Here is a 288,358-nt window from a genome sequence, read left to right as displayed (position 1 = left end):
ATTAATAGAACTGGGAAAATGGAAAAATGTCTCATATCTTTTCTCTGAAAGCACTCTAGAAAGTGCTACCTGTTGCCCTGAGACTCAAAGATGCTAATTCAGTACAGCCCCAGCCCTCTCTGCTACGTTTTGCCAGTGGGCAGCAGGACGGGGCTGCTAGGTCTGCAGTGTCCGAGGTCGAGCTGAGAGGTCAGGCAAGGTGAGGATCAGCAAGGTAAAAAGGTGGGCATAGGCTTCCGACAACGCAGGTGTTGGTCTCTTCTCCCAAGTAACCAGCGATAGGACGAGAGGAAATGGCCTCAAGTTGCGCCAGGGGAGGTTTAGATTGGACATTAGGAGAAATTTCGTTACTGAAAGAGTGATCAGACCTTGGAACAGGCTGCCCAGGGAAGTGGTTGAGTCGCCATCCCTGGAAGTATTTAAAAGACGTATAGATGTGGTGCTTAGAGACATGGTTTAGTGGACATGGTGGTGTTGGGTTGACGGTTGGATTTGATGATCTTAGAGGTCTCTTCCAACCTTAATGATTCAGTGATTCTAAGCAGAATACAAAGACTGGGCTTGTGTGATTTCTCCCAGGTAGGATCTGCTTGTGCCACTGATGGAGACAGGATACTGGTCAAGGTGGGACACTGCTCTGACCCAACAGGGATATCCTTATGTTCCTGTATTTTTAAGCTTCAGTATCTTAAAAATTGCGTACCAATATATGAACCCCAGGATTTGGAAGGAGATTTTTATTTCAACTGGATTAATGTTTTGTCTTTTGATAAATAAAATAATAGGATAGTCTTTCAAGAGGGGTGGTTTCAACCTGGCATGTGCAGCAGAAATCTACTATTCAATGATTCTTCAGGAGATTAGATGTCGATCAAGGAAGGAATGATAAGAAATTCTTAGGTAAATTGTGTGAATCTAAATGTGACAGCGTGTTGGCAAATCAACTGATATTCCATTCTCACAGGCACAGTAATCCTACCCACAGGCTTGCTGCTTTACTCTTACTGTCCACAGTAGCCCAAAACAGGACACTAGAGATACAAGGTACATTACAGTTAAGCTAAATGGTAGCTGGTAATACGAAGTATTATTGTGGAAAAGACCTTTTCTAGCAATCAAACAATAGCCAGTGTATATTTGGCATGCAGCAGAACAATAGTGGAGGAAGCATCTCGGTCTCAAAGTGAGTTTATAACAAATGCCTACCTCTTAGGGACCATATGCTCTTGTGTAATTGGTAACTGGTGAATTTTGGTAATCTTATATGACAAGTACCACACAATATAAAGTATTCTGTGCTCTGAATCCAAATGGTGATACCTCTGAAACAAGTGTTCTGGAGGGAGTTCTCAAGCTATCAAAAATTAGATTTTCAAAAGTCCCATATGTTTCAATACTAATAGGTAATTTCTGATTTTAATATCAGAAATATTTTTAATATTCAGAATATTTTTAATATTCTAAACAATGCATCCTTATAGTTTGACATGGTGTCTCCAAGTTTCTATAGTCTTTTCTTCTCTAACCTTAACCTAAGTTCTGTAAAAGTGGGGGCCTGTCCAGTCTTGGAAAATTGTAAGCCAACCTGTTCAGCTCGTCATACCCGTCTGCCTTTCTTTGCTGCTTTTATTTGCTGTGCTATAGTTTTATGTGTCCCTAAGGCATACTAATTTACAACTCCTTTTTACTAGACCAATAAAGAGATTTTGTGCTATGGCTTTAGTTTATTATGTGATGCTCTGAAACACTGGGTCAGATAGAACAGTGCTGCATCAACTGGAAATCGAACTGCAGCAGCGTTTTTTTGTTTTTTTTTTTTTTTTTTTTTTTTCTGATTTGAGATTTGTCTGATAAATTGAGCAGTCGTTCTTTGTGAACGTGCCACATGGTAAAGTGTGTCTGTTGCAAATAGCGGGGGAAATTCCAGCTTCCTGTGGTTCACTGTATGCCACAGGTTTTGGTTTTCTTACTGTTTTCATTTTTTAACAAAAGAAGTAGATCTCTGTCATTAAAAAGTGTGTTAAGTTCAAAAAGTCATAATGAAAGAAAAGCTGGTTGAACTACAGTTGCGAATATATTTAAATAAGTAGATTGTTAGACTTCGATTAATGTGAGTTACAGAGATGATCCTGTGTGGTGGGAGTTTAAGACTCCCATATGAATTTTATTTATGGAATAAATAAGCAGCCTGAGTTTTTTTCCTTTATCCACCATTTTCCGAAAGGGCGTTAAGACTCCTATTTATATAGCGGTGTTCAAGTGCGCCCAGAATATTTTTCAGCTGTGTTTCAAAGCTATGATAGAAAGATTTCTGATTTTGAATCGGTGATTCTGGTTCAGGGTAAAACCTGAAAGAATTGCTAGGACCAGCGAACAAGTGACACCTGATAGCACACAGCTGAGTCCGATGAACGTTCAATCTCTTATGGTTAAGACCTCAGGCTGCAAAAAGCAGACAGTCCAGCAGAAGTCTTGTATTTTTTTCCTGGCAAAGGAGCTCTGAGAAAATAGTGGGAAGGTTTTCAGAAAATATGCTAACAGGAACTGAATCCTGTAATAGGGTAATTAATAAGGTAATAAGGGGCTAAATCCTCGGGGTGCCTGGTGCTCTATAGGGAAAAATTGTTCTGGTTTCTAAAGAAGAATTGTAGAAATGGTCAGAAATGTGAGAGAATTCATGAACTGTATCACAGAGCAGAGAAAGGGCATAAAATACTTTCCTGGCAAAGGCTACATAAGACATCTATAGGTCTTCTTAGAAACATCCAAGAACATAAGACTGTGAGAAGAAATGTGTAAGGCAAGCAAACCCAAAATAGTGGCTGAAGATCTGTTTTGAGACCACTGGCATTCTTGGACTCTCTTTTGTGACATGGTATGGGGGTGTAATTTCTCTGACTCTTCTGTAACATATGTGTTTATAGCATTTTGTAATTTTCTGTAATTATTCTGTAATTTTTCTCACCTGATACATGGTCTAACTGAATAGAGGGCTATGAAAAGATGGATCACTATCACGGAGGAGTAGTTAACATATGTAGAGCTTGCTGATCTACAGAAAGGTGGTAGCATGGGCACTGGACAGTAGTGGATTCAGGGGTCTAGAAGGTATCCCTGAGCAGCAAAGACGACTTTTTTGGTTAAAAAAAACTTGTTGTACATGTCACTTCGTTCTTCAAGGGGAAGAAAAAAAAAAGCAAGTGGTTGACAACTGTAGATCCTTATATGTTACACCTATTTTCCATTAAGAAATGATGTTTCAAGTAACCTGCTACTTCAGGCTAGAGTGCCTTGTAAAAGCAGAATTATTTCCTGCAGCTGCATTATGGATGTTGAAAATTGTGTGGTTCTGTGGCTGCCAGTCCTATTAGAGGCTCTGTAGAGATCAATAATTGGTATGACAAATTAGGTTTTCATGCTGGAAAACAGATGCTTCGTAGGCAATTAAAAAATAAAAAAGCTTTTTAGAAATTGGGAAAGATTTATAACAAAAACAATTTTTTTTACATTTTAATGAAATAATTTGTTTAAGTCTGTTAAGGCCTGAGTTATAAACTCTTATCTGTGCTCTTTAGTCAATATTCTTGTTTTGTTCTTTCTCCCTTTCATGTTATTGGATTGAAGAACTTTTCTGAACAGTGTCCTGCCAGCAAGGCTTTGTATCAAACTTCCATTTCTGTATTAAGGTAATCATTATGTGGGAGGGATTTGTGACTGAAGGAAGTGAATTTCAGGAGTCAGTGGACTTCCTTTGTGTTATGTTCTGCTCTGAATAAAATAACACTTACCAGTATGAAGGGATTAGGTATGGTTCCAGAGGGTGGTGTTTCGGCCATTGATTCCAGGAGTTAGGCTGGGATTCCAGTTCTTGCTCCAGTGTCTCTTTTGTATTTTATTAAATTGTGGTGTAATACAAGCTGCTCACAGGCACTGGAAGAAGGAGGGTAGCTGGGCCTGTGCTCTCTCATGTGAGTGGTTTGCTTAGTCCTGTTTAGCCCCTACACTAGAGCCCAGTAAATGTTTAGTGATTACATGTATGTCAGAGCTATTTTCAACAGGATTCGGAGCACCTCTGTGGTTTGAGGGGGAAAATGTGGGTCTGGATCTCCCACAGAGTTGTCCAAAGGAGGTGTAGGGCCTCCTTCCTTGAGACACTCAAAATTTAATGGGACAAGGCCCTAAGCAAGCTGACTTATCCTTGAAGTTAACCCTGCTCTGAGGAGGAGGTTGGGTTAAGCAAACGTATAAATTATGCTATGATTTTATAATTTCATATATTAATTTCATAAATCTCATAAACACTTATGAGGTTTCTGTTTGCTGCTTTTTGGGAATCCCCTCCACAGGAACTAAAATCCTCCCAGCCTTCGTGTTTGCAGACTACTAATCCAAGTTTGGATGCTATTCTGCTATTCCTGGGACCAAGTACCAAAGTTCTTTTGTGTATCCCAAATGCTTGAACATAGGACTTTTAGACAAGAAAACAATACTTATGTACTTTCCCACTATTTCAGGGGAATGGCCTGTATGATTAAAAGGAAATCCTGTAGCACATGGGCCTATTTTCAAAATTATGCAGACTTATGAAAAAAAGAAGAGTTAGGACACCCAGGAAAAGAAAAAGCCCTGAGGCAAGTAATCCATTATGAAATCCTTCAGTAAAAGTATTCCTTTGAAGTTAATTTTTATGGAAATGTTGGTTAAAGTTGCATGTTCTTCTGTAGAGGTAGGATATGATTTTATGTTAGTTACTAAACAGGTCATTACTATTTAGTGCCAAAGTCATTATTTTTGCATAAAGTAATGTAATTACATGCTGTCCAGAGAGGAAAAGGGAGTATGTAGTGCACATGCCGATAAATGTGCATGTTTATCAAGATGTCAGGTGTTCCTCGGCACTGAGAATCCGTCATCGTGAAGATGTTCTTTTCTCGTGCATTTTAATGCGCGCTGCTGAAGCTGTGAATGGTCTGTCAGCACTTTTATTAGGCATCTTATTATTAGGGAGTTTATAGCTTGGCTGTAAAACCTTGCTGTAGGCTAAAACTAGTTAAATAATACTTTCAGAGCAATGTTTTGTGCCAAATTTAATTCAGATAGCTTTAGGCATTTTTCCATGTTCGTATCAGAAGGCAATATTCAAGTTCTATTCAAGATCTAGTACTGTAGAATGTATGTTTCATGTAGTAACGATATACAGTGGCTGTAGCGGCAGGACCGTTTCAGGGTGGAAGATAAAGTCCTTACTGAAACGGAATCCTGTTTTGCCTGGGTCTTCAGAACTGGAGCTACCCTGAGGCTGGCTGTGAAAACAGTAAATGACTAACTCTGACAGAAATAGATGACATTATTTAAAATGAAAACTATTAATTTAAAGTGCCGCTGAAGAGTCATGTTACTTTTTCTGTGTTGTACCCAGTGAATAGCTCAGCAGAGCAGTGAACTTGCAGGGCGCTCTGTTTTCCCTTTTGTTCATGCAACAAATGCTCTCATTTTGTACATCAGCAATCGGCAGTTTGCTACAGCTGTTCTACCAAGTCAAAGCATATACTTTTCAGGAGGAGGTGACAAAAAGTAGTACATCATTTTACTGTCACTTCAAGACCTTGGACATGGAAGTATATTACTCTTTAACTTTACAAAGATTGTTGACAGGGAAGTTGCATAATCCTGTAGCTAAAGAATCTAAGCTTAAAAAAAAAGAAAAGTACAATAATTTCTGTGAATACCTACTGAGTGCCTGTTTTATTTCAGTACAACATGAAGGGGCCAGATTGCCACATGCAGTGCATGTTGCTTCAGTAATTCTCACAAAGTCTTTCATCAGCTGCCAGTCACAGGCAAGTTCCTGAGAGTGAAAAATTTCCCCGTGTTCTTGTCAGTAGTGCTATGTCTGGAGAAACTTTTCTGAACTGATTGGCAATGCCTACCATTGTGCTGAGGAAATCTCTGTTTGTTTGGATAAAAAAGCTTTGTCGTGTAGCATTGTCACTCTGACCACAAGTCCCAGACTCTGTAGTCTATCGAATGTTAGTGGACGCAGCTGTGTAGTAAGTTGAAGCTACATGTGGACAGATTTATGAACCCAGTGTTTTTTGTTTCATAAGATTCGGTCCGTTAATGCATGGAATTCAAGGAAGAATGTCAGAGCCAAAGGAGTTCCTCTGTACCTTTCTTTCATTTACCTTTTTTCTTCATTGCTTCAGCTGTGTACCAGCTAAGGCAGCTGATACATACCAATTCTAATGCAAACCAGATACATGAGTCACCTTGCAAATAGTTTCAGGCGGCTTCTGTGGAACTCCAACTTCTATGGCACAGGAATATTATAAAAATCCAACTAATGCAATTTTCTACCAAAAGCTAATTTGTAAGTTTTTACAGGTTAGGTAATTGTTTTTTAAAGTAACAGTGAGTGAATATTTAAGGTGGAACCCAAGTGCCTCTGAACTCAGTCAAGAATTTAATTCTGAAAATATGGATGTAATTAACTGCATCAAGCTATTAATGTTTTATTAAGTATTACAACTGTGTTAAATGTTGGACAATGTAAGAGTATCTTCAGTTCTTCCACTCCGTTACAGTGGAGAGTCCTCTTTGTGGTGGTTTTCAGTTTGAGCCACAGGTTATTACTGTTGTTGAGTTTTCAGTAGACTTATGGGAAGAGTGGAATAGAGAAAGGGTTTTGAAAGATTATTTGGTCCTCTTTCTTCTCTGCAAAAATTAGAAAGATGATGCCCAAATCTTGAGAACCCCTCTAGAGTAAAACAATTGTCACTTACATTTTAAAATATACCTTTCCCCCTGTCCTGCTAAAATAACTTATTTATCAAACATCTAAGGCAGCTGCACTTGCCTTCAAGGTACTCATGCACTGAAAATCTAATGTGTGGTATCTGAATTGCATGGATTGCAGGAGTTTCATCTAAAAGATGAAGATTTTTTTATACTATACTGACATGTGGAAACAGGGTTGTTTTTTTTTGTCCTGCAGCATTTAGTTTTTTTTTTTCTTTTCAGTACTTTTTTCACGTAGGGCTATGTAGAGAAGAGACCGTTCTAAAATTTGTTTTGTTGGCCATCTTTGCCGAAGTGTCATGCATAAAGTGAGTTACTTCTTTTTTCTGTGCATATTTATGGTTTCACTTAAATATCTAACAAAGCAACTATGAAGATAGCAGAGCCAAAGAGGAACTCACTCCACAAACTTCAGGTACAGACAACTAGAGATAAAAAATACTTGCATTTCAGGATGTAATTTAGTCTACAGCTTTTATAAAGTTCAAACCCTGACTCAAGACGGGGTTTCTCAACAACTGCTGAAGCTCTAAGATGTTCTGGGCGTTTTACTGAAAGTGGTCTCTGTAGTGTTTATAAGTAGACAAGATTTTGCCTGAGCTGTTGAGCTAAGTGATGCTGATCTAATAAGCGTGTCTTTCTAAACTAGAGAACTGGATACCTCTGATCCTTCTAAGAAATGCACACACGTGGCAGTGTGTGCTGCAGCTTTGTGGAAGCTGATTATATACTCTGTTTAATCAGTAGCTGGGGAGACAAAGTCCAGGTTTCTCTCAGAAGAGCCACTAATTTATCTCTTTTCTCTACTTGGAAAACAGGAAAGACTGTTATTTTTTTATTAACGCTTTTCTGTTTTTGAAGGAAATTGGTCAACAGCTTTGAAAGTGTAGGGGCTGGAAGAGGGAGGCTGGCATATGGGGTGGTTACATTATCTTTGCTTCCTTAGGCAATCAGGCTGAAAATGGGCAGGGAGATTTATACTAATGCTGAGTTTGATTATATATTTCGAAGCCCGACTTTATGTGGAAGTGCTTTGATGAATTTTTGAACAGTCTCACAGAAATTCAGGAAATTTGTACTGTCAGTCACTTCAAAAAAGTAGTTCTTAATTAGTGCCTGGTACTTTTCTTTCAATTAATTGTCCTCACTGGTTGTACTGTAAATCCAAATGCTAACTTTTCATAATTACATACTTCCTTGTTTCAGACATGATGACTGAATATAAGAAAACTAAAGTAGATGTTTAAAGAATATGTATATTCATAGCATATGTATATATCCAGTTAAATGCTTTGATTTCAAAGTCACTGAGATAAAATTAATTTTGCTGTTGTTTTAAATAAATTATTGAGGCATAGGCTGAACACCTTATTTACATCATTGCAGATCCTTACCATATCTGTCTCACTTTTATGAATGTGCAGAAACAAATTCTGTGTCTGAGACAAATTCTTCAGGTGGGATGATGTAAGGAGGAAGGTAAAAATGACATTCTGTTCGATGTATACCCCAGTGGCTGCTAAGGACAGATAGTCAAAAGAAATCTGAAAGAAAATTGATGAGAATACTAAAACAAAAAAAGGCGCCAAGGAGAGGTTTTATGTAAGTGCTGATTAGACTGTGAGAAAGGGAAAAGAAGAGAGAGTGGTCGATGAGCAAAACACAAGTTTTCCTAGTTTCAGATTGTGACAGTGCCGCTAGTATTTATGCTGCCTGTATGAAAGGGTATAGGATTCATTTGTAGTTCTAAACTTGTAGTTTATTGTTAGCTTATGTTTAACCTTTAATACCTATAGTTATACAGGTATACACTTTGCTAGTAGCCTGAAATATGTCTGTGCTGCCAAAGGATTGTGAAATAAGCCCTCTAAACAGTGATGATTGGACTATTCCTCTTTTTATAGTTCAAAAGCAGAAAGAACCATTAGGTTTATCCAATGTGACTTTTTACATATTACAGTCCATTACATTTCATCCAGATATCCCATTTTACAGACGCAGATTTCAGTAAACAAGTAATTTAAGCCAATTAATCTGGGAGATTTTACTTTGTACAACACACTGAATAGCAGGGATCAAGATGCATTTACTGTCAGGTATCTGCAGCAGCCAAAAAATGGAGTGAGATATGCCTAGGTGATATCAATTGCTTTTTGAAGTGTATTTCTGTTACATTCCAGTTTCCCCTTAATCTAGGCTCTTTATTAAAGAGGGTACCTGACAGCTGGAACTGTTCTTATATTTTTGTTATGAATACGGATGTCTTGAAACCATGATGGAAGTCTCCAAAGGAAAGAAATAGTGATGATTCTTTGACTCTTTTTACTGGTCTTATGGCTTGGAGTCTGTGCTTGTCCCTTCAATTTTTTAATCAAGAGTTTTTGAATTTATTTTAACTAGTTCTATACCACTTTCTTGTAACTCCCTTCTTCCTTAGGTCTTTAACACAATTGCAACTGGCATTTTCTCCTTCTCCTTTTCTGCTTTTACTTGTGTTTACTTTGAGTAAGATGGCGTGATAGTACTTAGCTGCATTCTCTTTACCTCAAACTCCTCTCATTCTTCCAGTTTCCCTGATAACTTTTAGAGAAATAGCCTGTGGTAAAGGGTTTTCTGAGCTTAGCTATGAGGTATTACTCTTAGAGGAAAAAAGCAAACTCTCCCAAAAGAGAAAATAAGAATGCTAAAAGTGAATGCAAAATAAGTCTTAAACTTTTCCTAAATGGTTAAAGGGCCTATCTGTTGTAGTGGTGATGCCATGAAACAATGCAGTACTGTGAAGGGAGAGTGCAGTATGTGACCATCCACTGCAATCGTAAGGCAGAAGATCATCAGGAGAAAAGATGGCTTCAAGCTGCAGGTTTATGTTTGATTAAGTGACAGTAAGAAGGCCCTTTGTTCAATCTTGTTTTTAAGACTTAAAAGTTTCATAAGTTTTTCTTCCTAGTGGTTAAATAGAAATTACAACATGCTAATGTTTATTGTTCCTGAGTGGAAGGATTATCTTTGTTTCAGCAGAGGCAAGCACAGGTTATCCATGAATGTGAAGCATGTGCTGCGGTCAAGCAAGCCAAGCAATTAAAACCTCCCTGGTATGGAGGACACTGGCTGAAATATAAATATGGGGAGGCCTGGCAGACATTATATCACACTCCCACAAATCTGCCAAGGCAAGCGCCATGTGCTTACAATGTTGGAAGCAACCACCAGATGGCTGGAACATACCCTGTGCCCCATGCCACCACCCGAAATACTATTCCTGGCCCAGGAAAACAGGTCTTATGGCAACATGGCATCCCAGAAAGAATTGAGTCCGACAATGGGACTCATTTCTGAAACAACCTCATAGACATCTGGGCCAAAGATCACGGCATTGAGTGGGTATATCACATCCCCTATCATGCACCAGCCTTTGGGAAAATTGAATGATACAACAGACTGTTAAACACTACACTGAGAGCAATGGATGCTGGGACATTTAAACATACATATATAGCTCCAAGAATATGCATTTAGCAAAAGCTACCTGGTTAGTCAACACTAGAGGATCTGCCAATCGAGCTGGCCCTGCCCAAACAAAACTTTTACATACTGTAGAAGGGGATAAAGTCCCTGTAGTGTACATAAAAAGTATGTGTGGAAGACAGCCTGGGTTATTCCTGCCTCGGGCAAAGGTAAATCCATCCGTGGGGTTGCTTTTGCTCAAGGACCTGGGTGCACTTAGTGGCTAATGTGAAAGGATGGGGATTCCGATGTGTACCTCAAGGAGATTTGATTTTGGGTGACAATAGCCAATGATTTGAATTGTATGATGTTAATTGCTATATAATACTGTATATCATCACTACTATAGTTGCTGTATGCCATATCAATAGTGTTACAGTAAGAATCACCCAAATTAATGTAGAATTTTGGTGAAGCCGAGCAAAGTGCAGCAATGATAGAATCAGACAAACTCAGGGGTGATAGAACCAGCCTGGCTTCAGCATGTATCAATACACCACACCCCATCTCTTCTGCCCTGAAGGAGTTATGTGACAGATGGAGCCCAAAGTCATGGACTAAATGAACTCAATGGACATTTTATAGGGATGGCCCATAGACTAAGGGAATGATATCTGTGTGTATATATCAAGACAGGAAAGGTGGTGGTGATTAATTGCGATGTATTGGAAAGTGTGGGACCTGGGCATGACGTAGATGGTATAGAATAAGAGATGGTTTCAGCTGGGATAGAGTTAATCTTCTTCCCAGTAGCAGGTATAGTGCTGTGTTTTGGATTTAATATGAGAATAGTGTTGATAACACACTGATGTTTTAGTTATTGCTGAGCCGCGCTTACAGTAAGTCAAGGACTTTTCAGCTTCTCATACTGCCCTGCCAGCAAGTAGGCTGGAGATGCATAAGAAGCTGGGAGGGCACACAGCCAGGACAGCTGACCCAAACTGGCCAAAGGGTTATTCCATACCATATGACGGTCATGCTGAACAAAAAAACTGGGGGGAGTTGCCCGGGGTGGGGCGCAGCCGCTGCTCACGAATAGGCTGGGCATCGGTCAGTGGGTGGTGAGCAATTGCATTGTGCATCACTTGTTTTGTATATTCTTTTAGTAGTATTATTATTTTCCCTTCCTTTTCTGTCCTATTAAATTGCCTTTATCTCAACCCATGAGTTTTACCTTTCTTCCAATTTTCTCCCCCATCCCACTGAGGAGAGTGAGCAAACAGCTGTGTGATGTTTAGGCTGCCTGCTGGGTTAAACCACAGCAATGTCAAATAATTGCATTTATGAGAGAGTTAACTTATCCATTTCTGCTGCTTTGTGAATGCCCATAGCTTGAGATGGTCTAATTCACTGGTTACACCAACCTCACATCTCCCTGAGCTACTCATTGTTTTAGGGAGAAAGGGGAATGGTGTGATGATACAATCCATCTCTGTGGCACCATACGCTTCATATTTCAGGAGCTATTTATGTAGTATGAACAGTGCTAACCTTAGTAAATAGCAGGTATTAAGCGATTTCACTGCACAATAACAAACAATTATTTATTTTGATCATCTTTTTTCTACTGGTTTATTAGTAGGATGTTCTCAGTGTTGTGCATACTGGATTAAATTTGGGAATGTAAAAGTCTCTTAAACTACCTTAAGTTCATGATCTTAAGTACTTGTAATTTTTAAAGATTTTAAAGTACTTTTGACAACTGACAGATAGCTTTACAATTTACAAGAAGAAAACATCACACTATGAGGAAACATTAAAGGGTTTATTTTTTATGTTAAAAGTAAGTCCAGTTATCATTCTTTTGAATTACAGCAAGCACTTTACAGAAAACTAGTTTGCAAAAATAGAGAAAAATGTGTGTCAAGGGATATATTTTTAAATATCAGTATAGCAAGTAAATGTGTATACCGTCATTGCATCTATTCTCTTTAGCCGTATGTTTTTATGTCCCCATTCTGTCAGTCTGCAGTTTTAAACAAACAGTTCCAAATGTCACTGATATTTTTGCTTAAAAGACAGAATCTGTAACCCTTCTGAGATTATATTAATAGCTGCAGCAGTTTGCTATACACAGTATTTCAGCATTTTCCTTATACACACATTTTAGGAGCACTAAATCTGTTAATCCTTAACCTTTCTTTTCTTACTAAAAGATATTGTTAAATTAAATGCATTATTAATAAGCGTTGTTCAAAATGGAATCTAGCAAAGATAATGCTAGTCTATTACAAAGAATAAACTACACTTAATTTCTCTGTCCACCTGTTCTGGTACTATAGTGCTTCCCTGTTTATTGTTCACGATTGATTATTTTATCTTGATTTTTGGCTATCTGTTTGCTTATTCCTTTGCCTATGTATGCACATGCAAATATGCATCCTGCACTGTTGCAGTCGAAAGGCAGTACAAGGCTCTTAGTTTTATTTCCCATTACTATTCTATATACCTGCCTATCTAGGTTTCTTAGTTTTCCCCTGGCTTGGGGTGAAAAGGAGAGAAGTCTTAAATGAGACAAAAATGGGCTATGGCAAAGGGAGCTGTTCTTTTGCTTCTTTATTGAAGCTTCAACTTGTTACGTATGCAAGGTTGTGTATTGATACCTTCCAAGACCAGCATTATGCGTGAGGTCATATTTAACCCAAGGCATATCCATTATGTCTCACGGCAGCTAACATATCCATTTCTTCCCTCTGATTTCAGTAGAGAGGGACTTCAGTACATGCATAGAGCAAATTCTTCTGTCGGCACGTGCAGGTTTTCTGATTCTTACTTCCTGAGTGGAGGAGTTGGCTATAATGGCTGGATGAGATCCTTAGTAAATGATATGGTCATTATAGTTCTAATCTCTTCTATCTCTGTCAATCAATTCCTTTGACTAAATGACAAATTATTTTCTTTTGTACTAAGTCATACTTAGTACTTCCATATTTTCTTTTGGAATCTCGTGGTGCAATGATTAAAGATCTGTTTTTTCTTTTTGCTTTCTTTGAGTTTTATTCCTGTACTGATTTTTGATCAGGAAGCATGCTTTTGAATTTCCTAGTTGTCCCCACTCTACTGAGCTTTGGTTCACAATACAAAGCAGTCTCAGAGCGCTTGACCTGGATTACTTTTGGGTGAAATTGACTGGAAAATACATTCTAGGAGAAGCCTAATGCACTCCAACCAAACTCAAACCAACACCCAAAACTCCTGGGATGTTCAGCCCCCAGGACCAGACCCCAGCTTGTCCAAAATAGAAGTCTCAAAACATGTATAAAGTGGACATCAGGTCTTCAACACTAATTATTTTGCTTTACAGTTCCACTCCAGTTTTATTTTACTACTTGCCAGTTACGGTATAGCTCTAGACAGGCATTGGGTATGTTGCATCTTCTTATGTTTTCTCACTTTCTGGAAGCTAATCTGTCCTTTAATGACCTTTTTCCCTTTTCAGTAGCTGTGCTGTGCAGGCAATAGGTCATTTACAGTACAGTACAATCTGTCAATGATTAATACTTGGTTAGAATAATAGTGGATTTTATATGCATTTTTCTGTACATGGTATAAAATACATGAGTGATTAAAAGAAATCTTGAGGGGCAACACCATGTAAAATTCCATAAAACAACCTAGGAAACCACAGATTCCAGCACTGATTTTTCACTTTGAGATGATGCTGAGACATCAGGTTCCTGAGAATGTCCTCCACTTCATTGTCTTGATACTTTCAGTAAATTGTTCGTTTCTTCTAAATTCTGATGTGGGTTTATATTATTTAATTCTTAAAATTCTTTATCCCTGATTCTTCCCCTCGGGGAAATTTATTATAAGCATACTCTAAAGAATAATGAGTGCCTCACACCCAAGCATTACCCAAAGCCCACTGAAGCCAGAGGGGGAATTTACTTTCAATTTTAAGGAGTATTAGACCATATTGCATTTATTTATCCCATTTTAAATTTATGGTTCACAGTTATCGCTTATGTTACAATCCTCAGGTATCCATGCTTATCATCGAGCAGCCAATGACAAATTACATTGCAGTTATTCTATAGAAATATGTTTTACAATGAGGTGGCTCCAAATTCCCATTTTCAGTTTAAAAACACTGGACTATTTTGTGAAAATGATTTTGCCTTAAACATTTTATTACAAAAATAATGATTACACTGTAATCATTAACAGAGCCTTATGGAAAAAGTGATAGTGTAGCATGAGTCTTTGTTTTTAAAAGTGATTTGAAATATATATATGATGTGAATTTGGGCTTTCTTGATGGTTATAATTATTTATCTTGGTTTGTTTGAGTTTAAACCTTCAGTTGATATTACAGACTCACTTTCTTAGGTTCAATACCTGCACATATGGAGACATGGTCTCCCATCACATCTGCATAGATAAGATTGGCAAAAAGAGAGAAAAATATTACATCTCTCTTTCTGATACGAAATAAAGCACAAAGCTTACATTCTTAATCAAAAGTCATACAGAAAGCCTCGTGGGAAGAGTACTTTACGTTATTGAATCTGTGCATTCAGTAGAGACCCATGGAAAGATGACATTTTCATGGGTGCCTAAATCTGTTTGGTGATGGTTATTCCACAATTCTGGAGGTCTTGATAGAGTACTCATTGCTTACGCAGATTTCCCATCAAATGTGTTGTTTCTGTTCTTGAAATATAAATTCTGTGAAGTGTATTGCTTATGGAATGAAGTAAAATTTTGAAATAATCATAACCAGTTAGTATTTTTTTAAACAGATAAACAACCTATGTTATGCCTATGAAGTGTTCCTTAGCATCCTATAGTGTACCACCCAAACACTGATAATTCAAAGCATATACTATGAGTGCAACTATCCATTAACACATTCAAGGCGTGAAATTCTTTCTTACCTGAAAATTGTAAGAAAATCTATTGACACCAGTGAAGAAAGTATTTCCTACAATTCCTTCTCAAAATTCTATGATTTTGAGATTTAATGTTCAGTTTAGGAATGATTTATCCTAGTCATTTAAGTCCAGCCATCAGCATTAAACATATTTAAGCCTGGTTCTCAGCATTGAATAACAGTGTAACACTTCATTCTAAACAAACAACTCCTGTCTGCCTTCCTTATTGCTAAAACAAACATATTGTTTGTTATTAACAAACAAATTGTTATTTCTCTGCTTGCAAGTAAAAATGTCTATAGCCTCTTTCTAAACCATCTTCCTATAAGTTTCTATAAATTTATTGCAGTAAAGAGGTATTACACATACATAGTAACGTTTTAAAAACAGGTTTTCTACTTCCACAGTATTTGTAGTTCAGCCTATAACAATAATGCATGATGCAAGGAAAATGGAAGAGTAACAAGATAAAATTAAACAGTTCAGTGGTAAACAAATAATTCTGATGGGTCTATTCCTTTGTTTTAGTTTTTCTTATTTCATTAATGGAAGCATAGTATTTATAACAATCAATAGAAAAAAGGAAATTCTTAATACATTAAAGCACAAAGTAATTTCAAAAGTAATGGAATCAGTCTAGTTGCAACTAATCCCAGATGTCGTCAGTCATGAAGTTCTGCCCACATGTATGCTTACAAATGTTGTTTTCTCTGGTTAATGAGCTACATGGCAATGAGTCTTTGATATTTGCAGTACTGCTTCTTAAGCCTTCGTTATATTTATGGCTGTTTCAGATTAAACGCTATTATAAAAATATATAATAAATTAGCTAGGTTTCCATTCAGTTTCTATTTTATTTTATATCTGAAACTGTTGAATCTTTGAAAATTAACAGTTTAATATGTGAGCAAAAAAGCCAATATAACTAAAGTGTTAGTGACCGTGACCTTTGTTTTCAGGTCAACCACTGTTTCCTTCTGTCTTTGAGTTCAGTGGAATTAACAGAAATGAGAAACAACCTCAGACCATATTAGCTCTTCAGGCTTCATAATTCATTCCTAATCCTCCTCTTTGGCCATTCCAGATAACTGCCACCTTCTGCCATTTTACTTTCAGAAATGGTTCTAGAATGTCTATAAGAATCTGCTCAGCTTTTCTGGCTTTTAGGATTTAGTTTTTGGGAAAGACTTTAGGATTTAGCTGGGACACCTTCTAACTTGAATGCACATATTTGAAAACATCTGATGTTTGCTTACTGCCATGCAAATGTCATGGATGACACTGACAGAAGTTAGCTTACTTATTAGTATATCAAAACCACTGACCTTTAAACGCACAAAATACTGTCCTAGTTGTTTTAACTAAGTAGTCAATTTTCAAATTTGAAAATCCCTATTCAAGTTGGTGTCTGCTTTCACTCTCATTGATTTATTGGCATTTGTTCAGAATCACTTGTAAACTAATGCCTTTGTTTCTCAAATATTTGTTTTTATCAATAGTTCATCTGCATCTGAGAGGACTCTTTCCTGGATCTCTTTCGTGTCCATTTGGTTTTATAAGCATTCCTCTCAAGATCTCATGAAGTCTCCTTTGATATTTTCTTATGTGTTTGCAGGTGTCTATTTTACAACTAATTCCCTTAAGCTTTCCTTAAAGGGAAAAAAAAAAAATTGAAAAAAAAAAAATTAAATCATATGGGGGAATATATGAAATACACATATATCAAAACCCCTCAATTATTTTATTATAAGATACAAAAGAAATAATGATGCTACAATGTACTTTTTTGAGGGGAAAGGAGGTGGGGCATGTTTTCCTCTGTATATGTCTGAAAAGGCTAGAAGGCTAAGTGGACTTGCTCAAGGAGAATAAATCCCTGTCCATTGGGTAGGTGCTGACTTTTCAATGAGATTTCAGAAGCATTTTTTTGAAAATACGAAACCCTTCTATTCTCCTTCCTGAAACATTATTTTCATGTGACATGTTTTCACTTTAGTATATAGGAAATTATGTACTAAAAGAGAAGAAACAGCTTCTTGCTTACTATGCAATGTATTCAGGAGGCCTGAAGTGTCTGGAAAGTTTTAGAGCTTACTTCTGTCATTTTTCTTCTACTCTTGAGGAAAAGTTGAAGGAGTATAGCAGCTTGACAGTTAAGGCAGTACTAACCAAACTAGTAAGAGATGAGCGTTTGGAAAGGAGAGTAATTTTATTGTTTGAAATCCTTGAACTCAGTACTTAATTGGTTTCAACACATATAATTTTTCAGAAGGATTATATTTGCTCAAGATCTAGTATCCCCTTTCTTCATCTAGTATGTAACAATGCACATTTGATAACTTGCAATAAGATGTGGAAGCAAAGCAAAGAAACTATAAAAATCATATGTAAAGACATTGCCTGTACAATGGTACATGGGAAACAGAATCCATACTTTTCCAGTCTTTTTTTGTTGGCTAATATGTTTTATTTGGACTGAGCTCAAACTGTGGAATCTTTTGAGAAGTGTGTGGTTTAGACATTGATTTCTAGTGGCTTTCTAATGTTTTTATGCAGTCGAAAGTGAATTAGAATAGCAACTAGAAGGAAATTGCCTCTATTTTCTAGTCTTTTCTCAAGTCTTTGTAATGATTGCTGTAGATTTCAAGAATACATAGTCAGAACTTTTATTAATCAGCGCTCTTTAAGGAACTTAGAGATCAACTACTCAGAATTAAAGTGCAAAAACAATGCAGTGCCCTAATGAATTTTCCTGACTGTTTGATATTTGACTGTTATGAATAATCTAATTGAATCTTCTGTATTGGCTCTTTGTGTTGTATTAAAAGAACTCATATGTTTGTTTTTTTGGTTTGGTTTTTTTGTTTGTTTGTTTTTCAAATTGAAATAAAAACTATACAGATACATGGCACTGCAACATTTTAGCAAGTTATATCCTGTGATATATAGAAGTTGTGAAATAAACAAATCTTAGCAAAAAGTTCTGCAGGATGACAATTGTGTAAGGTAGATACAGAAAATTTAGAAATGTAAAAATACAGATTTGCTAATGTAGGAAACCCTGCAATTGATATTTCTAGCAGCTTCTCTGGAAATGAGATCTAGCTTTATTTGTTTTTTCAAAGGAAGAGAAAATTTGTGCTTTTTTCCTGTACTTTTTGGGGAAAAAGTCTTACTGCAAAAGCTTCATTTATTTGAAAACGTTATTTATCATCAAAGCCTTTTTTTGCTGGATACTAAAATGTAGCGTGGAAAGCACACGTGCATTTTTAAGGGAGAAATTAACCATACAAATGGTATCAGGACCTGTCTCACCTTTGTTCTCTTACTCCCTCCCTTCAAATAGCTGTCTGCTCCCTAACCTCCATCTTGGTTGACTGAAAAACTGTCCTGTTCAACACTGTCATCAATGAGCTCTCTCTCACTAGACATCATCCACATATCTTTCTTTTTAAACATTTCTCTTTCTTTCTTTTCTTGTGTGTTTCTTCTTGTCTTTTCCTTGATGATCGCTTTTATGAATAAGTGACTTTTTTACATTTCTTCTTGGTGACTGTTAGAAATTGTTGTCTGTCATCAGACAACATCAGACTTTAAATATTTAAAAACCACAAAACACTTTTGGTGTAATTATTGTGAAATATTAATTAAAAGTAAATCTATAGGTTGCCCATATTACCACTCTGTAATGAATTAAGAAGTTGCTTGTTCCTTATGTGAGGAACAGCCAGACAAACTCAGCGTATTACCCTCTTCAAAGGCAAATGATAGAAAATAATAACCAGCTCTGCTAAAATCCACCAAAAAGTTTTGGGAAGCTGTGTACCAAGTTAATCTGTGTTGAGGGATGACAACTGAAAGAGATCATCTTACAGGAGGTCTTGCACATCTTCTGTTTGAAATTTATAGATTCTATGGAGGTATTTTGGAGATTGGAATGAGGGAAGAAGCAGGCATAAAAATAAAACATTTTTAGCAGTTCCCAGTGTATTGCTCTAGTCACTATTTGCTTTATTTATGAGCCTATCAGACCCAAATGCATACTCACTCTTACCTGTGACAAACTGGCAAGTGGGATATAAAAATGAAAGATTTTTTCCCTTAGCTGGTGGCTAAGGAATCATTGATCTTCCCTAAAGTAACATTAATCTTAGAAAGGCAGCGAGAGGCTTGTAGGTCTTTCATGGAGGTTGAAGGCGGTAAATTGGAAAACAAAAAAAGAGCCTTTTGTCCATATTCCTTATTGTTGGGAATGTTTTATAACGCTGTGGTTGCCAGTTGATTATAACTTTTATTTCATTGAAGTTTCTTGCTTGGAGCATAACTATGCACTCTTTAAAATAATTAGCTTAGGCAGTAGTGTACAACATAATTGATTAGAAAACTAGACTTCTTTTGCTGCCTGTATCATTAATAGAAATACTCTGGTGATGAACTTTTAGAAAATCCTCTAAGTATTCAATACAACAATCTCTAGTGAGAAATTCCCAAGTAGAGACAGGCAGTATCTTATTTTCTTAGCAGATCAAGTAATTTTAAAGAGCACAAAAGTACACGTAGGCAATTATTTTTTAGCTTTCTGAAATCAAAGTAGCAGGGCTTGGGAGCATGATATGCAGATATTTTGGGGAATAGGTTGGATGTTTTGATTGCCATGTCATCTAAATTCCTCCTTCTGCATTTCCCAATCCCTAGTTCTGTGTGAAAATTTTATATAAGCTGTGATGGTTCTTTGTTGTGAAGAAGGACCTGAATTGGTAAAACTGGATTTGGATTCCAGTTAGGACCCAGTCTTTGTACCTGGGCCCTTTGTCCAAGAAAGATATTCAGAAGATGTTAATGTTTTAAAATTTATAAAATGAGTTTGTACATGGTTGATAATTCCATATAACACAATAAATGCACAGACCTTGCTTTTAGCACAAAAAAAGTAGAACTTGGCAGCAGCAAATGCAATAATTTTGTATGCTCTTGCCTCTACAATAAAAACAAGCTCCCCTCTCCCAGCCCCCCAGACGGATATAAACACACTTTTCGATGTTGCAGCTTACTTTCTCTCTGGTTAGTAAAATGTGTAGGGAGAAACCTCTTGTTCTTATGTAACTTGAGAACAATCTCTAAACTCTCACGTTTTTCTCTGACGTAGACCAATGTAATGTCTTACTCCTATTTATCTGTTGTTACCTGTCCTCTAATAATCAGGATAGCTCTTGCCAGTGCATGTAGAAATGGTTATATACCATGTAGCCATGCTCTTTCCTCATTCTGGAAGCATTCATCAGCCATCTCACAGGCTATCGTCATTGTTACAAAAGGTAAAGTGCTCCTGAGTAAACGCTGGACATGCTAGCTGTGTGCCAAAAAGATTGGAAAATGGCTAAGAGTGAATAAAATGCTTTTCACTGTTCATCTTTGGCCCTGCTTTTCGGCGATATGTCCATTTGATTGTAGATTTACCTATATTACTAAAGTCTTGCTGATCTTTTATAAATGCATACTTTTATTTTTTTAAGTGTTTGAAAATGTCATTCCTGTGAACAAAAAGCTGTCACCCGCTGTGAAGACTTAGCTATCTTTGTATTTTTGAGTATCGCTTAAGAAAGGCATTTGGTTTCCGTTGTATGGTAGGTCCTGAATCAAAGGGAGAGAGCGTCTCAACTTGAAGCTGAACTACTTCAAGGTTCAATAATGGCTGATTAAAGGAAGCCAAAATCTGAACCGTTCCTGAGTTCAGTTTTGCAAACGGAATCAAGTAGTTTTCAGAAAAGTTAAAGTTCGCGTATTTACTCTGTTTTAAAGAGAGAGAAAGCAGATATAGAACCCCATCGTTGAGTGACAGATAAAATTTAACTTCAGGGTTGGCAAATGTTGAATGTTACTGTTTTTTCTGGCTGAATCCAGTACCTCAGGAAGAATATCTATGAACTAATATCTTTGAATTTTTTTTTCCACATTTGAATTTTCTATTTTCCTCGTCTCTCAGACTATCCTAGTCATTAAATTGTACACCACAATGAGTTTAAATTATGAGTTTTAAATTGAAATAATTCACTGTTTGCATGATTATACAGTAAATTATTTCTGAAACAATGTCTATATGTATGTTGTAAGGTACCAAGTCACATAATCCTAATTATGGATGTAGTGTATCTAGCCAATAGTAATTACATGACTAGATAAAGAAAGAAAAGTTTATAATTATAGCATGTTTATTCAATGATGTACAGAGGCTCCAATAACTCTGGAAATGTACATATTAATAGTTTCCATTGCTCATATATGAACTACATATTTTGATGCCAGAGGAATTAAATTCTTTTGACTTACTAAATTGTGGGCAATTTTTGAGAGTTGATAGTATTTTCTTTCAATTATGAAGCATATATGATGTTCCAAATTTGAACTGTGACTCCTGTAGAGAAAGGAAGGTGTGGAGATCAGTCCTGTATGGCTGAAAATATACTTGGTACTAAAACTTAATGGATCAAGACATTTATAACACTGTATTTTCACATCTTTTATTCATATACAGTTTTACCAAATTATTCCCATCAGCCTGCTTTTTTCATTTCCCATATATTTACATATACTCTTTCTCAAATAATGTAAAACTGTGTGGGGGAAAAAAGTGCTAAATTATTTTTGAGAGAGAGAAACTGAAAGAAAAGGGTGATAGAAGTTATGTTCGTGTCTAAAGTATCAAATTACAATCAAAGAAATTAAAAGGTTGTGCTTAGTGTTCCCCTTGGATGGATTTTGTAGCTTACACAGCTGCGTGGTTCAAGACTGTATCAATGGAGAAAGCCATAGTGGATCTCCATAGAGAAGAAAGACGTCTAAGTGGGATGCTAACTTGCTAACTATTCCTGTTAAAAATATCGATGCGGCTTACAGATCAAACATCTATCTTTTCTATAAACATTGGAGAAGCCTTCATCCTGATGTTGTTCAACAGTCTTTCAGTTTTGATCGGAAACATCTTGTCAGCTCACTTTCATTTCTGCCCTGTAGTCTGAGAATGTCTCTGTGCTCTCCCTGTTCAGCATATGCATCCTCCCAGTGAAACCAAGGGCCTGACAGATTAAACTCTGTGGTTGGTATTTTGTCTTCCCTGGTTATTACTCTAAACTGTATTTTTTTTTTTTTCCACTTAGACATCCCCAGGAGTCCTCTGTTTTAGTCATTTACCTTCCACTGACTTTATTTTAGGTGATGGAGATTATAAACAGTTCCTAGAAACACATTTCCAATTGCAAGTGTTTATCTTTTATCTTTATCATAGTTGTTTTGATGACAGTTCATCTTTCTGCCGCAACTTATATATCGCCTTTATGAAAAACCCGTATTAGCTTTTTCTACAGTGCGTGAGCTACAGCAGTGTTGGAATCTGTGAAAGTGTTTCTGTTTCTTATTCCTTTCTTCAATGTGGAACAGTGTCCTGACTTGGACTGGTTGGTGTAATGAGTGCCGTTCTGGGTTTTTTTTGCTAGACTTTGGCTCTAAATTCTCCGTGTCTTTTTATTTCAGGTCACATTTCTTATAGCATTTTTGATTCTCCGTTGCATTAAAAACAGAACCTCACCCATATACCTCATTATGGACACATAGATCCCTATTTCTTCTACATATTTGAATATTTTGCACTCCTGGCACTATTTGTTAATATTGTAATTAATAGGTTGTACACAAGAGCAAAACAGCACCTCATGGAAATATAGCAGCCAAAGAAAAATAATCAATTACGTATTCTGTGTTGTGAAAGGCTGTTCAGGGCATTCTTTTAAAAGGGAAGAGAGGCAAAAGTTAATTTACTGAATAATGTGTTGCAAGTATGAGAGAACAGAACCAATCATTAAAATGAATTGCATCCATATAGTCATTTTAAGTGTCTGAGATACAGTGGTAGGCAAAGCTTTACAAATAGTTATTTGTCATTGTGCAGAGACACAAACACAGATGACAAAGAGCAAGCAATAACAGTGAGTGATCTTTGCCTTGAGGCGAAGAAGAGCCACCTGCATGTCCACCAGCTGTTGACTTCTGGTGGGCTAATACGATGCCAGGTGCTCAGAAAGAGTGCTGGGAATGGCTTTCTTCTCAGAAATAAAATGCTTCTTTCAGTTCCGTAGCCTGCAGTGAACATCGTAAAAGCACCGCCTGAAGAAGAGGGAGGTATGCAATTCTGAGATGCTAATTACGTGTTGGGCCAGGGTTAGTTTGAGGTATATAAATAACTGGTGAAAGAATTAATACATAGGTGTTGGAGAGGAAGTTTAGCATATTAAATGATAATGTAGTTTAGCAAATTTCTGTATTCCAAAAGCAAGTGTGTTCTGTGGGAGTGAGTTTTTTAAACTGCCGTTTTTATACCCTGGGAGAGGGGGTGGAAATGGGGGGAAATAGATGCTTATATTAAAACAGACCTACAATCCCCTAATAAAATCGTGGTCCCCTTGGGCCGGGTACTCTCTACACATACTTGACCTCATTTTAATGCCTAAACAGACCGAAAGAGTCTGGAGAAAAGGGGGAAACAGCACGGTATGCATCTATCAAACAAACCTGTATCAGAGGTACTTTCCAATGCCAATCACGAATTGAACACGTATAATATGATGATCCCTCCCTAATGTTAGCTTTTGGTTTGAGTACTTCTCGTGCACTGCCTTCTACTTTTTCAGGAATTAAAAAAAAGTCTCATTATTAATGGGTAGAAAATATTATACTAGCATTAGAGAATGCTTAGTGTTTGGCAGTGTAAATACTCTGAAATTGTTGTTAGATTTGTCATTGTGTGAACCACATTACATAATTAGAGTGAATTTTCATGCCACATATCAATTCAATTCTCTTTTCCTGGACTGTAGCTGGAATTCTAAATAGGTATAGCTGGTTATTTTGAAGCAATAATTATTTTGTCTATTTTGGAATACTGTAAATCAAGATTTTCAATGGAAAAAAAAGAGCTTTTTAATTGATGAGTTGCAAAACTATTGCAGATCCACTGGTGTGTCTTGGATGTTTCTGAAACAAATTTATAATAATGAGAGGAATATTTGAGATAGTGTATGTTGGAATTTCCTAGTTGTATAGCAATGAGATCCAGAGAAGACAGAGCAGACCCCTGAGGTGACTTAGGGTGAGTCTGGAACACAAAACAGTTTTGGCTGCCTTGCTGTGCGATAGCTCTGTTCTTGTCATAGATGAGTTGCTAGAGCAACCTTGAGCTTATTGATGATCTTTAAATGGTCCAGGTCATTAGAGCTCAGCTGGTAGTCCCACTGGTTTTTGTGTCAGGTGCATTTGGTTGCTTTTTTAAATAAAAAGTGTTTTTAAGGTAGATTTTAAGGTATTTATTGGTGGCACATTTTTTAACATGGTAATTTTCCGGGCGTGTTACTCACAAGTTGATACAAAGATAGATCAGGTTTCAGCCTAAACAAAACATGACAGACTTTAAAAAGAACAAAGTCTTTATATGAAGGAATGTCTTTCTGTGATTTTTAATGTAGTCATTTAAAAGAAAAGGAGAGGTTATTATTAATTATTTCTTTGTAACTTTCAGTGGGAGTTCTAATTGCAAAAGCTTATGCTAAACATTTCCAAGAAATTCATGTAATGAACTGTCCTAGTTTGTCTTGGCTTTCTATAATATTTTTGAAGGAGATTTAGATAGTAATCAAATCCAGCTCTTCTCTGTTTCAGAGAAAATAAAGGTTTCTCTTCTAAACAAAGCTAATAGTTTTGAGATATTATTTTCATAGCTGTAATGATATTTAATCATGGGCCAGGCATTGTGTTATGTGCTGTACAGACAGAACAGTCTTTATTCCTAAAGACAGAGAAACTGAGAGCAAGTGGAAGAGAAATCCATATAAGTAGAACTAATATCATTGGGCAAGTGGAAGAATTAGAGAAGGAGAGCGGATGAGAAATCTTTCTGTGTGTTATATGATAGAAGAAAAAATGTGGGAGAAGAAAGGGGACAGAGCTGAGTGGAAGTGAAGGAAACAGTCAATACATTTAATCAATTCATGTCTGGAAGAAACATGCAAAATCCTTTGCAGGGTGAGAAGTGGAGGGTGCATTTGAAGAGGCAGTTTTGGAAGAGAGCTTATGGCTGTGGGAGTCAGTTTGAATTGGGAAAAGTATAGCTGTTCAGCCAGAAATACAACAGAAACAAAGAAGAGAGCAAATGTATAAAGGGTGAAGCCAGCTAGACAGCAGGAATTGGGACAAAGATGCTTTGCAGTGTAACAGCAAAAGCAGCAGATATTGTGGGGGAGAGAGATTGAGTGAGATAAGATACGGGGGGCAAAAGGGTAAAAAAAAAAAAGGAGCACATGAACTATGGAATGACACATAAACTCATCAGGGCAGTGGAGCAGACGACAGGTGGCTGAAAGACACAGTGAACCACCTCTGATGAGCAAAAGTCATGGAAAGTGACTTTGAGATATGTGACAGTGAGAGGGAAGGAGAAAATAGGTCGCACGTCACACTGAAATAGCTTAGGAGCTGGTCAAAGTAGAAACAAGTCATTCAAAGGGGATCCTGAGGAATGGTACAGTAAGAATAAGGCAAGCCTGATGCTCTGGTGGGATGACCACATGGTTGACATTTGGCAGAGGTGGAGATGCCAAACCCTGATGAGTACAGGGTATGATAACCTGGGCTCAGGACTGCTCTGTTGAGGCTCTCCTGGCTTCCTGCTAGCTTGAAGTATGAGTTATGAGCTACCACAGTCCCATGGAAACTCCCATAGAGAGTAAGGATGATGGTGAGACCTGAGTATGTAGTAGTTGACAGCAATATGCAGGAAGAAGAAAAAATGAGAGCCACAGAACTTCAAAAAATATAAAAAGGAGAAAAGGAAGAGGAAGAAAGAACTGAAAATGACACTGGCTTTTATGGAGAAAATGACACTATTTTTATGGCATCCAGTAAGAGAAAATGACAATAAATGATGAATTAAATGAGATAATAATGCATATCAATTAATGAACCTCATAATAGGGGCTGAATTTATTTTAGAAATTGTTTTTAAAGTAGGTGATCTGATCTGACATGTACGGCTTTGTTTATTCAGTTATTTTGAACAGCTATCATCTAGGAAGCACAGGTGTGAATTCCTTTTCTAGCTCTTTTTTTTTCTTTTTAGTTACAAAGCTGATTGTTGAGGAAGCCAAGTTTTCAAAAGCCTTTGCAAAGTATTTCAAGTTCTCTGTAATAATTTTGAATACAAGATTAATTATTTTCCTGCAGTAAGTTATTATATGGAATATAATTTAATTCTGGTAGCTTACTGCATGGCTTGCTTGTGAATGTTTACAGGTAAGAAATTTCTCCTTCTAAAAGTTTATACATAATAAAGTAGTTCTGATTTCTTTGGGTTTCTAAAGGTGGAAGTCAGCCTGATTGCAGGAATTGGGACAAAGATGCTTTGCAGCCTAACAGCAAAAGCAGCAGTTATGGTTGGGAAAAGACATTCAGTGGTTGTATGATGGAATTCAGTTGGGCAAAAGGGCACACATTGCATGGGGTATGAAGCAGAATTTTTTAAGAATATTAACTTCTATCTTGCCATATGCCAACTTCCTAATTCTTTTTATATATCACGTGAGTATGCTGTTAGTAATCCGTTCAGTAGGAAAATCAAGCTACCCTTGTAAAGTCTGAGAAATCTGATAGTTTTTACCATCAGAAGGATTTTCTGGAAGCAGTACTGAGTGCTTCCAAACGTTGAAACAAATTCCAAACAAGAAAATCAAATCCAAGTGCTTTTAATTCATTCTCCTAAAGCATTTAAGGCTATATAATGTATGCACATGTATAAGTAGAGATTTTAGTTTCAATTTGAAATGATTAAAAAATCTCAAAGAGAAGACAAGTGCATAAATCAGTAAATCACTGAAACATATGCTTAACATAGGCATGCATATTGTCCTTAAGGAGGTGGCACTTGGGGATGTAAGTACATGTTAAAACCTACCCCTGTATCTTTCTTTTTATTTTTTCTCTTTTTTTTTTTTTTTTTAATCTGATACAGGGTTAATAATTGGTTCTTATCACCCCAGCCAAGGTTAGGACTCCACTATATATAATATATCCCTATTTCTCAGTTGAGGAGGTGAATGCAAGGGAAATAAAATGACTTTCCCACGTTAACACAGGATGCATATGGACTGCAGTGTGAATTGAACACAAGCTGGATAAAAGCATCTCTCTAGGAAGATGGCAGTGAAAATAACCACCAAATTCTCTCTTTTTTGTGTTTTGTTTTTCCTTCAGTTTTATATAAATAAAATGGTGTAGAGTCTTGGGGTAGTCCACAGAACTGTAACAAAATGTTGTTCAAGTCCCAAATGTCCCAGATGGTTTCATTTACCGTTCTAAATAAAAGTTAAAACAGTTGTTAGCCCAGAATTTTTAACTTGGTAAGCTCATCTAAAAAGGAACATAAGAAGTGAAAAGATGGGAACTCAAGTTCAATTTCTTTGTAGATTTAGCCCAGAAAGATTCATTCAGTTTAAGAATAGCTTAGTGACAGCTCCAAATTTATGTCTTAATAGAATACATGCAGATATGAAAAGGACAAAGAAAAAGATTCTTTTTCCTACTGAAATGTTGTTTTTATTTTCTAGTTGGGAATAGGAATAAAGATATATGTGTTGTATCACCAGACAATTTCATTATGCTTGCACTTATTAGATGCAAATAACGATACTGTAATGGCTAAACCAATTTCTAAAATTATCTTAGAAGCTGTCGTATTTAAACAGGATTCTTTTGACTGGCAGTCTAGATCTGGAATAAATACTAAGTTTAGATATTTTTTTTGGGGGGGGGGGTGGTGGTGGGGGGGGCGGCGGCGGCGGTGTTTGAGATGTTTGCCAGGATTGTTTGGAATATGTCTAAATCACGGTACTTGCTTTTAATTTAACTTGTTGAAAGATACTTTAAGTACAAACTGATTTGAAAAGATATTTGTTACTGCTGAATATGTTTTTTAGTATTAGAATGTTGTAGCCATAGCGGTTTAAAGATATCAGGTAAGGTTTGTGCACAGAGGCAACATCTTTTGTTAGACCACTGTTGAAAGAAGTGGATAAACTTTTCCCGCTACCTAACAACATGAACCGGCTTATTCGGCTTGTGTTCTGACTTCCTACGGACTTGGTTTATGAAAATATTAATCTGATGTTTCCTACAGGAATCATCTAGATACAGGTGGTTCTTTTTATGGCACAAGATCAGAATCTTCATCTTTGCTCCCCTTTGGTCTGGCTTCATCACAGGCGAGTACTCTGGTGGCACTCTCTGAGTTTCAGAATTACACCAGCAGTGGTGTGCCATGGGGCAGCTCCGGATCAGGAATGTGCAAAAGCATGGACAGAGGGAGGCTGAGGCTAGCTTGGTGTCTTGTGCATTGAGTTGCACTGTCTGCCAAAGATATATGATATTTCCTGTTTCTTCTGTGGCTTGTGTTGAATGAAGTATTCGGGATTCCTTGATTCTGAAATTTCATCAGAGATTTAGGTCCTGTTATTTCCATGACCATGATATGGCCTATGTGTGTAAAGCGTATACTGAATTTGACTTGCAATCACAATTAATTCAAAATGAATGGCTGCCACACCTTTACCTGAAGCATAATGAGGAATTTTTTTGGAGTAGATTTTAGATATCATTGTATTTTGTGTGAAGTGCTACATACTTGATTGCAAGTTGTGTTCAAATATCTGGAATGGAAATTTTCTCTTTCAGAAGGTGTTGCTCTGTAGAATAAAACCACATAATGAATTCTTCTCATTTACTGGGGAGTCATTATTCACATCAAAAAAAGTAAACTTTAAATCTGCACGCGATGCCATAGGTTCTACAGGGGTGATGAACTGTGACATGAGGCTCTGAATAATTTTAACAGCTGTGAAACTGCATGAAAACACATTTATTTGCATATAAAAAAATGGACTTATTTGGATATGAATGAGATACTTCTGCTACCAAAAGAAATTTCTACAAAAAGCATTAAAAAAAAAATGAAGACACTCTCCAGAGACATTTATGAAGACATTGAAAGTGTTATCATATTCATTTGGCTGGATTGTCTCACTTACTGGTTACTTGATTTACCTGGTAAGCATAATTGCTGGATTTTATGTAGGAAAACCATTGAGGTTCAATAACAGAGTGTCATTTCACTGGCTTTCAAAACAACATTATGTAAATACACAGTAATGAGTTCACACCAGGAGAGAAAATTCAATGAGGTTTTTTTTCCTTGATCATATGCATTGTCTAAATTTGAACTCCAGATTTGTCGTTGGCTTGACATGTTTTTGATAAGCAAGTATTGGGACTTAATGAGCAAGTACAAAGGGTGTAATATCATAGGAGAAACAACGTAAGAATATAAAAATGTTTCTAATGGACAGTGAAGTCTTTGCAGGATAAATTTAATGTCTTACACAAAGAGTCTCTGTAGGTAGAATGATAATGCTCTTTGATGGTCTAACAGTTTCTCCTCCTCAGGGATACCTAGTAAAGGAATCTGAAATGTTTTGTATCAACCTTTTTTCATATACCTTGTCAGTTTTAGATGGTTCTTTTCTGTTTAGTTAAATGAATTTCACTTTTGACATATAATCTAAAGTGTAGTTCTACTCCATAAAAATGACACTATTGGGTCCTATATTTACTTTACTTCAGCAACTAAACGTCAAGTATATTTACTGTTGAAAGCGTTACTTGATAAATCCCATATCTGAAAACTCAGGCTAGATTGTAAAAGCTGCATGCTTTTTGTTCTTTTTTGTCCATTTTCACTGATGCAGGAAAAGTTCTGCAAGAGAAATTATGTTGCTGGGTTTGCAGAAGTATAGCTGACCAGAACTCATTGGACAGCAGTTTTGGTGATGCCCAAGAAGGAAAATAAATCAATTTTCTTTCCCTTATCTGGGACAACTATATATGGGGGTTTGTCATTTAAGCTGAGGTATGGCTGATTGTCCACAAGGATCGAATCTGTTCAGTAGTTTGTCACAGTCTGTGTTAGACACCTTGTGGATGTGTATTCCTTCAGCTGCAGAACTGTGTCTAGCCTTTGGATGTTACTTACTACTAGGCCAATTTGCTGTAGACAGAAATCAACTATATCTCAAACTATGTGTTCTGAGGTGTATGTCTTCTAACTAGTCTTCCTTCCTGAAAGAAGATCACTATCTTGCGGACCCTGAAATTCAGGGCACACAGACTTTATAAAACATTTTATAAAGCAGTCACATTTTAATTGTTGTCAAAGCACAAAAGATGCACATAAAAGAAAGTGAACAACAATCAACACGTACGTGCAAAACCTTCCCTTTACTATCCACGTCATTCAGAGAAGCCTTTGGGATTTGGCCATTCCATTTGTGGGATTATTCCCTTGTCTTGTTCTTAACCTCCCCAGTCTTGCCTTCAGGCTCTCATCTCTTCTAAAAACACCAGCCTCTCAAAAAAGGGAAGGCTTAGCCATACATGTTGGGTGGCCTTCTTGTTTGGCTTCAGATCCACTGTGTATGATTTGCTACTTGTATCGCCAACCCGCAGTCCAAATTGGGAACATTTGTTCCCGATGGTCCTGGACTGAAACAAACACACTTCCTCTGTGGTGATTCCATTTGGATAGATGGCTGCTAGGATTAGAGATTCTGGATCATTGCCATTCCTTTATCAGCTCAGAATATCCCAGTCTAATAGGGAGATCAAAAGGCAGAAGTTAAGTGACAGTAAAAATTAAAACAAATGTTCAGAAAGCAAAATTTGGATGTATTTTTAGTCCACTTTAAAGGAAGCTTTTAAAGGAAGTTAAAGCAGGTCAGATTTCTTTTAAGGCTGAATTCTGTGAATTTTGCATGTGGTTGTACAATATATGCAGAAGCTGTGTGGCCACAAATTTGCTGCTGTTGGTGTTTGTGCTGCCTTGGTTAAAGAATGAAACTAGTCACAATAATTAATTAGTCACCTTTGCAGAAATTATATGTTCGAAGAAATATTTCAAATACTACATCTGCTAATAATTAGAAATAATAATAGAAATAATTAGAAAATATATAGAATGTTTTCCTCAACAGGTGTTATAATGTGTTATAATGTGTTATAATGTGTTATAGTAAGAACAGAAGTTTTTTAATGAACATACTGTGTTTTAATGTGTTTGAAAAACAAAGCCATGCAACATCTATTTGTGCTTGAATGTTTTTTTAGAAGGCTATGTTCGCTGGGATTTTATAGTATACTTCCTACTAACATGTGTAAGTTTTGTTCGGGTGAGATGTACAGTTTAGGGTTACCCAAATTTTACTTCATATCTCAGTAACAAAGCCTGATTTTTTAAAAATCTGCAATCAAAGCATTCTTGATCTTTTCTCTACCTGTGTTTTGAAAGTGTGTGTCAATATACAGCAACTGCTGCCATGCCAATGTCACTCTGAATAGTACATAATTGCAAATAAAATTAAAAGCAACAGGTCATCAAAAAATTAATTTTAGATTGTAACGCTTCATTTGGTGATTTATGAGACTAAATATTCCTTCAAATTCATTCACCTTTTTAGAGACAATCTGTAAAAGGATTGGATAAAAACCACTTAGGCCTATCAGAGGGCAGCAACTCTGAATATGATCATCTTTGGGTAGATTTTACCTTCTCAGTGAAAAGTTCACATATAAATGGTTCTGGATCACTGTGTATACCTCTTTAAGAATATCCAGAGTGATGTAACACTAGATGCTGTAAAGGAAGACACCTACAGTATTTGGCAGCATGTTGTCTAATTTCTGGCTCTGTGCTCATTGAAAGGAATCCAAAAATCAGCAGGCTTTTTTTGTGCAGCATGTGGAAAGTGATAGGGGCCTCAAAGGGAAGAAGGGGGGGAAAAATGCTGCTCAATGACGGAGGAATTGCCTAGAGGTAGCCAGAAAGACACTACATACTTCTGACACTAAATATTTCTGTCTTGGAAATTATTTGATTGATACATAAGATTTATGCAAGTTACAGAAAATAAAGCTTTTTTTGCGTTGGAAATGGATACTGTTTGCCACAGAACTGGAGGGATCACTAAGGTCATTGAATAGATGGGAGAGGGCTTTTCAGAACAGATCATTCACTTCAAGAGTGAGAGTTCAACCACTTGTCTTCAGCACAACTGCTACCCCATTTTTTTCCACCATTCAGTCTTGATTGATTGCTGTCAGTTGAACTGAGGAAGATGCTGCTGCTGAAAACATTCAGAAAGAGGCAGCAAAATCCTCGCAGCAAAATCCTCACAGCTAAAGATTTATGCTGGACATCTAATCTCGTATATGAAGATGCTGAGCTCTTCCAGCATGGAGATCTGTTCTAAAAAGCCAGCATCTCCCATAGTTTATGATCCTGGCCTTGACTTTTCTAGGTACTCTTTTCTGTTCTTGTTTCTGTTGTTAGTTATGAATTAAGAATGATTATACTGCTAAAGGCATGTAATAAAATATACAAAAAATGCTCTGCAATGCATCCAGTCAAGGTTTTTGCAGAATCTTGAGCCTTTGAGATCTTGCAGCTTTGCATCTCAGTCTTCATTAATGTTTTTGCACTTAATTAAAGCAAGAAGGGGCGTGAAAATAGAAATGTAGAGCAAGCTGTGGATTACTGTGATTGGGTTTTTTCCCCCTTTATCTGTGGAGTTCTTTCTTTCAGATTCAGTGTTGTTCACATTAAAAGAGGAAAGTGACTCCTCTCCTATATGAGCTGATACTTCTTCTGAATAAAAATCTTCTTAAAGATCCTATATGAATAGCATCTATTCTTTTAACACTTTCGCATCATTAACTGCTGCTTTATTTGCAGTGTTTTGACTACATTTTGGGTTTGAATTTGACTCTGTAATGTTCAAGTATTCTGGCGTATATGGAGACTTTCCACAATAGTAAAGTTTTCCCTGCATTTAGTACCTGGAAGTCTTAGACATTTTTGCTTTAAAACTGAGCTTCCCACACAGATTATGAATACGACTACAGGAAACTATTCTCCAGTTGCTATATAGTTGTTGCTATACATATCTTGTTGGATGGAGCCCTTGATAAAGCAGACTCTACACAAGCATCTTAAATGTTAAATAATCACTATTTGTATAGTAAGCATTTGAATTTTGGATTCTGTGATTCCTTTTGGATGGTCCATCCACACAAAGCCTTTTCTCAATCTGCTGTATGTAAACAATCTGTTTTCTTTCTGAATTTTTTGGAGTATTTTAAAGTATCCCCTGGAAAACCTGTTTGCCTTCATAGTTAATACATATAAACATTAAGGCTTTCTCTTTGACTTCTGACTGAAGGGATACATGGACACATGGCTTTTTTCCAAAATGAATGTATGTTTGTTTAAATCTAAACAGGATCAGATTTAGAAGCAAGAGATTGGAAGAATGAGGTTGCCCTATAATTGAAGAATGTGAAAGTAATAAAATTTTCATTATCTTTTTTCTTTCGTGGCATTCTTTACATCTAATTTACTGTCAAGGTTGCTGAAATACAGAGATTAAACTATATATCCTATGTGAGGGACCATCTGGCTTTTATAAAGTTTTCCAGAAATATTTTTAGCTAAATGTTGGTGTAACCTTTATGTGAAGGTTCCTCTGAAAATGGGAAGTGGCAGCAAACCTGTTTCTCTCTCTAACTCTTGTTCTTAAAACTAAATCAGCTCTAAGCAGAGACCTAACTTTTATTATTTTTCAAGTCAGTTAACTGTGACTTATAGCTAAGGTGTAGCTTTTCTAAAGCAACAATATTTATTCTTCACTTGGATTGCAGAAAGGTAAAATTTTTGCCGATCAAGGCAATCTCCTCTGAGTGCTTATTTCCAGGCATGTTTCTGTAGAGACAAGGCAGGCAAGACAGATTTCTCCCCCTTCTCTCCCCTACACTTCTTAAAAGTCGTTTTCTTTACGTGATTCATTAGTTCTTTTCTGAAAGTAGTAGGAGTTGTTAAATTTTAACCGTGGTCACTAGGATGTCTAGTGCTGTCTCCTAAATGTACTTCAATTACATGGAATTGTCCTGTTTAGTCCTGGTAGTTTGTTCACCCTCAGGTGGCACACGGAAATGCAAATGCTTCGTGTTTCTTTGTTTGCCCATCTATTAAGAATAATAGCATTTGCCTCCTTACAGGAAAGAGAGAAACATGGGACACGTGCAGTAGTCATAAACGCGTTACAAGATATTTCCACATTGAACACAGAAAGACTGTGCCTCTAGTTGCAATGTTGCTTTTTGTACTCGAATTGCTTATTCAGTGTTAAGAAGGCAAATCTTGCTGTAATTGTGTAGGTTGTCATGCGAAAATAATTACCATTAGTGTAAAATTTTAATTCCTTCATATTGCAGCTCCTTACCAGGAAAATTTACTATATGTGAATTCTGTTATAATATGATGTTAAGCTACAGTTTACGTGCAGTAAAATGATGCAGGGAACAGGCATTATACCACCCACAGTTTTAATGCCACATAATGAATGACATATTTCTCATGGGGGTGAGGAGCGGAGAGGCCAGTTGTTTTAAAGCACCAAATCCTGATCCCATTAAAATCACTGGGAGTTTTGCCATTGACTTTGTTCTTTCCAAGATCTGGATTGTGAACATTGGTAACTATTCAACTATAGAACAATAGCAAAATCATTTTCAGAATAAAAACAAACAAACAAACAAACAACAACAACAAACCCCCAAAACTCTAACCAAAAAAAAACCACCCTACCAAACCAACAAAAAAAACCCCAAAACAAACAAAAAAAATCACTCAAAAAACCTTCAGTAATATCCTCCCATATTCATTCTGTTTCTTAACAATATAAACATTTATCATTTCACCACCCAGAGTCAGATCTGAAAATATAGGTATTCAAAGACTATCTTGTAATTAAAGTTGGGTAGAAAACCAAACTATCCATCTCATCCTGCAAGCAAGGTGTAGATGTCTTTATTTATATAGGTGAAATACTGACTCATCTCCTAATTTAAGGAAAAGGTGGTTTAAAGATTCTCTATGGCCTGTACAGGTGAAGATCAAAGACCCTACCTAACAAAAGTACTTGAGCTTTAAAAAAACATGAATTTAAACAAATGAGCAGTTCCATAGGTAAAAAATAAGACCACATACTTCCTTATGGTAACAATCACTTTTGCATACATGTTGTAGTGAGTTACTGTTCCCAATGCAAATGTCTCTTGCAAAAATCACTTAATATCTCATTTCCCCTTCTGATTTTATGCCTTTGTTATTATTTTTCTCTTACAAATTTGCAGTAGATCTAGCCAAGCTCTGCTACTTTGGAAGTAGAGTTAGGTTGGTATCCATTGAAAGAGCTTCAGAAGCAAACACTGAATTAATCAGATTGTGTCCTCTACACACTTTGGAAAAACAATTATGTTAAAGGTTGTAAGAAAGAAAAGAAAAAAAATCCATGAAAGATTTGAAGGTTACTAGAATGTTCTCATTCTTCGCTGTGATGAAAAACTTAGGAGTTCTTTGTTTTTTTAATGTAGAAATGCCCTGATAGTGACTATAAAATCTTCTTCTAATTCAAGATTGATATGCAGGATGCAGCATCAAGTCTGTGGTATGAATTTACCAAACACAAAATATATTATGTGAGTCAAAATGTTTCAAGAAACTTTGTTTTTCCTATTGTACAACTGTTAGGTTTGGAGACCTCTTTTGAACATCTCTATGGTTCCCAAGGTTTCTAAGACTCCTCTAGTTTCTTAGGAAATTGAAGTCTTGGAAGCTTCTCAACTTGAGCTTCCAGGTTTTTTGGTCTTTTGAATTTTTCTAAATAATGTGGTTGGTTACTTCAAAGTAAGCTTTCCTTTTTCTGGAAATTTTTTTTTCCTGTAACTTTCTGCTTTGTTATAATTTTTTTTTCCTCCAGAATGTTAATCTTCTGGAGAACAGAAACGATGACTTTCCAGGCAGCATGGATACAGTGCCTCTGGTGTAATGTTATGTGTTCTCTAAATTATAGGCAGTTGTAAAAAGTTTTGGATTTGTTGTTTTGTTGGGGGTTTTTTGTTTTTTTGTTTGTTTTTAAATTTTGACAAGCTTATCAAACATTACTTGCAGTTACAATATTTTGTCTAGTGTTGTGAGGTGAAGAAGATAGTGACTGTTGTTCCTATATTATTGCAAAGCCTTCCTCTGTTAAAACTGAAGATTTCATGAACAGACATACTGGTTTGTGTGGAGTAAAAACTAGATGGAATCTTTCAATGAAAAGTAAATTCCAGCCCATTAAAAGAATGAGATTCTATTTTATGCAGTTCACAGAGCTTAATGATGAAATTGTTCGGGAGGGAAAAAAACATTAATGTTGAAGCCTGTATTAATTCATTTGGAATAATTCAGCATAGTAAAAAGTATATTTGTTGTAAAATATGTGTAGATGGCATTTTGCTGTAGAATTCATGTAAAAATATGACTTGATTATAGAGAATTTGATTTTCAGAAAGTTTGGTAAAGATTATTTTCTAGTATCAAATTAGCTTTGCAATTGGCAGGATGAAAACTGTTCATAGCTTTGTTTACAGGCACAAGTATGCAGTTATTCCACATATACGTGGAAACACATGATATTTATCCCTTTTAAACAATATAGTGGTTTTGTTTTACCATAAAATTCAAAAATGGTAATGAGTACCAACATGACTACTTGTGTCTTATTTGTGGTAGGGTTGAATTTAGGGGTGTTTTCTTTATCATTCTGTTGTTGGCTTGTGGTTTTTTTTTTTTTTAATCTTTGCTGATTATTCTTTTTGTACAAAGATTAGCTGAATTGGAAACTCCAATTTAAGAGAAGTACAAGAATTTGGGGCATCATAGGCATACTGGGTATAAAAATGATTCCAGAGAACTAAGGCGAGATGAGCAAAATATGCCTGCTTTATCTGAAATCTCATGGCAGGCTAGTCAACAGATCGGTTTTGACATAAAGTTACAGTGACCTTGTGAGTTGAATAATTCAGAAACAGATCTGGAAGGTTCTAGTATTGGCTGAAAAAGTGTGTTGACTGTCAGTTAAGTTTTAAAACATTTTCTATTTAGATGAGTAAAAAGAGTAAAACAGGAAGAAAAGTGGGGCTTTTTAAATTATTAAATAAATTATTTTGGCTAACTAATGTAATTTTTGCTTCATATGAATAGTTGAATAACTGGCTTGTTTGAGCTCAAATGCTTGAGAAAATTAATGTAAAAGGTAATTGTGATGTCAGAAAAATGAAAGTTATATTTTGAATGGTTTTTTTTGTGGATATTGGTTTATGTTTTCATTCTGGGACAGCCTAGCAATGCATCTAGTTAATCTATGCATCCCTCCTGTGATATGATTAAATAATGTTTCTATTTGGCTATGTGTTCCTCACTTTCTATTGACTTTTTTGCTTTATTGTTTAACTGCCATAACTTTCTGATTGTCAACTTCCTTTGTGCATATTTTCAATTTTCTAAATATGATTCAGGGACTAACTTTGTACTTATGTTTGGACTAATTTTCCTTTCTGCCATAGGTTTTATGCATGAATTTCAGCAAATTGTTCTTTCATAGTTTGTCTTTCCTACAACTTCCCTTCCAACCCAAACCATTCTATGACTCTATGAACTGCAATTGTTTTGTTTTCTTTTCCTCAGACTCTTAATTATTTGCATTGCTGAACTACATAATGAAAATCAGAACATTAATGTATTTTCTGTATGTGAACACTGCTTTTCATTAAGCTTTATGGAAATTTAATGCAACTTATAGACTTTCACATCCAAATTTTAATGTTGACATTTTTCACTTTCGTTTTGCATAGTGTACTTCAAGTACCCAGAAAATATAAAAGGCTAGAGATTGATTTCAAAAGGAAACAGAAAAGGCTGGTGGATCTATAAATGTTCATGTGCCATCAGGAACTCCTTTACAGTCAGCAGTATTTATTCCTATTTAGAATGATGACATCATTAACTTAGTTGGAGACAGTTTTTGGCAATGAGAAAACCAAGCTGTTTAGAAATGTAACAGAATAATCATTTAAAGAGATGGAAAATACTTTCATGTGCATCTCTTGTCAATAGTGGATTTTTTTTCTACTGCAGTGTTATAGCAATAGTACACAGCATACATTCATAACTTTTGTAAAGCCCTCTGAAATCTACAATTGCAAATAGTTTGTTTCCAAGACTCATTATTTCATCATTATTACCTGTTATTTTCTCTATTCAAGGTGTAAAACTCTGCAGGATGTTCAGAACATTCTTTAGCAAAAGTCTAATAAAATTTGCTGCCATTGTTTCCCATTTCACTTAAAAAAAAATTCAAAAAACCAAAAAAACCCCTTAATTTGGTTCCATAGATCTTGCCATACTTCCTTGTACGGTGTTAAACTGTGGAAGTTTGTTTTACGGACTCTGGTGGCTGCTAAATTTTACAGGAGTTCAAGATGTGACTGGGAAATCCATATGAGGAAAAACTGAAGTAAAAATCTGAGCCAGAGGTTGTTTGGAGAATGTAATGCTGGAGTAGTAGCAATATACCCGTTCCTCCTTGTTCTGCTCTTTCTGAGGTACCCACTGTTAAATACTGGGATAGGTGGGTCTCTGGCCTCACCCAGTATGGCTTTCCTTTGTTATATTATTGATTCATCCTACAGCCTTTTCACGTCCATGCATCTAGAGAGGTACTGGTGGACCTGCAGCACTGCCTTGCTGCTCCCACTGATTTGTTCTCCACATACATATACATTTTAGTCACTTTCTCAAATACCAGTCATAAAATCATAGAATGGTTTGGTTCGGAAGGGACCTTCAAAGATCATCTAGTCCAACCCTCCTGATGTGGGCAGGCACATCTTTCACTAGATCAGGTTGCTCAAAGTCCTTCAGTTCTGTTAATTATTTCAGGCTTCATTCTCTGTTGCAATTTTTTTTGTCTCACTGAGAAGATACTAGATAAAAATTCAAAAGGAAAGAAAAGAACTGTATTCTTTTTGCTCTGTAATGTTCTTCTGCATCATCTTACTTAGCGCTAGCAACCACCTCTCCAAAAGGTAAATGAGACTCCCTTGAGTGGAGGCTATGATTAGTCATAAGCAAATGACAGCAGATCTTATGAACTGTATTAGCTAATTCAACTTCTGAACCATTTCCCAGCCTTTTGAGGCTTTTGCCAAGTCCCTGTCATGTTCGGCTGAAAATCAGGAAAATCAGAAAAAAATTAGGAAAATTAGAAGGTCTTTAGAATAGAAGCTTCTAATAGAAGCTAAGCAAGTAGCATGGACACAGATAGTACATGAGGATATACTCAGATTTGCTAGAATTCAGAAAATCATATAAATGGAGTAAGTAACTGACTACTACTGCATTCTGATACGGGTTTAATTGTGGTGCATCCTTATATACACATTTATATACGTGAATGTTTTTGTTAATCTTGCTCACACTACCTAAAATTCTCTCTGAAGTCTAAGTGTCTTTTGAGGTGAAAATCAGGAATTTCTTAGGAACATAGAGCAACAGAAGTAGAGTTGAGGGTAGAAAATGAAAGGCTGAATTTGAAAGTGGGGTTGAATAGGAGTAGGCAGGAAGCTGCTGACCTGCGTTGGATTGGGCCAGTGTTAGCAGCAGCTTAGGGCCTCTGGTTTTACCAGTCATGCAAAAGATAGCACCTTCAGCATGTTCTTACCCACTGATGATGCAGTGACATACTGATTTGGTTCAGGGAGAAAGTAATTTTCTGCAGCACTTTCTTGTTCATCTCTACCTGAATGATAAATTGATGAAATCCAAGGACTAGGGGTAGGAGATTTTGAGGGCTGCAGACCATGCATGTAAATGGAGGAGTAACTATTCTGTCTTTGCAATTAGTGAATTCTTTCTATATGCAAAGCAGCTTGGGGATGGGAAGCAACATGGCATCCATTAGATATTTAAATCTTACATTTCCAGAGGCAGAAAATCAGAGTCTGTGTGTGTCTCTCCCACTCTCTCTTTTATTCCCTAATAAATAGGCTTTAAAAACAGGTTTCTATTAGCTGTGCTGACATAGAAAGGCAGCTTGTCTTTTTGTTGCTTATGTGGCCAGGTAGGAAGACACAAGTAATACAGACACTGTCTTTCCCCAAATGTATGAAAATGTAAGACTATGTCCCTAATCATGTACTTCTATATTGATGGAGAGGGCTAGAAAGAAGCAGCACCATCTACTGACTAAAACACATCATTACCAACCCAAATCAGACCTAGAAATTACAATGCAATCTGTGTGTTCTAACCATGTGAATGTAATTACCAGACCTCCCTGGTTTATTAGCTAACTAAATAACAATAATAATAGCTTTGGTTATGGGTTCTTATTATTTAATATATCTTCCTTTTTCTTTTTTTTTTTTTTTAAGTTACCCTCTTCTGATTTGATACAGATTTAAAAGCTGATCTTGTCAGCTCCCTGCCAATTCGGTTGATGGTGAGGACTTTTAAATAGCTACTTGTTAACGTTATATGTAGCTTCTGGGTTAGTGACATTGCTTAGGGATAGGAAGCTGCTGTAGTATTTTCCATAAATAAGTAAGGTGTTAGATGGGGTGACAGGTAGAAACCTGAAGTTTCAGATCCTCAAAGGTATTTATGCACCTAATTCATGTATTGGAAATAGGAGTTAGATACCTTTGGGGAATTGGCCTTGCACGGGGGAAGTTTTCTTTGGCTTTAATGGAGAGCAATAAGGAGAACAGATTTGGCTAAGTGCTATCCATTACAAGCCTGTCGTGATTAGTCAATAAAGCTGAATTGTGTAATCTGTGAGAACAGGTTGTCTCCTGTGGAAAACTTTATTCTTTTGTGTGTGCACAAACACAAGTTGACTCTTGTTGAAATTTTTTTAAAGAATGTTTCTCTTTAAAGCATTTTACAATTGTAGAAATTGGTTCTATAGCCCATTGCTACAAGATGTTTACCACAGGACAAAGTCCTGTCATCATAATTTGGAATTTTCCACAAATACTGGTAAAAATTTCCAGATCCTGGAAGGTAATAAGGATAAGATTGATTTTTCAGGGTAAGACTGATAAGCGTCTCATCTAGAATACAGGCATAATATGCTTTAATCCAAGAAGTTTCTGAAAAAAATTTTGGCAAAAATACTTTTAGGTCTTGCTTACAAATTTTTTGGAACTTTTATCATCTATTACAGGTCTTCTGACCTTCTTTTTGAAGGTCTTGTGTAGAAGACACAAAACACTGTCTTCTGCTTGATGCTTATTTTATATCCTTTAGAAAGATAAAGGAATGAATTATTTATGTTGTTATTTGATGATGTGGACCAGGAAATTTTTCATAAATCTCCCAAATGAATTATATTTAGTCATAAACTGTCATCCTGGAATTTTTTTTAATCCAGACTTTTATCTGCTCCTTAGAAATGTGTCATAGCCATTAACTGACACTTTAAAAACAGCTGAAAATGGTAGTCAAACTATTTGAAAGAAAGATAAGTTATAAGTGGGAATTTGAAATCATGAGAATATCAGTTTTATTCTTGAATGTTAGTATAATTGACTTTTTAAAATATTCCATTTCCAAATACTGTACCTGAATTGTAATTCAACTTTCAATATTTTATGGACAGGTTTGTAGAAATGGTTCCCATTGAGTTACTTAATTATCTGATTTCATGGGTACGATTTGTTAAGACATCAAAGTGGGAAAAATTCCAAGTGCAAGTAATTGATTTCTGGTTGTTACATCACTAAAATATATTTATGTACAGTGGATTCCTTTCCTTTTTGTGTAATAGATAACTGTTTATCTCTGTTAGACAGAAAGTTTGAGCCTCTGGAGACTGTCAGGTTCTGGCACGCAGTTCTCTAGCGTGAAATAAACACTTGTTTTGGAAGCATTGAATTCCTCCAGCTGTAGCATTAGTGGGCTTCATCTCTTTCAACAGATTTGAGGGTGATAGAAGTATCCCCACTTTACAATATAGTTAACGTCTTAAAATTTGGGAATCCTTTTTGTATTCTGTCACATCCTAACTGATCAACCTGGTGAGTCTCTAGAGCGGTAGTATTTCTCTTTTTTTGGCCCATTCTAAATTTGAAAAAAGAAAAATATTAAAAATGAAGTCTGAAATCAGATGAAGATCAGATTAAATGAAGTCAGGTCAAATAATGGTAGATATGGCTATGAGGCTGAGGAAAAAAGTGGTAACAAGTTGATATCTGTGATATGCCTAAATATCTTTGTGCTGTGATTGAAATAGAAATATGCAAATATTCTGTCAGAAGTGTGTGTGTGCATGACTTGCTGGTACTTGCCTAAATGTTGTTGTTTTCATACTTCAATAATATTTTTCTATCCCAGTTCCTCAATTCACAATGGCAATTTTTCTAAGTCAGTCTTAAGGAAGTATTACATTTATTCCTGTCCTGAATGTCTGAATCAGGATTTATGGATTTTCAGTACTGTCTGGAGAAGCTTTAATTACCCCTGAAGAAACCTTAATGATGAAGATCATCTCCCGACCCTGGGGCACAGGGAAGGAAATGTTTTGGTGCTTCTTAAACCTCTTAGAAACTGCAGGCACTAGCATTAATTGTTCATAAAATACCTTCTGTAACATTTGCAGATGAAGAGTACCTGCTACATCCTACTCCACAGATTATTAGCTAAGATTACATTGCATTGGACCTCTGTATTTATTGAGGTCTAGTTGCTGAAACTTTCATTCTATCTGAGTAATTTTTTTCATTAAAAATTGTTTTGGGGGTGTGTGTGTGTGTTTTTTTGTTGTTGTTGTTTGTTTTTTAAATGCAATTAGAATTAGCATAATTTCGAAAGCTGTAAAATCCTCAGGGAATTAAATTTCCAAGTTTTAGAAATTCTTTGATTGTATTCAATTTTTTGCAAGTTTAAATTTGAGCTTGGCTTTTAGTCTCAGAAGTCTAAACAAAACCCAGCATTTGAACACTTTAGGAACATTTGTGATCTAGAGCTGTACTTTGTCTCTAGAATAAGTTATTTGCAAAATTTCCAAATACTGGAAGTTGAATCCAAGCATTTTCCTTGGTTTCTTTACTCCTTATGCCTTCCTCTTAAAGTGCTAAATAGATTCAGGCGTTTCTCAAGCTGCAGCCTAGGCTTTGCTGAAAGCATTGGGAGATTTAACAAACTTTTCAACAGAGCAGCCTCCAGCTTTTAGTATGCAAATAAGCTGCTGCTTAGTTCTCGTGTTTTACTATTTTGATATAACAATTAAAGAAAAATTACTTAATCGCCTCCTGAATAAATCCCCTTACTAGGAATTGGGAAAGTCAGAGAAATTATGTCCTAAACCAGTAGGCAATTTATGCTAAACACTGAATCCTAAAATCACTGCAGGTTTTTCCTTGTTCACTAATCAGAAGAAGAATAGGTAGAAGTACATGTAATTGAAGTAGTATTTGTCCCTTGTTATTTCATATATACTTTGGCAATCAAAATATAAGTAATAGATTGATGACATAAAGAAATCTTGAACTCTTTGAGTAACAACTCTCCAAAAATATTTTCTCTGAGAATTTTCTCAAAAAGTGGCATAATATTGAAGTAATCGATTTAGTGAACTGTAGTTATTATAACTTATTTAAATACCTGGCACCTGTATACTTCATGGAAATGTGCATGGGAAACACTGTAGATTTAGGAAGAGTTGACTACTTCTGTTTAGATTGAACTAAACCCCTTGTTCTGCTATTTTCTGATTGATGTAGCTAGTAGACTGTAGAACATATATTCCCAATAACTGGAAGTGATTATCAGGTAGAAGATTTACTACCTATAAGAAATTACATTATTCATATAATAAAATTAATTACTACTAGATATTATGGCAGTATTTCAGTGAGTAAAAACTTGTAGAGGTAGGTGAGTCTTCCAATAGCAGATACAGTTCCTCATTTTAAAGTGAAATGTGCCATGTTGTTGAAAATATATCTTTTAATTTTAAAATCCCACTATGTTTATACCTTTATTCCTTTCCTGACAGTTGGTCAAGTTCTATGGTTCAGTCTGGCAAAAGATTTATCTGAACAAATCCTCCAGAATTTAGTCTTCTCCCAGTAGCAGTGCAGGATCTCATTTCTCCAGCTGCTTATACCATTATCTATTCAGGTTTTTAACAATGTTCTGTCTCTGGTTTGCAGGAGTAGTTTCTTTTAAACATTAATCTCATTTCTGAAAATTGCTGTGAAATACTAGATTTTAATAACTGAGACAGAATAGATATTGCCATGACTTTCCCTGTCAACCAAAGCACACAAAAATTTGGAATGAACACTGTAGAACTGTGCGCAATTCTGAGTGCCACTGAGTCTCTCTCTTGCATTAAGGCGATTGTGGAGAGAGAACAAGCAATGATAAGGGTTTAAAAAAAAAATGTTAATTTCATTAGTGTCTCTGGAATAACTTTCATCGACTCCAGTAGGAGTAAGAGTGGGCTTTGAAGCTGGAGTGAGCTTGTTTAAAGACTGATCTGTATTCTGAAAACTGAATAACCGTTGCTTTTTCCCTGATTATTTCTGCATTGCCTACCTGTGATTGAAAGTACAAATGCTAAAATAATGTGCTGTGAAAGGAGTTAATCTTGTAAGTATTATGGTCGTGAACAAAAATGAGGATTATTTAAAAGCATATTCACACAAATGGTGTAGTTAATTTTACAGACTGCAGGGTCAGATGAGCTAGAGAAGTGTTCTTTATTGCATCTCTCTCTTTCTCTCTCTTGGCGTCCTTCCATAATGTTATCTATCTACTTAATACGTTTTATATTCACAATCTGAATGAGCCAAGTAATGCTTTTCTCCGCCATCTCACTCTGAGCACAGATATCCTTAAACACCATACTGCTACTACCATTTCATTGAAGATATTTCAGTGCTGGATGAATCAATGCAAAGGGATTCCTAGTTCTCCCTTTCATGATAAACAGAATCAGACCAAAGTAAAAATACTGTGGTGATAATCTGGCAATTGAGTATTTCTGCCTTTGATTTAAATGTTCATGCATATAATTAATACTTGTTGTTGAAGTGGGTTATGATTGTCAAAGTATATTTGGTGATCAGGGAAAAATAAATTATGTTGTTCTCATAACATCATAAAACTAAAAATTCTGACATTGAGAATAAACGCAATTAAAAGGAACAATAAAAGCGCAAAAGAGAATTATTACCATTATAACACCTCATTTGTTTAAAATTATGCCCACAATCTGTTGTGGAAATACTTTCTTCCGAGACAAATATATAATAAAGTTGTCATAAAGTATTTCTAACTACTGTATATAAACTAGCTACTTAATGTTATGTCATCCTACTGTTGAAAGAACTGAAACACAAAGAAGTCTAAGTGACTTGTCCATGCTTAAACTGATATCTTGGAAAAGACTAATACTGGGTTCTGGGTAGGGGCTTAAAATGCCTTTATATAGCCTAAGTAAATATAAGGCAGTATGGGCAGTCACTTGGCAAAATTAATAATTTACATAATATTGAACACCTTCATCTGGTCAGATTGACGGTTAGATCAAAAGTTAATACTGGTGTCTTGAAATTAAAGTACTGCCTCAAACAAATCTTTTGTTTCTCACACTAAGTACAAGCTCCAACAGAGTGAGAGAAAATCCCATCAAGACAGCCAAAAACCTGACTTACCCGAGTACTCCTTTGAGTTGCAGAACTAAAATTTGATTCTCTGCCCAAAAAGAGATCATGGACTTAAGCCTGTTGCATCTTATTAGGAGACTCTCTGAAATGAGGTGAATTTTGGAGTTGAAACACAATTTCTAAATGATGTTTTATGAAAACTGTTTTTTCTTGGGGGGGTGGGGGTGAGTGGGAAATGAAATTGATGGTTACTTCTTCTAAAGTGACTAATTGACTGAGTCACTTGGGGGTCCAAAACTCAATGAAGGCCAGGGGAGTTAGCATCAAGATTTCATTACTGCTCTGAACAGTGTTACTTTCAGGATCTTCCTACTTTGCCTGGAAATACAATGTTGTAGGAGGATTTCTGAAAAAGTGAAAGGACCACAAAGCAAAATGCACAGATTTTGCATAAGTGTTTTTACCTGGAGCATATCCTTATAATCAATATACACGTATGAATACTTTCTTCCATTTTAAAAACGATTTATATTATTGGCAAAACATCTTGGTGGAGACAATTTTTAACCACATTCTTGCTCTTTTGTAAAACGGATGTGTAATAAATATTCATAGGAGCATATAAATATTATTAGTATTAGTCAAGTGATGATGCCTGTAATCCCCCCTCCCCAAACTGGACTGCTTTAACTATGGTAAGTTCCTATATATGCACCATCCAGTTAGGAGGCTGTTGCCATATGCACTTAACAACGTTAAAAAGAAATATATTTTGATGAAACTGAGATATTCCTAGTATCTAATAATTGTGCAAAGCTTGGGACATACATATTCCGGGTTGCTTGAAAGGGAGACATGTGCCAGTCTTTTTGATTAGATATGTGCCAGCCTTTTTGCATTAATTCTTTCTGGAATTGTACGGGTTTAAGAATCTGTTGTGATATTAAGGTTGTTTATTATTCTGTGTTGTCTCTCATAACTAGACATCTTTAATAGTGGAAACTTAAGCATCTGATGGGTGGGTGGCATTGACTGAGGATTTTAAGATTCTGTGTATTTTTGGCATCAAAGTTACCTTGTGGATTTAGCACTGGTTTTGTATAGGAGCCTGAAGTGACAGAGCCCATAAATAATGTACAAAGCTGTGCATTACAACAGAAGGATAAAAATTTATGCCTCCAGTTAGCATGCATCATTCTTCTGTTCATCAAATGAAACAACGAGCCATCTAAAAATGTTCAATCATGAAATTAGAGATTGTCTCACAAATGCATATGCATTATTTCTACTGAGCTCTCACCTAATGTACACCTTCCAAAGGGTATATTTAGATTTTTTTTTTTAAAGTCTGATGATAGAGGGTAGACTTTTTTGAATTAATAGATAAGACTCCTCTTAATCTAATGACAGTTATTATTTCCTCTTGGACTAGAGATGTTTGGGCCTAGTTCAGCTTTCTCTGGTTAGTCAGGCACTGCTTACTACTGAAGAACTTGTCAGACCATTTAAGAGGATCTGCCTTGATGCCTTGGTAACTCTCTCTTCCAGGTGCCATGATCATCATAACTCTCTAAGCTTTGACTAATGCCTTGTAATGCTTTTTGTACTCTTCAACCATGTCTTACAAGAGTAACTATGCTTGAACAGACCAGTCACTGCGCTCTCATTAGATGACAGACCTGGAAACTCCTGCATTCAGCTAACTGTGCAATGCTGTGCATGGGACAGTTAACTGCTGTTTTGGTTTTGGTTGTCTATCTGAATATTTAGTTGTGTTTCTGTCTGTCACAAAGACGAGCAAAGACACCTATTATTTTTGCAAACCAGAAAGGAGAAGCCTTTGACTGAAGCGATGGACAGCTCTGAGCCCACGTGTTAGTTTTCCAGATTAGCTCAGCTAGGCACAAAGGAGACTTAAAGTGCTGAGGAAATCCCTTCTTAGCGTAGCTACGTACAATACTTTTAGTCCATAGTTTAGTATAAATAGTTTTATTAGTGTCTCTTGCACATACCTTTTGGAACAAAAATGTCTCATCCTTTCCAAAATTCTGTTGACTAACTGTTTCTACAACATTCAATGTTGTTTTTCACATTTGGTATACATTAAACATTCAGTGTGCACTTCAAGTTCTCTTTGCAGTAAGATTAGTTTTAAGAACTTGCAGTAAGATTAGTTTTAAGAACTAATTTATGTAGCGTTTGCCTATCATTACAATCTAAAATAAAGCTTCATCTACATTTGGCAGAACATGTGTTTCGTGGAAGGGACAATAGCAAAGACCTAAAGAAATCTAAACTTCCTGTTACTGTGGAAGAATACGTAAGATGCAGGAGTGTTGTCACACTTTCAATTAGGGTAGAACAGACCCAATCAAACAAATCACAGGGTCCTTTTATCAATCTTTTCACTTCCCAGTATGTATGAAGAAGCTCAAACGAAGGTATTGAATTTGCACAGTAGGTATCTGACCTTTCATCTGAAATTTGAGGAAAGTAAAACTAAGTGTCTGGAAAGCTAAGTCAGAAAGCATTTTGACTCTCAAAAGGTTCTCCCATGGGAAGGTCTTTTGCAGGATGTAGGTTAGTTTTTGCTTCAGAGGTTTTTCCAACTCTGGGTCTTTGTACTTTACTGGCAATTGGTTATGGATAGACTCCATATATGGTGGAGGTTGTCCTTTGATGAAATGTCCAGCTGCTAAAAAAAAAATAAAAATCTTCAAGTAAGAACATAGCTTGTTTCATTAGAGGATTATTTCTCTTTCAATTTCAATGAGATCAGGCCTTTTTAAAGAATATGTTGTTTCCATAGTTGCAAGTTTAAATCATATTTGATGCCATTACCTTTGTGTACACATCTACAAAAATATCTAGCTATTTTTTTAGACAGTTTCAAATTTCAAATAATTTCTGAGGACAAGCTAAAAAAAATATGTTATTTTCCAAATGCTATAGTTTTCAAAAGCTCTTGCCTGTCTGTTGAGAACTTATATTCTTAAGCCAGACTACGTATTTTTTCCTTATCAAACAGTAGAGTGCAATAATACAGCACTAAGCTGGTCGGGATTTAGTGACAAGCCAACGGAGGTACTTCTGTCCACGTCATTACATACTTGAACACTTTTTAAAAAATCTGTTGAAAGTTTTATGGCCTGTGCAGTGCATTCTTTGCTATAAAGTTTCATAGCATTGTTCCAGTTATTAAATCACAGTCATAAAGAGCACATTTGTCAGTAGTTGTATTGTGACTAATTTTTCATAAATGGGGTCCACTGTGGAACTAAGTGAAAGAACATAAAGACTTCCTTATTACAAAATACTAAAACTTCACTTTACAGCTTCTAGATTAAAGTCTCAAGTCATTAATAGTGTACATAAGAGGCAGAGGATAATTATGAGTTCTTAACAATGGATCTAAGAAATTTAAGTGGACATGAAAATAGGAATAGAGGTGCGGTTATGTACCTCTATGTACTGTTAAAAGATAATGAATTAAACTCTGCAGTGTGAAAATAACTTTATTTCACACATTTTACTAATAAAATCATTTAAGTGTAGATGTACTTACTCCCTATAATAATATCATAGTTTGTTGAACCTTTAAGTTAAAAAAGTCAGTTCAGGATTTTCAAGGCCTTCATTCAAATAATTTGGGCATGTGTTATTTTATGAAGTTTATTTTAGTATAAATTTACTTGACTTGTAAGTTTGGATCAGATTCCTAACAATTATAAAGACTTTGAAGTGCAGTCTCTACAATCACTGCTTTAGCCCCATTTCCATTAAGTTTGTTCTGACTAAAATTCTAAAATGAGCAAATTAATCAGAACCTCTGTTATTTCTAGTCTTACTACATTCACGCTGAAAACATTCAGGTGGATCTGTTTCTTGCGGGGGGTGGGGGGAAAGTGTTCTATACTGAAATTTTTAAAAATATTGCAAAGCACTAATAATGTCATACCATTTTTTAATGAAAAAAAAAGATCTGTTGTTCTGCATGTCTCTATTAAAGTGAATAAATTAATATTATATTTATATAATATTAATATAATTTAATAATTAGTATTTTCCACTGTCGGTGCTTTTAAAAAGTTACTCCACAGTACTTTTACACAGAACACTTTCCTCATAATTACCAAGTAAATTTTCCAAGAAATAGTTTTGTTCTGTTTTGATCAACAGTGGTCCAAGAATAATTTATTCAATTAAAATGCTTCAGACCTATTCAAATTGCTTTGAAAGTGAAAATGATAATACTGAATGAAAGATAAGTTCTAGGTGAGGCTGGATTTAAAACTGAATACCATTTCTGAAACTCATGTACGGGAAAACACTGTTTTTTCCAGTCTGATACGAATTTATATGGAGGTATGTATGTCTGTGTGCATATATGCATACCTATGTTCATATTATTTTCTGTAATTTATAAATAAAATATATAGAATGCAATTACAATAGACCATGTTTATGTAAATAGTATGTACTTCATTAGAATGATAAGACATGATCAACGTTTGGATATTCTTTTATTTTCACGCATAATACAATTTCTATACAGTACAGGTTTTTCATGACTGGAATTGGATATTTGTCCATTCTTTAAAAATCTGCGTTGGATCAACTGAAATAAAAATATTTTGGACTCCTGAGCTTGTTCTGATAAGCTCAGTTCCACAATTTAATTACCTCATGTCCTTACACGTGAGAGTAATGAACTACTTATTTCTCATAGACCCCTTCATCATAACCTTCTTTTGGAATTGTTTTACTGTAAGAAACCCTTGACTTAAAACAAGAAAAAATGAAAAAAAAAAAAGTTATTTTCATTTGTTCATAAGGGAGAATACAATGCTTTTGAGGTGTATCCATTGACATTATATAAAAGATATTAGAAGTAAATTGAAACAGAATATTTTGAAAAATAAGCAGCAAATGAAGCAAAATATTGGACTGTTCCTAGATTAGAATTTTTCTGTGAATTTGTCTCTGCCCACTTCCAAATCTAGATCCTAGCCCGGACAAGTAGTTAGACTATAAAGCAGATTTCTGCAAGATGGAAACTGGTTTTCAACTAGTTTGGCTAAGTGGCCTATCTGACAGCATAATATGCCTATTTTTTCCACAGAAAAACAAAAGGAAAAGCCCTAGGGAACTGCATTATTTTGAAATACTTTATATTCAGGGCGGGAATATTCCCCTTGGACAAAGAGAAGGTGATTCCTGATGTATCAGTCTTAATTACTTCATTTGAGCATATTCAGTTACAAATGTTTATTGGTCATAGTTTTATGAGTGTTCTTTAGGAAAGCTGTGTTAATGTACAATAGAGCCAATATAGGGTAGAAACTCAGAGCCTCGTGTTAAACTCCGAGGCTTGGTATAGTGTATCAGGAGAGTTAAATGCCTCAAAATAAATTTTGAAATAAGATGACAGGAAGCAAAATAAATACCCTTTAATAAAATGTGAAAATCATCATAGGGGTAGAGAAAAGAACCCAGGCTTCCCTGCTCTCAGCTAGGCTTATTGATCCCAGGATTTAGAGTTATTTTCTTTCTCACTCATTGAACATTATTTCCTACACTATAGGACAACAAGCAGGGTGGGGAGGGAAAGGGTGTAGAAGTCACCATCTGTGAGGGCTAGGTACAAGGTAATCTTGCCAGCCATCCCAGTGTAAATTGGTCCACTGCTCAGGCCTAAAGTCCTTCTCTGTCAGTCAATGTTTATTCTGTTGCAGTTATTCAGCTATTTTATGACACTCTTCTGTAGCGGTTCAAGCAGTCTGATTCATCTCCATGTGCTTCTTTCATGTCCAGCTTTCACAATAATATGCAGTACTGTGTAAATTTAACTTTTTGGACTCAAAGGTCTTTGGAAGATGTAAACGAAATTTTTGTAAGAACTTTCTTTTTAGTGTATTTTATCTACTTGCTGAATATATTAAACTCTTTAATACAAACTTATTAATTTTGGCCACTGATGTTTAGACCTGGGCAATTTTGATTTTTATTGACTGTGGGTTTTTCCTTTCTTTCTGGTCATCATAGTTCCACAGTTCTTGAAGCCTTTGTTGAAGGGACTGAACTTGTTCTAAGTGACTAGCTGCAGCTATTACAATGAGGTCATATGTTTATTTTTATGTTACTGTAAAGTCTGTTACCTCACAAATTCTGTGTATGATCTTCTGTGCTTTCTTTTCTTGTGTTATGGAGACATAAGATAACCTTGACACAAACATTTCTCAATTTTACAGTCCTTTACTGTGTTGTGGTTTATATATACCATTGCTTTCTCTCCCAGTACAAGATTAACATCTAAAATGACAAACTTACACTTTTTAGATATAAGCATAGGAGGGTTTGAAAGCACAGTAGTAGTGAAAAGTAAAACTTGTATCGATAGATTTATGTTATCCAAATAAGCTGGAGAAATGATATGAAGTAAGTAGAATGTAAATTTATAAGGGTGAATAGAGCGTGCGACAGTGAGAAGAATCAACTGTACAAGTAAAAGATGGGGAATGACTAGCAAAGCTGCAATACTGTAGAAGGAGGATAAGATGGGTACAATGAACATAAATACGAACACAAGACAAAAATTTAACTATTTTCAAAGCAGCAGACACTTTCCTGCATATAAGGATATGAATTGGTCAGGAATAGTTTTGAAAATGATGATCCTGCTTTGATATATTTCAAAGACCCTTTCAGTCCTGTTTTCTATGCTTTTCAATGTTTTATTTTAAAAACATCACAAAGTGATATAAATTTTTCTTTGTGCTACAAATGCACTTTCATAAAGTACCCGTTGCATGACTGCAACAGGTCAGTAACTGAAACTTTCTGTTCCTTCTTACCCCATATGCCTTGCCTGTTGTGCTACGATGATTTCAAATGGCATGTTCATCTTAAACTAAAGCTTCTCAAATTCATTATGTTTGTCTCTGTGTTATGAATTAAATTGATGAAAAAATTTTGGTCGGGAAGAAATGTGCTTCAGGATAGATTGACAGGAACTGCAGGGTACTCTAGTTTTAAAGTTTCTCTCAAAATATTGGAGAATGTTTTTGGCTTCTGATGTTTGTCTAAGTGATGTAAGAGAATTTTTTGAGCTGTTTGGGCCCTGAAGCATCTATTGCCTTTTTACCTAAAATTAGAGGGGACTGAACTTAATGATCAAGTCATTCTCTCTAGTTATATGTCCTTCTCCCGCCACAGCTCATCAAGTTGATGGCTTTGCATTATTCACAGTCTGTGGCATTAATTATTTTTTGTCAAAGAAATGAAGACTGATTTCCTCAAGTATTCCTGAAGTTCTTGAGTGCATAGCCGATTTAAAAGCTTAATCAGTCATGTTTTGAGTTTTCTTGTAGGGACTGGAACTTTTCCAAGGGTATGCTACTGTCTCCAGATACCTTTGTGTTCCCGTGCTTTTTCCAGCTTACGCATTGCAGTCATCAAGGCTTCGTCTCGTGCTTTTTCTATTTTGGATTTATGAAAATCATCACAAAACTCCTTTCTATACTATTAGTCTTTTGAGATTACTATGGCCTATATAGCACATTCTGCCGTTCTTTCTTGCAGCACTTAGAACTATCCTCTCTGGAGTTCTTTCTTTAAGTGTGATGTCTTTCTCTGTTTAATCTCGTACTCATATTCTTTATAACATGCATCTTCATTATAGGCATTTTTTGGTTCCTTTCTTATGTTTTTGTTTTTTATTTATACAATTTTCAACTTCTCTAGTGCTCTAAAAATTATCTCAAAAGACAACAATGATCCCAATTGCATTTGGGAATATGCGTGAATTCCTGCTAGCTCAAATCCCAAAGGCAGCTGGGGTGAAGAAATACCTCATTTCCAAATCTAGCTCTGCTCAGGTCTAGGTGCAGAGTCCATGATCTTTGTGAGGATCTGTTTAGCCTTGACAAGAGTGATGCAATATCTGGGCTTGTCACAGGACTCAGTTAGAATGCCTACACAGGAGGCTTTAAAAAGCCCACCCAAGCAAGGTATCTAGGAAGGCAATTGTGACTGTGGAAATCTAAGCTTCCCAGAAGTTCTATTTTGGACAAGTAAGATTTTCATTGAGTCTAGACTGTTATGGACATGCCTGTTTTCATTATGATTACAAGAAATTCCCAGTCTATGAGAGTCCTGCTTAGGAATCAAAGAAAAAAATTAAAAAGAATAATTTGGCTTAAATTTTATAGTGACATAATAGTATTTCTATAAAAGCTATTCCTAAGATTGCGTTAACAAAAAAAAAAAAAAAAAAAACAACACACTGGTTTTGAACATAGTTCCTACAGTAGCTAAAGTAGCATAGCACGGTCAATTAGCTCTGTGTGTGTGCATTCATATTTATTTCTTTATTTATTTAGGAAAAGAGGAAGCTTTAATGTCACTGACAAGTTAATATTTGCATTTTTATTATGTACCGAGTAGCAGTACCTCTAACTGATAGTGGTGGAATTACACGACAGCCCCATTAAAAAAAAAAACGAACACAAAAACCCAACCTGTACAGTATTGTTTTCCTGCCACACTAAAATATTGGGCTACATATCTTCCATGGATTCTTACAAATGCTCTAACTATTATATACAGTTATTCTGGACTGAAAGAAATATATTCATGTTAGGAGGGTGAAAGAGTTTGGCTCTATGTGTTACGAGAATACAGGCAATATAATTTGAAAAAATAATTAATTTCTCAATGTTTGTCCCCGTAGAAACAAATCTAAAAGCACGAATGCTAACTACAGTGTCACTTTTTTGTATTATGATTGATATATATGTATCTATGTATATAATCAAATTTCTTTTTTTACATTGTTGTATTAGCACAAGAGTGACTAATATGGTACTTCATCAGCTGTCTCAGAATTAATGGATGTAAACAATTACCATAATTATCTAAACTCCAGTAACTTCATTTCTCCACTTTTTCTGTACCTTGATACAGCTTGGACTGTGATATATATCAGAAAAGATTATTTAATCAGCTAAAAAACACTAGTACTGCCTGCCTTTTGTTGTAGTTGTCTCAAGAATTTTGCTGCTTTTGCCTGCATGACTGTGGGAATGCTGCACATAACCTAAAGGCCTTTGTTAACTTGCAGTCGATATTGCAAGTAATTTTTAGCAATACGGAATAATGTAGGTTTAAAAAAGAAGTATATTTTACTAACAGTAGAAACGTTTTGTTGTGTACGTAGAAAAAAGGTATTGGTATAAAATCAGTATTTTTGGACACTTTGATCTACACTTGATTTTCATATTTGGCAGTTTGCAAAGTAATGATGAAAAAATCATAATGACATATAATGACAATAAGGGGATTGATCAAATATGATATTACATGATATTTTGCTTCGGACAGGAGAAGGCAGGACTCTTGGTAGTTCAAGAAATCCATTCCACCTTGTTGCTCCTGTGATTTAATTTAAGTTTAAAAAAAAAAAAAAGAAGAGAGACAGACATATATTTCATAAATGTATTGGTTTCTAGGCTTTTCAAGGGTGGGGTTACATATTTCAGTGTCCGGAATTTCTCTTCATAATTATTCTGATTCATCTAGAAATATTCCAAATGAATCTCTGTCAGTTCACACAACTGAAGTCTGGAGGCTGTCAGACTTCATTGTCTGCTCAGGGAATTGATGTGACCTGTGAAACTGATACTACAAAAATACTAATTTGTTGGCAAATTGCCAGCCATCGTTGTGTTTGTAGTTACTAATGCCTTGCGTCTCAAAGAAAGTGACATTCTCTTCCAGTACACCAGGTGAGCCTCTTTGGGGAGATCTATAAAGGACAAGACACCCAGCTGCCATTTCCAAACACTTCCCAGAAAACAGTCCCTCTGTCTCTAGTATTTCTATCCTTATCATCAAGGTAAACTTGGAAAATACTTTCCAAAGTTGAGCCTGCAAACAAAATGCAGCACAATATGGAACACCAAAACTCAGGAGCTCAGTAGAGACATTGGTTTATGGCACACTCTGGTATTCCTCTCCCACACTAACTTCTGTTTATTCTGTAGGCTATAAAATAACTTTCTTTTTCACCTACTTATCACCCTCCTCCTCCCTTTCTGACACCTCCCGCCTTCCCTCCCTTTAACATTCTCTTTACTTCATAGGTACCAATTACCTTTCTTCACAGAGATAGTCTAATGAATGTGTAACTAACTAAACTCTGAGAAATTGTTGTGAACATGCATTTAGCTTTGTAAAATAGCTCTTTTTCAGACCTGCAGAAGGGCTGGTATGTTTGAAAGCTTGTCCATTTTTTTTCAGCTATACCAGCTGGTCTGGGAGAAGATATTTCCTCCTCCCACAAACCCTGTTTTGCATTACAAGCTTAACCTCATATGCTGATGACAATTAAAATAAGATGACGTGTCCACAGAACTTGCAATGAAGTACATCGTTAGCATAGTAACTTTGCCTAGTTGATCTTCCATCTGTTTACCAAGCGAGACATATTAACTTTTAAAATTTGATTTTTTTCCAGGTGTTTGAAAGTTTTTCATATATATGTATTTTTTTATTCGTTTGCTGTCAGATAGCTTAGATTCCTTTCTAAATTGCAGCCACAAAACTTCCTTTGGTATGGGAAAGAAATGGGTCTGTAAATCTTTGAAAGATATCCCAAAGCTCCTTTAATATTTGAACTGGAAATCTGAGATTTAAGAAACTTTGTTGGAGAACTGTTGGGTTGGGCTTTTTTCTGATATCCCAAACTGCAGAATCTCGCTGCAGAGACTCTGTGGGTAGTTACTATCTGTTCTTCATCTGCGCTCCTAGTGACGCTCGTGAATATCTAGCAATACTTGACGTAACTGTGAATTGCACAAACACACTGAAACAAAACTTCCTAAAAATCTTTCAACACCCAAAAACTGCTTTGAAACCATGTTCTAATACTTGTAGAATATGCATGCAGTAATAATACATAGGTATTAACTATTCTTAGGTTATGTTTTTTATCTGTAGGTCTTGGTGCTTTACAAAGATATTCTGCTATCCTATCTGATAGGGAACTCAGCTCCCACAACATTCTCCTAGAGAAGCTGGCGGCTCACGGCCTAGACAGGTACACTCTTCGCTGGGTAAAAAACTGGCTGGACAGCCGAGCCCAGAGAGTTGTGGTGAACGGAGCTAAATCCAGTTGGCGGCCGGTCACAAGCGGTGTTCCCCAGGGCTCAGTTTTGGGGCCGGTGCTGTTCTATATCTTTATCAATGATCTGGATGAGGGGATCGAGTGCTCCCTCAGTAAGTTTGCAGATGACACCAAGTTGGGTGGGAGTGTTGATCTGCTGGAGGGCAGGAAGGCTCTGCAGAGGGACCTGGACAGGCTGGATCGATGGGCCGAGGCCAACTGTATGAGGTTCAATAAGGCCAAGTGCCGGGTCCTGCACTTCAGCCACAACAACCCCAGGCAACGCTACAGGCTTGGGGAAGAGTGGCTGGAAAGCTGCCTGGAGGAAAAGAACCTGGGGGTGCTGGTCGACAGCCGGCTGAACGTGAGCCGGCAGTGTGCCCAGGTGGCCAAGAAGGCCAACGGCATCCTGGCCTGTATCAGAAATAGTGTGGCCAGCAGGAGCAGGGAGGCGATGGTGCCCCTGTACTTGGCACTGGTGAGGCCGCACCTCGAATCCTGTGTTCAGTTTTGGGCCCCTCACTACAAGAAGGACATGGAGGTGCTGGAGCGTGTCCAGAGAAGGGCAGCGAAGCTGGTGAAGGGCCTGGAGCACAAGTCTTATGAGGAGCGGCTGAGGGAACTGGGGTTGTTTAGTCTGGAGAAGAGGAGGCTGAGGGGAGACCTCATCGCGCTCTACAACTACCTGAAAGGAGGTTGTAGCGAGGTGGGGGTCGGTCTCTTCTCCCAAGTAACCAGCGATAGGACGAGAGGAAATGGCCTCAAGTTGTGCCAAGGGAGGTTTAGATTGGACATTAGGAGAAATTTCTTTACTGAAAGAGTGGTCAGGCCTTGGAACAGGCTGCCCAGGGAAGTGGTTGAGTCACCATCCCTGGAGGTATTTAAAAGACGTGTAGATGAGGCACTTAGGGAGATGGTTTAGTGGGCATGGTGGTGTTGGGTTGACGGTTGGACTCGATCTTAGAGGTCTTTTCCAACCTTAATGATTCTATGATTCTACAGGGAGATATGGTGAGTTCAGATTCAGCCTAGCTGCTCAGTGGCAGAATGAATTCTGAAATGCAAGTCTCTTAGTCCTGCACTCTCAACTTGGCCATGCTCTCTCCTCGGAAGTATGTTGCTGATGTCAGATGAACACACACACACACACCACTGCACACCCCCCCACCTCCCTTAAAATTCATTGTACTTCCAAGTATTTAATTTGCATTGAGTTGAAGGTATAAGTAGCTGATTTAGATTCCCAGGGACAATGGGTCTTGTAATGGAAGTGTCAGCAGTCTGTAAACTACAGAAGTGCTGCAGTTGACAGTCTGAGGTTCAAATAAACCTGCCATCTAACAATATATGAAAAAAAGATGCATCAGTCCAACATGTTACAGTAAATATTTTCTTTAAAAGGAAGAAGGGCTGCTGAATTCAACAGTAGAACATGGTCAAAATAAATTCGTAACATGTAGCAGGAGGTTGTAAAAAGCCTGCTTTGGGAGATGGTGCTGTTTTGCAAACATCAGCATGCTTGAATTATAGTCCCAGTTTGCAAATGTGAGTTCACTGATGGCATCACCTTATATTTATGTTTTCTTCTGTCTTGATTTCATGGTCAGTGCCAGAAATCCCAAAGAATTTTTCATCCTCCCCCTATCTGGTTGGGGTTTGTTGTTGGTTTTGGGTTTTTTTTTTGTCTTTGAAGACGATATAGTTCTTGGGTTTGGGTCTTTTGTATTGTTAGGATGTGTTACTTCACAAGGAGTATTGTCTTTCCACATTTAAGATTTAATTGCTACTGTAATCTCGGCAAGCATTTATGTAATTAAGTCCTATTCTTACCAGAGTTGACTGAAGCTTTAATTACTTACTATATCACTATAAAAATGCTTTTTAAAAAAGAGGATGGATTGATTGAATAAATATTAGGCATATCTAGAGCTTGGTGAATGTTTTTATAAATTATTTCTCCAGGTATAACCCAATCATTTTCTTTGACTGCGTAGGTTGTCTTCTATATTCTTCCCGGAAAAACATCCAGCCTGGGAATCGGTAAAAAAATAGGAGTTCTTCTGCACGCAAAATTGAATTTGTATTAATGTTTGCCCTGAATTTTTATCCTGGCCATTCTTGAAAGCTCCTTACAACTTTCAGAGTTCAGCTACTGAAAAAACAGGAGCGTTACCATGTATCACATGTCTTAGAGGAATAAAAATGCAGGGTGAGCAAGTCAAAGCAATAGCCAATCTACAGGTGTTGAGCAATTCAAGAACTAAGATATGGTGATAAGAAAATGTTGAATAGCTAACTCTAAATAGCAAAGATGCTGAAAAGCTGAATTCAGTTTGATTATTGTTCATTAGTATTTTAGCCAGATTCGGTCAAGTTAGAGGCACTGAGGTCAAGGCTGATACAAGACAACCAGCAAATATGTAAAATCAGTGAGAGGTGATTGAATAAATTACCCAGGTGCTGAATTTTGGGTTGGGATTAAGGTTTTAAATTAACACAAACCCTTGCAGGCTTACTATTGTGTGGTTTAGTTTGGAAGGAGCGTCGATGAGTTTAAAACTTAGGGGGTTTTTTTGTGGGGGGGGTTGGGTTTTTTTTAGAACTGAACTTTTCATCTGTGGTAAAAGGTCCTGGCCAAGGTGACCACGGACATGGTGGTGGGACCATGGCAAGGCTGCAGGGGTGGGCACCTGGGTGCAGCAGGGGGGGCTGGCACAAGCACTAGAGGGGAGCACCAGGGAACATGTCCCGTCCTCTCCTGTCATGGAAATTGGGAAGTTCCTAAAGGTGGGGACTGGTGAGGGAGACGGTCAGGTGGAGGAGATGTGACCTAGAAATTGCTGGTGCTCCAGGTTTGCGACAATGAGTTTCCTTAGGGGTAAATGAAGCCTCATGCTGGGCTTCGAGAAACTGGTTCTGTTTAATCTTCTCTTGGGAGTTTTCAGGGATTCCCAAGATAGCTCTTGAGTTGTTGTGTGGGATAAAGGAAGAGATTTTTTTAAGAACATATTTACTCTCCGGTATTGGAAGGAATCCTGAGTTTAAATATTCCAAGAAATCTGGGTCTTTCCTTAGCAAACATCTTCCCCAAAATAGACTTGAGTGTGGAAGATGAGTTTCTGTCAACATTTGATCTTGAAAGATCCATTCAAGAGCAGCCTTAGTTTAAATCCCATTCTGCCTGTGTTACTCAGGGTGCTGGCAAGACTTTTCTAGATCTTTTGCAGCCTCTGTTCTGTTTCAAAAACAGGTCTTGCCCCACAGTTTTCCAGCTTCATTCAGATTTTGCCCCAGTTAAGCCCAACAGGAACCTTAACAGAACTTCTCTCTCTCCCTCTGTTTCTCTCAGCATTGCAGTGTTTCTCTAATAATATGTATGATGCTATTCTCATCATGTCAGGAACCAAACATTTCTATAAAATATATCAGAAATGAAAACTCTCTGTATTGTCAGTGTAAAAATATGCTGAAGACATGCATGATTAAACAGGCAAATGTAATTGAGCTACTGGGAAGTTTAATATTGGAGGTGCATTGTATTGACTGACAGTAGTATAAATGGTGAACAGACCTCTGCAAACATTTACTGTCATTACTCTTCACTTCTTAGATTCCTAAGAGAAAGGAAGTTGAGAACAGTGCTACAGAGCCAAAAGAAATCATCTTAAGTGTCTCCCAAACCCTTTCCTTTGTCTAATAGGACAACAGATATCTCCAGATCTTTTTCTAAACAGGCTTCAAAGACAGCATGGACCAATTGGTATTAGAAAAGCCCTGTTCTAACTGTAGATAGAGGGAAATTTTAATAGCAATGTGATTATTATTCTACCTAAATCAATAAAAGAAGTTTCTATCTTGTTTAAGAAAAACGGACTGTGACTGCTGGGGGGGCTGGGAAAGGAGGTAGAGATGCAAATTAGACTAATAGGTAGATCTATAGTAAGTCATAAAGGTCAAAAATGGGTTAGGCATATTTGAAAGTGCAATCCTCAAATTCCCTGCTTACCCTCCTAGTCATCAAAGGTTTTATAGCAGATTCTTTTGCAGTATTATTTGCCAGTCATCCGATGCACTCCTCCTTTGCACGAACAGCAGTATCCTCTGTCTTGGCACTGATGAACAACTAAACATTTAGCTCATGAGGAAAAGATCTTTTGGGGACTTTCCTCAACCTATGTCTCTTAATTTGGTAGCGGTATTCAGAATGCACTTACTGCAAACTTCCAATGTTAGGTGATCACCTGAACACTGAATAGCTATTGATCCCAATACAATTAATGTCTTCTGAGGAAGAAAAGACACCCTAGATCTCAGCCTCCATAAAATGCATCCTAATTGATAAAGCACCCTCACTTTCCTTTCTCTCTGGCTATTCATTTGAGCATCAGCTCAACTTCAGAAGTCTAACACTTCCATGAGGACGGAGGGTCCTTCCAGAAGACTTAGAGCTTCACGGTTAGAAGCTTCCTCAGAAGTGAGAGGTGAGGATTTGAACACCTGAACACCAAGCAAGGAATTGAAACCCATGTCTCTCTGACATCCTAAATAAATGTTTTAATCACCAGCTCTTGTGTAAAAGAGTACACATCATTCTTGTCAGTCATCTTTTGAAAGAGAGATATTCCCCTGTTATTATTACTATATTTATTTATATAATATATTAAAGCTGAGCTTAAGCTTCCAGCTCCTGGGTTTGGGAAGGTGAGTCCTACAGCCCAGTAAAGTTATCAAGCACCTGATGGCCATGAGATTTAGGGCACCTGTCACCTTGATGTTTCTTATTGGCTAGTTTTGTTGGCCTCTGGTCTGTGAACTGACTCTTCTAAGGGGTCTAATAATCTTATAATCAGTTTAGACATTTACCTGAGGCACTGGTTTACTTTGAGGGCTAGGGGCCTTAAAATCAGGTGTTGCATAGCCAAGCATTGCATTGCACATGTTGCCTTGTAGATAATTCCCAAGACTTCAAATAGCTATTTGAAATCATAGAAGCAGAAGGAAAGAAAATTTTAAAATGCCACCTACGATACCTTCCAGTGAACACAGGCATATTCTGCAGTAGTTAGTGCAGTCTTCTAAAATGCCATTTAAAAATGAGCTTCTTATTGGAAAAGCAAAAAGTAAGAAAGACTTACAGATCTTGTGAAATGTTTTTCTTTGTTAGGAAAGCCCACTTTGCGGGGGCGAGGGGGAGGGGTAGAGAGTTTCCTCCAACCATTACAGCTTCATCAAATGCAATATTACCCCAGTAATGATTGTTATGCCTAATAGTCATGGACAGCAACTTTATTCATCCCAGGAAGTACACAAAGAAAAGCAGCACTGCAGTCTCTAAGATACGAAGCTTTCTCTGTTAAATTTGCCATGGATGGTTGGATTCATCAGTTTGCATGTGTCTTTGACTGATACATCATGCTGGATGCTTTAGGCAAACACACACTAATTAGTAGAACAAATAGAAAACCCTGAGGATGCCCATGCTTAATGACATTGCCCATATTCTAAACCATCTCTACGACAAATTACTCATTTCATGGCTGTAGGCAGTGCAAGTTAATTTATCTGTATCAGTTGCTAAGTTGAAGCATTCACTTTTAACAAGACACACTGTAATATACCTTTCTAGGAAACTTTCCAACACTTTAGCTTTTAAACAAAAAAGAAACTAGGAGTAACAGGCCAGGCCAATTCAGGGATAAAAAAGTAAGAGATACAGGATCTATTGTAAGTTTAAAGAGTGAATAGGTGCTGATGAATTAGTTAACTTTTAGTTAGTTTGGTACCATATAAAAAGCAAAAAATTGTGAAGAGGACTTGAAATGAAATCCTCGAAGGAGTGTTGAGTTAGAACCCAGAACTGTGGCTCAGAACAAAGGCGGATTGTGCAGAAGCGTGTGCAGTTCCTGCCGTGAATGCTTCAGTCAGGTAATTGCTTTTCAATCAATCTCAGCAAAAGAAATGAGAAGTCATGTATGGAGAATGAAGCAAATTCACAGGCATCTTATACCAGTATGGTTATAGTTGTCTTGTTGCATATTGGTTTTCTGGTAGTTGTCTTGTTGCGTATTAGTTACCTGTTGCGTATTGGTTTGCTTTTCTTCACTGATACATTTGACTGAAGAACCTGGATAAAGTGAACCTTGTTCTCATAAAACGAATGAGCTGAACACAGCAGTCAAATGATACCCAAGAGTCTATGACGCCGCTGAACTGTAGTCACTTAATTACCTAAATGAACATGGGTCTTGGGAAGCATGCAACTAAATATCCTGCATAACCAAGCCAACTCAAAGCTTCAGTAGCAAAAGCAGACTGAATATTGTTGCCCTAAAGACAATGGGTCAAGTTGCCCTTGTACTGGTAGGTTGGATGGGAGGGGAACAGTGAAGGGAGAGGATTGAGTGGAGGCAAATGACCTGGCAGATTACACTGGAAAGTCAGGATTACTTTTTCTGCCTCATTCAGCAGGATGAGAGGAACAGAAAAAACAACTTGTGCTTTTGTCCTCTCATAGCCGAACCCTTCTCTCAGCCATGGAAGTCTCTACAATCAGCCTGGCTCTCCAAGTAGTCTGGCAGAAGCAATGTAGAGGGTACTGTGGCCGCTTTTGCAGGTGCCTAAGCAGGCGTGTGCCTAAGACTTGGATGCTACCATTCAGCGCAGTTACAAAAGCTTTGACTGCCACCTATTCAAAAGCATGTGGATGGACATTGTCAATAACTCCATATTTGCAATAAAAGCTAAAATCTCATCCAACTGTTAACATTAACTATCTTTACTGAACATATATTTTGAGGCTGTGCTGGTTTACATTCTTTATAAACATATAACACAAAGACTAAAATATTGACAAGGTTACAGTAGCAAAGCTCTTGGCAAGTAACTTTCCAGAAAGTAAAACGTTCAGCAGCATCCTCATAGAGACCTTGATGAGGAAACACCTTTATTTGGCACACAACATTAGGTTGTTGCTAAACAACTTCCAAAGGTTGGTCTGAAACCTAAAAATTTACAAACCTGATACTAGCAAATGCCTTAGTAGGTACCAGGAGGGTTTCAAGCTGCTTGCTATTTCCCATACTTCCTTGGAAGTTGTCCTTAAATGCAGTTGTATTCATCGAGCTGCTACAGTCTTGTCCTAGAGAAAGTGGTTAGAAAGGGTTTTGCGCCCTCTTGTTCATCTAGCATCCTGAAAGTATTCAGGTCCTGATTGAGGACATACCTCTCTGACTTCCTCGTCCACTTACAAAGCAGTGAAGGGAGAGAGAGAAGAGCAGCATTTGGGGATCAAAACTCTGGAGTTAGGGACCCCAGGGGTCTAGGTTCACTTTTTTCCACTGCTGTAAACTTCTTTTGTGGATTTAGATAAATCATTCAGTGTCATTGTGCCTCAGTGTGCCTTGTATAAAGGCAAAATAATGAGACCCTGCTCTCTCCTTGCTTTCTCCAGTTTTCATCTGCTTGGATTTTTCCAAGTGTCAGAGCAGACCTCCCATGTTCACTCAGGTGGACAGTGTTCACAGCTGTCGTGTGTACGCGCTGTGCGTGCAGGTACACTTACATCGCCTGCAACTCTGATATGCACAGCTGCAGGTTGAGGCAGAAATGAATCTCATGTTTCTGGCACATCCACCTCTCCACATCTCTCTCCTCTGTGGTACTCGACATGCTTACGCCCAAGAAGCTGCAGCTGATGCTCCTTGCTTGTGCAGAGAGCAAGCGGTTGTCTTGGTCCAACTGCGCTGATCTAGTTGATAATGTTTACCATGTCTGTTGGTTTGGAGAAAGATGGGGAGGAGGGGGTGTCGGGAAATTCGTTGAGCCTTGTTATCCTTACAGTAACTATAGACTTCGGCAAGAATGCGGGTGATTAATTTCAGGTCTGTGGGCTTAGCCCAAGCGGCAGCAGCTCTCCCAGCCGCTGCGCTGGATGTCTAGGAGACAGCAGCGTCCCCCGTGCTCCGCTCTTTCACCGAACCCTGTGAATTCAGCTCGGCTAAATAAACATGACCGAGCTGCTAATCACAGGCTCTGAAACAAAACAGCACTTCACTTCGGGATCTGGGCAAGATCAGGCTTCCCTCCCTCCCCCCCGCTCTCCCCTCCCCTCCCTCTCTGCCCCCTCCCTGCTTTTCCCCTCCCTCTCCCCGGCAGCCGCTGAGCCGGTCCCTCCGACCCGGCAGCCTCATGCTGGGGGCCGCTGCCGGCTGGGGCTGACCGCGGCCGCGCTGCCCGCCCTGCCCGCGCTGCCCTGCCCGCCCCCGGCCCGGCGCCCCTCGCCGGGCTCCCAGGCACCGCCGCCGCCCCGACGACAAAAAGTTGTGCGGAGCGCCGAGGATGGGAGCGCATCTGCAGCCTCTCGCCCTGCGGCTGCTGGCGTTGACTTTCCCCTTGGTGGCGAAGGGTTTTTCTGACGAAACCTTGGAGAAAGCCGCGAAATCCGAGGGATATTGCAGTCGGATCCTGCGAGCCCAAGGCACCCGGAGGGAAGGGTATAATGAATTTAGCCTCAGGGTGGAGGGCGATCCAGAATTTTACAAGCCTGGAAACAGTTACCGGGGTAAGTTGGCCATCCTCTACTTCCCATACTAACGATAATGGTCAGGACAAGGGTCTCTGAAACTATAACATGTCTCTGCCTGTCATCTCTGTATCCCTTTTGGCATGTGTGTGTGTGACAGTGTGGGTTAAGACAGGGTAATATACTCCCACGCATTACTTTATTGGGGATGCTTTCATGACAAGTGAGCGGGAGTTGAATTTCACAGTATCACTTTACTCCCAAACATTAACTCAGTATTAAGAGGAATTTCCTTTCTTCTATGAATCCTCTCTTCTGGCTCAGCACTAGCACAAGATCACAAGTTGATGTGGTACAAAACACACACTCTTCCCCCGTTTACCTACTTTCTATCCCTTTACATATAACACAGTGAATAGGAGATGCTTTAACATTCAGCGGGAAGGAGAGGAAACTTGGAGCTAATTGTTCTTGCCCTGAAATATGAATGTTAATATAATGAGTTAGCATATGGGCAAACAGTGATGCAGCACGCTGCCAACTTCCCACATTTTCCACTTATGTTTATCCCACCTCCCTTTTTTTTCTGGGGAAACGAACAGATGGTTCAAACAGGAAAGAGGCAGAGATGGTGCTAATGACCACTGTAAATAAGAGATGGAGGCATTCGTTCTCCGCTGAGCATTTCACATACAATCCTTGAAATTAACTTCCAAAGCACATTTCAGCATGTTTTTCTATTTAATAGACAAAAGCATTTTTTGGTCACTTTTCCTGCCTCACCATATAATGCCTTTGGAAACAAACCTCTTTCGAGTACACTGTTAACTTTGTATTTTAAAAGCACTTTGAAAAGAATTTGGGCGTTTTTAGGTACTACTGTACTTTATAGGCATCACTTTTGGAAAACAAATTTTGAGAGTTTCTTCTAAGTGTTTCTCCTGACCTTCCTTAGATTCAGTGTCAAGAGCCATGTTTTCCCATTGCACAAACATGAGAATCTTAGTATAGGTAGGGAGAAAAAAGTGTGCACAGAGCATAATCATCATGTTCTCTTAAAGGTTGAAAAATACATCTGCAGCAGTGATTAACCTGTTTTGAGCATCAGCCTGTAACTTTGCATGATTTTTGATTAATTTTTTTTTCTCAAGAATTGATTTATTTTAATGTGGTGTGAGGAAATGCACGTTTCCCACAAATCGGTTAACTATTCCCGACATCAGGATTAGTACCTTGGGTCTGAAAGATTTCATGTTGCACGTCAGTTTGATATGTCTACTAAGCTGGATAAAGATAAGTGTCAAGTTCTTTGATAGTGACAAATGTGAATGTTCTTAAAAAGTTTTGGAATTTACTTCTGTAAAAGCATTATTGGATATTTTCAGTCATCTACCAAAGACGTTTCTATTGCATGGAAATGTAGGGGGAAGGAAACTCCCAGATGAATTAGCAGAACTAATTTTCTGGAGATACTAGGTCTTGGCTTTAGGAACTCAATTAATAAAATCACATTAGTATATCGTAGCTTCTTGGAAGTGAGAAAATTACAGCTAATAGTACAAAGTTAAAATGTAGACCAAAATATGTGCCCAAGTTTTTGGTATTTAAGATTGAAGTATTCAGGTGGCACATAAGCTTATGTAGATAGTCCTTTAAGGGCACTTTCTGAATGGTTGGAAGAACATAAGTAAATGTTACCATAACATATACATTATCTATGGCAATAGTTAAAACTAACAGCATTACAGAAAGTTTCAAGAGCTCATTTCCAAAGGAAATTCTGCAGTACAACTGGAACTTTATTACTGTTTTATACAAAGGGTAGAAAATCCAACTAATGATAAAAAAATGCGGGATTATGACAGGTCTGTGGGGGTTTTTTATCTGTAAATTACTAGATGTACAACACTGCAGAAGATTTGCACAACCTCCGTTGTGTTGGAGCCAAATGTGCCTGTTTCCATGGCCCCTGTTTGATTTAGTGCAGTCTGGATCCTTGGCACATTCCCTAGCGGGCTCCTGGAATAAATTAGTATTTCTGCAAAGTGGATAACACAGGAATTAACTGTACATACAAATGCCATACTCCACCAAATTGATGGTGTAGAGGCACCCATTTACGTTCGTGATTCTCTTATCATTGGTTGACGTGACACCCACATAAGACCCTCAAGCTGCAATTACTGAAGGAAATATTGCAGCACTCTTGCAGTGTGGGAATCAGAAGACCACAATTCACAGCTGCTATTTGTCTTTGGGAAAATTTTTATGGTTTTCCTGCAGTTACTCACTTTTAGATCAACCAGGATCTATTTGCCCTAAGGGGAAATCCTGGCTGTATCTGTGTGTATGGAAGCCTTGGTTTTCCACCTCTCTGGAGCTGTGACAGAGGAAAATGGCTCTGAGCACTGAATAACCTCTTTGAATGGATATGCACCTCCTGTGGTCTGCAAACACTGGCAGCAGTAAATAAGGACACTTTCTCCTGTTTCAGACAATTAAAAATGAGGTAGCAGCAGGGCTGAGGAGCCAGAGCCATCCTCCTTTCCTCCCTAATGTCTAACAAAGCAACAATGGCTATGGGCTTCGTGGTGTCCCACAGGGGAGGTGACATGACTGATTTCTAACATCTTATTTGGGACTCCTGATGTTGTAGCCTGCACGTGGCCTTCATCTGCCTGGTCTTTCAGGCTGCGATATTGTTGCCTCTCCCCTTGTGGTGGGGAGGTCTTCTCGTAGGATCAGGTTTGTGGGCACGCCATCCTGGGATTGAGGTCCTCTCCTACCTGTTGGTTAACTTAGACCTTGATGTAACTGCTGTTGCTTCCACTGAAAGTCAAAGTTCCCATTGCATTCAAAGGGCACAAATGAGCCTTAAGTTTAGATGGTGTTACAGGGTAATGATCCTTGAAAGTACTCAGTCCTAGCTTTATTGACCTGTAGAGTTAGATTAATGATTGCATGAGATTTCCATGAAAAATTGGGTGTTTCATCCTATTAAAAATATAACTGAAATTGCTTCTAAAAAAAGGCAGTAGTATGTCCATTTCGTGTGCTAACATGCAAGGTACATAGTTTCCTCCATAATTTTCTGAAATTGTTATTTTGATGAAGAAAATGAGGATTTGACTAGTATAGTCCTTAGATATACCTTCTATGTAGATGCTGTTTCTGTTTTTAACGGAATTTCCACTTGTAGGTCTGTTCACCTTCTCAGTTTTCACGGACAAGCTCAGTTAACGTTACACACTCCATTGCATTAGTTTGAGGACTTTTAAGGAATTTGAATCTTTTTCTTTCCATTTCTTTCTTCCCTCCGACATGCAAACATTCTTTTCTATACTTTACAATAAACCCTCATTCTGTAAATATTTTAGAGATTCTCATGTTTCACAAATTATGGATAGAAGTAGATACTAAAAGTGTATTTGTTGGTACTTGTGCAACGTACAACACAGGCTGTGCTGTAGCGTAGGCTGTGGAAAGTCAGGTTTCCTGCCTGAAACCAAAGGAGCAATTGCTTTGATCACCCCACCTTTAGCTGGGGACACTGGGGAAAGAGGAGTTGTTGAAGGTGTGTGCCAAAGTGCAACTTGTAAGGGAATCGGAGATTTGCCAGAGGGGATGGAAACAGACAAAAGTAACTGTTGATATGTAATCTTCCTTTTAAAGTAAAATCCTTAACTTTGAGACTTGCACTGAGATTTAACTGATCTTTACAGGAAGTTCATATTGTTCAGTGAACGTTAATTAATGTGAACACAGTGTGAGCAATACTCAGCTGTTCTTTAAAATGGCAGAGTTTAGCCCAAGAACTCTCGACTCTTATGCAACGAGGAGCTGCTATCTCTTGTGAAAGCCAGATGTCGTCTGACAGCTTCCCACTGCTGCCGGTGCAACGCAAGCCTCCTTCTTCTGTGCTGAAACGATCCGTCCAGAGCCAGTGAACCATCACCATAACAAGGCTCTGTATTTAGGAGTGCTTCAAATAAAGCCTTGCACTGCAATGTTATCTTGGCACACTGGACAGTTCAGAGAACTGACAGGAATCTTTTCAGCTCAGATGTTAGCGTTTGTTCTGGCCTAGCTCAGGGGTGACCAAAGCACACATTCATCTTGGGATCCTTAAGCCGAGATTGCACAGGCACTTAAATCCCACATGAGTCCGCCCTGCTTCTGCGGATCATCACCCTCCTGGCGCCTCACAGGTGTCTGGGTGTCCCCACCATGGCCAGAAGTGCTCCTGGGGCTGCGCAGTGCAGCCACTCGGGGACTGGACCCAGCTGAACTCTCTGGTTGGGGTTTTTTGTTTTACTTTTCAGCTGGATGTGTTCCCTAGTTCCGCTGACAGCACAGCTGCGTGGATGCGGCTGCTGTAGGAGCAGTGCGGGGTGGGGGAGGGCAGGATCACTCACGTTGGAGGAAGCATGGATTTATTCTGGGTTAAAATGACTGTGCAACCACAGCATGAGTATTGCTAACCCCAGGCATTCAAAAACTATGAGTCAGGCTTTAGAATTATCTTCCTCGTTTGTTTGGTTTTGTTTTTTTTTTTTTTCTCTGATGGCTTTTGTAGCATTTCAGATGTCCTGTATTTTATAGGTAGGTGTTTTGTTTAGAATTTTGAAAACTGGTTTGATCTGTAAATTTGTGAGGAAAGTGACGATAACTGTTGAGTCAATTCACAGCTGGATTCTCTGCTTGCTTGCATAAGTATTTAAGTATTTCTGGTGTAACCTTTTACTCATAGTGATTCAGACTTTTGAATTACATATAATATACGGAAAAATATATTGCATGTAAAAGACCTTTATTGCAATTAGTTTCTAAGAATCAGTGTTCAAGCAAGTGTAATGCATTCATCCTCGTTGAGTTCAGCAGTGTGTTCTTCTCAACTACTGCAACTGAGAGGCGGGCTGTGGATTTTCATTTAGATAGAGCTACAAAAGTTTGCAAAATTGGGCTAATAATACTAATTATTGGGCAGATAATGAATTAATGACTTGGATCAATACTTAGAAATGTAATCAGAAATTTTAATGCTATTATGCTGCTACTCAGTTCCTCCAGTGTGAGGAGAAAGTTTCTTTCTCCTCAAAAATGTTGAGGTTTAACCTCACAATAAGGTTTCACGGAATGAAAAGTGTGCTGAGAATCTTGAGAGTTGGGGGGCTTGCTATTATGCCCATCACTACTCTAGATTTGTACAGGTGTTTGCAGGTGTACGGGTCTAAACATGGCACTTTCATTTCAATTTTTAACCTTTTGTGTATCTCTCCAATTGTCCTTTTTCACATATAGTCAGAAAAGTTATGTATTGGTTCAAACACTGCAGTTTTTAGACCCGAATACAGCTGCATAATACTAGAAATCTTCAAATACCCTATTTTATATTTTTCCACTATTGAATTTCTAGATCAAAAAGCTCTCTATATGTTCCAAATGAACTCTGGACATATTCTGAAATCCATATCTTTTAAGGGCAATCTGTCATTTTTAGTAATGTGTTTCAACCCCTTACAGCCCATTTGTGTGAGAGGGACTCTCTTGTGAATACTCTTCTATGAAACAGCACTGGTAATTGCAGTTCGCTCATGAAAACTCTGGGTGGTCTTCAGTTTTTATTGTGCCAGTCAGGGTTTGAGAGTGTGACAATAGTGTGCTACAAGCAACGCTGTCTGCATTATGCTTAAAGTAAAAGCTACTTAAAAGTATTAGTAATCCAGTTTTCTGTCTCTTTTCCTTTAATTCAAAAAGAATTTTTCCTTAAAATTTACCTCTGTTTCAGAAGAGGTTTCCTATAAGGTGTTGAAAAAGCATTCAGTAATTTTAGAACCCCCCCAAAAGTCCTGCCTCAAAGCTCTGCCTCATTCCATCTTTCTGATAGTGTTCAAAAGAGCCACAGCTGATGTAAGTCAGGTGTTGCTGGGCGGTGCTTAGGCACTGATGATGGCAAATAAAAAAGTCATAAAAAGGCGTCTTGCACTAGCAGAAAATGAGGGATGTAATCCTGATGCTGAGCATGGGAAAATCAGATTAGTCAGCAATATGCTATTTGTTCTCTGCTGGTGGATCCAATGGCGCCTTCCTGGTCAGGACTGGTGTGTGAAGAAGGGTGTTTTGCTGATGTGTAGGATGCTTTGGCAGTCAGAGCTGGCAGCACAATCTTTAGAGGTCAGCTTTAACCATGAGTTTAACTTCGTGTCCTGTTCTGCCCTGAGGTTAAGGGAGAGGAAGGATAGTTTTAGAGCGACCATCTCCATCAGCTGGAGTACTGTGTTTTGCGTAGCTGAGCTGGAGCAGGCAGTATGGACGTCTTGCTCTACAGTTAAAAAACGCTTTCTGTGTACTAAAATGCCTAGATCCTTGTCTATGCTCAGAGCAGGACAAAAGCTGAAATCAAATATTCAGGAGTCGTTTCCTCACATTTAAAAAAAAAACAAAACCCACAAGAAAACCCAAAGAAAAAAAAACCACACACGTGTGTCCCTGCCCCCAAACCAACACCACCAACAATCTGAGATTTGAGCAATCTGAGATCTGAGCAGATTAGCAATCTGCTTGGGGGAGGGCGGGGGGGGGGGGGGGAAGGGTGTGTGCATGCGTGGAAAAAAATAGCTGAGGTATTTCACATCATGCCAGTGTTTTTCAGTTTATGTGGAAACTTGGACTGAACATTCTTGTATTCTGGCTGGCTCTGCTCCATGTTGTTGGTGCTCTAGCTTTTGTTAATACCAGCTTACAACATGCACATTTCAAGTTGAACTGTGAAATGATATGCAAGTGGCTGATTTCACAATTTATGTTATGTTTTCATTATTTCTCTGTTTATTATATCTCAGTGACACTTTCTGCTGCCACTCCTGCTTACTTTCGAGGATTCACATTGATTGCTCTCAAGGAAGGAAAAGAAGGTGACAAAGAAGAAGACCATGCAGGAACTTTTCAGGTGAGAGAACTTTCCCTGATCTATACCTCCAGGAGTCTTCCTTACTGTATGCTTGGCTCAAAGGGAGATGCTATTTGCACAGCAGAATGCAGACTATGCGTAAGTAAGCATAAATATTTGTGGATGTTGACATGAGAACCACGTAACATATTTAATATTCCATGCAACCTCTTCAAGAGGTCAAGGCTTTTGTACCTTCACTTCAGCTCGCCTTCCCACATTCTTACAGTTAAACACGAGCATCAGTTATTTGAACTAGAGCCTAGGACACCTGAATTTGTTATCCAAAGTGAATATGAAAATCGTTTTATTCATATTTTGCTTTTTGTATTTCTTTGCCTAGATGTTTTTGTCCATTCAGATGTAGATTATGCCTCTGAGAAGTGTGTTTGCCACAGCTGTAATGACTGTTTTATCAGTCATAAATTAGATTCCGCTGTTTTTTGATGCTCAGTAGTATTTTACTTAACGAATGCATTCAGTGGGATGAAATGTTGTTTATTATTATGAAAAGGATCAGAATCCAGAGCGATGATTCACAAAATAGTATTTCTAGGTATTTCAAGATCACATTGCATGAAAGGAATTCTGGAAATTGAGAATACATATCATATTTATGAAAGTAGGTAGAAATTATGTAGGTTGGTTGATTCTCAGATGAGGTATTGTTTGCTATTTGACGTTCCAAACTTAGAAATATTGTTGAATGATGTTGGTTGTATGGGTAATAGTATTGATACTAATTTTAATAATGATTTATAGATAGAAGATTTCACTTGCTTCAAAGAAGCATTTCTATGTTTTCAAGGGAAATACTCAAAAGTTCTAATTTTGGTGATCTACAAGGAGACAGAAATCAAGTTAATCCTAGCATCTCTTCCTGAAGCGTCTTCTGTTTTTTGTATAGAGCAAATATGATGTGCAAACTTAATACGTATTTGCCCTGTTTTCCTATTGAATTTGCCTAGAGGCCTCTTTCACAGGTTTTGTAAGAAAATCTAGAAGAACTTATTTGATGTTGGAATAACTCTGTCTTCCTTAAAATTTAACAATTTCCTGATGTTATTTGGGAGAAATCTGTTTAATATGGACAGTGGTTTGTTTTTTTTTTTTTAAAAGTAACCTAGCATTAAAGCATCAGCTGATGTTAAGGAGTAGAAATGGCGGTGCTTCATCTATTTTAAAAGAAACTTGTCACCATTTATTTCTGTATTTCAGTTGTTAATGTCTCTATAGCTGTGGCTAATGCGAAAGACTTGGCCTGAGTTCTGCCTTTACGCCTAACTCGTAATGTAGTGAGAAACTCACTAAGCGTTGCTGAAGTACAGAGGAATTTTGAAGTCAGCAGAGTGCGATGCAAATGGAAATTCTATATAGATCAGAAAAAAGCCCAATGGATCTCAGAGGAGAGAAGATTGTTTAATTAGCTTTATTGTATGGATTGCAATCTAAAATCGGTATTTTAATTGGCAGATGAGAGTTTCAAATTTTATGCATAACTAAGTTTGTATTTCTGTGGCACAAACAGTACTCATTGTGCTCATCCCGCATTAGCACAATGAACTGAAGTTCATTCAGATAGTGCCTGCCAGTTCTGCCTGTGTTGATACACATTTAAGATTCTTATTTAAGTATCCAATGAATGCTTACAGTGATGTCTCTTGTATCATGGCCAGGTGCTAGTAACTAGAGAAGAAAAAAAGAAGTTTAGTTCAATGGTTTGCACTGTGTTTTTATGATAATGTGAAGATCCTAATGTGTCTAAATAGCTGTGCAGAGTAAGAAAAAACTGTGTACAATAACTTGCATGCCACTCGCAGTTACGTATTTTCTGTGCTCAGATGGAGATATGTTGTGCAATGAATTACTCAGTAGAACAGAACTCAGTGAAAATTCCTTAATAGTGGCAAGAGACTAAATGCTACTTCTGGACTACTGGCAGAAGCCTCTGCCTCCATGAGGAGACATATTTACTGTTCAAATAATAGTCAAAACAAAGCACATGAATGCACTGCATGAAGCAAGTGCTTCATTCGTATTAGCAAGACTTTGCAGTATAACCAGGATAGAAAGAAATGAAAGTTGACCAAATAAGACATATGTTTTCCCCTCATGCCTCAGAGACTGTAAAACACCATTATTTTCAAGGCTGTGAGTGCCACTTTCATATCATGAAGTACGGGTTGCAATGTCTTTCATGGGGAAAACCTGAATCCACAGTCTGTACTCAGGTCAAGATCCCATTGGGGCTGTGGCTTCGGTTTTGCACAGCTGTTGAGTGTTAAACTGATCAACAGGTGTAATGCCTCAAGGTGCTGCAGAGGGGCATGTGCTAGAGTAGCAAGGTGTTAAATAAGGACTAACATCTCAGTGACTGATACGGACATGGTACACTCGGGCTGGAAAAACATTGGTTTTGGTAATCACAGTCATGCTGCAGCAGGTTGAGTTCTGGCAGCCCATTGCAAAGGATGAACGTGCAGTGAGTGGATGCCATGAGTTCACCCTGCAGGGGCTTTGCTCTGCCTTTTACAACCTCCTCATGGCTCATTTACTCGTCTGACTCTGCAAGTCAGCAGGTACGGTCAACCTTCATTAATCATTAAGCTGCAGGGTCTTGATCCTATAAATAGCACAGCGGTTAAAATTTTTGGTCGGACAGGTATTTTTTTCTGTACTTTTTTTGGATACCTTTATACTTGCTGTGGAGTAGAGACCTTTAGAGAAGTGTAGTTTGGACTCCACCATTCTAAATTTGGTTTCCTCTGAGAAAATTGAGACTTTAAAATCTGATTTTACTGTTGTTTGTTTATTTAATGCAGCCAAACTTCTTTTTCTTTGTCCTTGTAGCACACCCAGGGCACAATTTGGCTTTAAAATTAACAAATCACATTGTCTCCCACAAACAGGCAAACATATGTTAAATAGCTAAATTAAATATGGCTGGGGAACTAGACATGCCAAATTCAGTCATAGAAGTTTGGGGATATAATAATATGGTTCTTTCTTATGCCAGTAGTAATTGTACAACTTGGGGGTGCAGTGCAGCGCTCTGAAAGCTTTGGATATCATGTCCTGTTGGCCTCTTTACACAAGCCATTCCCAGCTGTTGTCATGCAGACTGCTGATCTTGCTCTTTTGTAATGTTTAGCAACAGTCTGCAAATTGTTTGAAGGCAAATAATACTCGAGGGCAACAATCAAGCACTGACTGACTATAGAACAGTATTTATACAGGCCATTTTAATCAACATACTATGCAATGTAATAGATTTAGTCTGGTAAATAATGTAGAATAATACAAATTTAGTGCTGAACCTCATCTCATCTATCTTCCTCATTCTCTGAGGAAAAATAAATATTCTAAGAAAATTCTTGGTGGATGCTTTCTGAATCTGTTCTGAAGAAGTGTTCAACAACAACAAAACATTTCTTTCTCCAAGTGGCCTGTTCAAACACTTCAATATATTATATTTTATAGAAAATTTAAAGAAAACTTTATAGAGCTTTTACTAATGTCTAAACTGAGTCTTCACTAACAGTGGATAAATTGCTCTCTTATCAGATAATCTTTCTAAATTAAGAATTTTCTTGATATCTTATGAGACAGTTATTCTGAAGTTTCCCTTATTCTCTCTCTAATTCCACACACTCTCTACCTGTTTCGTATTAAAATTTTCATATTTTTGTTGTAGGGCATCTTTTTTCAATTTTACCATTTCTGCAGTCGAGAGTTCGGTCTTATTTATATTCCCCAGAATTGTACACAATAGTCAATCTGGACCCTCAGCATAAAATCATATAGAATTTAGATGCAATAATCTTTTGGAGTATCATAATTGCTTCCCTTGTCTTCATGCAGAATCCTCTAAGTGTATGCAACTTGCCTTTATTGCAGGAGCATCTCAGTATTGTACAGAAGGTCCATGATAAAGTCCTAAATGCTTTCCTGCATGTATTGCTGCCTATATTGTGATTCCTCATTTTCTGTCTGTGCATTTTATTCCTTTTAAGTGTAGAGCTTTGTTCAATTTATCAAGGAAGTTCTGAGCTACAGTGCTATCCTTCAAAGTGCTCACCATTCCACCATGTGGACTTTATAAATACATACTTGACGATTAAACAGCCAACATAAAATATTGTGTACAAATGTGACCTGCTTTTCTCATGTACATTTTTCATCATGTACAATGACAAACTGAGTCATAAAGACTCAAAATTAGACACTTCTCTGTATTGTTTTGGCATAATCAGTTGTTACATTCTTATGTTATGGCCACTATTTTTGTGATAGTTCAGTGTTAAATGCATTCATCATAGCAGTGTTCCTGGAGGTGTCTTTTTGACTTTCTTTGCTCTGGAGTGAATCAGGAAACTCTTAGTTTAGGTCACTGAATTCAGTGACCCACCAAACCAATGCAAGAACAGTGCAAAACTAATGTAAGAACATAAGCAGACCTGGCAGTAGCAAGAGTGAAGGTTCCATTAAAAGTATGGCATTTAAAAAAGCTAGGGACGTGCGCTGATGAAGAAAACATTTAAGGAAAATTGGAGTAGTAGTGAGATAAGTAAGGTAAGTGATTCTTTACTCTAAGTCCTCTTTCTCTAGGTTTACCCTGAAACAATAGCCCGAAATATTGCCTTTGTTTTCGAAGACATGCTGACTGGTGACCATTTATTTTGATACTGTTTAGCTGACTGGTGTGCTTACCAAAGCTTTTAGATTAAAAGGTATTTTTACAAGCTCTTAGAAAAGCAGTTCCTCAATTGCTGTGTTCCAGCATTTTACAGGAATTTTACATCTTTTTAACCAGTTGATATACTGCATTTTGAAAGAAGCAATCTTAAAAGGCTTTTAGCCATGTCTCATGATTTATTAGTTCTTGTATTTATAAGAAAAATCTGTTTATATTTTTTAAAAAAATAATGACTGCAATTATTTATTAAGCTTTTTATATTAAAAATTAAGCTATACTTATGTAATCTTGATGTTACTTTCAACTTACATGGTTTTTTTTTTAACCTTGTATCCCAATATAAGCACATCACCCTACTTAGTAAATGGTTTATTCTGAGATGTATGAAATTATTTAGTCTTCTTTAACAAGTGTTCAGAACTTCCAAGTATTTTGCTCACGTTTGCATTCTGTACATTCCCTTTCCCAGCATCTTATCACTGAAACTGAGTCTATCATTTTAACTGCTTATAAGCATATGAAAGTAATGCATTTTTACTCTGATTTGATGTGAAATATTCAATCACCAATGGTTTACAAATCAGGGGGATGAATTTCCAGTTCATAATGAAACCACATAGTTTAGGTTTCTTAGTAAAGCTTCCTCAAACTACTACAACGTTCCTACCTAATTAAAATTTCAAATTTTAAAAATTCTTCAAGGTTTTCGTGAAAGAGGGCTGAGATGTTACAAGTAGGAAATATAATCCTCAAGTGACATATGATGGGGGGGCAGAAGAATGGACCCTAACTATTTACTTGTGGCTTTAAACCTAGCAATTATGTGGCCATGACATTATATACCTACTTTATATTTATCAAACAGAAAAGAATACAAAGCTGTCTACGTTGGTTTCAAAGAGAGACAGATGCTGTATCCCCCAAAAGGGGGGGAATGCGGTTGCATCCAAACCCCTAAATGAAAATTCTCTTTCCGAAGTATTGATCAGCACTTCTATTATCAACAGGAGATAAATCAATGTGAAATAGCTGTACACAGTCGTTAAATTCATGTTCCAAAGCTATGATTAGAGGAGTATGTTAAATATGAAAGAACCAGAATATGCCAGGTATATGATTTGGAGACTGAGAAAGTAGAGATGAATTCCGAGTCTGTAAAATTTAAGTCTCCTGGTCTTTTGTATTTGCAAGAGTATTCCTGAATTTTCTTTCTATAAGAATCACTGCATATATTATTCTAGACAGAAAAAAGAAATAATTTTATAATGGTAAAACAAGCTCTAGTTCACCTTTCCCGTAGGGTGGAATTGATTGTCTTTGATGAAAACTTTCACACATTTTTCTAGAACTCTCTGACTTCCATATCACGATATTCAGGGATTAAATATGAGCTTAAAAAATAAAAAAAAAAAAAGAAAAAAGGTATTTGCCACAGCCAGTTCTAGCATTGATTGGAAAACCTGAACACTTCGAATGAGATTAAATACAAAAATCTCCAGTACACTGGGGAAACCTTAACCTGAACTGCTTATTGGCAAGGTTTTGGTTAAAAGTTGTCTGAGCAGATAGTTATGTCTTGCTTCAGAGAGTAGAAGATAATAATTTAAAATAAGAGTGATGAGCACCAGGAACTTGCAGAAGAGAAACAGCTCTGTGATAGTGATTATTTGCTACTGATGAGGCTGTAGAAAAAGCAAACTAGATTCTGACCACGTAGGGGTTTTTGCACCCTGCCTTTACATTTATTTTGTTTGTTCTGGTTTGGGCTTGCGTTATGAAGGAGGCAAAAATTTTTATATTGTAACATTTCGCACTTTTTGCATATACTAAATGTTGGCTTGTTATACCTTGGGAACTCCCTCAACTCATTGCATACATAATTGCCATCTCTTCTAGAATTAATTATTGAAACCATAAAATCACACAGCCAAAATCAGAAAATATAAGAAATTTCTGAATACTGCTTTGTTATGTATTTTATTATAGTGGATCTTTGAAGTACTAGCTAACACACATTTACGAAGAGGAAATAAATAGTAAATTGTACTTGCTTGCAATGTAACTTAGTTCACTACTGAACGAAAATGGGTTTCAGTTTCTTAGCCTAGGCTCTTCTGTTGACAACTTGTTTATCTCAGCTCTGTGAGTTTTCATGTAGCTTCCTGGTTTATCGTGTAACAGGGAAAGAGCTAAGAGGCTTTCTGTAAAAACCCTCTGGGGTTTATGTGGCCCAGACTCTTCCACCATGGGAGGATGAAAGTCAACAGGTACAAGCTGAAACAAGGCAGGGTAAGACCAGATACAAGGAAGAACTTTTTCTCTGCGAGGACAGTCAGGCAGTGGCAGAGATTGCCCAGAGAAGACTGTGCAGTCTCCACTCCTGGAGGTCTGGAAGACTTGCTGGTTACAAGTATTTGTATTTCTAGTAATGTATTTTGATAATTGGCGTTATGAGCAGATGCCAACACATACAGTATTACCCAGCCTCTAGTATGTATATGGTCCAGTCCAGTTACACTCAGTCTGTAGTGTGACACGTGTACAAACTTGCTTTTACATGGGCATTTGAATCAATCTGAACAAGTTCATAACCATTGATTTAATGTCAAAAAACTTGCCTATATGTACCTTTGTGCTAAATATTCATACCCTGAGCACTCAATGTTCCTCCCAGCCCCCCTTTGATAGGGCGTACTCACGCTGGTGGGAGATTGATTGTGTAACCCTGACTTCCTCTCGGCCAGCTTAATTTTAAATATGCTGGAATGCCTTTTGTAAAGGTTTTCTTGCTATGTCACTACCATCACTTTTAAAACTTTAAATTCTTTTTCATTTTATTTATTTGGCTTTAGTTTCTCTTCTGCTTATTTTTTTTTATTTCTTCGCCCTTTTCCTGTCTCTGCTTGGCTATGGAAAAGATCATCTAGCTTCTGGCCATGTAGTTTTTAGTCCTCTTTTTTTGTTTAATCTCATCTTATTCATTCTCTTTTCTTTATATCTAATTTTTTTTTTTTTTTTTTCCTGCTGAGGAAATGTTCTTTTTTGAGAATTACTTCAAATAATGATTGTGTCATAGTAACAGCTTATGTTTTCTGGAAAGAGTTATGCCTAAACAAATATTTTATTTGTTGATGTTTTAAGTTCTGCTTTCAAAAAAAACCAAAACAAAAACCACCAAACCAAAAAAAACCCCCCAAACCAGGAAGCATGCCTCTTGAGATTTTTTAGCTACAACTCCAGACTCCTTTTCAGATCCAATGCTTATCAAAGTCTGGTTATCTCAAGTCTAACTTCTGCCCTGCCTCTCAGTCTGCCAATACATGCAGCCTACCTGTGCAGTGCCAGACTACATCATGGTAAGATATCAGAATTGCCTAATTAAATCTGTTAAAAAAGAATATCTACTAGTTTATTCTGTTCCTTGGATTAGCACTAAACTGCAAGACTTTCTGGTTCTAAGAGGCTCCCGAAGAGGCTCATTAGAGAATTGTTTCCTAGAATTTGGCACTGACAACTAATCAGCTCCACTCTGTGGGAAGAAGTAAGAAGAGGAAATGGCCCTGGAAGCACTGTTCCTTTCTGCCTTGGAGACTCCAGTCTGCTCTTCAGCCACGTCAGCATTGGGAGTCCCCTTCTGCGCCTTTTGGGGCTTGGGAACATTTTGCGCCTCACAAGGCTTCTCTGTTCAGGTCTTGCTTCCAGACTCGAGGCCAGTTTTGCATTTGCAATTATTTCATTCAGAGCCAAAGTCTAGTTCTGGGAATGCAGATCCCACTAACTCTCTTTTGTCAATCAGTAGAAGCTATATGTTCTTCCCCTGAGCAGTGTTTAAGAGGACATATACACCTCAGTGACTCTAAAGGAATGTATTTCAAATACCCCTTTTCTCCAGCCCCGGTAATCTACCTAACTCATTGTTATTCCAGTGCTAGATAGTCTTTCTTCAGATGGCGGCTCACCTGGGCCAGAAATTTGAGGAAAGACATTTAACCCTCTGGCAACAGCCAGATGGTTTACCGTTACCATAGGGTAACTGTCATGGGTTATAACTTTAGATGTATGTAGGCTCCGGGTTCATTGAAACGTCTATTCAGCATCTCTTTCTGCATTCATAAAGTTGCCATCAGGCTTTCCTTCCTAGATTTCCCTTTCGGTCTCCTCATTATTTACCAGCTTTATCTAAGGCACTTATCAATTACTGTAGATTCTTTGTGTCTCTATTGAGAAAGATCAGCACTCTTATCTCATTAGCTCCCATTATCCTTCTCTAATGCTCCAAGAATTACCTCTGATGTAGTTATTTGCCATTCTGCAGCATCAGAAAACCTTCAGAGTGTCAGTTCCTATCAACAGCACCTTAGAGCAAGTGTCTATTCTTTGCTCTTCCACTTTACATCAGGTTACAAAGGTTTTATCAGGTATTCCCTACTGATCTAGACTTCTTCAGCTATCACTGCCTGTAATCCTAACTATGATAGCTATGGATCTGGACAACCGTGCTACCCCCATAATGGCACAGGGCTTTTAAAAAGAAGGGTTGTTCTGGGGAAACGTGCTTTTTCTGACACTTCTCTCCAAATGAGCACTGCCAGCTACCAGACTACAATGACTAGACTATAGAAATACAGAATTATGTCTGTACTTGAAAGTCTTTTCTCATAACATGCTTTCTTTTCCCTTCAAGTGATTTGGGGAGGGGGGGAGGTGTGGGTGAAGGTAATGGTAAAGGCTGAGGCTCAACTTGACAGTTTCTCCAGGCTATATGGACGTTTCTGCTGCTTTAAGAAAATCCTGCTGTCAGTCCTCTGGACTTATGAGGAAGGCACATTTATGCCAGTAGAAGTCTCCCAATTAAATTTAAATGGTCTTCTGTCTTTCATTCTTTTTTTTTCCCTCCAGTGTCTTCAGAAAGGTTCTGGTGACTTAGAAACGGAACTGCTCTTTTAAATTCAGGAATTTACCTACATGACTCATTCATGGATGGCTGTTGTAGGGAGAATCCTTCCTCCAGGCTTCATAGTCAAGTGAGGCAAGGCAGTTCTCATCACAACTCATTGCTGAATTAATTGCTACCAGACTAAATGTATTGCTTGCTACGCCAGTTGTCTTGAGAACTACTCTGAATTCAGAAGGCAGTTTTGCATTACCAAAGTGACAATATTTAGCTTTCATTATTCTAGGCTGCATTTTCAGACCTACATGTAGTCCACCCTGACAGTCCTCCTCCTTTACAACTGCTCCCTTTCTAATGACGGTAGGGACCTCACAGTGTTTGCAAAGGGATACTGTTTCAACTTCCATTGCTGTCCTGAACAGTGGTAATTGATTATTCTCTTTGCTGTGATAGCTCTTTCTCATGACCTAACAACCCAGGATCATTAGTCATCTGATCACAGTGTATTTACTCTACATCAGAATGATGCAAGATCTGTTCAGGAAAATGACCATATCTTTTGATTCTGGTGCATTCAACATGTTTGTCTTTCGGTGCTTTATCCTAATATACCTTCATAGATGTTTTTAGTCATTTCACTTCATGCAGTCACGAATGGAAATCCATAATGATGACCTCAGAATGATACGCAAGGACTCATACAACTGAAAAATATACCTTCTCATCCTAAACACATCAGATGTTTTGCTTCCATGCTAGTCTTTACTCAAGGGACTTTGCAGACGTGTTTCTGATTAGGATGCTTGATTTCCTTTGGTTTATTTTCTCTGAAAACTGTATGGTAAGGCCAGGATGTAGCTTTAAGAAGTCGTCTTTCCCTGACCTGGTTGAGACTATTTGGAGTCCTAGACCAAAAAGCCATAAAACGTTGCTTTTCCTCTCACACCTACTCTTGTAGAACTGCAGGAACTTATCCAGCATGATGCTGGATCACTTCAATGTAAAGTGACCTTGTTCATCCCTGGTTTGTGAAGTCTGGGATTATAAGGATATCACTAACTGAAAGTACTTATACAGAAGGATCTCTTCAGACATATGGACCAAGTTCAGTCATCAGAATTTCTCCTGGTCTGTCACCCCACATCCTGATTCTCTCCAATTGCTTGCTCTCTACCTCAGCCTCTGCTTAATGATCGCCTGACCGCTATCTCCTTCCATTAACATAAAGCCCTGCCAGAGACGTTCTCAGCGCTCACCCGCTACATAACTGTAATTTTTGAAAGGCCTCCTGAGGCACTGCCCCAGTGAGCACTGCCACCAGCGAGACTTGTATTCAAGTCCTGTCTGTTCTCCTGCAACCTTTCTGTTACCCACTCGCACTGATCCCAGCCTGCCCCCTGCATCTCCGTCTGCTTGGATTTCCTGACTGTGGTCATCACTGCTGTAAGAGTCACGCTTTTATGGATGATTTCTCATCTGCTAAATTGTTCCCTGACAGAATTGCCCTGGTACCTGTGCAAATCTGTCATCTGAATCAGCAGACAAAGCCAGGAGATCTGGCTTTTACTTTAAGCAGGAGATAGGTTATCTCTGCTTCCCCCCCCTTCCCTGACTTGTTCCTTTAGTTCTGAGACCTTCCTTAATATAAGAAGAGGTCTTGCCTTCTACACTGGCTGAACCAGGCCCTCTAGTTTTTGGTATCTCTAGCAGGGAGACACCAGGGAGCAGGCATAAGCAGATATGGTCTCACCGCTGAGACCGCTTCTGAGTCAAGTTATTTCTCAAGCCATGGTAGGGATGTTTACATCTAGATAACATTAGGACAGCTACTTACTTATAGGACTGACTTACAGGAGCTTGACTTACTAATCAAGCACTACAAAATCAAGGATATATCTAGAAATAATGCACCACTTGCCAGTATAGTTATGCAGTTTTGTTTTCTGAAATGATTTTTGACTCCTATTCCAAGTAATTGTGCTTGTGGAAGGTGCTGGGAATCATCCACGGTGGAAATCTACGTATCAACAATCATTGAAAGGGGACAGAAAAGTTTCTTGTGAGTAATTACGTTCCTCCCCCCTTTTGCTCTGTTTTGTCTCCCTTTAGAGTTGCTGTGAGAGAAACTGAAAATTGTGTGTTCCACTTTCCTTTTCTCATGGCTGTATAAGGGGTAGAATATGAACGTACCCTAAACATACTGCGAAAGCAGAATTTTCTGGCTTAGGTACTTTTGGTTTCCATTGATATAGGCAAGTGAGTATGTAATAAATACCTATAAGGGCAAGACATTTCAAGAAGCCATTATTACGGGTAATCCATTGAACTTTCTATTAAAAAAAAATTATTTTACCAAATAAATTCCCAAGCAATATTTGCTGGACAATATTTTGTATTTTTTATGCATAGTTACTTTAAGACAGCAATGTATTAAAATTAATTTTCATATGAAAATAAATCAAGAATAACAAAGAAATTCCTGATCCAGTTGCACAAAAGCTAATGTTTGGCTCTTGAGAATGCTTTTCATAGTACTCAGTAATTAGAAAGGGAAATTCCCTGCTGGTATAGAGCTACCATTTTGTTCCCCATTCCCTGCATTGTCACTGTGGGTAGGGTTATTATGCAATCTCTGGCAAGCTCATCCTACCAGACTGCTTACTAATTTGTAGGCTGTAGGTGTAAATTGAAAAGCCTTCATCCTGCTTCTGTTTACTTCACAGATTGAACTGGGCTCCAATTATTCTCATCTATGTGAATTGAGGCACTGTTGTTGCTCTTGCCTCTTTTTTTCCTTGTGGGTGGGCATAGCTCTTTTGGACCTGTATTTCTTTTCAAAAGAAACATTTAAAAGAATGTGTTTGTAAGAATTAGTTTTAGTACTTACTGTTCTATAATTTTAATGATTATATATCTAGATACAGTCAGTAATGTAGTAGAGGTTCCTTAGGGAACCAGTCAGGCACACATCAGGGTTTTCTTGTCTTGAAACTCTTTTAATCTCTTTTTTTTATTTTTTAATTCCAATTGTATTTAATTCCAATTCCAATTCTCTACTTGTATGGGAGGCTTAATTATACCTGATGTTGCTCGGTTTAGCCTGTTTGTCACAAACTTATTTTAGCTAACCTACTGCTTTTTAAAGAAGAGGAAAACAGAGAGGGGAGAGAGGGGACATGTAGTAGCAAACAAATGCTGAAAATGGAGAAATACTTTATACTGCAGCCCCTCTAGAGCAATAGGTCACTTTCATAGGAAAATTAGCTACCTATTTTGTACTATTAATAGAAAAATGCTTTCTGGGAGCTTCAGGGAGGTGTTTTAAATGGTTGCTAAGGCAGCAGTTTGCCTCTTATTGGTGGTCCTTTTGCTCTGGCCTCTCTGTAGTGGGGGAATCCCAAATACAGGAATAAAGCAAGAACCTGCAGTTAGTAAATTAACCCCCACACTAATCCTACCAGTTAAGAAAATCTGCCCATACATTGTGATAAATTTTAATATTAAGAAAATCATAAATGTTTTCTGTATTTGCTGCATGCATAGGATCAGTGTATTTTTTTGGCTATGCAAAGTTTCTTGGCTTCCTTTGAGATTCTTTCAGTAACATAGTTTTATTATCCATAAAGGTTATACAAAGTACTTATATGAATTAGAATTGGGTTATGATATATTTAGACAGTGGGATTATATAATAGCTTTAGCTTCAAATACAGTGTGTTCCAAACAATAATTTGGAACTTTTTCATAGAGGTTGTGTAAGATTTCTATAAAGGATGAAAAAGACCTGTATGCTACCTGCTCAAAACTCTCTGTATATTAATCTCATTTTTTCTTTTACTTCATCCGATGCTCACCAGCTCATCTGATTACTTTAGTTGAAAAATGTATTAAACTCACATAATAAACAACCAGCTTTGTATGTGTTGCAGATGTTATGCAACTGCCAGCTTCCACAGAAAGAACAGTATGTTCTTAGGTTTCTAAACCCATTTGCCTCTTACTACTGACTGTGAAAGAGTTTCGGCGTTTCTTTTCGGGAATAACAAACCTGATACAACCTATGTGAAAGCTGGTCTTGGAGTATGACCGTTTCTGTTCATATTTTTATATCCGTATCCATCATGTACAAAAAAAAGTTAGTTTATACCTGAGCCAAGTAAGCCAGAATGACATAAATACGGGAAGGAACATTGCAAGATTAAAAATCTGGTAAACATATATAGGCAGGATAAAATGCTGAACTCATTGCTGTTAAGATACGTGACTTTTGATACATACCTCTTGTATGAATTTAGAGATCATGACTAAATTTTTTTTCCAATTAAATTTACTGAATCTTGTCCTAATGGTCAGTGCTACCAGATTTGCATTTCATTTATGGGTATAATACAGCTTTCAAATGTGCTTTTATATTGCCTTTCTGCTGAAGATTTCAAAGTTTTTGCATAAATTAAATTCCATAAACATTTTTGTAGAATGTGGATTTATCATATCCACTTTACAGAAGAGTAAACATTGAAGCAAATTACTCAAGATCACGTATCACACTTTAGCCATGATTAAACTTCAGGAGTTCTGCTCTTCACATACAATGTTTGCCTCCCAAGTCAGGAATGTTTAAATAGTCATCTTTCTTCTAATACAGATACTGTCCATGCATAAAATAACAAATGTTTGTAAAATGTATAACATTCCAACCGTGAGTGTAAAATATAACACGGGGGTTTTAAAATATTGGGAACACAGTCTAATTCTGTCTATATGGTGGGGTCCCAAAAAACAATTCCAGTAATGGTAGCTGTTGTGCTGGTATGTATCAGAAAGATAAGCAAGTCCTTCCCACTAAAGGATTAACATGACAAAGTCCCTTCAAATACTATCTTACTTAGCACTCTAGGCTTAGTCACTTAAACCAATAAATGGGGTTTGATCCATACTGTGTTTTAGTTGTTCCTGTTGCTGGCACAGAATCGGAAACAGCAGCATTTAACGTGTATTTTGCATTAGTAAACTGGATGGTATAATGCCCACTGAGCTCCGTACAGTATGGAAGTATTGTGTATTTAAAAAAAAAAAAGTTAAAATAATCCCAGAAGTAATAAGTGTCTCATCTATTAAATATGATACTTCTCTAATTACATGGTTCATATTCTGGACATAAGCTGTCATTTATTAAGTGTTGGTATCTCCAGCAAATTAATTTTTCCTTTATATGTGGTTGAATTTCTGACCATCAGAAGTTGTTTTTCCCTTTTTTGAGTCAGTTTTTTTTCATACTTCTTTGTTAAAGTTGTTTTACAGTCGCATACCTCATAGGATTATTTTCTCAAGTACCTGTGCAAAATCTGCAAAAGGTGTAAAAGCACAGAAAAATAACTGATCCAGAGTGCTGACTTTGAGCTTTATACAGCTTTTAACTGAAATTTATTGAGAATAATTCAAAATAACATTGAAACTACAAATGTAAGTCTCTGAATAAACACTGGTATGACTGGTCACTCATAACCACTAGGGTAGATTTCCTATATCAACAAAATTCAGCTTTAAAAGTGAAAGATGGCATGAAACTTCTCATGAGCTAGAGATGACCTGCTGGACCATATTTAGTTTCTGCAGTGAAAATCTGTGTTATTTTTAGTGCTTCCATGCTCATGTTCTGCAAATGGTTACATAGACATTTGTGTCACTTACATTGAAATTACAGGATTTTGGGTACATTCTGTTCTCAGATAAAAACTTTCATAGTTACATGTTTCAGATTCTCACATGGGAATCTAGAAGAAAGGGACAGCTGTTTATATTCCTACATACCAACACTTCATCAGTTTAAGAGAAGATGATATTGTCTGGACTTATTTGGTGCTGCACTTAATTTTTTCACTATACTTATTTCTTATGGGACCCCCTCCCAAATAAGTATAAAGTCATGTGACTGAAAGAAGCTTTGTTCAAGGCTGGAAAAAGTACCTGTAGCAGATTAAGTGTAGTAAACAAACATAAGGAAGGGAAAGAAACATTTTGTATTACATATAAAAAATCATAAACAGAAATTCATTGACTGTGTACTTCATAAAATCATAGAACAGCCTAGGTTGGAAGGGAGATCTGGGCATCTGGTCCAACCTTTTGTGGGAAAGGGGGCCTGGATGAGATTATCTAGCACCTTGTCCAACCTCATCTTGAAAACCTCCAGCGACGGGGGCTCTACCACACCCCTGGGGAGGTTATTCCAGGGATTGATTGTTCTCACTGTAAAAATTTTTTTTTCTAATATCAAGATGAAACCTCTCCTGGTGCACCTTGTACCCATTGCCTCTTGCCTTCTTCATGTGGCTTCCTGTGAAGAGAGAGCCTCTGTCCTATTTGTAGCTGCCCTTTAAGTACCGGAGTATTGTGACGAGGTCCCCCCTAAGCCTTCACTTCTCCAGGGGGAGAAGTGGGAGGAGACCTAACTCCTTCAGCCTTTCCTCATAAGGCAGATTCTCCAGCCCTTGGATCATCTTTGTGGCCTTCCCTTGGACCCTGTCTCATCTGTCTGCTTCTTTCTTGAATCGTGGGGACCAGAACATTATTCCAGGTGTGGCCCGACAAGCATGGAGTGGAGTGACATGATCATGTCTCTGTCTCTGCCAGTAATGCCCCTGCGGATGCAGCCCAGGATCCACTTTGCCTCTGCTGCTGCAGCAGTGCGCTGCTGACTCACGTTCAGCTTGTTTTCCACCGGGACCCCAGGTCCCTTCCAGCAAGCCTGCTCCCCAGCCACACAGATCCTAGCCTCTACTGGCCTCTTTGGTTATGTCATCCCAGGTGCAGGATGCGCTTGTCTTTGTTAAACTTCATACAGTTCTTGCTTGCCCACTCTTCCAGCTTCTTTTGCCCACTCTTCCAGCCTGTCAAGGTCTCTTGCTAAGATGGCTCTCCCTCCTGACATGTCCATCTTGCCACCCAGTGTAGTGTCATCAGCAAACTTGGTGAGGGTGCTTTCAATCCCATCATCCAGATAAATTATGAAGATATTGAGCAGCATGGGGTTCAGTATTGATACTTGTCACTGTGTATATTCCGTATGATGAAACTCTCGTGTAATTCTGCGTGCCACTAAGAAAAAGTTAATATATGTTAAAAAAAAGCCAAAACTTGTTTGACTGTTACTTTGCAATTTTAGGACTTTTAATGCAAAAAAAACCTGTAGCAGTTGCTTCTGTTTGTTTTTTCAATCTCTTAATTGCTTGTCTTCATTTTCCTGTTAAAAGTCTCCAGGGAAGCATGGAAGGACCTGAGCCTGATGCCTTCCCTTTGCTAGAAGCTTTCATCATTGACATCTATTCAAATATAGCTAGAGTTGTAAATACAGCAATTGTAAGCCCACGTGCTACTTTGCAACTTCACTTTCGGCTAGAATCGCCCATGTGAATTAAGCCCTTCAGTATGATCAAAAATAGTGTACGTCAGGCTGAGGCGCACAAGATGCGCACAAAAGCGCTGTGGTTCTCGTGTCTGTGCCGATCCATGCCAGTTCTGTATGCTGCCGTCCTGTATGCTCTCTGTAGAGTGACTGTTCTTCTGCGTCCATTTCCGTGGAAGTATCTGAATCTTTACCTCTCGGAAGAGCATCAATGAGAGCACATATAGGTGCAGTTTAGCTGCTTGGGACCTCAGTTTTGTCAATCTTTTCAGATGGCTTTTAGAGTGCAGTAGGAGGGCGTAATCTCTTTTATTCCATGGAAAACTGATTGTTTGCCGAAAGGAAAGTGAATGCTTTATGCTTTGTGCATAACACCTCTGCAGCTGCCCTGTCTCTTCATGTTTGAATGACCAGGATAAGGTGGGAGCTGAATGCAAGGAATAAGGTTTCAAGATTTCTCAGAATCACGTGTAATATCAATCTACAGATGAATAGAAGGTGTATATCTTGTGACTATCCGACTGTCAGTAGCACGTGAACAATAGTACTGTGAGCGTACTGAAGACAGTTTTGATCAGCAGCAGAAAGTACAGGCAATTTTTGCCTGCTTTGCAATTAATGTTACTGTTTTCTTCTGTTGCCACTATATGAAAGGCACACCCAAACAGTACAGAAGGACTATTTATTTTCCCCAATTAGGGCTAGTAGTAAAAAGGGCTACACAAGAGGGGTCTTTGACCAATGTAAAAAAATGAAACTGGTTGAAATGAGAAATTTTCCCTGTTAAAATATGCTACAGTGCTGACTAGTTAAACAATTCAATCACTTGGAAATTTCCAATAGAAAGGTCATCAGCAGTTTATATGCAGATAAAACTATTCTTTTTACTACATTATTTACAATAGATAAATATTACAAATAAAATTTTGAAGCAACCGTACTTGAGATGATGAAAAATCAAAACATTTAACTTCAGAATGGATTGTTTTGAATGCATTTAAATTTTTTCAAATGCTTTAAAATGATATTTCACTAAAATAACATATTTCCAGAAGAAAAATCTATTTTGACAAAATTATGTTTTGAAACTGGAAATCATGTAAAAGAATGTTTTTCCTACTACTTGTAGTTAGTAGTGGTAGGAGTTCCAAAGCCTAAATTTCAGTGTAGCAAGAAATACTACCAAGTCAATTAGAAACTTTGTTTATTTTAAAATGCACCTTTGAAATAATGGAATGTCTGGGTAGGTGTTTTTTTTGTTTTTTTTTTTTAAATCTATTGTATTTGAAGTGGATTTGCTGAGAGCACAAAGGAAAGCCTTGGAAATAGAGCCAGTGTAAATACAAGTTTTGCTTGTTTAATTCACATTATAATTTATTCCATTCTTCATGTTCTTGATTCCATACACATTTGTGTGTTTTGCAATGATGGAATATTACTAAAAAGGTTGTTGATGTTAGAGATCTGCAATTTTAAGTTTTCCTTGCTTATGTGTCAAATTGATTTGGAAATGATTTTTCTAGTTTCTTAATGAATATCATAAAAAGCTGGGTTTTTCCCCCAAAGAAAATGTACTTACCTCCCTCTTGGTCTACAACTGCATATATTGAATTTCTACTCACCCTAATGAAATTTCACATGAAACAGCTTTATAGTCTTGAAATACATATTTATTGGAATTAAATCCCTTTGAGATTGAGATAAATTTGTGTTTTTTCTAAAGGTATTGTGCTGTCATCTGCATGTATGGTAAGATGGGAGTACAAATTTTTAATTGGAAAGTCTATTTACAGCCATAAATTTCACACATATAAAGAAAGCTTATATTTCAAAACAAAACATGCCAAACCATCAGGAGAGGAAAACTTAAGTCTAATGCATATATATATAGGCTTGCTCTGAAATCTGCGTGCAGCTTTAGCTCTTCTGTGACAGTGCAGTAAACTTTAGATTTTTATTTTGCGTGCAGCTTGGCAGTGTCAAGGCAAGAGATACAGGCAGGTCGTGTCCCACCTTCTGCCTCAGACTTCTTATTGCTCCTTCTGCATCGTTAAGAGCTGCCAGCCTTGGGAAGTGGCAATGGCAGCAGCTGCGGTGGCTGTGGCACAGTATGCAAGTATCTGGGCTCCTGTCCGGCACGCTCTTGGCAGGATCTGGTTTCACGCATGCCCTCGTCACCTCGGTCTTACTGTGTTTCTGTCCTTCAGAAATTTGCTGTCCCCTATCCAATTTTTCCTGGAAATGCACTTAGAATGTACAAATGATTTCAGAAGCAGATTTATCAAAATCACTGCCTTTAATAATTTGGTTTAAAAAAATGTTGTGTGCCAAGTACTTGACAAAATTAATGGTCCGTGCGTTAATACAGAAGTATAACTAAGTGAACATTTTATTCAATATATCACTTGAAGTGAAATGGAATCAGTGTATCCACTGAGGATTATGAAGAGCTACTGTACTAATGTGAGAGGGGAATACTATTTTAGGCCCTAATGCAACAGCGGAGTTGGAGCTCTTTACTTTTTTCAAATGGTTTGTAGCTTTTTAAAATTGAATAGACAGTGATGTCTGCATGAGAAGACGCCAGTTATTTTGTTAGCTTTATTCCTCTAATCATAATAGTGTAAAACTTTCTTCAGCCTCCTGCATAGGAGGAAGCCTCTTCATCGAGGCATGCTTCTGATTGTCATGCCAGGTTTAGTGAGGGAGAGTTGCGCTGAACAAACCACATCTTTACCACTGTACTCTGCTTGGAATTAATATGAAAACAAGATACCACTATATATATATGGTTTGGTTTTTTTTTTAAACCTGACAAAGGTTGTTAGTCCTTATAGTGTTAATCTATGTACAAGTACAATTTGATACAGTTCCATTTCAGTTTACAGCTCATTTTTTACAGTGCTTCAATTTACAGAGCTATGAAGAATTTTATTATAAGCCTTTACCAAAATTCTGTTACTATATTTTTTCAGAATCCCTTTCTGCATGTTTATTTCCTTTAAGAACATTGTACAACTCTCCAGCAGACATCTTATACCATGATGAAATATACTGCTATATTCAAGAGAATATAAAACTTTTTTGAAAAAAAAAACCCCATACAACCCTTGAAGCTTTAAATTACTTTTCTTTCCTGATACTCATGTCATTGTTTTGTTCCCATAATGAACATTTTGTGCAAGGCAGTGTTCAGAAAAAGTGTCCAAACCATGTTTTAATACAGTTGCAGTTTTAATATTTGGCATTTTGAGGTTTTCGTTTAGTTATAGCACTTAACCCAGTTGGACTTCAGTCAGCATTTGAAGAGAGCCTACCAAACTCTTGAAACGAAATCTGAAGTCTGCCCACAAGACTTTCTTTTTTGCCAAACTATGGCTTCACTGTTGACTGACTGCCGTGTGTCTTTCTGAAGCAGAATCCTCTCATACTGGAAGGGAGAAAGCATAGCTTTTTTGATTTCCTTGAAACTCTCAGCAAGCAGGTTTAATTTACCAGAAGGGTACTCTAGGTAAGGTGAAGTTAGGCTTTATAGAAAACCTTGGACGCAGGCAGGCAGGGGAATTGTTCATGAATAGACTGTATAAGCTGTGATGCCCTCTAAGTAAGGAAAGAATTTGAGAATCTGTGCGTTAGTAGTTCGTCAGCATATCAAAAGTAAAAGGAGCCATAGCCTGGATTATTATCTCTTGACTCTGCCTAACGTGCAGGCACACATACACACACAAAGAACATGGTGACTTTGTAATTGCTCACAACTACTGTCAGTGCTGCCACAAACCCTTCCTGACTTTCTGCAGCTCTTCTGTATGAACAGTATTCCTGATCCGACAGTTGATGGAAGTTGTTAAGCAGAAGATGGAGAGCTCTTCTAAGGAGCTAAATGTTTTCTTAAATTTATCTGCATAAAGCCTGTAGTTCCAGATCACCAGTATTTTTGCTCTAAATGTGGTTTTAGGAATGGATTAAGTCTCTCTGAAATAGATTATGTTCTGTACGCAGTCATCTGAAGGCTAAGGGAATTTGTGTGGAATCTGCTTGAACTAGGCTGGGATGTATATTTTGGCGTTGAGACATTCAAGAGGAACGTGAATAGCACATGTGCCAGAGCTGCTGATCCTTCAAAGCTCCAACACCAAGCAGGACAATAATGCTATTAAAAATATGTATTTTCTGTAATCCTTAAATCCCTTCTTAACTTAAATGAGGAGCTCCAAGTGAGGTAGCTATTCTTGGCAGTGTATTCATAATGCTGAGTAGTGTAATATTTTCTAAAATGAAGGATAAATGAAAAGCCTGAACAAACTAAGTCACTGAGAAATGCTGATACAGTAAAATGTGCAGACTCACATATTACTATGTATTTCAAATGACTTTCATCAATTCTGGTGTACCTAATAGCAGAAGAGGCATTTCCTTTGTGCTTTACTATCAAATGTTGTATTGTAGAAAAATGTCACCTCTATAATAATACTATTATTGATTATATTGGTAAGGAACCCCCATCTATGTTTAAGCCCATGTTGCACTTTGTACTCTGCAAAGTCGTAGTTAGAAAAGGTTCCTTTGGCTGACAATTAATGCTCTGAGAAGTGCAAGAGAGAAAGGTTGAGGGGGAGGGCAGGCTGTTATCATCACTCTGCAGGGAGAACCTGAGATGTGGAAAGGTGGCTTCAGTAGAAGAGCTATATATGTCGTTCGACCAGCCACTATAAAATTTCTTCCTTATCTGATGTTTTATGTGTCTCCTCAAATTTAACTTCCCTTTTCCTTTGATCGACTGGTCTTGCAACTGTGTTCTTATCTGGGATGTTGTTCCTGAATAAAAATGGCAGTTCCTGAGTTTTAAATTGAATTGACAACAAACCTGGAGTTCCTTGCCACAGAAATGTAAATGAGAAGTGCCTGTGTGAGCAGAAGATAAGGCCCATGTTTTCTGTGTGAGTCCACAGCAAATATTTCTCTAGCACTCACATTACTTGTGCGTTGCTCATTACGGTGCTAAAGATATTTGCAATATACAATTGTATATTGCAACAGTATGTGAAGAATGATACTCTTATCAGAAGACAATTATGTAATTAATTTCAAAGGGAAGAGCTTCACCTTAGCAGTATCATTTAACACCAACTTTACCAAACTACTGAAATGCAGTAATTTAGGAGGTAACGATTCTCACCCAGTCCATGTGGATTGTTCTGACATGAAGGTCAGATTTTCTTGACTGCTCTTAGCTAAGCTTTCTAGAACTGATGATAAGAACGGTGGATTTAGGACTAGATCATGTTTTCTCTCTCAAGTATTGTTTCATTATGAACATGAGAATGTCAGTTTTTTGGTTATTTACATTTCTCTTTTGTTTGAGTGCTTAAAGCTTCTTTTTATGGTGAACAGAAGTTCTGGAGCACTGAATTTAAAATATGTTATTGACTGGACTTGAATGGTGACTAGAGGTTCTTACTAATGAAATATCTATTAGTTGCAGTGAAGACACATCCTTTCAAGCATTTATAAACGGTATTTTTGTGCAAAGAATTACGTGCATTGACAGAAGCAAAGACATGAGCTCAGGCCAGTGAAGATGCTTGCTGCAGAAATTGGGGAAAATCCTAGTACTGGTATGAAAAGTTTCATATAGTTTTGACAAATTATTAACAATGTGCTGACAAGATTTTCATTTGCATATAGCAAAAATGTGAATGCTGATTTTTAGCTAAGTTTACAAATATAGCAGAAAAATGTGTTCACAGCAATCAGATAGTCCTTCAGCTTTCCACAAGCATGTCCCTAAACATAATTTATCCTGGATTCAGTCCTGCAAGGTACTGAGCACTCTGCCTCTGACTTTTTAGTGACCTTAAATGCATACTTAGAATAAGACTTAGAAGTTGTTTTAGGTGCATATTTATAAATCTTTGTTTTGCGCTGAGACAGGAAGAATCTGAATAAATTCTTTACCATATGGATTTGGAAAATATGGGGGTGAAAAAATATTTTTTAATGTATTGTTAGAGTTTGTTTTATGTGTATGTGCCTCTGTATGCATGAGTGGCCCACTGTGTCAACCAGGGATTAATCTTTTATTCACTAAAAGTTTTTTATGAACTTTTGGTGCTGCCAGATGCAGCACTGTCTGTGTGTATATATATATTTTTATATATGCTGCAGTAATGTGGCCAAAATGCTCATGCTGGTTTAAATATAAACTCCTCATAGAGATGTGTTGTAAGAGACTGTTGATGAGCCTTAGTTCAAGACGACACAAAAGGCCAAGGCTGGGGAGGAAACTCGGAGGTCTGTTCCTTTTCAAACAAGGACATTTGTTTGTGAGGGTCAGAAATAAATACAGAAGGAGTTTTGTTACTTGTTTTTAATTGAACATTTTAAAAAGTTTTAAGTTAGCACTCTTAGAACTGACGTGGTTCTCAGTGCTGGACTATCAAACCAATGCTAGAAGGGATTCTCAATATTCTGGGGAAATGTTTCAGTCTCTTGTCTCTCCAGAAAGAAACACCGGTATATTGAGCCTTTTAATGGAATACATCAGTTTTCACAATTTTTTTGTTGGGAAAACTTTTCATCCAGACATAATTTCCAGGCAGAAGAAGAGGTCCATCACAAGTGCCAAAGGGCTTTCAGTCTGGATGGAGAGAAGAATGTTCACGTGTCTGAGTCATTAGAACAGGGATTGCACCAGGGAGTTTTGCAGCCCTAACGAGCGCTCCTCCATGCAGCAACAGTGTATTTCAGGATTGATTTCTCGCAGTCTTTTCCTCTTGGATCCCTTTGCTTTGTAAAACTAGTAAAACACTTCACTAGGCCAGCAGGGAAGAGACTGGCTTTGCGACTTGGAAGGAAAGTCATCAAAATAAACAGCAGAGATTTGAAGACACATCGGTGCTTTCATTTACCTGGCTGTCAAGCCAGTTTTTCCCCTTGGTTCAGTGAGTATATATGTGAGGTAGAACGGATCAGAAAAGAGACTGGCTGAAGGTTACTCATTTTGTAAAAGCTCACACTTGCAGTGAACTGCCTGATTCAGAATGGACATATGAATCTGCATCTTCCATATCAGAAGTAGTGTCTTCAACGCTGGTCCCAGAGCATGCTCTACTAGAATGTCTCTCAGCTTTTGCAAGATAAGTAAGTAAATAAGGTTTGTCTTCTAATGCCAGTGTGCAGCCAAATGAAAATATAAACATTTTTTGCAAAGCAAGGTTCTTATTTTTTAGCAATATTTAAATTTCCATTTTAAATTAATTGTACTACAATCCCTTGATATGCTGAAAAAGCATTCTCATTTGTAAAAGATGCAATTGTCAAATTGGAGCTCTGCCAGATTTGTTTTTGTTCTGTTTCCTGGGTTCTGTGGGCATCAATGCACAAAGCTGGGAGATCTTTGGCAGAATTTGGCTGCTCTTTTTACAAAAATGAGACAGAGGGTTGGTACACAGGGAGCCACCCCAACTTTATGGCTTCCCTGGATTTCCCTGACTTGAATTCCTAGTTGATTCTCTAAGCCACTTTTCCATCTAATTTGAGCTATTGGCACATCACAGAGCAGGCTGAAGATCTGGCATCTCATATTTAATCTCCTCCCAAAGAACTCCTGTTTATGAAGTCTGAGGCCAATTTGAGGTATAACAAGCTGTTAAGGATGATAATAAGTATGTTTTTGTAGACCGTTTAATATATTGTTTTGAAAAAGGAGCTCAATGTCTATATCCCCACTTCACAATTGAGAAACAGACTACACTAAAGTGATTTGAGAAAGGTTGCTCAGCAATACAAGTCACGTCTCGCTTCCAGTCAAGTGTTGTACCCACATTGCCTTATTTTTTATCACTTTCTTTTATGAGGCTGTGAAAACATTTCTTTCTTTGCACAACCTTCCAATGCCTTTTATCCATCTAGAAAATCAGATTAAAATGGGCTCTTAAATATGAAGTAGCTAATTGCATTATATGTAACTAGATAAAATGGCAGCATATATATTCAGGAGAGATGGCAACAGTTTTTCCTCTTTCCAAAGAAATGTGTGTATTATAAGCTTAAGTGAAAGGCCCTAACTGTAGTGACTGCACCAGAAATACACAAAATCCTTGAGCTTATACTGCTTTCAAGTGATTGTTATCTAAAAATCCTTGATTGTGAGGTTGATTTTTATATAACACCCCCTTCAGCAAGCAACATTTCTCCCAGGCTGAAAGCACTTGAGACACCACCTATCAAAAGTTATTTTTTCCCTGTGAAAGTTTCTTATCAGATTGAAATAGTGGTTATTTTTTGCCAAATAAATAATGTTCATACTGAAATAGTTTGACAACAGTAACATTGAGTATAAATAATCCCTCTGCAAAAGTATTACACAATGAATCCTGCATGTATCTTTGTTGAAGTTTATTGTTATCTGAAATGAGTATGTTAGTTTTGTAACGGTTTGCACTCTGATCTTCCAGTTATAAGGAGGAGAGAAAGGAGACATCTATGAGAGTCAGTGAGAAACCTAAGTGGCTGTGCTCCATTTTTTTTTTTTTTTTTTTAATATTGGATTTGATTCTCTACAGCTGCTATTTTGGGTTGGCCTTGGCTCAGGTGAAGGGAACTGCAGCTAGAGGACTGCTCTGATTAATGCTGACTCTGTTCCCGGGGGGCCAGCAAAGGATCACCACAGCATAGCCTTGCACGGTGTCTCCATCATCCTCGCTGGTTATTGTTCTGTCTTAGGGCTGCAACAGGACAGTTCTGCTTCCTAATCCCTGGAACAGAGTTTTAAAAAAAAGTAATATTTCTACATTTTCATTTGACTGAGTGTTCATAAAATGTACCCTTTTTTCATCTGCTTGTTTCATGCTTCCAAAAGTAAACTGTATTTAGACCATAAACAAACACTGATTTCATTGAAAAACAAGTTCAGTCTTTTAGCTACTGCCTGAATGTAATGAAAAAAAACCCAACCCACAAGTTAATGTGTTTGAATTGTTCAGCATAGAGTCTGACCTCAGTAAATTTACTCTAGATTTAGGTCTAACTTGATTAAATTCTACATCAAGGTGAGCCAAAAGTCCAGTTTCTTTGAAACTAAAATTTTCAATCTTGCCCAGAATCCTAATACATCGTTTCGAATGTTATAAAAGGACCTGTGTAAACTGAACACGAAGCATGAAGAATAACGTTAAGCCATTTGTCATGCAAGGCACAGAGTGACTCGTTGCTTTTGTACAAAACGTCACGAGAAGTTCCTTTACACAGTTTACTCGTGCTGCTGTCCCTAATGCTGCGACTAATTTGTATGCTCTGTTGCTTATGCTAGGGCACTCTCTTGGGCAAGAGTCAACTGGTGCACTTTGAATGTTTACGTGCCAAGGTGAGAAAAGCAAGTTCAGTCTTCAAAATAATTTACCTTTTCTGATGAGGATTGTTGGATAGTATTGCCTGTGTTAAGAAACTAGCATCTTTGAAGGGATTCCGAAAGGCAACACTATTTAAAAAGATTTTGCTCTTTCCCTGCTGGAACTTGGTATGTACTAAGAGCCTTTCAAACCTGAAATGAGAGGATTTTTCTTAAGTCAAAATAGCTACTTTTTAAAGAAAGTTATAGATGGGACCCAATGGGAATTATAGCTAAAAAGCTATAGCTATTTATAGCTTTCTGTGCCTAATACCGTTTTTCTGTTAGAGATTATAAAAGTAATGTTATCTGGGAAAAGCTGGATTATCTGTCAAAAATACTAGTAATATAGTCTGATAAAGTAGCTTAAATCAATTTACCCAACTGTTTTCATAGGAATGAAAATTCCTTTTCTCCTACAGTTAAGGAGAAAAATTCATAGGAAACAAAGATTAAATTTTGGACCTTAAGTCCACTTTAAGTCCACTTAAGTCCACTTCACAACAATCTAAGTTCATTCATCTCTTGAGTTTCATGGATAGCTTTTCCTTTATTGGCCATTTTCAATTTACAAGCATAAGCCTTATAATTCAATATATCACAACACTGAGTTAACTGAGAGGGGTTCAAACTCAAAAAATGTACAATATAACATTTTACATTTACTAAATGGTGTCTAGTTATTGTTATCTGTCTCTGTCAATATATGTCTTCTTGTTTCATATATATTGAATTAAGTAAAGAAGAAATTGCTGTTTTGTTAAACTTCCCATAGACAGTCTCTCAGGCAGGAAAGGCTGTTTAGTGTAAAAGCTGGCAGTGTAACACTTTGTCTTTAACGCGCTTCAGCTTCTTGTCACATTGAAGTGCTTTCTTCCTCCTTTTGTTTGAATTGCACCTTAGAACAGACCCTACTGCCTGCCCTACAATAGGTGTAATATAGCTCTTAGGTTTATTTAGACTAAAGAGCAACATGCAGTACAGTATGACTGTAAGATTCCTGATAGCAAAAATTTTTGGGACACTTTAATGCATAAGATTCTCAGACAAGATTCTCTCAGTAGCTTGTTTTTCCCTTTGGTCATCTAACACAGCCTTTTTTGCAATGAACACGCTATTCAAATTGTTTGTTTTAAAGAAGAGAAGGACAGTTGGACAGAATTCAAATACTTTTCCTTAGAACATCTCACACACAGATGTTTGGGGTTTGATTTCCCCCCCCCCCCCCATCTTGAAAGATGATTTATAAATCCTTTATTTTTTCCTCTCTTTTTGCTAATATACATTGAAGACTTGATCTGACTGTCTGGCATCATACTTGTTTGTAGAACTGGAAGGGTCCTTCCCTCCCCCCCCATGATTCTCCAACTACCTTGTGTCTGGGATGAAAAACGAGCAGGTAGATGGACACACAGAGGCAGGTAGGTGGAGAGGCGTGTAACTTGTGCTGGTACTGCTTTCACAGAACTTACCATCATGTCGTCTAGTGCATTTCATATTTACTTGATGAACTCTGTGCTCAGGTAATATCTATGTAAAGTCTGTGCTAGAAGTTACCAGAACATAGTGATAATCTACAAATGTGTTTTAGCAATGCCTTTCTTCAGTAGATTTGCATACTTTTCTCCAGCGCTCCAAGGTGTGGCTAGTTATCAGACAACTCCAGTCTCCAGGTGCAGTGCTAAAGATGGCAAATCTTACTGAGAGCCCAGCAGTGCTCGGTAGTGCTTTCAATAATAGTCTGCCATCAAGATTGATTACTGACACTTCATAAAATGTTCCAGTTCTGATTCTTCTGATTGTAAGCACAGACTTTGAAGGAAATACTGTGTCCTTTACTCAAAGAAATTGGTTATGTAAAGCATATCTTTGAGGTAGATTTTTTTAAACTGACTTTATTCATCATTAGTTTTCTCTTCCATATGATAAGCTCTGTTCTAGATTAATCCCTAAAGGCCAAATATTATTACCTTTCTGTAGACCCAATGTTCTTTTTATAATGAGAAAGTTTCCTCAAGGAGAAGATAGTTTTGCAACATTCTGGAAGCCAGACTCCATATTAGCTCTTCCAAAGAAGAAAACTGCCCACAAAAATGCTTATCTTGTGAACTTTGTCTGTTGTTTTTTTTAAATTCGGTTGTTCCAGTAGAGCGCAGCTGTTTCAGTGGGTGGAAAGTGATGACGTGTCCACAGAACAAGAAATGGTGCTGAAGATCCTAGCCAGTGGTTTAAACTAAGGAAGTGGACACAAGCCAGTAGAGGATTTATGTAACTTCATCTCCTTTTGTACTTGATACTAATTCCTTTCTTTGTGGTGTATAGCATTTTGACTTTTTTTTTTTTTTTAAAATCCTGATATAAATTTAACAATAGGGAGGATAACTGCCTGGTTTAGTTTATTTGACTAACAGTTTATAGAAATTAGAAACAGGTAGCAAGCTCTATCACTCAGCATGAAATGTTCTAGTTCTGAGAAAAGAAAACCACTCATTCATCTGTTTAACAACTAAGCAGTTATCCAGTCCTGCTTTTCAGGAACACCCAAACTCATCCTCAACCTGTTCAGTGTTTGGAATATGCAAAGAATGCAAGACTGAGCCTGGAGCTGGTAAATTCTCCCTTTTAATAACCTTACTTCCATGTTTGTAGATTTACCCAGGTTCAGCCAAATTCTACTTTCTGTGACACTCATTCAAATCCAGGTTAACTCCAAGAGTCTTGTTCAGGATTTACACTAGTTTCCCTGAAGGAATAAATTGGTCCAAAAATACTACAATCATAATAATAATAATAAAAAAACCCACACCAAAATCTAAATAGAACATTAAGACTTAATCTCATTGCGTTTGTGGATTCAAAAGAATTAGTCACATAGAGATCTCCCCTCTGAGATCTCAGATTCTTCAGCCAAATGTTTATTTTAGTTTTTAGGATTTTTGTCCAACATGTACTTAATTTGCTGGCCCACTCCTGAAAATGTAAGGCTTCCCATTACAGATAACCTGGGGTTTAGCAAGCTATAATTTTGCAAATGCTACATTTTAATCTGCATGCCTTTTTCCTGCCAATTCTTTCCTTCATGCCTATGTGGTCTGACTTGATTCCAGAAGAAAAATCAGGATTGTATTATTTTCAGAGATTGCATATCTTTTTTTTTTTCCTCCCCAAAGTTGGCCAGGATGCTATTGCTTTCTCCTGCGTCATGTATGAGTGCAATAATATCATCCACCACCCTAAAACATTGTGTCATTTGGAATCCTGTTGTATAAGTAGTGAACCCTTTCTGTATTGCCCCTAAGAACTTTTTATAAAGACTCAAGCCTCCATGGATATGAAAAAAACCCCATCTTTTTAACAAACATATTTGAGATGGCTTTATATTTATCTGAACTCCTAGAATCTGGATGATTCTTCTGAGTTTCATAAAATATCTTAAAATAACTTTTTTTTTAATCCTCTCAGATCAACTGGCATTTGAGTTTTTCCAACTAGTTTAGGAGGTTTTTTCTGTATTCTGTCAACATTAGGAGTCTTTATTAAGAAAGCTTCTGTCTAATTTTTCTTCAGAGGAACTCCCTTTGGAGGACCTTATTCTTTTATGGTCAGGTTTTCCCAGTAGACGCTTATTTCATAAATCTTCCTGCTTTGATGGTTAGTGATGCAGGAAACTGTGATGTAGCCTTGAGGTTCAACCACTTCCTCTTCTTCCAGGACAATGTTATAAAATGCAACCAGAACTTTTAAATTATTTCATTATAAGCATCTGTATTCCTTGAGAAAATTCATAACTTGCTGGGTTGCAGGAATTTGGTAGGCTATAGAAGTGCAAAATATGTCTGCATTTCTGTGTTCATTTGTTGCTACTGGAAAAGGGCATGGATGTGCTCCAACCTAATGACTGTCTAGAATTCAAACAAATATTTCAGGTTCTGTTTTTGCAGTAGCCAGAGATTTGACTTGTAATAACTACTCACAGTTGCTCACAGCTCCTTCCTTAAATATTAGTTGTTGGATTTGGTGTTCCTTGTGATTCCATTCATTGGTGGGGGAAAAAGCAGGATTGACTCACCTGGAGACAAGAATTAGCTTAACATGCAAATGCATCACAGATGGGTCTACAATGATGACTGTTGGAGGAATGATATTTAGGGATATGAAAGCAGCTGAGTTCTTGTTAGCTGAAAATAGCAACTCTGTACTTCGAGAACACGGGTTCATTTCAGTTGGGCTTCTCAAGAAACGTTCATTGATGAAGTGTGCGTCAGATGAGCTAAACTAGATTTGGAAAAATCAACATGTGTAAGGTTCATTGATCACTGTTGAATAGCTTTTATCTGTTAGTTGTAAAGTATTTACACTTACGTGTAATTACTTAATCTTTCTTGACCTGAATTTAACATATTTTTAAAGCTTTTATCCAAGGATGTGAGTTATGATATTACAGCAGCAGTTTGCATCTGACAAGAGAATATGGAGCTAGTGTAACTTGTATGGTAATTTGCAATATTTCTGTTTTTCTGTTCCTTTTTAAGAACTTTCAGATAATCTCCTAAGAGCCCTTTGAATGGGAATTATCCTGCTTTTATAGAACGTACAATAGTATTTTATTTTGTATGAGATGGTATAAAATCACCCATTCTTCACTCAACGCTTCCACCAAAATCGGGTTTTGATTGAGAATGAATTGCTGTGAGATATGGATAAAAGGTCAGTTGATATGGTCCTGAATAATTGAGACAACCTTTCTGAAGAGATAATTAAACAGTTTTATTTCATTATTTTACTGTTGCAGGAATAAGACAGACAGAATAAATGCAATTGATGGCCAAGACAGAATTGTAGATTAGGGATTTCTTGATACTCGAGTTAAGTGCATTAAATTGTATCAAGTGGAAGTATAAACCGTGCAGTGCCAGCTTAAGCCTACACTAGATCCCATGCTTCCCAATGCTTCCCGTTAATTAAAATCTAGCAAAGTAGTAGCTGTACACATTGTGTTTAGTTACACAGATTCTACGAAGCGTTAAAATAGTTGAAGAATATTAATGGCTTTAGATTTAAAACTCATTAACCATTACCCTATTGACAGCTGAATAGAGTTTCTCAGCACTCCTCTGGGCCAGTGCCCCTTCATTCTGCCATGGAAAACAGAAATGTTTGTTGGCTCAGCTAAAAATGTTTGGGAATGCTCGCGGTATCACTGAGTAAGACAACATGGATGCCTGCTGACTAAAGCAAATCTGGTCAAACTATAGATATTGCCCCTTTTTCAGAATGTAAAATAGTATTTTTTTGTCAAAATCCTTGTTTAAAGTTACATTTACTGCCAGAAGATTTTTTTTTTAATTGTAATCTGGTAAAAGTGTGTGTGTTATTAGAACCAGAATTCTGAAAAAGCTCCTTCAGAGTTGAGTCTTGTTACAAATCGATAAATACAACTTCTTTATCAAAATGGTAAGGTTTGTAATTCATTGTCTGAATCTTGACCCAACGTAGTGTGAATTGTGGCTTCATCGAATGAAGGTGGACCACTCAGTAATTTTGAAAAGAAATTTTGCAATGTCACAGCATTGCCTGTTTCCAAATAAAACTTGGCAGCTTCTGATTAATTTTCTTTGAGATCTGAGGAACAGAAGGCTTCAAGTACAATCCATGAAGTACACATGCAGTGAGAAAGCTGTTTTGTCACAGACACCTTTGAGTAAAATCCTTAGAACACCACCAGTTCCAGATCAGCCTCTCTGGTTTTGTGTTGACTTATACCACTTAGACCTTTCTGTTAAATCTCAATCGAACAGAAAAGCAAAAATGTGTGCAGATTGGACTAAATAATGGTCTCTGAATTATAGATGATTATGATTCATATATTACCTCTTTTGACCTGGAGATTCTTTTGATGCCTGAAGAATAATATTGTTTAAACAAAGGTGAGATTAAAAAGCAAACAAAAAATAAACAAACTGAAAACCCTCTTCTCTAGCATGTTCCATCTGTCCTAACCAGTTGCCATAGTGTAAAAAAAAATAAAAGAAATTATACATCTTTTATTATTTTCAGTTCATTAATGTTTACAGGAAGCTCCAGTAATCAGGATCTACAGAAAAGATTATTTGCACCCACGGTCAGAAAGGACTAACTTCTGTTCACCTAGAACTGAAATATTCTTCTGTCTTTATTTTGTCGGCTTTTTGTTTTCATTTCAGTGAGTGATCTGCATGTTATGAATAAATTTACCAAAGTAGTGCTGAGCTAAGCAGAGAGTATTATAAATAATCCCACTGAAGGAAAACATGAACTGGCAAAACATATTCGAGAGACATTGGCTATGTATGTCCTTATCTTTTCACATTCTTCTCTTTGTATTTCCTTAGATCATAGATGAAGAAGAAACACAGTTCATGAGTAATTGTCCTGTTGCTGTTACTGAGAGCACACCTAGAAGAAGGACACGCATTCAAGTGTTTTGGACGGCTCCTCCTACCGGTACAGGCTGTGTTATTCTGAAGTAAGTCTTTTAAAGCACATTAAACTAACTATTAAAGTAAAATTCAGTTAATAATAAATCTAATATTTATTAGATTAAGAACTACTGGAGTTCTTGGATGCTTTTTTCTCCTTTGACACTCTTGATGAAGGATGGTTCTACTGGCACAGTTAAATGTTAGCAACTTAAAGCCCAAGTATTCAAAAGTTACTCCAAGCTTTCAGTAATCATTGAATTGGTAACCCTAATTGAACTTGGTAGGCTCTCAGCCATTTATTTCACCTAAAAATCTAAAAATTCTTAATCTTTAAGATCAAAATTGCATCCGTCTGGTTGAGATTCGGGTAGAAAACATGATCTTAGTTGAGATGAATAATAGGAACGTTCTGTAGAGTCAGGATTTTCTAAATGGACCTTTATAAGTAAAACCAGATCTATTTGTTTAGAGGTGAATGCTTTCATTTTAGAGCTGGTGATCTTCTACTGATGTTTTCCAGTTACTCCTACAGTCTATTTCTAAAGCATGTGTATTCATGCTTTTTAAGCAATAGATAGAGGTAAGATTATGTAGGTGCACTTTGCTTTAGGGCCGCTCATTTGTCTGTAGAAACCTTAAGTCACTTCTTACTATGAAGAGTATCAGAGGAAACTGCCAGAGAAACATTGTCCTGTCTCCTTTTGCTTGTCATATTTAATAGGACAGATTGGTCAAATATGCATGGACAATTGGGATTTCTTTGCTTGCTTTGAATCTATGTCTGGGATAAGCCTTTGCAATTGCTAAGATGTGCCCTGCAGTAAACCAAAGAATTTCAGAGTCTTGTCAGTACTGGGGATTGCCTTTAGAGACACAGAACAGCTCTAGGCTTTTAAGGAGATGCTAGCACAAAGGTTGGGCTGACGATAGTTCAGGCCAATTCAGGAAAATGTGTTGTTATAATTGCAACTGATTTCTGAACAGGCTGCAAAATTGCTACCAGCAAAACTGGTCCACGGCTGCCCTCCTCTCACCCCGTGCTTCAATTCCTTCTCCTTTTGCTGATTGGCACAGGAGATAAACACCTTCTTCTTCCACATCTGTGAGGGTGATCTAGCCCCAACCCTGACACTGGCTGTGCAAGTCTCAAATCTTTGGCAGTGCACTTCTACCTGCTGCCTCTCAATATCAGTAAAACAATTTTGTTTAAGATCATCTCTTTTAATATGCACTGAAGCAGTTCAAGAATACACTTACAGTGTTTTCTTAAGCTCAGGGCAGACAAAGGTACATTGGACTGTAGCAAACTGACAGTTGGACTCGATGATCTTAGAGGTCTTTTCCAACCTAAATGATTCTGTGATTCTCTGAAAACCATGAAGCCTGCTGCTTGCTGGATGGCCAGACAGGTTGTGTGTTAAAGTTATATATGGAATTTTTCAAGAAGCAATCAAGAAGATTCTGTCAGTGTTGCTGAGCTGTTTATCAGTAAAGCTATTTGCTTTTCCCCTCAGGACTGCCTCCCTCTTAGTTGTTTAACAAATATTGCTTGAGACACTTACCACTTCAGTAGTGTAATAATAAGGTAATGATGTTTTATTCATCCTTTTAAAGAGACAAGATTAAAACTTTAATCCAATAATGACATGCAACAACACAAGTTGATGGATTTTTTTTTTTTTTTCCATTACTGTCCTAAGTAGAATTGCCATTACCAAAAATAATGAACCAAGACCTATACTTTTCTCACTGAAACTTAAACATCTGTGGCTGAAGTTGATTCAGGGGCCTGCCTGGGTCTTGTCAGTGAAGGAATGTAGTAAAGTACCACCAACTGCGGGAACCTTGATAAACGTTTCTTCTCTGTCCTCTCTGCTGGTCAAGTCATGCTAGATGTTCAACACACTCTGATTTTACACTGTGAAGTACTTGCATTATTGGAGAAAACTTAAAAGAGAATCCAAAAAGTAACAGTCAGAACTGCAGTTCTGATGTTATACACACAAAAGTATGACATTGTCACTGCCTTAAAGAATGTACAGATTAAATCAGTGGCATACAACCTTCTCAGACTGCTGGATGTGCATCAGTAGTGCCAACAAAACAATGAAGTGCCAATATAGAGTTAGATTAGCTGACTGGCACCAGTTCCCATCATCTGTTTGGGCAGCTAAAAGAACATCTTAGAAATTGAAGTTCATGGGAAAGGAAAAATTTTTGATGTTATGACCGCTTATTTACAGTGTGTGTGGGTATCTTAGGTGTGTATGTGGTGGTGAAAGTGAAAGGAAGTTGTTAGGTACATTCCAGTAAAAATTATGTGAAAAATAAAAGCTTGCTCCCAATAGTTGCTTTATTAACCTCAGAGGGTAACTAACTGCTCCCTTCCTGAGGACATTTCAAAGAAAAAAATGAAACAGTCAACATTATTACGAGTTGCTGATGCCAGAAATTAACATCATAATGTGGCATTTGTTTGCGCTGCGGTGCAGTCCTCCATGGCATTATACATAGCAATTACTGATGTGGTTTTGGCATTAACATTTACATTTTTTCTTTTGTATGTAAAGCTTTGACCACATCTGAATTAGAGTTTAGAGTCAGCATTCTTTATAAACCTTCTTTATGTCAGCTCCCATAGAATAGCATAGAAATGTTGGACGCAATTTTCAAAATTATTCTGTCATTTGTGAGAGCTTTAATGATATAATAAAAACAAAAGTCTAATAAATAGTTAAGTCCAAACTCATCATGGAAAAATTCTGAAACCTTGAACTTTAGAGGAAACAAAAGCCCTCTGTATTTTTCTTTTTTCTGTGTGTGATGGAGTGCAAATAGTTTTTTATTATCAATACATATCTGTTTCAGTCCCTGGAGGCCATCTGATAATTTTCTTTCAGAATTTCCAAAGCAGAATGGCAGCGTTTTGGAGCCTGTTCTGAATCATAAGGACATACTTCTTCCTTTTCATTATGTCCTGGTCTACTGACTTCAATATGTAGAAAAGTTAAATGAAGTCACAATTTAAACATAGCTGATCCATAAAAACTTATTATGGTTTTAGTGCCAAATATTGGGGTTTTTTAGATTTATAATGGTATAATTAAGTATAGAGTCTTCCAGGAAGTTTTCCTTGGACTAGTACTGAGGTTTGGGAACATTTTTTTTTCATGGTTTGTGAAATCTGATACCTTTGATAGAAACACCTGATTGCCTACATTTGGCTAGTAGTCTTCTCAGTGCTTTCTAGGCATAGTGCATGTGATCAGTTTGGTTGTGACAAGCATAACATGACACAGACAAATGGTAATCCGTAGTTCCCGGGTTCAGCAAGGGATACTAAATCTTTTGGCATGAGCACATATGTGTGTAATGCTAGCTTTCCGGGTGACTGCAAAATATAAAGCTTAGGAGAATTAACATATATTTGAATTCGACTTATCATCACTACTTTGCTTTCTAAAATATTCTTTCTGTGTGAAAACTTAGAATTGGGAAAAAAAAAAAGAGGGAGATGGATTAACATATGATGTTGCACTGTAATTGCTTAGTCGAGAACAATTCATCCATTCTCTTCATTCCCGCTAAGCGATGACAGTGAAATAGCCTAAAGGTTCGAATCCTTCCAGACTCTCTATTGAAACTGCCAGTGTACTGAATGTACTCCCGGGGTGCAAACAATAGCTGAGGCTCTATTCGTCCAAGCGTTTAAGCCTATGCGTGAGTCTCACTGAAGACACAAGACAGATGACTTTGCTTAGATGTTACACATTGCTTAGGAGACCCACAGGCTTTAAGCCCTCTTTCTGCTTGCCTGATGTATGCTAGGGACACTGTGCAGCTAAATCCAGTTATAGCAAGGTACGCGGACTCCAGCATAGCAGCTCTTAAAATAATTTCTGCAGGTGGATGAAATGGAGAAGCAGCATATCACTTTGGGGGTGGCCCCAGACACTGCAAGACTATTTTAAGCACCTTGATTTTTAGAATGACCTAATGGAAATGGAATGCATTGTCGGCTGCCAGATAGTGTCGTCAGCCTCATCACAGCACTAGGTACTTGAATAGGAAGTTTTGCTATGTGGAACAAAGTTCTTATAAAATCAACAGAATGCACTCGGATCTTACTTAGCAGTAAGGATTCACTTGGCTGCCTTAGCATCTGTGCTAGCTTCAGAAGCTACCCAAACATCAGCATGAGCAGGAAAGCGCTTACAACAGTATCTTTCTCGCTTCTATGGTTGAAGATATCTGTTTGGACCATTCTGAGCTGTCATGCTGTGCGCAGTCTACTTGTTTTCATGTTCACAATGCAACATTTAATCTTTCTATCCCTGCTTACTTTCCCTCGTTCCTTGTGATTGATCGGACACTATGGTGCCATGTGGCAATATGGGAGGACCAGGTCATTTCCTTCATCTTCTGATAAAAATTTCTGTTCTAAAACTTATTTACTAGATTTCTGGGGTCTTCAGAATGTGTTTGCTTTCTAGCATCTTTGAAAACCTACTGTTAAAACTTTCATGAGAGATATTTATAATTATTTTTGCTATGTGCAATTTATATAAAAACTAATTATGTAGACAATTGAGCAGTGGCAGAGCCTGGTAGTATTTATATCATCACATGGAAGTGGAGAAATTTTCAGGGGTTTGAATCAATCTGTTTTAATATTTTGTACAAGTGAGTCTGAAAATGGTTTTAACTTTTTTTAAAATTTTTTTCTGCATGTAGACTGTCATGCTTGGTTTAGTGTGTTCTATTTTTCAGCAAAAATAGAATAGCACACGTGCCTTTTTTTATTTTTATATCTGACAGCTAATATTCAGAGACTGCTTAATTCTGTAAAAAAAACAGCTAATGGAGATTTATCTAGTTTAACAAGGGAAGTCTTAAATATGGATTTCAATAAGTGATTTACACTATTGACAAAAAAAAAAGACAATAAATGTTTATTAAAAGTTTCTTAGCAGTGATGGAGAATCACCTCTTTTAGGACATTTTTAGCCCCAGATTTCTAGATTCAACTGCTTAGTTGTATTCCTAAGATAAAGTGTCTCAGTTCACTGTGGTACTGAACAAGCAGGTAAAGGTCTGACCTGTGTAATTGATGGAAAATAGAGAACAAAATAGTTTTCTGCAAGTACTTTTAGAATTCTGTGATATGAAACAAGAGTAAAGAAAATTTTGAAAATTGTCTTAGCTTGTCACATATTAAAATTTCATGGTAAGGAGAATCTTGTTAATATCCAAATTGATTAAATCTGTCAGCTGGTGTAAATCTCAAGTATTGCTGGATGGTAATTATCTTTTCGTCCTTTAGCATTTGGTGATTTTCACTGAGTCTGAGATTAATTGTTAATGTAGTAAATGATGGCCACATGCAGATAAGTTATATTCAATTTACCATTTAGAAAAGAAAGCACAGTTCTCTGATTGGCTCATGGAATAAAGGAGTTCTCAGGCAACGGAGGTGTCTTGTGTGGTAAATGTAACAAAAGTTCTTGCTGACAAGTTATTTATTTCTACTATACGTATGATGCTTAAACAACCAACAAATTAAAATCCGGTATCTGTAAATAGTGTTTATTACCATTACTACTTGCAGAAATCCACTGTATTTGTCATCATACCTCTGCTGTTTATTTCTGCAAATGTTTTCTGAGCCATCTCCAGGGAAATGTTTTATAATTTTTGAGGAAAAGTGTGAAACTTATTGTTTTTCTGTATATGTAATTATCTTCATTATTTTAATTACATTGGGTTTTGTTTGTATGTAGTGAAAAAAAGAGTAGAGGAATTTTAAAGAATTGCAGTCTTCCAGATAAAAACTATGATATATTTAATGTATCAAGTAGGTATTGGCAAAATCTTTTAGATAGTTGTGCTATTGCAAAGCTATTATACCTACGAGGACAAATTCTAGTCCATGCCTTGGATACAATACTCACTTTCCAACCTCTGCATGGATTCTGGCAGTCCTCTTGCTCTTGAGCCTTCAAAGCTCTGAGGGTGAATGAACTCCAGCTAGAGCTTTTTGAACATGTACTTTTTGATTTCTTGTAACTTCAAGCATAATATTCATTCACTTGGCACCTCACTCTGAGTAAACGCGACACTGAAATGGGATGTTGGAAGGACTAAAAGAAGAACCAAATGCAAAGGAACCAAATGTCGCAAACCCCCATGAGTTCATAACTACATATACACACTGAAACTGTCTTGATATGCAGCCAAATCTCTTCTCTATACTCAAAACTCATGATGAGGTCCAACCAGGGAGTCCTTGGGCCAGAAACAGAGCACAAGGCATCTGGATAACAAAACCCACAAAACACAAGAGCAGCTCTGTGGCGTGTAAATTAGTATATGACCAACTCAATAACACTGCGTTAAGAAAAGTGTTTATCAGAAATGCCAAATTGAAATGGTCAGAATGAAATGCATTTCAGAATTAATCTCTCTTACTTCAAGGGTTGATATTATGATTCTCTATCACAAAAACAAGTTGCTCAAATTTATTCCTATCAGAAAGAAGTTCCCGTTGTCAATGAGCTACAGAGTAGTCTGCGTCAGTTAGACTCCTTTAAATGGGTGGAAGTACTGCAGTACTTCTTCTGAAATTATTGCCAGTCATATAAAAGGAACATCTGATAGATGATCACAGAGTTGAACTTAAAACAATAAAGAAAACAGAATGATGTACAGTTACAGCTGACAAATTTGTGTGTTACTTTTCAGGCTTGTCCCAAATTCCTCATCAGTATCTGGGATGTGGCAGAGGGAGAGGTGGGGCAAGGTTTTAAGTTATTCAGGTTACTAGCCTAAGGTGATTAAGCAGTGTAAGTAGATTCTTTGCTCCTCTCTGCTGCTCTCACCACTAAACATTTTCTTTTCTTTGCTAGGCTGTACTTACCCCAGTATGTGCAGTTTTCCTCGATTTGTTGGGATACTTACCTGAGTAATACACAGCTCAAATCTTTTTCCATATGCTTAACTGGGTGTTTCTTTTAAATACTTTACATGGGATGTATTCTTTAAATGTGTCCTATTTGTTACAAAACATGTGAAATATGATGATTTTACATGTTCTTTTAGGATTCCTGAATACTTGTGGGATATATTTCTTGAAAAAGAGATTTGCGGATTTGTACTTACTGAAAAATCACACTGTTTATTTTGAAGCAGATGAGCTCCTAGTACATAGCTGAAGAGCTATGAGGAGTTCACTATAAAATTATGCCTCTAAATATTCCAAGTGTAAAAACAAACAACAAAAAAAACCCTGCTTGTTTGAATTGGAGATTAAGCTTGTTATTCAATCTTTTCCATTTATCCTTTCAGTCTTCCTGTGTAATTGTCCAGATACTTACATGTCAACAATTTTACCTAACTGTTTATTAGAATACTAACACTGGAGCAATTGAGCACAGTTATAAAGCATTTACTGAAAGCTTTCCATTATGACTAAATATAATGGCCAAGGAAAAATAGAGAACAATCTGCCTTCCTTGCCTAGCAAGAGCTCTCAGTAACAATTATATGCTGTTTATGGAACAATAAAAGATAACAGTTCTTATATTATAAATAGCTATATTGATTTTTCCTGGTAGAATTAATGAGTCTTCTGCATGCAGAGAAATGACCAAAATTCCTGTACTAATAGTTTAAAAAAATATAAATCTGTATCTTCCGGTTAACTACCACATGACAACTGCAGTAGCTTCTGAACTTCATTTTTGATAGAGATAACAGTATAGCTTAATATTTCTTCGTGCATAGCTTAAATAAAATATTTTATGTAGACACTTTATGTATTTCTACACAATTAAGATAGCAATTGAAGATATCTCTATACATCCTAACAGTCCTTAGAACAAATATAACCTTTGATATGTAGAAAATGTACCGATTTTCCATATGGGATTCTTTTGACCTGCTTTCATTTTTCCCTATTCTTCACTTTTAGGAGTTGACGTAACAGAAATGCGCACAGCTTTAAATGGCTAGGGACATAGATTGGAAGTGAGTAGATTTGGGTCCATTCCTGTCTTTCACACTGCGTTATCATATACAGCTCAACTAATTTTTCAATGCCTCTGTTTTCTCAAAAGTAACTAGAGACCAGGGACTCTTTATAAAACACTGCAAGATAGAAAAGATTATATGTTAGTATTGCACTATTCTAATGCCTTAAAAATAATTTAAATGTTTTCTTTGTCCAGCTATTTTTTTTATTTTTTTTTTACAAAACAAATAGGACAAAAATTTAAACTTTGCAGTGTAACTAACTTACAGCCCTATATTTCATTTTTTAGGCTAAACACCCACAGAAAGTTTACTTGTATTAGGAAGGAAGAATAACCTTCTGCATTTCTATTCAGCTTCTATATTTATAGCAGCTCTAATATTAGATTGTAAAAATGTGTATTTGCATATACAGTAGCAGCCCCCTGGATCTACTGACTAAACACATCTACATTTAAAACAAAAATCCGTTTCACATTCTTATAGATTTAATATTATTTCTTTAACTTCACAATGGGAGGACATGAATTTGAAGTGTGTTGTAAATGGATTTTCTTGTAATTTTATGTTCTTCTAAATAATCTTTTTTACAGCACAATTAATATAGTAATCCTGTAAAAGCTAGCTAGATTCATTCATATGCTGTTTTTTTTGCAAAGGCGTAGTGTTGCAAAGCAGCTTAATAGTTTTGGTACTCAAAGATGGGTTATTCCTCGAGGAGTACAAAGCAATAGAAAAACAATGTGGGGGAAAAAAAAAGAATAAGGAGAGGATGATGGTCTTTCCTCTAGTGGTAGGGGGAATATAGTTATGGCTTTATTATGAAAGATAATGCTTTTAACTGTTTCACACTGTACCTTGAAAATACCTATGATAATTTCATATTAAAAAAAAAAATCAGTGTTATGGCACATTTTGTGGCTAATGGAAGTAACGTGCAATTACTCTCATTGGTCCATATGGTTATTATTTTGCACAAATAGTTGTATTTTTATAAAACAAGCTGTTTTGAAAAAAAATTAAAAATTATGTCCTTTCATGTGCAGTGGGATAGGGATGCAGGCATTAGAAAAGTACAACATACTTCGTGATGAGACACTGATACTAGTTCTCTTTTTGATCATCATTGTGTTTTCTCCAGACTTTCTGGGGAAATACTGCAATTAAGATTAATCATTAAGGTTAACGGTTGGTATAAACTCAAACACAGAACTGATCAGAAGTTAACTGTATTCTTATTTGGTACTCAGCAAAGATATATGGGGTATTTAAAACTTTCATTTTTATTTCTTAACAATTATACATGCTGGATTTCTTGGTCCTTCTAGATTCTCAACACTGTTCTAAGAATACTTACTGTGCGTTTAAATTGTGCACTTGGAAAAATCATATGAAGTAGCAAGTCGGATATAGTGCTTTCTAGTAATTCTACTTTCTGATCCAAAACTTGAAAATAAATAGGGAAGCCATAGCAAATGATGTTAGAAGGGACTTTGGTGAAATATCCATCTTTTACTGTCTGACAACAGTATGACAATAGGATGACCTATGATTGAGTTGCTCCTGTCCACCTCTGTTCTTCTTAAAGGTGGAACCTTGGCAGTCCCCATAAGGAAGTGGTGCCAATACTTACCTGTTGTTGCTACTGTTTTGCTAAAATGAATCCTCTGATGCCCCTTATTCTCAGGTGCTGTAACCCTCTTTTCAACCCATGCCTTCCTTCAGTCGTCTTTTCTCTAGGCTACTCAACCCCAGCTCCTTCAGTCTTTTTTCCCTTCTAGATACCTGATTGTTCTTGTTAGTCTTGTCTGAACTTTCTCCAAATGATCCATATCCTTGAATTGTGGTCCCCAAAACTGGGCAATGTAATCCTACAGATTACATGACTCCACATGATCTTAGAGAAGGTGCTTCCACTGTAGTGTTTGCTGTTTTTCGTAAGAGTAACATTTGCTGGTGTTCAACTCCTGGTCCACTAGACTTCCTTCATCCTGCTATCAAATACTTCTTTCATCGACTTTTTCCTTTCTGTCTTTGTGCAAATAATTACTCTTATCTAAAACTAGGACTTTGTGTTTAACATTATTTAATTACTGATTTTTCAGTATTCCTCAGATTTATGAACTATTTTGCATTTTAAGCAATTGCAGCTTGATACTGTCTGCAGTCAGTAACTTGTTCGCTATTCCATCATTCAAGTTATTAATGAAAATATTGATGTATGCATAACCGCATTGAACTTGAAACTCTTCAGTGAGTTCCAGCTGAGTTCTAAACATATGAAAAAGCAAATTAATTTGTTTTAAACATACGAACATTGCTGTCTAAAAAATCCTGCCATCTAGTTCTGATGTAATTAATAGGTAAGCATTTTAAATAAAATTTTGAAAAAATCTGCTAGTTTGATGTATCTGGGTATTTACAAATCTAAAAAGATGTATGAAAAATCAAGAAAATGTTTTTAATCAATAGTATTTTTTATTGACAAAATTTGTGTTGGAGAAAGATAAATCCTTAAAGAATTATTACATCTTATTTACATATCCTGGAGAGGAAATGCAAAAGGATTTAAGACATGTAAGGAGGGAAGTTCTCTGAAGTATCTTGCACTGAAATCTGATTTTGTCTGAATGTTGCTCTCAGTAAGTAGGGAAATAAAACAGTAAACTCTGATTTCTTTCTGGCTAAGTCTCTAGTAGAGTCTGTATTTTCATAAATTTCAAGTAGTGGGATGAAAAAAAAAAAGACTCCATAATTTTCTTGTTGTTTGCTGTTTGTAAATTAAAATCATTGTTAATTTAGGAGCCCGACAGCTGTAGAACATTTGCCATTCGGCAGCAGCTGTCGGTAGCACTCCAGTTTATTTTACAAACAGATGTTTAATTTGACTTCAATGCCATTGTCAATTTTTGAGGGGAAACAAAGAGAGGAAAGGAATAGAAATAATCATGGTAGTCATAATTTGATTTCCTTTCAAAACATAAAGCAGAGTCACTATTGATGACATCAAAAGTGTTTTCATTTTTTATTACTGAATGTTTTAAATCAGTTGTTTTATAACCGCATGAACTGAAATTAAGCTTTCTCAATGCATGGTAACTCATGTTAAGGAAGTGATTTGGCTTATGTCAGGAACGGAAGGCATTATTTTAATGTAGTATGCTACATTTTTAAAACATGTATTTTATTTATGAATCAAAATGTCATACTATTTCTACAGTTCACAGATAAAGAGATTTTTGACTCTATATTAAAACCACTGCATCAGTGGGCCCACTGTCATACCAACATAATGCTGTTTACTGTAATATAATAGTATTCTCATTTCACATCAACAAAAGTGAAGAGCGAATTGGGTCCAGTAATGATGAAATGAGATAATGAAAAAGCTAAGTAACATAATGTGGTTAATTTTTAATTTTAGTAACCAATGATTTTATCCAGTATGTGCCCAGTGACTAGGAGGCTTTAATAAAACATGCTGTTAGAATATTTTTGCAAGATCCTCCGTTATTCAAAATGTCTATAGATCCAGACAAGACAGTTGAAATTAGCAGTGTATGGTCTCAATCCTACAACACTTTGGCAATTCTTAGATGTTACAAAGTCTAACTTAAATTAGTCATAAAGATGGCACATCTTACTGGTCATTTGCTCCTTCATAATACAGTCTGCTTGAGTATTTCAAGACTATGTGTTTCTATGAGGGTATGTAAGTAAACCTGCAGGTAAGTTTAAGAAGCTATACTGGGTGTGCCGTTTGGTATGAAATTTTCTATGTTAGCAAAATTTTTCTAGCATGCTGAGTTCAATATTTGCTGAACTGCCTGCATGCCCGCAAAAATCTAGAACAGCTCTGCATAGCACATTTTACAGTTAAATTTCAAGCACAGCTATATTTCAGTGTGAAAGGCAAATGGCTGAATTAACGAAGTGTCAGATTCTGCCATCCTTACTTATATTGAATAGTATTTAAATTCTCATGCGGATTTAAATATATTAACTGGAGACTCTCTAAGAATGATGTATTATATAAATAAGGGTCTCAGAACCTGAACACGGTATTTATCTTGATTCTTTTTTTCATATGAAGCACCACAAAATCAAACCTTAAAGGAGCTGCTACATGTATTATTGCAATTCTTTAGAAATTATGAAAGGAAAAAAACACCTAGAAAAGGAATTGTTCTTCATGTAAACTGACTGTTGAATTGATTCTTGTTGTCTTTCCACTTATCTGGTTTGATAATTTTTTGAGGGGATTTGTGAAAGGATTGAAATATTAAATTCAACCAATAATTGGGTGGGCCATTCTTTTCTTTTTCTTGCAGTAATTAGGTACCCACTTTTTCTATTTTTTCTGCTTCATTAGATATGCATTAAGTATCTTTGCTATCTGAACAGCAGCAGTCTGAATGCCTTTTGCATTGCTTTCCTGAAGAAATGGATTTGTTGCTCAGTCAGTTCACTGCTTCAGCAGAATGTAGTTTAAAGTCTTGCAATGCACCAGAAAGCACACTTGATGTCTTTAATGGTTTCTGGGTTTTCATTTGCTGCAGAAGGGATAGGCTTGCAGACCTGGGGGCCTGTGTCTAGAAAGGGAATCAGCTCTGTTCATTAGGAGGATAATGAGCTTGATGCTCACTCATTGCACAGACAGTGTATGTAGCCTGGTGAAACCCTAAATACATACCAACAACTCCTTTAAGTTCTACAGATTACCTATCATAATGTTTCTTCCCATAGATTTCTCTGAAAATGGAATATATGCTTGTTCTGTACATAGAAAAAAAGGTCTGCTCCCTCATGCTGTAATTGCCTTGCAATTGTTTGCTGAAGTAAATATATGGATGAGACAAGGAACTCCTATACAAAATAGAAAAATGTTCCACACTGCAAAGATGATGCCATGTATTGAGGTACCACCATTAAAGAAATTCTCTTGTTCATCAGAGTTACTTTAGATAACAAATACTAATGAACAGGCATTTATCTAATTTCTCTGAGTAAATCATGGACAAAGCATTGTCTTCAATATAGTGAAGAAACGCAAATAGCTCTTCATTCTTGCAAGTTTTATAGTAGTAGTCTGTATTTCTGCCACACATAGTTCTACTCACAAAGTACTAAATATGTTCAGACAAGTAAATAAAATAAAGCTAAACTCATGAAGAGGCGGCAAATTTCACAGATACTCGGATATGTATTTTCTGCATTGTCTTTATCGGTAAGCAACTTGGCGCAGCAAGAATGAAGTTTTAAGTGCTGTCCTTATAATTTTCTAGTTTTCCAGTGGCTACTCATGCATCAGAAGAAATTCAGGCTGTGATTCTCTTCTGATTAAGTGAAACTGAAGTTGGTAATTGATCTCAGTAGAAGGTCGGTCAGCTCTCAATAAAGTATCATCTCGTAATCCACAGCAGCATGAGATTGAAGGGCACATCTAGGTTTTCAAAACACCTTCAACATCAGTGTATCTGATAATTTTATGTTTTTAAGTTTCAAAGCATGTATTTTTTCTGTCTCTTTTTCTGTGTAAATGTTTGGTCGGAGCAAATGACTGCCCGCTATAAAAAACAAAGATAGGTACACCTTACGTTTTTGTCTTGAAGACCAGGAGATTTGTTCTCCTTGTTGCTTCAGTTTTGAAATCTAAACCAACTATTGGAAAATTTTAAATTGCACTGCTTGGTTGTCAATCTCAGAAACATAATCGATTCACTTATTTCCCATACACATATCTGAAGGAGCACGCCTGCTTGTCTCTACAATGCCTGATCCCTCGCTCTGTTTCCTCCTGTATCTCTAATCGCACTTTGTGTATCTCAATTGTCCATGTTAAAACATCTCCCTCTCAGAGTTTCTAATGAAGTTAAGAATCTAATTAACTGCACTTTCGTTCCAAATAAAACTTGGTGGGGCTGGATTCCAGTTCCTAGTCTATGCCTGCTTCTCAAAGCTGCTAATATGAAGGGTAATTTATCATCTTAATCCTTTCCATTACTACTTACTACTGTTCACAATGCTGCTTTAACAGTTCTATTCATGTGCTCTCCTTGTCCTGATGATTGGGGGAGATACAGACTGTGTAGCTTTTGCTTAATCCCTGATCCCTTAAGCATAGTTGTAATCACTTCCTCCATGAAATGATGACCTTTATCTGGGTCAACAAGACTTCGGGAGCCCCACAGAGGCAAAAGGCTTTCTGATACTGTTGGGTTTTTTCCCTCTCCTTGCTGCTATATGTTGGTTTATAGAAAAGGCTTCAAACCACCTTGAGAAGGAATCAGTCACTTCCAAGGAGTTTCATTACCCCAGCCTGTTTTGGGGAGCTAATGTATATAATCTATATGTAATCACATCCAGTCTGACAACCCACTGCTGCAGCAAAAAGATATGACTAGACTTTGTTCTTGCCCTTCCTATGCGTATCTCAGACAATTTTTGATCCATTTCCTAACATCTGTTTCTGTGCCTTTCAACGTTGCTTTTTCCTTAACCCTAAGAGCATTTTTATGATTTTCATGTAGCGTGTTTAGCAATAATTCTTTCTCCATTTACTTTCTTGATCCTTTTGTTTCTGCTGTGCTCTAGTAACAGCCATTACTGTTTACTTCATATGTTCCAGGTCGTCTGCTGCTTTAGATGCTGAATCTACCGTATCATCCCGTTCAGCTTCCTGATTCTTATTCCTTTGAGCCTTTAGACACCTAATTCACAACTGATCCCCATGGCAATTCCTGTACTTATAAATCTCTTCTGCACCAATCCTTATTAAAAAATAGTTCTGTTGCCCGGCCTTTACCTTCTCCTAACCTAGTCAAACATCAGGTAAAATCACAACCAACACAGCCTTTTGTTGTCTTTAAACTTCGAGGATTACTGTAGTCTGTTTGCTGGGCTGATCTGCTTAGAGTATGTTCCTTGTATGTTGTCCCATTCAGGTTCAAGGCATGCATGCCCTGGGCACCATTTCCATCACCTTTGAAATTCCACCAGTGAACCAAAGGTGATTTGTGCTGTAACTTTGTACTGAAATCCTTCAAAATCTTCCTCAGTAATCCCATGTGTAGGTGTTGTTTGTAAATGATTGGGCATTGACCTTCTATTCCCATATTGATTAGGGCACAATAAAAGAGGTCAGGTTACCGAAAGTTTCTGAGGCTAATCTGTGGTTCGTTAATATTAATGTCCACAGAGCAACAGAAGTACTGGAAGCTCTGTGCTTCCTGTCAATGATCCTGGCAGAGGATACTTTAAAGGAGAGATCTTATTTGCATCATGACAGGGGCAGTATATGTGAATATTTTATTTTTGTATTGTCCAAGCAGCTGCTAAGCATTCCCAAACATAGACTGAAGAGCACAGCTCTGGTATTGCTATTTTTATGTATTCATAGTTTGCTGGGGCCAGCTTGGTTTTTTTTGATCTGTTGTAGCAAAACTGCTACCAGTGCTACTGGTGTGGCAGCTGATCAGGCACAAGAAGGTTGTATTGAATTTGGCATTTTTAGGGCTGAAGCAGGAAGAGCAAAAACACTGCTGCACAGGTTCCCTGTCATTGCATTCTCCAAAAACCTATGTACCAAAGTTTTGCAACAATATTTGCTACAAATCCTTACTGCAACTAATTTTTGCAACCAGAACAATTGTATGAGCTAGAGACGCTACCCTAACACTGTCCTCAGCCACAAACTTGTTGCAGCAGATGTTGAACAAAGAGTAAGAACTTGGTGAAAACCTCTCTAATGATGTAGAATAATTTCATGGATTTAATTTGATCATTCTTTGATAATTATGTGTTGCATGAGCAGGGTGGTCTTTCAGCTATTTCTCAAATACAGTTTGAATGTGCCTTCTTCCCATATACTGTCCCTTCAGAATGAGGAAAGTGGAAAAGTTACAGATCTCAACCCTTTTATCTTTATTGGTCTTGTCTTTTCTTTCATTTCACTGCACTCATATCTTTCAGCGTAAACAACCAGTATCTCCTGGCATTAACTGTCTGAACGTTCAGTAGACTGCAGTCTCAGCTGTCATCGAGAGCTCTTAGAAAAGCCCAGGTAGAAAAGATCCAGTTGTTACAGGTATTAATTCTTGAAAGCTGAAATGTGTGTCTCAGCTGCACTAAGGAAATGGCAAGTTTCTTCCTCTGATGGTTCCAGATCCAGTTTCAGTGGATTTATGGTGTCAGACTTAACCTCAAGTACTAAAGGTACTGCATCAAAATTAAACTTCCCTAGGCAGATACATTCATAATATTAAGGTCTCTTTTAAGAAGTAATATTAAGCATTTTAATATCAAATCAAGTTAGCTTAGTTTCAGTGGGTGTTAATTTGTTCTGTCACCTGTTGTGGCACTTTAACCTTCAGGCTCTTGTCAACTGAAATGAGGTGAGGATTTTTCTGGATTTGAAAACATCAAGTACTTTATTCCAATTTGGATCCTTGCTACTGAATACCCAGTAATCAGTATTGGACAAGTGAGTGGACCTGGTTAGGATGTTGCTCTTGACATACAATTTTTGTCTGTACAAGCAAATAATTTACTCATTAAAATATAACTTCAGTATATTGCTAGTTGACACCTCTTCCAAAACAATAGTTGGAGAATGACAGCTCTGATATTTTTGGTTTTGTCTACAAATTCTCTTAATTCCTTCCTGAATCCCCTAAGAATATTAAAGATTTAGAACAATTTTTCTGAAGTTTTGGGGAATTTTTTCAAGCTTCATTAACTGGGCACTCATGCTGATGTTTAACTTTTACTTATTTTGCTTTTTTAATACAATATACAAAAAAATGTTGTTTTTTTTTAACCCGCCAACCTGGAGCAGGGGAAGGTGGCTCAATAGGGGAGGGGAATATGTGTAGGATATAGAGATGAAAAAAAATACTGTAAAAGGGCAAATATGTGTCTTAATGTGTCACGGCTGTCCACAGTTGCTGTGCAATAGTGGCAACATCAACAGAGGTCAAGTAGTGACAGCGGGGAACTCGAGGACTGGTAAAGAGTAGCACATGTGGCAGGGTTTGAAATGTGACCTTTGCCTGTGCGGTTTGTTTTCTGCCACGTCCTGGCATAGCAGGTAAAGCAGGCTGCAGACTGAAAATGGGGGCACGGTTGCCTCTTTCTTTTCTTGCTTCTCTTGAACACCCAGAGGAATCAAGTCTTTGAGTTCCCTGTGCAAGTGGGTGAGTGACATACAGGTTGCATAGACCTTTTAAGCAGAAATAAAACAATGCTTGATAAGTTTTATTTTTTGTCTTCATTTTTCAGTTAGATTTTAGGATGTGTTAGTTAATACACAAGTGCTTTGCATTGGTTCTTATCACAAGTTAGCTCAATGAATACAGCTATCGGGTAATATGACTTTGGGTTCACTAGCTTGATAAAAACTGTACTCCCACCTTTGATAGACTGTTTCCATCTACTATACAGAAACAGTATTTAGAATAACAAAATAAATATATCCTCCAACCATCCAGTCCGATCCAATCTTTCCTGACTTTACAGTATAATTTATAATGCTTAGTTTTGAAATTCAAGGCGATGGTACGTGCTACAAAAAATGGTGGCTAGTAGAATACCTGGTGAAGATACATCCCACGAATAGCCGTGGGCTTTGAGCAATGTGACATTTTCTCAAAAGTCCTAGACAAACTCATTCTTTCATCTTTTTTGGCTTTGGTGGGTTTTTTTGTTTGGTTGGTTTGGTTTGGTTTTTGCAAGGTGTAGCGTACATGTCAGAAATTATTTTGTCAGTATGAGTTTTTATCCTGAAGATTTTAGATTTAATATTTATGTCTTGTGACCATTCAAGCAAAGAACAGAGAGATTTTCTGAGGACAAATACAAGACAGTAGCATATATAATTGTGTTTTCCCTTAGAGCTTTTTGTTGTATTATATATGATGGCCAAATCAGTCCTGAAGTCAGTGAGCTCTCGTATATGCGTGTGATGGTAGACCCGAGTATGATATGAAGGACATCCAAAAGGATTTTGAAGCTAGAGCAGATTTGTAAGACAAGTTTAGAGTACTTTGCTCTTGCTGTGGGGTTTTGCTCAATTATATTTTCTGGCAGTATGGGTGAAATGTTGAAAAATAAAACTGAAGAAGGATATTCTGGCATATATGTATGCACTGAATTTTTTAGAAGTGAGAAGCTTTTATTGTTTTTCATCTGACTAATCTATTAGGGAAAAGGCACTCATCCTGTGCAGGGCTGTAAATGTTCAATTATGGCAATATTGATAAACTTCACATTAGTATTACTGTGTTTTATCCAACATCAAATATCAAGTCTGGTTGGTTTGCTCAAACCTTGTTAACAACATACTTAAAAACAAACAAACGAACCAAACCAACAAAACAGCAACAAAAAATGCACCATCTGGTTAGCTCCTAAGTTAGGCATCAAGAAAGAAATCATTTCATGCAAGCTTTTAATAGTACTGACCCTTGTCAATGACGGCTGATGACAAAATTAGATTCTGGTGTAGATGGAGCTTGTTCTTCAGCGAGACTGGGCACAGTTTCCTAGTTGAAAATTATTTTGAAGAATGGAGTTGTTAAATACCATACCAGTGTAAAAATTGCTGGGCATCTAATGGCTAAAAGGTTGTATGTGCTTTCAGAGGAATTGTAATTTATTTTTAATATGAGTCTCCTAAATATTAGAAAGTTCGTAAACTTCTGGGAGTTTGCACATTTCCCAACCTTGTAAGTGCTTGACAGAAACACAGCGTTGTTTTTTTCTAAGACAGAAATAAAGGAAGGAAATAAAATGATAACGTCCTAAATAATGCATTAGAATTACGAAATCCACTAGCACCAACAAAATTACAGTAGATGTAAATACGTGGTTTTCACCTCACTTTCTAGTGCTAAGGTAAATGATACATTTAGAAATTCTTTTTCTCCAAGAGACAACAAAACCAAAAAAGCAAAGGAACTTAACAACCTGTTAAATATAATTGTTCTTAGTAACTTTCTGGGGTGGGAAACAGCTTATAATAATGTAATTAAATCAGTAAGGCATGGAATAATTAAAGAAAATAATTTTGATGGCTGGAAGGGCAAGGCAACATTAACTCGTAAGTAATACAGAGCAGAAAAGTTTCTTATCTGCAATCCAGTAGTTTATGATTATTTCTCAATATCCAGGTGAAATTTAGGGTATCCTCACCAGCTCTGGCAAAATCTGTTTTATTAAAATGTAACTCTAATATTGTGCTTAATGGTTTTGATGTAAGCTTAAAAAATGTCATAGGAACAATTCTTATAGATCCTCTTCCTTACTTCTTTTGTCACATCATTACACCCACAGAGGCAATTTAAAATAAGAGTATTTCTGTTGATGCTAGGATTTGACAAAAAGAGTAAGGAAGATGATCTAAAGCTGTTTCTATGGAAAAAGAAAAAAAAAAAATCCAACTCTCTTTCTGGTATGACTTGGAGCATTCCCAATGGTTTATGACATTTCCTGTTTTCCCAAATGCAATTTATGTGACTTCGGTAGAGCTTTTCACAGCAGGATGGTACAATCATTGTGGAACTGTGCTGGAGAGGGACCTTCTTATTCCAGGGAGGTCTTTCAGGGCAGGTCTCACTCCCCTCATGCTCAGATGTGGTCTGACTAACTGAGACAGGACAGAGACACTGCCCTGCTTGTCCCCAACCTACAACATTCCAAAGTAGTATTGCCAAAACAAATATTACAGGAGCTACTAGATATTCCTTGATTTTGCTGAGAGAACTACAGAACAGAAATAAGAAGTAACACTTTTAGGAGTTTTTTTTTTTTAATTAAAACAGGTGCTGCTAGGTGTATGTATGCCTGTAACACACAGTTTTGCTCCTTAGTTTGGTGAGGGAAAAGCTTTAACACAAATCCAGAAGCATCGCTTTGAAGAAAATGGGAAAAAACCTGATTTTTGGAGTCATATTTGTTTCCTTTTTCTTTTTTATTCCATGGTATGCTGACAGTCAAAGAGAGAAACAAGTCAATTAAAGATTCACTTAAATACGTTAATATGTAGGGGAAAGCAATCGCATCTCCCTTTCCCATAAAGTTCAGACGGCACTGGATGCTGGAAGTGGTGGAAGGATTTATGCAGACTAAGCAGATGTGTACCTTGTGTAAATTCTTAAAAGCTTTCTTACCTCTCTGTAAAAACCAGCCATTCCATTTTTAAGCTGTTTTTGTAAGCCTCAAAATCAAAGGAAAGAATCTTTAGTCCAAATAGAGGAATAAAGAGTCCTTTTATAGAGGAATAAAAATTATGTCCAAAAAAAAAAAAAAAGGGCGGAACAAAAGGTAGTGATAAAAACTAGGCAAATACATGGATCAGATGCTTTGGTCTTTCTTCAATCTAGAAGCTGATTATTAAAACAATGAATATTTTAAAATTAATTTAATATTGTTTCTGTCTGAGTATTTTTAAAGTTGTGTGCCTGCTTTTGGTATTTATGCAGCCATCTAATATACCAATGCTGTTCCACTTGGAATCAGTAACAAAACTCCCATTTAGATTATTGGCTCCATATATAATTTCAAACACAGCTGAAGAGACAATGACTCAGAAAGCTGTGAAGCTTTTGTTGTTAGAAAAGGAACTGTTCCCTTGACATTTCACAATGACAAGCTAACTGCAGCAAAAAGAATAATATAAGTATACTTCAGGCTTCAAACAGTCTTTCTACATTTTATTTCTAAAATAACTGGTTCTCAAATTAAATACTCGTAATATCTTTGTTATCTGCAGATTTGGGAGCTCCTTTATCAAGCAGCTGATTTCTTATTTGTTTGGATTTTCTAAGTGGGTTTGTTTGGTTTTTTTTTTTTTTTTGAGTAAGCTTCGGGAAACCTGTTCTTTAAAATGATACTTAAAGCACAGGATCATAAAATAGTTTAGGTTGGAAGGGACCTCTGGAAGTCATTTAGTCCACCTGCCTCCTTGAAGTAGGTGTTGTTACATCAGGTAGGTTGAGTAGGTTGCTGAGGCATAGGTCTGATCAAGTTTTGAATATCTCTGCGGGTGGAGATTGCACAAACTGTCTAGGCAGCCTGTTCCACTGTTTGATCACTTTGACCATCCTCGTGGTGAGAAAGATTTTCCTTGTATCTGCATGGTGGGTTTTTTGTCCCCACTTGTCTGTTGCCTTGCATCCTATCACCATGCACTTCTGAGAAGCATCTGGCTCTACCTCTTCTGTATTTTTCCAGTAGGTAGTTGAAGACAACAAACAGAGATATCCTTCCTTTGCATTTTCTTCTTCAGACTGAGTGAACCCAGTTCTCTCAGCCTCTCCTCAGACATCATGGGCTCCATTCCTCTAATCATCTTGATGGCCCTTCCCTGGACTTTCTCTAGCAATGCAATGTCTTTCTCTAACTGGGCAGCCCCAAAGTGGCTGTAATACTCCAGGTGTGGTCTCACAAGTACCAAATGGAGGGGAAGAAATCACGTTCCTTGACCAGGTTGCTACACTTTTGTGGAAACCACCCAGGAGGCTGGTGGCTGCCTTGGTGGCAATGGCATGCTGCTGGCTCATGGTCAGCTTGTCCACCGGAACCCCGAAGGCCTTTTCTGAAAAGCTGCTCTCTGGCTAGCAGGTGCCCTATACTGTACTGTACTGTTGTAACTGCATTATTCCATCCTATGTGCAAGTCTTTGCCTTTGACTTTTCACGGGGTTCATGCCAACCCATTTCTCATGTCTGTTGGGAATGTGCCTGCCTAAATAGTAGCCTTACCTTCCAGCACATCAACGGCTCCCCCAATTTAGTATCTGCAAACTTGCTGAGGTTGCATTCCACCCCCTCATCCAGGACATCAGTGAAGATGCTATTGACCCTAGTATTCATCCTGGAAGATGGCTGCTCATAGAAATTAAAGTATCTTGACAATATGTGAGTTGTGATGATGCATATACATTTCAGCTCAGGTTCCTGTTACTTTGCATTTTATTAATCATCCTACATAATTGTTTTCCAGTTTTATGGTACAGTGTTTGAAAAACCATGATTGTTGGTGTATCAAAGATTGTATGTGTTTCATTGAGTCTGTGTGAAAGTATTGGTTCTCAATTGCAGTGTAGCATCCAAAAAGTCTTTAAAGTTGTCTTTGGTTTTCCATGCGAATGCTGGAAAAACTAAGGTAGCCACAGTCACAGGCTGGCCATTGGGGTCATATTCTTGCTAGTAGTTGTTTTGGTGGTTTTGTTTGTTTTATTTTTCCCCCTTGTTTCTTGTTAGAAACCCTGAAAAAGATTTCTCAGAAAGCTTTCACTCTGCTTCTCACATACTTGGACAGTCTCTTCTGGCACCATTTAACTTGTCCCGTGACAGTTCTCATATTAATAAAAGACAGATTTAACTAACTCTAGGTTTCATTCACTTTCTATTATTTGCTACAGGCTCATATTTATCCCTAGGGTAAACACTCCCTTATAAAGACGAGGCCTAGGAGTTCCCCTTCACCAAATACTGGCGGATCGTGCCCTTGCTTTTTGTAAAAGTCAGTCTTGCTCTTCTCTGTTTCACTCTGTTTTTTCACAGCCTTGGTTGGTTGCCTGTATCGACCTTTACCACACCTTCCTTCAGAAGGTGCCAGCCCTATGAAGGATGAGAGCAAGCTGTAGTTTCTGTACCCTTTCCAGTTTGATCTAGCTTTAGCAGGTTTACAAACCCAGTGTTCTCCTGGGTGCTTTACAATGTGACACGAAGGATTCCTTCCTATCCTACATTTCATTGAAGCCACTGAGGCGAAGGGCTCCGGAGCGGAGGATCGCGCCGGGGGACCCTTCCTAAAGCGGCAAAACCCGCGAAGGCAAAAGCGCAGGGAGCGAGAGGATGCCCCAGCCCCCCCCCTCCCCCGAGCCGGAGGAGCAAGCTCCTGACGAGCGGCAGCTCTGACTCAGCGTGGGCGGGGACGGGAGGGACGGCGGCCAAACCCCCTCAGACACAAGAGCAGCCCCCAGGGAGCGTGAGCGACCCGGAGCGCGGCGAACAGGGCGGGCAAACAGGGCGCGGCAGTTGGCGCCGGCAGGGCGTGCGGGGAAGGTGGGTGGGCAGGGCGCAGCCCCCCTCGCTCAACTGGTGGTCATCGCCCTCCCAGAAGAGGACCTAGCCATGGTTTCCACTCGGCCGAAAGCCATCGCCAGAAGAAATGTGGCGACCCAGACGGAGCCCCCATGCAAACATACACCTGTCCAGGTCTCCAGCTGCAGGGAGTGCCTGAGCCTGTCCCTTGTACCGGAGGGCAGCAGAGACGACGCCTGTGTGCGCTGCGACCAGGCAGATGATCTGCTCAGCCTGGTGGCAGAGCTGAAGGAGGAAGTGGAGAGGCTAAGGAGTATCAGGGAGTGTGAGAGGGAGATAGATTGGTGGAGCCACACCCTACCGTCCCTGAGGCAAGGGGAGCAGATGGAGGCTCCACAAGAAGTGGAGGATCCCCTGCCCTCTTGCCACCAGGCAGAAGGAGGAGACCCAGGTGACGGAGGGGAATGGACACAGGTCGCTGCTCGGGGCACCAGGCGAATCCCTGCCCGGCCTCCCTCACCTCAACCTTCCCAGTTGCCCTTGCAGAACAGATACGGGGCTTTGGAACTTAAGGGCCAGACGAACGAGGACGCAGATGAAGGCCCATCCAGGGGGTTGTCCGAGGCGAGGCAGTCAGCCCCACGCATTACGACTGCCTCCGCTAAGAAGAAAAATCGTTGCAGGTGATTCCCTCTGAGGGGGACGGAGGGCCCAGTTTGCCGGCCAGACCCATCCCACAGGGAAGTCTGCTGCCTCCCTGGGGCCCGGGTTAAGGACATTACTAGGAAACTCCCTGGTCTGGTACAGGCCTCCGATTACTACCTGCTACTGGTTATACAGGCTGGCAGTGAGGAGGGTGCAGAGAGAAGTCCCGAAGCGATCAAAAGGGACTTCAGGGCACTGGGGCAACTGGTGGAAGGATCGGGAGCACAGGTAGTGTTTTCCTCGATCCCTTCAGTGGCAGGGAGGAACACTGAAGGGAACAGGAAAACTCATCGGATCAACACATGGCTTACGGGCTGGTGCCATCGGCCAAATTTTGGCTGCTTTGACTACGGGGAGGTTTACACGGCACCGGGCCTGCTGGCGACGGATGGAGTTCAGCTGTCTCACAGAGGGAAAAGGATTCTCGCGTATGAGTTGGCGGGGCTCATTGAGAGGGCTTTAAACTAGGTTCGAAGGGGGAAGGGGATAAAACCAGGCTCTCTAGAGAAGAGCCTAGGGGCAGCACGCCAATGTCGGGGGAGAAATCGGTAGCCCAACTCACATGCATCTACACCAATGCATGCAGCATGGGCGGCAAACAGGAGGAGCTGGAAGCCATTGTGCAGCGGGATAGCTATGAGTTGGTCGCCATCACGGAAACATGGTGGGATGAGTCTCATGATTGGAGTGCTGCAATGGGTGGCTATAAGCTCTTCAGAAGGGACAGGCGAGGAAGGAGAGGCGGTGGGGTAGCTCTGTACGTTAGGGAGTGCTTTGACTGTCTAGAGCTCAATGATAGCGATGATGAGGTTGAGTGCTTCTGGGTAAGGATGAGGGGGAAGGCCAACAAGGCAGATATCCTGCTGGGAATCTGTTATTGACCACCTGACCAGGATGAGGAGGCAGACGAAATATTCTACCAGAGGCTCGCAGAAGTCTCACAGTCGCTAGCCCTTGTTCTCATGGGGGACTTCAACTTTCCGGACGTCTGCTGGCAATACAACATGGCAGAGAGGAAACAGTTGAGGAGGTTCCTGGAGTGTGTGGAAGAGAACTTCTTGACGCAGCTGGTAAGCGAGCCTACTAGGGGAGGTGCCTCGCTTGACCTGTTGTTCACAAACAGAGAAGGACTGGTGGGAGATGTAGTGGACAGAGGCCGGCTTGGCCTTAGCGACCGTGAAATGATAGAATTCTTGATACTTGGTGAAGTAAGGAGGGGGGCCAGCAAAACCACTACCATGGACTTCCGGAGGGCGGACTTTGGCCTGCTCAGGACACTGGTCGAGAGGGTCCCTTGGGAGACAGTCCTGAAGGGCAAAGGGGTCCAGGAAGGCTGGACGTTCTTCAAGAAGGAAGTCTTAAAGGCGCAGGAGCAGGCTGTCCCCATGTGCCGTAAGAAGAACGGGTGGGGAAGACAACCGACCTGGCTGAATGGGGAGCTCTGGCTGAGACTCAGGGAAAAAAGGAGAGTTTATCACCTTTGGAAGAAGGGGCAGGCAACTCAAGAAGAGTACAGGGATCTCGTTAGGTCGTGCAGAGAGGAAATTAGAAAGGCAAAAGCCCAGCTAGAACTCAACCTGGCCACTGTCGTGAGAGACAACAAAAAATGCTTTTACAAGTATATTAATGGCAAAAGGAGAGCCAAGGAGAAACTCCATCATTTATTGGATGCAGGGGGGAACGTTGCCACCAAGGAAGAGGATAAGGCTGAGGTACTTAATGCCTTTTTTGCCTCAGTCTTTAATAGTCAGAGCAGTTATCCTCAGGGTACTCAGCCCCCTGAGCTGGAAGACAGGGACGGCGAGCAGGACAAACCCCCCATAATCCAAGAGGAAGAAGTTAACGACCTGCTATGCCACCTGGACGCTCACAAGTCTATGGGGCCAGATGGGATCCACCCGAGGGTGCTGAGGGAGCTGGCGGAGGAGCTTGCCAAGCCACTCTCCATCATTTACCAGCAGTCCTGGTTAACTGGGGAGATCCCAGACGACTGGAGGCTGGCCAATGTGACGCCCATCTACAAGAAGGGCCGGAAAGAGGATCTGGGGAACTACAGGCCGGTCAGCCTGACCTCGGTGCCGGGGAAGATCATGGAGCAGTTCGTTTTGAGGGCGCTCATGAGCCATGTCTGGGACAACCAAGGAATCAGGCCCAGCCAGCACGGGTTCATGGAAGGCAGGTCCTGCTTGACCAACCTGATCTCCTTCTATAACCAGGTGACGCGCCTAGTGGATGAGGGAAAAGCTGTGGATGTGGTCTACCTGGACTTCAGTAAAGCCTTTGACCTTTGACACTGTCTCCCACACATTCTCCTAGAGAAGCTGGCGGTTCACGGCTTAGACAGGTACACTCTTCGCTGGGTAAAAAAATGGCTGGGCGGCCGAGCCCAGAGGGTTGTGGTGAACGGAGTTAAATCCAGTTGGCGGCCGGACACAAGTGGTGTTCCCCCAGGGCTCAGTACTGGGGCCGGTCCTGTTCAATATCTTCATCAATGATCTGGACGAGGGGATCGAGTGCTCCCTCAGTAAGTTTGCAGACGACACCAAGTTGGGTGGGAGTGTTGATCTGCTGGAGGGTAGGAAGGCTCTGTGGAGGGACCTGGACAGGCTGGATCGATGGGCTGCGGCCAACTGTATGAGGTTCAACAAGGCCAAGTGCCGGGTCCTGCACTTCAGCCACAACAACCCCAGGCAATGCTACAGGCTTGGGGAAGAGTGGCTGGAAAGCTGCCCGGAGGAAAAGGACCTGGGGGTGCTGGTCGACAGCCGGCTGAACATGAGCCGGCAGTGTGCCCAGGTGGCCAAGAAGGCCAATGGCATCCTGGCCTGTATCAGAAATAGTGTGGCCAGCAGGAATAGGGAGGTGATCATGCCCCTGTACTCGGCACTGGTGAGGCCGCACCTCGAATCCTGTGTTCAGTTTTGGGCCCCTCACTACAAGAAGGACATTGAGGTGCTGGAGTGTGTCCAGAGGAGGGCAATGAAGCTGGTGAAGGGCCTGGAGCACAAGTCTTATGAGGAGCAGCTGAGGGAACTGGGGTTGTTTAGTCTGGAGAAGAGGAGGCTGAGGGGAGACCTCATCGCGCTCTACAACTACCTGAAAGGAGGTTGTAGCGAGGTGGGGGTCGGTCTCTTCTCCCAAGTAACCAGCGATAGGACGAGAGGAAATGGCCTCAAGTTGTGCCAAGGGAGGTTTAGATTGGACATTAGGAGAAATTTCTTTACTGAAAGAGTGGTCAGGCCTTGGAATAGGCTGCCCAGGGAAGTGGTGGAGTCACCATCCCTGGAGGTATTTAAAAGACGTGTAGATGAGGCACTTAGGGAGATGGTTTAGTGGGCATGGTGTGTTGGGTTGACGGTTGGACACGATGATCTTAGAGGTCTTTTCCAACCTTAATGATTCTGTGATTCTATGAACATGTACAGTCCAAGTCTTCTAAGCATATACAGTCTCATTTTTCTTCTCACTTCAACTGGTATGAATGAGGAATAACTATAGAGAGATGAAGATAATTATTTGACTGTAAAGTTGAGGTAAGACCAGAATCTGGCCCTTGCTATTTACAGTTTTCAATACGAGTGATGGTACAAAATGTTGCTAGAAGAATGTGCTCCCTTACGTGTAAACAAAGAGTGCCAGCTCCCAAAGCGTGTTCTCCTCAGAAAACTCTCTGTCCAAAGAATGTCTTTGAATTTAACCAAATTCTGTTTTCTTATAGAAAGACGATAAAGTTCTCATGGGAATTAAATTTTTATAGTTAAAAAATGGTTAAAAAAGCTAGTAAGGTTTATTTAGGACTGGAAGGGGTCACCTGAACCATTTGAACATCTTTTCCAATTGATTATTGTTTTTGATATTTACCATGTGGTTATGATACCAATCTGCAAGAAGAACTTGGGCTTGGTGCTTTGCTGACTTAAAGATCTTTGATGCAAAATTCAGTTTATGATCTCTCAGATGGGAGGCTAAAAATCAGCTGAATTTCAGCTGTACAATTACAGCTGTGAAAAATAAAATTGCACAGTCACTCTGGTTTTCCCTGTATCGTTTTCAGATTCAACATCCCTGCCCCCCTGCCCCAAACTAAGGCTTATAAACTTACATTTTGTTTGAACTATAAGCCTTAATAAAATATTCTAGATTTAATTAATTTTAAAGTGACTTGTCTTTTGGAACCTTTGAGTTGCTTTTAAAGACTTTAGCTTATGGTAGCTCTTTTTCTAACTTCTGTTTTACATGATATTTGCACTGAATTGCTCTCATATATCAGAAGTATTTACCTTTTCAGAATGCCGTGTAATTTCCTACAAACAGCTGCTTGCTTTAGCCATGCTATTTTTCTGAAATTTAGTATGATTTCGGTATTTTAATATAAGATTTGATTGAAATACTGAATATTCAGTTGACCATCATGCATTTCAAGATCACAGATCCTCACAATATGACTATGATCACTTCTCTAAAGATAATAACATTCCAAGTTCCTGTAAAACACAATGAAATTGAAATGCAAGTTGAAATAAAAATATCCTATTTGTAGTCCTGTATTGTGTATATGTATTGTCATATACAGAGGGAAATATGCCTAGGTCTTGGCAGTCCAGTTCTGTCTTTTTGCTACTTTGTCATGCATTTTCTTCTTCCTTTAAGGAATAAATATTTTTAAAACCTTTTTTTTTTTTTACTTTATAGAGCCAGTATAGTGCAGAAGCGCATAATTTATTTTCAAGATGAGGGTTCTCTCACCAAAAAAATTTGTGAACAAGGTAAGGTAAAGCATCTTTCTGACATCCTTGTCGTGTTCTACATATTTCTGTTAACTCATTATATCAAACTAAAATTTTGAGGCCTTGGACAGTTTCATCCAGGTTCAAATTTGGAGTCTTCCATTCAATTATGTTCTTCCTTATCACATATACTGTTCCTCATACAATCTTCCTTGCCTTCCCCTAAATGTGATACTTGCAACATTTTACCTGGTCTTCATGTGAAACCTGTTTGTCTTCAGGGCACTTCGTTTATTGAATCCTGGGTTATTTCATCCTTTCCTAAACCTAAGCGTTGCAGTTGGTTATTGCATCCCACTGGAGAATCTATATGCTTTGGCTGTCCAGAAATTTCAAGTCTATTGTGTTTTAAGATCAACCGAGGTTTCATCCATATCGGATAAGAACCAGAAACAAATCCATTTTAAATCTGAAGATGACTGAAATAGTAGTGCCTTCTTATTTAAAAATGTAGATTTAAATCATCACATCCACTTACAAATATGGTCCAGGTATTTCAGGGTTTTAATTTAGTCTAGTGTAGCCCAACTTAAAAATAATCAAAAAAAAAAAAAAAGTGTTTAACTCAGATTTATTTACTGGAGTATTTATTATGGTGACTTTGCTGTTATCTGTTGATTTTGAGTTGTAACCATTTCCAATGGGTACTTTGCTGCTTTTTCAGACTCAGCCTCAGAAGGTGTGACTGACAAACCAATTTTAGATTGTTGTGCCTGTGGAACTGCCAAATACAGGCTAACTTTTTATGGAAACTGGTCAGAAAAAACACATCCCAAAGATTTTCCACGTGAGTATCATTCTTTTACTATTGTTGTACCCTATAGGGATTGTGAAGAGGGTTGGAGCTTCTTGTATGACACAACATTACTTATTTACAGCTCAACAGTGTAAATTATGACATATATAGAGTACTGCTAACGTTCAGTATTGAAAATCCATGGATCTTTCTGTGAATGCTATACATTACAAATAAATTCTATTGATTTGCTTGACATTTGAACGGAGGTGTGTATGAGATCACATTTTCAAGATTTTTCACATTTTCATTGTGGTGAGAAAGGTTAGTGGTGTTTTTTTTTTTTTTTTTTGAAGTCTTATGTACAGCTAGGAAATGAGATTGTAAGAAAAAGGCCACAAAAGATGAGCAACACACGAACATTTTGATTTTACAACCATGCCAATCTAGCAGTATGATTTCCTTCAAAGTCTTTTGAAAGATTCCATTTAGTTTTGGTGAGCCGTGAATCTTGCTGCCCAAGGACATTAATTAGATATGTAAACCTTAGAATATTCTGTCTTCTTTGTCTTTGTTGGTTGAATAGACAGATAAAATACACATTTTGAGCTTTGCCTGTCTGGGTTTTTAAAGTTTCTGAACTACAGAATCAGTATTCTTGTTGCAATAACCCAAGTAACCGTAAAAAGGTGAAGTTACAAAAACGTGTGTATTACGCATTTGTTCTTTCATTACTGACTCCAAAGTGTGTGGCAATAGAGGCTAGGAAAGTATTTGAGAACGTGAGTCACATTTACTGGTCTTTAAACTTCTTTATGTTGTCTGTGGCTGATGTTTATTATATAGACTTTATATGTCGATTTTTTTTTTTATTATTATTGTCACAGTGTCAGAATATCATCATATAACTCAAATATGGTTTGTGTGTCAATCAGCTCATAGTTTTAACAACCTAAGCAATATTGCTTATGTTGAGTTTCTCATTCATTTTAAGTTGAATGTAGCATTGTTCAAATATGATTTGTCAGCATAATACATGGGATATAAACCAAGCCAAAACCAATAACTGCAGGAATGCTCTTTTAGGCTATTGTACGATTATGTATCTGCTGCGTGTGACACTTTATATGCATTATTTGTATGGATTCAGCTGGTGGTTAGAAATAGGGCATGAGAAAATGATTGAAAACTATGAAATTAGTGTGACTTAATGATGTAATATGGGGGATAAATGGCCTTTTCTTTTAAATCCAAGTCAGTGAACACATTAAGAGTATGGGTGCGTAACTGAAAGTAAGCAAGTTGCAATAGTTTGCCGCAATAGTGGACTCTGTAGACTGCTATCTCTCCCCACTTACAAAGTGGTGAATTACATTGATGTTTTACTTAAAAAACTGGAAAAGTGAAAAAATAACCATATAATGCTAGCAGGATTAAGCCCAGTAGTAACTGCTGATAAGACTTTACACTGAAATTTCTGAAAGTTGAGAAACAATCTCATCCAGATGTCGTGATGTTAAAAATGAAAACTAGTCATCAACATTATTCTTTAAAATTTTGAACTTGTGCATTAATTACATTAAAATAAAATGCTATTCACGATGGACTGTGGTAAATCAGTAATTATTTGCCAGGCCATCACATAAAAAATTCTGCTCTATTCTTATACCATCACTATGGCTGAAATAGAAAGCGGATCATAAAACTTATATTTTGTCTTTTCTTTAACTTATCTTCTGACTTGCTTTAAAAATCCCTAAATAATATGTACTCTGTTGCTTAGCTTTTTTCCAAAGAACTGCTTTTGCCAAATGAAGTATTTTCTTTTGCTATCACACAAAAATGTTTCTGGAAGGTACAGTGCAAAACTTTTAATTCTGGGAAACTATTTTGAGGTTTTCATTGATTCCATGGATTAGAAATAATTCTACACTTACTATACCGGTGCAATTAAAATACCTCAGTTCCATTAAATTTAAAACTGTATTGTCTGTTTAGGAGTTATCAGATGCACCTACTCTATAAAGCATTGCTTAGAATGAAACCACTGCAACACAATCTTGTTCTGAGTGTGCCAACCATAGAGTGAATGGAGAGAGGTGTACCACAGCTGTAGAAAGGGTTAAAAAACTAATTCTTAAAACAATTTTGCTTTCGTGGATCTCAGACTGAAAAGAAAACCAAACTGATTTGCAAACTAAGGCTTAAAAAAAGTAAGCATGCTTTTCAGGTAATTTTTGCAAGTTATCACAACTCCTGATAATCATAGAATCATTAAGGTTGGAAAAGACCTCTAAGATCATTGAGTCCAACCGTCAACCCAACTCCTGATAGTAGGACTAGTGGAAGCTGAGTATTTCATTTGTTATTAAAACTGGCTCAAGGGGAACTATTAAATTTCCTATCACATTTTGCCAGTCAGAAAGATTTGTATTTACATGTGCCCTGTGGCTTAAAAGCATTTATCCTCTCTGTGTATCACCCATATACAATAACAGAAATATATATGCTCTCCATCATGATTTGATATGGCACATCTGTGAAATATGTCAGAGGATACATTCTCACGTTGTGATGACACCTTGATCTTTATGCAAAAATACACATATAAGTGTCTAAATTGAGAAACTAATACAAAAAGGAAGTGAAATAACACCATTGGAAAGCTGTCAGTATTCTGTTTGCTGTCTTAGGAATTGGATAGTGACATTGGACTGGTGATGCAAAACAGCTCTGGCCTCGTACTGCTCAGATTATTCCATGTAGAGAAGTTTCTTTGATGTTTAGAGGAAAAGATTTAAGAAACTTTATTGAGTTGTCTGTTCGTTCTCATAAAAAATGGGAGGTTCAAGGTGAGGAGTGAAACATTTGCAAACGTTGTACAGATTTTGTGAAGGGTTTAGGGTGGATGTAGTATGCTTTAAACAGCTCATTTGGGCAAGCAGGTGGGCCAGCTGCTTTCTCCACAGAGCTAATATCTTTAAGGAAAGGTGTTTAGTGGAAGAGGCTGGGCTCTGGTTGCAAAGGCATCAGATGTTCTTGATCTGCTTAGGATAGGGAGCGTGGGAGGCTTTGGAGCATGTGGAACAATTCATTATCCATTTTACTAAAGACTTAAAGGCACTCTGGTTCCTCTCTGTAGTGATACATTTTTCTTCTGTAGGGACTATGTGGAACCTTCTCTTTCAATAATTTCAGTGTCACTTAATGTGTTTCAGGGAAAGCTGCTGTCTATGACTTGTGAGATAGTTAGACCTGTGTTCTAGGAAGAAAGAATGGGCAAAACTGGTGGCCCCATCACTGGAGCTGAATGACAGTATCCCTCTGTGGTTTGACAAGGTGCCAGTGTATATTTAAGGAACAATTACTAGATCTTAGATCAAGAAACCATCTTCTGACACTGTAGTATCTTCAGCTATTACCTGGTTGGGGGGGAGGTCTAGTTTTGTTTTTTCTCCATTTGGGGCTCAATTACTGATTAGCTTTACTGGACTCTGAAAACATCAAGCCTACTACAATTCAGAGCTCAGTAGGTCTATTTTGGTCCAAGTTTAGCACTAGGGAAACTATGGAGGCTTTGTTTGCTGTGTTGCTAGGCCATCTCCCTCATCTGTCTATTCTGCTTGCTACGCTTTTCTAGCTTTTTCCCCCTACCATTGGAGTTAATTTTTTATTTCTAATCTATTTTCTATTTTCCTGTGATTAGGTTCCTGTATCTGACTTTATCTGTTCAATTCTCTACACTGTCTCTTTCAATTTCATTGTCGCACCTTTCACATCTTAAATTTACATTCCTTTTGTTTACTTCATTATTCATTTTTCATTCATTTATTCTAGTTTTCAGCGGTTTTACTGCTACTCTCTACCTTTTGCATTGCAAAGAAAAATGTTAAATATTGTCTCATTCCATCATTCTGTCTCCCTCATCTCCTACAGTCTTTGCACTGTTACCAGACTGTCTGCTTATGTGAGCAGTTCATTTTCTCATCGTTTTCCTTTAAGCCCATATCTTTGCAGAGTGTTATTTGACACTTAAGTGAATTCATTTTTATTTCCAGTGCTGTGGGACTTCTGTGACTCCTTATTGCTGCTCGATTCTCTTTTCAATTCCATCAGACTTCTGACATTTTCTCTTGAAACTTTTAAATTTTTTTCTTTCTCTGTTCAACAAGACATGAAACAAGAAGAGGAATCCTTTTGCCTAGCTCTACAACTCTTACACTGTGAGAAATTTGAGCAAGCAAACTCAGTGAATATAGAAGCACCAAAATTCACTTCTTCGCTCCCTTCCTAGATTAAAGGGAACCCCTACTAACGGTTTGGGTGAGGTTCAGGGAAGGAGACACAGTACATGTATAATTTAAGTATGCAGAAGCAGAAAACCAGCTGTGTCAGTGCCAATAAGAGCAGTTCTTTACCAGTATTTCGGAAGTTTCCTGGAAGAAGTGCTGGACTCCATTTGTCCATTGAAAGCAAATGTTTCACCTCTGCTTCAGCAGAGGTTTCTGGCTGTAAGCCCTTTGTAGCTCTGTGCCTGATAATGTTTGGGCACAAAGCTATAAATGAAAATCTATAACATTTAATGATACTGTAATTACGCTTATATCTACCTTCTGCTGGTAATCTGCTGTCACCACTCAAACACAAATCTAGTGTACTGTTAGAAACCGGTATCTCTCAGTAAAGAAATGACTTGCTGTTAAATCTTTGAGTGACCACTGAAGTCTTCCCTTGCAGGTTTCATCCTCAAAAATATTTTACATGGAAACCTGAAATTAAAAGATTCGCTTCCTGAAGAAGTGAAGTCTTCGGTGAAGAAAAAATATACTAAGCCTATCTGTGTGGGGGGGCTGCTCCATTAGCCGGAATACAATCTTTCTCACCATTTCTGCCTGTGTTATTATATCCAATAATTACTGACACTTCATGCTGTATTTCTGTAGTTTACTGACTTGTTCTTATTACTCTGAAGATATGGTGTATTGATATAGTGAGAACTGACAGCGTGCAGCATTTGCAAAAGCTTGGTGCTGGTGAAGACTGAGCACTTCAAACCTTTCACTTTAATAAAAAATTAGGAATTATGCTTTGAGGCTGTCTTGGTGGTTGATTTTTTTTTTTCTTTTTTCCCCTCCCTCGAAAGGACGCACCAACCACTGGTCTGCGATCATTGGTAGTTCTCACTCAAAGAACTACATCCTTTGGGAGTATGGAGGATATGCTAGCGAAGGTGTCAAACAAGTGGCAGAGTTGGGGTCCCCAGTAAAGATGGAAGAAGAAATTCGACAGCAAGTAGGTGTAATTTAGTGCATACTTTAAAAAATGCATCCTACCTTGGCCTGTGAATGATTTGTCATTGACAATGTCTGTGAATGTCATTTTGCTGGCTAATTTTCAGATAAGCAGATTAGGAGATCTGCCTGTCTTTCTTACCCTGGCAAAAGTTTTTGTCTGTGAAAGGACAAGTAAGTTGCAGTATTCTGAACTTAGAAAATCTATGTGTCATGCAAGGTATAAATCAGAGGTAGAAAAGTAAAATTCATCTTTCTGGGCTTAATCATGATGAGACTTAGAGTTTGTTAAAGGAATACCATGAAGACGGCAAGCAGTATGCCTTAATCCTTTTTGAAGTGGTGATTTTTAATTTATAGTACATTGTAGTTGTTTTTTTTTTTTCTGGTAAGCACCTTATTTGCAATTTTCTGCAGATTCATTCAAGTTAGAAATGCTCTTACAGAAGAGTGAGGTGATTTTTGTTGCTGAGCAGGAAAGCTTTACACAACTGCACTAATAAAATTCGATGAATCAGGATTATGGTTTAAGGGCAAAAGAGCCTTTACAGTGTATCATCTTACAGGGGATTGATTCAGCTGAACAGAAATCAATCTTTCAAATACTTCATAGATGATTTTCATTTTGTTACATCAAGTAACAAGCAACCAAATAAAATATGCCAGGACATGGTAATGATTATTATTAGGACATCTGCCTCCATAAAATTTAGGGACTCACTGGAAACTGAGCTCAGTTATAAGACAGAAAGAATGTAAATATTATTACATATAACAGAGCTATACATACAATTTTATGTAGATGTATGTGTGTGGGTAAGTGCATATATAATATATAGTTATGATTGTTCCACATGGGAGAGAAGGCAGAAATTGTCCGCAACACCTTATCACCTTGTACAGACAAGGCAGGAGCAGAAGGGAAACAGCATTCAGTAAGAAAAGTTAAAGGCAGAGAAGTTAAAGTCAGATCTGGTTTACTGGAGTCTGTGTCAGATTGTGCTTTCCTGACTTTCCCCCTAAACTGATAAAGTGATACAAGCGAGGAGGAGGCCCAGTCCGAGGCAGAATAGTCAGGTGGGAAAGCAGGGACGCACTGCAAGGGACAGTAAAATGGGAGCCAAAGGGCTTGTTTTGGCATTTCATGTGCCTGCTTTGCCATGCCAGCCTTTAGCATGCTGTGAGAAGCGTGACTTAATATTTAATTGCTATGCGGTATTTTTATTGTATTCCTGGGACACTTTCTGCTTCTGCCAAATGTACTGAGAATTAAAGATCTCAAAACAGCTGGAATTTTATAGAAGTATTTGTGTTTCAATCATTCAATGCCCATTCTTTTTATAAGGTAGAAATTTTAACAAATGAAGTCAAAATAAATATCGTGAGAATGGAAAATAGTACTTTACACTTCAGTAATGAACAAAAACATCTTTCCCTATTAATCATTATTTATGTATCACAAACATGCTTTCCTGAATTATCTGGTTTTTTCCTTAGTTTTGAACACATGTAAGAAACCCTCTGTACCTACAATTATTTTTGCTACATTTGTGTGGATCTTTCCTATATTTGATACTTCTGAATATGAAGTCAGCAAAACTAAAAGCAGTATTTAAGATGACAATATTGATTAATAATATTCACTTTTGGTAACTGCTGTGTGTTCAAGAGACAGTATTTTGAGGCCTCCTGTATAACAGTGTTATACAGAGAGATACAAAAAAAGATTCAATTATATTTATATAGACAGTGTAGAACAACCTCAAAGACTGTTTTGCCCACAAGAAAACTTGTATAGCGAAAGGCTTTGTGTTCTAAATTTCATTTGCTGTTTTGTGATGCTTAAGTGTATATAATCATGATAGAAGAACAGCTGGTGTGTTTGACAAGAAACTCCCAAACCCAAGAAAAAATAAAATAAAACCAGCTTATAATTTAATATATTAAAGGGATATGTAAGGAATATGAAAGGAAGAAACACGTTGAATATGAGGGGGAGATGTCTCTTTATCCTATAATAAATCTTTGGTGTACCTGGGAATAGAAAGTAGGTCTTGATCCTAGATCACTTGCCTTTGCATCTTTACTGAGAGGTGGCTGGATTTTATCCTAGCAATACTATATAAACCCAGATGGATTAAAATTTTAGCAGAGTATTCCATATATCACATGTAATTTATATTTTTTGCTGCTTACTTGGGAAATCAAGATTTTCTCATAGTAGGTTCACACGAAATAAAGAAAATCAGCTTAATTAGTATCTTTGTACTAAAAAAGAGAATTTCTTTGCACAGTCTTCACAAATACTTTATAAATAAGGGTTTGGCGCATCTGAATTGTAACTACACAAAGATTAGGTCTGGTCCAGAAGCAGCAGGGGCATGGGGAGGGTATAGGATAAAGTGCAAGTAGGGGTGCAAGTTGTGAAAGGTCATACCGAGCATTGGTGGAACAGGCAGTGAATTTGAAGGGAATATAGGAAAGAATGAAAATCTTGACTGACTCTGCTTTCCAAATTCTGGGTTCTTTGTCATCATGTGCCATGTATTTGCAAAAAAGAGATGTGTTTATACGCTGGATTCGAATCAGAGGTGATTGTGACTTTTAGAGTACATAAAATAGCTAACTGGCTACAATTTCGGGGGCTGCTGAAATTGCACATGAAATTAATGAATGTCGCAGTTCATTTCAACATCAGGCCTGTCTGATTGTGTCAAACCTGCAGTAATTCCCCTGGTTGTCCTGGTTCAGTCTAATCCAAGCAACAAACTAGTGTTATAACTGGATATTGCCTAGAACGATGCAGCATATCAACAAACGTGATAACATTTTTGTTGCGTTTATTTGACTTTTGTTTCTTTGTATCATGTGTTTAAGCTGCACTAATGTTTTTGAGAGATACTGAGGTACAGTTCTACAACCAAGACAGCAGAGATAGTAATGCCAGGAGCTAATTTGCTGACATTTCATTCAGGCGTGCGTTTTTTTTTTTTTTAATTGCACTTTCTCCCTTTCAATATCCCTGCTTGCCTTGAAATTTGGTAGCATTGTTTCCCTCCCCACACTTCCCAGTCTACCTCAGGATCCATTTCCCCCTTTTCCATTTCTGATTCTACCTTCATTTCCCCTATCTGTCGTCCTCCCAACCTTCTGTTGTGGGGTGGTGGGCGGATGCAATTCATTAAAATCACCCTCCCAAGCTGCTTTTGAGTTTTTTGAAAACACAAGAAAGGCAATTTTTGTGCTTAATTGTGGTGCCTGGACCCAGACCTCTGTGCAACGGCACAGGGCTGGGGCCGTAGCCCTCGCCTGCAGCATGCCCACAGCGGGCAACGCGCTTCTTAGAAGGCCAGGCTTGGGTTTGGAAATCTGCTGTGTGTCTATTGTGTTTTGTGTGCGATTTCTTAGGTGAATACATAGACACATATTTATGTAACTGGCATCTGTGTCATTGACATTATCTAAGGTTTTATTAAGAAAAAAAATTTCTATCTAATGATTTTTATGAATTATTACTAAAAATTTACCATCCGTGTATGAGACAAAGAAAAAAAAGGCTTCCTTTAAACAGAGCTTTGTTAAGAAGTGTCCTAACAGTTATGTGTCATTAACTAAAGATTCTCAAGCGTGAACATTTCTGCTCTCCATTTGACAGACTGCTGAATCATCATCAGCTTTTCTTCTTGACTGAGCACCTTCGAATGCTCTGATTTGTGTTGTTACTGTAAAGAGCCTGTGTGATATTTTTGCATGGATGGTCCTGGGTACTGTAAACTTGCTTTGTGGTTTGTTTATCTGGGAGAACTTAAAGGAACTAATCGGCCTTTGTGTTAAACTTTTCCTGGCAGCCTGGAAGGAAAGCCGCAGCACATAAGAGTTTTACTAAAACAATCTGTCAAGTGGTTAATGTGTACAATAGGATAATTCATGCGTTATACTTCAGGGGTTATAAATGAACAAAGGATGGAAAAGGAATTATGTGAGCAAAAGAATGTTCACTGACCTCATGTGTCTCTGAAATATAGTCACTCTTTCACTTTGTTTTCAGAAAGTCTGATTTGTTCAGAACCTGTTATTTGATAAACTGCCTGGACAGAAAAAAATACAGAATTTGAAAGAGGAATTCTGCATCCATATTGTGATTGCTCTGTTTAAACAAGCATGCAAACAAACAATATGGTTAACACATGAATCAAAAAGAGTAACATGTAACGCTGAATGTCATATCCTAGGCAGATGACACAAGATTACAATAGAGACATAGTCATTCCTCTTTGATTTAAATCTCTCACACCTTAAGAGAACTCATTTGGTTTTGCCTAATTATTTTAAGATAAATACTAAGTCATTTTGCCACCAATTTTTTTAAATCCAGGATAAGTAATATTCTGTACCTTGCTGCTATCTCCAGGAAATGCAGTTTGTACTCTCTGCTTATTCCCTATGGACACATGGATGACATTCTTACAGGTTTGGTTTAATGCTCTCTGAAATGTCAGTAAGTGGGATGACTTTTTCCATTGTCTTCAGTGGCCTCAGATTAGAGCTGACTACACCTCCAGACCTTTGAGAAGAGCAAGTTCTGCTTTCCAGTAAGGTGCTTGTAAATTTTTTGACACATGATAATTTAACTTATGTGAAGACAATTTATTAATCAAAGATGAAACCTGAAATACCTGAAACTTTCTACAGAATAAAATACGTAATTGTTATGACTCTATCCAAACATTTATTTTTACAAAATAGTTCTGGTTTGGATTTTTTTTAATATATCCATGTAATAAAAAAAAAAAAAAAAGAAAAGGGAGTCAAAATTAAAGTAATTTCATTGTTGGATTGATCCTGATTGATTGATTTTCTTGAGAAATGTAATTGCAGTATTTCCGTTGAATAGTTACCATTTCATTACCTGTTTTGTAGCACAACACTATGTTCTTCCATAGAAAAATGGGGTCATTAGATTTTTCTGACTGAAGCTGGTAAATCACAAATTATGAAGAGGAATCTGCAAAGTATATTGACTACTTTTTGTTATAGTGCTAGGCAAATTATTATCATGTTTACTGAAACAGGCTCAAAATTTTGCTTCTTGAATTATCTGTTATTGTGTACTTACAGAAGTTAAAATTGGCTAACCAACCACGGAGGTTCAGCTGAGTTGCACTTGTGCTTGACAGAACAGCTGAGAATCCTCCCTGAACAGTTAAGCTTCAGAGACCATGACACCCCTAACAATGTTTGAGAATAAGGCTACTTTGCACTTGATTGCTGCAGAAGTAGTTTAGTCTGTGCTTGTTTAAAGCAGCTAAAAAATTAGCGAGAACATGACGCTTGGCCTTCGTTGCAGGTGGAGCTTAAAACATATACAGGATCTTAAATTATTTTGCCAGGTCTTACTACTGATATTTCTGCTACTATTGTTACTCATGGAAACTAGAAGAAAATGGCCAACTGGGATGTCTACCTTTGCTTAACCAAACCTTCAGTGAATGGTGTCAAGATACCCACAGGGCCCCTTCCTCCTCAGTCCCCGGGAGGGGATTTGAGTTCCCATCCAGTTTTCAGAGGCACCAGCCTCTCTCTGTTGAAAAGACAGGAACACTTAGGAAATACAAAGTCTAATATGAAAAGTACAGTCACTGTTCTTAGAAATAGACCAAAAGCCCTTTAGGTTTCTGTGCAAAGTCCACAGAAATTTTCAGTAGATTTTGGAGTTGGTCTAGCAATGAAATAGTAAACACTGTCCCAGCATGTTTTCTACTTTAGTTACAGCCTGACTGCATGTTTTTAATGCTGTATTTAATCTAATTCTGGACAGATCAAGCTCCTTGATTGTAGATTTGTATCTAGACGCTTCTTTGCTCAGTTAGACTCCTCTACTGCTCTGTGCATACACCTCTATTGTGAATTATGGTACTTTTTATGCCTTTAGAAAATGTTAAGTGGTAGACTTTCCATCCTTTCCTTTTGCAAGATACAGCTTATAAAATAATTTAAAATCTCTGGCATGTTGGTAATTAGAAGTTTTGAAATGCCTGTTTACTATGCTAAATTTCTGCCAAAAAGACATTGTTGTCTATTTATGTCATAAAGGAAAGCTTTATCTACCAGTAAATAACTCATGCAACAGCGTTCAGAACACCTCTTCTAGGGTGGCTTCCATCTTTTAATAAACTTCTGTTGGAAACTGTAATTAGGATGATTCACAGTTTGTGTTGCTTTCTTTAAAAAACAAACAAACAAAAACTGTTCATTACAATTGCTTTTTTTTTAGTACTTGATAATAATAAAGATATGCTTCTCTAATAAGAAGTAAAGCTGATGTTGAATGCTGTGCCATTTTGGTCTTTAGGCCATATGATTAATTTCTGTGAGCATGATACTAATGTAGGTCAAAGTACAGCATTCATTTTTAAAAGATACATGTTTAAAAGGTGCTTTTTTTTCTGACAAAAAAATTTTGAAATACAAAAAAAACCCTTTAAAGATAATATTTAATTTTCTTTTATATCTTACTAGTGACTTATAAGGCAGATACTTAGAGGTCGCTTCACTTTAAAAGAAAAAGCATTAAGAAAAAATCAACTTTTTTCTGACATAACAGTAAATAAATTGTGTTTCTACAAATCTTATTCTTCTGAAGAAAATGTGGAACCCCCAAATTTAAATTTCTTCACTGAGTTTTATCTCTGTAGGCTTATATAAACAATATAGTCACTGTATGTTCCTATCAGTAAGGTAGTATTTGGTTTCAATAGTTACTGTAGTCTCTTAACTGGAATTAAATTGCAAAAGTTTTGATTGCTTGTGCAACTGTTAAGCAATCATGTTTTGGCTTTAAAAATAAGTAAACATGTGGAATGTTCACTTTGCGATACCAAAAAGAAAAGAAACATTCAGCTCTGAAGGTAAAAAAAACAAGTCATGTCTTTTTTTTAGTAAAAGCTTCACTTCCATTTCTGTCAGAAAAACTATTGTTTTGTTGGTGAAAATAGTCCCTGTAAATACTGGAAAATACATACCATTTTTACTAACTCTGCATGGTACAAAGCACCTTCAGTTAGTCTAAAAGCCATTTAAGTTAATCACTCTTTTACAAAATCAAGCTCTGACGAATAAATATTAAGTGGTGTATTATTTCCATGGGCCAAAACATGAAAGTTTCAACATACTTTTAATAGTTCATGCAGTCAGCCAATAAACATGAATAGGAAAATTTGTGCTTATTTGAGTACTCTGAAAATATCATTGCGCTATGGATAAGCTCTTAATCATTAGAGCACAGTTCTTATGCCACAGTTACTCCTGTGGTTCTGTGTCGTTCTTCAGTTTGGAGGATTGGGAGAGCTGGCAGATATTGAACACATTTTGTGCAAAACGTCCTTTTTATGATTGTGGTAATCTCCCTGGTTTAGAACACCAGGGAAAATACCCTTTTGAAATGGTATTTAGCCTTGGGTCAAAACTTTAGCAAAATAGTGGCTTAGTTAACACTGCTTTTCCAAATTCTGTCAAGTTGCTTTTTGCAAGATTTAGTAACAAGAACAGGAAAATGCTGTAAAATTACTGGAAACTCACTCTGTCAATAGAGTTGTAAATCTTAGTGAAACATTCTGGTTACCATTGCTCTTTTGGGTTTGTGGTACATCCTTAATCCATTTGTATTAGTTATGTGCAGAGCTAGGCCAGGTGCCTTATTGTCACAGAGAAATGGAGGTCCTCTCTGCTGTTAAAGATCTGTGAAAATCAGACAGAGAATTTCTGCACTCGTGATCTAGAAACTGTTAAACCACTGTAGTTTAGTTCTGTGATGGGTGGTGTTTCCCTTGCAGGAAACAGCCTTTGCAATTTAACGTGACTGGTGCAGTCATGCCAGAGAGAAGACGACAGGCGTGTGCTATTGTTGTTTCAAAAATTCTGTCTCAATATACTGGGGCGTATGATGCATTGCAGAAAATTTCTTCTTCTACTTAAAATTAGAAAATGCTTTTGGAAATTGTCAGCACTGAACAGACTCCTGTTACGACATTGTTTTCATAGAAAAGAACCTCATGTTGACTTGCACACACTGCATGTAGCTATGCCATGCAAATGTAGCACCAAGAGCACTTCTCCCTCCCTACGTTGAACACCCGGCCTGTGCTCTGTCCACAAACCGATCCTCAGTCTGCTCAGAAATGTGGAATTTCCCCCCAGTTAAAGTGGCCTCCAGTCCAACATTTCCATTCTAAAAGACAAATAACTTTAAGGAGTGATATTTGGTCAATGTCAGGGACACTGGAACCCTTCTCAGCATTCCGAGGAGTCAGTGGCTGTTCCAAGGTGAGCCGGGCCTCTCTTCGCCAGCCGCTGGAAGAAGCTGCAGGAGGTTGTTGGCCAAGGCCTTCTTTCTTAACCCGTTTCTCAGAAGTTACTGACCATCTCCTGTCTTCCCTCATTCCTTGTCAGCTGAGGAGTGCTGATTGTTCTGGTAATAGACAAGTAGAGATGATAAGTGGGGGGAAAAAAAAAAATCTTTTTTTTTTTTTTTTTTTAATTTTCTGTGCTTTTAACAGCAGTTACTGCTTGGTAATAAATAAAGCAGCTTGATTTTTAAAACTCCAGGTTGCGAGCTCTCATCTTGCTTAATGAATTCCAGAGGTTTCACACCTCTAACTTGTATGGGAGTCTTTGAAGTTTTGCCCTCACTATCAAATTGATATTTGCCATATCAATTACTCAGTTATTGATATGAAACAATTTGCATAACCAAACAATGAGTTAAGGTTTTATCTGTTAGTTCAACAGTTAGTTTCCCTTTCATTTGCCTTAATTTGCCTTGCTGCTTATTTCCTTCCAATTATCACAGACCCTCCATTTCTAATATAATAAAACAGGAAGAAATACAACTTTTCAGTAAAATCCAATAATCAGCTTCTCTTTGAATAAAAAGACTTCAAACAAGGTAGAATTCTTTTTGCAGAAGACAGACCCTTCAAGAAAAAAGGTTGTTTAACTCAAAGACAAGTCTTTCCTCAGTGAATTCTGATGCTAACTCTTGCAGAAATGGGACCAACAAACATTCCTGTGCTTTTTTAATGTCTATAATACTTGAGAGGCCCATCAAAGCTTATCAAGATTTTTTCTGCCTCTTTGGTAACTGCCTGGATTGGAGTAAAGCAATGCTAGAGGAGGGAAACAGTTGCTTCTGCTTCAGGTAGATTCATTCATTTCGACAGTATGCAATGATTTTAGCTCTCCAGTACACAGACATAAAAGTCACTAGGAAATGTTGTCTGTTCAACACAATATGATTGGATTACTAGACATTATTTTCTAATTCTAAAGTCTTTTAAAATGTCTTGCCTTTTCATTTCCTGCAGTTAGATTTTATTGTACTGTTCTGCTGTCACAAAATTATTACTATCCTGTAGCAGATTCATCCAGTGGAAAGATGCAATGAAATTACTTTCAAATTATTTTCTTTCAGTCTACCACTGTAGTATTTTTAAAACATGGACATTTCAGATGCATTGATTCTTCTTGTGCTGCTAATACTGAGAGACAAACTCCATCTGACAGCAGAAGTTCAGCACTCCTAACAGTAGACTTTGGTCAGAGAAATCAGCCTGATCTGGATTTATTACTTGCAACTACTCTGTTTTGGAATGGCAGCTCTAAATCCTAACAAGGCACAACAGATGCATTTGAGGAGCGACCCTAAGACACTCAGGAACCGTCTTACAGACAGACGAGCAGAATGTTAAGTAACTTAAACTGTAGAAGAGCTAACACCAATAATGTCAAGTTGTTTGCCGGGCATGTACAGCAGATGCTTAGGCTCCTCCTCCCCTGGGAGACATTGCCTAAACTCCTGTTGGCTTTAGCGAAGTCTGTTTTTTAAGGGTCAGAGTACCACTAAAAATTAAATTAGGGAAGAGTTTACTTCTCTCTGAATACTTTCATCCGCAGTGGCTTAACCTGTGATTAAAATGCAGTGGCTGCATAGCCAGTGGCATTCAGCTGCCTATCAAGGAGGTGCTGCAAACACTAAAGAAATGCCTGAACTCTCATTAGCAGCATTTGTCAGGAACCACAGGATCTTCCCCTGTTTTCTCTGTTGTTGCATTGTAAATATTGTTCAAAGGAACAGCATGATATAACAGCTGAAGCTGAAGAGTCCTACTAGCTCATTTGACTTGCAAATGCTTAATTATTCAGATAGATTTTCAACTTAAACAAAAACTAAGGAAAAAAACCCCACAATGTCAAGTTCATCGTTCTGGCATTAGCTTTTTAGGGTTTTTTTGTTTGTTTAGGAACCTCAGTTCAGAACTCTGTTACTGTGATTATATCAAATGCTTATTTCCACCTAAATTCTAGCAGAACACTCAGAAAAATACCACGTACAAATATCATACATATTTCAAAAACAATTATGGGTGCAAATATGTGAATGTTACTTGGCCTGTGTCGTTTTCTAAGACAGCTCCTCTCAGTTAAATATCTGGATCACAGATACTGATTTCAAAATCTATTTATTGCATTTAATGTGCAATGAATAGGCATATTCATGTATTATGTTACATATGTATTAATATGTAATGAATCAACTGGCCAAGTCACTGAATAGGGAGGTTATTCATCAGTTTTTATTTCAACTTTTAACTTTGTTTTCTTAGATTGCTTTTCCAGTCTGAATCTGAAAGGACTCTAATGTGTTCTAGTTTACTTCACTCAAAAACAGAAGCAGGACTACTTATTTTTAGGTGGGGGCAAGTTAATGCTGTTGACTAGTCTTTAGCTCAGGAAAGAATGATGTGCTTGCAGATTGTACGTTTCTTTGAAGTTCAAACATTGACATAAAATAACATGTGAATGAATTTAGGAACTGTAATATATGCTGCCACCTGAAACAGATTCAAGAGTTAACACAGGGCTCAGATGGAAATGCCTGTTACTGTCATTAATTGCTGGTTACAAACTCTCTGGATTCCTTTTAAAAAGATGTTATTGGATTCTCTGACAGTCAGCTCTCTCCTTTAACATAGCTCAACTTATTCATTATATTCTTGCTTTAATCAGTGATATCTTCACATAAATACCATTTCTTATATCATGGGCCGTATTCGGATGTTCGAAGAACATTATGTGGAAAAAAGCTGTACAAAAGTCATTGGAAAGGAGACAATCAAGAGTAGAGTGGAATATTTGTTACCTGCATTGACATTCATCAATATTTGATGACAATATTGCAGCAAATGATATAAAATATGGGGCTCAAACGTAGGTGTATTGGTAACTAAAAATATTCTATAGAAAATGTGTTTTCAAATAATAATTTGGAAATTCATGTGAGATAGTAACCTGTATCACAACATGTAAGTCGATGCTTTGCCAGGATAAACACCGAGTACCTCAAATGCTTATTTTCTTCTTTATGAGTGAAAAGAGGCCAGCACTGTACCTGGAGTGGTCTATGAGGTGCTTAAACACTGTATACCTTACCTATATTGTAAGTAATCTAATTTGGACAAGTCAGTTTATTCCTCGTATCATATTTTGGTTTATACAATACTAGTCAGTCTTGGGAAAGGAAAAAAAAAAGGAGCTAAGTGGCTGGATAAATTATTTTATTTACATAAATGGAATGCATCTTAAAATTATTATCCGTGCTATATTCCCTATAAGTTGGAAATACTAATTTAGACATTGAGGATGCAGTGATTTTTGCCGCCCTCCCCTTCTTTTATAACTGACTTTTTGAATGCTTTCAATACTTTTAATACATTCAATACTTTAAAAATATCTTATTTAAAAATAAATATTAACACAGAAAACTCTTTAAAATAGCCTCTATTTTTAAATTCCACTGAAATATAGAAAGGAGAGTTTATTAAGCATTTTTTGTTATAGACTGAAAATACAGTGGACTTGGACTACATAGTTCATAAAGTTATTTTGATACACAAACCAGATAAATTATTGATATTAGTTGCAGGTTTGGGGATTGGTTATTGAACATCTGACAGACAGATGCGTCTATAAACCAAACAAGGATTAAGTAAGCGTGAGTGCATTTGTGCCTTACGATATCTTAAATTGCATGATACGAGATGGGATTTTTTGCTCCTATTTGGATATAAATTCCTATGTTAGTTGACAGTGGAGTGGAAGAGGATGGATGATTTCTTGAAGACTATCATTTTCAGCATATATAAATCAGAACTGCAACTTTTCATTTCAAGTATGCTTATTAATCTATTAACTGTACCTACTTTTTTTCAGTTTGAGAGAGGATTCTTGATATGAGGGTAAGGGGAACGAAGAGAGGGGAAATGAACAGTCGGTGTTTTTGCCCACAGAGGAAGAAGTTATAACTTTGTTCATTTTTTATTTGTGGTGAACGTAGTCTTCATTTGGCTTTGTAGTCATGGAGGTTGGGGTCTACAAAATGATGGTTTATTATTTATGTTCAAGTTGCTAAGAGGAAGAAGCTGTGCTTTGGGGCTGTGCAGGAGGTTGAAGACACTAGCATGAGCGATGTGCATTCTGGCTAAGATTTTGTAAATATATCTAGTCACATATGAACCTAATACAATACTGATTAATATCCACGGACTCTTTTCAGCGGGCTTTTTCTTGTTACCTACATTCGTGCTCCAAAACATCAAAATGCAGCATTTGCTTTTAGTGTTCTTCCAAAACAATTCAGTCAGTTCAAATATAATAATGGCCATATAATATATATAGTTTAATGTTTAGACATATGAAAAGACTGTTGATAGTAATTTTCTTACCTCTGTAACCGACATCAAACGTCTGTAGCTAGCCATACATATGTAACAAAAGATATATCCACCATCTGAAATCTGCTTGAACATCACTAGCTTTTCGTCTTGAGCCATTTTATCAAGGGGCTAAGTTTTCATTGATTAATACACAGCCATGAATAGTAATATTCTGTTTTCTTAAAACACAAGATGCATGCATCCCCCCAGTCTTTAGATTAAGAAAGGCATCCAGAAGTTCTTAAAAATAATTTGCAACCAAGGTCCGTTGCTATGTCTTTATTTCTCCTTGGCTTAAAAAAGCTACAATACTGCAAATAAATGAAATCTCGTGGTTATTTAAACTATATGACAAGAATATGTGCGGTAATACTCATGAAACAGCTTGTGTTGATAGCAAATTGAAAATGCATGATTTCTTTTTAAGTATAGGAGTTTGAATCCCCCACACAGACATTATTAGAAATGTAGTACAGAAGCTTTTTCTTTTCATTTTGCAAATGGAAATGCAATTTTTCTACATCCCATATAAATTCACTTTAATAATCACCCCCTAAAATTAAGGTTTAAAAATTTGCGATGTCATTAGTCAAATAAAAATGTTTCATTAGAGTTATATAGGCAAAGAAATACCCACAGTAGACACCTAAGATATAAAAGCCATAAGATATAAAGACACCTAATATATAAATTTTCTGTCAACTGCCACTTCGGGTATTTCCTGGTTTGTTTTTCTTTCTTTTTTTTTTTTTTTTCCCACACAAAAGATTGGGTAGAATTAGTGCACGTGTACGGTTCTGTGCTTTTTCTCCATCCCTTTCTTTTGCTCTGTCCTTTTCATATATGCTTGTAGATGAAGGAGGAAGAGAGACTCAGGAAAGTACAGACAACCTTCATCACTTTTACTACAGAAATGTTAAATGCTAGAATATAATCTAACAGTATTTATCTAAGAATCTTTAATCGATTTAATTTACATAACTTGCAATGTAGAAGACACTCTGTTTCACTGCAGCAATATCTAATGCACATTTGCCAGCCCGTTGTCATTGTCAGCCCTGTATTCCCACCTGGTTTGAGACCTGGTTTAGTCACAAACAAAGCTTCAGCGCTTCTGCTGCCAGTAGCAATGGTGTTGCTGTGTATGATGTTCAGAATGGTTTTGATAGACACAAGAAATGCAATGAGTTCAGAAAACCCAAGACCTGAGTTTTTGTAGGTGTCCTTTTGAAGTGGGCATTTTTACAGCTTGTATTTTGTATTTGCGCACATGAGTGTCTGTGGGCGAATATACTCAGTTTTTTCTGAATTTTACATCAGTTCAGAAATACTAAGAACGTGAAAGGCAGGTTACTCCTTGATTATTCATATGATATTAACGATATTCATGTTTCTTAATTCAGTCAGAAGTCTGCCTATGTGGAAGTTAGTGCATCTTTGCACACTTGGGACTCATCTGCCTGGGACAACTTTTGGATGTAAGGAATGGTTTGAGTTTAAGAGACAATAGTTATGCTGCATTAACTCCACAGGTGGAAACTGCTGTTCTGGAGAAGTGGCTTTCTTGCATTTTAGCTTAGCAATGTTCCAACACACTGAAAGACAGCTAAACAAAGGAAGAAAACTGCACAAAAGAATCCTAGCGCGGAGTAACAGTCCTCGTAGGTGATCTGTTCTACAGTAGCTCATTGAGGCTTTTGTAGACAAATTCAAAGTTACGAGGGCATATCTATGAGAAGATAAGAATCCAGAGAGTCCTGTCCTGAGAGTTACTGAGTAGAGATATCCTTCCTTGAAATCACTGCATATAGTATCAATGCTCATTAGATTCAATTGAAAGGCTCCTCATTACTTTAATGGGATTTCACATCCTCACAGCCGGAGTCCTTAGCTGGTTGTAGACCCAGTGATTTCACTAGGAAAGTTCTGTGAACTTTCTTCGTGGAGTTAATGTGTGGGTTTGGGGCATACAGATCTTTTGAGGTGTGTCATCTCATGTCACCTCACAGGACAGAGGTCTAAATCAAAATAAAAATTATTTAAAAAGAAAAAACCTTCCTATGTAAAATTCAGATCTGCATTTCAGAGTGAAATTCCAGGGGAAACAAGTGCCTGCTTTTATATGGGATATATAGTGTAGTTAGGCAGGAGCAGAGTTTTTTTATATGTCTTTCTTTACTTATCTTGTTCCTTTGAGCAAAAATTAGTGTCTATTTTGTTTGTGGAATCGCGTTTATATTTTTGCAATACCTTCAGAAGAAATGCCACTTAGGCTCAGCACTTCTGCAACAATGTTAGGGAAAATAGATGGAAAAATTCATTTTCACTGAACAAAATAAGGAGAAAGCCCACTGTGTTCCATAGGTACATGGTTGTTTTAAATGTTTGCCTTTTCAAAAGTTAATTACGTGATTGCTGCATTACTTAAGAGCTGCGAAGAACATATCTATAATGAGCAGAATCTGAATAGATTTTTAATGCGTCTCTTTTTTAACTCTCCCTGTGGCTAGGAGTGCTTATTGAGATCTTCATTTACGATAGATTACTGCTACTTTTGTAAAGTGCTTTCCCACTCTCCATAATTGATGTATTAGTATATCCCCTAAGCGTATTTTCTTGTTCATCTTTACTCCATTAAGATTAAACAGAATGGTCATTAGATCATAAAGAAATAAAATATTCACTTCGCTACTTACTGCAAAAAAGCTGCTATTATCTGTCAAATATAAAGATTAACTTTGCCTACAGGTACATTTTTAATGGCCTTTTAAATATAGCCCTGAACCACTGTAACACACAGTAATAGATGAACTTTCTTCATCAGGGGGAAGTATATCTTAATTAGGTGTCAGCCCCAGAATTTTTTGCTTAGCTCATGCTCTTAGCTGTGAAAGATTTTTATCCATGGTTATCTGAATTCATGACACAGTTGCAACACAGGTTAAAATTAGGGAGGTGATTTGTACTTTATTACTTGCTATAGACTTTTTAATAGGTTTTAATTAAAATGTCAAAGATCATATTCTGTATATATTTCTTGTTCAAATAACAGTGGATAATATGAGTTTGTAAAGATATGAAATAATACAATTTTCGGTGTGCAAGTATAAATTGCATTTGCAAACAGGTGTTCAATCATGAAACAAAACCAAAATTTTGTTCTTAGAAATTTAGGCTTGCAGAATGGTGTGTGTTTCCCTTATTCACTATCGTCCCTCATTACTTTTCTCCACTGCTCTTTTCTTCTAAGGGAGAAAAAGAAAATGTTTCAAATGGTGAAAGTAATTTTCAAAGGGCATCAGGGAACACAAAGGACACTTCTATTTTATGACTGAGTACTAACAGATATAAAATACATAAAATGTATGCAGCAGCATAACTGCAAAGGTGTTCTTGCCAGTAATGGTCATGTTTACTATCTATCAAACTAGATAAACTTTGCAAAAGAAATATGGTATTAATGACTCATTGATTTTATCAGGAGCAATTGTAGTCAGATACATTTTATTGATTAGTTCATTATTAATGCTGTCATGGCTCCAAAGTCAGAGTGTTCACAGACAACCAGAGAAGTATCAATACTCAGTAGTTTTGATTGTTACTGACAGTGAGATCTCTCCATCAGTGCTTAGTTCAGGGGCATTTTTCTGACTGCCCTGATATTACTGAAATAATTTAAGTTTTGGCTATAATTCAGAATTGTAATGATAAGCTTTGGGATATTCTAGCTTATGTTTCTTTTATTAGGTTTTTTAATGATGTTGCTAATTTCTGTAACACTTAAGGTCTTCCAAGGGAAAAGCCCTTTTCCCAAGAACTCTGGTGTGCTATAATGGGATTCTATTATTTTATTTACAGGAATTAGCAAAATAATGTGATATTTCATCCATTTAAAAATAACTAGTTTTTAGTAAAGAGTTCATGGAAAGACTAAAGAAAATGATCGTTTCGGTTTTATAAACTGAAATTATAGACAGCAGATGCTGTAAGATACCTTATTTTAATACTAAGTATGTGTTTGGTAAGTTAGATTAAGGCTTTCATTTTTTTAAGTCAGAAACTTAGCCTTTAAGGTAACAATCCTTTGGCATCAAAGCCACCACTTTCTGTCAGTAGTGCTTTAGTTTTGTTAGCTGCAGATACCTCCCGGAGTGCCCCCGGATCCCCAGGGCTGGGTCAGGTGCCCGTGCCAGCGGTTCAGGTCAGTGCTGACCTGATCTCCACACTGCTGCCTTCTCCCCAACTGGGAAGGAAGGTGCTATGTCCTGCTTGACTCGGCGTTTTGACACATCTCTCTGAAGCTTGGTGTGCCTTGTCATCTCATTGGGAACACAGCCCCTGTGATGCTTATAGGAAATGTTATTTCTTCTTTTTATGGGTTTTCCTTGGGTGAAAACATTCTTACTGACACGTCCCTCGCTCATTATGTAAAGCGGGTAATTAGCTGATTACTTGTGCACCACTTAGCAGCATGGTTGGATATGGTCACTCTCGGCAATGTTCAGAAAAGGGCAGTTTACTCAGAAGATGCTCCTCCAGTGTCACCTTCAGTATCCTGGAAGCCCTTCTCGCTCTCTGATGGACTCCTTGAGTGGGTCCCACTATCTGTGACTGGCTCTTCTTTTTATGGCGTTGGGCAATTACATCTACCTGGCCTAGGCCTGTCGCTGACCTAGGCCTGCCTCCCCTCCTAACCAAAGGCTCTGAGAGCGCTGCAGTAAGTAGCCTTGATCGCCTCAGTGGAGCTCCACTGGAGACAAGGGCTGCAATTAAATTAACAATAAATAATCAAGACAATTTGGTCCTTAGACGCTCATCTGTAAATGTTTTCTGCCAGCGTATACGCAGCGCAATAGCAGTGCCATTTCTTATGTATTTGTTGTGCAAAGTAGAAGAAATTAGTTCGTTATATATTCAGTCTTGCCTTTACTTTTCATCTCATCTTTCCTTCTAATCTTCCTGTAATTGCACTGAAAAGCATTTTAGTAAACGTATATCAACTTTTCCTGAAATTGTTTTCCAGGCTTCTCTTAAAGAGCACCTATGTTTCAACCTCTCCCAGATTGTATGTCATTATTTGGTCAATTCTTCTGTACTTAATTTCCAGAGTTTATAGGGTATGTATTCTTTTCTTTAAATAGCTGTTCAAATTAAGTGAAGGAATTCAGTTGCAGGCCATTTATTCATCCATAATGTTACATGAGAAAATTTTTCACCCTCTTTTTTTTCTGTGGAAGGTATAATAAACTAGCTTGTAAGTCCCCTGTCAGTTTTTATTTCTGCCTTCATGTCTTTTTAACATCTGTTTCAGGAAGACCAGGCTTTGTTTCAACTCCAATGTTGTTTTGGCCAGTGTATGCTGAAAAAAAAATACTGTGAAGCATTGTTAAATTTACAAGTAAATTATACAAATTCCTATATACTCCTAATATGTTTTGACTGACCAGATGTTAACTAAAACCCCTAAGCTTTCCCATGTGCTGGTGACTTTAAAGAGACACAAAAATAGTCATACAAAAAACCCCAACAAATAACAGTTAAATGAATTGCTTTTCATATCTGTATGCCATAGGTCTGTTATCTCTTTAATAAAGGAGGAAAAATATCTTGCTCTTTACAGAAAATATTAGAGCTTTGTGATCCTGTACAATTTTATTTTTTAGTAGCAGAAGAGATTGGGCCTTGTCCACCTAATACAGTGCTGCCTTTGGGCTTGAAACACCCACAGTCAGACTTCAACCTAAGAGAAAAATCTCTGGAATAAGGATGATTGAGAGGAGCAATAGCCTTCTCAACTGAATGTTTATAGCCAAAGATCTTTTTTTTTTTTCCTAACCTTCTGTTGCTGTCATGTAGTAATGTCAATTCTTGTGGATATATGAGTGTATTGAGTTTGCGTGGCAAGGTTTTGGTAGCGGGGGGGGAGCTGCAGGGGTGGCTTCTGTGAGAAGCTGCTAGAAGCTTCCCCTATATCCGATAGAGCCAATGCCACCGGCTCCAAGATGGACCCGCCACTGGCCAAGGCCGAGCCCATCAGCGATGGTGGTAGCACCTCTGTGATAACATAGTTAAGAACGGGGAAAAAAACCCTGTGCAACAGCAACTGCAGCTGGAGAGAGCAGTGAGAATATGTGAGAGAAACAACTCTGCAAACACCAAGGTCAGTGAAGAAGGAGGGGGAGGAGGTGCTCCAGGCGCCAGAGCAGAGATTCCCCTGCAGCCCCTGGTGAAGACCATGGTGAGGCAGGCTGTCCCCCTGCAGCCCATGGAGGTCCACGGTGGAGCAGATATCCACCTGCAGCCCATGGAGGACGCCACGCCGGAGCAAGTGGGTGCCTGGAGGAGGCTGTGACCCCGTGGGAAGCCCGCGCTGGAGCAGGCTCCTGGCAGGACCTGTGGCCCCGTGGAGAGAGGAGCCCAGGCTGGAGCAGGTTTGCTGGCAGGACTTGTGACCCCGTGGGGGACCCACGCTGGAGCAGTCTGTTCCTGAAGGACTGCACCCCATGGGAAGGACTCCTGTTGGAGAAGTTTGTGGAGGACTGTCTCCTGTGGGGGGGACCCTGCACTGGAGCAGGGGAAGAGTGTGAGTCCTCCTCCCCCTGAGGAGGAAAGAGCGGCAGAGACAATGTGTGATGAACTGACCACAACCCCCATTCCCTGTCGCCCTGCACTGTGTGGGGGGAGGAGGTAGAGAAATCGGGAGTGAAGTTGAGCTTGGGAAGAGGGGAGGGGTGGGGGGGAAGGTGTTTTAAGATTTAGTTTTTATTTACTCATTACCCTACTCTGATTTGATTGGCAATAAATTAAATTAATTTTTCCCCAAGTCAAGTCTGTATTGCCTGTGATGGTAATTCCTGAGTGATCTCCCTGTCCTTATCTTGACCCATGAGCCTTTCATTATATTTTCTCTCCCCTGTCCAGCTGAGGAGGGGGAGTGGTAGAGCGGCTTGGTGGGCACCTGGCAGCCAGCCAGGATCAACGCACTGCAATGAGCTAGACAGTAGGCCTGATTGCTACCTGTTGTCTTCCTCTTAGATGAGCTTGCTATTAGACCTAGTAGACCCAAGTTGTTTTAAAGGATTTAGAAGAAAGAGCTAAAAATACAGAAAAACAAAGGGGAAAGAATGATGGCCAGTTTGGGATAAGACAGTAGCCTTGCACCTGACTGAGTCACCACTGTGCTTGACATTGCTTTTTCTTGGAATAGTCACTTATGTCCCCTGAATCCTGGTACTCTCTTTTCTTATTATGGTGTTAGGAGAATAAATTAAAATATATTCATTTAGTACATGTTGGTGAAGCATATAAAAGTGCAGGGGGAGGGACTGGCTTATGATTTTTTTTATACATTTTGCTTAACTGATGACATAATTCCTCGATGTCATCATTAAGAATTGTTTTCCCACAGTGATGTCCAGTAATATTTTCTATTCACGGAAGGTTCTTCTAACAGTTTCAGAGCACTTTAGAAATATTTCATGAAAGAAACTTCCTAATACTCAGACAAGTTGGATAGAGAGTTTTTATCAGTGTAGAGTGGTTAAGTGTCTTGCATATGTTATAAATCAGTGACTAAACTGGGAATTAACTTTTGGACCAATTTAAGGACAAATATATTTGTAAAGCTTTTCCTGGTTGCTATGTAGAAATTCTTCATAATCTCCATCAATAAGTATTTTTATGTTGATGTCCCTCCATTGTGTGTTAGCTCTTTACTGAATTGTGAAAGAGGAAGATTGTGTTCCAGTTTAAAACAAAAGCTAAGTCAAAGGTCTTTTCTTTGGCTAGTGCCTTTGAGTAGTGATTTTGACTGTACATGACTTTCAGGGTTGCTTCAAACTAAACTCTTTTAATTATGAGGTGATGCTGAAAGAGCTATATTCAAAGCTTGATTTGCACGGGAATTTGATGCTTAAGAGTTAGTGAGAATATTGACTAGTCAGGTAGTATGGGTAATGTAGAATATATTTTGTTACCTTTTTTTTAATTAGGTCACAGAAAAGTGTCTTGACGACTGTCTAAAGCAGAAAACTAGCAGTCGGGATTCTTTGGCTCTGGTAGTGCTATTGCATCCCGCAATACTGGGCACTTCAGTCTATCTTTTGATACCTGTGACAGTCTTTGAATTGACTGTAATGTTACGCAGAACATATATGTTGTGACAGTTAATATTGTATGTGCCTTTGTAAAGCACTTGTAAAATACTGTAAAGTGCTTTTGATTTTCAAAAAAGGGAACGTTTGTGCAGTTACTCTTAATACCACAACCCCATGCAGGAGGAGGCTGACAGTGAAGAAGAGGTAGGAAGGACTGGATCATTTGAATGTTTCTGAAGTAAAAGGCAAATCATTTGTTCACCATTTGAGGAGAAATAGGAGATTCTATAGGAATTAATTAAAATCCTTTTAACAATTTTGCCCTTCTGCGAGTGTGGATAAAAGGAATTTGACCTGTTCTTTATACAATAGCTAAGACTTGATGATACTGCCTTCATTTCTCTCAGTTTGTGAAGCATGAGAAAATAAGATGGGTTCCAAGCAGTGGGATAATTCTGTTTTCTTCACAGTGTATGAGAAGAGAAAGGCTGCCATGTGTTGAATGAGATCATCACTTTAATAGCAGCCATTTATCTCAGAATGCTCTCTGGAGGTAAACACAACAATCACTTTTAAAGTTAAAAGCATAATTCAGCCTGGCTATTCTCTTAATTCTGTTCTTATTGCGGTGGCTTGGTTCAACTGATCTATTTAAATGGTGAAGAATGCAGCAGACTATTTTTTCAAGAATGCCTTTTATATTTGTTTTAGTTTGATTTAGGATTCAATAGCAAATGCAAAAAAAAAAATCTCTAAGCAAAAAGGCTGATCAGGCTGCGTGGAAATATACAGAAAAAAGCATTCTTTATGTTGCACTTGGGAAATGCAAAGCTGGCAAAAAGTTATTTTGCAAATGACAAAAAAAATCATAAGTTCTCATCAGGAATGGCACAGATCGCTGCAGTCAGTTTTGATGCTAGAAATAGTGCTGCTTCATACACAGAATAAACCAGTTGCTAAGGAATAGTAGGTTGAGCCTTTTCACATTAAAGCATAGACTAACACCTGTGGGAGATTCTTATTAGAAGCTGGTTGTAGATGAATTAAAATGAATTTGGAGATAAAATGATTAGAAAATGGCAATATCTGCGAACTCAAGAACACAGTGGTCTTACAAGAACTTAATCCAACAGTCTGATCGAAGCACTGATCATAAATTTTTCTACAGCTATTTTGGTTTTGGTTGCTGATAGAAAGGAAACTCCTGCTTTTACATCCATACATTCAGTTTTGTACTTGTGAGGGTGGATGCTTAATACTCCAGGTTTTGTTTCTCTTTCCAAGGGGATTTTATACTTTCTCCTGGTATAGCAGGAAGGAGCCCATCTTATTTCATGCTCTTCCAAATAAAGAATGGAGCTGTTGTTCCCTTTCCTTTCTCTTTTCTGGGGACTCAGTTTATACAGAGCAAGATCTTAGAATGAGAATCATGGTGCATTGCTGTGAGTTTTGTGGATGTGGGTATTTGGGTGTTGACTCATAAGTATGCTTTCATTGAGTCCACAAAACCAAAAAAGAGTACACTAGTCCTCTCAGTACTAAATTAAAAAGTTTCTCTCTTCAGGTGTAGTTATCAAAAAATAACTCTTTTAAGAGACTTTTCCCATAAAGAAAACACTTTCATAGTCATGTAGGATTATAATTGCTTGTCCAAAATTCAGAGAAAGTTTCTAATATGTCCATCAAAACATTCACCTGGTAGCAGTTCAGGTCTTCTTATAGACATTTTCACAAATCGTACCTGTAAATTTTGCAAACAAGACAAAGTATTTCTCAGAAAACTTTCAATGATTTAGTCATCCATTTGCAGATTATTTCCATAATTATTTGTTCCCTAATATCCTTCTTCTTAAAGAGGTCTGGAAGTTGGAGCTGTTAAGGTTTTCTCCTCTAAAACAAAAACATTATTTAAACAAAGGAAAAAAAAATCCCTTGCACATAATTGGCTACTTATCACAGGCATTTCCTTTAAGTTTTCACATTTACTTGACTTGAGTTAGAGTTTAATAATGGTCAAGAAGCAAGTATAGACATGAAAAAAAAAAAGGAATATTTAACATTGAGGAGAAATGTATTGATTTAATTAAATTTCTGTCATATACCCTAGAAAGAAATGTCAGATTAAAGCCAGTTATATTGGTTAGATATTTCAGATTGACACAAATGAAGCCTTTATTAATTCCTTGATTCCTAATTGTTTTATTTGCATCACAGCACACCATACCTCTCTGATATGGTTCTGCTCTTGCTCCCATTGTAATTACTTAGGACTTGGGCACAGGAGAGAGGAATTCAAGCCTGTCTCCTTAATTGCTTAGTTTCTTAATATCCATATATTACCTGCAGATTTATTTGATGACCACTGCTGCTGCTGTCATCTGAAGACCCAGCTCACAATCTCTTTTATCTTATGGCACATCTTGAAGGCTAGGACATGCTCTTATCCCCAGTGTATATATGAAGAATTGGGCACAGATAAAGTGGTTTGTCAAAAGGGCGTGTGGGAGGTCTTTGGTGGAACAGAAGATTACTCCATTGCTCCAAGGCTACCTCTGAGAATTTGAACATGCAGAGTAAAAGCCAGTAAAAGCCCAGGCTCTTTGGGTGGAGGCCTCAATTCCTGCCCTGTGGAGTTGTAACGCCATCTCTGCCTTATTTGTCTCTTCCCTTCCTCCTTCTTGATGCCTTCAAAGGAGTCAATTTCCCTTGGTTTGTTTTTTTATCTCTTGTTGATTTGGTTTTTTTTCTTTTTGACTTGTGTTTTTTTTCCTTGTTTTTATTTACCCATCTTCCTTCCACTCATATCAATCACTTTTCTCCTTCCTTCTTTTAGAAGGAAAGAAAAAATTTTCCTTCTTTCCAGAAGGAAAAAATTTAAAAGAATATAGTTGAATTGAGCTATTCCTGCCCTGTTGGAGTTATGCGAATATGGTGCTATTTAATTTGAAGAAATTAGAAATGTGTGTATCCTGCAGTATTGTTTTTTCATCTCTTGACTTCAGATCCACAAAGCCAATATTGTTTAATAACTTCTGTCCAGTACTTTCTGTGGAGATTTGTAGTGCAAAGTGAGCAGTTTTGTTAAAAGAAAAAAAAAAGCTGTGGTTTTTAATGAATTTGAGCAAAATCTTAAGATTCTGCAATTTTATGTGCAGAAAAATTCTTAAACTAATTTGTCCTATGTTATTCAGAAGATTTCATTTTGGTATAATAGGTTGCTTTTTTTTGTGGGGGTTTTTTATCGTTACATTGTACATTAATTGGTTATCAAAGGAGCATCTGAAAATGTAGCATTACTACTGTGTGATGAAGTAATATATACAATTAGTGATTTCAAACAAACAAAAAACCCCACTTCAAATTAAGAACATAAATGTTTTATTTTAAAAATTTGAAAGTCAATTATTCATAACGGTTCTTATTTTCTTCCTTAAACAAATTTTTGGCTAAACTGACATCTTTATTGTGATGGGACAAGAAAATCTATTTCTTACATGGAAATGACCAATAGAAAGAACATGAATAAAAATGTCATGCCCACCCTATATCACCAACATTGGGAATCCAAACAGTTAGTATGAGATAGAAAAGGAACTGAAACAATTTAGCTACTAGAACAGAATCTCTATTGAGAAAGATGAACTCCCTCTGACAGATGAGGAAAGACAATTAAGAACAAGTCTGTTTCTGCTGAAGAAGCATACTACTACAATCATGTCACATTAATGAAAAACAAAATTATACTGGCAAACAGCATATTTCCCATCTTTGCAGAGGGAACTCATTTTGAGGGTTGATAGGCAGGATTCCCCCAAGCAAATATCCTGACTTACAGATGATCAGCCTCTGCCAACAGTGCTGATGCTCCCAAATCAAAGCTAATAGAAGATCATTTCTCTCTTACCTTGGAAGCTGTTCTTCCCTTCTTTTTCCAATGCACAAGTTGTTCCCAAATCACAGTTTGAAACCCAGGAGAAAACAGAGTGAAGAGACTCTCATAAACACAAATGAAACTTGGTTAGTCAAATGCTTTTCTTTTGTTTCACAAAAGAAACAACTTCTACAGTGCCAGCCACAATTTTAGATTACGATCTTTGAAAATGTCAATAGATTTTTGTTTGAATCTCCCTTGAGAGTGTTTCAGCCCTGATGACCCCTGCCAATTTTGAGCCAATAAAATTAAAAAAATTTCTTCCAACATTTATATAGGGTTTGGTTTTTTTTTTTATTTCTTGGGTTGAAAGAGTGTTACTGTGCGTAGCTGCAGTTGTTGCACAGTGAAATTTTCTATATGCGTTTTCTCCACCATCACTGGGCTTTTTAGCTTTTGTGTTGACCTTGTAGCTGTGCCACTCTTGCTGCTCATTATCAACCAAGTAGGTGAGGCCAGTGCTGAGCCCTGCTTTTCTCGGCATCAGAGGAAAATGTGTATAGTAGTTATGCAGATATATCCTCGGCTGACTGCTGCCTCACAGCATGTACAGCTCTGATCGCTGCAGGGATCTAAGCGTATGGAGCTGTAAGCACAACATGTCAGCCTGTTTTCAGACCTGTATCATCTCACGTTACAGTCAGAGGAGTGTTTTATTTTTCCATGAAGAGTTATTAGTGCATATACGCCTCCATACTAGCACTGATTTTGAGCCTCAGAACCTTTGGCTTCCTGTGAAATGAGACTTTTGTTTAAATGTTAATAACATTTGAGTGGTTTCGTTCCATTGATACCTGCTTTCAAATGCAAAATTATGCCAATAAAGTGGAAATAAATTTAATAGGCTTAATGGCACCTTTAGAGTTAAAGTAGCTTGGCTGCAACCTTCTGAGCCATTAAGGTGTTTGCTGACAATGCAGATGAACAGCAGTATGACTTTAATACTACTGTGTGAGGAATTACTTAATTTTAAAAGGCTTCAGCAAATTTTCATGCCTTTATCTGTCCCCATTCTGTCTGGCTGCTAGAACCTGTCTGTAGTCCAAATACCTTATCTTCCTCCTTAACAGGGAATTTCTAAACATACATAAATCTGTGGACCTAATTGCTGTTGAATATTTTTCCAAATGTGTTTCCCAGGAAACAGTCTGAACCATAAAAAGTCTGAACCATAAAAATACCATAACTGTGAAGTTAAGGTATTTATATTGTTTATACCTCCAGTCTTTTCTTTAGATTTTGCTTTAGCCACCTTCTTTTTGAAACAATTATTATTTTGAATGTAAAAATAATGATCAAGTAGACTGAAGTTTAATCACCCATTTCTTCTGAGTCAACTCCCACATTACCTAGAAGTAAAGCGTGCCTTGATGCAGCAACGGAGGTACATTCTTTATGCTGAAATGCAGTATTTTACATTATTAATATCCAGCATAGCTTTTGTTCCATGGCTAAAACAGCTAAATAAGAAGTGTAATAGTGTATTGGGTTTGCGTGGCAAGGTTTTGGTAGTGGGGGGGCTTTTGTGAGAAGCTGCTAGAAGCTGCCGTCATGTCCGATCCAATGCCACCGGCTCCAAGACGGCCCCACCACTGGCCAAGGCCGAGCCCATCAGCGATGGTGGTAGCGCCTCTGTGATAACATAGTTAAGAAGGGGGAAAAAAGACTGCTGTGCGGCAGCAGCCAGGGAGAGGAATGAGAATATGTGAAAGAAACAACTCTGCAGACACCAAGGTCAGTGAAGAAGGAGGAGGAGGAGGTGCTCCAGCCACCGGAGCAGAGATTCCCCTGCAGCCCCTGGTGAAGACCATGGTGAGGCAGGCTGTGCCCCTGCAGCCCATGGAGGTCCCTAGGTGGAGCATAATCTGTATTAACAGATGATAGTAATTGTAGCAAGATCGAAATAATGTCTTAGTGTGCTGGTTTTGGCTGGGATAGAGTCAATTTTCTTCATAGCAACTAGCATGGGGCTATGTTTTGGATTTGTGCTGAAAACAGCGTTGGTAACACAGGGATGTTTTAGTTACTGCTGAGCAGGGCTTACACAGAGTCAAGGTCTTTTCTGCTCCTCACCCCACCGCACCAGAGAGTAGGCTGGGGGTGCACAAGAAGCCGGGACATCTGACCCGAACTGACCAAAGGGATATTCCATACCATATGACGTCATGCTCAGCATATAAACTAGAGGGAAAGCTGGCCAGGGGGCCGCTGCTTGGGGACAGGCTGGGCATCAGTCAGTGGGTGGTGAGCAATTGTTTTCATTTGCATCACTTGTCTTTCTTGGGTTTTATTTCTCTCTCTTTTTGCTATTTTCCTTTTCATTACAATTTATTATTATTATTTTATTTTATGTTATTTAAATTATTAAACTGTTCTTATCTTAACCCATGAGTTTTCTCACTTTTACTCTTCCAATTTTCTCCACCGGGGAGGGAGTGAGTGAGTGGCTGTGTGGTGCTGAGTTGCTGCCTAGGGTTAAACCATGACATTTAGGTAAACCTTAATATTTATTAATTTTATGAAAAAGTGAAAAAAAGTGGCAATTACAAGAAAAACCTAGCACAGTAAAATAAACCTCTCAGTTATAAGTAGTTCTTCCTGATTTATCAAAATCCATTTAAATCCATTAAGGTAGTAAAAAAAAAAAGTAGCTATAGGAAATAATATTTTAGACATGAATTTACTGCTTGAATACTACTTGAAATTCACATATTGTAGCTTGAACAGGGGTATTATCAGCACTATTCAGGGAAATGCCTGTTGCCTTATATTTTCCTCAAGAGCTACATCTTGTGTTTCAGAAGTAGTTCTCAGGTTTTTTACATTATTTTTTTTTTCTGCTGTTACAGCTAGAATTAATGTTATTCTTTGGTTTTCTTTTACTGACTATATTTGAGGGAATCACAACATAGCTGTTAACATTGACTATGAGGTGAAACATGAGTGCTCAACATTGGAGTATATCTCATAAGAAAAAAACACTTCTATTTTACAAGTGTATTTTACGGGCAAGTGTAAAATAATTTATGAAAAGTAAATGTAAAAAAAAATATGTTTGTTTCAATCAAACAGTTTATAATCAGCTGTTTGTTATATCTAACTTGATTTTCTAATGGGAGTGTAAAACTCATGCCCAGATATTTAACAGGCAAGTCTTAAGATTCCATGTAAAACAAAAATGTTTGAATACAGGTGATGTATTTTGTTACATGTGGAAATTGTTGGCGACCTAATGTCCGTATATAAATAGTGGGCAGTTTCCACACGATTTCCACCAATCATGGAGTTTCAGTGCACCATGCAATTTAGGAATATGACACCTTTATTATAATTATTATTTTTAATCTTTGTAGGTTTTTGTATCTATTTTTATCTGATCATATATAACAGGAATAATGTTAATGGTTTGGAATATAAGTGCTTGGAATAAATAGATTTTTCATTATGGTTGTCAAATGCCTTAACCCTGCTTTCATCATTTAACTAACCTCCAAACCTATTCATTGCTTTGTATACTTCAAAACAAATTAGCATTGTCCCTTAAGTATACCGTTCTAATAGGGTAATATACTTTTAGCCAGGAGAAAAAAAAAACCATGAGATTTTAAACTTTAAATGTTTTAATTTTAAGACTCACTTTTCTGTGATGATTAGTAAATACATTTCACTGGCCAGGTGTTATGTTACAGAAGGTGCTGAGCATGAGGTGAGGGTGTTTTTGTGAGAAAAATGCCATTTATTGTTGTTGGCACTGAGTATTTACAGAGCCTTGCTATGCTTTGAACGTAGCGAAATGCTGCAGTCACTGACAGCTTTTGCTTCTGCAAAATCCTGCCTCTTGGTACTGAATTAGCATCTGACACTGACAACCATACCAGCAGCTCATTGGTGGTGTTAAATTCTTGATGTGGAATCAGATACAGTGCTAGCTAGATCACCTTTCCTCCTCCCGCAGTTCAGACTGGGAACTCCCCAGTGGAGATTACCAGGACATTAAAGCAGGGTTTCTGTTGGGCTCTGGAGAGGCACAGAGCTGAAAGAGTGATCATGAAGCTGGTCCTGCACTTTTGATGGCTTTCCCTCTAAGAAAGTCCATGTGTCCCATCATAAAACAGAAAAGAAAGGCAAATGACATACAGTGCCAGGCACTGTGAATCCAGCTGTCATCCCGCTGGAATGCTGCTTCCCCATGAGGTCTTCCTGTAGGGTGCTCCCTGCTCAGATCAGAGTTGTCCTTCCAATTTTAATAATGTAGACATAAGATTACAAGATCTTTTTTTTATACCATTTTACTTCTCTGTGTTACTAGGCTAAGATGTTCAAATACCATGATTAAAACACTCAGTTTCATGAAAGTGGTTTTAAATTCAATTTATAAGAACTGGGAAAAATGAGATTTAGAAGAATTGGCATCTTCCTCTTTCTGTAAGCAGTTTATATACTCATTTTTGAGTACATTATGGTTATATTTCCAACTATTGTGCTACAGCTACAAGAACTGGAATTGTTTAAAAAAAAGAAAATTTTAAAAGTCACCAGACATCTTGAGGTTTTAAGTAAAACCTTGAATGTTGTGATAGTTTTGATAAAACTACAAGATTTTCAACAGCATATAACCTTCCATCTGTCCATACTTTATACCCTTCTTTACTCTCTAAACTGGTCTTTGGTGGTGATATATCCCAGCTACTACCTTTTCAGCCTGTTAAACCCAAGACTAATCCCTGTGTTCATCAAAAAGTATTTTAGGGTAAAATATGACTAGAAAGCAGCTTGCCTCCTCCTGGCTCTGATATTATATATATCTTCAGTGCACTGTGGCCCCTTCCTTATATTTGTCGAATTTTATATTCTCTGCTGCATGTATACTACTGTGTTTTGCATATATAAATAATAGAAGCTAGGGCATGTGAACATAAATGAGATCTCAGCTTCTCAAGGACTTAAATGCTTGCTTTTCTTTTAGTCACATGTATTTATGCTTCTTTAATGTGGATCTTGAACTGTAACATTGTGGTTAAAATATATGAAAAACATAGATACTCATTTTTAAGTTGGTTTCCTAAGAAACTGAAGTTTATGTGATTGTGCTGTTCATCTGTCAGCTATAGATCTGAAAACTACTGAGCAAACCTGAACAAGGGGTAGAAACTGAAAATGAATATCATTGTGTTAGGAGAAGATAATTAGGAAAAATTGTCAGGAGGTTAGAGGGGAAAGATGCAGATGAATATCTTCCTCTGAGAGAAGGGCAGGCAGGCACGACACAGGCGCTCCCTTTCAGGCTCTCTGCAGAACAACTAAGCAACCTTCAAACTTGCCTTCTTGCTGTAGTCACGTTCAGATACTTACTGTGTTAATATTTGCCATCAGAACAACGAAAAACTTTCCTGAAATGCCCATGAAAGATTTCTGCTTTTTGACCTCACATTTCTAAGTGGAGCTTGAGCAATGTGAGCGTCTTTCACTGCTCTTGCTTTTCTGTACAAATGAAGGTAGAATCTCATTTTGATCTTTGCTAAAATATAGAAAGAGCATTCCAGCCGTCCTTCCTGCACAGCTTCCTTTGCCACGGGCTGTGAACATGGTGAGAATACCGCAGCTTAAGAGTACCTTACTGTGAGACTGTCTCTGACTGTAGCTTCCACCAGCGTAGCAGATGCAACGCTGCCCTCGCAGCACGTCCTTGGTGGGGTACAAGAGAGAGCAGTCAGAGGTCTGGCAGCTCAGGATGAATCCGCATCATGGAATCCCCATGGTGTTTTTGCGAAGTGTGACTGAGCTAAAATAAACGCATCTCCCAACTTAACTGAAGGGGTATCAGACTTTATCCAGGTAAGAAAACTTGAATCTCTTAACAGAAAATACTTAAAATTTGTGAAAGGGCAGACCTGCTTCAGATTATTACCATCTCACTATAAACGAGTACTGTCAGGTTTATGGCAGCTAGCCTGTTAGATTGACATATGGATTTCTCAACTGCCTCAAAACCAACAAAGCAGATTAGCGAGTTTCTGATCTCATTAATTGTCCATGCATCAGTTTTTGGACACCAACAGAAGTTTTTCTGTTTTCCTTGCACCTTCTGAAGAATTCTCTCCAACAATGCAGAATGGCAAAAATTATGGACACTGAATGTTAATGTCACAGCTCAGCATTTTAGTGTGTTTCTTGTGCTTCAGGTAAGAGCTTTCAATTTCTTTAGTCAGCATGTTCAGGTCATCTTACTATTCTCAGATATTATTTGTCAAGATTTAAGTTCCTCCAGTGGTTCTATTGTGCTTCCTCTAGATGGTTGAGTTTAGGGTCATATTTTCAGTCAGTGCAAAAATGTAACTCCAGTGAGTTACTGAAGTAATGCTGATTTAAACCAGCCCAGGATTTGCTTCGGTGGTTAAATTTAAAATGTTGATGGTAATTAAAATTAGGCCTGTTAATTTCTGTATGTATCATAATCTCATTTTCTCAGCTTTCTTAATTTTCCTTTCTTTGTCATTAAAGTTAATGTAGATCCTCAGGTTCACTACTGTCTTCTATTTTGTATGCTAAGTGTGCCTAAAGTTATGTCACTCCTGGTATGTCTTTTCATTTATGATCAAACAAACAGACAAAAATCTTGTCCTGCTATCCTTATTGCCGTTATTCGAATCAGGGATTCCTTGAGAATGTGTATAAAATTATTTTATTTTCCTAGCATCGTCACCTTGTACAGGCTTTAAAACTTTGTTCCAAAATAGTCATTTCGTAGCCTAGTCATGCCCTAGAGAGTCCATGTCCATGACACATCCAAACACCAGGTTTCTCAGAACAGCATTTAATATCCATAAGGTCTGTATCAATCCTATTTATTTTCACATTCTGTCCTTTAACAAATATTGTTTTCTTCTTCATTCTTTCACCTACCCCAATATTAATAGGAATATTAACTATCTTATTCCTGTTGTTATCTATTGTGTTTTATATGAATTGTTCCATTTTGTTCTATATCACACTGAATCTTTAATTCTTTGTGAAATAATTGGCAAAAGTTCTATTGTGTAGTACTCTTCATGATTCTTCTTTTGGCATACATCACATGATATATATATACATATGACAATAATACCATGCTTAATTCTATCTAAGACTATAAATACACGCTGTCTTATCTACCAGAATAAAGGTATTTTTTATCATGTTTATCTAGAAGAGAGAACACATTCTTCATGTAATAAGATTATCAACTACCTTTAAATGCTTCTTTGCCTTGCAGCTTGTATGTGTATATGTACCTTTTCAAAACACTTATTTAGTATCAGTACTTTTTGTATTCTAGTCTAATATTTTTTTATTTGAATAACCCTAATAGGATTAACCTGAGTGCCAAAAACTTTTTGTCTTTCTCTTGAGTGCTGTGGACTGCAAGACTGATATTCAGTATGTTGAGCATACTACACGGTTTTATTCAGGTTTCCTGCGAAACCACTTATGGAAATAAATACTTGTAGCCTGCCTTTCTTTCTCAGTTTCTTTCAAACGGTAGATCTGTTCAGTAGAAGAAGGAGAATCTGACAAACTGGAGGTGTGGAAGAATACATGAGGGAGCAGTACTGAGTTAGAAACCCAAGTTTACTTTCTCTACTTTATATTGTGGCCAAATAATTTAGTTCCCTGGTTTTGTTTCCCTTCTGTAAGGTGGTGACCATAGAAATAATGCAGATTAATTCACTGAAGATCTTAATGCAGTCGTATATGATATTATTGCAGACATGTGGGTTCTTATTTTCATAGCAAGAAATGGTCAAACCAGTGTAGAAGTCACAATGTCACAAATTAGGCATAGTAGGAATCCTTATAGGATTTCTTCTTTCTTTTGCAAATGTGGCATGAAAAATTGTCATTCCTGTCCTGGTTTCTTGCTGCATGTAGTCTCATGTTCTTCATTTGTCATTAATCAACCTAGTCAATTAAATAATTGTGGAAAACAGTCAAAACTCTATAATGGCTTAATGAAATTATATTGCTAAAAACATCAGTCCGTAGAACTCACCAGCTGAATAAAATATAAAGCTTTAATTGCAATAAGCTGGGAGGAAAAAGCTGCTAACGATTCTGTTTTTGGAATACTTACTACGGGCTGAAGAATCCATTGATCAGAAAAAATACTGTGTATAAAATATCCTTAACCAAATATTAGGAAAATAATATAGTTGGATGCTACTCATAGATCAGCCTTTCTGATAAAAGAATTAACGTATTTAGGTGGAAAAACTTGAAGATGTCAAATATTTGGTGTGGTAAGTCATAAGAATTTAAAACCATTGGATTAACTAGAATTAATTACATTTTTACAATGCAGTGACTTAACTGTGCTGTTATTGCCAAATAATAAACATGGAATCAATGAAATTTTATAGCATCTGTCAGGGGATATACTAGGCAACTTAGAAATTGACTTCTTTATATATTACAAAGAAGGAAATCCTGATAAAGTTTTACAAGCATAAGACAAACCCTATGTCTAATATAATGAGCAACTGCATTTCTAATAGCAAAGCTGCTTAGTTCTGCATGTGCAATATGTTGTAAAGTTGGTGTTTTATTATGTTAGTATTAGTGACAAATTATTTTAGGGCTGAAGCAAAAATAACTGAGGAACACATTTTCATTATTCTTCAGATTGAATGTAATATTTTTAAACATCCTGAAGAGTTTAATGAAAAGGGAAAATGAAAATCTGGTGAGATTAAGAGAGAGAACCTTGCAGTGGTAGATCTGACATTCTAGTCCATTTCATCTTGCTGTGCCATTGCAATTTTTAAATTATTAAAAACACATCAAAGCAAATTTACACTATAATGTATCCAAGAGAGATGCTCATAAGAAGGACAAAAACTTTTAATTTTACTGTTTTATTTAAAGAATTACTAGTCTTTGAATTTTAATAAGGGTACAGTTTCCTATTTTTAAAAATAAAAACCAGCCCAATTACCAATAGGTCTGTTCATAACTTGATGAAAAGTACATTTTCAGATCATAACAGGGAGAGTTTTATGAATTGTTCAACAATGTCTGATTCTTCAACAGCTTCCTTTCAGTGAATGGTAGCTCTAATCCTTGAGGTAAAGAAGATTTTTCTTTAGCCTGAGTGCAGGAAGCTTAGTTGAAGAGCTTTATCCCTTCAGAGGTCTCTTAACTGAACGGTTATTTTTCTACTGTATCCTATTGTTGTGTATTAGCACCAAGGAAGCTTCTCTGAATTTCCATGAAGAAAAATGGCAGCAGTGGCATAGAGCAGCTCAAATGTGCCTAATGCAGTTTGACAGAACAAAGAAATTTTAAACCCTGCATAATAATGAAAATATGGTATCCCTGTATGGCATTTTGGAGGCTTCTGCAGTGCCTCGAGTCAGTGTGACTGAGGCATAGCTCATTCTGTGAGATACCATACCTCTTCCCTAGTCTGTTTTCATCTCAGTCGATTCTGCATCCCAAAATCTTAGCAATTAATTTTCATTCCAGGTAATCCTCCTATCTGCTCGTGAGCACACCACCTCAGCAAGGAGATGGCTAATGCTCCTCTCAGGGTTAGAAGAGAGGCAGATCTGGCACGACTGCCTATGAGGATTACCTTACAGGGAACATAAGGAAAGAGGATAAATAGGACCAAAATGGTATAAAATAGCAATTGCTTGAGTAGATGTAACCCCTTGGCCCTCAGTTTACACCTACCAGGAGCAGGGGGAAAATCAGTAGAGTTGAATAGAAAAGCTAATTCACCATTTACAAAAGAAGAAGGTTGATTCACCAGGACTCTGAGCAGAGGTGTGAGTGCTGGATCATCCTGCCCACCCATGGTTTGACCTGCCCTGCAGCTTCATGGAATCTAAAGTTACTGTCCGCTCTTCTTCACCTTTTCCTCCACAAGTAATTTTTCCTGGTGGTTGGTCTCTAAAATCAGCTCTGATAGGGAGCATCCAAATTTCCCTCTCCCTACCCTAAATAAAAAAACACTTGTGATTTATTTTAGGAGAGCTCTGCTTGCGGCATGCAGCAGCTCTGACGAGGAACGCAGGGGAATGTGGATGAGCGAGTAGGTGGAGTTCCATCCGCACCTAGAGAAGTTGAAAACCGTGGAGGAGCATGGGTGGATATACAGTAAAACGTGCCACCTTGAAATCCTGTGTAGAGTGGATCTAGGGAACATTGCCTATTGCTGCCTGTGTTCCCCTACTCCTCTTGCATCAAAAATATAAACATATAAAGCGAAGTCTTATGTTCTATCCTTGTGGGTGGAAAAAATCCTGTGATTTTATTCAGTCACGATGAATTTCTGCTCAGGCCCAAACCTTGAGGGCATAAGTTAACCAGGAATCACAATAAAGAAAGAAAATCTGATGTTTCTGTGTGACAGGTTCTTTGAGGTCTGCTCGTTTCTGAAGGCAGGGCTAATTTGAGGTACCGTATGCCAGGTTGCAGGCGGCACTGAAGAGACTTCAGCAAGCCATACTGCAAAGCGCTCTCTTCTCTTGGGCTTTCCTCTGTGTGTGGTTTTGTGTGTGGATCTGCCCACCCGAAACTCTTGCTTGGAAGCTGCAGTTAGAGATGACCAATTGATGTTTCCATCTTCAAATGAGCTTTGAAAGTATCTATTCACTCATTCTTTTTAAATAGGGCGATCTATGTGGAACAGTTCTGTACAACTTTATATGAGCAAACCATGTAGTTCAAAATATTCAAATAAAACAGCACAGCTTCACAATGAAACAAAGTTTCCCAATGACATCTAGTCCACTAGGTATAATCACTGAGCACAAATACCCAGATCTGAAACTCTTTGAAAGTGCTACATGCTGCTATAGTTCTGTTTAAATCCATTTTTTTATGGATTTAAAACCTACCTTGTGGGTTTTACCTGCAGCTGAGTGTTTTACAGTGTGTTTTACAGTCACAGAGGTTAATGCAGATTTTCTTGATGATCCTTTACGATTTGTCGCATTTTCTTGCACCATTCTCAAGAAGGTAGCACATCTTCATTCCTGTGACAGCCAGCAGTATTACAGAGCAAGTGCCAGCTGAATGGGAATAGAGCTCGTGCTTATCTGGTGATACCTCAGGGGGAGTAGGGCATTTGTGAAATTCTTCTTGGCTGTCAGAGGAGTCGAGGCATTTTCCTCCTCTCTTCTCAATTCACTTTTCAATCTCAATAGCTTATTGGAATGACATGGTATCAAAATGTCTGGAAAGCTAATACCATACATCAAGCACCTGTGTGTTGCAGAGGTCTGACAGTGCTAACAGAATAGATGGATTTTATATAATCTCTGTCTCCTGAAACGAATAAAAGAAAAATATTATAGACTTGACCTGTGATCTCATAGAAATAGTCTGAGTTTTGTCTGGGTGGCTTGGCAGAATTGGATGTACTGAATACTGTTCCACTCGGTATTTAATAAGCAGAAATGCCCCATGTAGAAGAGTAGTTGTGGCCATTCTGTTAAACATAGAGGAAATCCTCAGAGCATTGGTCCCATTTCTTAGAGCCGGTGTTTATTCCAGTTGCGGATCTTGTTTCAGGAATTTGAGTTTCATTACCACACTACCTCTGACACGTTGATGAGCTGGGCATCTGAAAGAATCAAGATAACTTCCTTCACCTCCCAGTTTTCACTGAGACTCAGAAGAGTTTCCCTTGTTTCCTATTTTCTCTTCTCAAGAGAATTATTCACTGTGTCTTTAACTCCATCCTCCAACTCAAAACCTCCAGTCAATATGACAAAGTCTAATATACGTGCTGCCCGCCGAATGCTGGGATGCTGCCCAGAAGTGCTCTCTCCAGGCAGCTCTCAGAGAGGCAAAGGAGCAGCCTTGCAGCCTGCCCCATGGAGAGCAGGCTTCTGGAGAGCTGGGGGCTGCAACAGGGACAGAGAGACTCCACGGTGCTGAGTGGGGAAAAGGCCAGGAGTGTAGAAACTAGAAGCAGAGATGATGTTGAGAGCTGGAATTGACACTGATACGCCTTTCAGAGGGAGTCATGGGGTATTTTCCTTTCTTGTTCCCCCACTACATGCATTATTTGGGGGCGAACACAGTGGGAAAAATGGGTCCCAGCAGCCATGGACTCAAAGGAGCTTGCTGTTTCTGCTGCCTGGCTCTCCTCCACTGCTTCTCTGCACTAACCAATTTCTTCCAGGTGCATCATTGGTAATGGCAATCTGAATTTTGAGCTTTCCCTCCAGGGATAGAGATGAGCGTGCATTTTGAGGAGAATCAAGTTGTTCAAGCAGATCCTTTTTTCACATAACACAGCTTCTAGTACTAGGGAAAGACCAGCTTGGTGTGAAGATTGTTTCAATATTGATTCAGTGTAAGGGTAGCTGGGAATTCAGAACTGCAAGTGGTAAGAACAGATCACACAAATACCAACATCCTAAGAAAAGTGTGTGCTGAAAATGTCTAAAAGATCTGCATGTATGTGTAAGTTTGCAGGAGTACCACGCTTGTCTATCAAAGTTCCTCGTGGTGTTGAATTGAAGCAGAAACATATGTGACGTGGCTGTGAACAAGGAAGTTTGGGGAGCTGTTGAATTATGCGTTTTCTGGTTAAATTGCTACTTCGTGCTGGAGCTCGGCTTATGAAAGATGCAAATGTGTAGACATCTATGTGAACTTTACTATGGAGGAAGCATGATGTAACGTGCAGGGCATGTGTTGGAAATTACTATTTGCTCATGTAGTGTAAAAATTAAACTGATGCACAACACTCAGTTTATCAAAATAGATTTTCTTCTTAGTGCGAAGAAAGCTTGTTGCTAACTTGATTGTAGAGCCATGTTTAGGAAATAGGACCATGAGAGATTTGAGGGAATTTATGTTGTTAGGAGTTTACCACACAGAGTACCAGTTACAAAGAGATGGAAGAAGCTATTAGTAAAAAATGTTCCTTAATTACTTCAGCACAGAGAATAAAAGCATTATTTTTGAAGGAAGAAGCCAGGGAGATTTTTTCTGTCTGATCTTTTGCCCTCAGGATGTTTTGTGCAACCTGGCTCTATTTCATATCTGACTGCCGTTCATCACCTCCTTAGGCTGGTACAGCACTCAGTTCTGGTAAGCTAGCCTTAGCAGTTATGTTTTTCTCAAGGCTGGACCATTACTAGCATTGCTGTTGAAATAATATTTGGAAAGGCATGAACAAATTAAGGATGTAGTAAAATCAAAAGCAGTGATTTCTCCTCACAGACAATTAAAGCATCATAAATAATCATGTGAGGATTTACTTAGGGTGAAAAACATTGGCACCTCATAATCATCTGTTCCTATGTTTCAGTTACCACAAGTATTCAAGGACTGGCGTTAATTAAAGTACTTCTAAACGGGATATTACTGCTGAGTGCAGTACTAATAGGCTTATTTTTCTTCACTGCTGTTCCATTTATCCTATATATGCTTTGCCTTTTACAAGCTAATTTGATATATATTGCTCCTTTACTATATATAACTCCTTAAATGATTTGCAGAACACTGTAAACAATTTATGCATGATGTGTGCGTTGCCTAAAGTATTGTACATAAACTTACTAGGAAAATGGACATACAATATCTTTTATAGGAATGTATCAAGTCATAATGGGATTCCTTGAGATCTCAGAATTTACTTTGCAAGGTTGTTTACATCAATTTCTTTTTTTAAAAAAAAAAAAAGTAGTTTTCTCCAGAAGGTGCCAGACTGATAAATACAGTTTTTCCTTATGTGCCACGAAATTCACGAGTGATCTGTCCTGTGCTTGAGACTTCCCCAAGCTCTCAGTTAAACTAAGGCCTTTCCTAATACTAAACAAATGCTGTGATTGACTCACTTTGCTTCATTCCTCTGAAAGAACAATAAAAAACGAGGAAGGGAAGGGGAGAGAATTTAGATGTCTTCCCTTGTCAGGGCCACATGCTGGTTTGCTAATATTTTAAATAGCTGCTCGCCTAGCTAGCTATTATTTTCAAGTACATCTCATTCTTGCTGTGCACTTGTACTTACTTAGTTTTTGTTTTTATCTTTGTGGGGGGCGGGGGGAACGTTCTGCATGTACAGCCTGGAGCTATTTCAATAAATGAATTTAACAATGCCAATATAAAATCAACTTACTGCAACCAGACAGTACTGTCAGAGCCAGAGAAGAATTTTTGTGGTCCCTAAATAAACAAAGTCTGTTACAAGAAACAGACCATTGTAGCTCCCCCATGGAGGCAGATTTCGGTGTGCTGCAGGATTTTCTTACAGCGCAGTAGAAACGTATCTGTGTCTATATGAACACACACATATACATACATATATGAGAAGCAAATAACCTCTCATTTGTTTGGAATTTATGGCTTCCTAATTACAAATGTGGAGACGCTGTGATTTACTACTTTCTTACTTCATAGCACATTAAGTTGTATTTATATAATGTTTGGATGGAGAACTCCTAGCTCTTAGCAACAAGTTAGATGGAACAGCTGAACTAGTTTATACTGTAAAGAATTAAAAACATAGTGCTTTACTGATCATTTTTTCCAATATTGGAAAGACTTACACAACCAGGAGAAAAATTGTAATGATCTTTTATTTCTTTTTAATTCAGAAGTATCCTCCTTTAAATTACGCTTTTCCTACAGCTACATTTTTAGGGTTAGAGAAAATAGGTTCTGATCTTACAAAAACAAAGCATTTTTTAAACTTAAGTAATGTTATTTAGGGGATAAGTCTCTATACCAACCATCCTTAAGGGGAAAAAAAAGTAATACAGAATTTACTAAGAAATTATGTTCACGAATTGAAAGTTGGAATCTACTTGTGGACCAGTTTTACTGATTGAAGAAACAGTATCTCATTTCTGAGCAGTATTTCTTGTGTCTGGCAGACTTTCTGATTCACATTTTCAGTGCAACATGTTGCAATTGATAGAGGAAACATCAGTCTCTAGTGAGGAAACTAAGAGTGATTTAGTAAGGTTTTGAAAGTATTTTGGAATAAAACAAGAACTTCCTCTGGTAGACAAGAGACTGAGTTAAAGGAGTACTAAATCTTTAAGTCCTACGCAACAAGATTTAGAGGAAAAAATGTATGGTGGGTTTTTTTTCCCAATGGTTTATGATTATGACTATCATTTTGGATTCAAAATTAGTTTTCAGAGATTTATAGAATACAATAGCGAGAGACACTATGGAAAAATATTATCAAAATAGAATTCTGAAATTTCATCTTTACCTTTGAAAAATTAAACACCTGGTAATGAAACTGGATAAACAACTAAGTAGGTCGTATAGCAGGCGCACTTCTTTTACTAGCAAATACATTTACACCCGCCTAGGAACACATACACACACACACAGAGTTTTCTAAACTTCTAACTTTGAAAACTTGAACCAAGCCCAAAAAATCAATTGAGGCTTATTCAGACTGTTAGTATCATCACTTAGTGTCATCATGTGCAATCAGCAATAGCAGACTTTACTAAGAATGGTATTGATGATATGTGAGATAAAGTAAAATCTCTCTCATTTTCTAAAATAGCTTTGCAGTATTAACAACAAGGAGAAGCAATAAAAAGTAGTTTATTGCACAAATGCTTTTCCGAACACACCCAGTAGAACTGCAAATGAAAAGTGGTCCTCTTTTAGATATATAAAAAAATTCTAATCATAACTGCACATTAAAAAATTTGTATTGGCTCATGTAGCCCTTAGTGTTTCCTAGTAAAACCTTAACTTTTTGATCATTCTAGATTCAGTAAGTACCCTCTCAGCCACTTTTCTATTTCTTGTCATAAAGGCTTCAAAAGAGGCAAATCAACTGCATCCTTTTTTTTTTCCCCCCCTGCTTGTTTAAATCTTTCCAGTATTCTTTGAGCCCTACCGTATTGACTCACTGTTATAGTGAAAAAGATTCAAATTAAGGAATGAAGAAAAAACTATTGGAATATCCGGTATCTTCACAAAGGTAGGGATGTTTCCTCTAACATTTATTCAGATTTTCATAATCTTGCATTATTTTGAATCTGTGTTACACATCATTTTCTTAAAATAAGCAATGAGATAATTGGTCTATATACCTATAGACCTAAACTAAGTACCTAAATCTGTTTTGATTCCCAAGCCTGAAAATACACTTAAGCTGTTTAGTTAAAAATGCGGGTTTTAGCTTTCAATTTGCATAAAAATGTTTTCAGAATTGGCATAGTTTGCTTCTGCTATATATCTTTCTTGTACTCTCTGTTTTATACGCCTACTGAGATCCTGTACTGCAATTACTGCCATATGGGAAAGCAAGCTTAATTTTACAGTGGAAATCCAACGTTGGGTAATCACATTCCTTGTCTAGAAACAGATACGCATTAAGAGTAAAAATCATCTTATTAGATCTATCAAGCAAATCTCGGATAATTAGCAGAGACTATGATTTATCTGAGATCTACAGAAATATTAATGTTATCCCCTAGATTTTTTCATGCTAGATACGTCTTTTTGAATTTAGCATCCTTTCTGGCTTGGGACCAAGGAATTAAAAGAAAAAGGGGAGTGGGGGAATAGGGTGGGCATTTTAGACCTTCTTGCATCTATCCAGTTTCAACTTCTCTATTCTGAAACTGGGTGAAACTAGGGCCAGGTCTGGCGCAAACGGGAGATGACCGGTTTTAAGCCCAGCTTTTGGTTTAGACAGGGAATAACGTCTGTGCCGTCCGCACTGGAGGGCCAGCTGCCGGGGCCTGGGAGGGTGCGGACCACCGTCTCCCAAAGAGCTGCAGTGCGCAGCGGCTGGTTCTCACCAGATGGAGTCAGGCCTGGCTCTGCTGGGGAGTGGATGGACAGCAGTCTGTTAATGTGATCTGACACGCTCTGCACATGTCCTCAGTGCTGGGGCCATCACACAATAAGCACAAGCGCTGCAGGAGATCCAGTGAATGCTCTCTGAAGAATTCATCTGATATCTTTTCAAAATCGACATGGCAACTTGTGACAGGTACAGTCTAACAGCCATATGTCTCTTGCCTAATTATGGGAAAAGTTGCCCGCATGCCTAAAATTAGTCAGAGAAATAAAGTCTCAACATGGGGATGCTCAGCAGCCCAGAAGTAAAATACAGGCGAACCAGAGAGAGCAGACCTTTAATTAGCGTTGCATGAAATGTGTGAGCGCCTGCAGTACCTGTTAATGAGGCAGGACTACAAAACCGCTCTTTTGCAGACCTAAGGAGCTTGTCCACACAATTTAATGTCTAGCAGCCCTGCATGGGTGGAAGTTTCCTCTCCCAGGTGCCTTCACACTAACTGCGTGTACTCTTCCCATGTACCTGGAGTGGAAGTCGGTTTACACACCTGAAAGCAGAGTGAGCATCTCTGGCAATGCACCAGCCCTTGATACTCACTCAGAAACCTGTGCAGCTGTTCTGAGGAGATAAGCTATTGATCAAATACTGACAGCTTAAAGTAATTCTTCATAACCAAACTCATTCATAGAGTCTTTAAAATAGTATTTTAACTTTTTGTTTTTCTCTTATTTTACATACAACTACAAGTAGCATTGTGTATCTTCCCTTTTTCTGAAATTGTATACATTCAGGCAAGCAGCAGGTCTTACATATGTAAGTATGCTTATGTGGGAATAACTTAAGCGATTTTTTTTTTTTAAGTGTTTTAATTAATTGACTTACATTTTGACAGTATACAGGAGTTCAAAAGAGGCCCAAAGGTCCTCTGCAGACATATGGCTTGCTTTACCACAGTCAAAACTGGAGAACCAAGTATCTTTACATAAGAGTAGCTCCAGCGGTGGTAGCTATTTGTGCGGTGAAGTGTTTCATTGAACTTTTCCTTCCAAAGCCACAAGCCCGAAGTCTCGGTCAAACCAGAGTGGTCTTATCCTTGAGAAGTTTTCAAAACAGCTGCCTTTTGACCAGCTTGGCAGCCTCTCTTCAGGGCTGATACTGCAAACAACTACAGTAGTGGTGTGGAGCTACCTGGGTGCTAGTTTAGCATTAACCTCTGGTTTTAAGAACATTCATGTAATAGGTGGTTTGGAAGAAGAAAATGTATTGTAGACTTGATGCTGCGAGAAGGAAGACATTTCACATAACTTGAAAACTAAGCTTTAAATGCTCTTAGTGCAGCTCAAAAAATTGGCTTTGTAATCACGTCTGTGTTTAATGCATTTCTTCAGACTGTAGAGGGTAAATGTTAAGGGTGAGAGAGTTTTTTTTTAAGGCTCTCAGACTTCTGAAGGACATAATCAAAGCTAGATAATGTTTTTGCATTACTGAAGAACAGAGATAAATTTTTCCTAATTGGGTCCATATTCTTTCTGCCTAATTTTAAGCACATCGCTAAGATGCCTAAGTTTGGAGAAACGTTTCCGATCCCCTGTACAATACCATTAGATAACAGACATTTCCACGGGATTAATTAATATTTTAAAGGAGACAGTTTGAGGAAATTTACAGTTAGAATGTTTTTCTTTCTTTATAAGAAAGTACAAGACAGATCATGAAGAATGGAGGGCTATGGCTTTTCTGTGAGAAAAGCTCTTCAGGTATTAAATTATCTTGTGTCATCTGAGAAGAAAAAAGTTGTAACTTGTTTCTTAGAGCTTTTAATGTTCTTTTTTTACTTTTCTGCATAGCATAGGTATATAGCTGCCCAAGACACAGGCAAACACCTATATAAACATTTAATACTGCGGTTTGAATGAATTTTATTACTTAACAGTACAGATACCAAAAAGCCCACGAATTACCTTTTACTTAGTTTTAAAATAATTCTGCAATGTCCAATAGCCAACGATGGCACAGTAAAGGCTTTTATTGCCTGAAAATAAAAGAACCATCTAGAATCTGCTACTGTTCTGCAAACATTTTTTTTAAATAAATTATCTTACTAGTCAGCTCCAAGTTACTTACCAGCTGTTAATTTCCACACAAAAGAAAATCAGTTCTTTTCATTCCTTTCCTCTGTCACCTGTTTATGATTCAAACTTTTGGATCATTGTTAACACATACTGCCCCAGTTCTTTTGGAAATCATTAAAAACTATTAAAAATGTGTAAATATATTGCATTGTAGACATAGGAAGTTGAGTGGGAGAGCTGCAAAGTACTTGCCGAGTAAAGAAAAGATTTCAGCAACGTTGTCACTGGCAATCAGACAATTTTCTGTCATTTCTGTTTATGATGCCTCCTGTTTCCAAAATATTCTGTTTTTTTTTTTTTCCCCCAATTTAAAATTTGTTGGGGTTTTTGTTTCGAGGTTTTTGTTTTAAGCTTACATACAAAGAGGAATTGAGATTGCAAACTTTATTTTCCATTTAATTGGAGCACTAATCCTTTTGCTAGATTGGAGCCTCTGACAGTTTCTGACCAGGAACATAGCCTCAAAGTGTTCTTCAGCCCTTCAGCACCCTGAAACAAGCTGTTTTCCACCTCTCAGGGTTTTAACAGCATTGCTGCCTGTGGGGCTATGTCAATCTGCTCAGTAAGAGAGGGGCAGATACAGCCTCTGTGCCGTTCGGACTTTTAGGGTCTTGGATTTGGGACAAGGTACTACAGTTCGGAGCCCCTTCTGCATTGAACTGAAGAGGTCTTTCCTGACCTGTGGTGGAGAAGGATTCCTTGATCCACTGTAGAAATGCCCAGATGAAGTCTGCTTGACGCATCAGCTGGGCTGACAGCGTTGCAGTCAAAATTGTAAGTTTGAGAGTTGAGCTGGGTGACACCTGTAATGTCGAAGGGCTATTCTCTTACAAACCCAAGTATATTCAAATCGTCTACATTTAGAATTGTAACATATTGGAAATTAAAAACTTTGGCGTCGAAGTTATAATATTGCCAGGTACCATACATTTTAAAAATACTTGTATTCATATAGTACTCAAGTTTTCCCTGTTGCTTATTTTGAAAGTAGCTGGGTTTTATTCATATTGAAGGCAGCAGGTTAGGTACTGCTCTGTGTGAATAACAAGGGTAAAATGTGGTCTTTAAAGAGTTAGGACTCATTTTCCTGCACTATTTTTCTCTCTATTACATTTTAGCTGTAGAGACTTATGCTATAGACTAAAAAGCCTTGCAGGAGACCAAATCACACATGAACTTTCATACAACTTTCTGTTTGAACCTGATGGTTTTTTTCACCTTTCTCGTCAGAATAGTGAATGTTTTACTGAAACGTTGGCAGATGGGGAGCAGGAAGGATGCCAACTGATGCTAATGTTTCAACAACAACAGGGAAAAAAAAAGAAAAGAAAGAATAGCTGGAGAGTGTACTGTTTTTCTGGAATAATGGCCTTTCTCAAAGCACTCAGTTCTCCTTGAGCTGTGGCTGCTTCCAGTCGTTTCTTAATGTATAAGCACAGCCAGGCTTGAAACTGTTTTAGGCTTTAGGTTCCAACTGTTCCATTTATCTCCAGCTTGACAAGGTAGCATGGTAACCATTATATTAAGCCACAAAAGGAAAAGTCATGAGATAAATTGTGGCTTTTCCCTCTGTTCTTTATTCTTGTTTTTCTGTAACCATGTAGAGTAGATACTGTATGAAGTTTTGATGAAGTTAGTAATTCTCAGCATATAAGGATGAAGTGATGATAGTTACAGTTTGTTGTGAGAAATCTTTTATATTAGTAGTTTTATCATTTGTCCCTGCAGCTCATAAAAAGCAATAATACAAATATTAAGATAACGTTAATGACTTGTAATAAGGAGACTAATGGTTCAGCCCATGCAGCACTATGTAGAGGCTGAGAACTTTACTAGTGATACTGCTTCCCTTACCGGACCTATTTTAAAATTATACTCCCTGCATGCCTTCCCCCTTAATAAAACCTCCCTACATTTCCTTTATTTGCCATGAAGTCTGTTACCTTCTGAGCATGTCAGAGTTACATATTTTGAATTAAGATCTCTTCAAAGAAACCCAACTTGTTTAAAAGAAGAAAGTGTAAGCTGGTGGTATATGATAAAGATTCCTGCCATGTTTATTACAACAACATATCTTTATAAATGATCCTGAGTCATAACACAGCATTTCTCAGTCATTGAATTTCTAGTCTCCAGAGAGATGAAGTTATCATTTTTGGTTTGGGCTTGCTTTTTTTCTTAACTGATGTGCAATTCTGTGCTATTCCAAGTAAACCTGACCCATTCATATTTAACTGTTGCAGTCTAATGCCTGAATTCGATATGGATATTGAGCTGAGTTTTATAATGAGCTTTTTTTTTTTTACTTTAAGTGGTGTGTAATGATGTGTGAATGTGTGCATAAGCATTACAGTTTGGAAATCAGGATATAAACAATGCCTGCTTTATCTGCCTGATTCCAAATAAGGTTTAACAGAGTTTGCTTCCTGCTATGCGTAAATTTGTTCAAATGTTCTGCTTTCTGTTGCTCCAGTGGGGATATTTTTAATTTATTCTTGGCTTATGTTGCTCCTTTCAAAATTAAAAAAGTTAAAAGTCCATCAGTCTAAATTTTGCAGTCTAAATCTAGCAGACTTCCATCAGCATTGTAATTAGAAACTAACCAGGTACTTACGTCATGAGCAACTAGCATCTGTTAAATAAGTGTGTACTTTTTTAAAAAAAAGGGTAGGGTATGCTTTATTCCTTATTTGCTTACTCCAAGGGAGGTATCTTTAAATATTTGATCATTTATAGGAAGATTCGGGAAATGTACGTCTTCTGTAGCAGCTGTGTACTAACAAGGACAATATAATGCAAATCTTACATAAGCAAACTTCCAGTTACATCGCAATTTTGAGTGATAAACATAGAATGAGAATGAGTCCACCTATAAAGAACTGACCAATAAAAAGGGGAAAATGCCTGTCCATGTTCCATAACAGATTCATGGTAAAGTTGAGCCTTGTGGGATCAATAGATCCTTCCACTGGATAAGTCACTACATTCAGCCACTTTTACACTGAGATCAGTATCTTCTGCTTGACTAAAGCATAGTCTCTCTTTGACTAAGTCTGATCTTCTGGAACGAAGTCCAGGCTTAACTTGGAGACAAGGCATGGGGAACCCGCTGCGTTTCTTGGTAGGTTACTTTAGTGATTAATCACTGTTAGACTTCTAGAAATGTGAGCAGGTTTCTCCAAGTCTCCTGAAAGAACTACACCTAAAAAGTACACTGCACTACTTGACAGTATGAGTAAACCAGACCTGATAGGTCATGAACATGCTCAGTTATTGTTTCAAGATCAGGCATAAATGATACTTTAACTTACAGTGGCAGATTTTATTTAAAGCTATTTAGAATTCTCCACTAAATTCCTGCTAATGTTTCAACAGATTAAGAAAATTTGGTTGTAGCATCTAATTTTTTCATACTTTACCTGAAAAGTTTTCTTCCAAAGTCATTTTGAAAACATGTGTTTGGACTCTGATGTTTTCTTTCAACAAGAACTAAGTTTACCCCTGGCAGAAAGGAAGAGAAAGGCCAGGAAGACAAGTTTGGCTAAATAATGACATGCGGTTCTTAAAGAGTTTAAGTGAATCACAACAAATTCTTTAAAAAAGAAAAAGAAAAAAGAATGGCTGTCCATGGAAGTATTAACCAAGGCAAATGAAATGTGCAACAAATTAGGGGGACTAAAAAGGGAATTTTACAAACAAGTAAAGCACATTGAAAAAAAAAGATAAATATATGTTTCTGTAAAAGAAACCTCTGAATGTTACTAGACAGCTAAACAGTGAGGGAACCAAATTTCTTAACTGGTTTTCACTACAGGGAAGATGAAGATAGCTATCTGACATGTATTCTTTGCAAGTATTTTAAGTGAAACTTTAATATATTAAGTATTATGTCCTGGAGAGATTAGACTGAATTGGTATGTCTAAATTACAATAAGTCATTATACCTGAGTTGAGTCATTTATAACTGAGGAAGGTTATAAATGAAGTCACAAGGATGCTAACAAAACTGTATGAGCTGTCATTGAAATGAGTTATCTTTCTGTAAGATAAACACTGAAATGGTCATGTTTATACATAATGTAACACTTTTTTTTGTTAATTTGACTAGTTAATCTGTTAATGAGTAATATCTCATCCCAAGTAATGTTAAGAGTAAGTCATGGGTCTTACGCAAACAGTGCATTTTTGTAGTGAAAACCCATCTCAGGTGAGCATGGAAGCAGCATGGAAGCATCAGCGTTATGAGAGATACAGACAGACCGACCATAGTCAGAGGTGTTCTGTTTCAGGCAAAGTTTCATGATACATGCCATATAAAAATCTGAAGAAATTTGAACTGCTGACGAACATTTTATGGCTTCAAATTCATAGGAAATACATAAGAAAACATTTGACTCGTATACAGCTCCATGAAATTACAGATTGTCAAAAGAGAGGGCTCAGATATTAAGATACATTCTACTGTTTTGTAGGGTGGATAATAAAACTTACAATATCAAAATGTCATATAAAAAAACCTCACTTTGTTAATTTGGGTGTCTGTTCAAAAAATATCTAAGGCAGTTACACATCGACATAGTGGGGGGGAAAAATCAGTAAAGTACAATTTTTACAAGTCTTTCAGGAGTGAATGAGTGAGTTTGCTTTCTGTACAAGCTATAGGCAACAAGTAAAACATCTTGGTGCTTTGATCTGAATAAGCTAAAAAAAAAATCAGTCAACTTACTATATTACACCTTGATGTGGCTAAAAGAAAAACCAGAACTCTGGCAAAACTTCAGTTTCTTTTAAATTTAACTGTAGCACTGATCACTGAAGGTCCTGATTTTTTTTTACAATCTATTTTGGCAGCGATTAGTTTCTTATAGTCCTTTTTTATCCTTCAGCTACTGTTAGGGTCTCTCGGGCTTAACTGCTCTTAAATGTTTTTTCTGTGGGGAGTATAAAATAAAGAATAGTATATAAATGTTATTCAAGAGTTCCTACTTACTTTTTTCTCAAAATATATGAATAATGGATTAAATTAAAAGGCTTAAAATACAAAATTAATAAGAAATAATGGTTATTCAGTGTAGTTTTGGCTGTAGAATTTCATGACCCTTTCTTAGGCCTATTCTAAACAATTACTTCAAAAGCTGTGATTAATATTTATTTTTATATACACATTTGGCACACCTAAACTGTATAGAATAAAATAAGGACACTGAGATTTGAACCCTAATTGCCTGGGTTTATGAAGAAAAATTGTCTCATAGAGACTGCATAATTATCCTTCCTGGGTTTGTTATTTTTGTGAAGGAACAGATCTCGGCACACAGGTCTGGATGTGTTAGAATCTGTATTTCAGTGATCTTGGCAGTAATTACTTAGAGACACTGAAAGACTTGATAGTTTCATAAAGTAAGGGACCATTTTGGCATTAGCACTAGTGGTAATTGGTGACAAGTCAAATGACTGAAATTTGCATTTGTTTTTTCATGATCAGCATGAAGCTTCTGAAATGTAGGCAGTTTTTTCTTTTTCTGATTTCATATCTAACACACAAGACCTGCTTATCTGTGCACACTTACTATTTTTTTCCTTTTGCTACAATTCAGTTTTCTGGCTTATGTCCGTCTTTTCCATAAGACTGACAATTTGCAACTTCATTTTGAATATCTGTATTCAAATGCAGATTTTGTCTTTGTAGCTGGGACCAAGTATAAGGCATCTTTGAAGAAATGCTAATAAGAGTGCTGTGATAAGGCACTGCTCCTTAGACATACCTTCCTTCTTAAGAACATTTCTTTGAAATCTAGACTAAAAAAATAAACCATTTTGCTCTTATCAACATTGTTTTAATGTGCTCAAAATAGCGCATCGATATAAAAACAGAAAAGTTGATGGGTGATAGCGAGTTATTCATTTACTGTGCTGAATGTGGGAGGGTCTGCTTTATTCCAATCCATAAAGGGATTTTGAAAGAAACAGCTATTTGTGTTCCTTTTCTTCTTCTTTATGATTTAGCTGATTACCATTCTGCATTTACTGAAATGACACACCAGCCCTGGGCACATGATAAACAGTGCTGAAGCCTGGTTTATCCTCTGCAACATAGAGATGCAGAATACTGCAGCAAAGAAATGACTTGGATGGGAAATGCTATCAGGATAGCTTGAAATCTAATGTGTAGAAATTTCTTAACAAAAAAAAAAGGAGAAAAGAATGCAAAATCTATAAATGACACTCTTGTGTGAAATATGAGAGAACCAGAAAAATTGCAGATCCTGAAAGATTCTGTCTCTGTAAGACAGAGAGAAAACTTCCTTCATTGAGAAGAGATCACTGAAGAGAAAAATGTCACGCACAAGTCTACTCACAAGATACTGTGTGATTTGCTGCATTTATCAAGTTACACAATCGTACTCAACAATTGCAAGACGGCTTTAAGGTTAAAGAAAATTCCTAATAACTTTATTATTCTCTCTTAAAAGCAGGTAGAGTCCTTTTCACTGCATTTGGTATCATTTTTCATATGGACCCATTAGAGTTAATTTAATGTATTTGTAGAGATAGTTCAGTCATCCCAAATTACTTTTCTGTCTGATGTTCAAGCCTTTGATAGCATACTTTGTGTTTGAATTGAATTTTGGAGAGACACTAAGCATGTTAATTAGATTCTCTGTGCTCTTTGTGCTCTAAGAGGGAGGAAAAGCAGAAGGGATAATTTTTAACATTTCAGTTGAGCACTGTTTGCAGTGCACATATCTCTTTCCTACAATATTAAATGCAATTAGAAGTAGACATTTCTAGCATTGACATGTTCACTATCTAATCTGAATTTGCTGAAGGTTTGTGTGGCCTTCGGATAATATGCATCTAGTACAGAGTAATTTTTTAAAATTCAATTTCTAAAAATATTTTCCTCAGTGTCTTATTTAAATGTCACTATATTCTGTTACAACAACACTGTTTTATAACACCGAAACTGCAGATACTTGACTGGAAACAAAAGTATAGCACACATCAGCTAAACAGTGAAAATATTTATGTTAGCTGATCCTTGTTTGCACAACCACAACACTTTTTTTTTTTTAATCTTTTTTTACAAATGGGGCAACAGCATTAGCAGTCTCAGTAATGACAAGGAGAGGAGGCAAAGGGCTTTGTCTGCTTTACTTACAGTCGCTGGAGTGTGCTGGTAGGGCCAAGTGCCAGGAGGCATCATTGCCTGTCAGCATCTGCCAACGCTTACGTTGGCACTCCTGTGGTTTAGAGCAGCACTGGGTGTGTTAGTAGATGCACCTGAGAAGATGAGGACAAACAGTTTCCTCTACAAATATGTTCCTGTAGATGGGAGTAAAGCAGTAAAGACCCTCCTCCATCTCCTTGTCCATGCTCCTAACTCTGCTGCCAGGAGGGGTTTGGATGTGGAGTCCGACCCAGGCACCGCCTGGAGCATCCCCATCCCCAGTGCCTCCAGGCCAGCTAAGCAGTCAGCCAGAGCAGCCAGCCGCTTCCCAGATCCAGAGCCCACCCTGTAAGCAGCAGCTGTGTAATGCTCCCCATTTAATCTGACGTGGTGACTCTCGGACTGAGGTCTCCAAAGAAGATGGTGGCAGGAAGTTGAGGGATAGCAAAAATGCTAACTGTGCACACACACACAGAGAAAGAAACCTGAAAGGGAGGAAAGGAAAACCTAGCAAAAGAGAGAATGGAGTAATGAAAATAATAACGGTACCAGCGAATGAAGACATGACACAAAAGGGAAGAAATGAGGTGGAACAAAACAAATTTCATAATTACTGATCTAAAGAAAATTGAAATACAGCCTTTGAAATGAACAAAAGCGGCATTTATTGTCATGCTTGTAAAGGCCAACAAGTTTAATTTGCAGTTGTTGGGAAAATTTTAAGGTATTAGAAAAATATAGAAGAAGTGCAGAGAGAAAATAGAGAGCAAGTTACAACCTTTGTAACTCGCCCACACTGGCAGTGTTTGGAAGCAAGGAGTTGGGTGAAGGAGGTGGCTCAGCTGAGCAGGAGCTTCCTGGAGAGCTGCCTTCTCCTAGCAGGCAGCATGTCAAGGGAGGGAGTCCAGGCATTGACCACCAACAGAAAGATTATGGATCTGCTGGAGAGAAGGGATCTGACAGCTGTGAGAAGATCCGACAGTAGGGAGACATAGAAAAATGAAGCCCCAGACGAGAGAGAATTGAGGTCAAAACAGGAACAGATGTGCACTAAAAATAGAAGGACAAGAAAAAGATAGATGCAAAGGTCCTTGCAAGTAGACAGATACCAGGGAGGAGGGAGAGACATCTTATTAAAAGAGAGATGGAAAAGCAATGATAACACAAAAGGAAGAAAAAAATTACAGTGCAAATTAAGAAGCCTCTTCCCTCTTGTTCAATTCAAGACATTCTTATTTAGCTCTAACTAAATCACCCCTTGAATCCCCAGCCTATGTTATTGCTTAGAAAAGAAATGAACCTTATGTAAAGGGCACCAGGGTAGACATTACTGAATACCGCTGCAAACTCGAGATAATGACATTAAGGGAATTAGTAGAGTTAAAGTACAGTCTACATTTAGTTCTAATTAGACAAAAGATAGCAGCCAAATTACTACATAAAATTTAGGTAGGGAAGTCAAACAAGTTACAGAAATTGTGGAAATATTTAACTTCTGTGTCTAGTATGATTCCCTGACTTCTCCCTAATGTATCTGCTCCATTCTGCTGTTTGTTCCCAATAATTTCACATGCTCTGGGGAACCAGGCCCTTTCTCAGCGGTCGGCCAGAGCCTCACCTCAGTCATACCCGCATCTGAGCCCCCAGCAAGTACCTGGCTGACAGTTTTCACGTGGTGTTCCTGGTAGTATGAGGTTGTTTCTGGCAGAGGGACAAGGAGTGAGAGTGAAGTTTGCTTCCAACAGCAACAGAAAGAATGAACTATAACCAACCCCATCAAAATTCTTTAACCTTTCTTTCCCACAAACCCAAAAATGTGCAGGAGGGAAAGTATCAATTCAGCAACTTATCCATTCTCTTTTCCCCATTTTCTGCAACATCTCCAAGGAAGATACTCCTGAGTTGTCCTAACTCTTTAGGCCTGTCTTTGAAAAAGAAAAAAATGGGAGTTAGAAATGTTATTTGCCTGAGAATGGATCCTGGGAGACCATCAGAGCCAAACTGGCAAAGTGGGTGGAGAATCTGGACATTTACCTTTTGTGTTAGGAAGTGGAGTAACTGCACGCAGCAACCTGGTTGTTTAATTTCCAAATACGAGTATGCAGTAACTAGTGAATATTACAAAGTGTTTATCTTGGCATTTCCAATGAATTCCTCAAAAACGGTCTTATGATTCTCAAATATCTAATTTTCTTGTTTCACTCAGGATGGAGTTTAAAGCAGACCTACTTGCCCCTGAGTTACAACCCCAAGAGCATTCCTACAGCGCTAAGACATAATGGCAACAAACTGACCCTGTGAATAGATTTTGGTTGCTTGTTGAAGTACAGCAATTTGAAATGATGCTTTGCATACACATAGATCAGCCTTCTGTAATAGCAGGAAAACCAAACGTTTTTTCTCTGTCTTGATGCAAGATTGTAAAGGATTCATTTTTTTCTTCCTGTTGCTACCACTATTAGCTTTATGCTAGGCACGGATTTTCAAAGAACCAGGTGAAAGTAGTTATACATGATTTCTCATGCTCTCTTTCCATTATATTCTCATGTTTACAGCAGACTTTCTCCTGTTCTTCTCTCTAGCAGTTTTATTATTATTCTGCTTTTAAATTCCCTCAAGTGATTTTCAGTAAGCTGTATGTATAGTCTTTCATCAGGTAGGAGGAGGACAGCTGGCAGATTCTCTATATGTAAAAATAGCATTTTGTTTTTGTGGCAGTACTATAAAAGAATTGGTACATTGGTACCAATTAACAAAATTACATTGGTAATTAACTTACCGAAATGGTTGGTCTACATGTATGTTCTTCATTTTACATGGGAAGATTTTCCTTATTAATTTATCTAGATTTGTAGCAATCCATTAGCAGCCAATCCATAAGCAGTCTCATCCATTTCAGGGACCTCAACTTAAGGGGAGGGGGGGACCACCAAAAAAGCTGTTTTATGACTTATCTCTGCCCTTCCGCCTGAGTTTATAAACCCCTTTCCACTTGTCTCTGAGCCCACGTGTCATTTCCCCTATATTTATGATTGCGTAACTTCTTTTAGCAGCTACAGTGTGGTTTCTATGGAAAAATATGTGTGGGTGTAATTATAGGCAGCCCTCAAAAATGGCTAGTGCAAAAATTTGGGATTTTTTTTTTCAGCTTTTTTACTTCCTATAAGAGGCTACACCTGTCCATAAACAATGCACTGATTATAGAGAAGGAAGGCAGGAGATAACACTTCAACTTTGAGACTATGATAGAGGGAGGATGAAGACCATTCTCTGCCAGAAAAATGCATGATGTGTGCAGTACAGCCTTGGCGCTTCCCACTTCTACTTTGTAAGGCAGCTTAAGAGATGACAAACAAATGTAAGTTGTCTTTTGTGGCAGAGGAGGATGTAATGGAGCTAGTAAGAAGAATCAGAGGGAAGAGCCCAGCTTCCCTCCAGCAGGTTGCACATACAGGAAGCGTAAAAATAGTACCAAGGAGGAGGAAAAATAAAACCTTGACAGTTCTCCTCTCCAAGTTTTTAGTAGCAACAGAACAGATGCCTTTGCTAAGGAGTGGTCCAAAAGGAAGTAAAACAGGGGTGAGGGAAACTCAAGAAACACTGGTAGAGTACTTGTATGCGGTGGAGGGAGGGGACCAAAAAATGATTCATAGGTGTCAAAAGGATGCTGTTGTGCTTAAGGCTGTTACAGTGCATGGCACTATTTTGTACGTAGGCTAAAAATGCCTCTATTTGCACCTTGATCAAATATGCATGGGTAACCAGATAAAACATATACCAACAGAATCACAGTACAGCCCAGGCTGGAAGGAACCTCGAAAGATCATCTGGTCAACCCTTCATGGGAAAGGGAGCCTGGATGAGATTAACGAGCACCCCGTCCAATCACGCAACATAACATCCCTGAGCAGAAGACTGCATTATGGTCCCATTACTAATGCACAGAATTGACTGTTCATTTGAAAATGTTCCATTAGGGCCTCCTGACAAAGCTTTCCATAACCATATTTGTGACTTATTAATCTGGGACTTGTTATTTCTTGACAGCCATGTATGAGAACTACTAGAGCTACATGGGCTGTTCCCTGTCACTGTGAATTGAGTGCATGGTCTCAAGACAGTGGCTCTGTAAACAAGCTTTTCTTTGGATGGTCTATATCATCACAGCTCACATGTCACATCATCAGATCCACATAAGCATGTAGTCCATACTGGCATTTGCAGGCATTTCTAGAGGGTCTTTAGCTTTGCATACGTGATGCTTGAAGATGCCAATACAAAAGGCACTTTCTCTTTGCTTTTTGTGTCACCTATTACATGTAAAAATAAGCTAGAGCCGTGTAATCTAAAAGCAGCTTTGTCTCCAGGCATTTCATGAACTGTCCATCCTGAAGTGTTACCAAATTTTCATAGCTGTTACAGACAAGAAAGTTATGTTTCTAATAAAGCTAGTGAGAAAAATAGTTAGGAGGAAGGGCATTGACCTAGGACTCTTTCTGCCTCTGTTCCTTCACCGATCCTATCCTAATTAAGCAAACTTCTGGACGATTTGGTGGACTAAAGAGTCATTTGAAAACTGAGCAAAGATGTCAAGTGTTGTTCTTTTAAGCTTGTAACATCACAATTAGGTATGTTTATATGATGCATAAAGCCTGAGCTGGAGTCTAGTTTTGAGCTTTAATTTGCTTCCAGTTCAAATGGTTGAAACACTAAGGTCTCCAGGCACTCAGGGACCTCCTGATCTAGAGGAACTAACTCTCCCCCTAACTAAAGCTAATTCACCCCATGTATAAGCTGAGAGGAGGCAGAGGAGAGCTGAGAGCCATTTGAAGAAGCTCTGCTCAGACACTGGAGGGAGGCGTGCGGAAAAGCAGCACACAGCCCCAGGGATCCTGCGAGCCCATGAGGAGCCAAGGGCAGCGACAGCAGGACCTGCCCTTGCACCCCTGTTCCCCAAGCTGAGCAAAAAGCCACCAGCACAGCACGAGCCTCTTCAGCCAGTTCTGTGAACCCCCTCTCAGGACACATCCAATCCTGTTTGGGCCACTGAGCTCAAGTAATAGTTTTCAAACTGATGCCTGTGCTTGACTGCAGGGACAATGGCAATCTTAAACTTACTATACATTTTTAATGTAGCTCTGGGTGGACTGAAGAGGAAGTGTGGTCCCAATTCCAGCGATGTAGAGCATTGAGTTGCATTTTGTAACAAGCACCACTGAGCAACCTGCCTCACTGCTGAGTAAGTGGACGAGGACCCAAGTGACCCCTTCTTGAAGGCAGGAGCAAAAGCTTCTGATTAGGAAGAAATGTCTGCTGACTTGGCTTGTCTCCCCCCTCCTCAGATTTTTAGGTCCTAAACTACGTGATATAAATGACCGAATGCTGAGCCAATTTCCGTGCACAGCCAAAACTGCCTCAGGGAAGGATTGTATCTAGTATTATTTATATTCATTTTTAGACAATTGTGCTGTAATGAATATTTTCACTACACCTAGTCAGTGGAGTTCCTTACCTGAAGAGTGCTTATGCTAACCTATTCCTTAAAGAAGCTTTGGAGAGAGGTTCACTGCTGAAGATTTCTGTTTTCCTTGTGTAAATCTTGATCATATCTCTTGGTAGTTAATTCATTCTGCATGTATTCTGAAAGCAGCCTTTGTAAAGCCCTATGTACTGCATTTGCAGTGTACGTTGTGAGAAAATTTCGATGGATTTGAGTGGAAAATTTCAATGGACTTCAGAAACAGTCTAAAGCGTGAGGAAGGGGAGTTTAGAAATAGCATGCCATATTCGGGAACCAAAGCTTCTATGAGAGCTGTAAATACAGGAAATATATCTAGATAAGGAAACTTGTCTTAAAAGATAGTTAAGGTATAGAGAAGCATCAGAATTTCATAGTTCACATAATATAAGGCTATAGCATAGTAGTTTTCACAGATATATTGATAGTTTTCAGTCTTTTGAGTTTGCCACCATCCACTATGCAAGGTTTTATAAAAGAAATTTCCTTTAAAATGCAGTCATGTTCTGAAATATGGGCTTGTGGAGTTCTGGACTCATTCTCATTCAGTGATTTCAGTATGTGTTAACTGTAAACAAAAGGCCTTTTTTTCCATTTGCTGTACCTGCAATTTGCACACAGTCTTACATGTCTTTAACACCTATATTCTCCTGTACAAATAAGACTATCCCTAACAGTGAGCAATCTGATTTTTTCTGAACTATGGCCCTGATTTCATTGATCTAAACCCCTTGTTGGTTTGGCTGCACTCAGTGTCTAACAAGAAATTTGTAAACATTCCTGTTAATAATAAAGGGATATACATAAGTCTCCTCAGATCACTTTAACTGAAATAACAGAAACTATGAGCAAAATGCATTCTTAATTCTTCAATCTGAAAATTGGATTATATGCACTGCAGGGAACCAGACCCACTGAGTGAAGCTGTCTAATGCTTACAGTGTCGTTTTTGAGAGCAGATGCATATATAATTGAAATTATGTTTCAGGGGGACCTGTCATAGTATTTTTGGCATACGGCATAACATTCACTTAGTGAACAATTTGAAACCACTGTCACTTTCATCCCATTAAACATCCAGATGTTCTACATGTTTGTGTTCTTTTGCGAAGAGAAACACCATTGCCATTGCAGAATAAGGTATAGAAATGGAAATGAGGTAGATATTTGCTGCCTGCATGCCAAGTATTTTCTGCCTATTTGTGGTGAGATAGGAATGCAAATATTTGCAAGCTATCATGTAGGGGGATTTACTTTCTATAAAATTTTTAGATTTGTCTGTATTAAATTATCATAATGATCTGTTTTGCCATAAAATTTTATTTCCATATAGAGTATACAAATAATGTGTGTAAAGTGTACAGAAGTTACACAAAATACTACAATGTGTGACCTCTAATTAAATGACAAATCTGTTATTAGGGTGATGGATATCTCAGGAGACTGGGATCATCCAAAAAACACCACTGATAGGCATAGTTCCAGCTGGAATTCAGCCAAGGCAGCAGTGCTGGGAAACGGTGCATCATCACATGGGAGATGATGGCTATTTGAGAAACAAGTTTTGTATTCTCAAATTCCTAAGTCACCTGCTCAACTTCACAACTAATGCCTGTAGTAGCATCTCAGAGAAGATGCCAACGTTTGTAATGATGCTGGTCATACACTATTCTCTCCTTTGTAAAAAGTGATCCTGCTACTTAAACGTTAACATGGAAAAGCTGGATTGCATAAGAGAAACACAAAGTCCCCAGCTCAGCTGGCCATCCTCTGAGAATGAATTAAGTGGCAGAGGAACAGTGAGAATCAAATTTTAGGACTGGAAAGTCCCCATCTTTCACATGCAAAAAACTAATATAATATAATACAGTACAATACAATATAATGTAATATAATATAATATAATAGCTGTTGAACGTGTTTTATATTTAGGTCTAGAAATGTCAGTAAGTTGTATCTGTATAGTGAACAGTTTCTGGAGTCAAAATTCTGCCTCTGTTTTTTCAAAAGCTCAGTAGAGCGAAAGGCTTAGAGCTTTTTGGCACATGGATGACAACAGAAGGTTTGATGCAAGGGAGTTCTGAATACATGGAATAAATACAGCTGAAATAATCTACCAATGGAGTAGGAGGCTCTAGTTCCACATCTAGTTCTTATCTCACCAGGAAACCCTTCATGGCACAGTTTCTACCATGTCAAATAACTTGACTAAATAATGCAATATTTGATATTCATTCAGAGGCTGTGACTAGAAAGGAGCAAAACTATTTTCCAGTTTGATATCTCTCTGCCCAGCCCATAGAATTTTACCAAACCCACAATTTAAGTATACATTTTTGAACTATATATAATCACCCCCTAAATACTTCAAGTCCCAACAAAACTGCCAGATAAGAGATAAGTAATTCTCGTGTTTAATAGCCTTCCTGGTAGAAATTAGCATCTTAATTCAGAGTTGGATTTCTCCCACGACAGCTTTCAGACATTGGATGTTCGTAGGGCCTTATTTGCCAGAATGGATAAGCAACATTTTTGGACTTCTTTGTATGTCCGCAAACCCACTATCTGCGCCATTCAGAAACGTTAAACCAATCGCATCCACTTCTGAGGAAACCGTTCCATTTGTCAGGATGTATAAAGTATTGGAGGAGATCTCCATCAGTCTCCTGCTGCAGTGCTGCTCCTTTCATTGAATCAGGCGAGAGCCTGGGGGTGACTCCAGAGGCTTTGTGCTTGGGCATCTCCTGGAAGCAGGCATACTAGTGCTTTCCTAAAGGCAGGAATCACCTCTGCCAGAAAGGTGGGATTTGTTTCTTGGCGCAGACCCAAATGCACCCAAACTCCTGCCAATCCTGTCTCTGTTGGTGGTAAGGGCTTAGAGTTTCCAGTTCCTCCTCAGATACAATTTTTTAAATATGTTGCTTGTCAAAGAGGTAATGTGTCCTGATGGGGCCAGGGGTATCAAGGCTGACATCATGCAGGTGAATGAGTCTGTTTCTGGAGGGTAGCGACTTGTTCACGGCTTGGCAGAAAACCCTGCCAGAGGGGAGAGCAGGTCTTTGCTGCTGCAGGATCTCAGCCATTCCTGTGATGCTCCAGGAGGGCCAAGGGAGGAGCCAGGATGTCGCTGGGACTGCAGCTGGCCGGTCGTGTTGGTCACTTGGCTCCTGGAAACAGCTGAGAGCGGGACCCTCTGCTCCTCCTTTGCGTCTTCTGGTCAAAACTACTTAGCACGCTTGTATTTGATCTGAATTTCTTAGAGGATTAGGACAATCAAACTATTATATCCAGTGTTACGAAGTTCAGAAGATGATTTTTAGTTCAAAAAATAAATAAATAAGTTTTCTGTGGGAAGTTATCTTTCTCAAAGAAAAAGGTTGATTTGAATCCCTGTAGACCTCATGTATTTAGAAAGAAGAATGCTAATGAGAAAATAATGTTTTCTGCTTGGTACTACTGAGCAGATGTAGTATAGAAATCTGACTAATATTTTAGTTTGTATTAGTTGTATAAAACTAAGCATTGAGACAAGAAGTATAGTCCCTACTAATTAAATCTCTTCAGTTAGAAGTGCCCAGTGCTTTCTTGCAGCCTGGTAAATAGGGTTGATATATAAACTATCAGAATTGAGTTTCAAAGTGGTATCAACTTAAGGCAATCTAGCAAGGAAAAGTATTTTAGGTACTGCTTTTCTTTCTTGCCAGTGTTTAAATAGGGGCAGCAGTCTTGATTTAAACTTCGAATTACCTAAGTGAAAGTGCAAGTTTTTTAGAAAAATATATACAGGACTTGTATAAAATCATGTAAGAAATAGTTTTTAGATTTCTCAGATATACTGCTGGGCACATTTAAGATATGTTAGGAGTAGCACAAAAAGCAAGCTACTCATTTGGGTCACTTCCTCTACACTAGAATAATCTTTACCAAGTTTCTGCAGAAGTGTTTTACTGTAGCATCAGTTATGCCAGAAATTCTAACTTATTGAAACTCAGCTATTTCATGCTCAAGTGATTCCTGGGACAGTAGGGAGATTTTCATAAATACATGATGGGGCAGATGTACCGATACCTGCTCAGTGAAAACGGATTCCCAGTTTGGCTCCCCATCTCTGCCTGTTTGAGATAATCACAGTGAAAGTGAGTCGTAGTGACATGCCATTAAGTCTGGTACTGCCACATGCTGGGGATCTTTATCTCCTGCTACATTTTTTTAATGCTATAAACTCAGAATAAAATCAGGGGCGCACTGTCTGCAATAGTTTGAAAACAGTCTATATTTCTCAGTTACTATCATGTTTCATAAAGAAATATGGCAGCGGTCCATGGCAAATCCTCTTATCAGAATAATGATGTGATACAGTCTGTTTGGTTGTGCTTAAGTATTGATAAATAAACATATACTTTTTCTTCCCTCTAATTTCCCACCTCAGCTATGAGGTTCAGCATTCAGGGCACTCACATGTCCAGCTTTATATATCATGAGTCTAAACAGGTTTACATAAACCAAAGTGAATGTAGAAAACCAGCAAAGGAGAAAGCTTATGGGGAAAAAAGCCTGAAAATAAGAAATCTGTTACTAGAAAGAAATACTAGAATAGAAAATGTAACATGATTCATAACCATTTTGACTTTGTTGAACAAGTTTATCTATGTAACTTAGAGCAAAGTCATGCCTGACTTCTGTGCAGTGAAGTCCAGATAGGGAGTAATGTGCTTGTCCCCTGCCGTATGAAGGCCACCCATGACTTCAGTGTTACATTATTTTGAAGAGGCGACCTCCTCTAGAGCAGCGTCCTCAGAGACATGTCTGATAAGCAGAGGAGACAGGTAAGTCCTGCCACACGTGCATGCCTGCAGCCCTGTATTTAGATCAAGCCATGTGGTTATGGATCTCTGAATCCTTGAAAGGAGGAGCTGATATTTTCCTTCTGCCTATGTAGGAAGCTTTGGGATTTTTATTCTCCTTTCTTTGCTTCTGTTCGACAAGGAAGAATGATCCTTAACCAAGTCATGTGAACATGGGTGTTCATTTGGACCTTAATCTTTTTTTTTTCTCTTCTCTGGAGACCTAGAAATGAAGAACACCTATCTCTTTTTGAGTCGCTCTTTCTGCAAGAGCAACAGCTTTTCTTTCCTCCTTTCATTCCATTCCTTCATTTTCTCTCTTCTGTTCTTTCCCTCTTTTGAAGAGATAGAAGAAGCAAAAGCCACTTTAGAGAGTTAAAAATACTTGGGGTGATAAAACAGCGTTTGGAAGGAAAGTTTGGAGCAGATAATTCTTCGTTCTTAGCTCTTTAATAACTGGAAAAAGAAAAGAACTCATGTTCCAAAATCTTACCATGTCACTGGCTGGGCATCTCTCTGTAAAACTCGAACACAGGTCTTCGTGTCAGACAATATGTTTGGGATTTGCAAGATAGTCACTGCAAAGACTGGGACATATTGATTTTGGTCTGTGTGTCATGTGTTTGCTTAGAAGTTACTTTTAAGTTACTTTCAAAAAGTTGCTTGTTTAGAAGTTATCTTCAAACAAATTAATGAAGGTAGTAAAAAAAGGCATACTTCTGGAGAAGATTTATTATTTGCACACTTTTCAAATAAAATCGAGTCAAATGTCAGCTTCATGGATAATTTTTTACAACATATAACCAAAATTTGGTTTATTGTTGGCTTAATTGAGGGATGACATAGAACTTGCTTTGTTTAGTACGTAAGTAGTAAGCAGGTCACCTCCTTATCTCCATAGGACAATAAATAGGTGTGATGCCAACCTGAGTAGACTCCGAGACATGTAATCTCCCTTGTTTATTGTTTTTGGTGTACTAATGTGAGCGTGATGTTTTACAGTTAAATCTTGCTGTCTTGGTTAAAGGTATTGCCATCATCAGTAGTCTGCCTGACCCCCTGCTACAGAAGATAGCATGGCATAAAGGTGTATTTGCCCATCCTCAGATTCTTAATGTGCAAATAATATACTTCCTTAAAACGCACATGAAGATGGGCTTGTGATAAGTTTCAAACTAAGAATTGGGGATCTGAGAAGAAGAGATGTATTGCAACCTGCTCACAGGGCCACACTCTCTAAAAGTTGAATAAAACTTTCAGGCCAAACTTAGATCCAAAGAGAAGTCTGAAATTTAGGAATTTGTGTTCTGGTGACTTAGATTTGCATAGTCCAGAATTATTTCTCTAAAGATTTGTATGAGAAATGCAGGACTAGGTCACAAGTTGAAAAGTACAGCAATACTGGCAAAAAAATTAAATCCTATTTTTGTTAATATCATTGGTAACCAGAGAATGTGTCTGGCCTTTTAAATGGACAAGCTTCTTGAATCATAGAAATAATATTTGATGAGACTAGGGCAGAAGTAAGGAACACAAGGTCAAGAAGGTTTATATTTTGTTCTTTCAAAAGTCTAAAATGAAGTAATTTAATTGTTTCGATTTACAAAAATGCAAGTAACAGTTTGTTCATTTAGATAATGAAATTAAAGGAAAACTCCTGATTAAAATCTTGAAAACATGTTTGCTGAACATGATTAATGTGTTCCTGGTGCTAGCAGAAATGACAGGAAGTTCCAAATGTTACTTTGAATGTATTTTCTGATAGGCCTGTTTTCCCCAGTTCTTGTAGTATTTATTGTTAATTCTTCCATTTTTTTTTTCTTTTGTGTAATTCTTTAAATGGTGGATGCACAGATATGCTGAAGAAATTAGTATACCCGTCCACATGGGATCTTAATAAAAGAAAAATTATCTTGCTCTTTTTGAAAACTTTCAAAATATTTTCCTAAATGAAAAAAGAGTTTTTAATGCCCTTGGCTATGAACTTGACTGTCAGAAAATCTCTCTTTTTCTTTCCAAATGCATTGGAAAAAGCCAAAGCATTAAAAACCACTTCATGAGCTTTTATCAAGCTTTTGTTATCAGCTCTTATCCATTTTATAAGCTTTTAGCTGGTATATTTAGTCCTGAGTACTGAATAGTATCGGCCTAAACCTGTTGATTTTCCTCTTATAAATCACACTATTATTAAATAACAAAAAATGATACTAATAAAACTGAGTCTTCACTTTTAAAACAATAAAACAAAATACTAGACAGTATTGAGGAGCCCGGAAAGAGATGACAGCAGTCAGGATTTGTCTTCATTAATAATGTTTGTTTTCATTAATAACATTTGTCTTCATTAATAACTAATGCTATAAAAATTGTTCCTCAGAAAACAGCAAAGAAGTTGCCAAAATGGGGAATTATGAGGCCAATGAAAAAAATTTATTTTCTTCATGTCTTTTTGGGCTCATTTTCAGGCAGTTAGGCTGCAGGTACATTCATTTGGTTGGTGAACGTTTTACTTTAAAATTCTGAAATGGATGAGCTATTTATTAAAGTCATCCTTTCTAACTGGCAGTATAATTATGCAAGGGATTATTGTCTCTTCATTTATTTTTCTGGAGTGATTAGCTTGTGATGCTATAAAACTTATTTATGAGAATGACTTATATTTATAATGTTTTAATTAAAATTGGATTGGGAAGCAAATGGGTAAATTTACATTCAGCATATATGGTTGTGTCAAACACATTTGATGGCAGTTGTCTTTTTATTAGCTTAGGATAATTAATTGGGGTATTTGTGTACTAATATTACCTAATTAACTCAGCAGCGAGGTAATTAATTTAGTTAACGGTTGTCCAAGAAAAAAAATAGTACAGCCAGCTGCTTTCATTTCACTGTGTTCTTCTTGGTTACATCATTTTTTCAAATAGGTATTATCTTTTAAAAGGATTCAGAGAATATATCTATTTTATTGGGGAGGGCAATTTTTGCATTTTACCCATGGAAGACAAGGTACAGTGTAAATTGCGCAGGGAGAGAGCAGAGCAATTGGATGGTCTTCACTTTCAAAGATGCTGTTAGATAAGATACACCATCCATCAACAGCAACTGCAGTTATTCCTTTGCTTTTAAATTCAAAATGCATATTTCTTTTAAAACATGCCTTATTGCAACAATACTGAATATCTGATGTGTGTAAGAATCAGGCGTAAATGTTGGACACTGAGCATATATACAACTATATCCAAAAATGATACAAGTTCTTCTCTCATTCATGTGTATGCAAAACCTTGGGTGAAAGAAAAGTTTAGCTCAGCCTTTCCAAGAGATAGTTTTAGGATGAAGCATGGAGAATTATGTGCAAGATACCTAATTAAAAAGCATTCTGCCTTGCTTTCCACATACTGAGTAGAGTTCGCTGGCATTTCAATGATGCACAAGGTGTTTCGGAACTTTCTGTGTTCGTATGTTTGCCCATGTATTGCCTGTGCCATAAAGTGTGTGCTAAAGCTGCCCCTGAAAAAAAACCCACTCTATTTACTTGCAAAATATGCATGTTTCATCATATTATTTCTACTGAAAAGATTGAGTTTAGCAATGCTTGGTGAAGGACCATTCTTGGAATCTCAGCTTCCCGAGGACTCATTGGGTTACAAAATAGTGGAAAAGTCATGTTGAGAGGGGTGACAGTGATGCACCACAGCCGGTGGGGTCAGAGCCCATCAAGACAGTGGGTGAGCCCAAAGGTCCACCTGTGGCAGTGGTCCACTGTCCCCTCTCCAGCAATAGGCTTGGCCTGTGTGTCAGGGAACAGTCACAAATAGCCCCCAGTGCCGCAGGAGGACTGGGCATGGCTCTGATTCCTCCTTCTGATACTCTCCCAGCCTACAAGTATTTTCAGCTCAATGACTTCCCAAGCTATGTATGGTTTCTCATTAATTAGTTATCCCCCATTAATTCCTTCTCCATAACCTTGTCCTGTCTCCCCTTGAACGATTTAGTAGGTCCTGTGACGTCCTGTGACACCAGCCACACTTTTAAAGTCCTTCAGGTGTCGTATCACATCGTTCTGTCAGTTTTACCTGAACACCATGAGCTTTGTTTTATGCCCCTTAATTCTTAGAGAAGATGATTTCCATCCACTGACTGGAGTTAAAGGGCTTAATTGCTGCACTAACCTGCTCCCCCAAAACTGTATGTCTATGTTTCCTGCAAGTCTTGCAGGATGGTGTTTGGAGTGGGGTGCTCCCAGTTTACTTGCTTCTATTTAAAGAGTATTAGTTTATTTTCCTCTGCTAACAAACATGCCTAAATTCATTTCAGATCAGTTCTTAACAATTCTGTGCTTTAAGCTTTACTTAGTGAAGTAAGTAGACATAGTGGGAGGTAAAAATGGAGTGATTTGGAAAAGAAGCATACTCAAATGCCTAAAGTGCTTAAAATACCAAATGGCATTGAATTCTGAAAAGTGGTTCTATGAAAAGGATACTGGCATCTCTGACTCACAAGAACATCTGGTCAGTTTTGGGGAGGGAAGAAATACCCAGTCAAATGGTTTATTGACTTCACAGACCAAAAGGTTGGGTCAGAAACCTGCAGACTGCCCACTTAGACCTAAGTAGCTCCTTACAGATCCCTATAAAAGCTGTAAAAGACTGTTTTTCTATGTCCTTTCTACTTACTAACAGTCAGTTCCTGTACAGTGTTTCATTGCTCCTGTTCCTGAAAATTTTGCTTTACCTTTGAGTATATTATAAATCCTACTGATTGAATGAGCCTACTTTTTTGCCAGAAGGCAGTAACACAGGCTGAACAGTCAGCTTTGGTAGCCATTTCTTTGGAAAAGTTACCGTCTTAAAGGAGCTCTCACCTCCATACTTTTAAACATTTACGTGACCTCTCTCATACCTTTCCTCACAGATTTTTTTTTATTTACTCTGCTGTATGATAGACAGCAGGGACCATCTCATTCTTTGCAGCTGTTTCAAGTATCATCCTGTAAGCAAACCGTGTGCTAATATTTATCTTCCATACTTTATCATTTAAAAAACATTCTCTCATGCTTTTTTATTTGTAGCTAGCTAGTCCCAAATGAGATGTATGTCATAATAATTCATGCACCATCATGTCTCAGTGCATAATTAAAAAATTGATGACTTAAATTCATCAGTGTTTCTGGCATTCCCTGAAATATCCTCTTAATTTTTGTCATAACTTAACTGAAAAGTTCCTTGGTTGATTCATAAGCCTACTCCTAATGTAAAGGAGTGCAAGTGAGAAAGTTACATTTCTGATTTATTTACAAAGGGTAGAGGTGGAGAGGTTGTTTCAGAGTGGTTTTCTAACTTGAGCCATTCGGATCTTGATTTTTTTTGCATACCAGATTTTAGAACTAGCTACTATCTGAAGTATTTTCACAGGGTATAAAAGACAGGAATCAAGTCATTCCTTAACATTTCTGTAAAGAAGTTTAATAAATCAAATGTCCTAAGTGTCTCATTTAAAATCTGTTTTTTCCATATCTGGATATTTTTGCATTTTTAAAAAACCTTTTCTCCCTCTCCCTCCTTCTTTTTTTTTGTTTGTTTTGTTTTGCCTTTTCCATGTGTGGAAGCCAGTACTAGTATTCGTCCACATAATGTGGTGACAAATACTGTAATTTCCCTTCTTGTACTTGTTATTCACCTGATTATACATAAAAACCTGAATTAGTATTCTTCATGGTTCATCTTGTTTGATTAGCCACAGTTTCCTAAGCCATTTCCAGAATTAGTTTTCTGGGATCCTGTTCCTTTGATTATATATTCTATATGCTTTGTTCCTAAACTTCAGGTATTATATTTAAATGTATTTATAAACCTATGCAGGTTTATAAACCTAACTTACCAAGTGATCTGTGCAGTGCAGTTGATCTATTCTTAACTTTCTGCAACATGTTGCCAGATTTTGCATTGTATGAAATTTTTTTAGCAAGGGTTCCATATATTTTTTTTTCCAAATTACTGCTAGGGTTATACATAGCTGTGTGCTGAGGACACATTCTTGTGGTACCCTCTAAATATGGCTCCGTGGTTGATGATTTCCTGTTATGTTTTGAAATTTCTGGGAGAAGGAGGAAATCTGCAGAGCAGCACGCTGAGTAGGTATTCTACATGCTTTCATAGTATTGAGTTTGAGAATACATAATTTTAAGAATAGTATGATCAAAGGCACTATGTATTAGTTATAATCTTCTAAAGTGTTTATCATTATAGTATTCAAGTATCTCTCGTAACATTTTTTTAATGAGTTGCCATATTCTCTTGTTATTAGGAAAGTACCGTTATCCCTACTTTACTAGCTAGCTAAATATTTCAGTGACGGCACATAGTACGTGTTTTGTACTGCCACTGCAGTAGAGGTTGTAGGATGTGATCCTTGATAAGTGGTAGCTCCAGGCATGGCTGGCATCTCAAAACTTTCTTCATCAGTGAAGTCATGGGGTGTTTAGGAAGAATACTAACCTTAGAAATAAATTATACAGGATCAGAAAGGCTAGAAAATAAGAACGATCTAAAAAATGTTTTAGATATCCACCTACAAAATAATGGATATATTCCTGTGTAGCTTTTAAATAATGTTTTTCTTCAGTATCCCCGTCTCTAATGTCCATCTAATCATGCCAGAGGAGCATCGTTCTGCATCTCTTTCACAAAAGAGAACCTGACAGTCTCCTTCCTAACCCTGCTTGACATCAAGCCACAGAACAAAAGTGCAAATAAAGTAGAATGATTTTTTTTTTTAAATCATGTTGTGGTTGGAGTGGGCTAGGGGTGGGTAGAGCAGGGGTTGTATTTTTAAATAGCAGTGGTTGGCACCTCCTTTAAATGCTTCCAGTAGCACTAGCATATGAACACAGTGACTAACTAAATTTCATTTTTACTGCAGTTGTTGCTTTGGCAGGCCTTGACTTTCTGCCAATTCAGTTGGAAAGAGGCTTTATATCTCTCTTGCCCCACTGGCTTTCCAGATTCTCTCTCTTTTTTCCTAAGCACACATTTCTTTCTCTCACAACTCTGATTTCTCTGGAGTAATCGCCAAGTCACCCCTTTCCCCCCGCCCCGTGGCCACCTGTGCTGTCTCTGCTGTTAAATCATTAAGACACATACACACTGAGAAAACAGGAGAGAGATAATTGATCTTTTGCCTCATTAATTTTGTAATAAAAATGTCTGTCTTTTGACTTGAACGGGAGCTGCAACTGCTTGGTACTTTTAAACATTAAGCGTAGAGTCAGCCTGTCCGTTAGCAGCCTCCACCCTGACCGTGACCCGCTGACCTGTCCCGTGAACTATCTCCGTAGTATGTCAGTCTCTTCAGACTACATATGGGCTCCCAGTGAACAGCTGGAGATACTGGGTGAGGAACAGTAGAGATTTAGCCTTTCACTTATTCCTGGCATGGTGTCAATATAGAACAGGCAAAGCTGTCTGAAGAAACAAACATATTTTATCAAGAAAATAAAGAAATATATTTTATCAAGAAAATAAAGGGAAAGTCAAGGACCAAGATTAAGGTTCTCACTAGTTCATCATATCTTCTTGTTTTCAAGTTTAAGCCCATTACTGTCTATAAATGTTTATAATTGTTAGTTACTGAGAGGAAGTAAGGTTAGTGAAGTCAGTCGTGTCCTCACATTACGTAAGCTCATGGATCCCAACTCAACATAAGCCAAATGGGCAACTATCAGGAATTGTAACTATTCACAAGTTGGGCTAAAATGAGCTGTTAATGTCAACTCATTTTTAAATAGTCAAGTATGCACAATGCAAAATCTCATTGTCTTTTCTGTTCTGCTTTCTGGGACTGCAAAGACTACCTTGGCATTGGGGAGTGAATTACTCCTTCGCTGGGGCTGCCGGGTCCAGGCTGATGACGTACTGGGTATTAGAAGATTAGAAGATTGATGCCACCTTTTCATGTTCTCCGGCTTGTTGATGACTTAGAAAAACTCAGTGTCCACCACCATCAGTCTAGAGTGGACATGGAGTTCACTACCAAAAGAAAAGTTTAGCAGAAGAAAGATCTTTTTTATCTCCTCATTGTTGTCTTATAGTCACCTACTGACAGAACATTTGTGAGAAATATATTTTTTCTGCTGGTAAATTGATAGCATGGATATTTTTTTTTTTTTGGTCCACGTGCATCAGTACTTCATTGTTAAGGAGTAGGTAAAGATTGAATATAGAATAGTGGGACAGAACAAAGGAACCAACACAAAAAAAACCCCCCACAGATTACACTAACTTCTGAGCTTTCATAGTTTCTTTTAAGTCAACAGAATGATTTTTACTTATGTCAGAGGTATAGTTGTCAATATGAATATTTTCTAGAGGAAGTTTTTAAACTGTGAGCAGAATCCACAACAGCTAATCATAGCATGAGTGGTCAGTTGTAAAAACTTGTCGTCATTTTCCTTTGACTACCCAATACCTCTGGAGAGTTCTCAGGTCTTCTGTAATGAAAGAATGGAGAATACTTAGGTACCTTATCTAAGGAAACATTGTGAAGCCTGTAGAGAAAATGACTGCATATTGGGGAAAGAAGAAGCTTTAGAGTAAAAATATGTATTAACTATTGGTAGTCTATAACCATTATGTTGTGCAATAACCTGAAAACTACCATCTGGCACAAAGAATAATGAATACAAACAATATGTTCATACTTGGGAAGTTTATTAGTATCACTGGTGAAATGGCTGGAAGTGGTTTCCCATTTGCTATATTTTTAAAAATTATCTGCTTTCTAGCAGCAGTGATAAAAGTACATGAAAACAAACTAATAGGAATTTTAACAGGATATTTATAATTTCTCAGAAGAAATCTGCTAGGTGTGCTAAGATATTTTGGGCAACATACTCAAAACAACTGTCTAGATTCTCTTTTAGGATTTCCCATCACTGAGGGACACCTACACCATGTCTCTACTCAGTGCCTCACTGTTGTCAGTAGATTTTCATCCACATAGGACATTCTCCAAAGGATGGAGGCAGTACTAGAATTTTTTTGGATGGGCCCAGGTGTGATTCAAATAATGTTCCATTATCTGGAGATTCACAACCTGAGCTAGTCTTTAAGCATATGTTGCCTTGACTGTCTCCACGCTATTAACAGACATTTAAATTTACAAGACATTCTGACAGTGGCCTTTAAACACATCTGGTTACAGGAAAACTGAATATGAATTTCACATATATATACATTTTTTTCTGGTACTGCAGCTGTGTTCCGGTTTGGAAGTATGTTTTTTATGTTACTCTGTATCAGTACAGAATTGTACTTATAGCTCTTTGATTTTGAAATCTAAGATAAAGCTTTTCTGAGATACACCTGTTGGATATTCATTCACATCAAACTTTACATTTCAAGCAGATTTTTATGTGTAGTAATAACAGAAATTTTACTGAAGTAAAATGAAAAATGCCAAGTATTTTATTGACCTGGGCTCAGATCATTTCAATGAGTTTTCTGGCCCATTAGATGTGTAATTTGTTAGGCATAATTAATACTCTTCTACTTATAATTTTTATACAAGCCCCAATATATATTAAATTGAAATAAAACCCTTAAGCAACTGCAACAAAATGTCAGCTCAAAATCTCTGATTATAAAACAAAGCCTGTATCTTTTGTTGTTAGATTTAGATTAATTGAAACAGCTGTCCTGGTGTACCTACAATTCATGTCTCATTCATAGAGCCACAAAATGACAAATTGCTATATAATTTACTTTAGTTGGCTAGAAATATTTGATCTTTTAGTTTTCTCAATGTAAATAAAATCAGGTAAGAGCCAGCTGACAGTAGTCATTCTTGGACCTTCTGGAATTCATCCCAGTAAGAACCATTGAGGGTTTGAAGTTTTCCATGTTAAAAATTTTTCTGTGCAAACCTCTACCTGTAGTTAGAACAACAGTGAATTCTGGTTAAAGGTAATTAAGACAAGAGTTACACTTGACTGATTTTTCCAGCCAGTTGTTATATTTGGGTAGTCTGAAGAACGAGGGGGACAAAGTTCATTCACAGATCTTCAATATATCGAAAATATTCCCAACTTGTAGAACAAGTTAAAACAGATTGTTGTGTGCAAGTCCCTCGGTGCACTGTTACTGAGTTCAAATGAAGATCTCTTTGTACTGTCACAGAAGTATAAAGATGCCTTATTGTAACCGTACTGTAAGTAATGATCAGGCTACTTGTGCTGTATGTTCATTCTGCATATCCATGTGGTGTGGGAAAAAGAAATTCAGAAACATTAGAGTTCAAAAATACCAGGAGAATTATTTTCAGTCATATGTGAGGCAAAATATTATCTTCAATAGAATGGCGATAGATTTTTTGGATGAAATGTTTTGCATATGAAGTGGAATCCTAGAGAAAGCTGACAGAAACATATTCTAGTTAACATTTGATAATAACTGTAAATGAAATATTTAATTATGAGCATAAGACAACAACTCTGTCTATAACCTTTTTTCAGCTGGGTTGATATCACTTTTTCTATCTTTGACAAGAAAATTAATTGTGTTGCTGAAGTGTGAATTCAAAGCCTTTGAGTGTCCTCTGGTTTCCATCAGCACAAGTTTATATTCAACTTTCGAATACAACTGGATGAGATTTGCTAGACTTCTGAGAAATGTTTTCCATTATTTCTTCCTGTGTCAGTGTACAGAAACAGGTCACCTACAGGATGTAAAGTACAGGCACAGAGAGGGCTCTTCAGTGGGAGTCAGGGGAGAATCACAGAATTGTTGAGGTTCAAAGGGACCTTGGAGATCATCTAGCCCACCCCCCTGCTCAAACAGGGTCAATCAAAGCAGATTGCTCAGGGACGTGTCCAGTCAGGTTTTGAGAGTCCCCAAAGAGACAGACTCCACAACCTCTCTGGGCAAGCAGTGCCAGGGTTTGACCACCCTCGCAAGGAACAAAAAAAAAAATCCACGCCCCCCCAACCCCTTTCATATCTTTAAATTGAATTCCCTGTTTGTGCCCGTTACCTCTTCTCCTGTCACTGGCCACCTCTGAGAAGAATCTGGCTCCATCTTTGACCCCCTTGAGCCTTCTCTTCTCCAGGCTGAACTGCCCCAGCTCTCTCAGACTCTCCTTGCATGACAGATGCTCCGGTCCCAAATTACACAGGCCTTGACTGCCCTGTTTTTCGTAATGTCTTAGGTTGCTAGTACCTCAGAACTCAAAAGCTATGCAAAGTATGAGTATTTACACACATGAAAGCAGTTATCAGACTATAAGCATATCAGGTGAGAAATTTTGATTTCCTCGTAGAAGACTTTTGGAGGGATTTTTTGGTTTGTTTTTATTCTTCCACTTTCATCTCACACTCTCCAGAGTATCAAAAAGAGAATATTCTGTTTTATGGCTCATTCCAAGAAGAGAGACATTTAACACAAATATGGTTGCAGTTTATAAAGGAAAATACTCCTTAGTTCCCAGAAAGAGAAGGGTGGTCGTACATAAGCATCGTTTACATTTATAAAAGAGCTATTTCAAACTGACTCGTGTCCTCCTTTGGCTTAAGGAACCAGGGAGGGTACTTTCAAAAGTACGCTGTAGAGAAGATAAGTATTTTTCTTTGAATGTATGTTATAGATATATTCAGTAGCTGATTTGAGAAGACGTCCATTAAAAAGTTCCTCCACCTGCAAATAGCTGTGTTGCATACAACAGCACATAGAAGCTTTGTGCTTTCCTGGTGTGTCGTTATATGAGATAAAAGCGAGCCTTGACCCATCTGCTCCTTGAAAATATTGTGCTCGTCTTGTAGCTAGAATATACTCTACAGGTCAGTACAATAAAAAAAAAAAAAGGCCATCAAAATCCCCAAAGCCCAATTACCCCATCTATTCAGTGTTTCAGAGGTGAATTAATGGAAGTGTTTGTTACTGACAAAGACTTGAGAGATAAGCAACAACCTCAGGCAAAAACTGTCAAGCCTGTTCACTTCTTGAAGCTGCTTAAAGAGCTCTGGCATCCTTAGAATGGAAAGAGCCGTGTGGGGGCTTATGAGAATATAGCAATCCCTAGATTTTAACAAATAACATGATGCCACCTGCAGAACAGAACAAAGGAAAAACCTCTCGCATCAGTCAGCTTTGCTGCAAAGGCTAACTATATTTTTGCCATCACTTTGATTTATACGTTTTTCACAAAGTGTTGTCTGTAAGTGGTGTCTCACTCTGGTACAGCTACTTATTAATGCACAGCGTCTTCCTTCAGTACTTTTATTGTTGAAGAGGAACCTTAGTTCATTGTGGTGTTTTGTAAATGCTGTAACAAACATTAAGGGACTGTAATATAGCAATCTAATATAACATAATGTAACAATATAAAAAACACGGTAACAATCGTCATTATGGCTACATGGCTAATGCACTTAAACCTAGCAATAACGGAATTTTGGGGTCACTGGCAATTCTGAAGAAAAATGTTCAGAAATGCAGAAATTGCTAAAAGCGTCTAAAAAACCCATAAAAATCCTATTTTAGGTTGAATAAAATTCAAATCAACCTCAAAACCTTCCTACTCTTTCAGTGGTTTGTTTTAGGGCTTGTTGTGAATGCACAGGCGAAGTGCATTCCACACAAAAATGAGAACAAATGTGGGAAAGGGGACTTTGGGGGATATTTGCGCTCTTGCAGTCTCAGATCTGCCAGGGCTCAGGCTGGTGGCCTAAATGCCCCCTCCACTGAGGTATGGTCAGAGGACTTGTGCAAAGTCACAGAAGCTGCCAATGAATCTGATATATTCTAAGTCAGCATATGGCTGATGGTTTATTTTTTCCGCTCCATTGTTTTTTTATTATGTTTGTTTTTCTACTTCTTTTTTAATTGCGAGTTTTATTTTGTTTATATGTATGGCTCATCACTAATGTATTTTAATGTTTACTGCATCATCTGGGAAAAATAAAATATTAAAAACTATGTAAATCTGCTTATAAACATGTTACTGAGTATAGCTCTTTGCCAAGGGAAAAGCATCCAAGATGTTTTAATTGACAGTTTGATTCAAGCACATGCATCTCATTTGTGAATATCTCCATGTATGAACAGCACTCACATTTACCCATTTACAGCCATATCTTCACTGAATCTATTTGCAACATTATAAATTAGTATACACATGGATGATGAGTGCAGTAAGCTGAGCAGTGAAAGCATGTTCATAAGCAAAGTGCACAGCAATAATCAATGTTCATTTTCATGAGCAGTGTGCAAGTAATAAGTCACAGTGCAGAACAAAGAGGAGATTTTGTTATGTTACTCACTGAATGACAGCTGTGAAAAATGGAATTTTCAGTGGATTTACAAAAGGTCAAAGTAAGGGAGTATCGAGTTGGAGAGTTCAATTTTTTTTCCTCAGACTGAAAGAGTTGCAAGCTAAGATTTTTCTCGTTCTTCAGAGAGCAGAATTATTTTGAGTCCAATGAGGGAATTAAATATTTAAGGACTGTCAACAAAACATATCTGTAAGTGTGCACACATTTGTTAGAATCTATGAATGTAACTAATTTTCTATTCAGCATTCAACCTGATTTTTACTCTTGAGGTAGTTTTGTGCCTAAACGTGACAAACCATAGTGTTTGGGCCGACAGAGTAAAAATGCCTTATTCTTTCACAGCAGAGTGATGCATTTCAATCTTTTCCAAACTGAAAATTGTGAAATATTATTTCAGTAAGATTTTTACTCATAGGAAATCTGTGTTCCCAAGTGCAGCACAGACATCCTTTTATTTAACTAGTACGTACTCCACGGGCCAGATTTTCGGGTAGACTTCCATATGTGTACATATAAGCTGACCATACGAATCATTTTATTTAGATGTACATAAACTCCTCATTACTGCAAACTTATATGAAGAAAATTAAATATGTGTGTTTAAGTACTGAAAGTATTATTTTACACCAGCAGAAGACAAATGAAGACAATTGAACCTCTTTTGACAGGTAGGGGATACTCAAAAACCTCAGACAGAAATTTGGTTGGCTCAAGTAAGTTGGTGTCACTTAGATATATACAGATGAAGTTTTGCTGCGGGGCTTGTTGGCAGATAGACGCACATGCTTCTCGAAGAGCCCACAGAGGATCCAAACCAAGACCACTCGCTCATGTTCGTGCACCTCTTTCTAACTGTCTCTCCACAGGATGGGGTTTAGACAGAATTGGAGCTTACTTTCCAGTCATGCTTAATGTGGATGATAATCCTGCCTCCCACATCTCTTTTGCATCCTGTTCAAATGAGACTATTGCGTACATTTTGGTCCATTTTAAGCCAAAATACCTAGTGGCTTAATAATGGCTGTTGTTCTTTAAAATGTACGTAGAAATCCAGTTTAGGATGCTAATTTGCCTAAAGACGGAACAGAACTACTTTTTCTTCTTGATAAAATCTCTTTCTGCATTTTAATCTCCTAATCAACAGTAATAGGCTATGGAAAAATAGAGGCATGGTAGTGTTTTTAAGAGGGACATTCCTAAGTACTCCTACATGATTTTATAAAAAGTATGAAGCATTTTAAGATGCTCTTCCAGCATCTCAAGTATTTCAGTTCATCATTCAGAGTCAGTCCGACTCACTCTGACATCCGTGGGTGATCGGAATAGTGACTGAACTCAACGAGTGGCCTAAAATAAACATGCAGCCTAAGACAGCTACATAAGCTGTTCATAGCTGTTCAGTAGCACAATATTTGCTTTTCCAGTGAACTGGAATGTTTTTTCTAGTTCTGTTGGGCTGTTTTGTGTTGGGGGTTTTTGTTTGTATGTTTGTTTTCCAAAAGTGAGACAGTACTGGCTGTCTTCAACTCTCAGAAAATTGGCCAGGGTAATGGAAGAGCCTTACATTCAGGCAAGGCTCCCAGCGTTGCAGGAAGCCTACGATTCCCCAGCTCCCCAGTCTGGGCAGCTGCCGCGGCCAACAGGCAGCACACACAGCAGGCAGCTTGGAAACCCGGAGCTGCAGCAGAAGAATCGGCCTCATTTCAACTCTGTGGCAGGGAGCCAAAAAAACCTAAAAGTCATGGCTTGAGCAAGAAGCTGAGTCCCCTTTAGAGACATATGCAGTGTGCTCCTGGATTTGTGAGACTTTTAAGTACCAGTCATGAGCAAATTAAATGAGATCCCAGGCTCCCAAGCATTGCTAGATGGGAAACCAAGTGTATTTCCAGCGGAAAGCTGCCCAAACTTTGGAATTCATCAAAACAAATACGTATTTTCACAATCTCTTTCTTCCTCAGCAAATCAGTATTGTTTCACTGAAAAATTGTCATCCAGCTGTAATGATATTAACCCTTGATTTTCGTAGTACCTTGCACATTTCAGAACAGACTTCATGTTCTGCAATGAATACCACTTAAGAAGGTATAATAGGGTGCCCTAACAAAAGAATAACATGGAACATATGGCCTTAACGTTGTCCTTTAACATACTGCCTTAATCAAAATACCATCTCTTCTTCCCGCTTCTCTCTCTATCTCCCCGTTTCTCTCTGTGTTTGTCATCCTGGGACAAGAACTTGGTACTTCCCGACAGCAGCATGCGGTGTGGCTTTAGATGAGATGGCAAAATCTTGTGATTATTGTGCCAATGGCTCGTCCTTTCTGCCAGTCCCAGTTTCTGGTATTTAACAGCACAATAGCTGCTTTGATGGATTAGATAGACTGAAAGTCCTAACCACGTATTGTACCGTTGACCAGTAACTGTAAGGAACGTGTGGGAATAAGGCACATAAAGATGCTTCCTCTGAAAGTGTAGTGGCTTTGGGCACACTGTGGTCAGCGCGCAGTGACCTAAGATGACACCAAAACAACAGGAGTTTAACCAGAGAGACAGGGACTAAGTACCCCCCAAAGATGAGCACGGAGCAGTGAAACTCTACCCCACGGCTCAGTAATTGTAGCGTAGTGCAGAAATACCCAAACTAGCTTTAAACTAGCCTAGCTATGGCAACAAAGAGATCTGCACAAACTAATTTATCCTACGGAGAGAAACCATCACCTGACCTTCAGGGAAAGTCCTTTTGGACAATCAACAAAGACAAGGGAAGGGAATTTGGAAGGAACTCTGTTGCCATACCTACAAAGCTATTAATTCCTAAATGGTTTCACGTATAACACCCGTCATTCATTTCCGTTATACCAAGTATTATTGATTTTTGCTGCTGCAGCAGTGCCTTAAAAACCTGACCAGTGCCTCTAGGCATAGATGTGTTATATTTTTATAGGCATGTAAGACAGACATAATCCATGCCCTAGGCAACTATCAAGTCAAAAGACAACAGGATGTTAAAAATAGATGGGGAGAAAAGGGGAGTAGCAAGGTAGTTAAAACTGCACATGAACCAGTAGGCAAGAAGAAGTAATACTGAAACAGGAAGATGAAGTTGCATTGCTATTTCTCCCATACGCCCTCCCATGTGTGAAAATTAATTAATGTTAATCACTGCAGGATAGGATAAAGCAGTGATTTTGATGTGCTTATGATGTGAATGTGTTCATTAACAAAAGACTTGCTTGTTCTTGCAACAGGCATACAACAGGTCGCTACAGACCCACCAAATACCATCTTGTTAGTGAATCAACACTGGTGTGCTTTCATCATGTTTTGTGATATTAATTAGCTGAGACAAGGTAGAAGACATAGCATTTTTAATGCTATTGAAAGCATCAAAAACAAAAAGCAAGAAGTTACATTTTATTCTGCATCACAGCACATATTCAAAGCTGAAAGGGCTGCTGGTATGACTCGAAATGAGGCTCCACAGATGAAGATAGTGTAATTTGGCAGGGTTAATTTCAGCTAACAATTATTGTTTGGGTAACCACTACAGGTCTCGTGCTTATACAAGCCTCCCAGGTCAAATCCACTTCTCCTGGAAATCCATGTTTCAGTTGTCTTTGATCAGCAATAGAGAGAAATCTGCACCCTGTAAACTTCTGTTCTTACTCTGCCTTAGAGCACTGGAATATTGATTTTAATCTTTGCTTCTCATTTATTCAATTAGTGTAATTGCATAGGAATGTTTCTTCTTTGTCTTCCTTTTTCTTTTTCTTGTAAAATTATCACAGCTCAGTAACACTGGCCTTCACTGGGAGCACTGAGAAGGTATCCGAGCCTGAGCATCGTGAAAGTGCAACCATAGATGGGTCAAGACAAGCAGTGGGTTGAATCCCTGGTGGCATGTTCCCACTGAAGCAGGCATTCCCCAGGCTTAGACTGTCATCCCAGAAAAATGCTATCAAGAGAGATAAGATTCTATTTTAAAGCATCAGTTATCAGTTTTGTACTTAGTTTGAGTACATCTTTGCACTTCTGTTTCATGCACAGATTATCTGTGGATTTAGGATATGTTAGAAACTAGATTAGGACTTGCAGATTTTAAGTGTGTGTACACAAGCTGCATCTTTATAGCTTGTAGTAGCAAATCATTTTGATGTTCACTGAATTAATGTGTTCATTGAATTAATATCTTGCTTTTATTTCTTTAAAAATCATACCTACTCTTCATTGACTAGGTCTTCCAGTTTTCATGCATGCAAATCTTTGTTTTCCATGTTCCCATGGCAAAAGGAGCAATCACTTGCTAAAGTTCAGTTTGTAACAGAAACTTACTACATTAAATAAGAAACGCAAATACTTGAATGAAGACATTTATGCTACACTTACGTGAGGTACAGCAGAAAAGAAACCAGCCATTTACTATTCATTATTGTTTAAAATACCACCATTTATGTGTAATCAGAGGGTTTCAGAATCCTATTTATACAAACGAAGTAATAAAAGCACTCACATATATAACTGCTGTGTGATAAAATTATGTATTTAAGCTACACAGTATATTGGCTGAATGCATGTACGGAATTACAGCACAGGTTGAAATGTATTATTGAAAAGCTGATTTTACATTTTATATATAAAGTAGCAGAATTATAACAGTAATGCTAACTTTTAAATACTGTTAATGGCTAGCACTATTATTTCAGTAAGCAGAGATCTGGTTCTTTTAAACTAATTTCTCAAGCTATTGGCATGATTGTTTTCTTTTTAAGGCAATGTATTAGAAGTACTATATTCTACATTAGTCTGCACAAAATTAGCTGTAATTCAAGAGTCAGTTCTCCATTCATCAGGCAATAAGAACTTTATGACAAGAACTTTGCCTACAGATATGTGTGTGTAATGAACAAATGAATAATTCTTACCAGATAACAATATTATATTCTTTATTGTGCTGGGACCCTCACTTACAAAAGAGCCTAGAAATGTCAAACATTTTTATATATAAGCTCTTACTGAATTTTAGCCCTCTCAAATCCTACATACGTTGATGAGAGTAAGCCCTTTACCGCCATGAGATAAAATACGGATTACCATCAGGCAGATGTTAAAGAAGAAATGCCTGGATAAGAAAAGACTGGAAAAAGTATTAACCGGTTTCATGCTAATTGATCAGTTGACAGTGTTGAGAAGAGATTGTTATGCAGACACCCAGACATCAGCTGCCTGCTGATACAGACAGAAATCAGTATAATGAATGTGGTAGGAGAATTATTTCAGGCATTTTGTTTAACAATAAGTCCTTAAGTTATAATGTATTCCAGAAGAAATTATGCTTTAAAGATGAATAAGCAATTGATTATTTTCACTTAAGTTATTTTAAGGAAAGCTATCTCCTACTAAAATGGAAAATCCCATCTTTCAGCATTGCAGGCTAATACGGTCTTGGAATTTCGTCAATCACACCTTAATAATAACAATAGTTTGTGGTGATTTTAAGAACTAGATTTTCCAAGGCCAAATTCCTTGTAAAGCATTTCAATTTCACAGCCTGGAATAAAAGGCCAAGTTTTTGGAAAAACGCACTAAATACCAGCGGTTCTAGAAGCAGGATAGGCCTCTTGCTTCTCAAGGGCATTCAGGTTCATCCAAGGGGCCTTATGTTAAAATACAAACAAACGTAAATTTCTAAATGGATGTAAGAGTGTGTTCCAAGTGATTCCTATTAGATGTCTCTTCTGGGAATTTACGTGTCTTCTGTGAGATCTGGAAGTTAGACTAATGGATTTCTCCATGTGTGGTAGAAACTGACGGCAAGTCCCACTCCAACTGGCTCTCCAGTTGTGAGGCTGAAGATTATTATGCCTTTTTTCCAATCTCTTTCTAGAATGGTCCTTTTTGACTCATGGAAACCCCTAGCAATATATTTCACAGGTTTCACTTTGAGGTAAATGGATCCACTATTTCCCTCCCTTTAAAATTTTCTGAGACAGATGTCAGCAATAACCTCAATACCTCTCTGAATCTTGTTTCCTTTTTCTTCTTTTTCTCTCCAAGTGAATCAAGGTGAAATAGTTTTAGAAGCTGTTCAGAACATCCAGAAAGATCTGTAGCATAATAAAAGGGTCATAGTTCTTTTAACCATAATGATTGCAAATGTAACTAAATTTCATACATCTAGCCAGATGGTTCTTTGCACTTGAAACATGTGAAGGACTACCTTGTCACGTCCGACCCTCTAAAGACCTGAAAGCTGCTAACACCTGAGTTGCTGAGCACATCCATTTTATTTTATTAGGCTTAGCGCCCAAATTCTCCAGGTACTTTCCAAGCACAGAGACAGCTCCTGTCTTTGACTTTGTGTCATTACTACCAAAAGATCCATGACATTTTGTTGGTGAGTTTGTCTCACTTCATAGAACCAGGTATTACAGTGCTCAGAATAAATCCATGTGACTGAAATTCTGTATTTGCTGAAATCCCCACAAAGCTCTTTTTTCACCTTTGATGTGTTGTTCTGGCATAAAAATTTTTGTACGTGGACATAAAAACTTGCTGAATGTTCTTTTTTTCCCAGCATGTTAATGAAATAGAAAATGAAATCATGATGTTTAAATTTATTTTCTTAATGATTGTGCTTCAGGTAATTAATTCATAAGTCATTTCTAGACCCTAGAGATTTCTGTGACACATCAGAGCTAATGTTGTAGTAAAGATAATGGAATTAAGTGGTATGTAGAGGGTATAGATTCTGAAATGCTGGCACTGTGCATTCATGAAGCCTTCTGTGGGCTTGAGAATGATGGAGCTCCTAAATATATCTTCCCTTCTTTGCCTAGGTAAGCACACAGATGAAAAAAACAAAACATGCAGAGCTAATGAATACTGTAAGAGCTCCCTGCCCTTACACTAGCAAGAGATCGCAGCAGGAACAAATGCTTAACCTCTTGTTTTTAATAACAAAAGTTGCATTCTATCCTCAGAAATGCTCGTAAAGCTTTCAGTTTCAGCAGATAAATATTCGTCTCCAAAAGGAAGACTTTAGACCCAAAATTGAATGACTACATGTTTAGCATTTATCTGTGGCTTTTTTCTACTTTCAGTACATAGCTGTGTGCTCTTTAAAAGCAGTCAGAAAACATCTAAAACCAGATCATCGCTGTTCTGAACATGGCTACAAGGAGAGCAGGAGGGCAGCCACAGTTTGAACATCTCCAGAAGAGTAAGGAGATGTCACAACTCAATTCCAACCATAGTTGTGGTTAATGGGTAAATGGAGACACTGGTTATTAATGTTCTCTTGGGGTGGTCTCGCAGGGCTGACCACTTTGGCTTCTTCCTGGACCTGCTCCTTCAGAGTTCGGTGGCATAGGAGGACAAGGGTTGCAAACTGCTCCTTGAAAAATGATCTCGACCAATTGTTACATTTTTTTCAGCAACCAAACACATTTCTAGTATTGGATAAACAAGGCCCAGATTCAAAGTAATGTTAAGACCCCCACGGCAACTACTTTGTTATTTGCTCATTAGCCTAAAACATCTGCTCCTTCCCCTTCTCCCTTCCTCTCTGTTCTTTTGAAGATGATTGCTGCAAGGAACAGAAAAAGACTTTCAGAAGGATAAATGTAACTAGAAAAAAAAAGAAAAAAAAATCACACACTATAAAGTTAGCCTTGCACTGCACTGTTTTTTTTTTTGGCAAATACATAGAATCAGAAGGAATTGTGGGCCACGGTTATTATGGCTACTTTTCAATTCTGCATATCCTATACTAAAATATTGTTACAAAAATGTACCATTCCCTGTGCTTCATTCAACCAGATCAGTAGTGGCCAGTAGCATAGAAATTGAGAGCAATTACCTGATCTGAAACTAGTGGACATGTTTATCATTTGTGGTTATAATGTTTCAGTCTAATGAAAGTGCATCAAATATTTGATAAGATTACATAAATATTTTTAATATCTGATGCTTCATGTGTGTGTCAAAGAAACAATATACATCCTGCATTCCCAGGACATTTTTTCAAGAAATACTGGTTAAAATCAACTCAACAGAACATGGATAAACTTGTACCTTCCACATTCACAAATGTTTTCGTGCTTAACATTTCCATTGCAGAGAGTACATTTTTGCAATGGATTGTGATGTTTTTGTTTTTACTGATTATAATCTCTCCCTGGAGAAATACCGGCTTACCTATATGCTCAATTTTGCCCCACATACAGCATAAATGTGCTCCTGCAGACAACAGAAATTACGTACACATATCAGAGGGCAAAAATGGACCTTCTACTAAGATCAAATCCCTAGTCCTTAATTTTACTGAGCATTGGATTCAGAACTTCTCTGCAGCTGAAATAGAAAACCGGTAAAACAGTCTCTCAGGCTTTTGGAAGAGAGACAGAAATAATCTTATCTTTGTACTGTCCCTGCTGGTCTTTTTATCAGGAATCTCCCAAGAATGCTGAACTAGGACATACTTCAAGTAAATGACTCCCTTAATCATCATGCTAAAATGTAAAAGCTTCAGGAAGTGTGGCGACATTTTCATCAAGAATGTTATTGTAGGAAATTCTTTTATTAAGGAATTGTGAATTAACTTGTTTTCCTTGCTCAGATGCTGAGGTTTCATTTATTTGAGCACTGCCTTTAAAGCAGCTGTTAAGAAAACAATAGGACCACTCATCTAAAATAAAATAATGTAATTAAAAAGTAAATCACTGCTGACACCAAAGTGTATTTAAAAGCAGCTGCAATCAATAAGATGGTTGGATTTTAGTTCACAAAAATGAAAGGCATGCAGCCACATGGGATCAATAATGCTTATTGTAGAAGAAATGTGCAGAACAAATCAGTAGAAATGTGGACCTGAAAGCAGTAAAAAGAAACTGTGAATGTTTAAGGCTTTTTGTAAGTTCTTGTGGAGCCGTAGGAAGCAGTGATTAAGAGAACAGTCTTTGAGAAAGGCCGATACAATCAGGACTGTATTCCTCATCAGCAAGAGAGAGGTCTTCAGAACAGTTTAGAAGTCTCTCTATCTGGGTAAGGTGCAAAGAACTATATGTAAAACAGGTGGAAAGAAAAAACATTTTAATTACTTCTGTAGTCTGATCATATCTCATAAAGTGTTAAATTCAGATTCACCTGGCCATGCTTGTAGTATGGGCTTCAAAAACAGTCATATAATTTTTTATAATTCAGTTATCTGAGAATAAACTAACATTATTCATGACTAATATCTGCATTTGCAAAAACAGTCATAACTTTTGTATAATTCAGTTATTTGAGAATAAACTAACATTATTCATGACTAATATCTGCATTTGCAAATGTGCTTGCCTGTTGCATAGAGCAACTCTGACTCAGAAAATGAACAATTGATAAGGTGTGAGCCTGTGAGCAATTGGGATCTTTTCAGATCTTTGTGTGAGAAAGAGGTTTGTTTTCATCTATCAAATGAGCAGAACGTTTTGGAGAAATTGAAGCTGGGTGGTTAAGAGCATTAAACCTTGGCTCAGTAGTACTGGGTTTGGTTCCCAGATTTTTTACAAATGTTTGTCTGACAGGAGGAAAGTTTACAGGAAGAGATAATGCTCAAAATTTGAATTCTAAAGCTTGAACATTGACTATGGTTAATTAATTATACAGCTGGGTGGTGGGGAAGAGATAGACCATGTGAGACAGCAGGAACTGTTCATAAGCAGAGAGTACTGGATCTTAGTTCTCAGGCTTCGAAAGTATTTTGTAGGTTTTCCTGACCATCAGAATATATCTTACTGGAGATTGGATTTCCCTTTTTCTTGACTGTGTGATTTCTTTCTAGGGCACAATATATTTTATTTTTTATTTCCTTTACATAGCTCCTGTGAAACGTTATTACTTCTGTTTGGTTTTTGGTACAGCAGATAGCACTGTATGAAGTCTTTTGGTGCACAGAAAACTTAGTTTTGACATTACAATTGTCAAGACTGGACGGAGTGGCAAAAGGTCATTTGCTTTCTGACTGGGGTAGAGACGGATGAGGCTGAATTAGTAGTTTGAGAGAATTTTTTTGGAGAGGTGATATACTTATTTTCAAGCATAAATTATAATGCACTGATTCCAGAACAAGATGAGATATAACAAGCTTCTAGCTTTATAGATGGTATTAGGGGAAAGGAATTGTTCAAAATTCTCAGCTATCTTCCTTAGACAAGTGTCCTCATTTATAAGCCCATTCTAGTCAGGTGCATATTGGAAAGACACACATTTGTTCTTCAAAGCCAACTGCATGCCTGCTCAGGGCCTGGTTTACAGCATGCCTTTTAGGCTGGTTTTACATGGGTTGGGGTTTTGTGAAAGATGTGGTTTGAGCCATGGATTATCTTTACCTGTTTGTTAGTTACAAAGTTAATGCAGTTAATGTATTTCATAGCTTGATCATGCTTGCTGGATTAATTAATGTTTTAACCACAAATTCAAATTGACAGTCCAGATTGTAGATGTTGCCATATTTGTACGTAATTACTTAGATTATCAGAAGGTGGATCATCAAGTCATTCAGTATTGTAGAGAAAGCTTGGTGTCCCCACCTTTACTTGTGGATTAGCAGATGTCTCTTCTTCAGAGTTATACATAAGAGCAGTGGCAGTATGACTGTCAGCCTTATTTCTTGCAAGGCGTGTTGTTGTATCATCATAGTGCTGGAAGTCAGTGAACATGCTTGGAAAAAAACTTTCTGAACTGTAAGTGGTTTATTTGGTCTACTAACTTGGCCGTAGTTTCTGTGTCTGTATGGTGGTGCAAATGATTTACAGGAGAGCTCTAGAACTTAATTATTGTTTAAAAGCATTTTTAAATTCCTTGAGGCAAGGTGCCATGAAAATACAAAGTGCTATTAATTGGCTCATCAGACTTTAGAGAATGCCACAGTAATTGCATATTTAATAGTCTGTCAGTAGCTACTGTGGTGCAACAACTCAGCAATTCTGTTGTAAGCGAGCACTTCCATCAGTTTCTTTCAGTGTACAATTGCAGTGTCAGGAGAAGACAAGACGGAACGACCCTGTGAATTTTGCATGCTTTTGCATTAGAAACATGAACGCTAAAAACATTCATCCTGATTAGGAAGAATGACGTATCTTTAAAGTTACTGCAGTGAATAGAGCCCAAGCACCGACTTCATAATGAGACGTGGCATTTACTATGCTTTGCTGCTCTGATTATTAACCACTTTGGAAGTTTGCCCTGCAATAACAGAGCAGTTCTAATCTCTTTAGAGATTAGTAAAAAGAAAACAACCTAATTTTATTTTAAGAGACAGTAAATTATTTTAATAAAGTAGCTTAACACCTGGAATTAGGACTTCAGTGGGGACCAGTCTGGCCTGCTACTTTTGTACAAATAAAGAAGGGAAGGATGTTTGTGTTCCGTGTTCTTCTGGAAGTCCCCCAGCAGGAGTCTAGTATGAGAGGGGACTCAAGGGGGATTAAAAAAAAGATGAAGAAAAATAAATATCTATACACAGTATCCCTGATTTAAAAGAATGGAGCACAATTCTAATACTGTACAATTCTGATTACGGAGTTACTAGAAAAGAAAGAGTTTATTAGAAGCCTAAAGGAATACAAATGAGATGATCACAACAAAAATATGTGCTTTACTACTGGAATGAGAAGTGTGCTTTTTTTGGCTCTGAACATGTCATGGAATATTCAAAATGCCTGTTTCACGGCATAATAATGCGTTGTGTCATTTCATGATAACATGACTAACAGCTAAACTCTAAAATTTAAACCTAACTTCAGCACATAAGCTTTAGAGATTAGCATATAAATAGGTCAGTGTACACATAATTTCAAAACAACCATGGGAAATAGCAAGGGATGTACATCACAGTAAGCATTTTTAGCAGTACACTTAGGTACACAGCTTTAAGGTGTGTCCTTACCAGTTACTGGTATTTTACAGCTAAAATAAAAATACTTACATTTATCCTGACCTCACTGCAGTGATTGTTTCTCACTATTTTCTTATTTTTAGAATTAATATTGTGGCAAGCAAGTACAGTGCAATATGGCGAATACCTTCTTTTAGAAGCCTCTGTTTATGTTCCTTAATTTAGAACTATTCTGATCATAAAATAACTACATGAATGCTATACTCATCAATTTGATGTCCTAGGGATTTTCCAGGGTACTTCAGAGATGCTCTTAAGACAAACACATTTCTTCATGTCTGGCTTATTACAGAGACAACATCACCCATTTATCTCTGATTACTACAGGATGACATGCAGCATTGTGGCTACAGGGTTTAATTCTTATTTCTCTGTTCTGTTTTTGCTGTTCTAAGTAAGCAACTAGAAACCAAAACAGTACTTTCTACAGTGGAATTAATAGCTCTTCCCTGGTATGTTAATTACATCAATTGCAGATGTCACTCTAATAGCGGCTCCTACTGTTTTTAAAGCTGTAAGTCTTATATAATTCCTCTTCTAATATTAATTCTGCTCAATGGCACATGTAAAGTATAGCCATATTAACTGATCTAAAGATACCTGAAGCTCTTTAAGCAACAAGTAGTGTGGGCACCAGGTAGGGAGATAACCTTCATCTGACCTCCCACACTGTTCTGAGGGAACAGTTAGTGCTAAATAGCTTACCAAAAAAAAAAAATCAAATGGTAATAGCATTTCCCAGCTGTCTAACTGCTGGAGAGCCAGAGCGAACCATCAGAGATGGGAGACAATGTTACTTCACTCAGGCCCCTGAAATTTCTAAGTACCACCAAGGAAACTTTTCTGGGTCGGTCTCAGTTTCTGGATTTGCCTCCGTGTAACATCTACCTAAACAAGACGTTTCTAAATGTATACAAATCCACCACGTGGAACAGGACAGGAGAGTTCCTTGTCTGAGAAAAACAAAAGCTATCTGCTCCCAACAGAGCGGGGTACCGCAGTCACTGCCCTTCCCTCTCCGTCTGTCCTCACTTACGGGAGCGCAGAAGCAAAGATGAGGCAAAGTTGAAGTACAGGGGCAGAATCAGGGATATCAGACTGGAGCCGCGCTCCGTGGAGGACGACGTAGATAGTCCTTCGAGTCACACGGTGTAGACTGAGCTGTTTTTCAAAGGGAGGGGAGTTGCAAGGAAAGGAGGTGGTACAGGCAGCCCCTGATGGGAAAAATGGCAACATCTCCGCTCCTGGGAGGAATCTCTGACATTCCTCTTAAAACCCTGCTCTTGTAAGTCCTGTCAGAGATTGAGATGACTTTCTCCAAAATCTGAGACCAGTGTGTTTTGGTCATTAAATTCTGAGACAGGTTAATGTCAAAGCATAAACCATGAGACTACACAGTGCCAGAGAAATGGTCCACAAGGGCAGCGTTTGTCACGGCAATGGCTGAAAGCGTACGGGGGGAGGAAGAGATGTGACATTGATTTCTCTGAAAGAATACTCCTTTCCAGATTACAGAAAATATAATTCATGATAGTATCCTCAATTCCTTAATTTGTTTAAAGGCTACGTTTTTGGGTGGGTTTTTTGGTGATTTTTTTTTTTTTTTTGGAAGGAATGGTAAAGGCTGGCTCAGACACAACATCTTTACTGAAGGGAAATTAAGCCGTTGTGATTGCCTCTGTACAGCAGTTAAAGCACATTTAGAATATTTATATTGTACATTCTGAATGACACACACACCCCCCCAACACTAATTTGTCAAAACACTATCAAGGGTCAGGAAAGCTCACCTCCTGAGCTAATTTGCTGGTCTTTTTTAAAATCACTTTCTATTATCTGAATAATTATTTCTTCTCCATTCAAGCTACTACATTTGGCTAATGTCTGAGAGAAGCAGCAGGGTGAATAATTGTGATAGCTGGAGTCTTACTGCCAGCATTTACCAGAAGACAGAATTGTTCTCTGTCCCCATTCTCTGGGCTGTTCCTCAGAGCAGACCCAGGCTTCTCCTGAGGTTTCCTGCTGATACTTAAGCAGTTGAAACTCACTTATTCATAGCATGCCCAAGGACCTGTCTCAATGCTTTCATCCGTGTTTTGAAACTATTTGAAGGAGGCTGAGCAAAGAATGCTGTCGTTACCCGAATATGAATCTGATGAGTGAACCTAGTGCTTTAAAACACGTTTATCCTTATCTCCAGTGAATGCGGTTTTTGTCTTGCTGCTTGCAGGTTGCCATTCCGTTGCATACATCTGCTTTACTATACACGGAATGCCTTGGTGTGTGAGATTGGTTTGTGTTGGGTTTTTTCTGCCGTTTCTTTTCTGGTGTGCTCACCATTTCCAGCTTATTTGTGAGTTTAAAAAATCAGTAACTTTATAGCACTTAGATATAGGTTTAAAGGCTAGTGTAGTCTAAAGGATTGATGAAATTGGGAAAGTTAAGACAGGAGGAGGACAAAAGGGTATGCATTGGATAAACCTATTAAGCAGAGGGTGGGAGTTATGCCACTTATGGTCAGCTTCAAAATCTAGTTTAATCCCCTATTTTAAAAAGTAGCCATTCCTAAGTGTAGTAAAAAGATCTTCCCTTGGTTTTGGCAAAGTAATTTAGGATCCCAAAATGTTTCTGTAGTCCTAAAGACAGCAAAGCATTCTGTGTAGAATGAAGCAAAATGTGCAGCAGAAAATCAACACGCAATCAAGAAGTGGATTCACAAGGGAGATCCTTTTCCTACAGAATCTGCTCAGCCACAGAAAATGAGAGCTCAAATACTCAGAGCATACCTAGGGCTCATTAACACACACTGCTAAGCTTTATACTATGCAAAAATGAGTTATTGCTTTATTGGGACACCCTAGGTTATGTAACTGCACCTTAATGGAAATAAAATGGAGCATATGATTTTCACTGTTGCCATTAGCAACAGTTCTGTTATTAATTTCAGCCTACATTCCCCTCCTGAAACAACCACTTCATTGAAAGAAAATCCTGTGGGACAGGTAATGCAGAAGGTTGTTAATGCAAAGTGAATCGGTGCTTTTGGGATATATACTGAGAGTAACAACGAACATACTTCTTTTTGCATCCTGTCCTAGTAATTTTTAACAAAATCAGGAATTATAATTCCCTTTTAAAAGATATTTTAAATGTGCATTGTCAGCTAGCATCTGTGCAGTCATCATCCCGAAATTGTAGCTTTAACACATATTTCCATATTTTCTAGAAAATATGGACAATATCCACATTTTGGGAAAATTCTCAGCCTGATTATCTAACAGAGAGGTGTTTCTTTATGAAAGTGAATACAAAATTGCTAAGTATCCAGTTCAGGAAAGCTTTCCTGTACAGCACAGTGATTAGGCTGGGACTATCTGAAGCACCGAGTTACTTGCTCTCCTGAAACGGGACCTGTTCAGACAGTAACAATTCAGGATTGGATTTAAATGCTTGTCTTCCCTTCCATTTGCTTTCAGTTGCACCCCAACAGTATTTCTTTATCTATCTCAGCCCCAAAATAGCGCTTTTGTAATTGAGTGGACTTCATTAAAAGCCTGGAGGTTCCCCCAGACTTTCATATTTGGTGAACTGAAAAACACAGATTTTATATTCTCTGAAATGTCATTACCTATTATTTGAAAAAAAGAAATAAGTTTTTTTAATTAAAGTCATGGCTATTTGTACAGGGAAATATTGAATTTGTATGTACTATGATCAAATAATGAATTCCATTCAGGCATATTTATATATCTTGTAATATATGTGGTTTTCTCAGCTGCCACAAAATAGCTATCATAAACATAGAGAAGTCAAAATAAAATGGGCAAACACAATCCTGGTATAATTCCACTGACTGAAATGTGTTTTTGCTGTTGCTTAAAGTAACCCCAAATCTGTGCTACTGGCTTTAAGTATAATCTGCCTGAATCTAAGTCAGTCATAGAATTAAACAGAATTTAGTTGTCATCAAATCATAGAAATAAGTCTTTGTCTTTAATTATGGGCTTTTTTTTCCTTCCAAATGAAGTAATTTGTGACTAAAAGCTTAACCTTTTCAGAAAGGTTCTTTTTTATGAACTGGAAAAAAACAGCTTCTGCACGTTCTTTCATCTAAAAGTCTCTGCATGTTAAACAGAACTGCATCTCAGCACTGAGGCTGAGGGCAACTTCAGCAACCTCTTTGGCTGCACCCACAGGAAAATAGATGTGTTGCATGATGCATTACCAGCTCACGATAGTAGCCTTGCAAGTAAGATTTTGTAACGACCATGCTAATAGCTATGGGAAACTTCTGACATGCCCCACAGAAACAAGAAATCCTCAGAAACCTGGGCGGACTCAAAGCAGGCTGATTGCTTATGGAGTTCATAAAACGTGCCCATTCAGGATGCATTACAGGAGGTCGCATTCACGGTTACTATAAAGCAAATGTGTATATTTACGTGAAGATGAACTCCAGAGCAAATAAAGCTGTACGTAGCTGCTTTTATCCCAGAAATATTTTATTACCACAGAGCAGACAACTACTTCCTTTTTCTTTTAAAGCTTTTACAAATTTCAGTAGCGTGCCTACATCAGTCTCCTTTTTATTCAGAAATGTCTGTAAAACTGAGGTAGGCAAGATGTCTACAGATTTTATCAACCAGGAGAAAATATGCCATATTTCAACTAATATCCACGGAAGTCCATAATGTGTTGAGCGTCAATTAACCATGTATTTTGTGTTAGTTGATACTTTAAAGACAAGATTGGTCTTTATTTTTCTCTCAACCTGAAAGAAAGTGTGCATTTGTATTGGGGTAAAATAGAACTCTTTCTTTTTCTCTGGTCTTGTAATGTACCTTCTGGCACATGTATTGCTGCAGTTGAATTTTTCATAAATGAATATCATGCAATTCAACTTCTACGGAAAGCTATGCTATTGAATCATAACAATCCTATGACGTCAAAGGTGGTACACCTCACTCATAATGTAAGCAGAATTTAAGTACCTGTACTTAAAATTACAGTCACTTCCCTCTTACCTGATAATATCTTTCTAGCAGTAAGTGGTTATTAGATAAAAAAATCACAGTCCAGAGCTCAGAACTCCTCCTTCTCCAGCAAGTAGCCTAACTGTCAGTCTTGCACTCTGGCCCCAAAACTGAAGCCTTTTTTCAGGCTGTGGTAGTTTCGTCAGTGGACTAGATCGCAATGCCATCCAGACAGTCTTTCACTCAGCAGTGGGGACAGTTGCAAGACAGTTGTAAACATAAACCCCTGGGTAGAAAATTCTACCTATATAAAGGTATAAACACTAGTAGAGTATTACAGCAAACACTATCACCATTCCTAGTTTACAAGAAAGGTGTCTGCTTTCAGAAGGGAGCTTCATGCTGTCAGTCCCAAGTCAAGTCCTTTTAGCAATGAGTGAGGTAACTACGCCCACAAGAGGAGTAGCTATAGCATCCTCTCGTCTGCGGTGCCCAGTCGCCAGGCTTCCTCGTAGACTACCTGGCTGCTCAGAGACATCGTCTCTTAAATGTTTCCTCCTAACACCACTCTGTGACAAGACATCTAACTGTACAGTGTATGTAGCAAAAAGGAGCCAACATTTGGAGTTTTGAAGACTTCTGTTAGCCTGAAACTGTTTTCATGAACTGAAGAAGTCAGGGATACTGAACATGTGCTTTTCACATCCTAAAGTGATTTCTGTGTGTCTGCATAGGGCGGAGGTGGAATAAGGTCTATTTATACTCATCCTAGAAGACTGATTGGCTTTTAAGAGCACCCAACTATCCCTCCAAAGCACTATATCATTCTCATTTTAATAGCATTTGATACCCCACAGACGACATACTGTGCATTATACCTTTCATTCTCACCTTATCTCTCTCTTCTTCAATAACAAATTATTTTTTGAGGGAAAGGATGATCCTGCAGTGGAGATGCTATCTTAAAACTCAGATATGTAGGTTTATTTCCAGAAGACATTGGATTATCATTTGTGAATTGAGGATAATGTTGCTTTTTGTACTTTCTAAGAATCTTGTGAAAATAAGTCCACTGTGGATAGAAAGGCATTCAGATGTTAAGAAGATGAGTGTTATGGAAGGAATTAAATGTTCTCTGTTCTAAAACAATCGAATGAATGCCAAGCAGTGGTGATGTGAAATGAGTGAAATTAAGCTCTGGCACGAAACAGGTGTTTTTCATTCCCACAGTTCATTGAATCTGACTCTGATTTTGATGTCAGATAATACACTGTCATCTGTTTAGCTGAACTGAATCAAATCATTATTATGAAGTGATAAGTGATCTGCACAGTAACATTTTCTAATGTTATTTGGCACACATAAAATAAAAATAGTAATAAAAATTACTCATAAAAATAACTTCCAGTACAGAAAAGATACTAATCACATCGTTACCAAAGAGCAACAGGAGCACATGAAATAGTTTATGTGGCTTTCCAGATTCTACTAATCTCTCTTTTATTCTAAAGGTATTCAGACGATACTTAAAACATTTGCTGAAAGCTTTCATTACATTTTAATAGATATTACCCTTTAAACAAGTTGTTTTAAATCCCCTTGGTTGAGAAAGACTTCAAATAAGATTCTGTCTTCAATGATGCTTTTTTAAGCTATGTCCCACTTTCTGTTCTTGAAGATGAGGAAATGTTTTAATCTTTTGTAAAGTGCACAGCTGAACGATCTAATTTAGCAGTGGTTTCATACCGTAGGGTTCTATTTGTTGCCATTTAATGACTTTATTCTATGTGCACCTTCATTTGTACATTGCAGGAACAAATGGATGTAAAGTAAATGATTAGTTTTTACCAACTTCAGAATGTCAGTAAGGCTGTCTGCATTAGAATGACATTATCGACTTTTTAGAATCATACTATTAGGTTTTTGGAGGACAGTGCTTTCATAGGGAACAGCTATTGAGTCAACCACCCACCCAGAGCTTGAAGCACAAATGTAGAAAGGGGATCTGGAGAGAAGGATAATTGTTTGCTATTTTTGCGTGTTTTAATTTAGGCCACAATCCAAAAAATACTGAAGTCATTCTAGAAACTACTTTGGCTCGACTGGGCTTTTTGAGCAAGCTCTGAGCGTGTAGGGAAGGGTTCATTCTACTTCAACTGGAAACTGAAGTCATATAATTGAACTAATAACCGAAATTGAAGAAGCGGCTTCAGTAGGCTCTACAAAGATTTTATACCAAGTTTTGTAAGTGATTATGCCTAGCTACACGTTTCAAAAGGATTTACCATGAAGACTCCTGAGAGCTTATACTAATTTAATTATTAAATCGTGACTTCCTACTTACAGGAGTAGCAGAGATGCTGCATCAACAGTAGCACGTTCTCACAGCAAATGGAGGCAGAGACACACTGGTGCAAGCGCGTTGCCAAGGAGCAGAGCACGTTGCTCCCATGAGGAGCTGCCCACGCGCGGCTGCGGTGTGCCGGGGCTGACTGGCGGTGCAGCGCGGCGCCACATGCCCTGATCCCCTCACGGGAGAATTTCATACCCGTACTCCATTGCGTGATACCGATATGTCCAAAAGAAGCTGAGCAAAAACTCAATTGCAAATTCCCAAGTATCAATTCTGTGATTTGTACTCAAGGAGGAAACCCCCTTCAATGTGAAAAGGAAAGAGGGTAGCAACTTTTTTCCTGTATATCTCTGTAACAACTGACAGGTAGTCCCAGATTTGCTCCCTGACAACTTCCATACGCACAAAGGCATGCCATGGGCTTGACAGTTTTCTTCCCTTTTGTTTTTTTCCTTTTGTTGTTGGAAGAGGTTTGCATCAGACTTTACGTAAAGGATTTTCAGCAGCTCCAAGCAAGAGCATTGGTACCCTTCCCTTTAACTTGTTCTGACATTGTAACGTTTCGACACTCCATCATTGGGCAAATGATCTGGTTTTCTTTTTCAAAATCTAGCAGTTCCATTACTTGGGAATCATTGCTTCCCAGGCCAATACAAAAAATGATGACAAGACAACTTGCAACATACAACAGTGAAACATCCTAGTTCTTTTTGCCATACCTTGATGTGAATTTGAGAGTTTGTTTACTTCAAAAATAAAAGCAAAACTTTGGGAATGCGAAGAGGAGAGAAAAATGTAATACAGCAAGCCCTAAGAAAATGTTAACTAAAATTCATAAAAATTATGTGGTGTTTGATGCCTCTACTGTAAAGTCTGTGCAATTGGGTTATTCAAGGCAGTTGGGTTATATCAGCTAGTTGTATATTATTAATTTGTGGGTTTCTCTTCAGGCATTTCATATCCTCTCAGTTTTTACCATCTGCCAATAAATTACAGCTAAAGAGATTGGCCAGCAAATCCAAGCACTGTATCTTTTCTATAGATAGCTCTCTATCTATAGATTGTTCACAAGGCTGTGAACTTGTGTGGTGGATAACAGCTGTTTGCCTGGGCTGTTTAAGTTTATCATGTTCCCTTAAAAATGCGGAGGTCAGCTGGAGAGGCTGGAGGCAGCGGAAGGTCCCTGCTTTTCGGGAGGAGCTCCCCGAGCCTGCTCCCTGCAGGAGGCTGGAGAGATGCAGGCTGGTGGCACCACAAGCAGCGAGTGGAGCTGGCTTGCCCAGGCTGCCCAAAGCCTCGCAGCCAGACCTCACATGGCAGCAGCCTCACAGACCCAAGGAGGAGGCAAGCAGAATGTACTGTATTGTTTTTCCAGGATTTCATCTTCTTGGCATAAACACTTGTCCAAGAAAAACTCTTTAGTGTACAAAATATCTGCTCAGGTATCTGTCTGTCTATCAGTGCATGTAGAAGTAAATATACGCTGACATTAATAACAGTGTAGGTGTTACATTTTTTAATAAAAAAAAAAATTATAAAGCTGCATGATAGAAATGACTGCATAATTAGAATGACAGTCTGCAAAAACAAATTGCAGCTTAATCCTGTGTAATTGCCAAGGAGCTCTAGGTATCAAAAATGTGTGCTTTTGTTCCAGGCCCATCAGAATGCTGGATTCTGCATCTCTTGATTTTGGTTACTGTTCAGGAAGTGGCCATGAATTCAGCTCTCGCGTCTGAATTCTCACCTCCCTTAAAAATTCAGGCATGCTGAATGCGCCATGCTCTGTTCCTTATTTCCTTCCCTCTGCATTTACTACTGAACTATTAATCGTGGTTCATCCACTCTTAGTATGCATTTTTAATTTGAATAGCACATGTTAAAATGCTTTCAGACACAAGTGATTTGGATTTTACTGACATAATTATGGGCTTCTATTAGATAAGCAGCGTATTATTTTAATAAACGTAACCGTCTATGCTCATAACAGACTTTCTTTGAGATGTACAACACACAGTTTATAATTTTGAATGCAAAGGTGTTCTCAAGGCAAGTAAATGAAGATATGCCTGGCTGGAAAGTCTTAGGAAGTTGAAAAAAAGAAAATTAAAAATTAAGGCAAATTCCATTGACAGATAAACACAAGCAATGTCTTTTAACTTCAGATTTTTAACTTCATTCATTTAATCAGTTTCCTTTTAAATCAGTTTGAGGGGAAAGCTGTCTCTTCCACTTTTGAAGGCATGGAGGTAAGAAGCAGGTTGCCATAGAGGAACCTGGAGGGGATGCATCTCTCCTGCTCGGTGCCACCCAGCCCGGCGGGGAGGCTGGGAGAGGGTTGTGCTGCAGCTCAGCCTGCTGCTGCTCACCCAGGGCCTGCCCTGGGGAATTCGCCTGCTGGCATAGCTCTGCTGCGTGCTGTTTGATTGCTCCCTTTCATCCTAAAATTCTCTTTATTCAAACTACATTAGTAGTATGGGAGTTTGATTAAATCTTTTTATACTTACTTGCATTTATAAAGTCAGACTTTCAGCTATATTAGCTCAGGGCATTTAATGTAGTATAGGCTTTGGTCAAGCATCTGTATTTTTAAAAAGGATTTTCAAGAAATGGCTTATCCATCCACTCAGGTTGAGGGAGAGGTCATGCCACATATGTATTCCTGAGACTGAAAACCTTGTGTGTTACAGAGAGGGCCCATCAGCGCTGTAATTACCTTGCTTTAGTAAAAAGAGGGAGTCAGAAAATATTGAGAGTGGTAGAGACAACCAGTGAATATTGTTTTCTTTAAACAGGGGGTGCATATGGACTAGAGCTAGTTTGGGGTATTGGAACTATTGCTATCAAGCAGGAAAATGAACTATTATCACTAAACTGAAAGGTCAGCGCTGTTGGAAGTGTCAATTACTGGTAATGTATGAGGTGGATTTCTTAGTCTAATTGGGAAATACTTTTAAAAGACAGTAGAAATCATGAGAGTGAGTTGTGAACTTTGTGTTCCTCTAGGCAAATTACTGGGGTGGATTCCTAAGGGAGATGGGGAAAATGCTCCTAAAAAAGTGTGATAAATGTCTTTTGAGCATCAGAGCCTTGTTAACGGTCTCCTGCCTTTGTCCTGGATTTATTGTACCAATACAAAGTTTAGAACTGCTGATGCAGGAATTCCTGCAGACTTTAGGAAATAGTCTTTGTACCATGCTTTGCCACACTGTGGGCTTCCATAGGTGGGTGCTATATTTCACCCTGTAATTTTTACGTGAGTAAATGAAGAGCAAAGAGAAAGTGTTATCAATGGCTTTACTTGGAGGAGATTGCAGTGCATCCACCATGGACTCTTTACATCCTTACATATATGAGGATAATAAATAATACATCATACATGCTCACAGGGTGTGTTAGATTGCCTAGAGCAGCAGCCTTTAGTTTTTGCCTCTTGGCCCATGGATCTGTAACGCATTAAGAGCAATTTTTCTGTCTTTGCTTGCTTTAGCCTGGTAAGTTCCTCAGGCCACAGGGATTGTCAGAGAGTCACAAAATCAACAGCCCAAGATATACGTTTTGCTAATGAACTACTGCATGTGGACTAACAGCCCAGGATACAGCACAGTTATCTCTCTGCGATAGTGTTACCAGAACGAACTCAGTTTGGTCATATTGGTTTGGGGTATTTCCCCAATGCAAAGATCTTCTTATTTATACCTGTTATATTATATCTGTTTTTTATATATATATATATACACCTGTTATATTTATCACAGTGCACCACTCTGAAAGCTTTCCCTTCAGCTCATGATGCAAAAATAACATGGTCTGTGAACTGCTGCTGGTCTTTTAAGCTCGCTTCAGTTCCTGCAGAAGAGAAAGAGACTATGCCCAAGGTCTGACTGCCTTTGCTTGCTGCTCCTGCCTCCTGCGTTCATATAGGCTCCTTGGGGAACCCTGTGCAGCTGAGGACACGAGGTGCTCAGATAACAAAAAGGACAAAGCCAATTTCTCATAGTCAGAATTTGGAGGCAGAGTTTGACCTAGTACCTCTTACTTCTTGCTGTAAATCGTATTACTTTCATTGAAAAATTGTACCAATCACTTTCTTGTTTTGTGTCTCTTCACAGAGCGATGAGGTTTTAACAGTCATCAAGGCAAAAGCACAGTGGCCTGCCTGGCAACCTCTGAATGTGTAAGTAAGTGGGGAATAGTACGTCTCAATGGCCTTGTGTTCAGTGTTGGCTAATGGACTGCTCTAAACTCATTGTCTCATATAATCATTCGCTCTTGTAAAGAAACAATCTAAAAATATTTTGATAGATGAGTTTTTAATCTTTTTTTGGTTTTTTTGCCAACAATTGCTTCTCTTGTTCTTTCCTCTTTAGTATCTCTTCATTTTTTACATGCTTTGATTCACTAAATGCTACAGGAGAAGGATTATCCCATGGAGTTTGTGCCTTCATTGAACAATGATGTTTATTCAATGCTTGCTCAAAAATATATCGTACTATTCTACGTGTAGTATTTTTTTGCATCCTGTGTCACGCACTGTGACAACGCACTGTGTCAATACAGCAAATCCTCAATCCACCAACAAAAAAATCCTAAAGGAGTAATTCTTTAAAATGCTTATCTGAAACACCCTATGATGGCATCATGATCCTGATGGTAGTATAACCATGGTTGTTTTACCAAGTGAGACAGCTAGCTAGCTTCCCAGGATCCTAACTGTGGGCTCTCGGGCACTCAGCAGAAAAGAGGACAAAACTCTTTTTCATGATACTCTTGAATTTACTGGTTGTATTTGTGGGGGAGTGTCGGGGGGGTTGTTCCTGTATAACTTCTCTGTGCTTGGCCCAAAGTTTGTACTAATTATCCAGGCCCAAATGAGTGAGACTTAGAAGAAATGACTAAAGATGAGAACCCAGTATAAGGGGTCACCCCATTAGCTGAGAGTCAAATTAAGTCCTTGGAGAAGCAGGGCGATTGGTCTATTGCAAGATTGTAGGGACCAGGTAGTCCTGTTTCCTCTGTAAAAAGTATAAGGGAAGCAGTTAGTGGAACACTGTGTCTGGTTTTGTCATCTGTATTTCAGAAAGTATGTGAAAATTTGGAGGTTAGTCAGAAAAAAGCTGCAAAGGAGTTCAGTTTTTAGAAAATATACCTCACCGTAAGAGGCTTAGAAACTCTTAAGCAGCTTAGGACTTAAGCTATTCAGTTTATCCCCTCCCCCCCTGAAAAAAATAAAAAAAGGTTAGGGGGTGAGCACAGCTTAAATAGTGAAAAGATTTCTGATAGCTGATCCGTCTTTAATCTAGAAAAAAAACCACTATGAAATCCCTCGTAGCATGGAAGCTATGGAAGGAAATTCGTGACAAGGAAATTCTCACTAAAGGTATGGGAAAAGGCTTTAACAGTGTGACCAGCCTTCAGAGCAGCTTACCTGAGCATGAGATGGATTTTCCATCACTTGAATATATTTTAACCCTGAGACAGAGTTGTAGGCTCTGCACAGGAATTGTGGGTTAGGCTTTTTTTGGCTGGTGTTATGCAAGTGGTCAGTCCAGGTGACAGTAATAGCATTCTTTATTTATGGTCTTATTCCCCTGAAATTTTCAGTATTTGGATTTGGTAGTGTTTGCCACATAGTAGTTGTGGATAGCATTTTTTTCCCTGCTGCCTTCTTTCTATTCACTCCAAATTAACACTTTAAAATGGAAACTTTTTTCCACTTCTCTGTTCTACTACAGTGAGTTCTGACTGAAACAAGCCATTTATTTTTTCCTTCCAATTTCCGTTACTTTCCTGAAGCAACATTTATGTATGGTGTTTCTGTATCAAAGTGAACAACACGACTAGGAGTTGACTGCTCTGGGTGCGTGGAAGGCTTTGGCATTGACAGGAGAGCAGGTTTGTACTTTGTTCACAGAAAGATGGAGAGAGGATCTCCTGCTCCAGAGTCTCAATCCATCATCTCTCAAATACACTGAATATATGACATAACAAAAACCAAAGCTAATTAAAATATGTTGCCCCTGGTCATAATAGCTAGTTTAATACAGCACTGAGAAACTTCACAAAAAAGTTGAGAGTGAACAACTTCAGATACTTTCTAGGCATATTCTTTCACAGACATGCCTGCAAATGCTTCTGCAGCATCCTCCAGATGTTCTTCCAGTCAATTCTTACCTTTTCTATATGGTAATTCTCACCTTTCAGTAACATCAAAAGGAATAAATCTTGGTATTTGTGCTTTCAAATGCTGTGCAAGGGTTCCCCTAACAAATGTTCCTTCACTTTACAGGTAGTGTTGGATTTTTGGCTTTTAAAATAATTTTTTGTCGTATTTTGCCATGATGTCCTTCTTTTTGATTCCATTTTAAAATATGATCTAAGCTTCAAAAGAATACAAAATTTTCAATAGCCATTAACTTCTGGTGTTAATTTCCCATTTGCTGTTATGGATGGTCCTTCCTGGAATTTAGATTAGGGTTGTGCAAGTATTGGACAATGACTGCTCAGGATAAACATTTGGTCTATTATTACGCATAACACAGCCACCTTACTAATCAAGAATTGACTAAAAGTTATGAATAACCTTCTTTTGCATAATCATTAGTTATATATCTAATATATAATACGGTGTGATAGTGGTGTCAAAGTGGCATTACTATGTGTCGTAATAAGCACAGCCTAAAAACCTTCCTGAATGTGTTTTACAACAATTACAAAATGCATAATACTAGTGAGCCAATTTACGGAGGCCTAAAGTGTCGAAAGTTGGCAAATTCAGCCTGCTCACACTTCCAAGTTTATCTCCTGATCCCATATAGTAATTTTAATTGCTAACACTATCCAAGTTACAGTACCAAATTAGTTACAGCGATTACACTTAAAATCAGAGGGAGGAGGGGAACAATTACCTCCAAAACTTGTGAGAGGGCTGTAAGAGCATTAATCTATTTGCATGCTGTTGTGGGGAATCCGGGATGAGGCACCGCGGGCACCAGGCTGCTGCCCCAGCTGAACACGTTATCTGAGAGTAACAACCCACCGGTTATGGGGCTGGAGTGCAGGGACATCCACACAGGTGGTGGTAGACACTGCCACGGAGGGGAGACGTAGAGGCTCGGTATTTGCTTGTTGCAGGCACCAGCTCAGTCAGACTCATCCCTTTCAGGGGAAACCCGAGAGAAAAGAAACCAGGTGGGAGCACGCACCGAGGCTCAGCACAGCCCTGGGCACCAGCCCTGGTGATCACCAGCCAGCCGGGACGGGCACTGCGCCTGCCCCGGCGGCTGCCGGTCCCCTCCCGTCTTTCCAAAACAGCGAGGGAGACTGCAGCATCTCCTTTCCTTACAGAGGCTGTAGCAAGGCAAGCTGCTGATTTTTGCCCACGTCTTGAGCAGTTGGTGAGCCCTTGCGTTTCTTCCAGAATTGGCTGGAAGAACATCTGGAGGATGCTGCAGAAGCATTTGCAGGCATGTCTGTGAAAGAATATGCCTAGAAAGTATCTGAAGTTGTTCACTCTCAACTTTTTTGTGAAAAAGTGGTGCGAGAGGATGGTCTTGGCTGGGCACCTCCCATGGATTCATCACGGAGTTAAATGGCTTTTCTTCTACTCTGTTGATGCCGGTCAATGAGGCTGTGACTCCTGAGGCCAGTCGTACCTCATTAGGTAATGTTTCAAGCTCTGTATGGACTGAGGGCATGAAGTGTGTAAGTCTGTGTCTAAATCTGACAGTGATGCCAAAACCCTTTGGTTCATGACACCAGAGATAAGAAGGGAAATATAACTGGGAGTTTTTCTTCTGCTTGGGGAGAAGAAAATAGAGACTTCTCAGTGCAGACCCAGTGGGCACAAAGTGCCTCCCGAGGGAGAGGTCTTTGGCTTCAGAAATGAGTTCAGATGCAAGAAATTACAGAATGGGCTGAGACAGCTGCCAGCCCTAAGCAGGGAAGGATATAATGACACTAAGTAATTTTCTTAAATGCTTTCTGTTAATTACAATTAAAGCCAATACACTTTAACATATTGTCGTCTCCCAGTACAGTATGATGCTATGGAAACTACATCCTGCCATAGATTTAATGTCTTTTATCATTCCTCTCCTCAGTTCCTGCATATGCCTGCTTTTTGTTACTGTTTTTCTTTTTCCTTTTTCTTCCTATTACTCATCTTCATTATCCTCCATTCGGTTTCTTATCCAAGGCACCAGCATGCAAAAAACCCTCCTGAGTTGTTGCATGCAGGAGGCAGTTTTGGGTGATCTTTCTGAACTAGTTTTATGGTTACCCAACCAAGAGAGCAATATTGGCAGCATGAGAAGGAGCGCCAGACCAAGTAATAAAACATTTTGCTGTTGCTTATGTTTGTATTACCAAGTTGTGTGTCTGAAATTCTGACTTCAAAGTACTTGCAGGGAATGCATTCTTCCTTGAGTGTAATGGTATCAGTATACAGCATGCTGTCAACTGAAAGCAGTTTTTCTTATCTTACTTGTATAAACAAGAGCATAGCTCATTGCTCCCTTCCTCTCAGCTGTGTTTCAGGGAGAATCAAATTTTACTTCATACTCAGCTGCAAATCATTGGCCTTTGGCAGTATGAAGGATAAAATACAGCAAATACAGATAGTACAACTGGTATCCAAATCTGCATATCCAGCACCTGTAAAATAATCAAGCAACGACAAAAGAATTTGGGGATAAAGAAGGCAAGACTTTTAAAGATAGTACACATCAAATTCCACAGGAGCTAATACCTTTAAAAATCTTGCCTTGAATTCCCTTCCCCCAGATGGATGGGTGGTTTTTTGGGGGTTTTTTTGGCTGTATTTGTTATGACTTTATTTCAAATCCAGATATGTCTATTGTGACATCCCCTGTCCTGGTTTCAGCTGGGATAGAGTTAATTTTCTTCCTAGTAGCTGGTATAGTGCTGTGTTTTGGATTTAGTATGAGAATAGTGTTGGTAACACACTGATGTTTTAGGTGTTGCTAAGTAGTGCTTACACTGGTCAAGGACTTTCAGCTTCCCATGCTCTGCCAGGTGCACAAGAAGCTGGGAGGGGGCACAGCCAGGACAGCTGACCCAACTGGCCAATGGGGTATTCCATACCATAGGATGTCACGCTCAGTATATAAACTGGGGGGAGTTGCCCAGGGAGCCATGATCACTCCTCGGGGATGGGCTGGGCATTGGTCGGCAGGTGGTGAGCAATTGCATCGTGCATCACTCATTTTGTATATTCTATCATCATTATTATTATTTTTTCTGTTCTGTTAAACTGTCTTTATCTCAATCCACAAATTTTACTTTTTTTTTTTTTTCTGATTCTCTCCCCCATCCCACTGCAGGGGGGGGAATGAGTGAGCGGAGCGGCTGTGTGGTGTTTGGCTGCCTGCTGGGTTAAACCACAACATCCCGCTTTTTCATTCAACACACACCTTTATCTAAATAAGAGCTTTCCAGGATAATCCACCAGAAGAAAATAAGCACAAATCCTGATCAATTAGTCCCACTCCATAATGTGAGTTACAGAGTCAGTTACAAGAAGAAAAACGAGACCCTTTGGGGAGGTGGGGGGGGGTCAGTTGTCGGGCACAGAAGAAGCTGTCAATTCCACATCTTGGCATGAGCTGGATTGTCTTTAACGTGAAATCCAAGCCACGCAACGTTGTCAGGGCACTTGCTGCTTTTACAGCCGCCTGTTTTTTCACGGTCACTACGTCCTCTGTGATTCCTCACCATCAGGGAAAGGCATGTATCTTTCTTTTATATAACAGCATGTTTGTTGTGATGGTTGGGGAGAAGGAGAAAGCAGATTCTTCAGGTGGATCTCTGATTTTCCAAAATGGCAGGACCTCCAAGCCAAGATATAGCATCAGAAGAAGGAATATCATTTCACCATACAGTTCTCAGCTCTCAGGGGGAAAAAAAAAAAAAAAAAGAGTGGAATTGGAAATGGATGGTTGGACAGGAGTCACACATTAATAGACATCTCTCTGGGTAGTTTCTGACATTTCAAAAATATGTCCAGTGTAAGTATATGGCTCACTCTTAATATAGGCTAAGGGAGGTTTGAATGGTAATTCAATGTGTCTAATCACTAGCTCCTGTAAACCAGGGAAGCATTCAGCCCTATGCAATACTGTGGAATATGGACTTCCATGTACACATAGCCTAACACTGATAAATGCAAACACAGATCAGACATAGGATGGAAATTATTCTCCAGTATGTCACGTATTCCGTTATTAAACACTCAGTACCTTATATCATGTGTTAATTCTGGCTTTTCATGATACATAAAAAGGCAATATTGATTTGAAAAAAAAAAATTAATTGAAAAAGTAGCTTTAACTTTCTGTCCTAAAACCTTTCAGATTCTAAAAAAAACAGCAAGCAGACCTCACTTCCCTGCATAAATTAGCTGCCTATTTCCTGTTCCTTTCCTGCCAGAGTTTCAGTCTGCAGCCCTAGCTAGGAGAAAGAATACATTTGTATAGGAGTCTCCAGCAGTATGATTGTAATTATTCCTAAGCACATCATGTGTTTTCTAATTATTAATTTTTTCAGTTTATTTAATTATTTTAGGCTCAGTAGATCAACCTATAGACAATGTGTTTCAATGCAAAAATTCAAGATATTTTATCTAGAAAAATAGCATAGTGAGAGTACCTGACATTAAAAGGTTAGGTTTTTCTGAAATATTCACAAGCATTACTTCTCATGCTCCTCTCTCATTTGTCTTTTTCTTTTATGCAAAAACACCACTGCTTTCCAACCTTTTTACCTCCTCCGTTCTTTCTTAGTTACAGCCAATGCACATCGAAGTGATAGGCATTTTTCTTTATTAGAATTCTGAACTATTTGAAGTTTGGAATATTATCCTCTCCTTCCTTATGTCTCTTCTGTTTCCATTTCATCTCTCTGTGCGTTTGTGTGAGTAGTCATGGTCCTGTGGTTTTGCTCTGTTTCTTGACTGTGTGCAGAGCTTACTCTTTTTCTCGTCCATTTAAGCAGCTCTTCCCCGTTTATTTGGAGCTTACCTGAAAACACTCCAGTAAGCACTCAAAAGTGAAGCTTAGAGAAAAAGAGGCCTAGTCCTTTATACTTCAGATGGATAGAACTATTTAGTCCAAACCATTTATAAGTTAGTATGGTTACCTCATCATCCCCTACAAATTATTCTGTCAATCCCCTTCTATTTCAAGTTTTACATATCCTTGATATCTTTTGTCTGACTCCAAAGATATTAGGGTGTTTTTCCTGGCTTGCAAGGAGGATAGCAGAAAATACAACAGGGTATTCCCAAGTATGGTTTTCAGCATCAAGATAGATAATATGACTAAACTGGGCAACAAACTAAACTGTTCCAGAAATCAAATGAAGGGTATTCTATAGAAAGGTGATGGGAAGTGCAAAAATTTCTAATCCAAAATATGTTTGAGTTGGTGGATCATACTAGCTGGAGAAAAATATGCTGACGTACCCTTTTGCATTTTCCTTCCTTTGTTTTTGAGTGAAAGCTCTTTCAATCTTTGCTTTCTTCCAGAATTCTTCTGCCACAATTTGAGCAAAAAATGTTTGGTTTATGTTTTGATCCTGCAGTGAATTTGCTATGATCAATGAGTCTTCATTTGGAAATCGAAAGCCAAGCCACAGATGAGTAGGGAATTTCATCTATTTGGAGTTTCAGCATTTGTTTGTTTCTTGTTTTACTTCTTTTCTACTTACATTTTTTACTTTTTGCTTTTTTTACTGTACTGTAATCTTCTGCTTTTCTTGTGCCCACAAAACTTCTCTTCCTTAAAGTAGCCTCCATATTTAGGTCATTGAATGATTACTTAGATGTTGTTAAATGGAGAACCACTTAAGTCATAAATTTAGCTCTTTACTGTCTTCTGAAATGTAATGGAAGAACTCCCACTTCTCATCTTATGCTTCATTGTTAAAGATCTCGATTTATTGTGTCTGATATTCTGCTCTTTACAACTCACACAGCCTTAATGTGCTGTTGTCTTACTGATATTGTCTCACTGATAAATATCCTTAAGTAGCATACTTAAAAGAAGTCTTCAACAGTGAAAACATCTTTACTAACGATTTGTGACTACATTAATGTTACCAATATTATCTAATCAGTTCCATCAGATGACAGAGAGCTGAAACATAAACATCATCCATGTAAACATGATGTGCTGCTGAACCTCTCTGTTGACCTCCTCATATGTTGCAAGTTTTGTGAGGTTCACAGAGAGAGGCTAATTTACAAAAGGACATTGGAAGCCATTTAGGCAACCATTTACTGTAAACACCTAATTCTCAAACTCTCAGTTCCTGAAGTGTTTACATACCTAAATAGCTATTAGTAACATTACTAAATGCATAAAAATACAACCAACTTTCAGTGTTCCCAAAGTTCACTACATTTTCACAAGAGTCAGGGGACCTCTATTAGGCAACAGATCACAACTAAACCATATTAACATCCATAATTTAATTGTTGCCCTGCCTATCAGTGAGGGCTTGATCTTCAAGTATACCTTTTACGTTAGCCACACACACATATGGTCAGCAAAATAAAGGGTATCACCCCTTGATGAGATTTGAATGGTAACACCTATCTCTGAATGTAAAATTCAAACCAGCAACCTACACAGAGAGAGCCCTTTACTATCACATATCATGTTCTTCTGGCTCAAGCCTTGCCACTTTGTGTGGAATGATTAAATATTTATTAGCCAGAGAAAGCAAGCAAGCGCTAGGATTTGCCCCTCCAGAAAAGGGAGGGGAGATTGAAGAGTTCTCTGAAGGAGATTAATCGCTAAATGTTTGGTAAACAGTGAGTTAACCAGCTTTGTAAGGTGGGGAAGGGGCATGTGTGGAATAAGCACAGATCAGTTGCATGTTCTCATCAATTAGAAATCACTCTATTTATTTTGTGGCACTTACGCAATGATGATAGCTTTTTCAGTTCCCTGGCTGCCTTGGAAGAGAGACTGTTCCTGGCTAAAGAAGATACTTTGTTCAATTTCCAGGTTTTTAGCCTTTTTTTTTTTTTTTAACACCTTCACATTACTTAAAATAGAATGCATGAATTAGGTAAATTTTGGAAAAGAAAACACTTAGATTTGTCTCCTTTTTTGACTGATATTTACTGAACTCACCTTAAGAAACAATGTTTCTGTTTACCCAAAAATGCACTTTTAAAGTAAATGATAATTTACAAATAATTCGCTTAGATCTCGTTGAAATTGATTTGCCATTACTTGCTTAATTTCTCTGTGCTGGGAAAAGGACAAAATTACATACATTTGTATTACATTCATGATAAATGGAGTAGTTTTTAGAATGAAGATTTCAAGTAGGCATTTCCTTTTGTGTTGTCCTATAAAATAAATACGTTATTTGAGGAAGCTTTTTAAGATTTTCTGAAAATCTTTCAGAAGTAATCTTTTTTAGGATTTATGTAATTGATCTTTAGAACTATCTATCTGGAGAATTTGAGAAATTAATTTACCTATCCATCTATGTGAATTATCCATTTCTTTCTAAACTGCGTATGTGGATAAAATGTACGTGCACGCATGCCACAACTAAAGCTGGCATTTTTCCTTTAATAAGACCTATATTAAAAAATATTTATAGCCTATATCCAAATCAGTACCTTCTTGTGCTCTCTACATTTGGAGTAATTTGTTTTGGAGAACTTAATGCGGAGACTGTTGGAGGAAAAAGAAACATGTACAGAGTAGCTTCATGGCCTCGATCAATGATCTTACTGGAGAAAAAAAAAGATTTTTGTTTCTCCCTGTTTACTTGTTGCCTCTGATTTTGATAAAACCAAGCTAGTGTCAACAACTTGCTTATTCCCTTGTATCATGTTTTAATTTTGACATTGGCTACTGCAGTTAGTTTTTATAAATATTAAGGTTAAAATAATAAAGCAGTTTATGCCAGCGACATTTTTTAAGGCATTTCAGATAGGGTTGGTATGTGCTGAAATCAGGTGTGCTGCCCAGTCTTGCATCAGCTGCTGCCTGAACACACCCAAATAAAAATATGCTTCTATGCTATAAATGCACCTTAAGCGACCTTTCTCGAAATGCTTTCACTTTCTGTAGGGAATGCTACGCTTTCTGTAGGGATGGGAGGTACGTGACTTACGGAGAGCCGATAGTGTTTGTTTAACTGTTCAGGAAATCCACATAACCCAACCATGGTCCGTTTATCGTCTCATGATCAAATGAACCCACCTGTGGGCACCGCCCTCAGCCGGGGCTGCTCTGTGCCAGCGCGGGGCTGGGCTGCCTCTCATTAGCGTGCCGCGGCTCTCATTAACGTGCTGCCACCACCTGGCTCGGCAGGGACCCCGCTGTGCACCGAACCCTGGCAGAAACCTCCCTCCTGCTTCCCTCTGGAGCCAGACGTTTGCTGTGTGTAACTCAGAATCCCCATGTCAGAGCCAAATGCTGTTCTCTACCAGATCTATATTAATCAGCGTTGAGCGGGGAAGATTCAAATCAATGCGCCTTTCAGCTTTGATAACAGAGAGGCTTTAGATAAAAAATAATGAAATGCCCAGAGCCCTAGAGGCCAGAGACCTGACAACGTCTGTGTTAATTCTGTGAATTAGTCTTCCTAGAGCATCTTATTAAGGGCTGATAGAATTATTCACAAGTACCACACTAACCTCCTCATAGCATACAAACTGAAACTCGTTGAAAAGTACCTACAATTTTCTTTAATCAACTTCAATAGAGAAGACGGGGGTTTGAATTTTGCAGTCACTCCAGTTCCTATCCATCCACTTAAAATATTTCATATGAAATGAAATTGCGCCTTTAGTTCTTTTAAAATATTATGTCGTCAGAAAACTTTTGTTTCGTGTGATGTCTAGGTGAACAAATTCTGCAATTAGTTGCTCACTTTCAGTTACGTGACTCTTCTTACCACATTAAGAATGCTGAAATGATTTTCTGTCCTGCCATGCAATGCACTGTCCATAAATAGCTGGTATTGGTATCAGAATGTAATTTATAAAAATATACATCAGAAATGAGTAATTATTCAGTTGCTTAATTAATCAAATCCTCAGACTACCCATCTAAGAATTAAAAAAAAGAACACACATACTTGTATTTGGGTTTAACTGGCATTTCAAATGGCAAAATACAGCTGCAATTAACCAGCTGTAATGGGCATAGTTTAAATTTTATTTGTTGTTTTCTCCAGAGTGATAAGAAAAGCTCATATCATAGTCCTTTAATCATCTATCCACTGTATGTCATTAACATTTGATTATACAAATTGCTTATAAACACTGTTCCACCTAATGATTTGAAAAATAAATCATGCATGTATAATTTCACCTAGTGTGACTAAGAGTCAGCAGAGGGTTATACAGAAATAAAGAAGCTTCTTATTTATTGCTGCTACTTATATTCCTTATAATGCTCATTTTTCTTGCATACTTGTTAGACATTTTCTCCTAATTGGTTGAATGCTGCATTTATCTTCCATTTCCTCTGTACTTTTAAGAAAGTAAGGTTCAGATATTTTCTTGCTTTACAAGTTTATATATCCTTCCATAGCTGCATTTAACCCATTGAACACCTTATGATGTGCATGTGGTTGCGTTACCTTCAAGTTTCTTTTAACAGAGAAAAGTGAGTGTAGTTAACTCTCTTCTTGTAACAGAAAAGTGTACTATAAAGCCAAGCAGCTGTTAAATCGTTTGGTGAGGAAAAGGTGAAGACGTATGAAGGCCTGGGACATTATTTTAATTAAAAGAAAATAATGTAAGTCACATGGGCAACTATTTGTTATACTGTGGGTGTAACCTGGTGACTTCAGAGCATTTGTGATACAGTGGAACTTTGGTGGCTCCGCGCTTAGGGAGCTGGGGCGTGAAAGGCGCACACAGAGGAGCTCACAGTCCTGTTCCAAAAAACCCATGCTATTTTGGACACCAATAACGTTTTGATGTTACAACAGATTTTTGAAAGACATTCTTTCTTTTAATACAGTAGCAGAACTGTGAATAGTATAGCCCTTGCAGAATATATTACATATTGAATCATTATATAGAATACATTATAAAATTAATAGCAGTACTACTGCAGAAGAAGCATAACGGTACTGTAAGGCTCCACAGAAGCACGATCTTTACTCATGAAGTTCAATATTCCTTCAATTTTAGATTATTTTCTTAAAAAAAAATCAATTAATATCTATACTACAGATAAATTTTTCTGTTAGTGTGCATGCTAATGCCATTAATGTTAGTTGATTTACTCCAAAGCTAAGGTGCAAATAATTTCTTCGGTGTGTAATTATTCATTTAGTATATGGGACAATTTCATACATTTAACTTTCCTCATGTGAGTAGTTATGTAAATAAGATTTGTGAGAGTACAGCCTCTCGCCATACAGGAAAGTGGATAGCACGAACAGTTCAAAAAGAATAACTGATTAAAAATGAAACTTAAATAACTATCATGCTAAGACAGTGTCAGATTGTTGCCTGAAGCAAAGCTTAATGACCATTTTAGGGATTATGGGGGAGGAAAAATAGCTTATGGTGTTAACTGCAGCTAATAGCTTACAATATCAACAGATCTTTGACTATAGTAGTGTGAACTTTACTTGGCTAACACATGGTTGGGACGTCAGCCGTAAAAGCCAAACTAGTCATTGCCATTATAACAGCAACATTACTGTACCTGTAATGCACTGAATTCACAATAACATGACTTTAAATCACTAACAGCTGCATCCAGGAAAATAAAACTTCCAGCAAAGAAATAATTAAATTTGTACAAGCCTGTCTCATTGATAACAAGTCATCATGAACAACTGAAAATAAAAGGATATAAAATTGCTAGTAGCTAAAGCATGAAGAATTGAAACAAGGAATAGGCTGATGAACTGTCTGAGTTACAAATTTATTCTCAGTGACTTGCGGTTATAATGAAGTGGGATGAGTGAAATGTGGTTATATTTGACATCACACTGGATCTGTGTTATCCTAAAAGAAAATATATGAGTATTTTGCTGAAGAATTATGATGTGCTTTTCTCTTGACAGATGAGTTGATTTAAATTTTGAGATGATTGAAAGTATTTTTTTAAATCCCTACGTGGCTCTCTCCAAGTACAGATATCCTTTTATAAGAATAGAAGTTGTAATGTTGTATTGTATGGCCCATACTTTGCCTTAAATAGGCACTCTGGGAATATTTTAAAAAGATTTTGTGTGAGGTATGTATCATCTAAACTTAAAACCCTACTTTAATTCTATGGTGAAAGCATTGCAATCTCTATAGTGTATGTATTTATAACCATGAGCAGTCTTCATAATGAATAGCTAGCTAAGCTGTCTACATCTGTAAGAAATAAGCTGCAACAGGAGCAGATCTGTGGAGTGGAACAGTGCTGAGGAAGGGACGCATTTTGGGGATGGGATATTGCTTTGGGTGCCCGCCGTGCTCGTCGCATGGCACGCGGGTGCCTGCTGGCAGCGGGAGCACGGGGGAAAAGCTCCAGGCTAGATTGATTGGAAGGAAATCAGGTCTGCACTCCAAGATTGCTCCGGGATATGAACCGGAAAGCACAACGGGAAGTTCACCTCAGAAGTGCACCTCTCATTTTGACTAAAACACCCATGTACTTGTCCCTCTGTGCTCGTATGGGACACTGCGCAGTGTCATTAACCCACGTTACAATTCATTGCTGGCACAGAATAGTAGAAAGTGATTTCAGGATTTGCCTGAACAGAGGAAAATAGCATGCTCAATCATTTTCTTGTCTGAGTGAATTTGACCAATGGATTCATTTTTTTAACAAGTGCAAAATGTGGGAAATGTTATATATCAATTATAGTTCACCTTGTAGGATACTGATTACAATACCTTATCTTCGATTGGTTTAATTTCACTGCATGTTAAGTATATAGATTGAAATTTTCATGCCAAGTTAGAGGAAAATGCAATGTTTTACTTACGTTTAAAATGTTATAATAGCTGTTTAACTATGAAGGTCTTGTATTGCCATGTTTTGGAAAAATGACTTGATAATCAATGAGTTGAAAAACTCATCCACAACTGACCAAGTTTAATGAATGTACAGAGATCTCAGTATCCCTGTGATCCCTTGTTAACATCTGGTAGCTCATTAGTTCTTCAGGAACTGACCTCATTTGAGATGCCGTGTAAAGCATGAACAGCTGAACAAAATTTTTGCGAAAGCTTCCACTATGGAAGCCAGTAAAATGCAATGATAACAAAATTAGAATGCAGAGCTCAGGCTGATGGGGGAAACATTTTCAGATTGAAGCCTTTTGGAATGCAAAACAATTTGTAATAGTTAAAAGTGAGATATTTTGGTGAAACTGCAGGAGAAGTGGGGGAAAACAGCACATATGAACTGGCATTTGCACACTATGTCATGGCCAACAGTATTACTCTTGCAAGAAGTAATCAGTACCTGACTTTATGTAACACATAGACAGATGTAAATGTGAAGCATTCTTTAGTGATTCCACAATAAGTCATATTTTCCTTACATTAATTACAAGTTAAAAAATTATCTTGAAGTCCTAAAACTAAGAAATGGTCAAATTCCAACCTATTTTTTCAGAAACTAACTTCTTCAAAGTAAAAGCTTTCATAGGAAATATAACAAAGCCAAAAAGAAGCCAGTTCTCAGAGGAAAAACACATTATCTGTAGAAGAAATGCAAGCACGTCAATTGAAGTAAATACCTTGTTCAGATTTTTTCGATGAGATATCTTGTTATAGTCCTATATGGAAAAAATGCTTTCTCGCAGGGTATTTGTTATGTGGTGATGATGCAAATGCTTTGTCTTTAAAAAACGCAGGTTTCATGGTCAACTGCTCACAAAGGAACAGGGGTGTAATTTTAATATTTCTGGGTTTAGACTTTTAAAAAATCTAGTTAGTCATAAGCTGCGGTAGTAACAGTAAATTCTTGCAGAACTTTCTAGGCATTCCATGGTATCTACTACTGCAAAGAGATATAGCCATAAAAAAAAAAGAAAATCCCATGTTCTGATAGCTCTGTGCTTTTTAAGTGTAATCTTTTACTAGCGTGGATGTACTATTTGAGCCTTACAGTTAAAAGTCATCTTTACTTAAGTAGTTTGATGACATGCATCCCAGGAATAGGATATGATGGTAGCCTGCAAAGATTTCTGTTGCTTCCCCCCACCCCCAAATATAGTGTTCTATAAAGTGTATATTTTTATTCTTGCATGGCAACATTTTATTTTGATAGTGCCACTACAGCATGTGTGTCTTTATTTTTTATTTCTGTAAATCTCTGGAGGTTTTTTCCCCCCCACAAATCCTTATCTCTCTTGTTATCTCCCACTGTCACGTTGTGCTGTCTATCCTAAAATGGGGTAAAAGCCAATATCTGTCAATCCAGATGTAAATGAAGTTTCCTTCCACAAAATGACAGTATAGTACTAGGAAACATTTTCAAAGTTTGGAGATTTTGCGTACAAAATGAGAGGAATGAGAAGGCCAGACAGAGTTGCTTGTTTCTATGGCAACACGATGGTGCGTCTGGTTCAGCTATTTTCTCCTTTTATGATTTTATAGATAGCTGGGATTAAACCAGTAAAGTTTAACATAGTCAAGAATAGAAGAATTCTGCCCCTGGTCTAATCAGAAATAGTAATGCATAAAGGACAATCTGATATATATAAAAAAATATAGCGAAAAAGTCATTTGTGACTTTTGATAACATGAAGGGAAATACATAAATCTCTCTGGAGCTGCGAAACAATTCTGGGTGCTTCAGCTTTGCATTTGGCTTATGGTTAAACTATATTTTAGGTCAGAAAACTTCCTGTGGTATATCCTTCCTTCCTGTGGTATATCCTTCCTTCCTGTGGTATATCCTTCCTTCCTGTGGTATATCCTTCCTTCCTGTGGTATATCCTTCCTCCACACTGCTGATGTGCCGTCTTAAGGACCACCATTTTCCCTAAACCATGAGGTGATCTCCGCTTGTATGACTTGAAGTACTTTGGAAGTTTCATAAAAGTGTTAGGAAACTCCTCACAGCTGTATGCAGGAGTAATTTATGTTGAATGAGCAGTTTATGCATCAGCAGAGCTAATCAAAACACTTTTGTTAAAAGGCTTTGACTTCAAAATGAAAGCTTTCAAGTAAGAATTGGATCTAAATGGCAAATTTATGGTTTCACATTGAAAACAGAAAATCTTCCTAGTGCCTTTTTTTTTTTTAATATAAATTCTAAATTTTACCCAAAAAGCAGAAATATTTGTTTCACCAAAACTGAAAGAACTACTTGCAGTAAATCTCAGACAAAACACATTTTAAAAATCCATATAAAATAATTGGCATTTTTACCAGGTTTTATAATTCATCTACATTTGAGATTGGGTGTGATTGAGCTCAAAATGCATGTATATATTTGGATAATTAATATAAGATAAAAGCTTTAATCATATGAATTTCCATTTTATTAATATTTTAGGAACTTAACAAGAATGACTAAACCCAACACCATATGCTGCCCTCGCAACTTGGAACTCTATTTTAATGGCTCTACAGAGCTCCACGTAAATGAGAAAAGAACATAGTCTCTTATTTTTCACAGAAAACAGGACTAAATAATGCTGGGTTGTATACTAGCAGCACAAGGCTGCAAATTTCTACCTCCCCTAGCATGAAGTCACATGCTATTGTAAAGTACCATGTTTACCCCAGTCTTTGCATTTATAGTTGTATACATTTATTAAGTGATGATTGAAAAAAACCTAATCACAAAACTACGTCATGCTTATAAAAAGAATTAATGTCTTAATGTTATGTGTATTATTGAGACTTAGGGAAACTTCATTGTTTGACAGATGGTCTGACACCCACATTAACAAATTCATAATTCAATCTCAAAAAAGTAAGGAAGAACATATGTGTTTGGTGGAAAAAATAAAATTGTATCGATCATTTTTTTGTCAGAGCAAGCACATATGGCAGTTCCATTTTCTATCACTTACCATTTACTTTCTATTTAAAATTCAAATGTCACTAGGCAAGGAAGAAAGTTGGGTGTTAAAACACAGAACAATCACTGCAAGAACTTTATACTAATTGGTCATGGAAATTAATGGCCATCCAATTAAATCAAACTTACTCATCCCATTCTATCCTTGCTTTTGTTTTCTTTACATGTTCCTCCCATTGGTAGTGACTGGTTTATGATCATTTCCCAACCATCTGTTGTCTTCCCGTAAGCCAAAACAATTTCCCTTTATAATTTTATGAGTAATCATGTATGCATTATTTTCACACAACTGTCTGTCTACTTACTAATCCTAACTCTTCATTTTTGTGTAAATACTCACTAACTGGAACAATTTGCCATTTAAATTTCTAGTGAACAGAAATCTATATGCAAAATTTCAAACTTCCAATTGTTATCTCTTTGTGTTGTTATGAACGTAATGTAATCAAATATTTACTCTAATTCACATCTCCAGACACCAAAAGGCATATGTAGGTTAGATGGATATAGATGCTGAATGAAATGGAATGTGTATCGTATTAATAAAGGTGGTGAGATGTTGGACATCTCCAGAGATTACACTGGGACCAGGGAAATGTAAAATGCAATTCCTAGCTTTTGACACTTGCAAAATAAATGGTTTTGAAATGCACAAAAATATTATTTTTAAATCTTTGAAAGGAATTTGAAGGAATATCTACATTTTGTAGATACTCCAATAAATAGCCTCATAGTATTTTTTGTTAAAAGGAGATTTTTGCTGTAATCTAATATTCAGAATAAATTAAATTGATAGCAAACCAGAGTTCATTGCTAAAACAGTCTCATAAGTAAGTCTATGCTGTTTATCTGATACTGTTAATGGGAGAGAAAAGGATCAGAAATCTGGCTGTGGTGGTTCTTATGCTGGGTTGAAGAACTGATCTCTCATCACGGTTTCTCAGGCCAAACAGGGCATGGTCAGGGCTTTGTAGATTAGCCAGTGAAAAGGAGGTACAAAGCAACAGTGCTCTTACAACATCCCAAAGGATTTCCTTTGTAACTATAGCTGTAATTACTCTGGGCAGACAATTGGTGACCCCAAAGCTCCTAGGAAGTGAAGAAGAGAGAAGTTTCCTGAATTCATACAGGTGGAGTCCTGTGGCTCTGTAGTCAGGCTGGCCTGGCTAAAACACAGTAATGCCATGTATTGCAAAAGGCTTCCTGAAACATGGTTTGATTGTAAATGCACAGTAAGTGGTCTAAAAAATGACAGGAGGTTATTCTAAACAAGAGCAATTGTTGACAGTACCGTTGGGATAACCACACCTAACTGGTTTGTGACAAACTGCAAAGAACACACACACAGATCAGCAGTTTTCAGAAATTGCAATTCTAACTTGAGATATCTGAGAATATTTTTGAGTGAGGAAAGCCTGTTCACGTTTGTTAATCATATCATTAAGGTATACCCATTCTGAAGGTATTAAATCAAATCGCTGGTATGTTACTGAATAATATATCATTATTATCTAAAGTAGCATGCTAGGTACATTTAGATGACGATATGAAAATGTCTGAAAGATGCGCTGCACGAAGTCCCTTCCTTTTGTAATGCTTTTTAAAAATACTCAAATTTAATGATATTTTAGAACAGCATTTGTTCTGATTAGTGGTTTTAATGTCGGTGGTAATGACATAATCCCTTGGTTGTGTATGCAGTTACATATCCATCTCTTTTGGCTGGTTATAGGCAATATTCTCATTTTTAAGAGCTTACATGCAGCAAGGTAAGAGGTTGTTATGCAGGCCTTTTTGTAGTCCTAAAAGGTAAATGAATAAGAATGTGTTGCAGCTTTCTTTATTCTTTCATTATGAAATAAAATAGCCAGACTCTTAACTGTCACCTCCTCTGATTTGGTGCTCAGAGACAGTAACAGCTTGGCGTTAAAGTGCTTTTCAACTTTTTATATGGATGTCAGTCAAATTTCATTGACTCAGTGTTCATTTTATTGTAGTTTTCTTCTCCCTGGCTCTTTTAGGACATGCACATGTTTGAATTACTTATTAGGTTAAATGCTTACCTGCCCTGCATTTAAGCAGAACTTAAGAAGGATTCTCCCCTCCTTCTGTGCAACTCTGAAATTCTTTTTTTTATGTTCAGGTGTTGATATCTGTGCATAAAACTTTGTTGTCCATGTAATGGTCCTAATTATTATGCATCACTTCATAAATGGTTTTCTTAATAATACGTCATCCAAATATGTAATCTAATTTGTTCTGTTAGATGCAGACTTCTAGGAGAGTAGTATTTTCCATTCAGTTTTAGATCTTAATTTTCTTCTTTTCTTTTCTTTGAAGCTAGTGCACTTTTCAGGTTGTTATAATTTTAAAGTTTATTCAATAAAACAGATGTTGTGTAGGCGCTGCTGGTAGGCAGGAGGTGCGGAGTTGGAAGTTCAGGAGTGTGAAATGTGTTTCCATGCTCATAATGTTATTTGTATCAATAGCAAAAAGTTCTAAATAGATTGTTCATCCTGGAAAGTGTATATGTGATGTAGTGTAAGCCTCTAAAAAAGAAGGATGTCACTTTTGCTGACTAGAGGTTTAATAGGCAATTCATTTACTACTTCCCTAAAATATGCAGTTTTCATGATCTATGTAATCAGCTAAATTCTCAGCTTAAAAAAAATAGTGTTTTCACATCATCAGCAACCCCCAGAACTGACGCTAAACCAGCGGCAATGTGGCGCACAGCGCTCTCAACTCCCTACCTCCTCCGATGGTCATCAGACTTAGACTGGTTTCTCCTGTGTTTACACCTTTGTCTTCCTACCTGAAAAGGCTACTACGTTATCCTTAGCACAAGCGAGATCAGGTCCTGGTATGCTCAAATCAGTCTAGTATCCAGACTCTAATAATAGGCTTAGGACAATTTATACCTTAATACAGCTCTGTGAAGAAACCTGGAAAGGTTTAAGCTATTTCAAACTACCATACGCTCCATACAGTTATTAGATCCATGGTATTTTACGCTTTCCTGTTCTCTCTAATATGCCCACTTAATCACAACATTATTTTTTACCCACGACCAAAGTCAGAACTTGGATAATGGCGAAGCACTGCACAAATTCAGTATTTCTGAAGATGTTTCAGGCTGTTAGCTTTTCCTCCGGCACAACATGCATCTAATACATTGTTTTAATTTATTTGAAAAAATTATTTGCATTTGCGCTGCCACAGCTAGAATCACTTCTAGCAGCCAACCTGGTGAGTTTAACAGCTAGCAAGAGATTCTCTGCTCTACGCTGCGCTTTGCAGTGGAAATACAGATGCTCTTCATGTTCAAATTTGTCCTTATATATAGACTTTTGTGTTGCTGGAAAATTCTTTATGCATGGGTGAGGCAAATGGCTTTCTTAGATGAATATAGAACATTATATTTGTCTACTAGCATCCTACTAGCATCCAGTAGGAAAATTCACATTCAATGGTACAAACTCAAGCCTGTCAACGGTCTTATTTGTTGAGCTAGTTAGTATCATAGAGACAAAGAGTACATGCTCGGGCTGCCTTTTCTACGTCTTTTATGTATATACTAATCAAATATAAAATCAAAAGTAACCTCAAGGTTTTATTCTGCAAAATATTATTTTTACTATTTCTATCCAGTAACTCTCCACAGCCGCCTTCCTTATGTGTGCTTTATTACCTTTTACGGGGGTATCAGTAGAACACAACAGTACTGATTCAACACTCAAAAATACGTCTTGCAGCAAGTTGAGTTTTCTGTTGGTTTGTCAGAGGCTTTCTTAACCCCCTACCCCAGCAGGATTAGCAGCTAGATTGTCATTTAAGAAAAAAACTTGTAAAGCAAAATCATGTTTGTGCTCTTTTAACCTTAAAACAAACAAACAAAAACCCCAGGGGGAAAAAAGAGCATTTTCTTATGCTGCTTAGTATATCGCACCCCTATAGCTGGAGATCCAAATCATGCTAACAGAAAGAAAATAGAATAAACATAAAGGAAATGGAAAATATTAGGATGCAGGACACTATCCAGTACTTCGCTTCACTCTGTATACGTGACAGGAACTGTCAGCAGGCTGATCAGGCTGACATGGAAAAGTAGTTTGCTTCAGCCAAGGAAAGCAGGATTCCCCAGCCCTGTGGGGCTTTCGAGGTTGTCACCTAGAACTTACCTAATGTTTAGGATTTGCTTTGCAACTCGTATTCGCCACTGTTGTTATGCATGTACATGTGTAGGGGAAGGAAAAGGGACATACTCGTCTCTTAGAGCAAATTCACATCAGTTACAAACTTTAGGCTTTGCCTGTGGGCATTACCAAACGTGCTCAGCCTGTCACAGAAGAAAACTTTCTTAAAATTTAAAAGCCTTAAAATGGCAATACATACTTGTATTGAAAGCGGAGGTAAAGATGATGTTCTACATTCCCATTTTATCAGGTGTGTTGACAATACAGAAGTGAAAGAGGTCGGTTTTAGGTGCACTTGAGCACATTTTTACACTGGTTTCCTTCAGGGAGATCCATAGGCCAATCTTGGGACACTTGAGCCAGATCTGTTGTTGAGATATGCGTGGAAGGATTTGGGTTCCTGCCAGCTTCCTAAATTTGTCATTCATGTAGATACTGGAAACATTTGAAATTTGTCATTTTATTAAAAAAAAAAAAAAAACTAACAAAAGAAACCACCAAAGATCTATATTGATATAAGCCCAATCAGTGCCTATCCCTGCACCTAGGTAGTGATTACCAATTGAGCCTTAGATCAGCCCATTTCTCTTCCCTAATTACAACAACTCAAGAAGGACTGTGAATGTTGAATGTTGGGCAACATTATACAATTGTTGTTCAAATTTGTATGCATACTGCTTACAAGTATCCGTGCAGAAATTAGTTAATAGAATAAAGTAGCAAGTGCAACAAATACATTTTATGATAATATATAATTTAAATACTTCATTCTTAAACACTGCATATAAAAACCTTTAAAATGTCCAACCTAGTAGGTTGTGCTGCACCGCAGACAAAGTGCATGTGCATTGTGTCTGTGCCTGCACAAGAGTGGAGGAAGAAGAAAACTTCCTCCATTCGTCCTCTATTAATCTTTACATTTCTGTGTTAAACAGTTATGGGATAAAATACAGTAAAATGACCATGAAACTAGTATCTGTCTTGAAGAAGAAGGAAAAGATAAGATAGGTAATTTTTGTGAAGTGCTCTGAAATTGGAAAATTATGGGAGGCTCAGCTTTACTCATATAATTTAACACATGCAAAGGCTTGTAGGCAAAGAGTATCTCCTACTGAAGTGTTCCTTTACACAGTTTCAATATTGACATAGTTATAATTTAAATACACAATTCATTTTGATTTATATTAATATCATGATTAATATTTACTTTCCTAACAAAGCATTCAAAGCCTTAATTGTACGTGCCTATCACATGACTAACAGGTGACGAAAGATTTCCATTGTAATGTGTCTAAAGTAGTCAAGTGATTTCAGGCCTCTGCCTTTAAATGGTGTGATTGTGTCTGCCTCTCTTGTCTTCCCTGAGAGCACGTGTGCCCAGAGCATTGAAATGTCACGTCACGCAATACATCCCAACTAACAGTATCGGCTCCGGTGCCACACTGCCCTTGCTTTTCCCCGGAAAGAGCTGACCTGCGTCTCTATTCTGCAATGTCCATGTTAGACATATTCTCAATCTAAAGATCTAACGCACATCGCTTTGTTATTTTTACTGTATACTGTTTTAAATATAAAATTCTTATAGGGAATTCTTAGAAACCCTTATAATGCAGTAAATCCTTTAGTTAATTAGCAGGCTTTTTAAGACTAATCGCTGCTATGTACTTGACAAATATATCAGGATACTGTATTCACGGAGCGAAGTTGATACCATCAGTCATTATTTTATTACTTTACATTAGACAAATTGTTCCATTGACATCAGAGTTCTATCTGCCATGAAAAACAAAAGTCATTTGCATCTCTTTCTGGGAAAGGCAGGACCAATGTCATCAAACACTGAAAGTCTTCTACTCAGAGTCTTTAATTCAATGTAAGGTAATTTACACAGTAAGAAACAATTTCTACATACTCCGAAACAGAAGTGGCCAGAACATTTTACGCATTAGCTTCTGCAACTTGCCTCTTGAAGGGGAACTGGATACGCTAACTTAGATGTCTTACATTTGAAACTGCGTGATAATTACTCAAAATCATTGTCTTTGGGCTGTTCTGTTTTTTCTGATGTGCTGAGAATGCTATGAGCCAGAAAAAATACACAAATGAAATGCCACATTTTTACAAGGATGCAAGCATTTATAGGAAGAATAAACACCTTACAACTAAAGAACAGTGTATGTGCATTATATAGCTACCTAACCTAAAAAGGGAAGATGACTAACACTGTAAAAAAACCTTACATTAAAAATAAACATGGTCTTTAGATGCTCATAAAGCAGTGTGTTTTGGCATAAAATTAAAAAAAAAACACCCAACTTGACGCTGTATTGATCCAAGTTCTGTAACTGAAGAAAACTTGGGTTGACATCAGATCAGGATTTGGTAGAGCAGAATTGCCAAAACCATATTTTAAATAACTCTGCATTTGTTGTTGCTCATGAGAAAGAAGCCATGAAGAAGTCCAGGTTGTCATCTGTGAACAGAAACCTCCAGTTCAGGCATGATTTTATTTTCCATTTGCATAGGAATGTGATAGTTGCTCATCAGCATCGCAGAGCACTGCATGATTCAGCACAATTTCTTCCAAAGGGAGCGGCTGACAAAGGCTGGATGAATAGGGACGTTTTCACATCCACTGGCAGAAACCTGCAAAAGTCTTGGCTGAACTCTCTAGGGCTGGCAGTGGCCATTAATGTCTCACTTACGTGAGCACTAAAACTGTATTAATCAGTGCTTCTTTTGCACACATACACACAGTAGCACTTCCAAGCACTTTGGCATTGGACTTTGTATTATCTTTGGGGGGGGAGGTCAAAAGTATCCCAGCAATCAAAACCTCAGTGTATTTCTCTGCTATTTTACTTTAAATTTTTGTAAGTGTTGTAACAGATTTTTTTATTAGTAGTATTATTATTATACGATTAAGACATAAGCATGCTGCTGCAGCTCTTTATTGCTATATCTCTCTCACCCGTTAAACTGTAAATCTCCTTGAGTGATGCCAAAGCTGTTTCTCAGAGGGTTCATGGAGACTAAAAATACAGAGTGCTGAGCAGGAGTCCTCTCCATGTCCTGCTTCTCCACCTCCACATACCAGATACAGTGTCATGCCAGTGTTCAGCATCTCCCAGTTTGAAGCACCAGTTTCGTTGCTTTCTAACAGCAAACTTGAATTCAGTTGTTAATAGTCTTCCTATGGCCAATTTGCAGGAGAGCTGCTCCCTCTGCTGAGTTTTCTGTCGATCGTCACCGGCACCTGATGTCCTTCCTCACCATGCTCGGCCCCAGCCCGGACTGGAATGTGGGTCTCTCTGCCGAAGACCTCTGTACCAAGGACTGCGGCTGGGTTCAGAAAGTCGTTCAGGATTTAATACCCTGGGATGCTGGCACGGACAGTGGTGTTACCTATGAGGTATGTGGACTATTTGTAATATATTCAAAACATAAAGTTTACCTTAAAGCAGTGAAGAATGAAAGCTATTTGATCCATGGTAATGCCATATATGCCTTTGTACTACTCTAGTAAAAATTTTGCTTATAATGAATGAAAACTCATTTAGAGAAATGCTAGCTACTGTCGGTCGTTGTGTCTGAATTCCCTAAGCATTATTATTAATGGCATAATGTTACATCCACCTGGGATATTATTATATTCACCTATTAAATAAACGGAGGACTTAGTTTGCTCAAAACTAAGCATTAAGGTGTCCAAGTCCTCTGATACAAATCTGTGTACCATCAGCAGCCACATCAACTTGAGTTTTCTACTGTTCAATCCAATGCCAACTATTCTGCTTGGCACAGAAAACTTAACTATTCCTTACAGTAGGGACTGAAACTCTGGACTTCTCATCACTACAAGACTCTAAAATCATCCATTTTCTCTGTCTCCATCACTCTCTCAGCCTAGGAAGAGATTCACATCATCCTCAGGGAAAGTCCTATTTTTGACCAAATTAGTTACGTCAAATTACTGAACAGGTTAGGTCTCCTTGGGTGACAAGTGTACCTACACTGTGTGTCTATATAGACAGTATAGACGGCTGAAGTTAGGCAAGATTAGCGACATCCTCAAATACCACACATATTTTCAGATGACAGAAGATGGTTGTTTTTTTCATTCAGACCTGGTCTCTTTCGAACCTAAGGAATTTTTCCAGTTATAATGCAGCTCTGGAGGCATACTGAATAATTTTTTTTATTAATGTGGTTATCTAACCGTACAACAAGGCATACATCTTATTGTGAACCCAGCTTCGGGGCTGCATCCCCCAGTATTATAGAAGTGCTTCCTGACAAAAAAACCCCAACACCTTACTATTAAGTATGAATGTACCGAGTTCAATTTTCCAATTTAGCAGTTTAGAGAAGTTTTAATTTCTGCAGATGAATTATATTATTAATAATTATTAGTCGCTTTTTTAACATTTTTTTTTCTTTTTAATTACAGTCTCCTAACAAACCTACAGTGCCTCAAGAGAAGATCAGACCACTTACAAGCTTAGATCATCCTCAAAGTCCATTTTATGATCCAGAAGGAGGATCTATCAAGCTGGTAGCGAGAGTTGTCATTGAAAGAATTGCACGCAAGGTATTTTTAATATATATAAATATATACATATATATTTTTAATATATATATATCTCAAGCAAGCAAAAAAACCCACTTCATAAACCAAAAAAACAATTCTTCCTGTCCCCTCCTCCCAAATCGACACTTCTTAACCTACTCACAACAAAGATAATGGCAGAAAAGAACTAAAACTTTCTTAAATTTAAAACTGTCTTAAGGTATTATTTCTCCTACTTCTGGTAATTGCTGCATCTGCTTAATTGGGGATTTTTTTTAAAGTATGTGTAGGAATTAGAAAAGAAAAAAGCGCTGCAGCTGCAATAGTATACTGTAGCCTCACAGTATACTGTTTTGGCCCCTCTTGCTGCGTACATGTATGAGTTTCCTATATCCAATCTCCACGATAATTTCTTTGCAGGGGGAGCAATGCAATATCGTACCTGATAACATAGATGATATTGTGGCAGACCTAGCACCAGAGGAAAAAGAAGAAGGTACTTTTTAAATTAGTTTCTGCTGTACTAATTTATATTTTGTTCCATTCTCCACTGTCATTTCTAAAGTACAAAACTGACTTGGGAGCAAAAATCCCACTCAGTGCCAAAAAGTGATTTAGGTTTTCATCTTTTCTGGTATCTGCTATTAGCCTTCTCTTATACAGCAAAGAAATTGCATGTATACCTGGAAGATGACAATAACAATAAAAGCAATAAGAGAAGCCTTTTGGGGTTCAAATAAAAAGATTTTTTTTTTAAATGAAAGTTGGCAATTGGTCTTTTTTTTTTCCTTTGGGTTAAAAAAAGAGAAGATAGAGTGCAGGAAGAAAGATGCTAATAGGATACATTCTAAAGTAATCACCAGCCAAGTAAAGAGAAGCAAATGGAGGACAATCTATTTTTAATGTTCACTGCTTTTCTTACTTTTTAGATGATACCCCTGAGACCTGCATATATTCAAACTGGTCTCCATGGTCAGCCTGCAGCTCTTCTACCTGTGAAAAGGGCAAGAGGATGAGGCAGAGAATGCTTAAAGCTCAGTTGGACCTCAGTGTGCCCTGTCCAGATACCCAAGATTTTCAGCCGTGCATGGGTCCAGGCTGCAGTGATGAAGGTAATCAAGAGGAAAGGGTGGAGAAGAACACCTTGTAGTGTTTACTTTTCCTTTAAAGTTCTTAAAACTCGTGGTTGCTGTATGACTTGGTTTATGGCAAACAGAGGAATAATTGCTGAAGAATACAAATTGAACCTGTCTCTGGTCAATTCTGCAGTTCTTCTGAGTCAGTGCATGAAGTATGCAGAAGTATAAAGGAAAGGACAAAGTAAGCAATAGAGGAGAGGATAGAACGTGAGAGGCAGCATAAAAGTGATACTGCACACAAACGGGCAACTGCAGATTTATCAGCAAATACGTTAATTTTGGCAATTGAAATGGTTCTCTGTATTTTAGATGGTTCCACTTGCATGATGTCTGACTGGATTACATGGTCCCCCTGTAGTGTTTCCTGTGGGATGGGAACACGATCTAGAGAGAGATATGTAAAACAATTCCCTGAAGATGGCTCTATGTGCAAAGTGCCTACTGAGGAGACTGAGAAATGTATTGTAAATGAGGAATGTTGTAAGTATTTTATTTAGCTTTGTAAAACCCAGCCAATAGCAGGAGCACTGCCCAAAACATTTTTTTCATATGACCTCTACTAGTGAATGATTTTCTCTGTCTATTTTGAATAGCTCCTAGCAGCTGCCTTGTCACTGAATGGGGCGAGTGGGATGAATGCAGTGCTAGCTGTGGCACAGGGATGAAAAGACGACACAGAATGATCAAGATGACTCCCGCTGATGGATCCATGTGCAAGGCAGAAACTACAGAGGCAGAGAAATGCATGATGCCTGAATGCCGTAAGTGTCCATGAGTTTATCTCCTCTGGTATAGAGCCATCATTTCTGACACGTTGCTCCATCACACAAAGAATATAGCTAAACCAGAAGCAATGTTGCTTTTTCTTGTTCTCCTTAAAATTAGATCCCTTAGGGAATGTGCATTAAATACCACGTTCACCAACAGAATGAGAATGTTAGTAAAAAATATTCAGTGGTATGCTATTACTGTATTACCCATACAGTGATATGCACACTAGCAAGCCATATACAAAGCAACTCTAATTTATGGAGTATGAGGTATATTTAATCATAAGGCTAGAATAAAACAGTGCCCTCTCCTTTTAGCCCATGAACTGTTCAGAAATTGAGGTGCTCCTTTTGTGCACTCAGCCAGTCTCACCCTTACTGTGACTATTAATATTGTTTTTAATTTCTTAAGAAATGTTAAGATTTTCATCAAAGACAGAAAGAATTAAATTTAAAAAGTTTTTTGGTAGATAAAATCTGGAAGTGTCACATTTTAGATTATATCATCAGTTTGACTTCCAGTTCTGTCCGCTGCAACAATCTAGGTTTTTTTACAGGAGTTATGATTGAAACATACCTTCTTAAACTATTTATTCCCTGGAAGCACTGGGACTCTGCAGATGTGAATAAGATATAGAAAAAGATAGCATAGAAAAGGTATTAAAATGAAGCAAACCTTTCAATTTAATATAGTGTTTTCTGAACTACTTCAGCAACATCATTCAGCTTGTGATTCATTTTGTCCAAATTGACAACAAAGTATAATGGGTTGATGACAGATAAAACATAGCACATTTTCCACCTGTATTATTTTCAAATGTATATCTTCGTAATTTATGTATAACAAGAATCCATTACCTTTTTATTTTCATATCAGATACCATCCCCTGTCTGCTCTCTCCTTGGTCTGAATGGAGTGACTGCAGTGTAACATGTGGGAAGGGAATGCGAACCCGGCAAAGGATGCTGAAATCTGCTGCTGAGCTTGGAGACTGCAATGAGGAGCTGGAACAAGCAGAAAAATGCATGCTGCCTGAATGCCGTAAGTGTGGGAAACGCTCTGGAAAGAGGAGGCTAATTATGTGTGTCACAGTCTATGGGTCAAAACTCTGTAGCATCGCTTCTCAGACAGGAGTGACATCAATTGTGGATATTTTTTTTTTTAAATTTTTGTATTGTTGTTGTTATTATTGTGCACTTTCAGCTATTGAGAGCTGGAATATGACCATGTCTAAATTTCTGCTTGCCTTACTTAACCCTACCCTGATGACCAATATTGCTTTGGGTATACGGTTTCTGCATATTTAACACGCTACAACTTCAGGCAACAGTTTGTGCACTTCCCAACAGTAAATAAGTCAGAATTATAAAACCTATATTTGCAGAATGCATACTAGGAAGGAAGGAAGGAAAGAAGGATTAAAATCATCTGTGTGATTCTTTTAGCTCACAGAAAGAGCGCAAAAGAGGCTCGCTCCATCTTTGATACATTGCTGAACTGTATCATAGCCTTTCTACTGCTCTACATCCCTTTGCAACCTGGAATATCATATAAGCCACTGGATGGTGTGGAGACAGCTGCATTGATTTTTTACCTTACTCCACTAAAATCCCCCACTTCTTGGGTGGTGCAAATTTCTAGTTTCTTTGCAGTCTTTGTGAAGCGTGATAGCCTAAGGCGCTGCTGAATGAATAAGATATGATTGCTTTTAGTGTCCTGTTGCCAGCTGGTTTATGAGGCTTTATAAATAATTACATTATTTTTCACAGAAAGTATTGGTTAAAAAGGCTTTTACACTATAATTTGCTAATTCAGCTTTTCTTAAATAATGTGAAATATCATTTTGATTATTATTCACTGGGGCTGTAAGTTTTAAGCAATGCTGAAAGATGAAAACTTTTAAGACATAATGGTATTAGTGAATCTTGCCTATGGCATAACACTACCAGTAAAGCGAGGCTTAGATCTCAGAGGTATCAGATTCTTTGTAAATATAACTCAGTTTTTAACAGCTTTTCATTATAAAACAGACATATGGGTGGGAAAATTGAAGAAGGCACAGGGGAATTATTTATATGTTCTTTGTAATTTTAATGATCTGCCAGCACCACTCTTGAAAAAGAAATTGAGGAAAGTGTCAAATAAGAAACGGACTCAGAAAATTTTGACGTGTAGCCTCACAACATTTGCTGACAAGACTGGAGGCTTAAGTTGCGTTCATGTATTTAGGGTATAAAAACTCATTAGGCACATCTGTGTGTTTCTTCTTGACCTTATGTTTAGATCTCACAGCTTTCGTGTAATATTTCTCATTCTTGCAGCCATCGACTGTGAACTAACAGAGTGGTCCCAGTGGTCCGAATGCAATACCTCATGTGGAAAGGGCCATATGATCAGGACAAGAATGATTAAAATAGAACCACAGTTTGGAGGAACAGCATGCCCAGAAACTGTCCAACGTACAAAATGTCGAGTAAGGAAATGCCTGAGAGGCCCAGGTATGGAAAAAAGGCGCTGGAAAGAGGCCCGGGAGAAAAGGAGAAGTGAACAAGCAAAAAAAAATACCGATAGTGAGCAATATCCAGGTGAGTGTGAAACCATTTTTTAGTATGCTTATGTCTGTTTGTCTTTTCTGCATAACAGGACTGTGTGAGCAGCTCCACTTCATGCTGTGAGAACATTTTCAGCATTTCAGTCTAGGGAAAGTTTTAGCAATAAAGTAAAGCATAGCCGCTTTCGGTGTTTGCCTGGCACCAAAAATGTGTGACCTAAATTTAGGGCACAATGGAGAAAGACTCACATCTGTCCATGTCCCATCACTGAAAATATTTTTGCTTCTTCACTACAAAGTGTGGAATGTGAAAAAATCTAGAATGTAGACCTGGGGGAGGACTGATTGCAATTTCTGCAGACCTGGGTGATAATCTTCACATCCAGTTACCTTTGAACTTTGAAAGTATTTGTTCTTGGATCCAATGCTGCATTTCAAAACTGAATTGATTTCCACCTCAATAATCTGATTCAGACTCAGGCTGCTCCGAGAGATCTGCTCAGACTACTTTTTTAATAAGGGACAGTATTATCAACCACTAATGCCTCAAATCGATAAAACGTAGTATCTTTTGTGGTATAGTTTACATTATCTGGATATGAATTACTGCTAAGTTGTGGTTCACGCTTGTCCGACATTTAACAGTTTCTTAATTTTATCTGTCTTTTATAATGTAGACAGGAAATGTCTTTTTTAATACATTTTTTCAGTGTTTGACAAATGTTTGGTTATGCTTAACTGGGGTTTCTTAATTTCTACTGTAATAAACTAGGCAATATGCTATCTTAGATTCATAAGATGTAAGTGTGCACATATATTGAGATATGTAGGTTAGACCGAAATACTAAAAACTTAATCAAATTACTTATTTTTTCAGTTTGTAGGCTGAAACCATGGACTGCTTGGACAGAATGTTCTACACTGTGTGGAGGTGGAATTCAGGAACGCTACATGATGGTAAAGAAGAGGTCCAAAAGTACTCAGTTTACTAGTTGCAAAGACAAAAAGGAGCTAAGAGCATGTAATGTTCATCCTTGTTAACAAAACACAAGGCTTCCAAGTGATGCACTCTGAGCTAAATGGAAAGTCAACCTTGGTTTGGTTTTTAAAACAGAAAAAAATATAAAGTGTATATTAGTTTTCATTTTTGCAGTGTGGTTTGCTTTTTAGTCTTGCTGGTGCAAGAAATATATTTTATAAATATTTCCTCACAGATTTATGCTGAGAGTAAATCTTTGGTACTCCAGCGAGCCCTTAATGCATAAAAATAGTAAGTCATTATGAGTCATTTAACTAAAATACAGACATATCTGTGGACATGGAATAGCCATATAGAAATACTACTTGTAAAGACATGGGATGCATGCATATTAACATAACCAAGTTAAAGTGAGGTGTTTCGTATGTGGGAGGATTTGTCTCTCATTTGATTTTGAAAATCCAAAGCAGTGCCTACGTGATTACACAACTATGCCAAGGAGTAATTTCAGTAATGCTGGTTCAATAATATTAAAGGTGCATGTTTATCTTTTTACACTATTGGATTAAGCTGATAGTTATAATAATTATCCTACATACTTTTTTCACATGGATGCTATGGTCCATGCAAAATGGTCTTTGTTTCTTTAAAACTTCAAAAGGAAATAATTTGTGCAGCTCAATAGTGATGCCTGCCCACTACACAGTGACAGTCACAACAGCACACAAAGAAAACGTGTGAATGTCACACTATAGTTAGATGCCATTCTTATATTGGGTCTATCCACTGCCTCTCAGAATGGATACAGAGCTAACAGAAATCTGTCCAAACACAGAGAGTCACAACAGCTGTGTCACGGAAAGACTTCCGCGTGAGAGACACTAAAAAATTAGATTCAGTTTTGTGACATTGTTAATCACAGATATAGAGAGAAAGAGGTTTATAATATAATAAAAATGGTACAGAAAAGGTGAGCCAGGTTCTCATGCATCCCTTATAACAAACAAAGGGAAGGGAGCCTCTGAAATGAAACAATGACAGCCTCGTAAAATATTAATTACAGATTGGCACAAGAATATATTAACAGCAGTATCATTTATGATTTTTTACTGGGAGTATAGGAGGATCTAAGAATTACTAAATTTGTGAGAATTACTCATTTGTAGATATACGAGCCAGGATAAATGTCTTCCCTGACCACCTGAGTGATCAACAAACTGCCTGAGATTAGAAAATAGCTCCTCACCACCATTCTAACTGCTTTTGCTATTTTACACCGTCTCCTGCAGAGTTTAGTACTCATCCCTACGCATAACCAGGTGTAGGACCAGCAAGACCTTGGGCTTCACTTGCAATTGGAATATAATACTGTCCTGTAAGTTTAACAGAAGTTAACATTAAAGATGAAAGATAAAGGGGACGGGTTATCTTTTGGTCCGGGAAAGGCAGCATACACCTATGTCTATACATAAGTAATAACAATGCACTGAAAATGAAGACTGTTGATGCTGACTCTTAAAACAAGCTTGAGAGAAATGAATGGAGAAAAATTTATTTTATAGTCTCTTTAAACCAGCCTTAAGTAATTTACTCACTTCCTTAACACTTGGTCACAACCCTGAGAACCTGACACCCACGTTCTGAGCGTCTCCATTTGACGTGAACCACAACCCCCGGAGGCTGTTCGACTTCACCATCACTGCCCCGGAATCCTCTCCTTACCTCCCTGTACCTGAACGGGCTGGTTGCATTACTCTGTAGGGCTTTTCATCATCATTTCTCCACTGAACACTGTAAGGGCTGCTCAGGACTTCCACAGCTGTCGCATCCCACCCCCTCAAGGTATTTTACTGCTTTTTTAAGATCTGGAATGAAGGGAGGGCCAGGGAAATAATGGAACCAACTGCAGTGTTTAGCCTCTCCAGCTGCTGCTAAATGAAATGGGTACAAGCCCATAGCGAACCAAACCAGGAGGAAAAAAGAAAAAAAACAACAACGTTTAATGTTAAAACCAAACACTTTACATTTTGCACGGCTTGCTCATTTAATAATATTAATTCAGATAGTTTGCCTCCTTATGCCTGTTGAAAAATTCTGCAGTTTATGTCTCTATAGCACTGTCATTACAGCGTAGCAGCAAGACTGTCCCTAAGTGATGTATTTATGACCTTACCTAGCACATTGCCCTTTTATGAGCAAAAAAAGCCCAACAAAAAAACCAGTGGAATGATACAGATACTGGAGGAGCACATCTCAGGTGAAGAAACAGGCGGCTGCAGAGAAGGGCTGCAGTGAATAACGCCAAGTGCTCAGCCAGGGCAGAGCTACATATGCAGTCAAGACCCACACACCACTTACCTTTGGGAGCTGCTCCTGCTGAGCCTGACAGAGGCGATCCCAGCTGAGGCTAATCATTCAGAAAATAATCTTTGACTATGAAAGGTGTGACAGAGTCAGGTTTGTAGGCTTGGCTCTGTGAGAGCTTGGGGCGAGGGAGCAGAAGAAGAAAGCTTCTCCTGAATGGGAAAAAATGCTATGAGTTTATGGACTGTATTTTATCTCATCACCCCTTACCTTACTCTTCAATTTAATTGATTTAATAATCATTAAAAATAATGTTTGTTAAGTTATTTTCATGTTTATTCCAGTTCATCAAGCTGTTTTGTCTTTTAATTACTCCCTTTGCCAAAGGCTACATAATCCAAATACACCTTTAGGTATGTAGGAAATACACAACATCTTTCTGAACGTGCCCACAAAAATGTCCATTAAAACAATGTGGCATTCTTTTCACTGTGGTTCTTACCAGTTTGATTCTCCCTATACTTTATTTTCTCTTAGAAGGCTGTTCAATGTGATTTCCAGTCATTTCTCTTAGGCTCATTAAAGTTATGAATGTTGGATTTTTTTTTTCCCCCACCTTGTTAATACATGCAATGACAACGTAGATTGCACTGGTCAGAAATGTGTTATCATCCTGCTTAGGTTCAGCTTTTCACACTGTATTTCTGTTGAAACATTTTACAAGTCACTTGTCTGTCTTCTAACTTGATACAAAAGAAATATTTAAGCTTGTTACATTTTGTAAAAAAAAAAGACAAACAAAAACAAATGAAGAAAAAATAAGAGGTTGATTTTCTATTCAGAAAAAAAAAGCTCTGATATACAATATGTAGAAGTATTTCATTGTTACTGTAAACTTTCTGGTAGTATCATAGCCACTGATTATCAGTCAATAAAAATGAGAACTGTTATCCCTCTCATCTCCTGAATAATACTGCTGAACTGAAAGCACAGATATCACTCCAATTTTGTAGACCTCAACTATCAGATTTTAGCATTGTGTGTGTGGTTTTTTTTCCTAACATACAAACTGTAGAAGCTTTACACATAAAAAAAGAAAAGTTAGGGGCTTAACAAATGTACAGTAGGACTCTGTGTGTGCAGCATACAATTTAAACAAAATTTTGTTTGATTGCATTTTTAGATTTCCTTTGTTGTTTTTGTTTGCTGTGGAATTATGAAAAAGCTACCATGAATATTTCTTACCAAAGTCTTGTGTAGATGTTTTGTAGCTGTCTGGCTAACACATTATTATTATTTTGGAATAAAGACATCTTTACTATGAATTTTACACTTGTATGAGATTCTGTTCAATATGATTATGTACACCAAAAAACCCACACACTTACCAATATATAAGGAGTCAAGTCACGCTCTTATTTACATTTTACTCCTGTTCAAGCTCGCAGGATATCTGGAATGAGCTGGATTTTACTAGAGCCAGTCATTCTTTCCACTTGGAAGTTATTTGCATCAAGGTTTTTGTCAAATAGTTTGTTGTTCTTTAGAAAGCACAGAGTAACTTAGGATTGTTACTCAAATTACCCTGTATTACTCTCATGTGGCTTTCGTTGCTGTTGCTGGTTTTTAATAAAAGAGAAACTATTTAAAAGAACACATTTTAAAGCCTCATGATACATGAACAGACAAATTGTTAAAAATGAGCTTTCAAAAAAGTCTGAGATTTTGTGAAACTTCCAACTGATGTTTTGTGCTGCTAGAAGACTATTTAGTATGCTGCGTGTGTGAGTAATTATCACGATAATTACACAGAAAAGTACAGCAGCTGGGGAGCCACTCAGCAAAGCTGCTGCTGTAGAAATGCGACTATAAGTAACACCTTGCAGCCAGCTAGACCTGACCGGTGTTCATGAAAAAACTCTATTCTAAAACGAAAGCATAACAAAGCTGGAGATGAGAAGCTAGGAGTTGCTCATCGAAAATGGAAGGCGGCGCCTGGTCCATTGAAACGCCCTTGGCACCTAAACCACAACCAGCATGGCAGAAAGATGATGGGTAGAGCAGGTCCTGAACCATGATTTGTAATACGAGTAAATCAATTAACACTCCTTCTAGAGGTGTCTGCCATTCTCAGGGCCACAGATACTGAGTTTCTGGGGCGGGAAAAAAAAAACAGCAAAAGCCTGAAATTATGCACCGCTTTTAGCTAAAATCTGAAGCCTATCATTGCAGACTATTTGACAACTATCATTTCCATTTCTGATGTAGTTATTAATGCCACAACATATCACATGGCTCTGCTCTTAACTGCAAAGCACAGCGTGTGTGTGCGTGCGCATGCATGTATAAATATATATATAGTATACAGTGCATACATACACAATTTTTTCATCTTTTTTTTTCCACTTAGGAAGCATCATACTAACTGCTGGGGGGAAAAAAAACCTTTACCAGTAAATTGAAATTTGCTTAAAAATCTCTCGCTACCGAGTTTCAGGCACTTAGTGTTCTTTGCTCCACATGCAAACCCATTTAAGATCTTTATTGCAATGCTTTCAACTTTGGGACTCAGTCACTTCAAGCAGTGTTGTGCAAAACAAAGCAATTCCAGGCCACCTGAATGATACCGAGTTCTGTCTCCTCTGGTTTCCAAAAGACAGAACAGTTTGTGCCATAAGTGATGGGCACATTAACTGCTCAGTAGGCAATAACATTTTTCACATGTGGTCTAGATAGCTTAATGCATCTAAAATGCTAGTGCTTGGAGCTCTGCATTCTTCTCATCTTCTTCATAAAAATCAGAGGGAACATCGTCTACTCCACCATCAATAATAAACTTGCAAACACTGAGGCAGGAAAGTCCGCCCTTTCTGCTTACTTACCACGTTTACACAAGTGGAGAAAATGAAGCCTCTCGTAACTCCCAGTTTGCTTCCTTTTCATTAGCAAATGGCAGGGTATTTTGAAATAGGTCTTTTAAAATATACATTTGATACAAGTTTCAAAGAAAGATCAAAGGTTGTTTCCAAACGCAGTAAGCATTTCTCGCCACCCCTCTCACCGCACCGTTTGAACCAGCGGTGGCATTGCAGGCACCGGCCTGGGCGCAGCTCAGACGTCCCTTAGGGACCCCACCAGCAGTGTATGGTGGCATTTGGGAAACTGGCCACTGTCTTTGAAAGGCCCAAAACCCCGAATGTCCCCTCCACTGTGCCAGCTACCGCCTTAGTGCACTTCATGGGCGCAGCCTGAAGGCCACCCCAATCACCACGGTCGTGACAGCGCCAGCTCAACGGCCTCTGCCTGGGAGAGCCGAGGCTCTGCAGGGGAAGGCCGCGGGCACAGCACAGCACCCGCCTTTCAGGGCTAATCAGAAGTTCTGGCTTTGGCCACACCAGGCGGGACTGTGAACCCCCAGATGTGGTGAACAATCACACTCGCGGTGCTCGCCCATTCACACTGGAAGTAACCAGGGCCTTAAACACTCACCCACCCAAGGCCCAAATGCAGAAAGGATCCGAAGCAGCATGCTGTGTACCAAACAACCTTCACCTAAACTGCCTTTTATCTGAAAAAAGAAGAGTGCATGCACATGCATATAAAGAAAAAGAGGGCAAACAGGACACATGACTAAATCACAGAATCTTCCCAAGCAATGCCCTCTCCTTCACCCGAAGAGCTGGATGATGCTAAAGAAAAGCCACCCCCTCCCTGTGCCCGCATGGCAGGGGCTACACAGAGACAGTGGTATGACTGAGTCCATCCAGAAGGCACCGGTGCCTCAACCACGGTTGCTCTGCCAATACTGCCTGTGAAACTAGATGGGACAGGACTAGCTCTAGGGCTAGCAGAATAAAAAAGTCGCAGAGCTGCCTTTCTTGCAGCACCCTCCAGCTTTGGGGAGGTGGTGAGCACCACCCGGGGGGGGGGGGGCAGTGGCTCGTCCCTGCATCTGAACAGCTTAGCGCTCGGGCCAGCAGAACGAGGGGTCCCAAAAGCCTCATCCAGCTCCTGGGGAGGTAGAGTGAGGACAATATATAAGAGTAGCCAGTGGCGCAGCCACAAAGCTTCCTTAAGTAACCCCCCCAGATAGGACTAACGAGGTTAGGGTTAGGATTTATACTTTTGTTGTATCAATATAAGCACTGAGCCAAGGGAGTTGGGCCAACAGCTGAAAAAAACGTAGCTAATAGATCCCACACTTCACTCATAAACCTTGAGGTATTACATATTATTTTCCCACAATACTTTATCAACGTAAGTCAGAAGTTAAAAACAACAAAGAAGGTTTTTACTTACAGAAGCCTCAAGCCCACTTGAGCCGTGAGAGAACCAAACCAATGTCTAGAAAAGAAAAGAAGGAGTCTAGATTATTTTAAAGTGTGAAAGTGGTCTACATCATGAGTTCAAAATGCATAAAGTGTTATGAATGGGAGAATACAATTTTATACCACTTACATAAAAAAAGATACATGGAGAACAAGATGTACAAGTACAGGAACAGTACTTCCAAGTGCAAACAAACAGCTATTTAGAAAGGTTAAAACATTTACGCTCTATCCCAGAACTTTCCATTAAAGGAAAAGAGTATTTGTCATACTGTCTACTTGCAAACATACAGTTCTGTTTACTTTTCTATGACGTTTCAACTTCTAGTTTATATCTACCTTAAATATCGGGAATGAGCATAAATAACTGTAAATGGATCATTCCTGAAGGGCACAGTGGTGTACAGAAAGGAATATCGATATCAATGTATGCACTTCTACAGGCTTGAAATGTCTTTGCTGGAACCCCACCTAGTAGAGAAATAAAATCACAGCCCACTAGATGGCACTGGAAGCCAACACAGAGAGCTGCGTGTTTTAAAAAAAGCTAAAACCCCAACAAAGCAATGGAGTCTATATGCACAGGATCCCTGATTGCAAGGATCTGCAAGGCTGTCAGTCAGCGTTTTTCTCTCTGTATCTGACCTTACCACTGCAGACATGCCAGGTACCTCGCAGGGAGGCATGAATCTTGTTCCAACCTTCTTTAATTAGCTGCAGAAATGCTAGTGGATGCAAATTGGATGGGAAGGGGAGCAGAGGGAGGTAGTGAAATGAGCTAACAACCTATTTTCTGCCCATGAAGCCACAGACCCTGTGGACTGCTTTTCCAGCAAGGCATCCATACCTTCCCCTAGAGAAAAAGCATTTTTATGAATCTTCAGCAGCAGCTACATTGCAGAAATCCTACAGCCCAGGCAATAAACCACTGGGCTAGGAGGCAGGAGGCCTAGGGCTTCAAATGCTCCTGCAAGGGAGGGCAGCGGAGATGGGGTTCAAAGCCAGGCTCCCGAGCGCTGGGGCTGGCCACCGAGCAGAGCCTGGGGCTGTCGCCGGGTGTCCCGAGCCACCCGCGGGGCTGGCACGGAGGAAAACACCGTGGCTGAAGTCAGGGTTAGAACCACGCACGGGGTTTTGAGGCTGGTGTGACTCGAAAGTCATTTCGGTGCCTAGTTTCTTCTTGGGTAAGGTTTTCTGTACTCAAGACAGTAAAGCACCTGTTATAGTTGTGGTGGCATTATTTTATTCACCAGTATTCTGTAAAGATAAGCACTTTTCGGGTGAAAACGGTTTAGAACCATTAAGAAATCTGAATAATTTATTACAGCCTGGGCACAGAAAAGCAGCCCCAGCCTTCCCCTGGTTGATTTGAGCGCAATGGGCAGCTACGCCACACAGTACTCCTACCTACGTAAAATCTCTTCTGTGCTCACATAAAGCGTAGCTTACGGGACTGGAAAGCTTTTCTCTTCTTGAAAAGCATTTAGAAAGCATTGTCCTTGTAAAAAGCCATCCAAGAAGAATTACTGTGTCACGTGCAATGATCCACACACCATTAACAAATAGCAGAGTACTCTTTACCATTTAACATAAATCATGCAAAAAAAAGCAAATCAGTAATACTTACTTCGTACAAGTTTTAAGTCATGTCCAAAGCCACGTCCAGCTTCATGCTGCCAGGCAGCATCCCCCTCTGTCCTCCTGGAAGCACGACCTCCAGCAGTAAAGCTGTTTGCTGCGTTATCTAAAAGAGATGGATGACAGAAAACCACCTTTAAGGTTTTGGGTTCGATGGGTTTCAAGAGCAAGGAGGCCTGAATTCAAAATGCTTTATGTCTTTCTTGGGGAAAAAAATGAAAACTTTAGCTTATGCCACTGATTGAGTATAATACGTAAAGTTTTTTGGCTCAGAATCAGAAAAGGGGTAAACAAATCTGAAAAATGAATCTTTTGGGGGTTAAACAGAACTTTTAAAACTTCATATGTAAGCACCAATTTAGGAACATTTTTCACTGCAGCGAATTGAAAACTATTTCAAAACAGCTTTTTCTCCTTTTTCACATTAAAATACATTCTAAAATTAAAACAGTCTTACAAGTCAAGAAAACAGTGGCCTTGTCTATTTTGATGTAATTTGGAAGAAAAGGACATGTTTTAGTGTAAGTCACCTAACAGAACATTTCACACTCTTCATCAAAAAAAAAAAAAGATGAAATATTATTTCTTCTATTTTTGCCAATTTAAAAAAAAAAATCAAAATTTCAATTCTGAATAAGAGCAACAGGAATGCATACTATTCCAAGGAACAGTTACCAAACTAATTCTCATTTACAGTAGGCACTGCTCTACTAATTAAGGTACAAATTTCACATTGGCGATTAGAACACACAATACACAAAGAATATTCCTAGCATATTTTACTCATTTTAGACTTTAAAATGTAGAATATAACAGCCAGCCAATTTAATATTCCTTTAAAATACTAGATTTCTCACTGAGGTTTCTCTTTTCAGTTTATACTCCGACCATTAGGTGAAAATTTGTCGTATGCACTGGCTTACAGAGCATCCTGCCTGCAACACTGCAAGGGAAAAGTTGTTGAAGGAGTAATTCGTGAGTAGAGCTGTACTTCCACACAGTCTTCTCTGACCAGAGGGCTAACAGGACACGTGGGGAATAGGTTTACCCCTTTTTGTATTGCTAGAAGCTGAAGTGCAGCATTTATTCTAAAGGAGTATAAAAAAACATGCCTGGAGCTTGGTATGTCTATCTTCTATATGTTCGTTTAATATGTTTAAATACATTCACAATGAATAGTTTGCCTTCCTGAAATAGTTTGCTACCAGATGCATTTTTTAGAGCTTTTAATTTCTATGGTGACCAAAACCAGACTAGCTTCTCTAACTGGGGACAGCTTGGTTACTTCTGTCCCGCTGCAGTGATCTTTTTGTTTTCTATTTATAATTAAAAAGAAAAATTACAGAAAAAGAAAACAGAGCTGATCATACAGAACACACCTCTAATTGAAACAGAGGGTGTTTATTTTTGTGCTTCATTAATTCCAGGAAAATTAATTTCAATTAATTCCTTGAGTTCCTTCAATTAATTGCTTGAAGCTATTTCCAAAAGAAAGAAATGTGCAGAAAGAAAACCCGTAACCTCTGCATCCAGACCAGGCTGGAGTCCCCGTCCGAGACTGCTCCGCCGCGTCTGCAGGCGGCAGCACGGGAGCGGTGACCACACACGGTGGCTTTGCTCTTCCCAAGCCACCCAAGCTCCAGCAAGCGGCTCAGGCGCAGAGCTGGGCGAGGGAGCGGGGGGTGAACGGGCGCAAGCAGAGCTTCCCCTAAATCAGCAGAGTGCTTTTGACTTTAAGAGAGCTACGAAGCTAGACCTGCTGTGAAATGCTGTCAGGCTCACCCGCACAAATCCAGACCCGCCAGGCACCAGCAGACAACAGCGAGCAGGTCGGATGGTGCCTCTAAAAGACTACGGGTGCTGCAACCCAAGGGGGCTCTAGGAAGCCAGGTCAGTTCTTCAGGCACCAACTGAACGTGGGTTCAACTCAGAACAGACTCTATGTGCTCTCTAAAAAAATCACCATCTTTTGAGAGCAAGATTTCTCTTTTTATTAAGACAGTACTTTGGAGAAAAATCACTTTGGCGTAGATCCAAAAAAGAACTTTAACTGTTAAAATCATCAGCATTGCAATACTTAAGCTTTAGGTAGATGGCCCACAGAACATACCTGCAATCACAATTTAGGCATCTGAAATGCCTTGCTGAATGTTTTGGAAAAGTCAGGCCCTTCAGAATTGATCCCATAAATAGCAGCAGGGAACTGATTGCTTAACCCCCAATTTTCAAACTGCTCCTTTAGGTCTGTTGACTCCCCTGAGCTACTTCTGCTGGCATGAAGTGATTATGTTAAAGTAACTGGGTACTGGGTGATGTGACTACAGAAAAGCTGGAACAAAGCACAGTCTCAGCAGAGCAAACTTTGCTTGTGAAACAACAAAACCCGTTCCCCCTTCCCTCCCCTCAAATCCCAAAAGACCAGAATGTTACAAAAGCAAGAACTAGGTTGCTATGACTACTATAACTTAACATCAACATCTTCTCCTTAACGCTTTCCTTCTTAAAAATCTAGTTTTTAATCACATAATATATTTTGAGTCTTAATTTAAATTTTCCATATCATGTTTCTGATTTAACGTATGCTAAAATTGTTCACATATTTCAATAATTCATTTAAGATAACATGTACTGCTCTGCCCACTGTTAATTTTTACAACCCACCATGCACTGTACAATTTGGCAGGATGTCCTCTTACTGTTAGTGAGAGGAAGACGCTCATCTTTCTGTCTTCACAAAGAACCACATACGGATAAACCAGACGGCTTTATAACGAAGCTCACTGTATGCCAACAGGCTCTAATTGCCCTGGTGAACCTCCCCTGGGGCCCCCAGGTGTACCCACCCCCACATACCTGGGGGTTCGCTGGCCAGGGAGCTGCATGCAAGCTCAGCCCTTGCCCTGGGTCCTTGCCTGAGTTTGCTGTGGCTGCTCTTGCACCACGCTGGCCTTGGAGCAGCTTTGTGGCAACAGGCTTGTCTGGTCATCTGGAGTCGTGGCTGACCCTTGCTACTGCCACCGGACCCGCTCTGCCCTTCTTGCCTGGGCAGCTCTGCTGTAACCCAGAAAACATGCCCTGAGCACACGACGACTACAAAGAAGCACAACTGTGCAAAGATGCAGAGCTGCAGGCAGGCTTGTTGCGATGCACAGCAGGCAGGTCAGCAGAGAAACACAACGCCACCGCACGGCTCTTGCCTGCATGGTGTGTCCCTTAGAGTCACCTACTTCAGACTACAGTGCTTCGATGCCCAGCTCTCCCCACGTGTTCCAGGAGGACAGACAAGAGACAAAAGTTGGGCTGCAGAGCTGAAGCTACTTTGCAGGACCAGCTCTCTATGCCTCCATGCTTCATTTGTAACGAAGGATTGATAACAATTTCTTCTTTAACTTTTTTGCCTGTTTAGATTGGGGAGTGGGTTAGATGAGACATTATTTTATAGGATGTTGTTTTGTGTAATGGGTCTCTACACCCTTCTCGTTCACTGTGTGTTTCTTCAGTGTAGTAATAATAATGTCTGAAAACCTGATCTTTGCAAAAACGATTCTTCCCTGTAGAAAAGAGAACTGACAAAGTGAATTGATCATACTTTCTTCCCAAAATAGGGTTAAGGTTGTGCATGTTTTGAATCTTATTAGTAAATGACATTACACAAGCCAACATCTCTACTTGGTACAGCGAAATTGCAAATTAACCCCCTTTAGAAGTAGGTCAGCTCACATCACCTAAAAGATCAGTACTGTGTGATCAATCTTAATATCGTTATCAAGTAATCTGTAGAAAACTGTTTGGCAGACAATGCACTTTGACTCCATGCCCAGGTTTCTGCTTTGTGATTAATGATTGTGCTATTCCCCATTCATCCCCTGATAAGTTACACCTGTCCACCACTTAAGCAGACTTCATCTGAAATTCATGGAAGCATTAAAAATCACCAAAAGGGAAAGAAGAACAAAAGAGGAAAAATGTTCTCAGTATTTAAGGGTAAAGTTGCTGGAAGTTCACATTTCAGACTCACTCTTTGACAATCGTATACTTTCAGAGTGCTTCTGATTTAATGCTTTCCAGATATGTACAATACTTTTTAATGTATGACTCTGAACATACACTTACCATTAAAGGAGATTTTTCCTATTGTATTTCTATCCAACCCACCAAAAGAACAGAATCTATTGTCTACAGGTCAGACTAAATTTGGCTGCAGTCTTCCAAGTACCTGCTGGTAAACCTGTGTAACGTATGGATAGTGGATGTTTGTGCGATGCCATTTACTAAAACTATCTATTTTTGTCCCATAGTATTTTCTCAAAAGGTTATTGACTGAATCATGGTTACTGATTTACTGCCATATGTGAACCATCTCTTTTGGCTGCTGCCAGTGCAGCAGCTCCTCTAGACATAGGAGGCCAGCAGAAGGCTCTTAGCTGCTCAAGATCTATGTCTGCCCTTCAAGTGGGATTTATACATGGCATGGACTTCATTTTGGATTAAATGCAACTGTGAATATCATTAATAATTAACATTATTATGAGACAGTTTCCTCAGGTTGTCGTTTCATACCATGAAACGTTGGATAGCTAAAAAGGCTTAATGGCCTAAAAAAAGTGAAAAAGGCCTTCCTCCACTGCTTGTTTTTGACTAACTACTGGTCCACTGTCCCAGTTGTGCCGGTGGGATCGAACTGTGCTCAGGGTACCACTCTGGTTTAAAACAAAAGCAAAAACTGAGGGGCTGCATGCTGCTGCACTGGGACAGAGACAAACTGCGGGCGGTACAAATAGTCTTAAACTGAGATTGTCGCAGGACACTTTGTTAGGTCTTCAACAGACACGTGGTAGAGAGCACCCGACATGCAGAATAAGAGTTACATAAATGCCAAATATAACTTACATGTTAACAAACAAAACAAAATAGCTGTTTGCTTGATTTACTCCAGCATCTGTAATAACAATAGCATTTGAACAATGCAAGGACAGGAGCAGGATTTTGATATTGTGTTTAAATTCTGAGGCATTATAATGTTATGCACAGCTGCATTTTGCTTCGTTTGTTTTTCCTGACAGAGAATGTTTCCTGTTAATTTTTTCCAAACAGCTTACTGGCAAAAGATGGTGCCACGTATTGGCATTTTATAACTGCGCCTAGCTCAGCCACTCCATGAGCAAAAGAGCCTACACCTACCCCACCCTCCAAAAACCTTTTAAAATAAAGGACTTGACTGTTCAGAACTGGAAAAATATTTCCTCCAAAATCTTACCAAGAAAAATAACGGGTGGGTGCTTTCAGGGTAATTTTGGTGTTTTCTCAGGCAAAACTTGGGAATATGCTCAGAACCTAGTTCAGTACATTTCCTGCATGAGTCTATGGAAGACAAACCACCCAGTGATTTCAACAAGATTTCAGTGTGTCAAAGAAGAAATACATTTGAACAGCATTTCTTGGAGCTTCTTTGCTCTTTTAGAAACTCCTCAGTACCCTCTTGCATTCTTTGATTTAATATTTAAAGAAATACTAATCGATCTCTCTGGGAGTCCTACAAAACTGAGTGCATCTCTGGCTGCAATAAAGCCAGCAGAAATTTTATAAAAACATAACATTCACATGGCTGATACTTAACTCTTCAACAAATCCATAATTCTTTAGATCTAGTTACACATTTCCTGCAGCCAAGAGATGACTAAAATGATTTAACTGAATTTCACAACTTTGCAGATAATAACCGAGAGCCGCAAAAAAGCAAACATCTTTCCTCCCCGCCTCGACGTGTGGCTTGCTTCACAAAATAAACAACCTGCCCAGTACAAAAAGGAGTACGAATCCTGTGGGTTTAAATTAAAGTATGTGAGAGTTGTGTTTTTTTTTTTAAATCCACATCATAAAAAACAAATGTTTTTTTATGAAACACAAGTGCCCCATGTAAAGTTCTCCTTGTAGCCTTGAATGGACCTTGCCTTGCACGTGCTAGAAAAGGTGGTATCTAAATGCACAGATACCTTCCTCTGCCAGAGGGCTGAACCTGCAAGCTTTATTCAGAAGCACGTGATAGTAAAACACGCAGAAATACAGCCCCCATCCCTTCCCCTGACATTAAGAGGTTCTTGCCATCAGAACCGATGAAGTTCCCTGGTAGAAGGGTGGGAAAGACATTGCACGTTGTACTAGCATAAGCGAAGAGGCAGCATATCCAAGAAGGGAAAAACACAGCCGAGGAGGCTCGGCTTCCCGTCCTGCTCTCCCCAGGACTGAGGAAACGGGCTGGGACTACATAAGGCCAGATGGAGGAAGAAGCTTCCATGGAGCGGCTTAGCAAATGCTCTGTCGCCCGAGAGCGAGACTTCCTCAGCTCAGCCCTCTCTACATGCCTTCCAGCCATGTGCTGAGCCCAGGATTTGAACCATCTGTGCTAGATCTCCACAGTAATAATCTCATGTTTTAGTTGGCCATAAAGTTGGAAAGAAACAATAAAAGAGATAAAATGCAACAAAAGCCAAAGAAGTGACAAAACAAATGAAACAGCTGGAGAAAATAGAGCAAATGCATAATAAATATAATCATTAACATCCTCCACGTGCCAGTAATTTCACAGGCAAAACCAAGGATGACTCAGATATTTTCAAAAGTTTTTAAAACCCAAGCTGTTATTCACAAATCTGACTTGATTTTATTTTTCTAGAGATCCTTTGTTTTGTTATGTGGGGTACACACTTCATACAGTGATGGGTTTACTTTACACACAAACAGAAAAACAAAAGTGCCAAGCCTTGCCGATCTCACAGAGACCTAACAGGTTTAAAGGCAACAATATGATTTACTATAAACTGCTTCTATACCAGGAGTAGTTTTAGTGGCTACAAAAAATAAATGGGGGGGGCAGAACAAATATGTTAATATGCATTTGGAAACCCCTTCAACAAATGGTGGCAGGAGGACATGAAAGCCAGTAATATTCTATGCAAATACAAGAGGGGTTAGGCTATTCCTCTTTCTATCCCAAGGGGTCATGATTATTTTTGTACGTATTATTAATGCTACTTGTCTTTCCTAGGCTCATTATTTTATGCAACAGCTGAAAAACTAACAGCCTTATGACGCTTAGCACTAGCTCTACGTTTCTACAGTAGGCAGGTTCGCAGGAAAACCCTCATATCAATACACATTATAGTTATTAATAAAGTATTTGTTGAATCAGGACCTCTGCTTTTTTCTGTATGATACACAGATCCAGCTGCATCTATACAGTATTTTACCACTATATCATCAGTGCCCTCAGGAATGATGAATACCTTGAAATGCTAAGCTTAGACGGCTCTCCACTTCAGAAGTGCCTACTTGGAGGATGTGTTGAACAACGCCTTTTGTAGGCATTTAACTTCACCTCCCATGTAGGCCACCCAATTTAAGAAGTCCTAGTCATACTAACCATGAAGAGCAGACCCATATCTTTCTGTAGCTAGCACTGGTAGAAACTGCTTTTGTTGACTTCAGAGGCCTGTTTTTCTGCATTGGATTCATGTGTCTCCGCTACTATTCATGCAACCAGGTCATGCCAAAAATCCCAGCCTATTGCTGTTTGCCCCCTTCCAACCTGTTTGCCCCTGGATACAGAAGAGGTTTCCAGAATTAAACCTGGTCCTAGAAGGGTTGGCAATAAAGTTTAAGAGGTTTGCAATTAAGTCTTTAAACTGATATTCAGATTCTAATCCAGTTAATTAAATAAACAGCTTGTAGTAAAAAGAGTTTTCAGAATATACCCTTTAATTTGTAAATACTGGGGTTTTGGGGGGGAAAGGGGTTATTTCTTTGGATTTTTTTTGCAGAGAGAAGGTAGGCCAGGAGAGCATATTACTCTTCTTTTATATTTTTTTTTTCCCACAGGACATTTTATTGTCAATGTTGCACACTTGATTTTTTTTTGATAGTTTAAAGGCTCCTTACCTTTAACATCCCAATGAGTTAAAAGAAAGTTTTGGCCTCTATTTATTCATGGCATAACTCCACTGACTCCAGTGGGAAAACAGCAAAGATCAATCTGTTCTACAGCATTCTTTAAAAAAAATTATTAAAATATCACATAACTTTTTCATGAGTTGTAAATCCAAACTATTGCTCACACAGAAAAAACATGTAGCCAAATTATAAAAGGAGGAATCTGTAAAGCCTCATGAATCCTGATGCAGGCTCTAATTCCTAGGTGGATCAAGTACAGTTTTTTTGCCTGTGATTTCAGAAATCCTATTTTCATTTGGATCACACCAAGGCCACAGAAATACTTTTTTCTTCTTCTCCAGTTAAACTGTTTATCCTTGCCTCACTTCCCAGAGCCACAAGGTGCAGGGCAAAAACTGCATCTTCTTCATAAAAATAAACAGGAAATCTCTGCAACAATATTCTGCTTTTCTCTCAGAATAAAACCAGAAAAGGGTCGCTGGTTCATGTTAGCTGATATTAAGAATTACATAACTGATGCACCCCATCCGTTTCTGTCTTTTGCCAGCTCCGTTCATATATTTTGGCCCTGCGTATATTACAGTCACGTTAAACTGTGAGCAAACATGAATAATGTAATGGTAAGATACTACAAAATCAACCATTCCAAAGAAAACGTGAGGTGGAAAGAAGAAACTCATCCATCATAAGAAGCACTGGAGAGGCGAGAGCCTGTGGAAGGAGGTGGTGGAGTTGTTCTGCTTTTAGATGATGGAACCACAACAAAAAGGCAGCGTTTCAGGCATGCCACCCGCTCCTCGGGTCTGACCTGGCAGGTCTAACATTAGCCCACACCTATGTTAGGCAAAATTTTTAAGCTGTCCTAGGGTGATGTCATGCAATAATCAAACCATGATAAATACGGTGCTTGTCGTCATCAATGAAACAAAATTGTTTTTTATACAAGAGAAGAACTTTTACTCCACCCAGTGACGTGATCAGAGGGGAAAGGTCTTTAAACAAGGAGAGAATAATCTTGTCCTCTTCAAATGCAACACAGGCTTAAGTGCAAAGCTTAAGAGCCTTAAAAACAGAACCACAACTTATGGTTCTCTAGAAAAAGAGCTGGCAGAAGGGAGAATTGTTTTCACAGAACAATATCAGCATGGAGACAGTATAATCCTAAAAAAGATAGTGGGGAAGCACTGAAGAAAAAGCTCATAGTTCTCTCCAATAAAAAACATGATCAGGTGTGGCAGGTAAAATATTCTTCTGATGTCTTAAACCCTAGATAAAATCTGGTTCTGTACATATAACTCCTGGCACATTCAGATAGAAGTGGGTCCATCTACTTTGCTTTCCATTGCCCACAACAAAATTGTCTACTACTGCAAAGAAGTCCGATGCTGCAAAGGCAGGGAAAGAGAAGGGAAGGATTATGTTAAAAGGAATATACAAACCTATAAAGATTTTATTTTCATATCAATATAAGAACATATCAAAAACATTGGAAAATAACGGAAACTGAGTCACAGGTTCTTTATATACATTCTGGTGCTGTTTCTGCTATAAGGGTCCTGATGTATTCCTCATCCTGCTCCAGAGATAATTTTAATCTATCAATGCATTAATAGATTTCAGACTGTCAGAGCCATAGCATCTATATACAGCCTCTGCCAAAGTATGTATCTTGACGTACACTCCTATATGTTTTGTTCAGTCTGTTATTAAATTAATCAAACATGGCAACAAGCAAGCCAACTACTAATGGCTTGCTTTAATAATCTGCATCCATCACCACTCAGACAGGGTTTGTGTACACTGCCACAGTTACATATGCTGAGCTCAGCTGTGGGCATGTTCATACTGCTCTCCTATACAGCTCATATTTATTCTCTGTTGCCACTAGTCAACATCTCATTTATCACTGGCGGGAGATGCAGATGCAGGCACTGCTAGACTGATGCACTGACTTGCCAGATTTGGTGCAAAAATAATGGCAGAAATTTCACATTTGCTAAATCCAAAAAGTGGATTTTGTAGCTTTCAAAAAACGCCCAAGTACTCTGTCATGTTTTCCCAACTGTTCAAAGGAAGTTACATTTTCTCTCTAACACTGAAATGGCTCTTACAGTGCTACAGAAAATCATGCTCGTAAGGTTATTTTCATATTTGCAAGCACACAGTAATTCTCACATTCTACACATTTCCCCTGTTTCCAGTGGAATTTGATTTTGGTAGGTGATTCATACAACAGTGGCTTCAGCTTAACCCTTTTGAGTGCATCCATCATTCTGGTCAGGATCATAAGTAACGGTGCCCTCTCAAAAACCAAATAACATACTTGACTGAAATATTCATCTGCTATGTACATATTTTCCACTCAAATAGCTTCACCTAATAACTCATGAAAGCCTTTAGTACATGAAAATTATGAGCTTAAACATGATGCCTTTTGATATACTTGTTCTCTTCCATCTCAGAAGAGCAGTATTAGTTGAAGCCATTCATTTTATCTAAAGGGATCTCTCTAATGCTTCATCTGCTAAACCATTTCATTAAATTCTCCATCTCTAGTAGAAATAAGGTGCAATTTCAAACAGCCAGGGATTTTAGCTGCCTTTATCACTACTGAGATGCAGTAAATCCGTATTTATTCAGTCTAGCATAAATCAGATGATCTATATGTTAAAAGACCTCTCAGGATGTGACTAGCCGCACATGGCATTGAACTCATGTAGGACAAAATGGCCTTCTCTCACCATTGCCATTCGTCACAGCATTTGTGAAATGCTGGGTACCAGAGAAATACTGACTAATATAACAATAATTACAGTTGCATAAATGGAAAATAATTTCAAAACAACAGGCCCATTCATCGCTGAATCTCAAGCCCCAGAACATGCTTTGCAGTCTTTAACAGACACTGGTTTCAGAAGACTGAAAAAGAGATGAGGCAGCTTTCATCACACCAAGCAAATTAGGGAATACTGCTCCTGCCAAACTGAGAAAGCGGAGGTGGAAATCTCTCTCTGCTGTGGTATGAACATCCATAATTCTGGCATCACCTAAATTTTCAGAGGTTGATTGGCTTTGAAAACGTATGCTGTAATG

General features: G+C 37.9%; 1 protein-coding gene across 1 annotated transcript; it reads left to right on the top strand.

Annotated features, from left to right (window-relative positions):
* Positions 1-64,965: 64,965 nt before the first annotated feature.
* SPON1 (spondin 1) lies at positions 64,966-272,677 on the top strand. The gene is made up of 16 exons (XM_075163225.1): positions 64,966-65,605; positions 72,409-72,515; positions 105,273-105,406; positions 133,835-133,908; positions 134,594-134,716; positions 139,809-139,957; positions 237,902-237,966; positions 262,249-262,450; positions 263,489-263,629; positions 264,029-264,104; positions 264,538-264,720; positions 265,057-265,227; positions 265,341-265,508; positions 266,395-266,559; positions 267,840-268,103; positions 268,947-272,677. Exons 1-16 carry the CDS (start codon positions 65,383-65,385, stop codon positions 269,108-269,110), a joined length of 2,409 nt encoding a protein of 802 aa, XP_075019326.1. The 5' UTR covers positions 64,966-65,382; the 3' UTR covers positions 269,111-272,677.
* Positions 272,678-288,358: the final 15,681 nt, after the last annotated feature.

The sequence above is a fragment of the Calonectris borealis genome, chromosome 14 (assembly GCF_964195595.1).
Source record: "Calonectris borealis chromosome 14, bCalBor7.hap1.2, whole genome shotgun sequence".
NCBI classification, from domain to species: Eukaryota; Metazoa; Chordata; class Aves; order Procellariiformes; family Procellariidae; genus Calonectris; species Calonectris borealis.
The sequence above is the reverse complement of the archived record's forward strand: the minus strand, read 5'-3'. Positions and strand labels throughout refer to the sequence as shown.

What these genes read in the sequence shown, in the direction of transcription:
- SPON1 (XM_075163225.1), top strand. Translation starts at nt 65,383, where the DNA reads ATGGGAGCGCATCTGCAGCCTCTCGCCCTGCGGCTGCTGGCGTTGACT. An exon ending in GCCTGGAAACAGTTACCGGG is followed by an intron (nt 65,606 to 72,408) that starts GTAAGTTGGCCA and finishes ATTATATCTCAG; the next exon opens with TGACACTTTCTGCTGCCACT. An exon ending in ACCAGAGGAAAAAGAAGAAG is followed by an intron (nt 264,105 to 264,537) that starts GTACTTTTTAAA and finishes CTTACTTTTTAG; the next exon opens with ATGATACCCCTGAGACCTGC.